Source organism: Oreochromis aureus, linkage group 13 (assembly GCF_013358895.1).
Source record: "Oreochromis aureus strain Israel breed Guangdong linkage group 13, ZZ_aureus, whole genome shotgun sequence".
In the NCBI taxonomy this organism is placed as follows: Eukaryota; Metazoa; Chordata; class Actinopteri; order Cichliformes; family Cichlidae; genus Oreochromis; species Oreochromis aureus.
In genome coordinates, this window is record NC_052954.1 from 30,013,413 (window position 1) to 30,226,725 (window position 213,313).

General features: G+C 38.6%; 10 protein-coding genes and 1 long non-coding RNA gene across 16 annotated transcripts; 4 read left to right on the forward strand and 7 right to left on the reverse strand.

Annotated features, from left to right (window-relative positions):
- Nucleotides 1–13,849: 13,849 nt before the first annotated feature.
- LOC116309931 (dual specificity protein phosphatase 19-like) lies at nt 13,850–36,095 on the reverse strand. Of its 2 annotated transcripts, none has more exons than XM_031726658.2 (5): nt 35,656–36,095; nt 33,633–33,885; nt 25,742–25,788; nt 23,410–23,562; nt 13,850–16,587 (listed from the first exon to the last, which is right to left on the reverse strand). In XM_031726658.2, the coding sequence occupies exons 2-5, from the start codon at nt 33,859–33,861 to the stop codon at nt 16,405–16,407; spliced, it is 612 nt and encodes a 203-aa protein (XP_031582518.1). In that variant the 5' UTR covers nt 33,862–33,885; nt 35,656–36,095; the 3' UTR covers nt 13,850–16,404. The 2 variants fall into 2 exon arrangements, with proteins under 2 accessions (XP_031582518.1, XP_039477935.1); XM_039622001.1 differs by lacking the exon at nt 35,656–36,095 and adding an exon at nt 34,099–34,286.
- Nucleotides 35,073–74,607, forward strand: nckap1 (NCK-associated protein 1). Of its 2 annotated transcripts, none has more exons than XM_031726656.2 (31): nt 35,073–35,411; nt 50,750–50,860; nt 54,349–54,441; nt 54,544–54,600; nt 55,631–55,773; nt 55,888–55,978; nt 56,843–56,980; nt 57,142–57,190; nt 57,308–57,464; nt 57,686–57,742; nt 58,201–58,297; nt 59,753–59,859; nt 59,993–60,125; nt 60,506–60,587; nt 60,701–60,759; nt 60,961–61,106; nt 61,204–61,336; nt 62,263–62,382; nt 63,368–63,507; nt 64,002–64,133; nt 64,577–64,795; nt 65,430–65,560; nt 65,831–65,928; nt 66,362–66,455; nt 66,863–66,945; nt 67,970–68,050; nt 68,140–68,233; nt 68,316–68,432; nt 71,047–71,156; nt 72,095–72,184; nt 72,405–74,607. In XM_031726656.2, exons 1-31 carry the CDS (start codon nt 35,304–35,306, stop codon nt 72,519–72,521), a joined length of 3,387 nt encoding a protein of 1,128 aa, XP_031582516.1. In that variant the 5' UTR covers nt 35,073–35,303; the 3' UTR covers nt 72,522–74,607. The 2 variants fall into 2 exon arrangements, with proteins under 2 accessions (XP_031582516.1, XP_031582517.1); XM_031726657.2 differs by having other exon boundaries at nt 54,355–54,441.
- A 711-nt stretch (nt 74,608–75,318) lies between these two features.
- ppp1r1c (protein phosphatase 1, regulatory (inhibitor) subunit 1C) lies at nt 75,319–92,044 on the reverse strand. Its single transcript, XM_031726652.2, has 5 exons — nt 91,888–92,044; nt 90,203–90,260; nt 86,424–86,461; nt 85,625–85,679; nt 75,319–76,662 (listed from the first exon to the last, which is right to left on the reverse strand). Exons 1-5 carry the CDS (start codon nt 91,966–91,968, stop codon nt 76,604–76,606), a joined length of 291 nt encoding a protein of 96 aa, XP_031582512.1. The 5' UTR covers nt 91,969–92,044; the 3' UTR covers nt 75,319–76,603.
- On the reverse strand, nt 77,449–82,271 carry LOC120443392. The gene is made up of 2 exons (XR_005615409.1): nt 81,741–82,271; nt 77,449–79,700 (listed from the first exon to the last, which is right to left on the reverse strand). It is a non-coding gene; the product is annotated as an uncharacterized LOC120443392 (long non-coding RNA).
- Nucleotides 92,045–95,311: 3,267 nt separating the features above from the next.
- plekha3 (pleckstrin homology domain containing, family A (phosphoinositide binding specific) member 3) lies at nt 95,312–114,391 on the reverse strand. 3 transcript variants are annotated; one of them, XR_005615316.1, is made up of 11 exons: nt 114,013–114,391; nt 111,094–111,210; nt 110,852–111,001; nt 109,647–109,768; nt 109,228–109,332; nt 108,110–108,153; nt 103,256–103,350; nt 102,476–102,884; nt 97,924–98,025; nt 97,161–97,237; nt 95,312–96,149 (listed from the first exon to the last, which is right to left on the reverse strand). XR_005615316.1 is itself a non-coding variant. In XM_031726639.2 (8 exons), the coding sequence occupies exons 1-8, from the start codon at nt 114,050–114,052 to the stop codon at nt 102,775–102,777; spliced, it is 783 nt and encodes a 260-aa protein (XP_031582499.1). In that variant the 5' UTR covers nt 114,053–114,391; the 3' UTR covers nt 101,950–102,774. The 3 variants fall into 3 exon arrangements, 2 of the variants coding, with proteins under 2 accessions (XP_031582519.1, XP_031582499.1); XM_031726639.2 differs by lacking the exons at nt 95,312–96,149; nt 97,161–97,237; nt 97,924–98,025 and having other exon boundaries at nt 101,950–102,884; XM_031726659.2 differs by lacking the exons at nt 102,476–102,884; nt 103,256–103,350; nt 108,110–108,153; ... (3 more) ...; nt 111,094–111,210; nt 114,013–114,391.
- Nucleotides 114,392–114,741: 350 nt separating this feature from the next.
- LOC116309923 (kelch-like protein 10) lies at nt 114,742–116,341 on the forward strand. Its single transcript, XM_039621618.1, has 2 exons — nt 114,742–114,961; nt 115,822–116,341. Exons 1-2 carry the CDS (start codon nt 114,828–114,830, stop codon nt 116,339–116,341), a joined length of 654 nt encoding a protein of 217 aa, XP_039477552.1. The 5' UTR covers nt 114,742–114,827.
- Nucleotides 116,342–121,964: 5,623 nt separating this feature from the next.
- On the reverse strand, nt 121,965–124,500 carry lhb (luteinizing hormone subunit beta). Its single transcript, XM_031726640.2, has 3 exons — nt 124,390–124,500; nt 123,964–124,082; nt 121,965–122,320 (listed from the first exon to the last, which is right to left on the reverse strand). Exons 1-3 carry the CDS (start codon nt 124,472–124,474, stop codon nt 122,087–122,089), a joined length of 438 nt encoding a protein of 145 aa, XP_031582500.1. The 5' UTR covers nt 124,475–124,500; the 3' UTR covers nt 121,965–122,086.
- A 1,911-nt stretch (nt 124,501–126,411) lies between these two features.
- LOC116309928 (cytochrome c oxidase assembly protein COX20, mitochondrial) lies at nt 126,412–128,587 on the forward strand. Its single transcript, XM_031726651.2, has 4 exons — nt 126,412–126,569; nt 127,112–127,226; nt 127,944–128,007; nt 128,149–128,587. The coding sequence occupies exons 1-4, from the start codon at nt 126,537–126,539 to the stop codon at nt 128,291–128,293; spliced, it is 357 nt and encodes a 118-aa protein (XP_031582511.1). The 5' UTR covers nt 126,412–126,536; the 3' UTR covers nt 128,294–128,587.
- Nucleotides 128,588–132,468: 3,881 nt separating this feature from the next.
- si:ch211-132e22.4 lies at nt 132,469–138,038 on the forward strand. Its single transcript, XM_039621381.1, has 3 exons — nt 132,469–132,665; nt 133,206–133,480; nt 136,260–138,038. The coding sequence occupies exons 2-3, from the start codon at nt 133,297–133,299 to the stop codon at nt 136,982–136,984; spliced, it is 909 nt and encodes a 302-aa protein (XP_039477315.1). The 5' UTR covers nt 132,469–132,665; nt 133,206–133,296; the 3' UTR covers nt 136,985–138,038.
- A 137-nt stretch (nt 138,039–138,175) lies between these two features.
- On the reverse strand, nt 138,176–144,181 carry LOC116309933 (solute carrier family 22 member 7-like). The gene is made up of 11 exons (XM_031726660.2): nt 144,075–144,181; nt 143,582–143,985; nt 143,249–143,352; nt 142,875–143,029; nt 142,571–142,739; nt 142,300–142,420; nt 140,976–141,085; nt 140,641–140,855; nt 139,260–139,368; nt 138,859–139,065; nt 138,176–138,525 (listed from the first exon to the last, which is right to left on the reverse strand). The coding sequence occupies exons 2-11, from the start codon at nt 143,966–143,968 to the stop codon at nt 138,450–138,452; spliced, it is 1,653 nt and encodes a 550-aa protein (XP_031582520.1). The 5' UTR covers nt 143,969–143,985; nt 144,075–144,181; the 3' UTR covers nt 138,176–138,449.
- Nucleotides 144,182–160,985: 16,804 nt separating this feature from the next.
- On the reverse strand, nt 160,986–212,825 carry epas1b (endothelial PAS domain protein 1b). 2 transcript variants are annotated; one of them, XM_031726642.2, is made up of 17 exons: nt 212,607–212,825; nt 212,414–212,483; nt 189,600–189,790; nt 184,449–184,603; nt 183,014–183,101; nt 179,004–179,122; nt 178,015–178,217; nt 175,004–175,110; nt 170,214–170,361; nt 169,881–170,086; nt 169,482–169,720; nt 169,022–169,132; nt 167,954–168,486; nt 167,630–167,726; nt 167,327–167,414; nt 167,057–167,233; nt 160,986–166,814 (listed from the first exon to the last, which is right to left on the reverse strand). In XM_031726642.2, exons 2-17 carry the CDS (start codon nt 212,437–212,439, stop codon nt 166,663–166,665), a joined length of 2,640 nt encoding a protein of 879 aa, XP_031582502.1. In that variant the 5' UTR covers nt 212,440–212,483; nt 212,607–212,825; the 3' UTR covers nt 160,986–166,662. The 2 variants fall into 2 exon arrangements, with proteins under 2 accessions (XP_031582502.1, XP_031582501.1); XM_031726641.2 differs by having other exon boundaries at nt 212,414–212,825.
- Between the last annotated feature and the right edge of the window lie 488 nt (nt 212,826–213,313).

Sequence of the window (213,313 nt, forward strand, 5' to 3'; positions counted from 1 at the left end):
TAAAACTTGATAGTAAAACTGAACCATGTAGTGATTTAGTGTCTTTCTTAACATGCATGTCAGAGTAAAATCATCTTCCCCTGGCATTTTTAATCATTATGAAAAAAAAGAAAACCCACACAATTAAGTTCAAGTATAAAGAATCTGTAGATGTCACAGGTGTTGCCATGTTTCTGTTAGAGGCTGGGGTGGATGGCTGGGTTTAGAAAACACAACCAGAACTAATAACTGCTTCACAAATCACAATCTTTCTCTGCAGCCACTAGGAGGACACCTCTAGGAAGCTCTACAGATATGGATTCTTTGATTTGTCACTTTATTTTTGTGTGTGCACACACTTGCTGTTTTTTTTTAAAAAGTTATAGTCGGATCACAGGACCAAGCCCCTGCCTAAACGGAAATAGAGCCACAATTTTAACTTAGGTGGACGAGACATAAAACATAAAACAAGTTTGATTAAAGCTTTTTGACAATGACCCAAAAAAGATTTAAAATGATTCCTTATCCCCAGATTATGTTCCACTATGTTTAAGGAAAGTTGGACACACAGTTTAATTAAGAGTTCAAACATGACTTAACTCTCTACATCATTCAACCAAAGCGCTTGAACAACCACCTTGCTATTTGACATTATGAATACAGTTAGCCAAGAAAATGTACATTTACCAAAGTCTTTTATACAATAATGAGCAGATATATCTTTGGTCCATTTAACAGTATATTTGGTTTATATTTTCCCGGACTTACCGCCATTTTTTGGCCTAAACAGTTAGTTAAATAATTTGTTAAACAGTTATTTCCCATTAATACCAATATTTATAGCAGAAAGCCCAATGTCTGCCAGAGACATTGGTACGTCAGTTAAATCTGATGACATGTAGCAATGCCAAAAGTGAAATAACCGTAAAATCATCAGATAACAAATCATCATGTCAGCTTTGAGGCAGGCAATTTAAGCAACTGCCATTGAGAGTGAAGCATACTGTCACCTGACAGGGGTATATATTAGTTAGCTAACTATGCAGTCAGAGCCTAGAATCTCCGCTATTAACCAGTCAGTTACAAAGAGAGTTGTTTTATATGTGAACTGAAGTGAAGGAGGAGTAAATTTCTAGTAATTCTGAGTCTGTTTTTCATTAGCCAGAATTAGCCTCCTATTAAATATGACAGATGCTGGCTATAGAGCAGTCTTAAATCTAACAGAGTAACATGTGTTATAGCTACTAGCCATAGACTGTATATAAGACACTAGAAGTTCCACCCACAGGCGAAGCATTTTCTGAAAGTTACTCCTCACATCTCTGACATTATCGACTAATAATCGATAAAACATTAATCATTGTTTAGGTTCAGTGAAGCACACAAGATTGTATGGGTTTGTACTGAAGCGGCTCTGCTAAGTTAAGCCCCGAAGGGAAAACCTCATTCAGTCAGTCACCAACAGCATAGCTTGAAGCCATTTCTTTCCTCACACTTTGATTTTGTAGCAGTATTTAAAGTTGTAATACTTCTGTTTATAAGGCTGGCAGTCAGTTTGGTAACATATAAAAGGGTAGTTTAAAATGATCTAAGGTGTCAAAACCCAATCCCACTATGCAGCTGCCAACAGTTTAGTTGGAGATTTGAGTTGGAGGGTTTCTTTGGCTAATGGAGGCTAAGGTAGTCTTATGATGAAGTTTTATTTTTCTTATTATTGTTAGTTAGAGAGACTACAGTAATCTCTGAGACTCTTGCAAAGACCATCGACCATACAGCACTAACATGGTCAGAGTTAGTTACTGAAGACGTGTAGTGAAGCCTTGAGCTGTGCTTTTCACACATCATGAATATGTGGTGTTTCTTACTGTAAAACCAAGGACACTGCATTGGACTTTTATCTTCCTGACTTTAATGAGTTTCATAGTTTACAAAATGAACTCAACATTTTATTGCTACTGTTTACAAACTACTGTTTGAGCCCATACCCAACAGGAAATGGCTTCTTCTGAGGTCATAGAGCAAAGGACTTCCAATCTACCAGTGCTAGTAGATTGTTGGTCATTGCAAATGCAAATGCAAGTATAACACATCCCTACCACAGAGGCTTAACCTTTTAGACCTGGAAACTACATGCATTTTTTTTTTAATTTACAGTCAAAAGCATAGACAAAAAACAGATATAGTTGGTTGCAGCAGTAAGACACAACTTTTCTTTTTGGTAGACATTCTCCATTTTATGATTTTGGTTTTCCATTTTGTGAGTATTTGCTGAGTGTGTGCAGACAAGTCAGCATCTTCCATGCAAACTATGGGTAATGGCAGAAATCTTCTCTAGGAGACTTTTGGTGCTGCACCCTCTTCAAGACTAATTTCAACTAGCAACAGCCAGCAACCTTGAGCAACTACTCCCCCATAGGTTGCTAGGGATCCAATTTTCCCTAGCCCCCAGAGGTTGCCTGGGGTTAGCTGAGCAGTCTCTAGGACTGTGTGATTAATATAAAGCTTGTTGATATGTTGCCATCATGGATGTACTCCATACTGGGGAGAGATTACATTTTCTGATGGTCTTTGATCACATTCTCATTATGTCAGATGTCAAGGGCTTGGACCAGATAAAAGGAATTTAGTTGCTGTACAGCTAATGTAAAATATAAATAGGTGGAACCGAGATTTAAGGTAAGACTTTAAAAAATAAAAAGGACCTGAAACTTTCAGTCAGTTATGTTTTAGAGGCCAATGGAAGATTTTGTGCCTCTTCTTAGTGCCAACAAAAAAAAAGCTGGGCAGACAGGCGAGACAGAGCTGAGTCACACAGTGCCTCACAAAAAATCAAGACAGTAAGAAATAAAGGCATGTAAAACAGTCTCCATATCCCTGAAGTATTTTATTCTCAAGCTGTCCAGATAGCCTGCTGTTTAGCTCAGAAGCTAAAATGGGTCACTGTCTTATTCATAATAAATGATAAAAGTTTTATTTTTCTTATTATTGTTAGTTAGAGAGACTACAGTAATCTCTGATCTACAAGGCCTTTGAGACAGAATTTGTCTGACTTTGTTTATTATTTCCCGGCCCTCCAGTGAATTATTTTTAATCTATATGTAAACTCTGCTTTTTCATTAATTTATGGAAGGAAAAGGGGGGGGGGGGACACTAAGAAACAAATTTCACATAAGAAGTCTAGAGAAGAAAATTGGATCATTAGAATTTTAGGCTGCAAATATTCAGTATATAATACTATAATATCTAGAATAAAGCTCCACATAGTCCTTATTTAATCCCTTTTACCTCTTTCAGTATCAAATAGGCTTCTTTGTCTTATCAATCCTACCTTTAATTCAACATTTCCACTGATACTTTGTTTAGCATTTTTTCATCCGAAAATGTTGGTTCTGAGCCTGTGTTGTTAAACAAAACAATCACTGTATTATATTCCAGCATAACTCGATTAAACTTTCATTTATAGCATCACTGACTGGTCTCAAATTGAAAAGACTTACGCTGAATCTTAATAGAGTGTTTCCAAGCACTGAGGACCTTTATCTATTCCAAATTCCTTACTATTCTCACTTTAAGCTTCCCCCAGGGGGGAAAATTTCATAAAAAGCAATACAGATGAATTATGGATTTGTGCTTTCTATAGAATCAAATAAAACACTTCATGTGCTACTTTAATAAAAATTTATGCTTATTGACTTTTCAAAATTTAGACTTACTGATGAAAAAATAAGCAAAAATAATAAAAATGTTGACAATCATAAACGAAGCAGGCCCCTGAATTTTAACAACGAAAAGGCTATTTGCCTTCTAAAATGATTCATTTGAGTATTTTTCTGGTTTACCACAGTAAGAGTGGTTAGGTTTAAGTTAGGAAAAGGAGGTCAAATGACCTTTTTTATGTTCAAATGATAAAGCTCTCTTGTAGCTGTTGTGATGGCAGCAAAGGAGAAAGTCAAGTGACATTATTATAGAGCTACAAAGTGTGTGTAAAAAGGATCTTAGACTGTAATTCAGAAACATAAAGAGAGCCGGAGATGGTGCTGCCACACACTCTCACTGCCAGTTTGCCCCAGTGGCCACTTGTCCAATCCAAAGCTGTCAAATCTTTCATAAACTGCAGCAGAACACAAGCTCTCTTTATGCAGAGATGCTCTTGTGGTTTGGTTATATTGGATAAACAAAAAGGCCTCAGTTTAGGGCAAAATTTGTCTCTGCTGCAGACTCAAAATATGAAATAAGCTACAGCACAAACTTATGCACAGGTGCACTATGGCTGTGCAGCTTTATTAAAGGGCTGAGGAATAAAAAAAAGTCACCCTCCTAGAGGAATATTGGATTTATACTCTCAGTGCAGTTGAATCTGCTGTCATGAATGAAAAGCTGAGTCAGCTTTAGTTGGTAGAAAATTTACCCTTTTTATATGCTTCTATGTATGTTGTGTGATTGTGAATGTGTATTGCACATTGCAAAGTGGTTATTGGTAATTGTGTCCTGGGAAAATTTGCACCCACAACTATTGTTTCAACGATTCCATTCCATATTGGGAAGTTTCCACCATGCTACCTTTAGTAATATAGTCATACCTACATAGCAAAACCTTTGTAGAAGAACTCTTAGACAGCATCACAGTACTGAGATTACACTTAATAGATCAACAGATATTTTAAGAACTGCTGATCCTGGTGAATTTTCTATTCTTTGACTTAAGTGCAGCTTTTAGTACAGTAGAGCATAACATTTTGATTGAGAGACTGCAGCACCCGGCTGGTATTTCATGGATGACTCCACAGTGGTTAAAATTTGACCAGTCGAAACAGTTTTACTTCCATTGCTGAGTTTTGTCTACTCTGCCCTAAATTATAGAGTCCCTCAGGGTCTATACTGGGACCCGTCCTTTTTTTGTTATAAATGCTACCTCTTGGCCACATTATATAGAGATCCAACACTTCATTCCACTGCTATGCCGATGGCACAGAGCTCTTTCTCCCAGTAAGTCGAAAGTCAGTGATTCGACTAACCTCTCCAACCTTCCCCAACCTCATAGGCTGTCATATTAGATTTTAAGAAAAAGATGAAAGTTTGTTTGAGTACACTCAAACAAAAGAGAAATTCTTATCATTGGTTCAAGTCCTGGAAGCACTAGTCAGTTGTGGAATAACAAGCTTGATATAATCCAGCTCGCAGTGTCTTCTTTTAAATCATTGTTGAAGACTCGTTAATATTGTAAGGCATTTAAAAAGAAAGAAAGAAATGTACTATAGGTTTTATTTTTTTGATTTAATTTAACACTATTTTATTCTTTTGACTTTGAGATTTTTCTGTAAATTTAGGCTATTAATTATTTGAATTTTGTCATTGCACTTGAGTCTTGCATGGCCTTGGCTTGTTGATTTGTAAACTCTTTTACTTTTTCTCCCTAGTTACTTCTTTGTTGGTTATCGATTTTGATACCTGTTATACAAATAAACTATTGTTAATTTTATTATATGTCTGTGAAGGTTCTCAGTCATCCAGGTCACCATAGTCTAAGACGCTTGGAAAGAAAAGTGTCTGGACTTCTTTAAGTTTCTTGAAGACGTTTCACCTCTCGTCCAAGAATCTTAAATTAGTGGCAATTAGTGGAGAGTCCCAGATTTTAAGACCTATGGGAGTGTCCCCAAGAGGGTCATGGACCACCTATTGATCCTCTACCTAATCACATGAGCCAATGTTTGAAATAGGGTGTGGGTCACATCAGCCACAGTTTCGGGTGAGCTCATTGTGAAACCTAGCCGCACCCTATCCTGTGATTTACTGAGGTCAGATGGCCCAGGATGTGAGTGGGCGTTAAGTCTGGGAAGGGATCTCAAAACTGGATTATAGATGGCAGACAGTTGGTGTTGTAAGCCGCCGCCTCTCTTCAAAGATGTTCGTTTACAGTGGACATAGATGGCTTCTTTCACTCCTCTTTCAAACCATCTGTCTTCTCTGTCCAAAATGTGAACACTGGCATCCTCGAAATTGTTAATTGTTAATTATTGTTCATTTTATAATTCGATTTTTTTAGGACCCTACTGACAGGATTTATCATTAGGATGACACTATAAGTAGCCGGATTTAGTGCTCATGACGGTAAAAAAGCAGAGCACATTTTTTGCCCCCAATGATCAGCATCTTGGCTCATTTTTTTCCTCAGGCATTGATGGAGATCAACATACCCATTTCTGCTATATGTCCAGCTTCTAGTGTTCAATTTGAGAGAAGATTACTTCATCTAAATTCAGTAACTACACACACAACCTAATTGAGAAGCATGCACAGCATTGTAGAAACTATGGGCTCTATATAATGATGCAAGTACAATGACATGACAATGTCATTGTAATGTAATGACATCACCCTTCAGGTTTAAGAAAGCATTTTTTAATGGATCGCATATAAAGTGAAAACAGATTTTTTTTTTGTTCTATATTCAACGGTCTGTTTAAACAGGTAACTGGAAAACACCCTTATATTTGAACACTAATTAAAATGAGCTAATGAACATATTGTGGATAATGTGGTACCTGCTACACTAACAAGTGATGGCTCAAGTCTAATTCATGGTCACTGCATTAGATGTATTGCAGGCCAACTCTGAGGTCACCACAGGAGTAGAAGAAAATGAAATAGGAAGCACATAATACTGTATCTTTTATCTCATCTTTTTAAGCTGCATATTATAATCTGCATAATCTGAAAATCTCCTGTACTGATACATACACACTAATACACTTGTGTATTCAATCTGGTTGATGCAGCAGCAGACAGAAGAGTGAGCATAAACTAGATGTAAAAGTCATATGGAAGCTTGTTTCTGCCATTGACAAAAATTTCCTGAAACATTTGCTGATTGTCAGTTAAAAATTTGAACTATTATCTCAAAATCCTGACTTAATAATTCAAAATTTAAAGTTATTTCCTCAATTTCCAATGATTTTTTTTAAAGTTTGAATTACCAAGTGGAAATATTTAGATACCTAGATACCCTAAAATTTTGAATTATAGATGGCAAAACAATGTTGGAAGCAAGCAACTATTAGTTGTCATATTGTAAGCAAATGAGAGCCTCCTAGTCTGTCTCATCTTGTGACACTACTAGTTAACACCCACCACTAGATCCTCCACCCTAAAATGCCTCTTTTTTAAGGGTTAATCCACTTCATTGATTTGCCACTAATGCAATGATCAGAAGGAGTGAACTTTTTTGTGAAAATTAAATGAGTGACCTAATGAGGGAAGATGACTGGAGATATTTTTAGTAACCTTCAGTTGTAGCTGACTTGAAACTACTCGTCTTTTAAGCTCTTGCTGCTTGCTCACAGCATTAGACTGTTTCAGATGTTGAAGGCTGCAAATCAATCAGTGTGTTCCAGTGTTTCCCTCTTTGAAGTTTGCCAAATTAATCTTAAAATCTCCTGACTCAGCTGCATGTTGCTGAACAGTGTACAAAGAACCTTTCTGTCAACTACTACTTTATGTTTCATTTTGAATAAAACATTATTTTTCTATGTAGGTTTTATATTTGCAAAACTTTCCCAGAGCCTGAAAAAGCGGTTTTAAATTTGAAAATGCAATTTCATCACAAAGTAAATTTCAGTTTCTGAGATGGAACATTCTGCACGTGCGCACGATCCAAAGCAAGACTTGTCATTACAGAAGCCATATTTGCCATCTTTTTACTTCACATTTATTATTCTAAGAATTCAATGTTAAATCATACCACACAGTTTTCTCCTTGTCAGTTGCTGCATTAGATTAGAAATTTGTTGTCATGTGTCTTTCTGGAGGGCGTCAAAAACAAGATATTTTGCACTTTCAGAAAATGGTCCAAGAATAAAGTCCAAAAATAGACTCCAAAAAAGAAGATGGAGATTTTTAAGTGTTATAACATAACAAAATGAACAACAATTTACATGTTTAACCAATCCTACATTAGATTATTATAGTGTATTTGAATATGCTTTTAATGCTGTAGATATAGGTATGATCACACACGTATGTTTTCGGCTTAAAAGAGGTGTACGTGTGTGCATATGTGTAAGTGGTAAAATAATCTGCAGCCTGCACCTGCCAAAAAAATAAAAATAAATAAATAAAATAAAAATTGATGTGATGTGCCTCCTGGTGATTGCACATCCCAGCTGGATCTAATTAAGTAAAAGTGCACCTAACGACCTTTGGCAAGTACGCCGACCTGCAGTGCTTCACTGCACATCCTCAGGAAACAAATTTGCAACTTTCTGTTGAAGTGTGCAATTATATACTGTAGATTTATCATGGCAAAATATCACTATAGACAGAAACGTAAATATTACTTTAGTTTTCTAAGTAGAACACAGCCCATGGACAAAAAGCATTCTGAGCCTCTCATCTTAAACTAGTCCTGCATATTGAACTGAAACTCATTGCTGATTTCCCAGTTTATGTCTCTCAGTTATTTTGCATTCAGTAAGAAACAAAACAAATCCTTTGTCTTGTTTTTTATTGAATGACTGAATTACTACGTTTGCACTGGTGTTGGCTCACAGAAGGATTTTCCTCAACAGGAAATTGTCAAGTCCCCCAGAGTCCCTCTCCTGTTTAGTAACCGAATATTGTCGTTGAGCTTTGAGAAAATAAAGTACACAGTAAGCAGCTTATCTGATAAATTTCCTTCTTCTTTGGGTCCCATGATCCATTGCTGAAATAAGCTTAAAATCCTCCCATCGGCTTCACTAGATTAATTTTATACAAATACAAAAATAAAACAGAGTTTTTAACTCCCTGTCCAATTTTCATTGTGGTTTGGGCAATGATTTATCTCGTATATACACATCCTTTTGCTTTTATTTGTATAAATGTGTACATTTATATTTTCCCCTTGCATCACATTATGCTTTTATCTCCTATATATATATGTATATATATATATGTATGTATATATATATATATATATATATATATATACATATGAGGAGATAAAAAGAAAATCATTAAAACATGCACTGTAATAATATTGTGTATTAAATGCATGCCTGGTTTATTTCACAATATATCACTTTTACACCCATAGGAGGAAATAAACACAAATGTAGGGCAATTTATTTTTGCTATGTGCATATTTTGGAGGGAGAGGACCAAAAAAAAAAAAAAAAGGAAAAAAATATTACTTGGTGGAGAACAGTATATGCAATATTTAAAAGTGAATGATTTTAAATTCATATTAGTAATATTTTAGTTGGTGTCCAATGCATTCAGATGAAGAAAAAGTTACATTGAGAACCAATATAAAGTCCAATAAATGTATGAGAGGTGCGCTGGTACATACTGCGAAAGAAATGTCCATCATATTTAAGTAACTTTCCTCACTGTTGACCCATAGACATATTAGACTCTTTCTCAAGTGGAGCTGTTCTACTTTTTCTAAAGTAAAAGTTAATTTTGTAGCTTTTTGCGATGTCACCATTTGCAAAAAGAAGCTAATTTTCCAAAATGCATTTTTGACTGGTGTGCATTATGCAATGATAGCAGAATATGTAATACAGTTTGGCTAGTGCCTATCCCAGTGGCCACGAGGTGCGAACCGGGGTACTTCCTGGACAGATTGTCAATGTGTTGAAGAGCTACCACACAGAGACAGACAACCGTTTACACTTAGAATGACGATCTGGAATCCCAAGTTACACTGTTCTGACTGTATTCCTCTGGTCTGTGGGAATAAGCCGGAGTGCAGACACAGGGAGAACATGCAAACTCACCCAGAAAAGCCCCAGTTATGGTGGTGGATTTAAACCTAAGACTTTATTGCTGTGAGGCAATGGTGCTAACCACTGCAACATCATGCTCCCTTAAATCTAACATATCATGCAGTAATGTATTACTACATTGGACTAATACACCACCTCACTGTGCAGGATTGTTTGTGGGCTTGGGAACAATAAACTTAATAAAAAGAAAAAAGCGTTCAGGTGAGGGGAAGAACTGAGGAGGGTGCAGCATGACCTAGGGTTGAAACTAAGGAAATGCAAGGACCTCCTACAGGAAGGAGCTGAAGGCTGAGCTCAAGCACAACAACATGGAGGATGTGTGCAGTGGAGGAAAATCACTGAGTTTAAGGTGACAGTCTACCAGTAGTCAGCTTAGAGAGAGCAAATGAGCTTAACGGTTTCTTCAGCAGGTTTAGTTCACTTCCTCGGCTGCCTCCTCCACCTCACACCCTGGCCTCCACACATCCACTACCTTCAACACCTTCATCCTTCCATCCTGGTGAGCTCTGTCTATCACATCCTGATCTGTGAGTCACTCTGACAAGCACCTGATTCTGCAGTTACTGGATGAGTGATGTGCAAGAGGAGGCGTACAGAGCACCAGTGGATGATTTTATGGAGTGGTCTGGGAGGCAGAAATCATCTCCTTATGAATGTAATTAAGGCCAGAAAGATGGTGATTGACTTCGGAAGGAAAAAGATGGCTATATGACCCATTAATGTGGCAGAGGAGTACAAGTACTTGGGCATCCACATCAACAACAGGTTGGTGTGGATCAAAGCGAGCTTGCACAGATGGGTCTTAAGCTTTTTGTAAAAGCATCAACAATATCCACAGATCTTAAGTCCATTGAAAGTGAGTTTCATAATGTAGACACAATGTCTCCTACAGTCCTTAGGCTCGATGGAGGTACCACCAACAAGCAGCAGACCAGTAGTTCTGTTAGTGGAAGTAAAAGGTCAATAAAATAGGGAAGGATCTGACTATTAGTAATAAATTTATAGTAATCACCAAACGTTTGACCTGAACTCTGGGGACCCAGAGCAAAGACAAACTGGGTGTCACTTGAGACATTGTAGGATCTTGTGAATAAAAGCATGCACCATCATTTCCATTTCAGGTTGAAACACAGTCTATGTAGGACAGTCAGAGATCCACAGATTATAAAAACAGGATCTAACAAGAATCAACATGTTTATCAAAACTGAATGCCTGATCACATCTAACACCCAGATTCCTGACGGCTGGGAGACTGAAAGAAGTGATAGTTCAAAATTCTCGACCACCATGGGGACAAAATCATCAGGGGAAAAATTAGAACTTCAATGTTTTTTTGTGTAGTTAGTGACAATAATTCACTTCTTTATAACATTAATGCAGTCCTGAAAAACAGATTGGGCTACATTCTGGGGTTTGCATGACATGGAAACAACAGGATATCATCTCTGGTATAAAATTGTCTTTATGGTTGGTCTAGGTGGAAGCAGATATAAACCAAAGAAGATGGGCCCCAGGACAGAACCCTGGGGTACAGCACAGGATAGAATGGGAGTACAGGACACAGACACACAGATCCAATCCAGAGCTTTCGAGGTTAGCATAGAAAAGAAGAAAGGGATTTCCTAAACGATAATAAACACTGCATCTAGTTAAGTGGGTTAAATATTTACATACTGTATATGATTTACATGTGATAAATAAATGCAGATGGCACACTTGCAGCAGAGCTTATATGCATGATTACTTTCTTATAAATAATAAATAGTAATTAGAATTTCCTGCCCTGATTATGGCTTGTTTATGACTGAATTTGTTTTTCGTGGATGCGATGGACGCACATGGAAACTAAAGAGGTAAAAGCAAACCAGGATTCACCATTGTTCACTTTTGCACTTCATCAAATCTAATGAAAGCCTGCAGGCCTGATAACATTGTACTGCTTCGGGGGAAATTATTCCACATCCTGCGTGTAAGCTACCTCTGCCTGGCTGTTAATATTCTCATATTTAGGCCTGCACAGACTGAGATGGTGGTTGGACCCCATGAGACCCCGCAGATGGGACAGCTTGTGCCATACTGTGTGCCGCCACATCCAGACGGTAAAATGTCACAAAAATGTCAGGGGAAACCCAGTTGGCTTCATAGCTGATACTCCTCAGTGATACACCATTGAACAACACCAAAGAAAAGGCCAAACTGCCCTACACTCAAGTACTGTCACAGACTGTATATTGGCACTGTTGCCATTAGTCAGGCATTGGTTCAATATCTTGTTCTCCTGCTTTTCAGCTTAAGATTATAAACAGCAGAATGGTGTATTTATTAGACAGATGTGTGGATTTATTGGGAACAACAAAGCCATAAGAACCAAATATTTAGTTATTAACTGTGACAGGGGCTCGCTCCTTCCAATCAGTCCACGGCTTTAAAAGGGGTGTTAAATAATCTATGACCTTTATAGGACCAGTAGGAATTGCAACCAATTTGGCAGAACTTATCTCCTCCTCCAAGTCTCTGGCGCAGAACCAACCTCGACCCCTCCTCTTCCCCTGAGCGACGGCGGCCTGCAACTGACAAAAACCACAAGCTGTGTTCTCGGAAAGGGGTCAAATAAACTTTCTAATGAGAGCAAAAATCCAATGCAAATGTCTCCTTTGAAGAGGTAATGATGTCAGGATGAAAAATACTGGCAAACCTAGTTGTGTTTTTTATGCTTGCTACACAGAGTTTCTAAAAAGTACTGAATAAGCTAGATCCTAATTACAGCACAAGAAATTATGTATTTTACCTTTTTATCTTATCAAAAAAAAATATTTTCACTATCAAACTCCAGTCAAAATGACAAAGTTTGAAATGGCACTGCTAATAACAACAAACAAAAACTTTCTTCTAATGTTTAATACATATTTTATTGCGTCTTTTTCCCTCCTGCAGATTTTTTGGAGGTCTTCCACCAGCAACCACAATTTATTTTAATTTGTTCCAGCTCTTCCATTTCCTCTGGATCATTGCACTGATAGAAAACACTATGAATCAATAACACAGCCAAAACTCTGATTTTTGTTTGTTTGTTTATTTTGTGCATGCACACACTTTTCTGTTTGCGTATACTAAAATAATACCTATCAGCCTATGATTATCATATAGCATGAATACAGTTGATAGCTAACTGTCACTATGACCAGACTAAACCATAAATCTTAACAAGAGGGAGTTTAAATAAAATAAGTAATTTGTCTTAAGTCGCCTGCTTGTGTTTGTGCCAATCTACCCATCTCCTAATCGCAGGCATGAAAACTAATTTTAAGAGGAAAACCTTCTATATAACCCCGATAAACACTTACATGGCTCATTTCATGCAGAAAAGTTGGAGCACTCGTTGTACATCAGGGACATGAGACTCTGTGAGGCTTTATCCAGTTTTTCATATATATGATTTGTCCCTTTTTTCAAAGCACAAACACAATTTCAGGTCAGTAGAAATTATATTTTGGAAAAGTTTCATTGTAAAGATATTCAGAGACTGTAGTGCTGAGGTGTGCACAGGGAGGAACAGACTTCTGGAAATGCTGACGCAGACACGAAGGTTCACGTCCATATTAGGACTTAACAGTCATTTCATGTCCTTCACTCATCCACTATATCCTGTGAATCTGCAAATAAGCAAGTAATCTCCTGCTTCCTCTGTATACCAGCAAGCCCATGCTCGATTTAGGTAAATAAACGGTGACTTTAATGTGCTGCTAAAATGCTCATCTGCACGTAGACAGTTTCATAACCAAGTTTAAAATTAAAATTTTATGATGATAGAGCGATTACACAACCTATCATTGTTAACATACTGATAGACTGTGTATAAAAGATGGTTATGGTCACATTAGATTACCCATTGGTTATTGTAGTCTAAAAAAGACTTGATGAGCATCTTGATGGTTTGGGAGCAGATTTGTCAGTCACATTGTAAGTATACCCTGGTTTATCCCCCTTTTTGACTGTGTACATTATAAGATATAAAATAAGATTCTAAACACATCACATTAACACCTATATCAATGTTTTATGCACAGTTTATTATTACAATGCATAACAAGTAAAATTATGGCAGTCCAAAAATGAGTTCATTGCTCACTAAAAAACAGAAATGTTGACCTAGTGTTGGTACCAGAGTATGGGAATACCAAACCCATGCAGATGCCAATACTTTTAAATCTATAAAGGCATGTGATGATTTATGAGCTTTAATTTGCTATATCTGTGCACATTTTAATGGTCATTAATCACGGTGATTTTTACTTTTCACAATAACAGGTCAACCTAGCAATACACCTTTCAGTTTTTCTCATATTCTGAAAATGGGTTTTTTGGAGACCTGGAATGTGTCTTTGGGTCACTTTGGGTCTACTTCTGTTTAGGTTATAAATAAAACAGACATCATAATCAACACAACAAGTTTCAGACATTTTTCACAGTGCATGTTTGACCTATATTTTTTAATTTCCCCAAAAATAATGACTTGTACATAATTCGGTGGGCTACATACTGAACGTTGAGGAAAGAAGCAAAGTATCAATCCTATCGCACTTATATTCATGTGATACCAAAACCAGCAATGTTATTGATACGTTCGATATTTGGATCCATCTGCCCACCTCTAACCACCCCTAACTTAATAATAACAATAACTAAAAAGAAGCCTTTAACCCCTCCAGTAGACATTAATCGGTCTGCTGAGGAAATGTTACAGGATCATGAGTCTGCACAAACTCTATTTGGAGCACTTTTGTTTGGAGCTGGTATCTTCTCCCTGTGCTTGTGCGGGTTTTCCCTGTGAGCTCTGAGCTTCACTATGAAAAACATGCTACATTAGGTCCTGTCACTGTGCTCTTGATTAAAACACTGACTTACAGCTGGATTATGTCCTCAGAAACTGTACAATGGCTGCCCACTGCTGCTAATATAATACGGTTAAATGCAGTAAATGAGTTTCCCCGCAGGGATCAACAAATGATACCTTACTCTTACACACCGTGACCTGATGATGCTGCTGAATTAAAAGTTAAGAGAATATAATGGTAACTCTTAACAGTTGTCAACATTTTATGCTAAACCATAAATGCAAACCTCAGTGCAACGCTAGAGGAAAAAGCCAAGCAAGCATTCAGGTAATTAGGATTCCTCCTTTGGGTGCAGTCTCACTCCCATCCATCCAATACCCATTCAGATACTTCATTCTGGACCGCAGCGGTGGACCGAGACATTGAGATTACCACCCTTAGAACTCAATCTACCTCAGTGCTCTGAGCTAATAGTCTAACCTTAAAAATTACTTTTTAAAACTAGAGAAATCTGTGAAATAGTGAAGGAAATAAAGCAGTGATAGGGGCATATTCACTTGCTTTTGTGTTAGTTTGAACTCCCTAACATTGCTGAATAAGTTGTCTTACAAATATTATATTATATTTAAACTACACTGAGGTAATTTCAACACTCTGGACATGAATCTGTAACAATAATCCGTTGTAAACCTTCTCAGCCAGCTGAACAACAAACACACATCTGGCCTGTAGCCTTTATAGCCATTCAAACGGTGAACATTAGGATATAATACCTTTGTGTGCTGTGTGTTTGCAGTGTTAGGAGCTCACCCCAGCGGTATTTGTCGATTAGCATGCGAGCCAACTGGATTCTCCCTCATTATCTAACAAGCTAATTACAAGCTAATTATTTCAGGAGAGCGGGGTTAGCGCATCAACTTTGCAAAGTTGTGAAATTGATAGAGACAACGCTGCAGTGAGGGCAATCATTATAATTGATGGTGTACTTGTTTGTGTAGTTGAGAAAGGTATCAAGTAGTACCTCAGGAAAACCGGTGCGTCTTTAATTAGAAGACAATCTATACTGCAAAGCAAATAGCTGTGTCTAACATTAACAAATCAAATAGTAAGTCAATTTCCCAGTAGAGCTTTAACCATATTTTTTCAACTGTATTACAAAGAGACAATGCCGAAGTTTAAAAATAACACACTTACTAGCACTAGGCATGCAAATGTTTATTACTTATTGGCAGATTCATTTACATAAAAATCAAAACTGCAATGTTTCAAGGGGAGCCGCATGCAAAATCAAATGCACATGTTCTTCCTCTGCCCTGTAGACATATTTGTCTTTTCAGACTGTTTTAGTGTGAGTCAAACAGTTTGGGAGATACTGACTACAGAAATGTCTGCTGTTTCTTGCTATAATGGAATTAAATGGCAGTTGCCATATGGTGTTTTAATGAAGACTTAAAACACTCGGCAGCGATGTCTCTTTCCAGAAATATTGGCCTGGTTACGCAGGCCTTGTCTCTTTATAAAGGAACTATCTTGTTTCTGTTTTCTACATCTGCCAACCTAAACAAGCATGCAGCTAGCTAACACTGCAGCTCAACACAGTAGGACACCCGTCACCCTGTCACAAGCATGAGCGTCATTAGAAGTAGCTGAATACTATCTCCTGGAAAGTGAAATGGTTGGTGAGTGTAATTGAGTAGAAAGAAAATAGTTCCCACATAAAAATGTTTGTGATGTTATCACAGGGCAAAGACTTCCCATTAGTGCTCCAGTTATAATTTTGATTTTGTCACACAGTTTTAAAAGCAAAAAACAGACTTTTAGTCCCTTAGGATTTGTATTTCTGTAACTGCTGATAAAAGCCGGGGTTTGGGCGAATCGATGGCCTCGCCAGCTTAACCTGGCTGTATGCATCATCAAATGAAAGCCCCTCCCTTAGCATCAGATACCCAATCACGATGGAGGAAGAGCGGGACACACCAGCGTTACAGTGGACCAGCAGCACACCGCCCTGTGGAAAGAGAATGTGACTGTAAGACCAAAAACAGACAGTAAACATTAAGAAAAGTCAGGATTTCACATCTCAACTTCAATCACAACCTGTCCTCATGGTAAATTAAAATTCCTAAGAAAATATATAACACTGTAAACATAAAATTGGTTGCAGTTTCTAACAACCATTTAGCCATTTACAAGGTCATTTTGAAGCTTTAAGGCATTTAAAAACCATGAAAACGAGTACACAGTTATTCAAAAAAATTATCTGTTTCTTAGCAAGTCTTAAAAGTAGAAACAACGTCAGGTGCTCGAACTGTGACCGAGCATTTTGAGTTCTTATTCTTCTTAGTTTTATTCTAGTTTAGGTTTCCAGTCTATTCTTGTCTTCTGTGTCAGTATGTCATAGAATAGAATAGAATAGAATAGAATAGAATAGAATAGAATAGAATAGAATAGAATGCCTTTATTGTCACTATACAGTTGTACAATGAGATACAGAGCATCTCCTACTCACTGTAAACATTCTGGGGGAGGGGGGGCGGGGAGAGGGGGTACAGTTCTGCAGCGCTATATACATATGGACAGTATTAACATAGGGAAGAAGATGTATATATATATATAAAATGTACAATTTACAAGCCGTAAGTAATATGTAATAAATAGTGTTATGTATGTACAGTTGAGTTATTGCACATGGAATTGGTATAAATAGTGTTATGTATATACAGTTATTGCACATAGAATTGGTATAAATAGTGGTGGTCCATAGAGGAAGTGGAAAGTGGGGGGCTGTGTTAACGGTGCATGTGTGAGTTCAGGGTGGTTATCGCTTTGGGGAAGAAACTGTTTTTGAGTCTGTGGGTTTTTGTGCTGATGCACCTGTAGCGCTTCCCTGAGGGAAGCAGGCTGAACATGTTGAAGCCAGGGTGGGAGCTGTCCTTGATAATGTTTGCTGCTCTGCTGAGGCAGCGGGAGGAATAAATGTCCATCAGGGAGGGGAGAGGGCAGCCGATGATCTTTTGCGCTGTCTTGACCACACTCTGAAGCCTCACTCTATCTGCCTTGGTGCAGCTGCCGTACCATACCGTGATGCAGTAGGTTAGCAGGCTCTAAATGGACGAGCGGTAGAATGTCAGCAGCAGGTTGGAGTTCAGCTTGTACTTCCTGAGGACTCTCAGGAAGGACTCTCATGTGTTTCTTGTCTGCGTGTTTCATGTTGTCATGCCTGTGTTGTCATACCTAAGTCTCTACATGTTTCCTGTTTTATTTTGAAAGTCTTGTGTTTCTTTGTTCAATGTGTTTAGTTTTACTCTTCCCCTGTGACGTTGTTATGTTAATTTGTGTCAGCTGTTTCCTCATGTGTTTCCACTTCCCCTTAACACCTCCTGTGTGTATTTAGTCTGCGTTTTCATTCAGTGTTTGTCAGGTTGTCTGTGTTTCCTCCCATCACGTCACATCAAGTTCCATGTACTTCATTATTCTGCTCAGGTCGTGTTCTTGTTTTTTTTCTTCCTTATCACAGTTTCTCGCACGTTCCTGGTCAGAATCATGTTCATGTCTATTGTCATAGTTATCATAGTTGAATTATAGTGACCACAGTTTAATTTCCCCAGTTTAGGTTTTACTTTAGTTTTTGCCCCTGTTCGCTTTTTGCTTTATTTTTGTACTCATGTTTAATCAGCCTGAATAAACAGCTCGCCTTTTGTTTGAAACACAGTTCCGTCTCCTTCCGTGTCTGCAATTGGGTCCCACTATTCACTCAAGACACAGTCAGCTCCTGCTGACAGTGACAAACAATCTCATATGAACAACAAGACTTAGTACTTTACACTGTATTCATTTAACAAAAATCTATGCGGATGCCAAAATGCAGGAGTGTGCGAAAAAATAAGACCATCTTTATCACCATTACTTGAAGTCATTGTTTTCTCTAGGACTTTTTGTGGAACAATTTTGGCCCACTGTTCTTTGTCCCGTCACAGCATTTCAATTGGCTTGAGGTGCACACTTTGGTTTTAAGCTTCCCTGGGAATTAAAAGGATGAATAGCAGTCAGTTGCAGGTAATCAGATGCACCTGATAAACTGATGATCAGAAAGTGTGACCACCTCTATAAATGCACGTTTCATCTGCAGCATTGTCGTGTGTGTTAACACGATGCAAAGGAGGACAGACATCGGATGTTGAAGAAGCAACTGTTGCTGCCCATCAATCTGGGAAGGGCTTTAAGGCCATTTCCAAAGTCCATTATTCCACAATGAACAAGATCATTCTTCTGCAAAGGATCTAATTATTTTTTTATTATGTCCTAACATGTAAAACATTAGAAATGAAAGAGGGTGTGCTTTCTTTTTCACATGACCGTATGGCTGAGGTTTCTACTCCCACTTCAGTAAAACAGAAGTAAGTAAAAAGCATTACACTGAAGTATCAGGGTGTCTCTAAGTTCACAAAGATCACTTTGTCTCTAAAGAAGAAATCCGTCTACTAAAAGAGAATTTTAAACACAATTTGAATGGTATAAATAAAACTTAGATTCACATCAGTTTTGCTTAAAGACTTTCATCGGATGATATCTCTTAATATTAGCGCACAAAGTGAGCTTTCTGTGTGGCCACATACCAGTCGTAGGTAAAGGTGAATAAATATGTTTTTATGCTATTTATTAAAGCTTAAAGATAAATTTCACTGTATTTTGTACCTGTTATTTTCTGATTCTTTAATGTTCCTGAAGCAGCATTAGATGGATGATGCAGAGCAAGTTGAGAGAGAGTAAATCTGCGTCTGAGACTGTGTGAGAATGTGTCAAAACTTTGCACTGTGATAAATATTAATGTTGATGTAATTATTTTACTGCCTAAAGTGCCTGGCTGGAAATATTTTTTTAAAAGTCTAGCCACATCTTTAGACAATGCGTGCAGGCCCACGGCTCACTTCTGAAGCTCAGTGTATTGACACTTTTTTGTCTCTTTTATTCACAGCGAAGTCTCCCGTCGCAGAATGAAGTCTCTTTTCAGGCTGAAATTAAGTGGAACTGAACGTGTGAGTGCAGTTTTGATTTTTACTGTCCATCAGTACCCAGGAAGGAGAGGATATTTAAATGATCTTGCTGCAAGTGGCATGCCATCAGAGTGCTTTCTTTTTAAAAAAAAAAAAAATAACAATATCCAGCAGTTCCACTGGGAAAAATACAATTTATTGAAGTGCACACAGAACAATATCTGTATTGTGCTGTATAAGACCCTCTTTTATAAGTTTCCATCTTTCAAAATGGTTGATCTGCCCTTTTATAATATCTGTGCTGGTGTCTTCAGTCAGCATTGTTACATATTAGGTCTTGTTTTCCTTCTTTACAAAAGAAAACTACAGAAAACTTCTGCAGACTGAAAATTGCCTGAGCTACATAATCCATCACAGCAAACACAGAGACTTAATTTGGTTTTGTCAGTGTTTCTTGTTTTGCTGTTATTTCATTGCGCTCCAGTTGAGTGTTTTCATATCAGCGCTCACATCACATTATGTTCTGCTTACGGTCAATCTCCAGACACACACACACACCACACACACACACACACACACACACACACAAGCAGAAAGAGATGCAAGTCTGTGCCAGGAAATAATCCCTTAAAAAGTATTTCATACAACATGTAAAATCACTGAGGAGAAAATTGAGTTAAAGCACAGAAAATTTTACTTTGCAGACTACATTAGATGACCCCAGCATAGGCTTTTAAAAGGTAATCAGGGTTGCTACCTCACCTTTGTGCTGAGTTGCAGATAACTGCCTCCTGTAGATGTGTGTAAATGCATCAGAGTGAGGCAGCAGAATAGCTGTGTGTGCACACTGACATGTTAAATTAGCCAGCAGATATGAAAGAAGGCATTTTCAGGCTGCATGAATCTCCTCAGGGAAGGTAGATGCAGGAGTTTTAAATAGATCAGATTTTCTTTTTTTTATGTTGGTGTTGTTTTTCATTTTCATTTAATCTGGCAAAACCATAAAAGCTGGTGAGTTTGTCTCTGTCCTCTATATGTACCAATCAGCCACAACATTAAAACCACCTGCTTAATACTGTGCATCTTTCCCTCTGCCTACCAAATCAGCTCTGACCTGTCAAGGCATGAACTCCACAGACCTCTGAAGCTGTCAGGCACCAAGACATTAGCATCACATCCTTTAATTCCTCTAGGTTGCAAGGTGGGGTTTGAGACCTGCGAAATAGCGAAGCCAAGTCGACACCATGGGTGTCTTGTCATGTTCCTGAAATCATTTGTAATTTAGGTTTGCAGAATAGTTGCATTATCAAGCTCAGAGAGGCCACAAGAGTCGCAAAAGGCATGTACATAGACACCAGTGTTCAGGCAGGCGGTAATACACACGGACTGATCGTCTACTTGATAATACAGATGCTAAAATAATAAATCTTATTTATTATCTGATCTAATAATAAGAGGAAGCTCGTTCAACAGCGGTGCAACTAAAACAGCAACAATGTGGATCCCCTTCATTTTAAGCTTGGACTGTGGAATCTGTAGCAGCCATTGATTCCCTGATCTGAAGGGTTCGGGCGCAGAAACAGGGGGTTAAGAGTTCTGAGATATTAAGTGGAGCCATACCATGTAGTGGTTTAAAAGCAATCAATAAAATCCTAAATTGGATTCTGTAGGAATGGGAAGCCAGGGTAATTCTGCGAGGACTGGAGTAATGTGTTCGATGGGTTTGTGAAGAGCTTTGCTGCAGTGTTTTGTACCAACTATAGACGACCAACTGCTGCATCATTGACGCACGTGCGTAATGAATTGTGCTATTTTAATGAGCAGGAATTGATTGTGGGTGAGATGTCCTGTAACATGAAATCTAAAGTTTTTGTCCAAATTTTTTAACAGAGCATTTCTAAGCATACTATTTTTTTTTTAATTTTTCTTGGAAAACATCAGTTAGTTTTATTTTCACACAATTACAACAACAAAAATTACCCGGGTGAATATTATTACCCCCCTGATAAACTGACCTTTTTATTGAGCCACAGAACAAACCTCTGCTGTGCAATGATGTGGTTGAACTTTGTAACGCTCAAAGCTTTTAAAATCAAGTTAAAACTTTCATTGTACTCACAGTATAAAAACTTCAGCAAGGGTTTGAGTTGTCACTTGAGAAAGCACCTTGCCAAAAACAAAAGAAATCAGCTTAGACTTGAGAAAAAGAATTATTGATGCTCACAAAGGAGGAGATGGATATACAAAGTTATCACAGCATTTCCAAGTGCCAAGAACAGGAGTGAGAAGTATCATCACGAAATTCAAAGACAGCCACACAGAACAGAACAAGCCTGACAGAGGTAAGAAGCAAAAGATTCCAAAGACTCTGGAATGAAAACTGGTGAAAGATGTGTCTAAAGACCCCAGAACAACTGCCAAGACTAGTGAATGACTTAGGCAAATCAGGGATTGTAGTCACAGAGAAGACAATCACTAGAACCCTTCACAGGAATCGACTGCAAGGCAGCAGACCAACAAAACTCCACTTCTGCACTTCAAGCCAGACTGAAATATGCTAACGATAACCTGGAGAAAGATTATGCTTACTGGAAGCGCGCCCTTTAGTCAGATGAGACAAAACTAGAGCTCTTATGTTTGGAGAAAGAAGGAAGAGGCGTAAGACCCTAGTAACACTATCCCCACAGTGAAATATGGTGGTGGAAGTATTATGCTGTGGGGATGCTTCAGTGCATCTGGAACTGGGAATCTCATCAAGATGGAAGAAAACATAAAGAAAGAAGAATATGTGGAGATTTTGAAAGAAAACTTCAAGCAGTCTGCAGAAAAATTGGGTCTGTTTCATCACCCTTCATCTTCCAAGTTCTTTTTCACAATTTAGGAATAATTTAATCAAAAATCAACATAATCTACCCAAAACATGCACCTGGTGAACTCCAAGGTGAATGCTACTGACCGACCTGCACAATCCTGACTTGTATCCCACTGAAAATAGTTGAGGTAAACTGAAGACCAATGTCCATCAAATCTGAAGAAGCTTGAGATATTGGCAAAAGAAAAATGGGTAGGGAAAGCTCAGATGATGTGCGACACTTGTTGAAGCAAAAAAGGATACACAATTGACTATTAACGTCATCATTAGAAACCATTTCCGTTGGCGATGGACACTAGCAGCATGGGTGGGCACTGTGACCAGTCTGCAGATACACAGGTATCTGTGATCCTGTTGATAATTCACCAGCCCTCCCGCCTTGGACCACTTATGTTAAGTACATGGAATAAAGAATTAAGGGGCAAGGGGAGTAGGGGTAATATTCCCAGAATAACTCAGATTTTAGATCTAGATTAAAGTTTTAAATTCACATGAAAGAAAATGCACATACGTATTGATAAAAAACAACAGCTTTTTAAAGTTTTCTTAAAAGGGATTTTTGATTAGATGTCTGATATAAAGTTTGTGGATAATAAAGGCTGCAGACATTTAAAGTTATTAAAAGCGTGACATTAAATGCATTAATGTCATGCCTTTTAGCCTAACATCAGTCTTTCATGTCTTGCGATTGCATTTTATGCTTCAAAAAGATATTGGAGAAATTTGTGGAGTTCATCTTGCTGAACACAAAGTGTAAGTGTCAAAAAACTTTACATCCCATAGGGCTTATTTCTGTAATAATCATGTTTATGGACAGCTTCAGTTCATTTTATTGGCAGTTGAACCAAAGCAATGCCAGCCTCTGGGTTGGCCTGCAAAGAACATCATCTCTGCAGAACTCTGCCTCTATAACTGCCATCCAGGTAGAGAAGTGGATGACTTTATTGTAATTGTGTGTACGTACCTGTTCCCGAGTCTGATCTATGAAGGAGCTGCACTCCTCGAAATAGGAAGTGATCTCGGTTTCTGGGAGGTCCAGGATCTGAAGCGTCTTATAGACCATCTTATCTGGGAACAGGTTATCGACTCCATATGCAACATTTAGCACATGAGATACCTGACAGAGGGGACATGGGGAAGAGGGAGTGGGTGCAGAGACATGAAACTCCTTGAGCAAATGACCCCTGAGCATTGACTTGCTTTAAAAGCTCTTTTTGCCTTGACAGAAGAGTAAGAGAGATATTCTGTCAGCCATATTGATGACATGACACAAGCTGAATGTGACTGAGAGAGGGCAGAGGCACTGGGAGAAAGAAGGAAAGGGGAGAGAGATGGAGAGGAAAGGGTGAGGGAAGCAAGAGGGAGCGAGTGTAGGCAGGGAAGAAGACAGATGGCTCCAATTCATTTTGCAGTATCTGTCTACTCTCACTTAAATTTAGCTTACCTCAGAGGGCTAAATTCTCTCCTCCGTTACATCTCAGCGTCGCACTAATGTGCTCTGCTTTTAGACTACTTGTATCATCTAACATCCTCTTCCACGTTAAGAGACAAGTTAGGCGTTACACTATATTTTTTATTATTGACAACAAATCCCATTAAAGGCCAAAACCAACAGTGAAATGATCCTTCTTGGAAGTATTGTGTGTGTATCAAAGTCTGATAAATCTCATTCCGGTATGCCACAGAGCTATATTATTGCCTAAAAAGTATTAAAAACATATCAAACACACACAGTGTAGTTTATTTTCTGTCCTGCTGCTACAGTAAATACTTCCACACTTAATATATATAAATCTGTAGCTGTAAATAGTCCCAACAGATGTACTTATTCCTCCTAGTTAAGTAATGTTGGCTAAAAGTGAAAGTGAGCCTCGTTTTAGAGAAATTTTGAGTCTTGCCACACAAGGTAATAAGAAACATAGTAATCAGTGTTAATTCATTGAGTTTTTAAAATATCCCTGTATGTTCCGATTAGATACATAATAATTTTTTCATTATTACAGATATTCCTTGGTGGATAAAAGGCACTTTTGACAAACCACAATTAATGTAGAAGGCTAACTTCTTTCCTGTAGTTGCTGCCTTTATTTCAAAATAAAGGAAATGACATAAGGCACGATGATGATAAATAATATAATTGTGTCTGCATGCTAAATGTCTGGCTTTTGACATCCACATGGGAGTTTTTGTAGATGGAAAAGTGAATAGAAAGGCAAATGCAGTAGAGTTCAAGCAGTAGAAAATGTGCCTGCAATAATCCAGACAACCAGAGAGTTGATCACTATCAAAACCACGACTACAGGAAACCAACTAAGCACCAGGCGTCTACTGGGTGCTGTTTTCTTTGGCTAAACCTGCCTGGAGCAACTAGGCCTTTAAAAACAGATTACATCAAAATATGACATTTTTAGAGTGTGTCTTTAGTTTTATTGATATTTGATCAACCCAGCATCTAGTACAGACATACAAACTATTGGAGGATGGCAACAGTTCGACAAAACACGCTTCTGTCATTTATATACATCAACGTGTGACTTAGGGTTCTAACCGGTTAATGGATGGTTTGTGCCGAGGTTTCCAAAGCTGCCTCCTGACTAAAAGTAGGAATCTGTAGGTTATCTCATGATTGTCCATAGGAGTTCTAAAAATAAGACTACTCTTCACCATTCACTTTTTAACCAAATCTGCTTTCCAGTATACTCTTGCTGGGTTGGGAAATGGACGTTCTACTCTCTGTAACATCATATCTATAATATGTCCGTTTTACATTGAGTAGATCTGACATTCTGCCAGTCTCAATGTGAGATTTACCAACAAAATACTCCACTGCAGTGTTTAAAGGCATTGTTCTACTGGTAAGAGTAGGTTTTTATAAAGTGCCTTTGGGCAGGCTGTCAAATCTCCTGAGTTTAATAGCTATCTAAGAAAACCTGAATTTAGACAGCCAAGGTTTCATCCTAGAAACAGGAAGTGAAGGTATTCGAAATCTCTCCAATTCATCATCCTGAGACTGCACAGGCAGCAATATGCCCATGCCTGGGAGCAGCCACTGCAGAGAAGGACTAGTCACATTTCACTGATGTGTAGGAGCAGCACTGAGACTTACTGTAATCATTTACTCCCTCTACTGTGCTAAACTGTCACTGCATGAGTCATGAAGCTCCTCTGGCTATTCGCTGGCTGCTGCTGACCCACAGGAAAGCTCAGCTACATAGCTGCCTCTAATCTCATGTCACTACACATGCTATCACAACAAAGCAAGGGCATGCCCGCCCTATTGATCCCTCTGTACTGACCTTATATCTCTGCAGGGTGTCAATGTCGTGGGCTGCATCCTGAGAGCCTGAAAAGACAGAAACAACTCGATAAGAAGGCAGACAGATGGGGCATGCATCTGCCTACCAAGTGTGTTTAAATAAAGCTTCTTGTAGCATGATGATAATTCCTCAGCCGTAAAACTGCTTAAACCAATTTAATAATAGACATATTTTCAGCACACCGTGTTTATTTACACCTCTGAGAAGTAAAATGTACCATTTAGTCATATTTCTTTACTGGGATGCTGCTTTTTTGAGTAAAACTTGAATTTTCACAACTAAAACCAATGCCAGACACTGTGACTGAATGACCTAAAGAAGTGACTTTGGGCTGTGGGGAAACATGGCAAGGTATTTTCTGGCATTTAATAGATTACAGATGATCAAACAGACCAGGAAACAGCCACTATCTCATGAAAAGGATACCTTTGACCCTATCGATATGAGGATGTTTTAAAGCGGTGCCAAGTTTTGTAGGGAAAGCAAAAGCTGAAGGATATCAGCAACAATATCACTTCGTAAGAAAACATGCAGACACAAAACCCTTTTTGAACAGCCGCAATACCAAGCGGGGAAGATATCAGTCAGCAAAAACCAAGAGTAAAACGGCTTAAAGCTACAGAAAAAATCTGGGATAGGAATCAGATGATTTGTGTATGTAGTCACACTCGACTAGGCTTAAAAACTGCTGAAATACAGTAGTTATTCAGAGTTATCTGTCACTGCAGAGAAGGAAGTGCATGATTCTTTTTGCGAGAAGAGACATTTTCATGACAACAAACCTTCATCAGCAAAATTTGGAAAGAAATAATGCAGCATAGAGTGTAGGTGGAAAACTGCATTATCATTATCATCATTATTATTATTATTATTCTATACATATACATAAATTAGCAGATATATATTCACTATCATTCTCCCACTCACAAACTCTTTTAATTGTTACTTTATTATAGCTGCTGCTCACTTGTCCCCATCTAAATCACCTTACTGTATCTAAAATAAATGGAACTGATCATGTTCATCAACTGAACACGGAGAGGGACAGAGAACAAGTCAGGGTGCATCATGGGACATTTGAATATTTAGTCAGAAACTGAAAATCGCTCAAGAAATCACTGCGTATATTTAAGCTTATAAGCAGCGCTGTGGAGTCATCTATATGGAGTTACATGCGAAATAACACAATGAGCAAGCCTGATAATTGAAAAGCATTGAAACTCATTTTGCTAATTGGGAAACCAAATATTTAGATACTTTACATAAGTAAATGGAATACTACAAAAGTTTTGGCAATCACATACAATGTATGTACTGTGACTGTTTGCATTACTTTATTTGTATATCATGGTAATGGATTCATGAATGTGTATATTACTTTAATGTTGCAGTAGGAGATGATTTTAATTACTATGTATGTATATTAATTACTGTATATTGCCTGAAACTTTCAACTATAATAACAGAGAATTGTATATCAGCAGATTTATACTTTAAAATTAGCAAAATAGTAATTATTTAAAGCTTGAAAATAATGGTATGAAGAACAAAATACAGTATTTGCATCCAAAAACTGTTAAGTAGAATGACCTGGAAATACAAGTACTGTAAAGTACTTGAGTAAATGTAGTCAGTCTACACGTCACTAGTGGCCCTATCTTTACCAGTGGTGATAGCACATGCATGTATGTGAAATGTGGGCTACTTTGTGTTTGTGGTGGTGTTGCTTCTTTGTTCCTTTGCGTATGCCACAGGAAATACACACATTCGTTTAAAAAATATTTTTGTAGTGCCATTTCTGAGTTTTGTAGATCGTCATGCATACATTTTTTATCATGGTCAGAGGAACTGTAGGAGAAGGGGCAGGTAGGATGTTAGCCCCTTTCACAGAGCTGGAGCCGAGGAAAGGGTAGTGATCAAGGCAGTGGCTTTACCCTTTCCAGTACAAGTCAGTCTTTTAACCAGTGAACATTCCACTGACATATTACATCAAATGCTGTTGGGTTTATGAAAGTCTGCACACAAGCATAAGAAGGATGTGAGAATAACTGAAAGCAAATTACTCCAGGGTGAACTAAGACCAAAGCAAGAAAGAAATCACAGCTAGCTTTCTAAAGCAAACCAAATCAGACAATCAGCATATGAGGGAAGCCTTTATGAGGAACACTTACAAAACCTGCTGAAGTGAAGGCAGTGAAAGAATTCTGTCCCTATTAAACTGGCTCATTCCTCAGGGTCTGGTTTTGAAAGGGAGCAAACCCCCTGGGCCAGCCTCTTCCTACAGAGCTCTGAAGTTGATTCAAAAAAGGACCAAAATCAGAGAGAATAAATTAAAATATCTCCACACAAATGACAGCAAGTGGAAAATATGGTGTTAACCACACAGGGGTGATTTTAATAAAGATAATCTTTAATTAAAAAAAGATATTCTGCCGCCCTTGCCATTCTACAGCCCCAGGCGGTGCCCTGTCCCTGCCTCTCTGCCAGTGGCAGGGACTAACACACTACTTACCCCGACTGATTTATTATCATTACTTGTAGCCGTGATGGAGGTGGTAAGAATGATTACTTTGGCATTTTTTCCACCACCTTCCCACCCCTTCTGATGCAACCCCCTGCTCAGACATTGTGGGACACAAGCAGGTATAGATATAATGATTCAGTCTTGTTTGTCTTGTATTTGTTTTGTGTCTCCTCAATGTCCTTGACCATGCTTATTGTTTTGCAGGCAATAAAGTTAAAAAAAAAAGAAAAAAGCAACAGCACTCCAGTTTCAACTGAGAAAGGAAATCACGCAGGGAGACAGTTAAAATAGAGCAATGATCTCTTTCCATTTGTCAAATAACTCCTCATGAAGACAGCAGTGGAAGTCTTGAGTAGCAGGAGCTGGGTAATTATGTGAGGGAGACATATGGGCAGGAAGCAGAATATGATGGAAGCACTTCCTCCAGACTTTCCAGGGTGGATTCTCAGCTTGCTGTCTTCAAAGTAGCAACATTTGCACTCTTTGCATTAGCCAATCCACTTTTACGTAATGCCAAACTCATGGTGTTGAGATGCACATCTAAAGCCAAAGGACTGAGCATGTGTTTGGAAATAAGCCTGCTCCGGCCCATATGTCTCATCAGTATAGAAGAAGACGATTTACAGTGACACTTCTGTGAAAGGATGCCAGGATTTTTAGAGCACTTTTTAAATAAGAGTCTGACAGGGGACCTTGTTCAGCGAGTATGCTAAAGAAGAGTAGACAGATGTCCATCATATTTTTAGTGGTGTGTGGCAGATGTTATTAGAAAATCAATAGACTCAATGTGCTGGTGTTATTAAAGCAGAGGTAGACATGTTTTTGCTTTAACTTATAATAAATTATTATTATTGCACAGTATAATAGCCAACTGAATATTAATGTGGTCAACAATTAGACTGGCTCTCACCGAGAAGAGGAAAGCACTTTTATTTTCTGTAGTTTTCCCCACGTAGCTGACATGGTGGAAAGTGGAAACAAAGTAACGGTGGATACAATCCGCCAAAAGAAAACAAGCTCTGTTGTTAAAAGGGAAGGGATAAGGTGAAGTGGTAGAATCACAGAAACCAAAAGTAAAATTAAAGTGAGTATCAAATTAATGGAGAGAGCTTCCCAACATGAGAGGGTTCAAAAACAGTGTTTAGTTGTTACTGTTTCTGTTGTAACAATTACTGCACAGGGGATGAAGACACATTAAAGTTAGGCCCCAGTCATATAGCCTTAGAGGCAAGTTGAAAACCACCAGTTGCGAGGTTAAAATGTGTAATGCAGCTGGTTTTTGGCCACCACCGCAAAATCAATCGCTAAAGCCTCATTTATGCAGACCTAGAGAGTTGTCTGTGAACTCAAAGCAACACAACATGCCACTGGCTAAAGAAACTCAAGAACAGATGAGAACCAAAGTGATCTATCAGTCTGGAACGGGTGACAAAGCCATTTCAAGGAGAAAACTGATGGTGAACCTTCCCAGGAGAAGTCGGCCTATGAAGATTACAACAAGAGCGTGCTCACAACTCATCCAGGAGGTCACAAAAGAACGCAGAACTGCAATAAATGAAATCATCATTGACAAAATGTATTTTGTATTTACTCTGGTTATCAGTGTCTAATATTAAAATTTGTTTGATGGCCTGAAACATTCTAGTGTGACAAATATGACAAAAAACAAGGAAGTCAGGAAGGAGAGAAATACTTTCTTTCATCACTGTACATTTCCCCCATAGCAACTGAGGGTGCCAGAGCATCACCAACTGGTCTCCAGGCCTGTGTGACTGAGGTTTTGCCACTTTCATTTTTTAGTTGGCAAACTTTGCCCCAAAACCTTGAAATTAAGTCGATACTTCTATTGATTTTCACTGCATTTCCATTTAGTTATTTTTGTATATCATTATTACACGTTGCTGCTTATCAGTGAAAATTGTATCTGTGTTTTTAATTGGTAAGGGAGAATCCTCCCTTTGAGCGACATGTACCATGAAAAAATACTGAAGATCATCACAATGAATACCCCGCACACACACAGAGAACAACGTCTCTGCTCTTGCCTGCAGATGTTGTTGTAGATGCATTTGAATCAATAATGGGAAAAAAGAGTCAATTTTTATTCTATAAATAATGAGATTTGGTAAAAATGTGTCTTAATCGATTGCTATTTTTTATATTTTTATCTCCATCCTGTCTCTCAAAAGCTAGAAGAGGAGCAATCTTCTTTGCCTCCATGGATCAGATACACTACACACGGTCATTTTTAGGTCTCCAGATAAAGGGAAGGGAATTTCTCCTACAGCATGTGTGTGAGGGATTTTTCCTGAAGACTTTTTTGGGCGTTTCTTTTCAAAAGATGTTTAAGGCCACAGTCGAAGAAAAATAATGTTAGTTTAAGCCAGTGGCTGTAATACTACTACTACTAATTCTACTAATTCTACTACTACTACTAATAAGAATAATAATAATAAATTGCATTTATTGAATTATTTAAAGTAAAATGTTCTGTTTCAAGATTCCAAAGTTGCTCATATGAGATATTTCCTATATGTTTTATTACCCTCAGTCAAACACAAATCAGTTCAACATTGTATTTGCTTGAAAGATCAAAAATATTAAGCACCAGCTAGTTAGCTTAGCATAAAGACTGGAAACAGGGGGATGCGGTTAGCCTTTCTACACGTTAAAAATAGAAGCCCAACAAAGTTTCTACAGCGCTAGAGACATTTGGGTTAAATGAAAAACACCCAAACCTGTAAGTTGGAACGCTTTGAAAGACTTTTAGTAGGTAGTTTATTTTAATTTTAGGATGGAGCCAGGCACACTATTATACTAGGACTCTTCTTTGGCTATAGCTTCATATTAAACGCATCTAAAAGGGGGAACGAATGTCATTTCCATGACTTGACACTTTGCAAGAAATATAAAATCGTAAAATGTTTTTTTTGTTTGCTTTTTTTAACCGATATTGTGGAGATATAGGAGCTGGTTTAAATTGGATGATATTTATGTGTATGTCAAAATATAATAACTGTCACTGGATTGTAGCCAGAGGACAGCAACACATTATAAATATTAGCAATATCACAGCATCAAGCCAAAGACAACTGAGGGAGTCTGCACAAAGCCTTCAGAGAGGAACTTGCCTCCAGCCTGACAGAGCTGTACTGTACTCTATTTACAGAATATACAATGAAAATCTGTCACAAGAGCACTGAAAAAAACAGAGAGGCAGTTACAAAAATATCAGAGAACTATTAACACATGCCCTGTCATCCTGTACAGTGTGATAACAGGTTGATGTGACCACTGAGGTACTTTGGGGAATGAAAACAGGTTTTAGTGTTTGAAGCGCATGGATCACTGTATGGAAGAGAGTCACCTCTGTTGAGCCAGACAGGTGTAATATTTTATTGATCCCTGCTGAGAAATATTCTCGTTGATTGTTTCTCGCAGTGAGGTCAAAGTGCAGCGTTAGTTACAGATGTGAACAGCAACCTCAGAGCAGGGTGGGAATTCAATGTCAAGCTCAAGGACGCTTCAGGATGGATGCATACTGACATGTGGAAAGCTGCATCCTCCAGCTATACGGCCAAATCAACATTTATCTTTGGACAAATTGAAAATAACAACAATGATTTATCCATTATTGGGAATTAATAATGTTAAGTCATTGCCACAGTAACTGGATCTGCACAGAGACATTATAAGAGTCCTGAATTTAAATCTGTGGGAAGGTTCAGCAACAGTAAAGATGGTGGTAGAGGTAAAATGTCCATGTAAAAAAAAGCTTTTTAAAATCTTGTTTTGGGGCAAAATCACCAAAATGTTTGAGCATTTTTCTTAGATTCGACTGATGAAGAAGTTTGATCATACAAACACAAATCAACTTCTTATTTGTGTCCATGTTATACCATTGACTGTATATTGAATCCTGCTATGAAAAGCCTGTGTGCTGTCCAGTTGTATCACTGTGTGAAAAGCATGGGTAATATTCCAGTAAATGTACCATTAGAGAGTAGGTGACATGCATCCTGCATGCTCTGTCCAGGCAGCTTCTCCATGTAAACTACACAAAGAGTACTTCCGGAAGTGCATATGCTTCTGAAGTGGACTACTTTCTCCCGAGTGTTAGATGTGACAAAGGAGAAGTGTGGAAAATATCTGGCGCTTATTGTCCTCAAATTGTTTGTTCATGTGTGAAAACTGAGGGACGCTGCATGCTCGTACAATAACTTGTCAGTTACAACAGAGCCACATGACTCAGAGTTATTCAACCCCGCTGCCCTAAAGAACGCATTAGCAAATCATTCCTACCCTTCTCTGTGAAACTGTGCAATAACTTTTCTTTCTGTGATATGTGAACACGCCTGGCAGGCATAAAGTTCCACACACATATTTCTGTATTATACCATCCTGCAGGTGCTTCTTTGATTTATAGTGTACATATTATTTATTAATGGAATTTGCACTATGCTCTTGTAAAATCCCAATCTTACTTTTGTTTTTTTTACTGTTGTGTGTGTGTGTATATGGGGGGAGAGAGAGAGGGGAAGACATGCGGCAAAGGGCCGCGGGTTGGACTCGAACCCGGGTCATCCGCTCTCAGCCATGCGGCATATGGTCGCCTGCTCATTCCAGAGATCTCAACCGGTGCCCCAGACTAGACTCTTTTAAGACTCAGAAGCCAATAGGTGAATTCGACTGAGAAAACTGAGCAATTATGCTTGACATGATATTGACTTACAAATCACAAGATAGCCAAATACCCTGTTTTATCACTAATTTTACGCTAAACTGGATGACAATTTAGAAAATGACCATCATGCTCTATTAAATGAGTCTTGAACCTAGTGATTGAGACCACAAACCCATCAGGAAAGGGTTTACTGAGCTCACAGAAAAAGTGAGAAGTAGGGCTGTTTTTCCATAGACTTCTAGACAACTTGAATTCTTTTTGCCCCCTGCCAGCCATGAGAACGAATACAGGTTTACAACACTTCTGCAGCTACTTTACTTGTTAGACCCAGATCAATTTCTGTTGAACCATGCATATTCCCAGATTCACTGTTTTCTGTTGAGGGTTACTAAAATAGATTTGCATGCTTTAATATTCAAAATGCAAAACTGCTGACACTCTGTGTAATCAGCAGACAGCGATGAGAGATTTCTGTGTTACGTTTTGTGAAAATATTGGTGCATATCAGGCAATCTATATGCAGATATACGTGTGATAGGCCAATAGGCCAACTGCTAATAATGCCCAACAGATATATCGATCTGGTTCTAGAATAGTGCAATCATGTGGTGGGATTAGCACTGAAAAAAAAGCATTTGTAAGAATGGTGCTACAGCGATTACCCAGCAGGAGGAACGGTCTGACGACACCAACTTGGAGGTCCAGGCTGTTATCTTCTACAAATCCACACCCATTTCCCTCCTCCAGCTCTTCAACCTGCTCCACATCTCCCTCTCCTCCATCACTCCTCCTCTCCAGCAGCTTTTTGCCTGTCACTGTGGTAACACGCGTGCACTGTTTCTTCAGTCGGTCTTTCGCGAAGCCGTGGATCTCCTGAGCCAGTGAATGCATCACAACAAAGTTTACAGGACTCGCCTGAAACATACAAACGTATATTTAGCTGAAGCATTAAGTTTGTAATTGATTTGTTAAGTATTGGTAATGTATAGTTACACAAACTGGGCTAAAAGTGTGTATGCCACAAGAAATGTTAAACTAAAAGGGGGAAGGCACTGATGTCTGTAACAAGTGAAGCTGATGTCTGAATGTAAACACATCACACGTTAGTTTCTCTATTTTTGCACTAACCTAGTTTTAAATGGACTGGATTCAATCAAATTTCCGCAAAAGATTAGACCGCTGCTGCCTTAAAATGGCTTTATGCCATCGCTGCAATAGAATCTCACATTATCACAGCTTTATTTTTTTAATACAAGATAAAAAAAATTTAAAAAACGAAACAATCTGTGAGAAAGGAAAGCTGCGACTGACAGCTGAATCGGAAGCTACGTCACAGTGTGATGCGTTCAAATGCTCAAAATAAAATAGTAAATTTGTTAGATTTTTAAATGCCTGGTTTCACTGTTAGAAAATTATACTTCTACTTAATATTTTTATCCCTGTTTATTGTATTTATTTTGATTTCAAACTATTTTTCATCTTATTAAGTTTTTTGCCCAGTCATATTCTATTTGATTTTATTGAGTCATATACTCTTCTACTTATTTTTTAATAACTGCAAGGGGCAGAGGTAGTGATAGTGAAACCTGCTATGACGTATGATTAGGAGATGATGGCACAAACAAAAAGGACAGGAGGTTGAGCTGGAGGTGGCAGAGTTGAAGATGCTAAGATTTTTATTGGGTGTGACCAGGATGGTCAGGATCTTTTGTTTGTTTGTTTTTTTAAACGAGTACATCTCAGGGACAGCTCAGGTTGAAGGGTTTGGAGACAAAGTTAGAAAGGCAAGGATGAGATGGTTTTGATATGTACAGAGGAGGAGCAGTGGATATAATGGATAAAGGATGTTGAAGATAGAGCTGCCAAACAGGAAGAAAAAAGGAAGAGTCCAGGGAAGGGAACATACAGACGGTTGGTGTGATAGACCCCTATTCTACTTATTTAAACTACTTTGTTATAAGCTGTTAATGTTTAGCTGGTGTACCAAATGAATTTGCCAACTTCTGTTATAAAAAAAAATCTTAGCATCATCTGGAAGTATACACCAAGTGTTTAATATAAAAAATTAACGAGGGTCCGTGAACGCAGCATTAGCCAGCCTCGTTGTGAAAACCAGGACAACTCCTCATCCAGGGAAGGAAAAAAAAGAAAAACAGGCAGGGAGACGGTGGGGTGGAGTACAGGAAGCTGGTAGAACATGGGCGAAATTTAATCTAATAACGACATAAATCACAGTTTCCATTTCTTCCCTATTTTTACCGAACAAAGACTGCGGAGATTTGTGGAATTTTTACTGGATTGCTTTGGCGATTTAGGCGAACAGCGAGGAGAAGATGTCTCGGGGAGTGATCCAGCCCAGCCAGCAGAAACTGGCAGAAAAACTCACCATCCTCAACGACAGAGGCATCGGGATGCTGACCCGTGTTTACAATATCAAAAAGGTTCGCACACACACACGCAAGGCTGTGCCCCCCACTGATCGCATACAAGTCTTTGAACAGATTTTTTTTTTTTTTTTTTTTACGGACATCCCAAATTAACATCAGGGAGATATATGGGATTAGCTAGCACTGATTGCTACTCTCACGGCAAGAGCAGTTAGAAGATTTTTAGGTCTCATTTTAGACATTAGGCATTATTATTATTTTACTAACTGCGTGTTTATGTGCGTCAAACGACACTTACGTTATCCCTTTGGTATCCCTGGAAGGAGGTTGTGGGCACAGCTAGCCACTAGCTGTCGCGTTAGCTTGCGGTAAAGCTGGCCATTGGATTTACGACGTGAACTGATTTCCGGTTAGATTAATGAAAATGGGAGTTGATTGTAATAGGTAGCGCCATGAACAAAAGGAACCAAAACAGCCAAACAAGCCCCTTAAATCCCTGGGCCTGCGTTAGTGGTGGGAGCTAGCTGCCGTCGTTGGCTGCTATAATGGCGGCGGCTGCTAGCTAAGCTAACCACTGCTAATGAAGCTAGGAGTCGGGCGTCGTCTCTCTCCACCAAGAGCCAAAACACGAAGCACTAAAACACCAAACTCCGGCTGCAGGCAGCCTGTTAGTTCACCCCAGTCACTGACATATACACAACCGAACTCGATGCTTTTTTTCCAGACCTAGCTGGCATGTACCTAGTTTAGCTGGGTAAACTAATTGTGGAAAAAAAAAAAAAAAATGAAGCGAAAGTAACGAGTAAAGTCGGTTAATTGGACATTTGTTCGGTTGTTATTTTCAACTGATTATCGAACAAATATTTATGATACAACCAGAATTTAATCTTTTATATATATGCTAGTCATTGATAAACGAATGGTTTCATTTGCACCCTAGCTGTATCCAGCAGGCGTTTTGCTTGACTGCATAAATGCTATGCAGTTTGACATCTGTCCAATAAGCTTTTCATGTGTTAATGTTAATCTTTAAAGGCACTTAATGTAAAATTATGTGCTTAAAAGGAGCTAAAAAATACTAAGTTAAATAAAGCTATCAAGAGATCATTTAGAAACCATCAGCATGACTTCATAGCCAAAACGGCTGTGTGCTGTAATAGAGAGATATCAGCTGAAACTAAGCTAGGCTAGGGTAAAGCCTTACTTTCACATAATACCAGTTTGTACCTGCCATTTATTTAACCAGGCAAGTTATTAAAATTTTTTCTTATTCATCTGGTTAAATGGCAGCCTGGAAAAAGTAAAGCCTCTTGAGGAAATTGGGGTCTGTATAGAGAAATTTCAGGGCTGCATTTTCCTGATCACGTTGAGAAAAGGGCTTTAGCCCTCTCCTGAAAGATAATTTATAAGGAGTTGGGGAAAGAGAAGAGAGTCTGGCTGCGCTTATAAAAATCTCCTTAATAACTTGATGTGGTCTGCTGTGGTGACAGTATAATGCCCCAAAGATGAATTACAAGAACCTTATCTGAGATACTTTGCCCCCCTTTGCTTTTCAGTGTTCAATACGTAGGAATAAATGGCTTATAGAGTGAAATGTAGTGTCTCATTGAGTTGACACTGCTGGAGAGATGACCCAGTGTAACTCCTGCCTTTATTAAAGCTTTCTGAGCCTGAAGTAATATTAATTAAAGTTAAACCTTAAGGTTGAATATGCAGTATTGGACAGAAATGATGCAAAAATGAATTATGCCAACCCTTTAGTTAACTGTAAAGATTTGAACATGCTAAAAATGCATAGAGTTCTTTGAAGCAAGGCAGAAACTTCCTAAGAAGCAGATTTTATCACAACAGCCTGCGTTTCGTAATTTTCCTAGTTGGTATAACACGGCTGATAACATATCAGGAGGTTATGAAATTAAAAGAAAAACCAACTTAATTAATGTTTACCCCATCAGCTTTGTTTCACAATCATAATGATTGATTGCTGGATAGTGCATTGCTATGAATTATGGCATGGTATTATCTCTTTTCCTTTGATACAGGATGCTTTATCCTCTGCTAAAAGGAGGTGACAAGGGCCATGCTGATCTCCTTTCCTTCATATTTAGAGGATCAGAATCTCACCAGCTCTTTTTATGGCTGTCATGCAGGTGCTTCCTGCTCACTTTGTTCAGTTACAAATTAAACTAAGCAAAATTGACCTTTTTTGACCATAGCCTTAAAGTTTCATACCAGAATACACCCAAAAGCATCAAAAACACACCCTACTGGCATGTTATTGCCCCCTTTGTGGTTAAAGTGCCCTAAGGCTATTACAGTTGACTACAAGCACACTTAAAAACCAAGACTAGATCAGAAGTAAAAAAACAAACAAAATGCATTTTAGTTAACTAATATAAAAAAACTAGAAATCATTTTTTGATTGTTTTAAAATTTCCAAGGCAGAAATTATGAGGAGGCTTTAGACTGGGATGTCTGTAGAATTATGAGCCATTAGTGTGCTGATGAATAAACATCAGCACACATAATAATTCAGTAAAATAAAAATAGAGTAAACTAGTAAACTCATGCGGAAGCTAAACTGACGTGGGGGGAAAATAACTTCAGTGCCCACATTGATACTACATCTGCTTCTTATTGCAATAGGCTCAGTTATATAAGACACATTTACTAATGTTAACTGACTCTTGCTCAAGTTTTACACCAATGCTTTGTGTGTGTGGGAGGAAAAAAAGAGTAGTGGGTCTGTTTGTGTGGGATGAGCCTTTGTTGCTTGAGTATTTATGATGAATAGATAATGAGGGAGCGAGTGAAAGAGGTCAGTCATATCTTAGCCAATTTTAACAAGTGAAGAGTAGAGTGTTAAACTGTCTGAAAGCCGATACTGTTTCCCATGTGTAGTTTGGAGGTGTCTTTCGACAGCATTTAATTTTCAAAGCATTATTTTGTTGGTCTGAAGGCACCCTCATTGTGTAAAACACTCAGCTAAAATGCCACTGTAGTAATAACTTGCTGTGAGCATGTCTGTGAAAGTTACAACACAGTATGAGCAGTCAGACACTAAGATTTTGCTGCTGATTACTCTTCTTAATACGCCCTTCCTTTCCTCCCTCCCTTCTTCCTTCCTTCCTTTTTTCTTTCTGTCTGTCCCATCATCTTCATATCTATCTATATTCAAACCTGCCCCACCATAAATCCTCTGAACATATCCTCTCTGACCTGTTCATATGTCATTTTAATGCTTCATTTTACCTTGTAATATTAGAAAACGTCCTAGCATCCAGTATTAGCTGCATCCCAAAGCTAGGAATAAAAGAACTGGAGCAGAAATTTGTACCAAAATCCGGGGGCTCAGTCTTTTGATTTGGTTCTTTAATCTTGCAAACCCTATCAAAGTTTCCTATATTTAATCAGTAGAGACAATTGTGTTTGCTTTGTTGTTTGGTTTCTACCTTTGGGAGATAGTAATTCATCTAAGATCATAGCAATATTCCTATCCATTTTAAGCATATTAACTCATCACACCATCGACTATCTGCAGAAACCCTAAAATCTCTTCCTTAATTAAGCCACCTTAATTAATCTTGGCTGAGCTGGCATTAAAGTTTTTCTTTGCTGTGCTTATCTTTCAGCCAGTGGACCATCTAACATCATATTACTTCTTCAGGGTATCGGTTCGTCTTAACCCCACTCACACTCAGCTAACCCCTCGTGCCCCTCACCCCCAAGCTAGTGTTAAACATATTCAGTCAGTTTCCCACAAATGAATTAAGCTTAGTCCTAAAATAAGAGAATCATTCAGTGAAGCATTGAAAAAACACATTTAGTCCAAGACTACAACTTAATCCATGTCTGAGGAACTTGAGTCAAAGGCCTTTAGTTTATTGTGACTAAAATCAAAACTGGCCAATATGTAAGAACGCAGTTGTGTTGCTGAAATGTATAGAAAAGTCTTTAAATATCTGGAACTTTAACTTTTAGGCTGCTTTTCAGATGTCAGGTTTAAATTCGGGATGCACCAATCTGATATCTGGATCCTGTGCAGTTCTTTGTGCACGGAAGAAGCTAACATCTAAGCGCTTGGACAGGATCGATGCGTTGGCTTCTCTCTCATATTTACTTTTATTCAGGTACTCGTATTTACTTTCCTTTGATTATGTTCTGTCAGAGACATCAGGTAAGCTAGGAGCTAGACGGATGTTGGTTTCACTGTGGGCTGAAATCAGACTAGTACAAACAAATTAAATAGATAATGTTAATGTATTTTTTTTAAATGGTGTTGTATTCATCTTTGACGTGTAGTACAGTAAATTTGTCCTTTGATGTATTTCTCACTTTTTAGTCAAGTTAGAATTAAAGTTGTTTCATCAAACTTTGCTCATAAAATGATGATTCTCAGTCATTTTCTCACAGTGAGACATATTAACTCTGTTATCAGATTGGTACTCTGTATTGGAAAACCTTTAAAGCCAAGGATTCCTCATCATGTTGGAAGTGGAAAAAGATGGATTGGTGCATCCCTAGTTTAAAGTTCCTCAAAGGTCTCCTAAGTTATACCTACACATCTGTGACACCATCACAATTAAACAGAATCTATGAAACGTTACTAATTTGGTGATTCTTGCAGTACTTTTGCTTTCAACTTCAAGTTTCAAGTTTATTCATTTATATAGCACTTTGGTCAACAACTGTTGTTTTTCAAAGTACTGTACAATAACATATTCAAAACAGAAGATATACCAAATTTTGTTGAAATGAAGCAGTTTTTGGGAAGATAATCCAAAATAATTGTTCCTTTCATTTGGGGGCAGATGCATTTCAGGTTCCTGAATCCTATTTTGTTTAAACTAAAATAAATATATATACATACACATTTTTTTTTTAAATTATATACTGGTAAAATATCAAATATTTATAAATTTATTGAAAGTGTTATCACTTTTACCTTCCAGAAACTTAATGCCCCTTCTTCTGTCTTTTACCACCAGCCTTTTTTTCTTCCCCTTAGCTTCAAAACATTTTTTTCGGCATCACACTCTGCATTCTGATCCACAAAATGTGGTTGCTTTCCTTTTGTTGCGGAGAAAATACTGAGAAGTATCGCCTGGCCATTAGCTTACCTATTGTATGGTGGCCCAGAGGAGACATTAACACATTAATGAATAACTGCTGGGGTGAAAATTTGCAGGTTGACATTTATTGAAGGGCACACCTGATTACCAGGGGCATTTTTACTCCTCATTTTTAATTTCAAGCCTACTTTATGAGATGGATAAGGCCCAAGACCTCCATAAATTTTACATGGTTTCAGTGGCATGTTGCCCCAAAGAAAATGCAGTGCAAAGTGAATTTCATCAGAGTGCTGGCAGATTTAATATTTTTTAAATTAATTCTGTTTGATTTGAAGATATAAATTTGGTTAGGGTGAGTTGGCCATTAAGGAAAGAGCCGGCAGTTTTTCAGGTGCTTCTTTTTGCTAACATGTGCTCAATGAGTGAAATTAGCTGTTTGATTTGGATGAAAACCTGCTGACTTTCATCCCTTCATGGTATCACTTTCACATCTGTCACAGCAGACCTCAAATGCCTGGTGTCACTAAAATGTTTCCTGAGGGTTTCTCCCTTTCTTTTATGTAATAGATGCTACTGGAAATAAAATCTGAACTTGTGAAAACAGAGCCCAGTATTAATTTTAAGTTTGCTTATAGGGCCATGGCTTTGTAGCCAAGCTTTGATACATAAAGACAGAAACAAACAAATCATAAATCATTAAAATTAATTGACTGCCTAACTGATCAATTGATTGACACCATGCAGTTGAATATACTTCATGGTGTGTGTAAGGAAAGACTCATAATATATATAGATTTTAAAAAATGCCATATTTGGCAACATATTCATCATGAATAGAATTAAATACTAATAGAGCAGTGTATTTACTCTAAGCTTTAATCATGTGTAAAGACTAATTCCGGGTGGCTTTGTTCTTGTTAACACTAAGAAAACAAACTTGTTTATAAAAGCTTTATTAAAATTGTAATTGAAAAATGACACCTGGGCTCTTAGCATGAGCTTTGTATGGTGGTTGGTAGAGATGCCATAGATTATAGCTGCAGGAAAGCCAATAAAAAGTCAAAGTTAGTGTGTAGCATTAGTTAACATAGTGTATGTATTAAACAAATGACATGTATATAATGTAATGTGTTTAAAAAGTGTTGGAAGAAGGTTTGGAGCTGGTGCTATCATGGAAATATTCACAGAGCATGTACTCAAATTTGGAAACTTTGTACAGAACCAAAGATTGCATATAGGCTAAGATTTCACATCTTAATTTACTGTGCACCAGTATCTTTCAGACAAGGACAAAACAGGCATTACACAGCTTTCCTGGCTCAGATTTGGCCTTTGTGTTGTTATTTTATTTAACAGAATCAATTCCTTTAGCTGTAATTTGTATTATTTAAATGTATTTCATGTGGAAATACTGTAACAGGTAGTTGTGCCTTTAAATGTTAAGTTAGCACATTTGTTGTCACAGATTGCTTGTAAATACTGGTGGAGAGAAAAAAAAAAAAGGATACACTGCATTTAATGTGTATTTGTCAAATCCAGCCCCTGAACTGCTTAGTAGTTGTTGGAACTTGTTTGTTACAACTAACAAATATGTTTTCCTTATATTAATTTATCTAAACCAGTTTGAACAAACTCACAGTTTAAGGTGTTTCAATTTTTTGTAGCTAAAACAACTCCAGAGCCATTGGTGTCCAGAAATAAGTGGATTGTCTCACACGTATCAGAGCACCACGGATGCAGTCAGGAAACACTGTATCGTCAGTTACTAAGCAACAGCCAGAACAGGAATGTGGAGCAACATTATAAAACTGCAAGGCCCAACTTCAACTTCACACTTTTCTCTGCAAGACAAAAAGGCTTTCCATGCTCTTAAAATGGATGTGTTATTTTCAATGTGCTGAAGAGCGTAGGTAGGACTACTACACCTTGTGTTACTTTCAAGACAGCGTGTGTTAAAATAAGTGTTAATGTGATAACATGTTGGCGCGGCATGACTTTTGTGTTTTTATGTGCTGTATTGAAACGAAATGCCAGAAGGGCTATCCTTAACAAACTCTCCAGCACGCAGGAAACACCTCAGCTGTTGTTTTTAAAACGTGTGTGTGTGTGTGTGTGTGTGTGTGTGTGTGTGAGATAGAGAGAGCGTGAGTGAGTGAGTGTATGGACGAGTGATCCAGCAGTTTGCCTGGGTGGGCTCTTTGTTTTGATTTCTTCTCTTCTTCTCTCCGTTCCAATGCTTCCCCCCTCTCCTATGCAGCAAGGACAAGTTTGGAAGGTTTGCAAAATTTATCACCTTCCACTGATGAAACCCCTCCCCTTGTCACCCTTCCTCAGCTCCCTCCTCTCCCTCCTCTCCCCCTGTTCCTCGTTCTCCTCCTGGCTACCTGTACTGATCTGTTAGTCCTCTCCTTTGTGCCTCACTCCTCTTCATGTTTGAATCTGTAGTGCTGAAAGTAAGGCTGGGCTCCATTCCCTGTCAATTTTACCAACCCACAATGTTAATTCATTGTGTTATACATTTGCTTATGATAAAGCATTCAGACATCAACTACATTTTTTTCCCCATAAAAGAAAGCCTTTTTATTTTAGTTCACATAGACAGTCTTTGAAGCAGTCCCCAAACTAGATTTTTGTCGCTGGAAAAGTAGTTAACAGGTGGTTAAATCTTCACCTATGGTGTGTAAAAGTCCAGTATTTATGATAAAATAACAACATAGTCCTGTATTCAATTTTATAATACACACAGCCTTCTTTAAAAAGGCTTAAAAAATATACATTATGATGGGTCATGGATGCCTTTCATATGCAATAATAGTTGTGTATATAACGTGTCAGTAATAGTAGCTATATGTTTTTTTTTTCTGTTTATTAATAGCAACAAATGGAGATTCATCCCAGTAGGTAGGCGTGCCTTCTTCTGTTTATGTGGTATAATTGTAGATGGCAACATCTTGAAAGTACCACCTAAAAACAGATGAAATATACTGTTTAGGACCAAAAAACCCTCTTCTATTATTTTTTTCTTTCTTTCTAACTAAATTACTATTTAAATAAAATAAAATATTATATAAAATAAAAATAAGATACATATAAAAATAAAATTAAAAAAACAATAAAATATAAATATTATTATATTTAAATCTTAAAATGGTAAACAATTAGCTATCGCCATCTTTCACAGTTCATAAAGCTCAGCAGACTGCTTACCAGCAAAAGTGCCCTCTGGAGCCCTGTTTGTGCAGTGCACTTAATACAGCATCGTTATATTAGTTTGATAGAAGGATTCCATGGCAACCACTGGTTGCTAAGGAAAAATTACTCCCCAACCTGTTGGCAATTGGTTGCTCACGGTTGTAAAGATGAAACCATATACGGTGCTGAACTAAAAACATTCACTAACTACTGGTTGAGCGGTAGTGAAAATATGAAAAAGTGCAATACAAACTGGAATGGGGACCATTCACCTTCAAAGTAACAGTTGCTTCTTTTGAAACATTGAAACATGTTGGTTAAAGCAGTTAGACATTTATTTTGAAGGTGAATGTTCTCCAAGTGTTCTCAGACAAGTCTGCATCTTACATGCAACCGCGACAGTCTGCCAGTAACCAGAGCAATCGTAAGGAGGTTTTTTATGCAGCACAATCTTTCACGATTGATTTCACTTCCCAATCAGTCAAGAAATACACCTGATGATTTCCCTAACAACCAGTAGTTGCTGCCGATTTAGTGGCCTTAATTATTTCTGTTAATCTGTGTGATTCTGGGTGAAAGCTTCATAAATGTGGTGATTTTTTTTTCCTCTAATTTATAATTGCATCACCCCAACATAAGCTTTTTTTCAAATTTGGACTAGACATTAATTTTGCATTTTGATAAAGAACAAGTAAAATAATGTTAACAAATGCAGTAGTATTAGAAAAAAAAGATTAACACTCATGCCAGCAGGCAGTAAGCCAGTCATAGCAGATTGGAGTAGTGCTTTAGTGGTTTCATATCACATGAGACCATCCATCCATTCTTTGGGGAACTTTGTTTCTTTTTTTCCCAGCAGTTAATCCCTCCTTACGAAAATGAAGGAGCTCACACTGAGGGCAATGACAGACAAAAATGAAATCATCTCAGGGAGGAGGTAGTTTTCACAGACTCTGAAGGGTCACTCAGTAGGTGCCAAGCAGCGTTCAAATATTGCATCCAGTAATTAGCAACTGTAATTAGTCCTCAGATGTGTGCTTCCTTGGCCCGCTGCTAAGTATCCCAGGGTCCCCTGCCATATGTCAGTCAGTGTGGGGACCCTTTGAGAAGCTCAGCTGTTTAATTGCTGCCCGGAGTGGAGAAACTATGGTGGAGGCGAGACTGAGGTCTGTTCTGGTATCCAGGCAACAGCTCCCTTACTCCTTCCTGACCACTACTGATTGTCAGCTTATTCCCATGCCCTGTCCCTTCATTCACTGCGCCCCTCCTTCCATCCATATCGCCATCAGCCCCCACCCCACCCAAACCCAGCCAACCAGCTTATTGCACTAGCCACCACCAGCACTAACAGACAGTCCCATGCCATATGAATTCTGTCAAATTTTAACTAGTATTCATGTCTTTGTTCTGTGATATTAAGATGTTAGTTATCCAATTATGGTCTGTTCTTCTGAAAATAAAATTGTCAATAATACCCGAAGAGTTATCCTAACTGAACCCAAATCAACACACTGTAATTATGAGACTGTATCTACAAAGAAATCTCTTTAATATACTTTATACAATTTGAAAAATAACTAGAATTGGGGTTTTGCATGTTTTAGCCCATTAATTGCAACTCACTTGACTTGATATTAGTGGCAAACTATCATTCAATTAATAGGAGTTTGTATTAAATGTTTCAATGTGTGTTTCCTCCCTTTTTAGAGCTTTTGAAGGCTTGTAGGAATGGTTTTGTTTTTTTAAATTAATATTCAACTTTAAAGAATCAGTAGAAATGCTATATATAATCACATGTATGAGCTCTGAAGGTGAAAAGTCAAACCAGAAACACATAATTAGATTAAGTAAATTTTTTTATTATGTGTTAGAAACTTAGCAGTACGTTGCTAACAGACTGGCAGAATATCCATATCAGGCAGCATTGGTCCTGTTGATTGATAAAGTGGCATTTAAACATTTTGGGGACTGATGTTTGTCTGTTCTGTCAGATTACTTTTGTGTGCTAAACGTTCAAAAATTGTGACACATAATTCATCTAATAAGTGTTAGACTCAGTTTAAAACTGTTGAAGTTGCTGACTATGTAGAGTTGTTAATGCAATTTACAACTAAAAATGAATTGTCTTATGCTTTGAATTTGGGCTAAAACATGATAAAACACTGCGTTTAGCATATCAATGTGATGTAGTAACTGAACAATGTCTTTTCTGCAGTTCCCCGGTGTGAGTCAGAGGGTAACTACATTACAGTTGGAGACGTAGTGACTAGTCTGTTGTTGGGTGAAGCTAGTGATGTTGTCACCAGAGGAGTGCTGTGTTAGAAAAACCAGGCTTATGCTTTTTGCAGTTGCATGGATTTAACAGTCACATCTTGGTTCCTTGTTCTTAACCTAGTAAAAATTCAGCCTGCCTCTCGCACACTTGAGCAGATTTTCACTTAGCCTTTGAGCATTGTCTGGCTGCTGTCTGACCTGGTGTGAGAGAGGTGGGCATAAGGAAACAAGCTGAGACTCTAGGTCCATTCTGTCATTGATGGGTATTGAAACCTTGTTGGTGTTGTGTGTTTGTGTCCAATCCCTTCATAGTGTCCACATGTGTTATGTGTTTCAGATCCTGCAGTAGTGAGTGCGTTTCAGCTATAGAACTGTAAGAGCTAAGCATGCATAGCAAAACTGGGTTTTGGCTTTGTCTCTAGCAAAATGCATATACTGTAGTTGATTATGCTCACTGGGTAGACTGGATTTTTTTTTTCATGTCATAGTTTTAGGGAATTAAAATTGTATCTGCACCATTCTGCATTCCAAGTTGAATTTTAGCAGATACATAATGGTAGCAGCTGCTTATCACTGTTTCCTCTTTAACCCGGGGTTAAACCAGCCACAAGCTTTGACGTGATTCTGTAGTAGCTGTTGCCATTTTTTAAATTTAAAGCGTGATTAAACTTTAAATCCTAAAAGAGAGGGCACTAATTGCCATTGTTTAAAGGCTTCAGAGTCTTAAGGCCAAACCCATTGTCAGTGATGCGGTATATTACAACACAGCTTTAAATGGAGCTACTGCTCGCTGTCTTGTGGGAGTGTCAACAAAACCTGAATCTCCAGCCTGCATTTCATCATGTTTTGATACTGAGGTTGTCAGTGTGAATTAGCATGTGTTGTTGTGTTGCGGGTTCATTTTGTACTGGCTGATGCTGGAAACCTTTCAGCGCCATGCAAACTGAAATCCAGGTTTTATGCTTGTGTTGCTGTTTGCAGGCCTGATGGGCCACTAGCTGTGATTTGTTCCTGCAGTGTAGAAAACAGTGCATTTATAGTACAGCTAAGTGTTGCAGTTCTCATTATGGTAACTTCATGTTACTTTTTATGGCCTTTGTAAATGTGTACTTCCACTTTCTAAACTTGAACATTAACCACGAGGAAGTGAATCCTCAGAACAAAGGGTCTGACCTCTTCTAGGATTGTTCCTCGGTGTTGGCAGCCAATAAACTTTACACTTTCACTCTGTTTATGGCACATGCATGGACCACATCTTCCTCACCATTTGCTACTACACTACCCATAATGCATGAGAGCTGTTGCTTCCTGCCAGGCAGTCAGGGCAGACAATTCAACACCTGCAGAGTAAAAGATTAGAATATGAATAAGCAGAAATGTGCAGCTTTTCAGGTGCAGTGAATTAATTCTGCTCATGTAGGATAGAAAACACTCAACTGAGAAAAGGCTTTCTCTCTGACCACTTATCTCTCTCTCTCTCTCTCTCTCTCTCTCTCTGTGGCCTACTTTGCCATTTCTCACTTGAAGCCTCCATGTGGCTTTAATTTCTCCCTCCTTCCCATTTTCTACCTATTTTTCTTTCTCTCTCCTGTTTCATTCCCTCTACCTGCTCATTGCTCTTCCCGTCATGTAGTGGTGTTACTAACCACTCAGAGACACAGTTTGACACTGAAACCATTGTTACCTGGGACTCTCAGTGGTTCTCAGCCTCATTTGTGTTGTTGACAACAAAGCTAAACTTTCAGGATTAATTGTTTGTAAACCATCACTAAACAATATTTAACAAAAGTCCTAAAAACTGGTAATTTAACCAAATTGTAATTTCCTAAGGAACCGCCACCGATTGCTTTCGAAAATAGTTAGTCATTTATTAAAATACTGTGGTTTGTCTTGAAGGGGGCTTTAAAGGGCTGTTTAATTCATCAAATATTCATTTCAGTTAAAGTTTTAGAGGGAGTGCAGAATTATTAGGCAAGTTGTATTTTTGAGGAATAATTTTATTATTGAACAACAACCATGTTCTCAATGAACCCAAAAAACTCATTAATATCAAAGCTGAATGTTTTTGGAAGTAGTTTTTAGTTTGTTTTTAGTTTGAGCTATTTTAGGGGATATCTGTGTGTGCAGGTGACTATTACTGTGCATAATTATTAGGCAACTTAACAAAAACAAATATATACCCATTCCAATTATTTATTTTTACCAGTGAAACCAATATAACATCTCCACATTCACAAATATACATTTCTGACATTCAAAACAAAACAAAAACAAATCAGCGACCAATATAGCCACCTTTCTTTGCAAGGACACTCAAAAGCCTGCCATCCATGGATTCTGTCAGTGTTTTGATCTGTTCACCATCAACATTGCGTGCAGCAGCAACCACAGCCTCCCAGACACTGTTCAGAGAGGTGTACTGTTTTCCTCCTTGTAAATCTCACATTTGATGATGGACCACAGGTTCTCAATGAGTTCAGATCAGGTGAACAAGGAGGCCATGTCATTAGTTTTTCTTCTTTTATACCCTTTCTTGCCAGCCACGCTGTGGAGTACTTGGGCGCGTGTGATGGAGCATTGTCCTGCATGAAAATCATGTTTTCTTGAAGGATGCAGACTTCTTCCTGTACCACTGCTTGAAGAAGGTGTCTTCCAGAAACTGGCAGTAGGACTGGGAGTTGAGCTTGACTCCATCCTCAACCCGAAAAGGCCCCACAAGCTCATCTTTGATGATACCAGCCCAAACCAGTACTCCACCTCCACCTTGCTGGCGTCTGAGTCGGACTGGAGCTCTCTGCCCTTTACCAATCCAGCCACGGGCCCATCCATCTGGCCCATCAAGACTCACTCTCATTTCATCAGTCCATAAAACCTTAGAAAAATCAGTCTTGAGATATTTCTTGGCCCAGTCTTGACGTTTCAGCTTGTGTGTCTTGTTCAGTGGTGGTCGTCTTTCAGCCTTTCTTACCTTGGCCATGTCTCTGAGTATTGCACACCTTGTGCTTTTGGGCACTCCAGTGATGTTGCAGCTCTGAAATATGGCCAAACTGGTGGCAAGTGGCATCTTGGCAGCTGCACGCTTGACTTTTCTCAGTTCATGGGCAGTTATTTTGCGCCTTGGTTTTTCCAAACGCTTCTTGCGACCCTGTTGAGTATTTTGAATGAAACGCTTGATTGTTCGATGATCACGCTTCAGAAGCTTTGCAATTTTAAGACTGCTGCATCCCTCTGCAAGATATCTCACTATTTTTGACTTTTCTGAGCCTGTCAAGTCCTTCTTTTGACCCATTTTGCCAAAGAAAAGGAAGTTGCCTAATAATTATGCACACCTGATATAGGGTGTTGATGTCATTAGACCACACCCCTTCTCATTACAGAGATGCACATCACCTAATATGCTTAATTGGTAGTAGGCTTTCGAGCCTATACAGCTTGGAGTAAGACAACATGCATGAAGAGGATGATGTGGACAAAATACTCATTTGCCTAATAATTCTGCACTCCCTGCAGCTTCAAAAACTATTAAAACAAGATAGTCAAAGTAAAATGATTTTTATGCCGCATTCTGTTTTGCATCAATGCTTTTGTTTTGTGTTTCAGCCCACCAAATTTACTTTTGTCACTCCAACAAGCTCAAATTGACTCCCTGCCAGGCATATTTAGTTCAGCTCTTTCCTTCTTATTTATTTTCAGTGGAATTAGAATTAAATTTCAAGGAAGTCTACTTGGAGGAAGTTTATCTATTTACTTAAACGTCTTGAGTAATCGTGTGGAATAATAATAATCTCGTTACTGATCATAATAACACAATAATGCATATTTCAACTGTAACTAACCATGGCATTTATTATTGTAGTTTACCCTTTTAAAAACATTTTTTTTCATGAAAATACATAAATAATTAGTTCATAATGTGTAGAAGTAATCTGTAAGTCAAAATCCCCACTTCATACCTTTCATATGATGTCATAGAATGGACCCTAATTTCTCAGGCAGATGAGTTTCAGTCATAAGTTGTCATATTTAACTCAAGACAGACTTATTTTTCTAGACTTAAGTCTGGTAGTCATTTAGCTATCAGTGAGGAAAAACATGACATGAGGTTCATAAAGCCTGGTGAATTATGCTACCATCACCCTGTCTGCTGAGTTATATGTAATTTCATATGTACTAAAAAAGATATTAAAATATTACCAGTTGGTAAATATTATCAGTTTTAATACCAGAAATAAAATAACCATGAACTAAATTTCAATTAAAATTCTGTCAGTTATTGGTTATATGGTTATTATTCACAAAAAGCAACTGTCTAATCAGTAGAAATGAGCCATTTTAAGTATTTATTCTATTTAAAATCTCTAATCTCTACAGCTCAGCAGCTGAGAACCACTGATCAGTTCAGGCTCTTGCTCAGTTGAACCTGGTTTATCCAAACATGAAAACCGCAGACTTCCAAACTTTGTTCAGCCTGGTGGAAATCTACCCTATTAATCCTTTTTTTGGCATGTGCATCTTAATGGAAAATAAGACTGCACATGCCACTGCATCAAGTTTGTGTGTGTGTTCGTTTTCATGTCTTAAATATGCCTCTGGTTTGGAAACACCACTGAATATATGCAGTGCTGATATTTCATTCACTCAAACGCCTCTTCCGATATCAGTCCTGGGATAAACCAGGTTTCACTATGAGCACTAAATCCAACCCCAGTAAATACAACAAATTTAACATGCCATACTATGAGAAAGTGAGAAAAGGGTAAAAGAGCCAGGTGTTTCAGTAGCAGCACTGTACTTGTCATATTTTTTTTTTTTTTTCCTCTCTCTCCTCACGTCCTCTTCTCTTTTCCTCCACAGGCATGTGGTGATCCCAAGGCTAAGCCCTCCTATCTCGTCGATAAGAACTTGGAGTCTGCGGTTAAATTTATTGTCAGGAAGTTTCCTGCAGTGGAGACGCGGAATAACAATGTGAGTATTCCTATGTATATGTCTGTTATGCAAAGAAAAGTGGAAGGAAGAAATGTCTTTTTAGCAGTATAGATGATTTGATTTGTCTTCGTTACTACACATTTTGAACCTAGGGTGCAGCTTTATTTTTATGCTCTCCATATCTTCTTATTGTTGCATTTGTAATTTGCTAGCTTATTAAAAATAAATAAATAAAAAAGCTCCTGCACTACAAATATAGGGCAGAAATACACCCAAGCACTGTCATTTATTAAAATAGATCTTATTAAATGGCATGCATTACATTGTTTCAGATAATTTGTACAGAATGTACAGAAACAAAATACTCAAGAACCATGACATGTATTTTTGCTGATTTAATTCTATATAATGTTTAGCAAGATATTCACTTGCATTACTAACTTGTTTATATAAACTCTGTCTGGCAATTGCCAAATTATGTTGTTTCTGAATGTGATTTATATGTATATATTTTTTTATTGGACTTGTATATTTGTTTTTTCATTGAGCTTACTTCCCACTCAGGTAGCTACATCACTCTAATTTGGCGCTTCAGTAAATGTTAAGCCCATTTTTAGGTGCCTAGCAGTCAGTGTGGGAGATTCCTGTAAGGTAACAAACCATTGTCCTCCCTGACACCCTGTCTCAGGCAAATTACTCTCCCCATTTATTAATTAAGCCCACATGTACTTTAATCTTGCATTTGATTGCTCAGCTAGCCCCAAAAAACTCCTGGAGTATTGTTGACTGCCCGTGAATCGAGTAGGGTTTCCATCTGGCTGGTTGATCTGGTTGTTTGGTTGGGTTTGTTTCCTTGCTTTTGGAAACTTTGGTCTTTTGTTGAAGATCTGAGGATTTATTTATTTATTTAAGTTTTTCCCTATTAGAGTGTGCCTGATAATTTTACAATATTACAAAATTTTACAAAAGACATCCCCACTTTTCCTCGGGTGGCCCTAATCCTCTTCCATAGTCATGTGACCATGTAATGCAATTTGAGTTGGGTTTAATTCTAAAAAGAAATGGGTCAACATAGCTGAGAAGATGGTTTCCCACAGGTGTAGTTTTGTGAGTGTGCTTGTGTGTGCACATTTTCTTAAAAGACTTAAAAGACTTATTTGGTGACAAAGAAACTGAGAAATATAATCAGCTACTTCACGATTATCACAACTTTCTCCAGAGCATAGAAAAGACTTCCATCATTAGTTCCAGCTCAAACAGCAAGTTCAGTTCGTCAGATGGCGAGACTATATCCTTTCTACAGAGGCAGCCAGGTTAAATTAAAGACTGCCACTATAGCAGCCTAGCCAGGGAATCAAAATAATGAGATGAGTAGGGCAGTGACTAAATTTTCAAAATAAGAGCAAGGGGAATAACTGCTGATTACTGAGGACCTTGTTCTTTCAGACAAGTTAAAAAAAATTAAATAAAAATGAGACAGAATATGCATGAGGATCTGTTAATTTCTAGTGGTGGCTGGAAATAGGCTGGCCAGGTAAAGACTACACTGGTGTGATGGTAGCGTTGGGTATCCAGCATCTCTTACAACTTTGTCAGGTGTGTGTGTGTGTGTGTGTGTGTGTGTGTGTGTGTGTATGCATGTGTGTCAAGTGAACTAAAGTCATTGCTCATCAGATTTTTCTTTTTAGCTTTACTTGTTAGCTTATGGCGTTTGTGTTTATGTCAGAGCACCATTTAGCAAAAAGCTGTTTGTGTGTGTGTGTGTGTGCGTGTGTGTGTTTATACTGTGTGTGTAGCTAACTGCTTTATTCAGTATAACTGTGCTTAAAAATGTGTCTCTTATGTTGTTTTTCTGCTTTGTTTCTGTGTTTGTTTGTGTTCTGCATGCTAAACTTGGCTTAATCCGGACTTGTGCTTTTTGGTAAGTTTTTGTATCTAAGTTTCTGTAACTTTTTGAGTTTAATTTAAGCACTTAAGTTTTGTAATATTATGTATTTTTATTTGTACCTGTGTTTGTTTTTGCGGGGGGTGGGGTGTATTTATTTATTTTGGTTTTGTTTGTTTTGTTTGTTTTTTTTAAAGCTCTTTTGGGGTGTGTTTTGCTTTGCTCAGCTTTCTCTGCCAGCATTTTTATTTTCTCTTCTTCCTCCTCTGAATGACTGCGTGGCTAGTTACCCACCTGGCTAGTTGGTTAGGTTTGCTTGATGACTGATCAGCTGGTGTTTGAATGACTTGCTGACTGCATGCAATAAGGAGTGTCACTCAGCAGATAATCGAAATTGTGCAGGAAAAACTATTTTGTTATTTGTTTTTTTTGGTTTTTTTTAGGAATTAAAAATAAACAGTGATTGTTCCACTTTTAGTTGACTTGAGCCAAATAACAGATGTTTGAACTCCTTGTTGCAGCAGCAGTGTTTCACGCTTCCTACACTTGTCATGTTTTGACCTTTTTCCACCTTTGCCTATTAGGCCAGTTCTGGTTTAGGGTGTGGCTCTGACCTCAGATTGCTCTGGAGCTGGGTTAAATTTACATACAGTATGCTTCAGTCATTTCTAGCATGTTAATACACTGCTTCTCAGGTGCTGAAGTGAGATCCTTCATGTTGATTTTTAGACTTTAAAAGATTGATGCAGCAATCTTTTAAAGGTAAACTGGGATTTGAAAACACTTTGTATCCACAGCTAAAGACTCGTATTGACAAAAACAGGAAGAGTTTTTTTATTTTTTAAGGTGCTGTTGGGTTAATGGTTTCTGCTTTGCTTATATAGGCAGATTTTACTTTGGTGAAACATTTCATTACAGCTTCTGGAAAACCTCCACACGGAAAACGAGTTATTCAAAACTTTATTAACATATAACAAGGTGCAAAAGAAGAAAATTGATAACCAAGTTCTCCTGTATGCAAAGTGTTCCAGAAAATCATTAAATGAAATAAGTTCTTCACCAAAGTAAAATAACTTTCATGTATATACATGGAATATAAAGTAATTTTTTTTAAATCGTCTTAAGAATAGTTTAGCTCCAATAACTGAATTATTTAGCAGCTGTGTGTGGTCTCTGCCGCTTTGCTGTTGATTAAGTTTCAATTAATTAACTTCAAAATGAAGAAACTCAAGACCTGATGATCTCTGCGGATCCCTGAAGGGAAACTTGATAATTACATCTTTTTAGCTGGGTGGGATAGGAATATGCTGATATTTCTCCTCAGAGTTTAAAAAAAAAAAAAATCTAATTGTCAAAGAAACATATTTCCAGAGTTAAATAGAACTTAACCAGAGTTTATTTTTTTATTTAAAAGATGATTTTGATGATTTCATTTAAGAAATGTCCAAAGTCAGTCCCATCTTTTAATCATACCAGCTGTAAAAGAGTAAACAGTCCTGAGTTGCTGTATGAAGTTTCTCTTTGACTACTCTGAAGGGAACACAGTGAAAGCAGTACTTAGTTACTGGAAAACCTAAGTCTCGGGTTCATTCAGCACTTCTAAAATTCACAACTTTGTGTTCTTTGCCATGTGGTTTTATAGCAACAGCTGGCCCAGCTGCAGAAGGAGAAGTCAGAGATTCTGAAGAACCTGGCTCTCTATTATTTTACCTTCGTCGATGTCATGGAATTCAAGGTGGGGAAAAACACACAGTGGCACTCACGTGAAGCACACGAGGACGTGTCTTTTTTACTTTGGTGATTCTAATGAAAACATTTCTCTTCGCTCCATTAATAGGATCATGTGTGTGAGCTGCTGAACACCATTGATGCCTGTCAAGTCTTCTTTGACATTGTAAGCAAATATATTTTTATTTATCTTTTTTAAAGAATGTGTATCACATGTAACAGGACAATGTTTTAACGCTTCAGAAAACATAGAAAGAAGCCTAAAAAAGGAAGAATTACCCACCAGAACCTCCAATGTTCTGTAATGGGTCAAAGACTCCTAGAGACTGAAAACGAGGCCGAAGGAGGAGCAAGAGTCTAGATCCCTACAATAAGCTGTAAAGTTATTGAGGATTTTTTTCCCCCACTGACGACTTCTAGACTTAAGTCCTATCTTTTATTAGAACCATTAAGTGAAATCTTTCTCCTGTGCTTACCTCATCATGTTTCAGAAATGAAGAATCCTAAAGAGATTCTCTCCTCCCCTTTCTTTCCTCTATTGTTTTCATTCTTCCTCATTCCCTGAGCATTCCAGAGCCAAGTATTTATTAATATGTTTTAACTCCAGCAAGGAAGTTATATGGTTGGTTCAGTTTTTCCGTTTGCATGAAAATGTTACCACAGGGTGGGTTTAATCTGGGACAAATCCTGGGAGTTAACCTGCACTGAAGTTTAGGATCTTTGAAAAGGATTCTTTACCTTTGTGAATTAGAGCATAATTGCACATTTTGTGTCATACTTTAAAAGATACGTCAAAGTGATAGAATTTGGAAGATATCATCTTGATGTCCTTGAAAATATTACAGACTAAACTGGATCCAGATCACCTCCGCATGTATAAACTCAATTTATACATACTTGAGCAGGAGTGGGTAATTAAAATTCCCCAGGGCCTGTTGGGGCTGTTGTGGGGGCTACTCCAATAAGCTGAACTCAATTCTGCTTAATGTTAATTTTATCTCTTTAAAAACTTATTGGTGCTGTTCTCCACCACAGTCCCAGTATCTCATATGGCCTCTTGGGAAAATTAATTGCCTACCCCTCCTTTAGAGGAAGTGTTCGGCCTTGATGGAGGTATATAGTCTCTTGTTTCTGTGTAATCACTGCCTTTCTTGTTGTTTGCTTCATGTAATGGCCCACCTGTGTTCCCCCGTCAGACGGTGAATTTTGACCTGACTAAGAACTACCTGGATCTGGTGGTAACATACACTACTCTGATGATAATACTTTCTCGCATAGAGGAGAGGAAAGCCATCATAGGGCTTTACAACTATGCCCACGAGATGACGCATGGAGCCAGGTAACTGAGACAGACATGCAAAAGTTAGATTGATGTGAGAAGTTTGCACACTATTACAGACATCATAGCAGCATAAACTGTTAGTAGAAACACTACTTCTGTGTGTTGCTGCAGTGACCGGGAGTACCCCAGGTTGGGCCAAATGATTGTGGATTATGAGAACCCTTTGAAGAAGATGATGGAGGAGTTTGTTCCACATGGAAAGGTGGGAGAATTGTTTGTGCATTGTGAAATGTAGATTTTTAACATTGTACAAATGCAAGATAGTTGATGCAAAGAGCTTTTGGTCTGCAAGATCTATATTAAAACTTGGAAAAAGGTTTCTGTAAAGGAACCTGTCTATTCTGTTCATCCATGTAGATCACTTGTGTATACATCTGTAGCTGTACTGTATATTAATGTGATGTCAGTACTGATCAAAATAATCACTGGTTTGATTTTCCTTGATCAAAAGCCCTGGTATATGCACCATGATCTACAGTGTTTACAGATACTTCTGCTTATATTGGTTAGTGTTGTTTTTGAATGAGGTTCAGTTGCCATAGCATTTCAGGTGCCTCACTGAGCTTAGTCCATGTGGCATATTGTCCACAAACACACAGACTTCTACTTTTCAAATCATGCATGAATTATGTTTGTGTGGGAAATCTATGTTGTGACTTCCGTCATAACTGGAAACTCTGTTTTTGCCCTACTCTGTAGCATTTTCCGTAACCTGACATGCGCCTCATGTTGGGTCGACACAGCTCGCAGCAGCTCAAATGGTGTAGAGGCTTAACCGGAAACTCTCCCCAACCCTACGCTCAAATGGCATAGGGTTGGGGAGAGTTTCCGGTTATGATAAAAAAAATAGGACATTGATTTCCTGTATAAGTCTAAATCAAGCTTGGTATTTGAAATAAACTTAATTGAAAACAGAGGGTGGTTTAACAACTTTCATGACTTTAACAACACTATAAAGGGTTTGTTTGTTTGGTTTTTGCGTACAGTGGCTCTGAAATTGCTGCTTATTTAGTTTCAAAAGTCAGTTTTATACCGAAAATATTTCATCCTGTCTCTCCTCCTGCAGTCCCTGTCAGATGCGTTGGTCAGCCTTCAGATGGTCTATCCCAGGAGGAATCTGTCAGCTGACCAGTGGAGGAACGCCCAGCTGCTTTCTCTCATCTCTGCTCCCTCCACAATGCTCAATCCTGCTCAGTCTGACACTGTTAGTATCACGATTTACTAGCTTAAAATAATCTGTATGATGATCATTTAAAGTTTCTTAATAATCTATTAACTTGTTCTGTGTAGCCTTTTGATGTCAGAGCTTCTTTGTGCAAAGTGATACTGGAAAAACTGAAATCAACTGTGTGTCTCTGTCTTTAGATGCCCTGTGAATACCTGTCACTGGACACGATGGAAAAGTGGATTGTTTGTAAGTAGTGTAGAAGCAGAGTCGAATCTAGTGCTCTGATCATGTGAATTGGGTGCCAGATGATCAAAATGCTTCTGTCTGCAGTTAGCTCTGTATTTCTCTCCATTCTCTCTGCAGTTGGTTTCATCCTGTGTCATGCGGCGCTGAATAGCGACGCAGCAGCGCTGTCTTTGTGGAAGTTGGCTCTGCAGAGCTCCACCTGTCTCTGTCTGTTCAGGGATGAAGTTTTCCACATCCACAAGGCTGCTGAGGACCTTTTTGTGAACATCAGAGGGTATGAGAATTTGTCTATGTGGACACAGGCAGGCACTCTTTAACTGGTGCACAATCACACAAACTGTGATCATGTCTCCTTTTTTTACTTTGATATGATTGTTGAATATCTTTGTGGTTTGAATTTTTATTGAGGAATTTGAAGATTTGATCGACATTTTCTGTGTCAGTGTTCCCATTTTGCTCTTTTTAAAGCATCCTTTCCTCTTGTGTGTTTTGCAGGTACAACAAACGCATCAATGACATCAGGGAGTGCAAAGAACAGGCCCTGTCTCATGCGTATGTATAACCTTGTTTCATACTCTCTCATACAAACATAAAATACACTCACATTTTATATTTATTTTCCACTGCCCCCATTTTCTATATTATTAATTTATATTCCTGGTCTTTTATTTAAAGATTTTAACTGTCATTTTAGCATTTGCTTCTACCCTCTCTCAGGAAGCTTCACTGTGAAACATCACCCTTTCCTCTGTATCCTTTTTCATTCTTTCCTCCCATTTTATCCTCTATTCGTCGTCTTCCCCCCATGTCTCATCTCTGCTTTTATCCTCATTACTTATTCCGTCTTCCCCTTTCATCTTAATTTTTATTCTTCTGCCATCACTGTCATCTACTTACTTTTTGTCCTCCTGCGGGATTGTCCTAAAAGTGTCAGAATACCATTTAATCACAATGCTTTGTATGTTTTGATGCACTGCTCTGACTTCCTCTGTCTGTCTGGCTGCTTACAGAGGCTCCATGCACAGAGAGAGGCGCAAGTTCCTCAGATCAGCTCTGAAAGAGTTGGCCACTGTTTTAGCTGACCAACCAGGACTGCTTGGTCCAAAGGTAATATAAAAAACCACTGCAAATAACACTCTGTTCAGTTGTAAAATGTCTGTGAAGGTTCTCAGTCATCCAGGTCATCGTAGTCAAAGGAGTTTGCAAAGAAAGTCCAAAGTCCAGACGCTTTTCTTTGCAAACTCCGTTCAGTTGTAAACATAGACTTTCATTCTTTCAGCAGGAGATGACTTAGTTTTTGTTACAAAAACAAGTTGGATTTTATGCAAGTCCAGGGGGAAATATCCTCTAATTAATTTGATCTATGACCTTATCGCTGATGTTTATTGTCTCAATCTCTATTTTTCAAGTTGTGTGGAGTACAGCATGATCTTTATATTGTAAATCATATAACAATATATTATGATCTTTACAATTTTACAATATATTATATATATTATGATCTTTACAGACATGACTGCCTTATAATCAGTCATGTCATGACTGATTATAAGGCAGGACATGATTAAGGCCAGGCCAGCCTTGTGATTTGTGTTGAACTTCAGTTTCACAATCAAATCTGCCCAGTTGCTAGTGAGGCGTCAAAAACACTAAGCTGGTGAACACATTCAGCTCAAAACTTCAAAAAGTGGTCTTTGCAAAACAATGGTTAATTTCACAGTGGCTCACATAACTTAAAAACAACATGTCAAATGAAAGGGGCTGCAACCTGATGAATTATAAAAAGCTGCCTTAAATACTACAGTATCACCTGTTAAGTTGCTTTTTGTTGCTCAGGATGTTTGCTATTGTTTTAATTGACCAAAACTCATTAAATAGACCTAAACTAATTTCTAATTCATTTATTTTAATTAATTAATTTAACCAGATCTTGTGTACAGAGCCTGAGAGGTCACCACAAACCACAGTTACAATAGTGTTAGCTCAGGCAAGCTACAAAAAGCCATCTTCATTCAGCCATTTTAATGTTCTCTACAGAGCAGGTTGGCGTTTACAGAGATTAATGCAATTCTACAAGTTGCTTTGCCCTCATCCTTTCCATGCTCTTAGACTTTAGTGATATAATTTCTGCTGCCATTGATGTTTATAGTTCTGTACAGGGTTGTTGTTGTTGCTTTACCTTTCTTCAGCTTGTCATGTATGTGCGTGGGAGAGCAGACAGATCCCAGAACAGGTCCCACTAAATATAAAACTAACACGGATTGAAATAACCTTTTGTTTTTTCATTATACCTGAAATTCAGACAGGATAAACAGAATAGGTGAAAGAGTGCAACAGATTATATAAAATATGCAGTAAACTACCTCTATAACATGTCTTTTAAATTATTTAATCATTTAGAGTCTTTACCAGCCCAATTCTTCTAGTGGAACTCGATGTAGTATACGGCACCAATAGATGCAAAGGCATTCATAAAGTATCCGATTGTATTCAGAGATTCTGAGAAAGCAGATGCTGCCAGCTTCTCTCTCACCACTTCCCTCCAAATTTCTGGTCTGCTAGGCGCTGTTTGTGTTCATGGCACTGTCATTCGCCCGTGATGAGATCATCTGGCTGCTTCGACACGCAGACAACATCCAGAAGAAAAGCACAGATGATTTCATAGACAAGTAAGCGTGGACAAGTGTGTTTGTGTACACGCGTCATGCCTGTATAAACACACTTGCGTCTTCACACCTGCTTGTTGTGCACTAAGCCACTCGTGTTTCTTTAGTTGCTAATGTGTGTATGTGTGTTTTGCAGACACATAGCTGAGCTGATCTTCTACATGGAGGAGCTCAGAGCTCATGTCAGGAAGTACGGCCCTGTGATGCAGCGATACTATGTCCAGTACCTCTCTGGGTTTGATGCTGTGGTGCTGAATGAACTGGTTCAGGTGGGAACACATATAAAAATACAAACTCCTGAGACTAGGCACTCTCACTGCATTCAGTCACATTTAATCTGATATTGCTTTCCTCCTAAAACATGGTAATATTGAGCTGGTGTCACCATCCAGCATGGATGTGAAACTGCTTGTGTCAGGTGTCAAAATACAGGAGTTACATTTATTGTAAATATTGTAATTGAATTTTTTTTTTTAATTAATATAAAAATATAATATAAAAAAATCAGCATTTCTCTGGTTTCTATGGTTAATCCTTTTCACACTTCTTAATGAACTCTATTTATTTAACATTTTTGTCATACTTAATCTATCTAATCTGAATCTATATAGTCCTGTCTAATCAACCTCCTTTCTGTTTTAATTTAAAGAACCTGTCTGTGTGTCCAGAGGATGAATCTATAATCATGTCTTCATTTGTCAACACCATGACTTCTCTCAGTGTTAAACAGGGTAAGATTTAGCAGGACAAGTCGGTATTTTTGCAGTTGCACTGGCAGTATTGATTGTAGTAGTTATTAATAATTAAAGCTACTAAAATACTGAGTGTGATTTGTGTGTTTCAGTGGAGGATGGAGAAGTGTTTGACTTCAGAGGCATGAGACTGGATTGGTTCAGACTGCAGGTATAAACACAACTTTAGTGCTTAAATTATTTTGAAATAAGTCTCAAGCATAACGTAGTTTCCTTGACTACTGAAACATAATAAAATATTTAATGTAATATTAACGATGCTGTTCAGTAAGTTGGGGTAGTGCAATATGTAACAATAAAGAACTAGGGTTTGTCTTTTATGCCCTGGTTGTACTGTTATTCCTCTCTCTAGGCCTACACAAGTGTCTCTAAAGCCAGTCTCGGTTTAGCCGATCACAAAGAGCTCGGTAAAATGATGAACACCATCATCTTCCACACAAAGATGGTGGACTCTCTGGTGGAGATGCTTGTGGAGACATCAGACCTGTCTATTTTCTGGTGAGACACTCATTTGAAACTCTGATAAGTCCTGTGCATAATTCAGACATGTTTTTAAATATGTATATTTTCCTTTTTTCTGTGTTCTTGTGTGTAGCTTCTACAGCCGTGCATTTGAGAAGATGTTTCAGCAGTGCTTGGAGCTTCCCTCCCAGAGCCGCCACTCAATCTGTTTCCCTCTGCTTTGTACACACTTCATGTCCTGTACACATGAGCTCTGTCCCGAGGAGGTAAATACACACATGCATACAAAAACCCAGTTTGTGTGGTATTCTTTACATAATGGAGCCTGTAGATGGGGAGATGAGGACATTTGAAAATTTCCCAAGCATGGATATCTATGAGTTGAACAAAAGGTACAGAGGAAGGGGGATAGATGGGGAGATGTAATGGAAGGGGGTGGATATAATGAAGGGAAATGCATAGAGAGGTCAGTAAATCCACCTAGACACATTTTCTTCTGTTTAAAAGTAATCTAGGAATAGTTTTCTGTACATCCATTGCTGAACTTCAAATAGGATCTGCTAATGGCCAATTCGGTGTATGTTTGATGGTATCAGTTGGTCAAAATGTCAGTAGCAAATGTAAGTTACAAAAATGTGCCCATTTGGTCAACTTTTAGTGAATTTTCCAAATATGGTGCTGTGGAGTCTTTGACTTCCCAGTTTTAATCCAATTTCACTCTCAGATGATTTAAATGTTTAAAAATTAAAGGGGGAAAAAGGAAAAACATGGAAGAACAAGAAACTTTTCATGTGAAAAAACTCACAGTACAGTACAAGGATGTTCAGCCAGTCGAGTGTGGCTTTAATCAGTGCTGGTTGTAAGTGAAAAGCAAAAATTGACTCATTATAGGCATAAACTGTTACCTGAAGGACACTGTAAGTAAGAAATACACTTGTTATTGGAACCAGCAGACATTTGGGCTTTCCTGTTTTTTTATAGCCATCTAAAATGCATCTAAACAGGCACCCTGCGGTAACTGTTTTGGTCTTTTTGGAACAGATTCTACAAAATTCGATACAATTTTTATCATTGACTGACAGCCGCCTTCCCCTCTGAGCCTGGGCATCAGGCGTGATATGTATGATGATTATGCTGTTTTGATAATGATTTCACTTTGAGTCTTTTTGTCTCTTCCTGCTCTCCTCCTCAGCGTCACCACATAGGGGATCGAAGCCTGTCATTGTGCAACATGTTTTTGGACGAAATGGCCAAACAGGCCAGAAACCTGATCACCGACATCTGCACCGAGCAGTGTACACTCAGTGACCAGGTAGGAACACAAACCCAACAGGGACAGTTTGACATTTGTAGCGTGAATACAAATGCTACAAATTGCTGATCAGACTGACAGTGATACAGGTTAACAACCTGTGTCAGCCAACCCCTCCAACACCCTCCGTTTGAACGCTGGTTAGACTCTGACAGAGTTTATTGAGAATAAAATCAATCCAAAAATAAACTGACCAGTTCATCTGGTTTAATCTATACTTAAACTACTGTCAGGGTTTCCACTAGAAACAAAACGGCAGGGCTATAGTTGTGCAGACTTCCACACAAGAGGAGAAATACATCCGGGAGTTTATTTCCTTCTTCCAGTGTGAAAAAAATACTTTATTTCAAGGTCGAATCAGGCTGTGTAAAATATTTTGCCACATGTAATTGCTACATGTCGATTCAGTTGTAAATAATCCCTTTTTTGGGCATTAAGAAATTAATTGCTGGCTAATAAATGTAGAAACAATAATATGTTGTTGATAATTTTGCTATGATGTAAGTTTGACCCAGTACTGAAATAGATTCTCATATCAACCAACACTTTGACATCAATACCCAGAGCATAAAATGATGTTTTTCCATATAAATATTTAGTCATTTGTTGAAACTTGTTGTTAAAAGCTTCTTTTGTCTTCAACATGAGATGAAATATACCTGATTTATCCCAAAAGTTCAAAAAATCCACAACCTTACTTAAATAAAATACAATAGCTAAAAAAAATGAGATCAAGGCAAAACAAAATAAATCGATAAGTTAAAACGTAATCAATAGAAAAGATTTCAGTTAAATGAGGGGAAAAAAAGGAGCTTAATAAGTAAAATTTTAAATAAATGAAATTGTAAAAATCATAATATAAAACAATAACAATTCTTTAAATAAGTAAAAAGGTCCCATGTAAATCTAAAGAGCACAGTAAAACTAAATGACAGTGGCTTAATAATTGTAGTAAAATGTTGAACTTTTTTTATTTTTACCTTAGCTGCTTCCCAAGCACTGCGCAAAAACCATCAGCCAAGCTGTGAACAAGAAGAGCAAGAAGGCGACGGGGAAGAAAGGCGAGCCGGAGAGGGAGAAACCAGGCGTGGAGAGCATGAGGAAGAACAGACTGCTGGTCACCAAGTTAGTGCAAAAAGAGGGAACGTGAAGATCTGAATATTTGTTTTTCAAGGATCTGCAGAGCCACAGTCTGTCTCTGTCTGTTCTCAGCTTATTCTTTATGCTTCTTTTAAAACTCATTACTGTTGAGTGTGTTTTAATTATAGTGATCTGTAATTGTTTATAGATTAATGAGTATCCATCTTTACTCATGCAGTAAAAATGAAAACAGTAATATTTAGTTGTTTCTTTCTCCAATAAATGGTTGAAATATTAATTTTTAACACATCGAATCTGTTATTGTTTTAAACCCTCCACCGTGTTGTTATCACCATTTCCCAGATGTGCCAGTGCTTTCCAATTAAGTTTTTATATTTTCACCTACATATATATCTATACTGCCTTCATTTTAAGTGTCATAGTTTTGCTCTCCTTTATTGGTATTGTTGCTTGTTTTCTCTGCACAGATCAGGTTTTAATCATATCTGTTGTTTATGTGTCTCCTCCCGCCCCCCTAGTCTGGATAAACTCCACACAGCCTTATCTGAACTCTGCTTCTCCATCAACTACGTCCCCAACCTGATTGTGTGGGAGCACACGTTCACACCGAGGGAGTACCTCACCTCGCACCTGGAGATCCGATTTACCAAGTAAATAAGCACGCACGCATGCTTTCATAGTGAAGGTGTATAATTACAGATAAATTTTGTCCAATTTAGAGTTGCATCTGTCGACCTCGCAGCCCAGCTAATTCTGCTCTTCACCACCTCTGTGTTAATTAAATACTACACATACAGCTTTCAGTGAATAGGAAAAAGTACAAATTACTACCTCATCATGACATGACAGTAATTATTAAGCAGTGCACAGTCCAGAGGTTGTGCTTTAAGCAGTTATTTAAAAGCAGATTAATTGAGCAGTTTAGGTGTAAACAGCTTTGGTGTTTCAGAATGGAAAGTTAAGGGATTGCAGCTTTATGATCGCTAAAATTAAGGTAATTAAAGTAAGTTGTGCAACTTTATGAGGTTTAAAAGTGCTCTTACTAAATTTACTTTAACTTAGGCATGTCTTATTGACCTCTGATCGTGTCCAGGTCCATAGTGGGGATGACCATGTACAACCAGGCTACTCAGGAGATAGCCAAGCCCAGCGAGCTTCTGACGAGTGTCCGAGCATACATGACCGTGCTGCAGTCCATAGAGAACTACGTCACCATCGACATCACACGAGTTTTCAACAACGTCCTCCTGCAGCAGACGCAGCACCTGGACAGCCACGGAGAACCCACCATCACCAGTTTATACACAAACTGGTGTGTTGATTTTTAGCACTTCTGCAATTCTCCAAAAACATTGTTAATAAAATACCAAAAAATGATACAGCAAAGGAAGCAGGAGTGTAATTTGAGGAGGAAACAACAAACAGCGCAAATAACTCACTAGACTTTTCTCAGTAGTTTCAGATGATTGTTTGTTTTGGTTTTTTTAATCAGAGCAATTTCTATTCTCCTCACATCCACCTCCATATCTTTATTCTTGGGCTCTACTACAGTAGCTTTTTTGGGGGCCTTAATTCAGCCTCTCTGTTTACCTTCTGTCTGAAACTAACAGTTTTGAGTGCACCCTGCCTTTAACTCCAACTTTCTTCTGAAAAGTTAGTTTAGTTAGTTTAAAATTTAATTTATTATAAAATTTAGAAAGATGCACTATTTGAATGGAGGACCAAATAAGCACATCCACACCAGTGAGGGGTAAGTCCTGGAACCAAAACAAGCAGAAAACCAAATAAAAAATTTAATGGTTTGCAAACTCAGTGGCTACAGTTTTACTTATTTATTATACCCCATAGACCGTAATGGAGCTCAGATTTTTTTTTTCTTTCTTTTTTTTCTTTTGAGGACTAAGCATGTAACCTATACTGAGACGGCATCCTGTGTGTGTTTGTAGGTACTTGGAAACGTTGCTCCGCCAGGTCAGTAACGGACACATCGCCTACTTCCCCGCCATGAAGGCTTTCGTCAACCTGCCCACTGAGAACGAACTGACTTTCAATGCTGAAGAATACTCTGATATCTCCGGTACAAACACTCAAAAGATTGTTCACTCATACAAACACACTTTGTGCTTGAAAGTGTTAGTAACTTAGTATTTATGACGAAAAAAAATACATCAGCTATAGAAGAGAAACCTTAATGTGGGGTTTTGTGTATTAATATTAACAACAATCTCATTTGCCATACAGAGGAACAAAGTTTAGAGTTTAGCCATCTTGGTTTTTTTTCTGTTCTTCGTCTTTATTTTTCTGCTGAAAGTTTGTTGAAAGTGTTTATTTTTTGCTTTTTCCACAGAGATGCGTTCCCTGTCAGAGCTCTTGGGCCCATACGGTATGAAGTTTCTTAGTGAGAGCCTGATGTGGCACATCTCATCTCAGGTTGCTGAGCTGAAGGTATAAACATGCCCACAATCATAAAGATATACTCACATATTTAATAATAGAAACTGTTATACCAAGTTGTACAGGTGATATTATTAGTGAAAGAGGTTTTTTTTGTTTGTTTGTTTGTTTGTTTGGGGGTTTGTTTGTTTTTTTGTTTTTTTTAATATAACATTCAGAAAACTCATTTCTATATTTTGTAATCTTTTGTGAGAAGTCAGAGCAGTGTGTCTGGCCTTATTGGGGATATCCCTTCTTCTTTACATCAGAGAGCCAAAACTAGGGGAAAAAATGAGCTGATATTGTGTTTAGCGTAGTCTGACGCCTTCGAAGGGCGGTGGTTCCATTCATAACCGGTCTTTTTTTTTTTTTTTTTTTTTTTTTTAAATTTGAACAAAATATTCTTACATATATTTGTGTTTTGTTTATTTGCAATTCTCTGTAGAAACTGGTGGTAGAAAACATGGAGGTGTTGACCCAGATGAGGACGAGCTTTGACAAACCAGACCACATGGCTGCGCTCTTCAAGAAACTCACCTGTAATTACTAACACTAACGATAATACTTGTGCTTACACTTACTTGGCACAGATCTTTGCAGCTACATTTTCATCATGGTGCCAAACAATAAGTGATTATCCAAACACGATGGGAGTACTTATGCCACTTTTGTGTTTGTGATGTTTAGCTGTTTACAATCAGCAGCCTTGGCTTGTTTCATGTCAGTGTCTCAGTGTCAGTCTCTTGTTTGAGATTTGATTACATCTGTATTAAACTTGCCATTGAAAGTGAATGGTTAGAAATGACTTCAAGTTAGTACACTTGAAGTACAAATTGATACACCTCCTTGCGAGTTTATTTTTGTGACTGGTGAACTCCTGAATTAACACTGATCACTATGACAGCTGATGTAATCCACTCACTCACTGTATTTTCTATCTTTGTAGCTGTGGACAGCGTTTTGAAGAGAATGACCATCATTGGGGTCATTTTGTCCTTCCGCTCGCTCGCTCAGGAGGCTCTGAGAGACGTAAGGCACACATAATCATATACCACTTTGGGGTGATAGATACAGGCAACTTGTGTCAATCAAGGTTATTATAATTAACTAAAACTAAAGGAAAAAAAATACAGAAAAAAATAAATTAACTCAAACAATTGTGTGAACTTGAATAGAATAAAATAACAATGTAAAGGAAATAGTTTTACTATTTACGATACTGTGACACACCGTGGGTCAGCTGCTTTTGAAAAATTTGTTTTTATTGTAAAACCTGTACTAATTTTCTGTGAGACATTCAGAGTAATAGCATGCAGTAATAATTAAAAAGACTAAAACGAACGCTGAAACTAGTAAGAACTAAACTGAAATAAGAAAATCCACTCTGGAAACTAACTGAAGCTAAACTTCATTAAAAACAAAAAGTCAAAACTAAAACTAGAAAATACAAAACTATAATAATGTGCATTTCTTTATTCAGCTTTACGTCATATTCATGGCATTAAAATAGAGTCATTTAAAATTGTTTTCATTTAGAAAGGTACAGTAGATGTTGTAGGCATTTTAATATTGAACCTTGTCATCTTTTGTACTGTAAATGGCCAAAATCAGTCTTACTAGACTGTCTCATCGACAGCCACAATAGCTTGCATTATGTCCCTGTCAGTTTAAAGCTGAATTATTATGAATAAATCAAATCAATTTAGGAGTTGGAGTTTGACTCAAAGTTTGTTAAATCTGCTTTCTGGACCAAGTTCCAGAACTGGATTAACAGACCTAAGCCTTCTAAGACTGACATTTAGCTGGTTTCCGGAAATGCCGCCTTATTAAAAGTGAAAGGATAAAAAATATCAGCCAGCACTAAAATCACACATTAAATTAAGACATTCAGTGTAAGTGTTGCGGAACATGTTTCTCTTTTATTGGCCCTTGCTCATTCAGTCTGAGATTTCCTGATAGTGGCTGCTGAAAAGCAAACTTATAAATATTTTAGAGTATTTCCTCTTCCATCTTTCTCCGTCTTAGTGGTCTGTGTCGGTTTTGCTTTTTCCAGGTTTTGTCCTGTCACATTCCTTTCCTGGTCAGCTCAGTGGAGGATTTCAAGGACCACATTCCCCGAGAGACGGACATGAAGGTAAAACACACTGACGGGCTCATCGAGGTAGATAAGCTTCCGGATGTCCCGCTCTTTGTGTTCATGGTGGATGTTTTGTCTGTTTCCAGGTGGCCATGAACGTTTACGAGCTGTCCTCAGCAGCAGGTTTACCCTGTGAGATCGACCCAGCTCTGGTGGTGGCTCTGTCCTCTCAAAAGAGCGGTGAGTCGCAAACACGGTCACACAAACACGATCCAGGAGCCACGCAATTCATCTGTATGACCATCACGATGTTTGTCTGCAGAGAACATCAGCCCAGAGGAGGAGTATAAGATCGCCTGTCTGCTGATGGTCTTTGTGGCTGTTTCTTTGCCAACACTCGCCAGCAACGTGATGTCACAGTACAGCCCAGCCATAGAAGGTAGGACGCCATCCTTTTTTCTTTTTTTTGGTAGATTTGTTAAGAAGATCTTATTAAAGTGACTCTCACACAGATTTTATGTTTGCAGCATGAAGTGCAATAAAGAGAAGACACAAAACTTCAAACACTCAAAGTGGCGGTTCATCCTAAAATCAAATTTCTATATTTTTCCTGTGGCCTGCAGTGCTGTGTCTCCATCTAGACTGTTTTGCTGTGAGTCACCCAGCTCTGTAGATATTATTAGCAGAGATGTCTGCTTTCTCTTGATTCAAATAGAAAGAAACGCTTCTCACATTTTGGTATTTAAGGTGCCAAAAAGTACATTTGGAAAAACTCAGCATTAATGTCTCTTTCCACAAATTTTGACCCAGTTACTCTGAAAAAACACACCCACCTTGCAGCGAGCATTTTCATGCAGGGACTACTTTCTGTCTAGCAAACTATATCTGCCAGTCGTATCTGTGTGCAGAAAGAAGTCTATCGTGACAAGAGGCGTGCGCCAGTGACAGCGAGACAGGATGTAAAATTAATGGCATCCCCCCCCTCAAGCTGAGCGGTAATGATAGCTCGCTGCTTGCTTCATTTATATGGAGGATGTAGACAGTGGAAAGAAACGTGTAAAAGGCTGGTGAGGTATTGTTTACATTTTTTTTTCCTTTATATTTAGTATTTTATTCTATTCTTTACAGTTGTGTACAGTATTCTTATTTCTATTCTATTCTTATTGTATTCTAATTTTGCTATATAACTTTTGCACTGTCCACTTCCTGCTGTGACAAAACAAATTTCCCACGTGTGGGACTAATAAAGGTTATCTTATCTTATTTTTTTTTCTTGTTGTCGTTTGAGAACCACAAAGGAAGTGCCATCTAGTAGACTGATTTTTAAAAAACCACTACAGGCCAGAGGTGAAGAGGAAAGTGCAAGCAGGGTGGAGTGGGTACAGGCAAGTTTCAGGAGTGATTTATGACAGAAGGAGAGCAGCAAGAGTGAAAAGGAAGGTTTACCAGGTTTTACTGAGACCTGTTATGATGTATGGTTTTGAGACAGTGGTGCTGACAGAAAGACAGGAGGCAGGGCTGGAGGTGGCGGCCTCTCTCAAGATGCTCAGATTAGTTTGGTTGAGAGTGGCCAGAATGGACATGACTAGAAATGAGTGTATCGGAGAGACGGCACAGGTGGAGCTGTTTGAAGACAAAGTTAGAGAGGTAGGATGAGATGGTTTGGATAGTGGAGTTGAATTTGGAGCTGCCAGACAGGACGAGAAGAGGAAGACCGCTGAGAAGATTCATGTATGTAGTGAAGGAGGATATGCAGAGGGTTTCAGTTTTTCCAGTATCTCCACATTTCTAATGCTGAACACTCTGTTTTCTTTTATTAGGATATATCAAGGATTAAATGCTTAGTTGAATGTGTTTACACCAACAGAAAGAGGACTTTCACTGGTTCGGCCCACTTAAGATCAGAGTGGGGCATTTGTGGTCCACGATGTAAAATTAGTTTGACATCCCCGCTTTAAGTTTCTTGGTTTGTTTAACCCACATTAAAAATCTCTGTCATGTTCACTTTTGCTGTTAGTTTAACAAGCAGTAGTTACCTTCTGGAAATTAAAGATGTCATACATGCATTCTGCTGCACTCCAGGTGTGTTCTTTAAAAAAGTGTTTGATTAATGACTTGACTTTGGTTTGGAGCTGGCTGAGACTCTATGGGAGGAAAAATTCTGGAGCAATTGTTGTGACTCAAATCATTACGAAACAGAAATGATAATACATGATGCACTTAAATATATTTGTGATACAAATGGTCTCCTCTCCATCATTTTGCCCTCCATTTCTAGCTCTAATATTCATTAATAAAGGGGATAATAAGCCCGTCTTGTGACTCACTGCTGGGAAAAAAAAAATCACACTTTGTAGGAAACAAAATTTACCGCAAGACTGTTTCTGCATGCAAATGACGTCGACCTTGTGCCCCAAGATTGATTCATGTGTGTTCATTAGAGCCATATTATCTCTTCATTATGTGTACTTTTTAAATAATTAATCCGTTTTAAATGTCTGTTTAGCCCATGTGACCTGTGTTTGTTTTTATCTATTTGCCTGAAAGATTTATTCACTTATACAGACTTGATATTTAGATCCACAGAGGGGCATCGCTGCAGATACATGAGGCCTTTTGATGAGGTATCGAAGAGAGTCATCACTCAAGGTCACAAATTATCAAGACAGTGCCACTTAACAACCTTGAAATGAAAGGCGCCATTGTTAATAAGGGACATTTGAAAAGGATAATGAGTTGTAATGGGCTCCACCATTGTTAGTATGCAGACTGTGTCCCGACGAGTGATTGGTTTTGCCGGGAGCACGTCTTAAGACGTCGCACCGGTGCAGCGACGCTAACCGTTCTCCAACCTTACGATTACACGCGCGTTTTATATTCATGTACTTGTCATCCATGTCACATGCAATACAGAAATGAAGCCCAGGATTGACAGATCCATGTTTTATAAGCCTGAAATTTCCTCTGCTGTGAAAGTCACATGTGAGAAATTAAACCAGAGTCGATAATCTCTCATTCTTCAGCTAACCGTGTGTGTTTGCTGCCTCCTACAGGCCACTGTAACAACATCCACTGCCTGGCCAAAGCAATCAACCAGATCGCTGCTGCTCTCTTCACCATCCACAAGGGAAGCATAGAGGACCGCCTCAAAGAGTTCCTGGCTGTAAGACACTGCATTTTTGTTACTCTTAGAGAACTTTATAATTTATATATATACATACATACATACATACATACATACATACATACATACATACATACATACATTAGAACTGGGGTTAGTTTTTCTAGTTTAGCGCTGCGCTGTGATGGCAGCTCTGCAGGGCATCATGTCTGAATCCTGATGTAGAAGATACGCAGAATAACTAGATTCATTTAAACTTCTAGGGGGATATAAAATCTCTTATCATAATGTCAACATCAAACACACAAGGTAACAAATTAAAGGAAAAATCTACAACTGGGGTATCAGGTGACTATTATATGGCTTGGAGCCGTTATTCGGGTCCCCTTTCGAAGTTATCCTGATCAGCTCTGTCCTTTGATGAAACCTTTTTATGCTAAAGGGAATGGTCTCTTTGAGGATGACAGTGTCCCAAACCTTGGGTCATGGACTCACTGAATGGTTTGATGTGTATGAAAATTGTGTGATGTAAGCAATGACCTTCATAGTCTTTAGACCTGAGTCCAGCTGAACATCTATGTAAGCTTTTTGGTTGTCACCCTCATCAAAATACCAAGTATCTTTCAGACAAATGAGTTTCATCCCTCGAGTTACAGCAACTTACAGAATCAATTTCAAGGACAACTGAGGGCTTATGGAAGGAAACTGCTGTCCCTAGAAGACTTTGTATTGTCGCTCATTATTACCACCAGTCTGTGTTGTAAGAAGTACAGAGTAGACAAGCAGTCATGAAGTGCTTAGATGTCTTTGAAGCTCCAGTAATTATGCAGTTAAGTCAGATTTTCTTTATTAAATTTGGAAATGGTGTCTAATTTCCCAATTTTTGTCAAGAAATTCTAAAGTTGAATTAAAACTGTTGCAAAATCAAAACCAAAGCTTGACTTGAGAGACTCATTCTGTAACATGCTTCTGTGTAGCTGGCCTCATCCAGCCTGCTGAAGATCGGTCAGGAAACGGACAAGATGACGACGCGTAACAGAGAATCTGTCTACCTGCTGCTGGACATGGTAAGAAAACTTCACGTACAGGAGACTTTATCTGTCGAGACTTGTTCCTCTTTTAAAAGTAAAACATCCTAAAAATCAACTATCAAAGCTATATCAGAATGTTAAAAAAATGGATTCAAGTTGAAGTGCATAACTATTTTTAAAATTAAGGTATACTTCTGAGTATTACTGTATATTTCCAAAAGTCTAAGAGTTGTTCTGCATTTCTTCTCTGCCTCAGATTGTGCAGGAGTCTCCCTTCCTTACCATGGACCTGCTGGAGTCCTGTTTCCCTTACGTCCTGTTGCGAAACGCCTACCACGCCGTCTACAAACAGAGCATCAGCGCTAATGCATAGACACACACACAGACACTAACCACACAGCAAAGGGATACCTTATAGTCTGCTATTGAATGGGGGTACAGACAAAACAAATACACACTACCAGAGTACACTAAATCCAAACTAAACACACTAATCTTTGCCTACAAAGCCTCAGCGTGTTCGGACAAAAAAAGCAACACTGTCGACATTTAACACTAAACGCGTAGCATTTAAAACAAATCCACTCAAAATATAAGAAGAGCATATGAAACAAAAGTGCTCAAATTAACAAGAGGAGGGAAAAACACAACATATGAACAGAAACTCACGAGCTGGATGAAGTTGGGGGATCAGTGTCTTTAATTTAATTGTACCGTTTCCATGATGTTGCCAGGGACCACGACCATAGCAACACAAAAAATACATAATGTTTGGTTGGTATAAAAGAACAAAAGTATAAATATATAGTATATATATATAGTTGACACTAAAATATTTTTTCTCCTTTGTTTTTATTTTGTTTTTTGTTTTGTTTTTATTTTTCAATGAAAGTTTTGAGAACTTTAGTGGCCAGCTGATAACTACTATGTGGTGATGGATTTTTGGATGCTTACTTTGAGAATGCAAATGATTCTGATGTTTTTGTGGGGTTTATTATTATTCTTATTATAATATTTCTTTTATGGATGCAGGGTGAGGATTCCTGTGTTGATACTGAAAGACATGTTGCTCGTTAATCTGAGTTTACACACGCGTACAGATACACAATCCCGAGCAGATCTACGGTTCCAAACACTAATCTTCGACCATTTCCTAGCAAACAAACACACACGCACACATTCAGACGGACACACACTTGTATAACATGGTGATGTTTTTTTTTCTTTTTTTTCTAGCTAGTCGTAACATGAACATTTTGTGGGTAAAGATATAATATCTGTATTCTACTTTGATGTGAAGCTGTCTGTTTTTAATGTTTATGTTTTGTTATTTTTATGACGACGACAATGACGATTTGCCAAATGTGTTGACACTAAAAAAAAGAAAAAGAAAAGTGTGTATCAGGGCTTGGAAAGATTGGAGTGTTGAGAAGTGGTGAGAAATGCCATTTTGGGCGCTTTGGGTGGTTGATGCCAGCTCTGTGGCAGCTCTGTTAATCTCTTATAGTGGGAACAAGCAAAAGAAAACACTTGCAAGTATTCCCCTCAGCTCCCCTGACTGACGCTGCAGTAGGTGCTACATGTTGTCTGCGGTGGAGTAAAACTACAAAATAACCCCTAATCAGAACGAGTCCACTCGTGACTCCTGGAAAAGAGCTTCGTTGTTCTTTTGAAGCCCTACTGAAGCAGCTGGGGGAAGCACGCCTTACTCAAAGGCACCTTAGCAACAGCTGATGATAGCTGACCATCTATACTCCAGGTTATATAAATGTTTAACTTTAATATTAAGGTCATTTTAACCACTTAACACTAATGAAAAAACATAAGTTGAACTGGAGCTGCAATAAGAATTAAAAAAAAATAAATTATTATTCATCCTCAGTGCCACTTTCACTGGATTTGTAAATTCTGGTGGAAGGGGCATCCACCAATGACCTTTACATATTTGCGATGGTTGTGTGGGACCTTATAGGACAGATGGACAACTTTTACAAAGTGCAGTCTGATTTTTATTTTCTTCCTCAATCAGAGCACAGCAGGGGCTACGTAATGAGACACAAACCTTACTCTCCTTAAGTTAGCCCTTTGCTGGTGTAATACTAACCCCAGGGCTCTGTCTGAACGTTCATTCTGCATACTGCTCATGACTTTTAACCACTGCTGGATTTAAATCTGCAAGTGGCTGCAAAGTGAAGTCATATTTACAGAATGTAGCAGGAACACAGAAAAAAATGTTCAAAAAGGTGTTTCTTCTGTGGCGAGTCAGTAGTTTGCATTATGAGCTTGTAAGGACAGATCCATGGACACATTCTGCCATTTGATGTGGAATGGTTGCTGTTTTACTTTCTAACTTCTTTTGTTTTCTTCTCTTTTGTTTTTTTGTGTTTCTGATTCCAACTTGTAACTTAAAATGACATGAATAAAATAAACTTTAGGGCTGTGTCAGACCTGAACTCTGAGCGTGTGCCACTACCTGCGATGAATGAGGTAAAAACCGGTAAGTATGAACACACAAGTAAGGGTAATTCCCAATCAGGTGACAAGTTAGACTTTAAACAGCAGGTAACCAATCTACTCAGGACTCGAGTAGTAAACAACTGTTCAAAAAAATCAATAAGATGTTGCTTTTTGGATAAAAGCCAGTTGCCCTTTAGACAGTTGGTCATGACATTACTTCATGACATCATCTATTACTAGAACACTTTCTTTTAACTACTGGAGTGTGCATATATGAATATTTACAGTTACGGCTGCTCATTTTATTCATGTATAAAAGATTATTTCCCTTAAATAGAACTATTGGTGTAATGCAGACCAATACCTCCGAGCCATTTCATTATTATTATTTTTTTTTAAGTGTCATTTTTATACAAATGTATTCAAGATTTTATGGCGTTCTGCTACTGCCAACTACTTTGGTAGCCTTGCTGTGTCATAGAAAAGCCACCAGGAGGCATCCCATTAAAGTTTTGTAAGATGAAGACAAACAGTAAATGCAGTAAATTCCTGGTGACTGAGGGTGTAGCATATATGTTGTCAAATTTGACAAGTTATTGCAGTTATTTATAAGTGCCGGTGATGCAGATTATGTACGCAGAATAATAACATGGTAATAAAAAATATGACTCCTCTTCAAAGTAATCCATCATAATAATAAATGGTACATTCAGTAATTCTGCATCAAATCCAGTTTATTTGAAGAAAAACAAAAGTAGATGTAGACAAATGTATCATGATGCAGAATTGCAGCAAATTAAAATGGCAGTTTCCAGTGCTTGGATGCAGATTTTTGAAACCATTCAGTGAGTAAAATGATGAAAAGCTATAATAAGTTGACATTTCTAATGTCAGCAACAAACTGCTAGAATTAAATCTCAAGAACACCTTTAAAATTAAATGCAACACAACAGAACTTTTACATGGCGTGTATTTTAATAAGACACAAAAAGAAAGGGGAGGGACAATGACCTCTGCACCTGAGTGTAGCCAGTAATATTTTCTAATATTTGTGCTTTTCCAGTTAGATGACAAAATGTTTGAAGAATGTCTTATAAACCTTTAGGGTCAACCCGACAATCAATGCAACCTTCGATCAAAATACTGCAATAACTATTGCAGTAACTGTGTTTAATATATGCTTTTCCAACAACCTGCAATCTCACGGTGGACATTTCAAAACTTCTGGTGGGAAACGTATACAAATTAAAATTAATACATGTATAAATACATATTTGAAAATCCTCCTAATCATGTAGAAGTGAAGTTGGATGATAACAATTTTGCTATATTTTCATTTATTCTATATTTTTGTGTTTAAATTCTAGGAAAGAAATTTGCCAACTATGTATTAGATCCCATGTTAGATCTAATTGGCTATGCAATGTAGCTAATGTAATCTAGGTACAATTAAATGTACCTAGATTTATTTCCTCCTTGATATTTAAAAACTTTAAAATGATATAAAATGTATAAACAAACAATTGTATGAACAATTTTCCTTCATATATTAAGACCAGCTTGAGATGATAATGTTTAGTTTCCGACCAGAAGCGTTTAAAAGTAATCTGAGACAGTTTAAAGTTATTTTTTTTTAATCAATTCTGTTTAAGGAAAAAACATATTTCTGTCCTTATTTATAAACTAAATCTGAGCTCGTGTTAATTCTCATGTACTTGGGTGTTAGTTGTGGTCAGGTGACTGTCAGCTGGGCTGTTCCCCGTTTATTTAAAGTGAAGGAGGAGATGCTTGTTGAACACGCTTCTTTACCTACTGTGATTAAAACCTTAACTGATCTTTCTATAACCTGCACACAGGTCAGCTTTCCCAACAAGCCTGGACATGCACAGTAGGTGCTTGACTTGGATGGAGATGGATGTTTGAATCCGTCTTGGGGTTTGTCCAGAATATCCACAATAAATTTGGCCGCCTGTTCAGTGCTGAGGTTTCTCTGCTGGACTAGTCGTCCTGAGCGCTGCCTTCCTCCTCTTCCTCTGGTACAGAGCTTTCCAGCTTACCTGCACAGACACACGCGACAAATGTACCAAAGTCTGCTGAGTGAATTTAAGTTTCTACTGTATTTGAATGATTCTCATACACCCTGAAGGTGTATGCATTTAATTACCTATACAATGAAAAGAAACCATTACATGATCATAATTAGGTCATATAATTAACTTGAGTGTAGCACTTCAGTCTTTGTAAAAGCTTTCTCTAGAAGCTTTATATAATTAATACTTAACAATATTAACATTATAAAGCGGATGTCTTTGGCTTCTGACTACTGAAATACATTCATGTTCAGCAGCACAAATGTAGAGATACAGAAACATCATATTTAATGTCTTAGTGGATCAAAAAAGCAAGGGTGTCCAAGTATTTACTGATATTTACTTGTATTTTCTGTTTAAACTATTTTTTTCATGCCTGTTATGCAGTTATTCCTGAGCCCTGTAAGCTCCCACCCGACCCCTCCATGAGCTGCATGAGTACAAGAGTTTAGGAGGTTTGATGGGCAATATCCAACTTTTAGTTTTCTAGCAGTTCAAAGTCATTAAAGGAGAACACTGTACCACACTGGAAAATGAGAGGTAAACATCCAAACATAACTACAGCCTTAACGTATCAGACGGTAAATGCAGCAAGAACTTTTAGTGTTGTTTGGGGTTGTTTGTTTTTTTCCCCCTATAAGGATAATTCTGTTTGACGTGTCCTCATACGTGTAGCTTCCTTACAGTCTTTCCTCATTTGTTGCATAATGAACAGTGTCAGCATCATCAAGAAACTGAAATCAGAGTAAGAGCTCAGTCAGACTTTTATGTTTATTTCTTAGCATTTTTACTCTTCTCTCATTTTAAAATATTTTTTCTCAAATCAATAGAATAATAACATATCAAGTGTTATCAAGGCAGTGGTTTAAATGACACTGAGCCAGCTGTAAGGTCACATCTCTGACATCAGCACAACTTTTATTTTGAACTGTAAATCAACCAAGATAAACTTTGAGAAAAGTTGGTCAGCTGATGGTTAGTTGAAATGTTTGCCCAGAACAGGAAGAGACCTCTGGCAGAATCAGGAGGGGCAGCTGTCAGCTGCGACTGGAGGGTGAGGAGACAGAGCGGAAAAGAGAAGCATAGAGAGATGACGAAACCCAAACTACAGGTGAGAACAGGAAAGATAATGACACTGCAATTATGGCTTATAATGAAACACCCTGCTGTCAAGGCAGAATCTGAAATAGTTATTTGTGTCATGCACATAACATGAATTGTCAGCACAAGTTTGTAGATAATGTGTTGGGTTTCAGTAGTAATCAGAAACATCTGTGACACGTACTTTTTCTGCAACAGTAACCAAGAAACCGGGTTTTGAAAACATGACAGACACTGTGGTCAGTGCCTCCAAAAAAATCAATACATTTAAAAAAAAAAAAAAAAAAAAAGTCTTACAATGATACAAAAATCTGTATGTAAACTCCTCCTACATGATCTGGCACACAGGTACATCGTCCACCCCATATGATGACATCATCATGCTTCCCAAAATTACACATTTGTAGCTCGTGCTCCTATAACACCTTGTAAAAGCATATTATGATTTTAATTGCATGACTGTAACATGCACTTTATATCAACAAGCCTTTTATATGCACAATATGTAATGACGTTAACTATTTGACTACTTCACAAACAGCCTAGCAACCACCTAACGATGGACTGTTTATTAATAACACAAATGAAGTGTGAAACTCTAAGATGTGTGTGCCTCACATTAGGGCTGCTTTTGTGAGTGGTGAAGTGATTTGTTCCACCATCAACCTCTTAGGAATTCTTAGATTTTTAAAAGTGGAAAATATGAATTTTGCCATTATGTCCATGAATCAGAAGTGCAAGGAAAGAGTTAACCTGGTGAGATCACAGTAACTGGTGAAGACCTTCAAGTTTTTCTCCTAAGTCTCATTAACTGGAGGACAAAAAATAAAAATAATGAACACACAAAAGTATTTGGTAGCGCTTGCTACCATACAGTTATCATAGTCCTCCTTAGTATTCCCATTTATAAATACAGATTTGTTTATCCATCTGTTACTGTTACACCGTGTAAAGGCATCACTGCTAGTAATAACCATAGTCATAATGATATACCTGTTTTTATAATACCTTATAATTCTTAATAGTGTGACATTATTATAAGGTGCTAAATATTTACATAAAAAGTCTTTTTTTTTTCCATCCATGAGTCAAAATTTCAGGTTTTCTGGAAAACCTGGAAACTCAATTTTTCAGTTTTAAGCTGCCTAACCTGAACTTTTGCCACTTTTGACAGGATGTAGTTTTAAGCAGGATTCAAAGATACACCAGATAACAATGCATTTAACCACCTATGATAGTAAAGCCACTTCCTCTCACAGTGCATCCTGTCTGTGGATTTAAAAACACCAGGACTCATGCTGCATAAACCAAGCACTCCTTTACAACTCCACATGTAAATGCAGTGATGTGCAGATGCTGATCTCCAGATAGTCACGTCGCTGCGGATATAAATGCTTTAATCTCTTAATGGTTGTCTCAGTCTGCTCTGCTCTATCCCATGTGGCACATTTAAAGGAGGAATAAGACATCAGACATTTTGTTTTTTGTTTTTTTGTTGGGGAAGGATAAAAATGTGCTGTTGCTTAAAACCACACTCAACCCCAAATGCAAAAATGTTTCACCCTAAACGTATGTTTGAAAACAGTCTTGAGAAAGTAGGACAAAGACGTGCTTGAATATAATCTTTATTTTTACAGCCAAAGTTTTTAAAGTTGGTACATCCAGCTAAAATCTTTTATGTGCTTTGTGTGTGCGCATGAAAGCGCGTGAGAGCTGCTACCAAATCAAATCATACTGCATATAGGTGTAGCATAAGAGTGAAGCAGAGTGTTAATAGGATGTGATGAACACCAGTGAGAAAGATGAGGGGGAAAGTTGGTTACTGAGAGACGAGGAGATGAAAGGCGGCTATCGGGAGACAGAGTCCGGACTGGACACTTCCTTTTTGTGGTCACATGACAAATCTGAGAAACAGGAAGAGAAGAGGAAGGATGGAAGAAGGCAGAAAAGTGGAATATCATGCAAACCCACAAGAAGATAAGAGAGGGAGACACAGGAGTTGTGCTGTTAGTAGTCTCTTCTCAACAAATTTCAAATCACAGACTGTTAGAATGGAAATGTGAGCATACAGTGAAGGTTAGAGTATGTGCATCAGTGATTATTTTAGAGAAATAGCAGGTTTTGGACACTCAGGATTCGAGTAAAAGCAGCAGCAGTTTACAATCACAGTTCTTCCTTTTTAATAGACTAAGCTAAGAAAAATATCTGGCTCTTTAGCTGCTAGATGTTCAGCTTTCCTCACCTGCTCGTATCTGACTTTCTGTTTGCTGTGCGTTGCTGGGAGGTGGTTTTATCAGGACTAGGCTGCGGTGGCTGATAAGAGCAGGCAGCTGAGAGACTAGAGCTTAATTTATAGTACTGCATTGAATCTTTGCTGTAGTGATCGATGTCGTTTGAATTTATACACTGGTGTGTCTGCATAACTCTGCTGTCAGAAGTAAAACTCCGCTAATAAATCCTGAACAACAGTTACTTTCATGGATATACAGGAAGGAGAGAAGACTTAAAGCTGAGTGCAAACACACTGTCACAACTTTGAAATGTTTTTGCACTGGCAAAATGCGAGCTCGTTTATTATTATAATGAGCAAACTCGATGCAACTACATCCCATTACAGTTTGTTTCATGGAAATATTGTCCTTGGGCTAATCAGTAAACTGTTTGCACTGCATCTATGCACTCATTATCATCTGCTTATCCAAGGTTCGGTTTCAGTGTACTTTAGTGCACAGTACTGTAAATGTCTTTCTCCAACACTTTCATATTCCTCATAGTGGATCCTGTGGCATTCCTGGGACAGGTAATCTCTCCAGCTATACCTGAGTCTTCTCTCATCTGTGTGTGACCTGAAAACCTCCAAGGCAGGAGGCGCCAGTCTTATTAAAAAAAGGCACTTCAACAGTCTGCTTTCAGCATGAATCCCCCCCTTTTCTAACTATGCTGTCTATGGCCCCTGGAGGATCTCCTGAGGATAATGGGTCATCCTTGCTCAGAAGATAATAACCCCCTTCAGCCTGACCTTGGAGGGGAGCTTGCTCACAAGTGTCTGGCCAGGCCTGAATGCATGGGTCCTGATTTAGAAAGGAAAATAACATGGATCTGCTGGCCTGTGGGCCCATACCTATTATTATATTCAATGCAGTACTATAAATGACACTGATATAGTTTCTGTGTATGCAAGCATAGCTAGATCTGCACGGGTTCAAGTGACACAACTTTCTTCATCAGATCCATGGACTCAAAGGACCAGCAGGGCTGTACATTGGTCCTACACACAACTTTGCAGACCTTCGTCTACATACTATAGCGCTGTACTGTCACTGGTGTTGGCCAAACGTTTGTGCTGTTTAATATGCCTACACCTGAAGGTACAAAAGTCATAACAAACAACTACTTTGTAGTGAAGTGAGTGTTAAAAACAGAGGAAACTGTTCAGGTTAGCAATTTAAATCGCATCATCACTGATGGGCTATTTAATGTTAGGTCTTTTAGAGGACTGCACAAGCATGACTGCACTGGCTGTATACCCATAGTCCAAAAGGTAATGCCATGTGTGAATGCAAATATAATTTTGTTTCTTGTTATTTTTGTAAACATGAGCTGGCACTTTAGCTGCAGTACTTGCATGCAACTTAATCTGGCTTTTGCTGCTGGTAACTTCATAATATTATAATTTAGTCTTGAAATGAACATTTTATATGTATGTGTGTGTAAGGCCAACGGTTTACTCCAAAAAGTCAGATTATGGCATGAGAACGGTGTTTTGGGTTTCGATTTTACTATGCCAACATTTCGTTGGCATGGAAGCCATTGAACCAGCTGACCTTGAAGGTCAAAGTAGGTCATTATTGTGTTACAACTAGACAAAAGTGATTGGTTTGGGGTTTTTTGGAGTACACTGCTGACCAGTTGGTGTTATGTATGTCCAGCTAAAAATATTTTACCCCCTGAACTGTTGCTCTCTGCCACTCCTCTCTCCTGATTGGCTAACAGCAGACTCGCCTCATTCCCATTGGCTTCCTCTGGCCCATTGTGATTACCCCACATTGCAGCGGTAACATAGAGCTCTGCTGTGACTGGGCTGAGCTCGCTGTCTGTCTCACAGAGCCCTGCCCCCAGAAGGTGTTGCTCCACCCCCAGCTGAAGCTCTGAGGAGAGAAGAGCACCTCTAGTGGAGATACACTTCAACTACAAGCACTTCAATTTAGCGCAGCAACGGCTCAAGATAACAAAAGTAAAAAGGAATTTGTAGAATGAAAATGAAAGGGACCAAATTAGAAGACCAAAAAGTTAAACTGAAGGAGAGCAAAACAGATTGGGCTTCTAGTAACATCAGAGTTAAACCAGGGGAATATTTATCACTTGTAGAAGAAGTCTGTGAAGGTTCTCAGTCATCCAGGTCAATGTAGTCTAAGGAGCTTGGACAGAAAAGCGTCTGGACCTTTATAGGTTTCTTGAAGATGTTTAACCTCTCATCCGAGAAGCTTCTTTAGTTCTAAGAGCAACTGGTGGAGAGTCATCTGCATCTAAAGGACAAAGGTCACTCTTTCGAGGATGTTCACATTTTGGACAGAGAAGAGAGATGGTTTGAAAGAGGAGTGAAAGAAGCCATCTCTGTCCACTGTGAGTGACCATCTTTGAACAGAGGCCGTGGCTTACGACACCAACTGTCTGCCATCTATAATCCAGTTTTGAGATCCCTTCCCAGATGCCTTAACGCCCACTCACATCCTGGGCCTTTTGACCTCAGGAAATCACATGATAGGGTGGGGCTAGGTTTCACAGTGGGTTCATCCGAAACCTTGGCTGATTGTGACCCACACCCATTTTCACACCTCTGCTCGTGTGATTAGGTAGAGGATCAATAGGGGGTCCATGACCCTCCTGGGAACACTCGAATAGGGCTTAAAATCTGGGACTCTCCACCAATTGCTCTTAGATTTGAAGAAGCTTCTCGGATGAGAGGTGAAATGTCTTCAAGAAACCTAAAAAATCCATACGCTTTTTCTTTCCAAGCTCCTTAAACTATCACTTGTAGATTTTTAGCAGTTGCTGATTTACTGTAAAAGTTTAAACTCTTATGGAAGAACTTTTGTATTTTTTAAGTTTTTCAAAAATAATACTGAATCACACACAGGTCAAGGTTAATATAGTTAGAACTAAACTTAAAAACTGTATTAATAATAATAATAATAATAATAATAATAATAATAATAATAATAATGATAATCATGATGAACCCAGAGAAAGTGAAAACTAAAACTATAATGTGTATTTAAAAAATGATTTAAAAAAATTGTTTATTGTTTGAATTAAGTTAATTAAGTTTGTTTTGTCAACAGTGTGTGCCTGATGAGGCTTTAATGAAATATTTAAAAAAAGTAAGACAGTGAGAGAAAACATGTCAAACACTGCGCTGGGAAAGTAGATTTATAAATAAAAGTTTTTTTCTTATCCAACAAAATGTAAATGCTTGCTATGGGTTTAGTGCATTGGCAGTTACTCAAGAGACTATTAGCCACACACACACACACACACACACACACACTCTCTCTCTTTCACTCAGTCTCACACACACACACACACACACACACTCAGCTGGGATCAATAAAAGAAAAGCTTTTACAGTCTCCACTTCCCGGAATCAAGTCAGTGCTGCACTCTCTGCACAGACTTATATGTGCTGTGTTCTTTTCTTTTCCTCTTTATAATTTCCCCCTTAAAACACACACCTTTTTCTGCATACTCCTAAAGCAGAGTTGTCCGTGCTCCCCGGATATAAAAAATCACCAGTGTGTTTTTTTTCCTCGTTTTTCTTTGTCAGCCTCTCCTGATCTGCAGCAGTTGCATCACTTACTCTGATTCCTGCTTTCCATGTAGAATCTCTATAATAGTTTCATCAATTATTCAGCTCCAGTGAAGATAACAAAATGACAAAAACTGCTACAGGAAAGTCGTGCAGTGATAAAAGACATCAAACAGGTGCTTTTTGCATTGTTTTGCTGGCGACAGCTGAGACGCTGCCTGAGTTGACAAATGAATCTGTTCAAACAATTAAGTCCCTGCAAATCTGTGCTTCTGATCAAAGCATCCATCAGACCATTATTCACAGCCGATTATGAAGCGGCAGGAATGAATGGGCACCTCACCATCTGAGGCCATGCTTCTCAGTTGGAAAAGGGAGGAATGGGACAAGTTGCTGCCCTAAGTAGACGAGTTTAGGTCGTATCTCTGAGTCCTGTTCATGAGTGAGGAGAGAGCAGAGTGAGAAATTGATGGAGGGATTATTATTAGGCCTAGAGTACAGCATTTCTATGAACTATATTTGAGAGATAGATATAGTTACTGAAAAAGTCACTTGGATGAGTGACGAAACGTTTCTCCCACAGAAAACACTACGTCCAGATGAACAGAATCAACTTTTGGAGATATATTTGAGATAAGTGGTTATTAATCCATCCATACTTTAAAGAGGACCTCTTCTGCTCAGTTCCAGCTCCATAATTCTGTAATCTTGGACTCTAGAATTACATGATTAACAGTTCAGAATCATTTTTATTGATGTTATGCTGGGACCCTATCTTCATCTTCTTCTGTCTGAACCAGGTTGTTTTGGCTTTCTTTGCTTTTAAACCCACCCTTCCTCTAGATTTTGTCATTGGCTTCTCCTCATAAGTAGAAGTTTGAACACCCAGAGCTGTCTCCATCTTCCTGGGACATGTGCTCTCATCCCGAACCAAGACTAGAAAAAGCCGTCTGAAAATGAGCCCTCAGGGGATTCTTCTTTTTTTTTTAAAAAACTGCCTGATTCCCTTTAGTATAAACACCCACCACTGTGGCAGGAGATATATATATATATATATATATATGAGAGGAAATAGAGGAAAAAAGACAAGCCATTAGAAGTAACCCTGACTATCTTCTCTCTGTCACGCTGCCAGCTGGAAATCAGATCACAGGCTGGGAAAAACAGGGCCAGAGGCTAAAGAACAAACAAGGCCAAAACTCAGACTAAAGAAAGGAAATCTTAAGAACAACAAATATGTGAAGCAAAACAAACAGAGCTTCCATCCTAAAGGCAGAACATACAGATAGCGCGAAACTTAAGAGAGGAGGGAAGAGACTGGTGTGTACACAGCTGCAAGCAATGACATTGCAGCCATTAGAGGATATCATATCGAAATTTTGTAGAAAATCAAATCAATAGACTGAACGAAAAGACATGCATAAGGACAAGTTTGTAGCTCTTATTCTGACTATAAATCATGTGTTAGTTATTGAATATTGCCAGTTGGATAACATGTTCTAACAACATGCTGATTGTCGGCTCAGTCTTGCTCAAATCAGACTGATTTTGATGATGCCAAAGAGATACAATCGAGAGTCTGTTGCTAATTATCCAGAACTTTAAGCTCTTCTGAGTCAAAGATGTGTAATTGATTTATAAAAAACATCAACAGTAGATGCTTTTATTTCTGTTTCTGTGCCTTTTCATAGACTACAAACACAAATGCTGTTGCACCTCATTAACCATGTAGAATTTTTACTTTTCTATTAGTAATGCTACATTTTTTTCATTATTGTTTTAATGCACATTCTGGTGTCTTTGTTGTTTCTGGTGCATCTCGTTGGTGTTTTAATTATAGGAAAAATGAGGCTTTTAAAACAATAGATAGCACTGGGGCTTGTGATGCACCACATAAATCCTCATAATCCTCTCCTCAAGGGAAAATTGAGCTTTTATGCCTTTAATAGACATTATACACATTTTGTTTGTTTGTTTGTTGTAATTAAATGGAGATGGGGCTGAAACCAGCTGTGTATTTACCTTTCATGGAGGGTGGGGCATAGGTGCTCTGCTTCCTCTGAGAGGACTCTGAAGCCTGCAGAGCAAAAGAAAATAAAATCATCGTTGTGACAAAAGTTTAAAGCTCCAGAAAATTCTCCTCTAACGGTCAAATGACCGAGTGGAGTCCAACCATATCTATTTATCTGCTGTCGTGCATCTTTAATCATAAAAATTCCAATATTTTTTTACAGTAATTGGTGAATTCTCACTGATGAGATATGTGGAAATATGGACTTTGATTATATTGTTAGTTTTCATTCAATAATCAATACATTATTTTTTGCAGTGAACCATGGCTAATAGTCAAATGGTTTGAAACATGAATATGTTTTTAAAAGGATGAAAAAAACACCTTGACTATAATCACTTCATTGTAATGGGTTGCCTCCAGTTCATCTATACTATGATGTTTAAGTGATAGTTCGAAACAGTAATACAAAATCAAAATTAGATTTTTTCTAGATTTATTAAAGATTGTCTAATTTTTATAGTTAGTATTTTTAAATTCCTTTTTTCATAAAATGACTGAAAACCTTAAAGATTTTTGCATTTCTGTCATAGATGAGACTGATTACAGTCATGTGAAAAAGAAATGTAACTTGCAGTAATCATTTTTTGTAGTACTTTATCAGTCATTAACATTGTGAAGGTCTTTTTTTTTTTTTTAATTTTGCTTATACAGAGAAGATTATTATTAATTTCATCTGACGAATGTTTACCTGTTGCTGACTTTCTCTTTTCCCTGTATCTGTGTGCATTTACAACCATCTATACAAACCTGTGAGTCTCCACTGGCATTGTGCTGATCTCCAACATCTGCAGGAGAGATAAAACAGCAGCAAGTGAGCGCGTTTATCCTTAAATCCATTTGCCATAACCTCACCTCTTTCTTTTGATTCTTTGTTTTCTTATTAACAGGTTTCCAGCTCAGGTAGTGTGAATGCTGGCATTAACAGTTCTCATGGGGGGCGGAGTCTGCCAGCTAGTTCACACCACATAGGTAATGGGTAGCGGGTTTTAGTAATTTGGCTTCCTCTGTGGCCTGAAGCCATGCTGTGATCCACTTCAAAAACAGCACAGCTGCAGTTTGTACGCTTCCCAGTGCAACATGTACTAGAGCTGGTTGTGTTAATCAGTATTGATCGCCCTTACAGGCATGGAGGGAATATGAGAGAATGGGCCCCTGGTCACGTAAAAGGCCCCTCACCCAGTATGCATGCAGTTACAATACACCCACATGGGAGGAGGTGCAAAGGTGCAAAACAATTCAGTTTTGAGTCTCTGTGGTTGTTTCTTCACCATCTGCTCGGATCTTTTTCTATTATTTTTGCACCTACTTTTGGCTGTCAGATTTTTACTGCATCATTACTGTGGTCAAAACTTGTCATTGCTATCTATAGAAAATTTAATCTGTAGAGAAAATAATTAGTTATTTTATTTAATTATTTATTTTTGGCAAACACATAAAACTTTAATCACAAATTAACAGAAAGAACAGTTACTGTTATGATATTATTGATGAGTTGAAATATCAATATGGTATAAATAACACATTTTTAAGTATCATTTTTATTTGTCAATAATGGCATCTGTATTTTGTTTTATTGCTTTATCTCTGTTTCTGTTGTGCATCTTGTTTTGGTTGATTTGCATCTCTTGGCAGTTTTTCATGTTATTCTTCTAAAGTTTCAGCTTTTGTATTTCTGTGTCTGCTTTGATTCAACAGCCACATTCCCACTGAAAGCACCAAAAGCTTTTGGTGCCAGGAACCTGTTACAAGAAGCTAAAAGGTTCCTATTCTGCTTGTGTTTCCACTGCACTCGTAAAGCCTGAAAAGGTTTGTGCAAATGATGCTGCTAAAATAGTAATGACTGTTTCTACACGTGGGTTACATCTCAGCTGTCTCCATCTCTGTCTTCAGTCTGTGTCAGGGCTACAGGTCTGTGTGCAATTTAGAAAATAATATTTTATTTCTCCGGGTGGCCACCACTGCTGACTCATCCTCATGCTCACTGAAACCACAGACTGTATACAAAAGATGGATGTAGCATCCAGATCTGAAATTTAAGGCGTGTGTGTTACGATGGCCACTGTGACAGATTTGGTATAAACACAGAAAGTACAAAAGTAGCTTCTGGATCGCAGCGCTTTTAACCTGCATTCCTACTAATGACCAGTAGGGGGCGATTTCTTTGTTTGCAAAAACAAGACTGGTTGTATAAAAGTCTGTAAGAAAACACAGTAGTGCTGCAATCGCCACTCCTAAAGATCCTAAATTTTTATAAAATATTAGTGACTCTTCTGCAACTTGTGGGTTAAATAATTCTTCCAGAATTCATTTTGACTCCGGTCCCTGTGTCGGAAATGCCCTGACTCTTCCCAGGTTCCTGAAAAGAGGCTCATTTCTGCCCATCTCGTGTTTTCTTCTTCTATGGTCTGTTTAGAATCTCATTCTAGTCATTTCCCCCTTTTTGACGTTTGCTTCTGTCTCATTTTGTAGTCCTTTGCAGTCTTTTGGCTTTGTAGCATTTTTTTAATCACTTGGTTTACTCACTAACAACTGTTAAAGAAACGTAACAGAGATTTCTGGCACAACTTCACCTACTTTCATGGTGCACAGAGAAGAACATGCATCTAAAAAACTTCAGTAAGTTCACTCCAGTAACACTTGCAGAATAAAGAACAGTTTTATTGTTTGACCAGTGCATCACGGCTTGTAACCTGACCTCGATATGTTGCAGGAGTTGTAACAAGCACTGATTCTCAGATTCTCTGGAACGGGGACTCCTCAGGGCCCTGCGCCCATGTTTCACCTGCAGGTGATTATCTTATCTTAAACAAAGGAACAAGTGTCTCACCAGCTGCTTGACAAATGTCATCAGCTAAGAGATGAATATCTACACCAAAACGTCTCTGCTTCTTTAGGTTGGAACTTTTATCATTAAAAAATAAAGCATGTTATTAGCCAGGGATGTTTTTAATCTTTAGATTAATACACATTTAGAAAGTTGGTGAGATTAAGTCAGCATGAACTACAATTTGCTGTGGAACTGATAACCTGAGACCTATTACAGATATTGGACTCATTAACGTCTGTTGTTGGTTGTTGTGTTTTGGCAGCTGCTGACAATAAGAAGAAATTACAAACATACAAAATTAATACACCCAAAATAGATTGTGAGATTCAAAAACCTGAGCTCAGTGTGAATGTTTCAGATGACATCCTACTATACTTGTGGGGACCAACAGTCACCTATGGGGACAAAATGCCTGTCCTTACGAGTTTGAAGGCATTTTTGAGGCTCAAAATGTGGTTTTAGTGTCAGGGTTACAATTAGGTAATGGTTACGCATTCATTTTTGATGGTTAGGGTTAGGGTAAGCAGCTAGGGAAAGCATTATGTCAAAAAGATGTATGTAACAGGGCAAATTCACCCATTCACACACACATTCATACAAGCACAGAAGTGTTTTCTATCTAACATTCACACTCTGAACGCATCAGGAGTAACTCAGGGTTTGCATGCCAAAATGTTGCGTAAGAACACTTTGGCATGCAAACTGCAGCCACAGTAATGTTTTGGGGGTTTTTTGTAACTTAATGTGAAAAATATCTGTCATCATTTCAAAGAGTAGAAAAATATTGAAACTAATTAGCAAATTTAGAACATTAGGTCTGCAGTTCCTGTCCCGGTGACCTTATTTGAAAGCATGTGGTTGCCTCTTGCTTTCACAGCTGCCAGCTGCTTCTCCTCCTACAGACCATCAGGTGTACTGACTGAAAATTAGGAAGAACTACAAATTTAAAGTGGTTTTAGGTCATAATTGGTTAATGAAAATGGCGAGATTAAAAAGAATATTCATGATAATACCACAGATCATAAAACATTTAGAATTATGTGCAGACTCTCTCGAGACTCTCACTGTTGTGTTTTGAGTGTCATTTGCAAGAAAAAGAGGAAGGAGTGAAAAATAACCAAGGTTTAAAAATGAAAACAGCCCTTTCTTTAACTAAGATTTGAAAATCATGAGGTTTAGATTCTTTTTGTGCATAGCATAGCCAATCATGCACAGCAAAATCGAAATATTCTGTGAATTGATTTGTGGCTGCCCTCTCCTGAGAATATTTCTTTCTGTGTGTTGAAGATACTGAAGTTGTTTCTGTCTGTCTCGCTCTCTGGCTTTTTTGTTTCCTTTTAAGCAACATTTTTGGGATTTCTCTTTCTTTAGAAATGGGCAAAATGGCATCTTAAAACCACATCGGGCGCCTGCAGAGCTCAGTGCAGTTGTAATGGGACCAGCCTCACAGAGCTGAGCTCACAGAATGGAATCAGCCTGATTATTCAATCAGTCGGTTCCCGTGTAGAGGGATTTATAACAGCTTAGAGCACAAACACACACTCTGTAGGCATCCATCAGCCCGCTCTAAACGCTCAGATCACTTACCAAAAGTAATCTAATAAAGGTTCCATTACAGCTGCTGCTTTTCAGCAGCCCGTCTCCCACTCTACCTCTCACTCTGAGCCCCTTTCTCATTTCCTCTTTCCCTCTGTCTCACCTGTGCCAGGTTGTCTGTAGATCTGCAGAGTGGCAGGAGTTGGTCTTCTGCGGCGGATCTGAGGTAAACACACACACACATTTTCATCATTAACCCGTGAAATCATTCGTTGGCTTTGGGAACACCAACTTCAGCCCATTGTCCAAATAATTCTTTATTAAAAATACCAGCTGGAACAAACTGTCCTGACTATCGGAGTGTAAAGAAACACAACGTTGTGCATCTGTGTAAACGTAATAGTGTACTCTTATTAGCAGGGTGAGGTTTATGGGTTTATGATCCCCAGTGCATATTAAAAATACAGTTTGCTACTTAAACTTTTAATACTTGATTCAAGGTTTAAAAGCACAACTTTCCCACAAACCACGCTGTGATAAAGAACAAGAAAAACTCAGAAACTAACAACTGCTTCTCTTAATATTTATTTTTCTACCTCATTCTTTGGAAGGGTGTAATATTGAGGACATTTCAAATCCAAATTTCTAATTTTTAAATGCAACTTGTAGTCTATATTCCCAAAGATTTAATGTGCAGACACTTTGGCAACAATCCCTAACCCTTGCAGTGCATGTTTTCTGGATTTTCCTGGCTCAGAACCAGCCTGTGGGTGTACAACTGCACAGTGAAGTAAACACTATACAGTAAGGGCATTCAGTCTGTAATCTTATATGACTAAAAAGATCACTTGACCCTTACTGGAAGGTGGCTTTTCAGGAAAAAAAAAAAAAAAAGAATAATGCTGTTAGGTAGTAGTAAAAAATGCACACTGTCGTTCATTGTTCATTTGACAGGGAGAGGTTGGTGCGATGGTATCTCCTAAAACCATCTGTGAAATTTATCTGTGATTTGTGGGAATGCTGACACTTTCTGAGGCAGTCACTCCCCCAACATTAGACGCAGGGGGGCCCTAATCAGTCACTGTTCATCACCAACTTCCTCAAACAGTCCATAAAGATGTCAGGAAAAAGCAAAGAGCAGCAACTCCCTGATATATGACGGTTAAGCTTGTTTGTAAAAGCAGCTTATGCTTCTTCCTCTTAGAGCCACTCAGGATCAGCTAAAGAAAAACTGTGCCTCTGCCAGGCTTTTCCACGTTTATTGAGGAAACGGTCAGTTAGTAAGAAGTATCCCATTTTACCATGAATGCCTTTGAACCAGAGTAACCCAGAAGGAAAGGTGAGCAAGATTTCTTGGGATTTCCGTCATCAGCTACTTGTAAAACAAACAAGGAAAAGCATTTCTGATTCCTGGAAGAGATGGGAGTAAATACACTATGTAAAAGTGTATGGAAGCTACAGTAAATAAGTCATGAGTGTCTCTTTTCACTGTTAAATTATTTAAATGGTATTTCAGTGTGTATTTTTGTCTGTAATTCTTCATATCATTTATTCAAAGTCACATAAATCTCCTGCACTTAAACGCCTCACCAACAGATGTGAAAACAAACCGTTTGCAAAGCACTTAAAAGTGTCACATGCACTGCAGCTCAAACACGGCGTACCCATTAAATACACATGCTGTCAGCCAGATACACAAATGGCCGTTTTCATAATGCCGACTTGCGCACATGCTCTGCACCCACACACCGAAAATTCCCGATAACACACACAGGACATAAAAGCCCCATTCAGCTCTCACATGCATGAGCCAAACTCTTTGGCCCACACATGCTCGGATACACTCACATGTTCGGCGGCCTGAGGGTCAAGCTGTCCCTGCAGCGGAGGCACAGCGAACTGGATCTTCTTTGGACTGCTGGGCTCCATTATTACTGACTGAGAGATAGAAAGAAAGACAGAGAGAGAGAGAGTAGATGTGTGTGTGTGTGTGTGTGTGTGTGTGTGTGTGTCAAGGAGGGAGGGAATAGAGAGGGAGTGTGGGAGTGGTCTCCTCTTGGCCGATGTGGTCCATTATCACTAATTGACAGATGTGAAGCGCTAGAGAGAAAATGAGGGGGGAGAGCAGCCAAGTCAGTGCAGTGTTTTCCGAAACAACATCTGATATTTACTGAAATAGTAAATTTACTCAATTATTTCCAATCTCGTGATATTATTCTGTTCATAGAGTGCAGATGTGCCCGGCCTGATCTCACATGTTCACTTGAGCTGCTTCAATTTACAGCTTTCACTTCACCACTAGCAGCCACATTTAGCCCCAGATCAATGCTATTTGAGGTCTGTTACGCTTGGAAGTTATAAGAGTATGGCATTGATTTTATGATGGAAAAAGACCATGTGACGAAAGATGGCAACAACAGTCCTCCATTGTAACTTTTTCTCAATTTAGCAACATGAGTAGGAATCTGCAGCCATGCTCCGCTTAGGCACGGTGGAGGCAAATACTAGCACTGAGGTTTTGCAGGTATATCTATCATGGCCATCTTTTTAGTTCAGAATGCTTGTATACAGACAGATGACCACTTAAAGGAAAAGCCTGAAACCCTTGACCCCTGCAGGCCGGCTATCTGGTGAATCTGTTATGCTACATTTGGTTTGGGTGCTCTAGAGTGAAGATTTGCTGCAAATCGATACAAAGCTGCTCTGAGGGATCACATTTATTCCATAATGAAATATTTTTGCCTGATGGGAGTCGTCTCTTCCTGGATGACATCCATGGGAAACGAGGATGAGGATGAAAATGGTGTGAATCATCTGCCATGACCTTCACAATCACCAGATCTCAGCCCAGCAGAACACCCGTGGGAGATTTTGGACCATTTTTTTTTTTTTTAAAACCACCACCATCACCGAAACACAAAACGACGAGTTGTGCTGTATGCCTCCGCAGAATTGATGCCAAGCTGCGCTGGTGGTATATGGTTGAAAAACACATAAAGCTGCTACAATAATTATTCAGTTTATTTTTTTCACGTCTGCATCTTTTCATTTAGAAACCGAGAAAAGAAAATCTTAATGCGATGCTAACGTTTTGCTGCATACAGAGTTTTGCCACCAATGAAAGATTTCATTAGTTTGTCATTTTAAATGGTGAAATATGAGAGGAAAATGCATGAGTTTAAATGATACATTTAATGTGGGGTGAAGTTATACTACTGGTGTTTGATTACAGAAGCATGTATAAAATAATTTTGTATATGTACTGAGGGAAGTTCAGAGTAAAAAAAGGAAGAACGGGGATGAAGAAAAGTCATCATCCTCTTTGGCTCTCTGCAGATCTGCATCATTTACATGTTCTACCCCCAACTCAGAAAAAACGCCATCCTTTGCCATCAATGACATCAGCGCATGTTTGCGCGTGTGCTGGCAGCCATAGTGGAAACAGTGTGTCCCAGTGGAGACATCTGGAAACTTGGTGGCTACTGTAGGTGGAACAAACCACACACGCATCATACAAAGAGCCTCTTGTTAGTTTTTTCATGCACTTGGAAACCGTCCATTGCTGTTCTGTGAAGGTGAGACAGAAAAGACTGTTGTGTTATCTGCAGCTGACAAGCACCTGCATTTTACCCTCGTAATAGTCGAGTTCCTCTGTGCAGGGGATGACGCGAGATCATGGGTAACATGTTCTCCAAGATTTGCTGTGAGTACTTGAGAGCATAATGGAATACATTAAGGCAAAAGGAAAGAAATGAGAACATCTGACAGATTGCTAAGAGCCGATCTTATCTTGGTCTTTTTAGCCATTTAAGCAATGCAGTATCCATCAGTCAACCTGTTTTGGTCCAAAGTAAAAAAAAAAAAAAAAAAAAAAAAAAAACTTTACATGATAATATCCACTGTAAAAAAACAAACAAACAAATAAATATTCAAGATAGATGTAGAATAAAATAATCAAATATGCTAAAAGCTCTCTGTCTCACTCTCACCCACAAAACACCATACATGTTACAAAACCTTTGATAACCACACCAACCCAAATAATGTATTTATATTTATATATATATATATATAGAGAGAGAGAGATAGCTAGATATACTATAGAGTAGTGGTAGGACTACATACCTTTAGAGCCAGACTCGCAAGTTCGAGTCCCAGTATATCCAGTAAGGGACAGAAACAAGGCATTGGTAGGCAAGAGATGAAAATAGAGTGCTCTATATGGGATGAGGGACATATGTTGTCTATAGGCACGACAAAAACAACTGTTAGCTTCATTAGTGTTCCAACAGTCTTCTGACATTTGTAAGAAGGGACTACTCTCACGACTGGACAAGGTACAACACACGTCCTGGGAGCCAGGACGACAGGTTGGGGGGGGGGAGATATCATCACCCCCACCTGAGATTGTTATGAGATGTTATTTATCAAGACTGCTACTAGATATAGGCTACTATATATAGATACATCCAACATAAAAATCAGAACAAAGGATAAAACTGATGCCGATGAAAGAAATGTTGTAAGAACGTGTTGTGGTTTATGTAGAAACTTTAGACCAGAAGGCGACACAGTGAGAAAATATCACTGGAGCCAGGAATATCATTAATGCTCAATGTGTCGATATCTTTAATAAAAATCTATACAGCATTCCAGGAGATGACACAAATTCTTCAGGGGTTGCTTCAGAGCAAGTCCAGCATTAAAATCTTTCAGATACAGAGGCACTCGCTTTGGTGAAATCTTGTGAATCCAGCTGAAAGTAGCAGAATTCTTCATGCAGGTCATCAGAATTCAGATTTACAGCTTCATCACAAACACTTTCATCTCAAGACAACAATCTGTTACGAGCTGGTACTTTCTGAACCCTGGTGTTTGAAAAGGCCTCCCACCTACAACTGATAAAAAGTAACTCCTTTTTTACATTGCACAGGACCCTGTTGAGCAACCTTCCCTGAGATGTGAACTTCAGGACAGAAACAAAGAAATACTGTTTCATCGCCCTTTTGACTGATACTTTACTCAAGGACACAGACTTCCCAAAATGACATTTAACTAAACCTGTAATATAAAAAAAAATACAAATGTGATGATTGAACAGTCCTTATGTGTCTCTTGTTTATAAGCACCTCCTACTAGATGAGCTTTCCACGCAGCATTCAAACAAAACTGTCCTTTACCATTGCCTGCATGTGACATGCAGGGGAGGTCCACTCTCCCAGACAGGATTGTTGCATTATTGTTTACAATGACAAAACATTAATTCAATGCCTTATATTCACATTTCTTTATTGGGTTTTTCACATGCTTAAGGGCTATATACAACACTGCAGGGCACTTTATTATCAGGGCAGCTGTGTACTGCTGTAATGACTCCAGTGTGTGTGAGGAAAGTACATACAGTAATAGCACCGGCATGGTTGTGCAGTAAGTGTTTGCAGCTGTGTGTAGGATACAGGTGCATATATCATAGGAACTGTGTACAGAGGTGGAGGTATATATTGACCCTGAGGTTTGAGAGGAGGAATATAGTCAGGCTGAAGATGTGGTGGCTGCCGCTGCCATGGAAATGGTACAGAGGGAGGGCCTATTACTGTTCCTCCTCTTCTTAAGGTTCCCCTTCTCTCTGGTCGGCGGATGGTGTAGGTGGTGTCATTCTTGTGTTTTTGGAGTAGCACCTGGAGGTGAAGGGTGGAGGTGACTTGACGAGGGCGGGGCAGGAGATTGAGAGGAGTGAGGTGAGGAGTTTTGAAGGCGGGCAAAGAATAAGACTTGATTAGCTGAGGTCTTTTGAGCATCTCCTTTATCTTTTCCTTATCCTCTGGAGTCTCGGATGTCTCCGCTTGCCTGTCAACATCCTGCCCTCCAGAATCAGGCTCAGCAGTGTCTTCACATACAGGCCTCACTGGTGTCTCTTCTACGATGTTCCCAGTAAAGCAGCTGCTGCTGGAACTGGACTCTGCTTCTGAGTCGGAGTTAACCTCTGATCCAAAGTCTTCATCAGATGAGCTGGACTCACTCTTGCCCCCCCACCGAGACCTGAAGTGTGCCTTGTGGTTGTAGCAGTCAGGGCAGCGAGATAAACTCTGGAGTTCTGGGCTCAATTTGGACTAGAATCAGCAGGAGATAAGGACATGCATGCAGGTCAGGCTCAGAGAGTCACAAAATCCCCCTACAGCACTGAAACAATGCTGGCAATTCCCCAGATTTACACAAATATTGTAGAAAAGAAAAAACATTTAACCCATAAACCTGGACTTATAGCCTCAGTATTAGCATTTTGGCTGCTGCCATGTTTGTTAGGATTCAGAAGTGACCAGATTTTGACCAGCTGGAAACATCCAGGAGTTAAAAATGAAGCCGAATTTGGCACTAAAAGTGAGTCAGTTCCAACAGATATTAAAAGGCCCACCTTTTCTGGATTGATAAACATTGATAAAGTCTGCTTACCTGTATTACTGAACTTGAGCTCTTATGCATTTGTGGCATTCATGGATTAAATTATTTGACAGATAATATGCCTTGTAAGAGCATGGAAAAGTCACTGATGAAATGAGCTTAGGCTTCATAGATACAGATGCAAAAATCAGATGGAAAATTCCTATTATGGTTAAGCCCCACCCCTTCATTTTCTGACCTGTTGTTTACAGGAGCAGCCAATCAGAGGACACTGACTTAAGGGAAAGTTACCAGAAATCTAGACAGTAATACTGACGGTTTCAGACAAAGAGTGAACTGAGTAAAGTAACTAAAGTAAAGTAAAATTTTATTTATATAACACCTTTCAAGATAAAAATCACAAAATGCTTCACAGAAGCAGAAACGAACATACAACCTCAAACAAACAAAATCAACCAAAAGCAAGTTTGAATAGATAAGTTTTTAACTGCTTTTTAAAAGAAATGACTGAGTCTACAGATCTCAAACTCAAAGGAAGCGAGCTCCAGAGTCTGGGAGCCACTGATACAAACGCTCTGTCAGGGCTGCACCAAGCCTTTGTCTGACAGATGCAGAATATTTTGAGCTGTGAGTCACACAAACTCTACTCGGATACAATCTAAGAATTTAAAAACCAACAGATCTCTTTCAAGGGGCAATTTTTCATATCATTTAAATAATACCTTTGATTGTTTTTGACGATGTGCTTGATGGTCCTCAGTGTTTTGCTCAGAATCTGAGTGACGTCCTCCAGACTCGTCTAGAAATCAGATGAAGAAAACGTGAAGGAAATAAGGTGCACAACTACACGCATAACAAAAAAGAAAGACAGGTGGTTATTTGGGTGTGGGGGAGGGGGTTTGACAGTTTTTTTTGTTTTTTTTTTATAAAACTACAGTTTGTTGATTCATGTAGAATTCTAGATTCTACATGAATCTACAAACTCATCACCACCTGTGGGCTCTCATTACACATTTACTGAAAACACCCCTCTTCCTTTAACACACTAGGAAGAAGTAGAACGGTTACATTTTCTTATCCTGTCAATAAAAATTACTACCAACCCATTAATAATAATAATGATGATGATGATCCCTATTAAAAATCTGAACCCAGCTGGAAAGCAAACCAGAGAAATTACACTTATTTACTTGTGTTTGAGCAAAATGTTACAAATCACATTTACTTGACTGAATCTGGGTTTAAGTACTTTAAGATTAACCCGAATTCACATTCGCTATATGAGGACAAGTTCATTTTGGTACAAAATGAACAAAATATCTCCTCACTCACTTTTCAGCAGTACAGACTGAGCAGATTAATTGGTGAGAAAAACAGTCCTAGCCATTTTCAGATGTTAACCCTGCTTAATGTGTGGCATAGTAAAGTTTGTACTTGCTACTTGTTAAGATTACAAGCAATTCATTTATCACAAAGTACACTCACCCATGCTTCCCCGTTCTCTCCCTCAGGTCCGGGATACTTCTGCTTCACACACCTGCGTGTGTTTGTGCAAATGAGCGTCAGGTGAGTGCGTCTTGATATATGCTGTTTGAGGAAGAGACACACTGAGCTCATCGCTGTCAGAAAATAAATAAAATAAAGAGCCGACTTCCAACCACAGATCGACACACATGTATATGCACGCACACACGCCTTCTGTAAACACACAACAGGATCATCGTCCAGGCCCCTCCACAACCTCCCACCAGCTGAATAAACACAAAGCTCCTATTAAAAGTCTTAAACTGCAGTTGATTTATGGGCAGGTAGTATATGCGTGTGTGTTAAAGGTCTATTTAAACCCTTAAATATGAAAGGAAAAAAAAACACCTTCAGTTTCAAACATTTCTTTATTCAGACAATGAAAATCTGATCTGATACAACCACTTACGTCACTCTGCAGAGACAGTTAAGGCATGAAAATCTCTGCTGGTTTAGCCACAACAAACAGAAAATAATCCGCAAGAAGAAGAAAAAAAGAGATTTGGGAATAAATCAGGAGTGTAATATTTAAGCTTCTCTCTCTCACACATCAGAGCTGCTTGTTGACTGAAGTGTTCAAGGACAGAACATTTATTTATTTTATTTTGGGGTTTTTTTTTTTTTGGGGGTGACTTTCTTCCAAAGAATCCTGCACACATGAATCTACAGCCAGGAGATAATTAGGTTGCTTAGCATGGAAATGTGGAACGGGTGGCTTACACGTAACACAGTCAGCCTCCCCGTACCTTCAAAGATGACTCATTAAGATACCGGCGAGATCTTAATATCTGGTTGCAAAACAACAGCAAGAAAAGCATCTTTATATTTGTTTTAAAATTCATATATCTAAAGTTTGTAATATTCCTCCTTCATAGCTAAGAAACTATATTCTGATTAGTTCTCTCCCCTGCATTCATCAGCTCATTGTTTATGCATGGTCTACGGCTTCTCTAGGCTCAGGGGCATGGATGCTCAGACCTCCTGTTCTTAAAGAAATTCCTAAACCAGCTGAGAGACACAATCTCTCCTGAGTGTGCTGGATCTGCCCCTGGAAGTCCGAACTACCTTGGCTGGCTCTTTCAATTCAGAGAAGCAGTGTCAACTGTATTCTGACGGTCACTAACAACTAAAGCTCACGACCAAAGGTGAAGGTAAATCTAGAATTTTTTTTTTTTTTTTTTTTTTTTTAAATTCACTGTATTAATAAGGATCCTGAAAGTGATTTGATTACAAAAAATCCAGTTTTTGATCAATTTAATCTATTATCTGTGTTTTTGGACAGGAAAATGGATCATATATGGGGCCCAAATATGTCCCGAACCAGCCGGTGGACCACGTCAGTAGTAGGAGAAACAAAAGCTCATTAAGTGGTGTCGTTGTGCTATCCAGTCTGAAAATTTGGCAAAATGTAGACTTTATTTTATATGGCCCCACGTAACGATTAAATACAGATCTACCAGTTTTCTGCAGATGAGAGTAACATCACAGGTCAGTAACAGGACATGAAGCTAACATCCAAAGTTTAAACTGTGTGCAGCTCTGATTATACACAGGAAATGCACCTCTGGGTGTTCATCACAGAGAATGAACAGACAATAATACACAGAAGAAAAGTTTCAAGGAAGTTTTCATATATTTAAGGCTGCAGCTTTCAAAGTTACACAGCCATCACTGTTTCCAACACGCAGTACCATTGTCACTATAATCCACTTATTTAGTTCTCAAATATTTTTTAAAAAAAGACTCTGGAGTGCAAAAATCACCACATCAAAGAAAAATGCATGTTAAGGGAAAGTACTGTAAAGTTACCAGTAAAACTGTCTGTTTCAAAACACCCACAGAATTCACAAAGCTCAGAATACAACAGACATGGTCCATCTAAATTCCACTGGCACGAGTGACGTTAAGGTAAACAAAACGTACTACGGCATCAAATGTTTGGGGGTTTTTCAGTTCAGTATTCTGCCCGGAAAGTTGGTGAGCATCACTATGTTTACTTTGTTTTCACATGACTACTTTTTCTGTGTGTTTGAAAAACAACACAAGCGTGGCGTGGCGTGGCGTGGCACGACACGCGCAGACTTCAAAGGTGATGTGTGAAGATTTGGGCCAGCCTTCCTCGTCTCTCACACAGCAAACACAATTCTAAATGTCTTCCTCCACTCAATGTGTCACTTTGACCTTTAGAGTCTGAGCTGCAGAAAATTATATATCTTTTGTTTTGTTACATTTTTCTGGTGGTGAACACTGTTTATCCTGCCTTGGATACGTTCTGCAGGCAGTTTTTCAAATGGCAAAAACACTTTTTTTTCCTCCTTGCAGCTCCTCAGAAAGAAATTTACAAAGACAGCAATTTGCAAACAATACATCATCACCTGACATGTTAAGCTTTACATATTTTTAGGTTTGATAAAGTTTTGGGAATCAACATGTGAAAATCAAAAACCGTAAACGTTTGATTACCAGTGTGGCTGCAGTTTCTAGATGACTCCTGCTACGTCTCCTTGCAGTCGCTCCTCTGCGACACCGCTTGATCGCCTCTCGTGTGTCTGAACAGTTATACTTCTCACTGATTTTATACTTTCAGGAAGTGAACGCAGTCATAGGGAGGCAAATCCGGTTAGTGAGACAGGTGGTGAGCGAAGCCTTAATGTCTGTGGCCGAAAATCCCCACAGTTCAGATTGTTGCGTTTGAATGTTCTTCCTCAGACACCTCAGGATGTTACAGCAGAACTCTGTATCCACAGCCTTGTGCTGGGGAACGAATCCATGATGCACAACAAGATAAATGTTGAAAAAAATGCAGAGCATTCTTCTAAGTTTCCTCAATCTGATGTGCTGCCTCTGGACTTGGAAACTTTGGACTTTGACTACAAACTGCTTGGTCATAGCTAAAGATTCAGCTCTCATCACCAACGATGATCATGCACGAAATCTGGATCAGTTTAAAGTAAAAGTTGATGTTGTTCTTTGCACAAATTTGAGGTCCATGGTGAAGTCGCACAGTGAAAGTGGCCAGAACGGAGGAAAGAAAAAGACATGCTAAAAATTACCTTAAAGAGGAGATCAGATCACAGTAAGGTTCAGATAAGGTTTTTGATTTTTACCCTTCAGTTTCCAGAACCTTCTGGAGTTTTCTGTGAAGCTGAAGATGACAAAAACAAAAGAGAAACGATGTTGCCGGTGTTGGAAACGTAGGACTGTAAAACAGAGTATAAGCCAGTTTATACACAACACTTTGGTTCTCTCATTTGAAATGGCTGGATAACAAGTGTGACTGATTGGGATGTGGCATCTGTGGTGACTCTCATTCACAAAAGGCAAAGTTTTTATCCGCCACCATTTGGTGGTTTTGAAGAGAATTTTGATGAACAAGTGATGAATGTGACCGAGAAACAGAGGACAAATAACTGAAAAGTTGTAAGTCTACGAGTGCAAATGATGATTCTCCTTTCTGACTTTAGTATATTACAAAATGACCTTCACGGCTTCACAAAGACTATACAGCACAAAGAGTCGCCCTCTGCTGGCAATCGAAAGGAATGCAGCTTGAAGGCACTTCCGCCTCCATTAAATCCCAAAACTGAATCCATCTTCTAAAACATCTCCTAATCTGACACAGTGACCATCATAACACACAGAAATATCATATGATCTGAGCTAGCATTAATGCTTCAGTCATGTCAGTGACAGATTGCTAAAAAGCTCAGTTTTCATATTCACCCTAAAATGAGTGGTGTCAGGGTCACATCTTCAAGGAAATAATTAAGAAATTCGGAGATTTGCTCACATTCCCAGCTAGATTGTCTGCAATTTAGTATTTCTGTTCACTTGTCTTAGGAGTTCAGGTGAAACTCTGCTCAAAACGAGGACAAGCTGCAAAGAGCGTAACACGGTCCAGGCTGAACATGACTGCCTGGAAAAAGGTGGCAGCTTTAATGCGGGTGATTATGTTTTGGCAAACATCTGAAGACACAAGCAGACTCGTTAAAGCATGGACGGAGAGCGATGGAGAACTTTTTTTTTTTTTTCTTTTTTGCCTTTGCTTTCGGCAATGAGCTCAGCTGGAGGCCTGGAGGAAGAACACAGAAGACAGGAGGAAAGAAATAATTTGGGGCTCTTTAGGAAAAGCCAGAAAAATAGATGCTTTTGCGTCACAGTTGCTGGGTTTCAGCATCCTGTCTAAGTGCCACTGAACAAAACTTTTGGCTCTGCGATCAGTTTTTGGATACACAAACAAACCTCAGAACACAACAAACTTTCAGTACATTCTGGTTAAAGCAGCCCTGGCATCTAATTGTTCCAGAAACCAGGAATTCAAAGTTCATCGTGTCCACACTGCGTCACGGAGCTGCGTGATACAATCATCTGGTTCCAGCTGAGGAAATTCGCTGGTTCGACTGGGGATACTTAATTTTCCTTGAATCCAGGATGTGGACTTCAAGTACAACTACATGACTACAAAAGTATCCATGGTTAAATCTGAAAGGTTAACAGTGTGGAGTCCTCTCACCTCATCAGGTTAAAGCTTCATATAATTCATACTCTCGATGTCTTGAACTTCAGCTTGGGACTGAACTGCTGTCAGTCTAGTGTATACTGTGCAACTGAAAGACTTCAAGAAATGAACGCTAACGACTCCAAAGTGCTTGTGTTTGGCAATTAGCTGAGAAAAAGCTCGTGAAGGACGTTCCTACAGCGAAAATGTTCATCCTTGGTGTAATGGTGTCAGTATCTCAGCAAATAATGATCTGGTGGCGTTTGTGACATCTTCCAGAGTTTCTCAGGGTTTGGATGGGCATCTTGGGGTCTTCAGATGGAAAGGTCAGTGTCTGTGTCAGTGGGCGTGGTCTTTGGGCTCACGCTGCCTGCCCTCTCCTCGGGAATGGAGGACGAGTCACCGTTGAGAGTGGGCAGCAAACCTGGAAAACAAAACAAAAATATTAACAGGTGGCTCAATTTCATTCAGGATTCTCAAAGTCGAGTTACACTGCGGAAAGTGCAGAAAGCTACAAAGAACGTAATCAAACCACTCAGTGAAACAGCCTTTGGTAAACTCAACCAAGGGTCACACAGACTTTAACTCTCAATACTGAATACAAAACATGTTTTCAGCTCCTACTGTAAGAGTGGTAAGAATTCATATTGAATGTAACTATACCTGCTTATACTAATTATCTTATATAATATCACTTAAAAACTTAATATGTTTAAGTCTCTCTCTCTACTATTTTCTCTTTATTTAGTTCTGTTGTGTCACTTATGCAGACTATAAAAAGATGTTATGTCTTACGTTCAGTATCGTAAACAGAGCTGTCAGAGTTTGTACGGTTTCTCCGCTGAGCTGACCTCTGACCTCCACTCACGTACTCCTTCAGTACACCTGACCTGAGGAGGAGGAATAAAAAAGATTGAGAGAAACTGAAAACTTTCTCACCTCAGTGAGAGTTATTTAACAAGTGTGTCTTACAGCTGTAACTTAATGGGGAGGTTTTGTGAACAGTAAAACCCCCAAAAAATAAAAAAATCATCCACAAATATTCGCCCCTATTAGTCAGAAGGAGAACTAAACTACCAAGAAGTAAAAGGAAGAGAGGTTTGGACATCTCTCCTCAGACTGCTGCCCACAGGACCCTGACCCAGATAAGCAGCAGAAAATGCCCTCAAATAACAACAACGGAGAATCTCAGCTGATAGGATTTAGCAACACAGCGTCAAGCAAATTCTTCTCCAAACTTGAAATATTTTCAAATATTGTGTGTTTGTCTGACTACCCTGTCTGACTTCCGGATACTGTGGTCCCCGCCAACCTTGACACAAACATGGTTCAGGCGGTTAGCCGCCGCATACAGCATTTGCCTCAGTATTGTTTAATTTCAATCATGGCATCTAGTGTCTGCTTTATTTCCAAATCTAAGAAATGGAAATTTATACAAAATCTTCTCTTTTTTCCAAATCATTATATGTTTTGAAATTATTGAGCTACAGTGCTGATGCAGCACAGCCTGTCACACATCTGCACTGCAGTCAAATGAGCCTTTGTGTGGCAAATGTTTATGTCTACATTGGAAATAAGGCAGACACTAGGTGCCATGGCAATTAGAATTGTGGAAAGGCAGCTTATTAGGTGCTTTTCCATAATACTAAGACTGCCTTATTTCAACAATTACCAATCACATTTGATATAACAAGCAAAAGTGACATCAGACTGGACAGTCCTGTCCAGTTAGAGATCAAACTGCAATCAGAATCGTGCTAAATTATATAAATAAACATTTATAATGCTAAAGAAGTCCTGAACATGTGAGAAGAAATCATACATATTTATACGAAGCTTCCAACTGTTTCCAGCTTAATTATGAGTTGTTGAAACAATAACAAAATCTGTAAAAAATAAATGAACTGTCTAGACTGTCAACTGCTCCTTTACAGAAAGCAAGTTTAATAAACTTTGAGTTAGTTATCAGCTGATCAGAGATAGTTCATTTGTTATTAGTTATTATTGTTGTTTTTCCTTCTTCTTCTTCTTATTATTAATAAATATTATCATTACTACATTCAGGGTTTGTTGAAGAAAAGCAGCCAGTGAGTGAGTTAGGTGACCTGGGATTTACGCAGTCCAACTACAACAGAAAACCCAGAGTTGCCTCCAGTTTTCCATTAAACCTGCTTCTGGAGCAAAGCCCCGCTTCCATCTGAGACGATGCAGGAGCGTTTGCTCATCACGCAATCAGACTCCAAAACACAAGAACATAAACAAGTTGTCGTTACTCATTAAATAAATGCAATATATAATCTTCATAATACTGTACAATTTCCACTCAAACCACCGGGCTGCTTCATAGCCACTCACCGTTGTAAACATTATTACTGCACTCATATTAATCTGTCAGTCTTGTGACTCGGCACTATCACACTGGACTTTACACGTTGTGCTGTAAATATTTAGTTTCATCCTGATGTCTCATGTGTTCATTCGCACATCAAACCTCACAGAAAACTTTTTTTTTCACAATCATGAGTTTAAATGTTATCACTTGCTTTGCTTTTTGTCCTCTTTACAGAGAATGACATCCTCTGAAAGTTAAATGAACAAAAATGAAAGGACCTTTAAATCCTCACAGTCATTTTCATTCAGCAGATTTGAGATACAGAAAACCTAAAGAACTAGTTTCTGAGAAACTGGTGAAGAGCCATTAAATTTGATTTGTAAAGGTCAACAACAACAAAAATTAAAATATTCACTGTTTATTTTTTGCATGGTGTGTGAACAGCTTAGCCAAAAAAATCCAACACATACTGTAAGTACAGAAGGAGTAGAAACAGTAACAACTGTTACAAACGTCTGTCATAAAGCAGAGTGGCGTATGAACACTTAACCTTGAAGTAACCAAGTGAGGTATTACAACTTTTCACAGGTGTGACAGGGGTAATGGGTAGTTAGGTGGGTCATTTATATATTGTTTTAACACTGAGGACACATTTTTGGTGTAATTTTCCATGTGTAAAGTGATGTTTCGCATTGAAGTGGCGCTCACGAGAATAGAGTAGCAGACACTTGAGACCCAAACTCATGAGGAAAACAGCTAAACTGACATTTTGTGAGGTTGACACTTTTATGCCCAAAACATATTACTGATAAAGAATAACTGAAAACATTAGAAAGTTTAGAATATTCTCATGGGAAAAGTAAATAGTATAGGCATCATTAACACACATAAAGCTGTAAGGGAAAAGTAAAAAAGTTTCCTGTACAAAATCTAATGGAGTCATAAATGAACCCACTCAGTCATTTCAGTGGCTAAAATAGCATAGTCGCTTGAGGGGCTAACAGATTTTACTTGCTTTAATAATACCTGCTGTCTATGCTAGCCATTAATGTCAGCAGATTTTAAATCACTAAAGTGAACAAATGAAGTTGAGTCCGATAAATATCCTAACATCTATTTCATTCTTATGTGACAGTTTCAGGATGAATCTTCCATACTGACCCTCTGGGGATGCAGCAGTCATCAGCAATTGAAAAAGAACTTAATTTATAATTTTAACATCTCCCAGTAACAGATGTATGTAACACCATAACTTTAAAAAGTGTCCTGCCATGCATCTCAGACTGTCCAACCACTGGAATGAGACATTAATTTTTACTGAATCCATCAAGAAAACATGATATTTAAAAAAATAAAATAAATGGCAATCATGCAACACACAAAACAAGTCACTTTGTTGAATGAGATCTCAGGTAGATGGTGACTCTGCTCTCAGAAGGTGAAGTGTGTCAAAGCACTGCACACGGACAATAAAATGCCAGTATGTGACAATAATAATCAGTGTGTGATGTCTCCACCCTCCAGTACACTGTGAGCTCTCTTCAGTACGTACCTGCTGTGGTAAAGTCTACACTGAGTTGTGCCAGTTCAGACTGACATATTTAAAATACTACATTTCTGCCTCCTGGAGGCCAAAATCAGCATTCCAGCAAACTGGATTTTTTTCCCTTTCTAATTTGGAGAACAGATCAATGAGGGTCAGATTGAAAGCGCAATATTTTTAAAAAGGAATTAAACATCTGTCTATGTAATATGACTTTAATAAGTAATATTAAATCCTAATGCAATAGCAATCTCTGGTGTTATATTTTATTTCATCAAGTTCCTTTCTGTAATATCTGAACAATATTGTTTTGTAGGATTTTGTAGGATTGCCAGTTTGCAAAAAACAATGTTTTATCAGACTTTATATGTTGTTTTGTTTCCATTTATTTTCCTCATAGTTTCAGAAAAACTGGCATACCACTTGTTTGCGAGCCAAGAAGTTGATGTGCTTTATCATTTTGCTTTGTTAAAAAATTATATTACTATTCTAGTCGAATTGGGACTGTACAGTTAAGTACCAGGTGACAGCAAGTCAATAGGGTGTTACCTGTCAATGGCCAGCAGCAGTCTGTATTCAGTCTGAACAGTGCTGTAAAGTGATACAGATCACTTTATGCCTGTTATTGGATGGTAAATACTGTTTAATGTTTAACTTTTAAGTGACAGCACAAAGATTGAGGGAGGGAGAGAAAGGAGAGAGTGGAAGAAGAGAGTAAAAGGTGTCGTGGACATGTAGTCAAAGTCAACAAAAAATATGAAGCCAGTGTGGCTTGCTATGCCCACATTCACTGATAATGATTTCACATAACTAGCAGTGTGTTATACTGAAATCAAATATGGATCCCCAACCTGCTCTTAGAATAACAAAAGATTTGATTGTTATGTTATTTTCTACTTGGATACCATGTATTTGTGTATGAATAGCAACGCACAGAAGGAGAATGGAGAGAGAGAGAGAGAGGATAGAGAGATTGTACAGGAGCAGGAAGAACCAGGTAAGCAAATTGGTAGATAGTGAAGTTAGGTGGGGACACAATTACTTTGCCACTATAAATCTATTCTCCATTCTTGGAATTGGGGTACATGATGCTCTGTGCTGAGTCTGCCCAATAAAGGGAGGGTTTGTACGAATTCAAAAACTTTCATGTAAAAGTCTGCTTCCTGTCCAGGGTGATTTTTCACTGTCTGTATTGAATAATCTTACTTTAATTAGTAACACTGAAACAATGTTGTGCATGTTTGTATCTACTTTATTGTTCTTTAACTTCCTTCTGAAAATTCTAGTTTGAAAATTCTGATTGAGTCTTTGCCTTGGACTAAAGGGTCCACCCTAAAACCAGTTTATTATATTTAAATCTGTGAATATGCATTCTGAATTATTCTTAAGACACTAATGTAGGTCATCCAACTAATTGAGAATTGATTTTAAAGGCAAGTTGTAACACAATGCTGTAACTGCAGTTACAGCATTGTGGCTCAGCTTCCAATCATAATGGAGGCTGACAATCATAATGTCATGCATACAACATTATGATTGGAGGCTGAGCCTGCATAAAAGTATGAACCTAGAATCACCCCTGGTGCATTCCAGGTTTTTTTTTCTTCTTTTCATGTAAAGATCTTTGAGCAACATGTTTGTAATAAATATGCTTTATAAACAAACTTGAGTATAGTCTACAAGAAACTTTAAATGTGACTTTGAATTAATTTAAGTCACCTCTTTTTTGTTACAACTTTAAGTTCATGATGGTTTGTGTACGTGTTTCACTCACCTGTCAAAGCTGTATGTTCCAGGGTGACTGATTGACCGCTTCATCTGTACAGAAAGAGAGACATTCGCTCATTTAGATTTTTTTTTAAGTTCAATTAAAACCTGATAACAATTTCAAGACCTTCACTTTTGTTTTTGTTCTAAATATCTCTGATCTCTCAGCTGTAAAATGAGAAAGCATTTAGACTTTAAGCCACTTTGCTAACTTTTTATTTCCATCTGGCACGTCTAAATAAAGAGCTGCCTCTTGAGCGTTATTGGAATTATTCTGTTGCAGATTAAGATTTTTTTTTATTAGTATTATTATTCATGCCTGTAGGTATTGGTATTACAACGCTCAAAGTACAGTGAAAAGAAGAACACAAAATAAGTAAAAGGAAATGAAAAGTCCCTGAGACTGAAAATGAAAATTGACTGAACAGTTTGATGATTTTTGTGCATTGTGTGAGGGTAACCTGAGTGACTGGTGCACCTTTCAAAATACAAAACAGAGTTATCACATTATAAAAAAAAAAGAATCGGTCTGCTTATAAATTAAACAAGTAAAAGATCAAAGTAACATTTTTATTGAATTCTATTCGAATTCTTTCTTACTGTAAAAATATAGTAAACTAATCAGTGAAGAAAACATTTTGCTCGAGGTCAAGTGTTTTCTTGACCTCTCCTGTCACATCTGCTTCAATGTTTTACCCTGAGTGAGTACAAAATAAAAATCTACAATAAAACAATTATGCCACACTGTTATTTGCCAAGTCTACAACTACAAAATATTTCTATATAATTACAGAATGGCCTAATCACCCTGGTTTTGTGCACCAGAGCACTCTGTACTGTTGAACATCACGGGCACATTGTGAAACTCGAACAAGCCGTAGGAATATAAATGAAAAAAATCGGTCGTGTCAACAAAGATACAAAATTTTATTTTATTTTACTGAGCATCTTTCTTCTGGAATATTATTACTCATGTTGTATTAAACATCTTTTATCTACTTTGTCTACTGTAACAGAATAATTAAACAACTTTTAGCTAAAGAAAATAGATATTATTGACCTTTTTTTTTTATTACTCTAAACCTAAATTACAGGTTTTTGATTAGCTAGAGAAGGTGAAATTACCCTTTCAGGAGGTCGGAGGTCAGGAGTCAAACTGTGGTTGGCCAGGGTCATACACTCCTCCAGAGTCCTGATGAAAGTGGCACATGTGGCACTGAGCAGCGACGCCTGAAGACACACAGACGAATAACCAATCATCTTTTTTCTACTCGCATACCTTCAAGCTTCAAACTGAGAAATAGTTTTTATCTAATTTTAGATGTAATCTTTCTGCCTGACAGGTCTTTTGTGTGTACTAAGGGTTCCTTTTTTTTCAAATGGTAAAATGCCTCCTTTTTAAATAATTTATTTCTGATATTCACAATAAAGCAGAATAATATCATTTAGGTACTGAATAAAGAAAAAAAAACTCTTATAATTTGAGTCTTACTTTGAAAAATTGTAAAGATAAGTTTGAGGTAAAAAGAACCCCCGTTTCTTACTTCAGAAGTCGGCGTGGTCTCTGAGTCAGCGCTGTACTGTGATTGGATAGTTTGGACCTGCTGGACGAGGAGGTCACAGTACAGGCGGAGTTCAGACATTTTTGTCTTCAGACAGTCTGGACCTGACAGACACAAATGTTGGGTTCAGTAAACTCTATCCACACTCTGTAATGCATATCATATGTTGATGCAACTGTCCTTCACTTTTCCACCTCATACTTTGATCCTGACTGAGTAAAATAGCAAAGCATTTTGTATAAAGTTAAAGGTCTTTAAAAGTTTGCAAAAACAATACAATTTGTTCTGTTTGTTTTGGGAATGTTGATTAAACAGTTATGAAAGGCTGGAGTTTTTATTATGTCTATATCACATTTTTATTGCCTAATTGTAAAAGCCACTGCTACTGCTACCAGTAGCAGTTTCCAAAGAGATCAAATTAATATTGAGCACAACTAAATTTAACTCATTGGTGCAGCCCTTCACAACAAAACCAGTTTCTTGGGAAAAATAATTGCCCACCCTGGTTTAAGGCAACATCAGACAAGACAATACACACAATACAAAACTTACTAATCTAGTTTGTAAGATAAAAAAATGACACCAGGACCAAGTAATATAAAAACAATCTCATTAGGATGCTGCATACTGCTGTCATCTGCAGTTGCTGTTTCTCCTTTTTCTAAACCTCCTCATTAACCAAACAAGTCATATACAGAGCTGCCAAGAGATAGCAGAAGTGAAATATTTAATCAAGCTGATTATAAAGTGCTGTTACTGTAAGTGTAACAAAAAGTGTAATAAAACTCCCACTTTATATATTGTCTCTCTGACCAAACACAATGACCGAGCGCGAGAGATAAGCCAAAGAATTACTGTCGTCTGAGTCTTTCAATCGCGTCGGCTCACCTGACCTCAGCTTGCAGTTTTTGTAAACACACAGATAAAAACTGCTGGTGTAGCAGCTGTTAAATATCTCTGAACTGCTAACCATTTCCTGTTAAGTTTCTCTATGCCACATCAGCTGTCCTGCGGCTGACGTGTGGTGAAGTACGCACAGAATAACAGTGAACTAGCAGACTGGGCTGCTTGTTCTTTTACTTTGTAATTCATTCTAAATTGTTGCTTACTGAAATGGTTTCCAGTTTTTGTTAGGTAATTTCCCACGGATCAATCCTGAGAAAAAAGAGCAGACATAGCAGACTTACCTTTGTGTTTGTTACTGTCCAGTGTCCCAGCTTTGGATGACCCCAAAGCCACAAGCCACCTCTGCCTCTCTGCAGCATTCACAGCTCGTACGTAGAAATGCTGTTCGCCGGGGATTATCAACTCTAGACGGGTCGTATCTGTTGGATGAACTGGGACATAAAATATGAGGACGTTAGTGTGATAGATATGTTTGCTTTTGTGGCACCATGAGAGTGAATGGGCGAGATATAGGGGAGCTAACCTTTAATGTCACATACAGACATCTTGATGGATCCTTTGCTTCCTTTGCCAACATCGTCCTCGCTGTCATAATAAGAGATCACTCCGTTCTCTAAGACAAACCAGCGAGGCTGCCATCCTGATGATAAAAAAAACTTACATGTTTAATACAAAAAAAATTAATACAAAACAACACTGACTTTATAATTCCATGAATTTTTAGGTTTTATATATTCTCAAAATTGCACCCCAATTTTGTTTATTTTAAAATGATATTTAGTTTCAATATAACAGTTTAACATTTGTTTTTAAAAAATGTTTTTAATTAAAAAACATGATGTAGCAAAAAAGTTGGTTATACAACAAAAACATGCAAAACAAAAAAAACCTAAACAAATTTTTTTTGAAAAGATTCTGGCACTAGATTGTGACACGGAGTAAAATGAATTTGGTTGCAGTTTTAAACAGGTAAAATGTGTCTTTCACCACCTGGAAATTACATGTAGAGCCTGGATAGTCAGAATTTTCAAGGCCAATATTGATATGTGGTGATCTAAAAATCTGCTATATATGCTGATATTTTTTTCCCCTTTTTAGACATTTGCCCTCTAGTGGGCAAACTATGCACCATCATCATCAATATTTCTCCCATCACTTCCTTACTTTTTAAACTTTCATTTCTTGACTGTTATCAGTGCTGATACGGATATAATGGCCAATAATTATCTGTTGTAAACATGGCGTTATGATGGCTCAAAAATTTAAAAAAGAACATAAAAAGACTGACCTTGATATTTGCATCTGCTATCAGCCATATTCTTATTTTAAACATTGTAATTTTGTAAGTGGTACATCCCTATTTGTTATTGCCCAGCAGGTTATTTTTTTTAATTTGACTGATCGACAACATGAGAAGATAGTGATCAACCTCATGAAAGCCACTTTCTGAATTTTCCAACTCTGCAAGAATAAACTCTATCTTATTGCCTTAACCCCATTGTTTAACATCCACAGATATTCAGTTTATCATTAAATATGACAAAGACATGGGCCCATACTTAGAGGTTGAATCAATGCATTTTGAAGCCAAAAATCTTGACCATTTCCTGCTTCGAGTGTCTGAACTCTAACTCTGACTATAACAGTTTTTGGCAAGGGATCATATAATGAAGTGAAAAGGGAAATTTAAGTGTCTTTAGAAATGTCCCTTCAGAGGAGATTGTTCTGATGACATTCAGTTTCCAGCTGAAAAAAGCAGATGACAGTGGGAGTGTTTGAGGTCACAAGCAGTGTATAGTTTGTCCTCCGCCACTATTATTAATAGACATGTTATGCTGGCATCATTAAGGTCAAACACCACTTCAGGTCCTGTTACCATGCAGCTGGTTTACATCAGAAGATACGTCCCTCAGTGGTTGTGTGTGGCTGTCAGTTCTCCTCTGAGCAACATTTAAGTTAATGCTATAAATACATTCACTCAAGTCCTGTATTTCAGTAGCTTATTTGCTACTTTAAACTCTGCTCTATTACATTTTAGAGTTTACAGTGATAAACATTTACTACATTTACAGTTCTTTTGCTCTAAACTGGGAGCTCCATATCTGACATTCTTGGTCTGATATATCCACAAATATTCCTTCTTAGGTTTAGACACACAAATGTATTTAATTTTCTTTACTCTGTGAAGACCCACTCCACCCCACCTTCTTTTCAGTCTATGTTTGTGTTTATTTTCATTCAGCAACACTGGCAACATCTGGGCTTTCTGTGCAAGTCCTCTACTAAAGCCCTTAGAGCTTAGTTGATGTGTAGTTCTCTTCCCTGAGAAACCTCCTTTGGATTTTGGTTTCTTGCACTAAACAAGATTCCATACACAATCTCTTTAGTCATCCATTCACTTGCACCACTGCCCATAACAGCTATACACAGCAATTAGCTTACCTACTTTGTCATTTGATTTGACATATATAATGCTTTTTATTGGAATTTGTATACATCTACCTTTCTGTCAAGCCAGCACAGCCCAGTTTGTGCAACCATGACAATAGGGAAAACTACTGGCTCCAGCAAATATCTAATCTACCAAAGCTGGGTTTCATATAATCTAACTGGAGGCCTTTGGATCTGAGGAAGGCTGAGATTCCTTAAAAGAACGTTGGTGCACTACAAAGAACTAAATGCACTTTCCAAGAACAAGGTGAATAATTTTAAGACAGCAGCATTCACCAAAATGACCTTGTTTTCTTTGATTTGCAAACACAAACACACACACACACACACACACACACACACACACACCACAACTACCACTATCACCAACAACAACTTTAGTTAAATAAAGATATTCAAAACACACTTGTAATTTGTGTGATGTGGATATTGTAAATTGCTGAATTATTGTGACTTTTGCCAGTAAACCTGGCATGCAGTGGAGATTGAATAACTCTGCTTCTAACTGTCTTTGAAGATCATAACAAACTGACTTTTAAATTCTTCAATGCTTTAATTTAATTAAGCGCTAAAGACCCATGAGTAGGTAAAACGGTGAACATAATAAATGCTAAAACTTAGAAAAATGTATTTACTGTTTCTCCACGTCTAATTACTTGGAATACTTTGATAGCTCAGCATTAACAATCTAGTGATGTCTTACATTTCACCATGTCGAAATGGTATTTCCTGACTTTTAATGCTTTAACTAAGTTTTTGCAGCAGTACCTTGGTATTGGCATGACGCTTATTAGCAACACAATTCTGACTAATCCAACATTACATTAATTTACAACCAAAAACAGCAGCCGCACAGTAACATGTACATTTTTAATTTAATATTAGCTTGTTAGCTAACCTGCTAATTTAGAAGCTTGTAACATATGTAAAATTGTCTGACATTATTCAATACTAACACGGCTAGTTCAAATCAGTTTATAGAAAGACTCACCTGTCATGTAGTTCGTCCATTTGTAAAGTATCCCCTCCATGTCTTCGCTTCACATCGGCTAAAGTCGCTAGCCTTTTCCGTAGCCAGGCTAGCTGCAGCCGAACACTAGCTATATGTAGCTAACGGTCGCAGTAACCCTTGGTTTTCTGTGTAGCGCCGCTGGTTGTGTAAAACATGAGTGAAGTGTTTGTGGTTTGTGACAGCTGAATGACAGCGTCAGCAGGTAAAAATAAAGCTGAGGTGTTGATTTGTTCTGAGCTGCTCGGAAACTCGACGGCTAACTTCTGGCCACTCAGCTGATGGAGAAAAATGTCAACAAACCACCAGCTTCTCTACGGAGTCCCGGAGCAGCCATTCCACATGAACGCAAAAATACGGAAAGGAATTTGCCTTGAATTTACGCAAATATATATTCAATTTTATGGTCGTTTCAGTTCAAATATATAATTTTTTCTTCTACATTTATTTAATATCTGTTTTTGTCGCTGATATTTTTATGAATATTTTATTTGGCAAAATATACTTATGTACGTTCCTTAATTAAAAATACAAGGTTTGCAAAAATTGAATTTGCTGAGGTAGAAATTGTGATTTTGTAATACAATTTGGTTTATTTGTAATCACTTGCCCGATTAATAAACAGAAGAACGGAATGAAGCACCATGATTTTCAAATATAAACAGACTAGTGACGCTTTTCAGGCAGCATAAGTTAAGGTAATCAGTAATTTAGACAAAGTGTAGGCAGATTTCTAAAGGAAAACACTAAACAGGAGATTTTTGAGAAGTTTAAACCTCTTGAGTATCATCTGAATAATGAACAGCACTTGTAGTACTGTCTTTAGTGAGCTTTTTCTGGAGGGACAGTTGTGTGACTCTGTGATCCGAGCTGGAGATGTTGAGTTTAAAATTCACAGGATCATCCTCTGCAACTGCAGCGCATACTTCAGGTGAGCAGGCCTGTGTTGTTTGGCTGTGGTTTGTTTCTGCATTTATCCTACTTCAAAAGTTTCATGTAACACAGTGCAGCAGGTATTGGGAGCTCAATGTTAACCTATACTTTTTGATCACTATAAATGTTCTGGAGCAATTTTTAGGGGTAAAAAAAAAAACAATCCTGTATTTTTATTTAGTTATTTATTTTGGGGGGTTTGTTGGGATACATATATAGTACATGTTTGTGTTTGACTCCACAATGAGCCTTTAAGATCTGGTTTGAAAGATAACAGACGCTATAAACTGGCTTTCTCATTCTATGTCATCAGCACCACAGCAGCAGCAGCAGTTCTAATAAAGTTGTGCACAAACTGGCCTGCACCAAAAGTAATGGGACCACATCAGTGGTGATATTAGCTGTTCCTTCACCAGTTTAGCTGAAATTGTATGTCTAAACTGGCAGGTAATCGATTTAGGGCCAGACTGAGAGGTGGCCAATGATATGCCATTCCTCTTGCAGTGGGACATGTCCGCTCTTTCCTATTCTGTCTAGTCAGTAAATTTGATAATGTAAAATTCAGTTATTATATTTGCAGCTATTTAATGCCTGCTGTCCCCTGTTACTGGAATATTTGCTATAATGCCTAGACAACTCTATATCTTTCTGTCTGTCTTAACATAGCAGCAATGCTGAAAGTTTTTCTGCACATGCCTGAATAGACACCTTAAATAGGAGATTGCCCATTTGAAATCAAGTCATTTTAGATTTTTTAATTTCATAACTCTTGATCACAGCTTGCTCAAGTAAGCATGCAGCTGCAAAATTTTACAAATGCTATTTAACCACAAGTGCATGACATCAGGTACTTTTCAGTTTCATGACAGAGAGACAATGTGAAAATGCTGACCTGAATCTGTACAAACCACTACCATCAAACCAGGTCTACAACTTCCCCACTGTGTCCCCAAAAGCAATGAGCCTCATTTTGGAATATGCCTATACCCAATCTGTTGTGGTGACAGAGGACAATGTACTGGAGCTGTTGGTGGAAGCAGACCACTTCATCGTCACTGGTGTCATTCAAGCCTGCTGCAACTTCCTGGAGAGGAAGCTTTGTTTCAATAACTGCATCAGTATCTGCAACCTAGCAGACTTACACAACTGTCCTGACCTCAGGGGAAAGGCCTATCTCTACATCCTCCATCACTTTGAAGAGGTTGCAGCACTCTCCTTGGAGTTCCTGCAGCTCTCTGTGCAGCAACTATCAGATCTTATCGAGAAGGATGAGCTCAATGTGAAGCAGGAGAGCACTGTGTTTGAGGCCATCCTCAGATGGATCAACTATTCCCCTGTGGAACGTAGGTGTGACATGCCTGCACTGCTCAGTAGGTAACTGAAAGTAGGATATCAATTTAATTGCTGCTCTAAGTTCATTTATTTTGTTTATTACTCAGTGAGGGGCTGTTGAATGAATGGTACAGTTTGAAAGTATAGAAAGTAACTTCCACTGTAGCAATTTTAATTAGGAATAAAAAATAAAACATAAGTTTGATGCCTGATGCAAAAAAAAGAAGTTTGATTGTACAGAGGTTTATGGGAAAATTGCCATATTTCATAACCTTATTCTATAGGTAAAGGTCATTCGCATACATAATATTCTAATCAGTTGTGTCCCCCATGAAGCCCCATCCATACTTACCTTTCGTGCTGATAACTCAAACTTAAGGCTTTGTAATAGAGTTAATCAAGGAGAATCATTCTTCTTCCTGTTAATCCCATTGGGGGGGAAAGTGTTTGGTATTCACTTGTGAGTGTGCATCAGAAGGTGCTCATCATTTCGTCCTTAATAAATTGTAAAATAATTATTTACACTTGCTTCCAGATAAAACTGGCCATTGTTTTGTAGTTTTAGAAATGCATTATTGATAATGTGTCTGAACTGCACTTTAGCTTTTCTGACAGAAAAGTTGACTTTGCCCATAGTGTTCTGCCAGAACTTCCTGACTGGTCCTTAGGAATTTACAACAGGACACAGCCTCTTTGTGGGACCTGTTTCTACAGCAGGAGGTTACTCAGATCATGGCATTGACACTTGACTGTGGCATCACTGGTTGTTTGGAAGTAATGCCATGACCTGCCATTGCTGTTTGGCAGGTGATGCTGTGGCTGTTTAGAGGTAATGTTAGGGTCTTTGAGGGCAATGCCACAGCTGATTGGAGGTGATGCCAGGAGCTACCATAGCTATCTGAGTGATTCCATTACTTTTTGAGTAGAGGTGTAGTGCTATGCTAAAAAAATTGCGGATGCATGACCAAATGCACATGCTCAATTGAGTTCTGGCTGAGTTCTTGACTCCTTAAGGCAATCTAAATTAGCAGTCAACTATACTGCTTCCTATTTCAACACTGAAAATCATGCATTTGTTCTTTTAATATAATTGAGACCATGTATCATATTCTTGATAATATTAGAACCGCAACTTCACTAACTTCACTAATGGGTGGTGGCATGGTGGCTATATCCAACTCTTATATACAGTGGCTTGCAAAAGTATTCGGCCCCCTTGAACTTTTCCACATTTTGTCACATTACAGCCACAAACATGAATCAATGTTATTGGAATTCCACGTGAAAGACCAATACAAAGTGGTGTACACGTGAGAAGTGGAACGAAAATCATACATGATTCCAAACATTTTTTACAAATAAATAACTGAAAAGTGGGGTGTGCGTAAAATTATTCAGCCCCCCGAGTCAATACTTTGTAGAACCACCTTTTGCTGCAGTTACAGCTGCCAGTCTTTTAGGGTATGTCTCTACCAGCTTTGCACATCTAGAGACTCAAATCCTTGCCCATTCTTCTTTGCAAAACAGCTCCAGCTCAGTCAGATTAGATGGACAGCGTTTGTGAACAGCAGTTTTCAGATCTTGCCACAGATTCTCGATTGGATTTAGATCTGGACTTTGACTGGGCCATTCTAACACATGGATATGTTTTGTTTTAAACCATTCCATTGTTGCCCTGGCTTTATGTTTAGGGTCGTTGTCCTGCTGGAAGGTGAACCTCCGCCCCAGTCTCAAGTCTTTTGCAGACTCCAAGAGGTTTTCTTCCAAGATTGCGCTGTATTTGGCTCCATCCATCTTCCCACCAACTCTGACCAGCTTCCCTGTCCCTGCTGAAGAGAAGCACCTGCAGAGCATGATGCTGCCACCACCATATTTGACAGTGGAGATGGTGTGTTCAGGGTGATGTGCAGTGTCAGTTTTCCGCCACACATAGCATTTTGCATTTTGGCCAGAAAGTTCCATTTTGGTCTCATCTGACCAGAGCACCTTCTTCCACATGTTTGCTGTGTCCCCCACATGGCTTGTGGCAAACTGCAAACGGGACTTCTTATGGTTTTCTGTTAACAATGGCTTTCTTCTTGCCACTCTTCCATAAAGGCCAACTTTGTGCAGTGCACGACTAATAGTTGTCCTATGGACAGATTCCCCCACACTGTAAAATCTAATTAGTTCCCAGAACTCAAAAAAATTATGGAAACTCGTTGCCTCAAAAAAATTGAGTAAAGCTTAGCTAAAAATGACTAAGTTAGGACAACTTGTTTATTATGAGTACTCTGTACAAGCTCATTTTTTCCCAGAACTCAAAAAAATTGGATCAAGTTTTCTTAAGATGACCAAGTTAGGGCAACTTACTCATTTTGAGTACACTGTACAGCCTTGTTAGTTCCCAGAACTCAAAAAAATTATGGAAACTCGTTGCCTCAAAAAAACTAAGTAAAGCTTACTTAAGATGACTGTTAGGACAACTTATACATTGCAAGTCTGCAGTATTAAGAATAACTTGATATTTCTGACTGTACAATACTGATTGTTTACCTACTGACAAACATGTTAAGTTCAACTGAATGAAAAAACAATTTGTGGTAACCTGAATATGATTAAAAATAATTAACAACAATTTTTGTAATGATGTTAAAATGAACCCAACTTTTATTTTCAAACACAACAAAGTATAACAGCCAACATACTGGACACTGTTCTGCTGAACAACAAACAATTATATTGCCATCACTGTTATAATCTTACAATGAAACAAAGTCTCAGATGTAATTATTCTGAAAATAAGTTTAGGTCTACCACAAGTTTGTTTTGTACTTACATTACTTATATAATCAAAATAAAATATTTATTGTTCTGTCACAAGTGCAGTCTCTAATTTAAACACATTTGTTTTTCATTCCAACACAGGAGCTGGAATGTTGTATTATTTTAAGGATGCTTGTTTCCAGTCCAGGCATCACTGCCTGAATGACTATCATGGATCGAGGTGATCCAAATGTAGGTGCAGAAGAAAGTCTTTAACTTCCCTTAAGTACACTGGCAGTGGATGTGGGTTGGAGATGTAATGAGCTTGAACCTGCAGGCGACCATCTTCACTGACCACACCATCTGTGACGGAGGACTCATCTCTCCTGGTGTCCTGCAAGCAAACAATCATATTTTTTGGAACATGAACTTAATTGCTTTCTTAAAACATTTTTTTCTGCATTTGGTATAAAACAGACTCCAATTTAGACGATCTCAGGCTCCCTCCCCACCGGAGAGGTGACATTCAATGTCCCAAATTGTCAGTCTGGATAGCCCTGACCACCACCCAACACACAATAATGTCATGAAAGCATCATTTTAAAAAAGGGCTATGCAAACATGGCCAATAACTTTCACTCTAATGATGTGCAAAATGATTTTGGGCACAAAACAGATTTTGCTGTTAGAAACTTGCAGACTTCACTATATACAGTGTAGACCCTCTAAACTAAGTTTGGGGGATGTGATCTTTCAAGAAATGCAGACCAAACTGTTGTTGTTTGTTTACTTACACAGCATGTCTTGTAGAATTAACTGTGGTCACCAGCAACAGCATAGTGCAGTCATATCTCAAGTCTAATAACAGAAGACAGAAAAAGATCAGTAAAGAAACAACTTCCCCAAACCAAAGCACAAATAAAACAACAAGTAAAACAGGCTGATCTAAAGTATGATTAAAGTTCAGCCTGATTAATATAAATGTCACTGACAGTTGCTAATATATTGGAAAACCAAAATACTTACTGATGTCTTTCTGTCCAACAACAGGAGTGCTGGTCCCGAGCCTCAAAGACAGTAAGAAGCAAGCAGAGGAGAAAAAACAGAACATTTTTCAGAAACTGATTTGATCCTTAATGGCTGTGCAATCATTGTAACATAGAGTTTGCTTATGTTGTTAAATAAAGGCTAGATTTGACATTAATAGATGCCACAGATGTTCTAAAGCTGCCACAAAGCATGAAAAAAAATAGACGTCTCCGAAAACGTCGGAGCATTTTTGCAAATATGTGATGTCTTAATAAATCGAGCAGATACTTGAACTTTACACAGCTACATTCTCGCCTGAAAATATCTTAAAAGTTTATTTTGTGACCCAGAAAAAGTAATAAGTTTTTCAGCGGCGCCCTCCGCCATTGCCGCTCTTACAAGTACACAGGCTCCGACAACCGTGGCCGACAAATGCGATCCTCCTTTTCCCCAGACTACCCTTTCTGGGTCACAAAATAACCTTTTAAGATATTTTCAGGCGACAATGTAGCTGTGTAATGCTCAAATATCTACTTAATTTATCAAAATATCACATATTTGCAAAAGTGCTTCCACGTTTACCTGAGATAAATGCTTGTAATAAAACTAGAAGTTTAACAACATATTGTAGCTTTGGTACTTAAAGCAACATTTAAGTATATTTTTATATTAACTTTAAAACCTACAAAAAAGTGTTTGTTAATTCTTTTTTCTTATTATTGCTTCTGTTCTTTAACACTACTCACCTTTTTTCCATGACATGGTCATAGGCTGTTTATAAAACATGGACATAGTCAGTGTGATGTTGCCCACTGGTTTGTGAAATCCCATTTCTGAAACCTCAAAATGAGCATTTTGACCTTGACCAATTCATCTTTGATGATCTTTACCAGCAGATAGAGGACAAAGAACTAAGTTAAAAAGACTCTGGGGTTTCAGTTGAAAGTACATTCACCTCTGACTTAATTAATGTTGCTGAACAGAGTTATCTGGATAAATTTAAGTAATGTTACCCCAATTTGCACAGTCCCCTAACTAAAGTGCTTCTCCAAAGTAAAACCTCACATCTGTATTGGATCTGACTAACCATTCGTTATCAGACCTATAGAAAAGCTTTAGTATGGACCTAAGAGAGCACAGCCTTATCCTTACTGCCACAGTAAGGACAAGGCTGGGATGGGCATTATAACGTCTCTTGGTGAGTCATCTGAGCCACTTCTATTCACTGTAATCACAAAACAACCCGCAGGAAGAAAAATACACGTTGAACATTTGTGTCAAGTTGATACCCTTATCTTCAGAAATGAAAATGTGATTACTCAAAGCAATATAAGCAGGCAACGGAGCTCTTACAGGCAAAGACCATACGAGTAGATGTACATGGTGCACCATCCATCCACTTAATCATCCATCCATTAAGAACACCAAATCCTGATTAATTGACACAGACAAACCTTTTGGAATAGACTTCTAGATCCTGTGTTTAAATGTGTACATCATATCATTTACTGTGAGCCAGCTCAAATGTCTTCAGTGTAGTTTTCTCGCCTACTTTAATGTCCAATTAAAGTAGATGAAATCCAATTAGAGTCACAAATTAGAGTTACAAAGGCTGACTGTAATCGGATCCACAGTTTATGAAATGAATGCATCATGTCACATCAGTAAGACTTGAAACTAGCAAATGAGGACATAAATTCTTCATAAACTGTTGAATTAGGTCATATATCACTTTGCAGAAAGAACTTTTTTCCATCTAAATTTTACACAGATGTCCTTTTGAATCTCTGCTGGCCTTAAGATATAATGAAAGTTAAAGTTACTCCAGCTGTGGCGTCAATTTTAAGACACTGCAATCACCTTTTATCTTTTTTAAAGACACTGTTTGAGAGAAATATTCATCATGTGTTTATTTCGATTGCAGAAACATATATTTTTTTTATTACTGGTTGATTCTAAACAACAGGGCAGCTTCCATATACTCTGTATAATGTATTTAAATGTGATTGAGCTTCTTTTAGTAGTAGAAAGGGATGTCATTCATGCAGAAGTCCGGTTGCATGCTCTCAAAGGTGCAGTCAGATGTGTCCATGGCACAGCGACCGCAGTGGCAACTCAAAGCCACGGGGTAGGTGACGATCGGGTCTACACCAGGTGGGCAGTCGGGAAGCTCAAATGTTTTATAGTACAGGTCCCGGTATGTGCACACATGCTGGTACACATTGCTGAATGGTATCTTGATGACAGGGTCCTAAAGGGAGGGGAAATGAAAACAGCATCCTTACAAAAATGTTGTTATAACACTACAGAAGCAACTGTTTTTAAACAAGAAATTCACCTAAAATTTTAAATTAAGTTTCAAAGTCCTGGTTTTAGGCATAAATTCTTACTGTTAAACTACATCACAGTGAGGGAAAGTTAATGTTTTCAATGAATCATGTGCCAACACAGTGCAGAGGAGCTACCTAGACGCTACTCCCACAGAGGTTGATTATCTTGTTAATAGTGTTACATCTTCAGGGCGTTCAAGTGATGTGGTTTTATTGTATTAATTTTTTTATGCATCACTCTGCTTTTAATCATTATTTTATTATTAATCTTTGGCTCTTTTCCACAGTGTGTCTTTTTTCCTGTCTTCCTCCCCTCAACCCAAACCAGTCACAGCAGATGGCTGTCCCTCCCTGAGCCTTGAACTGCTGGAGTTTTATTCCTGTTAAAAGGGAGTTCTTCCTCCCCACTGTCACTAAGTGCTTGCTCTAAGGGGGGTCATCTGATAGGGGGAATTTTGTCTGTATTATTATTGGGTTTTTGCCTTACAATATAAAGCACTTTGGGGTGACTGTTGTTGTGATTTGGTGCTATATGAATAAAATAAAATTGAAATTTAATTTATTCCTTTACTTTTGCCAAGAAACCAGAAAGCTTTTAGTACCTGTGACACAGATACAGGTGAAATACACTGAATTTCTTTCCAGTTTAATCGCTTACATCTTTCTAATAAAGTACTGGAGTCACAAGACAAATATACTAAACACACAGCTTGACTTTACTGTAAACAGCAGCTGGCAGCATGTTTGTGACTTTATGAGTACTTAAACTAAACCTTCCTGTTTTCACCACAATAAAATCCACAGACACATCAAATGAAATTGAAAATAGCTTGAAGCGGCAGCTAACATATTCTTAATAGCACGTCTTTTTAAACCACAGATTATGCAGTTATACAGGTATTAGTTTTTGCTGACTGATAAGCTTTAGAGGCACCATGACTGACTGACTTGCTTAGAATATTTTCCCAATTTGTATACGCATGAAGTGGAAGTTTTGCATAATGTGCATCAGTGCATAAAATGTGGACTGTAACACCAGTCAGTATAGGTGGTGTCTATAACCAGCAGCTGAAAATGTAGAAAAAAAGAAAAGAGTCTGATATTAATATGTGGTAACACTTTATAACACAACCTGCGAGTAAGGTGCAAGTACCCTGTGCTTACATGCATCTTGCGGGCAACAAGTCAGGTTTTTGCAAGAAACAATGAAACGAGTACATTGTAAGTACCCTGTACTTTCTGGGGCGCGGGTCATGTTATGGAGTGACTAAGGTGCAAGTACCCTACACTTGCAATTTGCAGGCAAGTGCAGGATACTTACAATGTACTTGTTTCTTGCAAAAACCTGACTTGTTGACCTCAAAATGTGTGTAAGTACAGAGCACTTGCGCCTTATTTGCAGGTCGGGTTATAAAGTGTTACCACATATGTTTTCGTAAAGAATCAAATAAGCTCTGATTGTATTATTTTTGGTTTTCGGGCCTCCAAATGATTTGTTTTTATCTCCTGATTTTTGCAGCTTTTAACTTTTTTTTCTCTCCTTTACACTCATGAACCACATTACCTTGGTGATGCAGTGTCCACTGCAGATGGTTGTCTCTACTGGGTGACAGCTGGGACAGCCCTCTTTCTCCAGAGACACTGTCTGGTTGATGAGCTGACAGGGCGGCAGCTGGAAGGCCGCTGGAGGTGGAATAAGTTTTTATTTGGTTCCAAAAATAAAAGTCTCAACCTTGTTAGAGATTTTGGTATTTGTGATGTTTGTGGTAATACAGGACAACACAACTGGAACACAACCATTAATTCTATATTTTGTTTGTTTGTTTTCTATTATTATAAATTTTCTTTATAAAAGCCTTGCACACATATAAATATATATTATTAGCATCTTTAATATAAGAATGACAGAATCCTCAGCCTTTTTCACAATATTTCCAATAACATCTTAGATCAATATAAGCTTCCTACAATAATCATACTATTCTCTTACCTGCAGGAGATAAGATGAAAGTTGAAGCTCCAACAAACAAACTCAACATCAGAGCAAGGAGCATTCTGCTAATCTGTGCCATCATTCTGTAGGCGGCAAGTTGGATTAGTTAGTCACTCAGTTAGTTAGTTATTCCTTAAGACTTTTCAGCTAGCAAGCATAATGATGGGGGGCATTGTACCAAATTTTTTTGACTGTATTGGGTGTAATTCTATTTTCAGTGAGAAAATTAAAAGGTTTTGTCCTCTTATTGTGTTCATTTTTCAGATTAAATAAAGAATAAGCCTTTATAGGGTGTTACACCACTATCCCTGGTGAAAATCTGTGTCACTAGCATATCTATACATAAGTAAAACATAAAATATATGCACATAAATCATTAATAACTCATCTAATATCTATTAATTAGGTCAGCATATACTGCAAAAATACCAGCTTTTCTATTAACGATATTTCTTGAGCTCCATACTTATAATACTGGAGCTGGAATACAGAATAAAGTTTTAAAGTTAATAATATAGATATGTAAATATCTATATAGCCCTCCACACTTAAACAAGATTCATATAAATCATCTGTCTGCTAGTAAGAGCAGCATGTCTTACCTCTCCGGTGGCTGCAGGCAGTGTCTGGAGGTAAGCTGTCCAGCTTTATAAAGGACACAGGAGTCAAGTATCTAGTACCAAACAAGCTCGGATAGGATATCAGTGTTAATCCCAACTACCTGTTTTTATTAGAAGGATAAAACATTTAAACTTTTCTTTACCCACAAGCTGGCAGAAGTATATTTTTAAGAGGAAAAAAGTATTTTTAAAACCTTATGTGTCACAGAAGCACCAAAAATTTAACTGGTTTTCACCCAATTCTAAACATGCAGTCTTCCCTTTAACCATTAAAAATAAAAGCTGGTTCAGAGAATGCTTAAAAATCTGTTCAAATAACTTTTATAATATATTTGACACAAACTTTAAACAATGCTTTACACTATTCATTAGTATGCATCTCTTCTTTCTAGTCATTCTCCCTGTTATAGGTACAGTGCTCAAGTCTTTAATCTTCCTCTTTCATTTTTTTTATATTCAATCAGACCCCTAAAGTGATGTAATGATAGAAAAAATAATTACCACCAAAACAGGATGACTGCTAATCTGTTGTGGATGTAGTGAAATAACCTTGTTTTTAAATGGAGGATCACTGTGACATGCAGGCTTCCTGTTTGATGTTGTTTATTGGAAACGTTTACCGTGTCACATAATTCCCGTCAGGATTAATGTTTGTGATAGGTTAGGATGACACAGCAGTGTGACTTCAGTTTCCTTTTCATTTAACTAATTAACCATTTATTTCCTGTATCCATTTTCTATAACACATAAAACAACGCAGCACAGTCTGTATCTAGAACATACTGTCTTCAACCAGTTTACTGGAGTTTTTTTTTCTTTTCTTAAAGCAACTAGGCACATCTACAAGGTGAAAAGTGATTGCTAATGTTTCTGTCCTTTATTTATTTGGTTTTGTAGGTCTTATATTTTTGCTTATGTTGGCAAATAGCCTGTAGCAAACAGGATAGTTTTGTTTATTTGTTTGTTTTTTGTTTTTGACTGTCTTACTACTGCAATCATTTTTGACAGTCAGTTTTATATATCTTTCATTTATCAGGGAAAAAATTCTCTTTGATATTAAAAATTTGTTTTTTAAGTAACAAAGAGGGCAACAGAAATTGTAAAAAAAAAATTAAAATAAAATAAATAACATCACAGTTCTATAAGCATATTTTAAGTGACCATAAAGACCTGGGTTGATTATAATGTAGGCACAATAATGAAGAGTCATAAAGATACTTGCTAAACATGTCATTACTTACTTTTTATATCTAACCCCTTTATAAATCTTGATCACTACGATCTATTTACTAAACGAAGTAGCGATATTAGATGTGAAAAACACAGAAAAACAGGAAATCACTTTTTTTTGCAGACGCCGGAACCACACATCTTCAGTACGTTCGAGTCGGCGACTCATAGGGAACGGACCATTCGACAGGTACGACGCATGCGTACAGAGGCAATGTTGTTACGAAAGTGATTATATGTTTTTAACATAAATTGAACTTGCACGTTGAAGAAGGACACACATACGGCGGCTATATGGCAGGAGAAGATGGGGAGACTCAGACCAAGGTGAGAACTTGAAGGAACTCGATGGAATCGCGGCGGAAAAGCCTTGATGTTTGCAGAAGGTCAACATCAGGCGACAGATTCAGCTTATTTCATTTGAACTGTAGGAGAAAATTATGAAATTATAAGTTAAAAACGAGCTCAATTCGAGTAATGACAACATTCCGAACGTTTAAATTAAGCAACCAGTTATAGAGGACAGCTGAATGACACATAACCTTCATGAGACAAGATGCTTAAACGTTAACTTTAAGTAGCAGACATGAAACCAGCATCCCTGTTAGTGAGGCAACGATTTTCTTAAACAGTATGGCAATCCGAAAACTTCGGCTTACCGATTATTGACCCCATTATTCAAGCTTTCTGTAAAACACTTGTCTGAGTTCACGACAACACATTTAAATTAAACAACGGACTGTGAGTGGTTACTGGAAAGCATTAACGTGTAGTAAACTGTAAATATATTCTTTTTGGTTTGCAGCACAAATAGCATCACTGCATTTCTGTCCAGTGTGGGGAAAATGTCTTTACTGTCTGTTCTTCAGGGTCTGAGGCTGCTGGGGATCCTGGATGTCCAGAACACTCCTTGTGCCAGAGAGGCCATCCTGCATGGAGCCGGAGGCTCAGTAGCTGCTGGGCTGCTTTATTTTCTGGCTACCAGTGAGTCTCGAGTCTGAGATGTCTCTGAATTTACTGCTTGATTTCTTTTATTACTGTCACTCAACTGTTAAAGTACAGCTACTTTTGGATGCTCCCTTGCCACAATGGGTCACCACAGCAGGTAGCAATAAACTGTAGACTGTAGTCAACAGGATTTATAAAGGGGATATGCATAAAATAAAGAAAGGATGTGTTTTGGAGTTATTTTTATGATGGTGCATTATTGTATCTATATTATAATCAATACAGTCCTTTAAAAAAAAAGATTTTTGATAACAATGTGACTTTCGCTGGATAAAAACAGGAAATCTAATAGTCACTTTGCAAAACCTGATTGCAGCTTCTACCTTGTGAGAGGGATTCTGTTTGTGACTCAAAATGACTTTATTTGTTTCACGAGTAATCTATTTGGCAAACATTTCACAGATTATAGGCCAACAAGTCACTTACAACAGTTTAAATACAGGCAATCACTTTTTGACACAACATGGAATACCCTTCCTGATGCAGCATCAGAGGGGATGTGTGTCTCGGTTGGAATGTGAAGTAATTTACTATAATTTTCTTGTACAGTTCATCATGCAAAGCCAAAACCTCTTGATGTATCCAAACCTTAGTATACATTTTATCATAGGCCATTTAAACAGAAATACAAGCAAACAGAAGTTTTTCCAGTTGTTCTTATATTTATCTGACATGTTTTCTTGTTTTCCTCAGGTCGGGTGAAGAGGTCTTTTGACGTGGGATTTGCGGGTTTTATGGTCACCACACTCGGGTCCTGGTACGTCTTAAGAACAGTTTTTCTTGCCTTTCACATTTTACTCAGAATAAACATTTCTGTTTTTGGCTCTTTCCCCCCTGTCTAGCTTGTTTACTACTCTGTTTTGTAATCGGAATGCTCGTGTTTCTTCCCACTGTCAAGGTTTTATTGCAGGATGAACAACGCTAAGCTCCGTGTGCAGCAGAGGCTGATACAGGAAGGCATCAAAAACAAGGTCGCCTATGAAGGAACCGTTATGGACCCCACAAAAAAAGGCAAAGCAGAAGCACCTTCAGGCCCCTCGTGACCTCTAGCTCTTTTCCCCTCGGAGGACAAAAGAGAATGCAGCTAGGGTAAACGGACTGAACTGAGTGTCTCTGAACAGATGGACAACATTATTAGAAACATTTTATGGATGTTTTTCTGTGTTGGAGTGTTAAGCAGCTCTTTCTCTGTTATTGAAATTCTTTCATAATCTGGAAGCACCAAAGCAAGACTGTTAGTTTCATGTTCCAGTCCCCAACATGATGATTTTGACTCATTTTCACTGTATCCTAATGCTAAACTAATAAAAGAAGTACTGATTTTGTTTGTTTTAAAATGATGATCAGGTAATATTCCTCATATTCTTTAAGTTATTAATGGGTTTTTCTACACATCAGCCTCTACATAATGTAAAATGAAAACTGCTAGTGTGAATCTGAACTATTGTTTTAACTTATTAAAGCAACAGAATCAAAAGGTGTATCACAAATGAATGAAAATAAGGATGTACTGAAGTCTTTTCAGTGGTGTTTGTCTGGATGTGCTGAATACTTGAAGGTTTGTCCCACAGAGTGCAGAGCAGCAGGATTTGTGACTCAGTCTTTAAATTCACTGTAACCCTGAAGGTTTGATGATTTAATATGTAACAGTTACACGCTTTCAAAATTAAACAATTAAAATTAAAAACCAAAACAAGGGCCTCATAGAGAAATTGTAATTGATGTTTTTGTTATTATAAACTTTTCTGTGATTCAACTATTAATAAAATTACTGTGAGCCTTAAATTTAGGTTTAGCTTAAATTTTGAGTCTGTTACCAGGGCAACAGTCTCTGTGATCCTAGCTTACTGGCAGGTTTTCTTTAATAAACTGAACTTCTCTCTGACTCCGCCAGCTGCAACTGAACCAGCTGACCGAGGCTGTTTTTCATTTCTTCGATCACAAAGTTGCCATTTCGATATTAATTTGTTACTTTTGTTTGTTTAGATTTTTCAGCTCAGAATAAAATCTAAAGACTACATCTATATACCTCTGACTGTGTTGATAGTTAGGCAGCTGTCAGATTGTCAGCCTCTTACTGTAGTGATTACGTATGTATGAAATTTCGAACATATACAATTTATAAATCTACGATCTCAAGTTAAAGCTGATTTCAACTCAAGAATCACATGGAAAATTTGTGTGGCCACTACCAGCTCCACCACCATCATCAAGTTTGCTGACGACACCGTCGTGGTGGGCCTTATCTCTGACAACAACGAGACGGCCTACTTGAAGGAGGTTAGGAATCTGGAGACCTGGTGCCAGAGGAACAACCTCCTTCTAAACGTCAGTAAAACAAAGGAGTTGATAGTGGACTTCAGTACTAAGCAGGAGAGGAACTACCAGACCCCCGTCATCAACGAGTGCCCAGTGGAGAGAGTGGACAGCTTCAAATACCTCGGAGTTCACATCACGCAGGACCTGTCATGGTCCTGTCACATCAACACCGTAGTGAAAAAGGCCCGACAGTGTCTCTACCACCTCAGACGCTTGAGAGACTTCCAACTGCCCTCCAAGGTGCTCAGGAACTTTTACTCGTGCACCATAGAGAGCATCCTGACGGGAAACATCTTAACCTGGTTCGGGAACAGCACCATGCAGGACAGACGAGCTCTACAGAGGGTTGTGCGATCAGCTGAGCGCACCATCCACTCCGAGCTCCCTGACCTGCACTCAATCTACAGCAGGCGGTGCTGGACCAAGGCCAGGAAGATCGTGAAGGACCTCAGCCATCCCAACAACGGACTGTTCTCTCTGTTGAGGTCAGGAAAGCGATTCCGCTCCCTGAAGACCAACACAGAGAGATTGAGGAGGAGCTTCTTCCCGCAGGCGATACGGTCTCTCAATCACACCACCACATAGAACGGACCCACATATATGGTTCTTACACACACACTGGACAGTCTGGACTTTGTTTACACTTAATCACTTTAAGCATATTTGCACTGCACAAGACACCTACAATGTGGTTTGCACAACACTGGACATTATATTTCTTCATTTCCATTTAATACTTGTAAAATGCTGCTGTTATTGTATATATATTTATATTTCTTCATACATTCTTATATATTTCTATACTGTGTATTGTGTATTTTGCTGTACAGTTATCTTATTTTAAACTTTAATTCATATATATTTTATCTTATTCTTTCCCAGTTAAATTTACCCTTCATTCTAATTTGTGTTGTACAGTTATTTTATTTTCAACAAATTCATATATATATTTTATTTTATTCCTTCCTAGTTAAACTTACCCCTTTTAATTTTCATATTTATTTCCTATCTTATTCATAGCCTTTTCTTTTTTTTCTTTACGTCACGAGCAGTTGTGTAAGCATTTCACTGCATATCGTACTGTGTATGACTGTGCATGTGACAAATAAAATTTGAATTTGAATTTGAATTTGAATTTGGTTGACTCCTGCTTTATTTATAGAGGAACATTAAGTGCAGATAAATGCTGACTGAGTGGAGAATGCTGATTACGATTACTCATTTTCCCTTGTGTATTATTTATTTCTATAGAGCTCATGGTCCACACTCAAACACATTTATTTGCCCTTTACAGCTGAATTAAAACGGAGGTTCTGCAAACTGATCAGTTTTTCTACGTGTTCAAATGGTTTCATATTCTTGGCACAATGTTGTAAAATGTTGGCTAGCAAGTATCTGTCTATCCTTCCTGTTTGTAGTACTGCAGGCCATCGTATGTCCATTCTAATATCAAAACAGCCTCTTTAAAAATATTCAGTATGTTTTACTACATACATTACACTATTTCAAATGCTTTTGGTGTCAGAAAATGTTAGTATGCCCTCCTGTATGAAGTCAGCTTGCTTTTTTGTCTTCACTGAGTTCCTGGTACCAGCTACAGGACATGCAACAGGAGTGTAAAAGTAGTTTTATATCTCATCTGCCTTAAAAAGCAAAAAACTGGAAAAACCCAAAGTATGTGAGAAATCTAAAACATTGTGCAGAAGAAGATATGCAAGGCTACATCAAACAGATTAAGAAGGGAATCATTGTTCAGTCCAGGTTCCTGTTCAGCTCCTGTATATTTTACTCTGATGCACAATGTACAAAGAATTTCTGCTCACATTCTTCATTTACAGTTTTTCTCCTGGATAGTCACATAAAGTAAAAACCTTTATCAGGTTGTGTAGCTAATACTAAACTAATGAACATGACATTCCATTTATTATTATTTAGCGCATGTGAAAAGTTTTGTTTTGGGTTTTCTATCAGATCAGTTTTAGAAAGAGGAAAATCATTATTTCCCACTTTAGCAGGTTAATAATTTGTTCTATCTGATCACTTTTGACCAGATTATAGCCCTGAGCTTTAGAACGTGAAAAGAAAAAGACAAAAACAACAACAACAAAAAGAACATTTAGAAAAACAAAGCAGAAAATATGGCAGCATTTCAAACAAACAAAAAAAAAACAACTACCATTTTAGGAATGACAGTATTTTTTTTTTTTTTTAAATCTGAATAATTTGAGTTTTTTGCTTGTTTTTGTTGCGTTTCCTGTTTTTTGTTTTTCTGTTGGTCGGTTTTGCCCCTGAGAGTCATATATTTGATATAAAAACAAACAGCTCTTTAAGGCAAATAATCCTCCTGTTCTCAGAAAAATTATGGTTCTTAAATGGTTCTTCAGATGTCTTCATGGTTCTTTAAAGAACCATCATACGTCAAAGAAGGTTTTAAACCCATTTTTACAAAGGTTCTTTGAAAAACCATTAAAGGTGCCCCAAAGAACCATTTCTTGATGGTTCTTTGGGGCACCTTTAGAGGTTCTTCAATGAGCCACTGAAAGAAATGGTTCTTCAGAGAACCATTGTTTGAAAGGTTCTTTGTAGCACCAAAAAAGGTCCTTCTATAGCATCAGTCTAAAGAACCACTTTTGGTTCCAGTTGGCACCTTTATTTTTCTGAGCGTGGGTAAAAATAAAATCTAGGCTCCTCCCTTTAGAAATAAAAATAAGGGCAGTTAACTTTAGTGTGACACAAACATACAGAAATAAAGTTTACATAAAGGCTGTTAAATTATACTGATATCAGTTTTTAATGCAAATCTTCTCATCCTGCTGTGTCACAGACACGAACACCAACAGAGGAGACTGAGCACATCCACGCCTCATTCAAAGCAGCTTTCTGAGCTCTGTTGAGATAATGGGGCTCAGCACAGCAGCAATAAACAGCTTTGTAAAAGTTCCATGACACGTAGATTCACAAGAAGACACATGGTGTCTGACATTTTAAGATGGAACTGAGATATTTGAAGAGTTTTTGAATTTAATCTGGAAAAAAGGCTGGGATCACACCTGAAGTGGTTTTGACGCATGGAAGTAAACACAACATACACCACAGGTAGGACATGAAGAAAGTTATTAAAAATGATAAAAATACAGTCTGTCCTTTCTCTGAATTCTGCATTGCAATGGACGTTTTTATTTAAGGAATGCACCATTTAGTTCCATTATAGACCTCAAAAACTGGGTAACTCTCACTCAGACGTTCTGGATGGACAAGCAGCACTGCAGGGAAGCAGAAAATTATGTAAATGTGGGGATGAATTGTCTCTTAAACGATCTCTAAACTTAACTCCCTTCTCTGCTGCTGTCATGTTGGTATGTTCCGTCAGTTTGATGACAAATATATATTTATTTAGACAAAAACTAACCATGTTAACAAAAAACATTTTTTTTCTTAAAAGGAAACGTGCTTATATTGAAATACAGTATTAAATTAAATGGGAGCTCAGTGCTTAGTTTAGACAGAATGGTGGATAGCTAAGCACTGTTATTTGTCTATATTGAGGTTTGTGTTTAAGGTCTCACATGTACACATTTGATGTGTTTATTTGGCACATTAAAAATGATTTTGTCCTTGTGTTTTTGCATACTGCAGTAGGTGGTCACTACAGCCTGCTGCCTTCACAGCATCACCTCTTTGATCATCTAAACAGCTGAACACATAAAGAGCTGCTGTGCAGCCTCTTATGGCTGACAACAACACGGTGACAATAGCTGGCCCTGACCTCCTCAGTGTCACTACTAGTGCCACTGGGAACAACACCACACCTGCCAATGTCCATTTAGCCAAAGTGATGAATTGGCTGACCTTCAGCCTTGGGCTGCCCGCCATTGGACTCGCTCTTTACATCCTCAAGAATCTCTCCAAAGGTTTGTCTTCTCTGTGTTTAAATATGTCTTGTGATTAGAGTAGAGCATTTCAGAGCTAAGGATGCAGAGGTCTGAGTTAGACATTTTGGTTAAAGCTGAGACAAAGTTGGCACTTTGGCAGTGTGTGCAGCACAGGATATGCTTTTTATTTTATTTCATTCTTGGGATTTTATCACTGTGCATCATTTTAACCTCCACTTCTAACTACTTGTCACCACTGAACACTTTTTCAAGTGTGGCTAAAGGGAACCATAGAAAACAGCCCCCTGAATCTAACATGAATTGTCTTTGATTACTTTTACCTCAAAAACTGGGCAGATAACAGCTTCTGGGCATCTCCTGAGCATCCTGCTGGACACTAGGAGTCTGTAAAGACTTCATGTCTTGCTTCCAGCAGTTGTAAATTTACACACAAGGTAACAGCTAATGTAGACAATACAAAATTTGTTTCTTCACCCTAAATATATAGCCACTATTATAAATCTACTGAGCTACTAGACAGGAAAACCAAAGACAGTGGAGATGATTGTGCCATATCATCAAAGAGGGATAAGGAGGTTGAAAACAGTGACATTTGTCTACAGGAATGCAGCGTATGCTCCCGATAGGCTGATATCACAGCTCATGTGATGACAGTAGCAGAATACACTGATCTAAATGGGACTGCTTACTGATGGCACCGAAAAGGTGCTAGACCTGAAATAAAATTCAGCACAGACACATGGAGATAAACTCTGGGTCTCTGGCATCATAACAGCCTGGCTGATAACCTTCTGGAATACTTCTTGTACCAGAGACCTTCAAACTGTTGGGTGTAGAACACATGCCTCAGAGAATGTAAAAGGAAATGAGAAGAAAAGCAAAAAGTCACTGAACCACAGCAAAGGAATCGTAGGCACAGACAAGTAGTGGCTCTTAACACATTTTAAACAAATAGCCCTAATTACTGGTGACTGTGGTCTAGTCCAGCGGTCCCCAACCCCCGGGCCTCGGACCGGTACCGGTCTGTGAGTCGTTTGGTACCGGGCCGCGAGAGTTGAGGCTCAGGTGTGAAATGTATGGTTTTCATGGTTTTTATCAGTTTTCAGCGTTATTTTGTTATCTTTTTATCGTTAACTCGGTTTTCCTGGGTCTTTTCACGTGTGTTATGAATAAATCTTCTTTTTTTCGGTACCGGTACTAGTTTTATTTTGTTGTATTTATCCGCGACACCTTAAAGGCCGGTCCGTGAAAATATTGTCGGGCATAAACCGGTCCGTGAGGCAAAAAAGTCTCCACATTCAGTGGAGAAGGGGTGATTAAACGCTGCCTCCTAAAAGTAGCCATCTCTGCAGAAAACAAGAGACTTTCAGACAGGTTGTTAAAGCACAAATACAATGAATGTGATATTTTGCACTGTGGCACACATTTAGAGAGGAAGCGTTAAACCTTGTTTAAGCCTGCTGATGGCTAACTGTTATCAGATGTCCACAGGCAAAGTTTTGTTTAAGCTACTCAGCCTGTGCATCTGTTTCAAACAACCATTTTTTTCCCATTGGGATGAATTTGATAACCTATTTGACGATCATCTGATATTACTCAGAAATCTATGCTTTTAACAGCAAACATCAATCTTCTTTTCCCTTCATTCCCCAATGACCTTGGCCACGTCTCATAAATAATCTGCAGCTATACAGTATAAAACGAGAAAGTATTGTGAACTCTTTCAAACAAAAATATCCACCGCCATAAACTCAAACAGAGATAGTGTGCTCAGACACTTCAACTGAAATTATGCAATAGCATGACAACAAGGTCATATCTGGAAGGACGTAAAGCCAGTCAAACGCCCCAAGATCTCAGCAGTCCAGTGAAGATGGAGACTAAACAGATTTCACTGTAACACAAGTGATGTCATTTTCCCCTTGGTGGCAAGAGTTTCTGGAATGGAGGGCGATGTTGAGGCACCGAAACTGGGAGAGACACACTAACATCCCAGCAGCTCAATTTATTTGGCTCTGTCTAGCCTTTCCTACCCACTCGGGTTTAGCATGCTGTTTTTCTAGGAAGTTGAATAAGGACAAAAACTGGAAGTACACTATGTACTAGAAAGACTTAAAAAGACCCCTCACTGGAGGGGAATCTGTAGGTAATACCTGTTGTTAGAACCAAACATGGTGAAGCAGTTTTATGCTGCTTAGTGCCGGAATTTTGTACCCAAGCATTGCTGCAAAACTATGTCCATCCTTGCATGGAAACAGTATTCCCCGATGGCTGTGGCCTCTTTCAGTTGGATAACGTGTCCCGTCACAAAGCAAAAATGGTTCTGGAATGGTTTGAGGTGTTGACTTAGCCTCCAAATTTCCCAGATCCCAATCCAATTGAGTATCTGTGGGATGTGCTGGACAAACAAAAGCCCCATCTCGCAAGTTAAGGAATCTGTTGCTAATGTCTTGGTTCCAGATACCACAGCACACCTTCAGGTGTCTAGTTGAGACCATGCCTCAACAGGTCAAGGCTATTTTAGCAGCAAAAGGGGGACCAACACAATATTAGACAGGTGGCCATAATGTCATGCCTGGTAAATGTATAATTGTTAAGCCAACTGCTAGTGATCAGGGACTTCTACGCTTCTGAACAAATATCTTCAGCACTTCTGTTGTATCAGCAAATAATGGATAAGCACCTGTTTCTAACAACATGTCATCATCATGATAGGTTTTAGTATTACCTGAGTACGAGTGAAGTATTTAAGATCAATAGTTCAGCAATTAATTTAAATTCTGTGTTTATTTTCCAGGTGAGAATAAAGTTCCCATGCACGTCATCTTCCTCCTGGTTTCTGACATCATCAGTTTCCTCGGACGTCCTAATGTGAGTCAGAAAGTGGACAGTGGGTCCACGTTCTCCGCCAATCCCACCGACTTCATCTTTTATTTTGGTGTCGTCTCCAACATCACCCTCATGCTGTTCATAGCTCAGGAGCGCCATCTCCAGGTGGCCTACCCACAGTGCCTTGCCTGCTGCACCAGTATCAGGAGGCATCCCGTAGTGGCCTTGGTGGCATGGGCTGCCCCATTCGCCATCCTGGCTCTCGCTGTGCTACAGTACAACCTCTGGTTCGCTGTGGCTCTCCTTGCTCCTTTCCCCTTTCTCCTCTTCTTTGCTGTGGACTCATGGAGGGCTTTGATCTGCTCCAGATCTAATCCTTCATCACCAGAGAGGAGAAGGACAGTGGTGGGTATCGGTGCAATCTGGGCCAACTACACTGTCCTCTATGTCCCTTTCATCCTCAACCTCCTTCTAGAAGCTCTGTCCTTGACAGAGGTGGTGAGCTATCTGGGGCTAGTGTCTCACCTGCTGCTCTACCTCAGCCCTCTGGTGGACCCTTTCATCTATATATTCATGAATAAGGGTCCCAAAGAGGTGCTGCAGGCACTGCCCTGCTGCCAAAGGCGTAGTCAGAAAGAAAACATGACACCCACAGTGAACACTGTGTCTGAGACAGTAGAAACGAGACTTTGAAGAGGAAGTACAGTTTGTATAAAAGTAAACCAAAGAAAGGAACACATTCACAAATCTGGCGTGGGACAGTTCATAAGTCTGTCAGATTTATGAAAAAGATTTTTAGTCTGAGGCATTTTACACAGGAATGATTCTGTTACTCTAAACTTGTAAAACTATAAACTACTGTAAACACATAAGACTGCAGTTATGTGCAGGCAAAGAGAAGAGAAATCTGATAGCAATTAGCTTTGGCAAGACCACACAAGTAGTGTCAATGAAAAGTGTCAGGTTGAATATAATTGGATGTTACAGGTCAGCTGGTAGCAAGGTGGTTGATGAGATGGCAAACAGAATGAGAGGCTTTATTCCAACACTAAAATACTGGATATGGAGAAATCTGGCTCTCAAATCCTTCCTCAGCCATACGAGCACATGTGCTTCATATGCACAATCAAAATAAGGGTCACTGGATTAACCATTGTCCACTTTAACTGCAAAGCTACCAACACGGTCTACTCATCTATTTCAGCTTATTATCATAACGTCTCTCTCTATGTCTGAAATGCTTTGTATTTGTTTGTATTAACACTTATTTTCTTTCATTGTCAATTTCTTTTTAGAATCTCTTTTTCACAAGTTAACGTTCCTTTTTAGGAATATTTACAGTTGCAGGAAATTGTTACCAGTACTGGAAAACCAGCTTTTCTTGCAGGAATGTGCACACACACACCTGCATCTAAAGGGCAGCCTAAAAAGCGAGCTGATGGCTGTTCCCTTCAGGATCTCGCTGGATCCATTTATTTTTGCTGTGTTCTCATATTTTAGTTAATGCAAAGCTCGGTATTGCTGGATAGTTGTAAAAAGTACAAGTAGAAATGTAATGACTTGTAAGAACATACCTGTCTGTGTTTACACTGAGCAGTAAGGTCACTTTTGGTCACCTAACAGCTTGTTCTAAGATTAGAACTGCCTCACATACATGAAAAAATAACATGGTGAAGCTCTCCCATACATCTTGCATATGTTTCTTTTATTAAAAATTTAAAAAAAAAAACTGTAAAAATGTAAATTCCTGCTGATTTGTACAGTTTTTAAGATCTCACAATACTTCTTGCTTCATGTACTTTATTAAACCTATGAATTTTGTTGTACTTAGATTTTAATGCAGTTACACATCTACATTTTTCTCTTTTTCCTTTTTTCATTTTGCTTTTCTTTTTTTTCCAATTGTGTAAATATCAGGTGGGGAACTGTCTTGGTATTAAAACAAAGGTCTACATATAAAGTCTAATACAGTAGATAAAACTACTCAAAACATCTTAGTGTGATTTTGTTTTGCAAAGCAACAAAAAATGCATCATCTTTAGATCAAATAAAATTGTAACTGAACATTGGTCAGCGCAGTTTTTTAATGTTATAAAAAATGACATTTATTCTTTCTTTTTTTTTACATTTTTGGTCAAAATCTCTTTTGATTTTGAAGTCATTCTTCGTTAACCCCTGATTGTGACTTAATTTCTAGGAAAATAGGCGAGGATTCTTTGGAGACATCTTTCTTTCTGAAATTAAAAAGAATGAAAAAAATAAATAAATACAGACCAACATAATATTTAAATCTATGTTCAAAAATACGTTCAATAAAAAATCAGTAGCTCAACAAAAGGCAGAAGTTAAATTTCCATTCTTTTAAAAATCACACAGCTTGTATTTTAAATAAATATAAATATATACATATATATATATGTGTGTATATATGTATATATGTATATTTGTGTATATATATATAGGAAATGTCTTTGTTAAGATTTACCAGTGGAAAAACTAGGTGATTAAAATTAATTTTACACATTTAATGTATTAATTTAATATATGTATTGTATTATGTCACCAACCTTGGATTTTCTATGTCATCAATTGTCTCAGGCAGCTTCACATTCAGTGTTTCTGGAAGGAGCAGAGCCACAAGGCCAGAAATAATGGCTAAAGAGCAGAGGATGATCTGAGGAAGAAGAGTCCACACATCCTCCAGCAGCAGGATGAGTGGAGCAATTGATACTCCCAGACGACTCATGAAACTAGTGTAGCCCAAACCATTCTGCCTGATAAGACAGAAAATAAGTCAGAGGAAGTGAAACCTCTGTAACCCTGCTGAAGGCAGGCAAGTTTATAGACCTTAGGTGATCTTTACTCAAACAATAATTAACATCCAATGCTGGAATAATGCACAATAATCCCATGAAAATAAAAAATAACTGGCATGGGTCAAGGGATTGGAAGTAAGTGAATCACTGACCTGATCACGGTAGGGTAAAGCTCAGCGGTGTAGAGGAAGATGGTTGTAAATGAAGCTTCTGAAAGGCCTTTTCCAAGTGTGGCAACAATGGCACGCACATGCCACAAACCTAAAAAAAAAGAAAGGAAAAAGATAATAATAATAAAAATGATTTACATTTAGTTACTGTGAAACAAAAGGGAAAGCTGATTAACCTAACAGCCTGACCACTGCAGTATTAGCTGCAGTATTTATTTTACAGCAGTGGTCTGGTAATCTAAGGATATAACATCTGTAAATAACAGTGGAGAATGGCTTTAAAGTCTTAACAAAAAAGTGCCCTAAAAACCTCTTTCTAATGGCAAGCAGAGGGCTACTCCCATGGTTGTGAAAAAGAAGTCAAGTAGTGATTTCTTCTATTAAATATGTATTTAATTTGCTGGTAAGTTATTACTTGACTAAAAACTTAAGTGATGACTTAACAGTCTCAGTCACAAAAATCTTAAAAAAAAAGTCTAATTTACAGTAAAAAAGATAGTAATACTTCAGGTAATGGCTACATTGTGATTGACAGGTACCATTAAATACAATTTGGATGCCAAAACTAGCATACACATTAATATCGTAGTAAATTAACAATGTATGTTGGGAAAAAAAAAAACAGGCTAGCAGAACCTAGCAAGCTTGGTTAGTTGGGTCCTATATGTGTGGAGTTTACATGTTCTCCCTCCTGCTGTTAGGATTCTCTCTGTGCACTCAGGGGAAATCCCAGAGCTTAAAGACAAGCATTTCAGATCAATTAGTGACTCTAAATTGGCCATAGATGTGAGTGTAAGTCAAAGGTTATCATTCTTTGTGTGTTAGCCCTGCGATAGACTGGTGACCTGTCCAAGGGCTACCCCGCTTCTCCCAAATATGACAACAGGGATACGCTCCAGCCCTGCGATGACCCTAAACTGGATGTGTTTTCAAAAAACAGAACGGATGCCTGGCTGGATGGACAAATAGATGGATGTATATCTTCACAAAATGCCAACAGCCAAAATTCCCAGCTCAAGCCTTCAAATCAGTAATCCACAAACGACTGGCTGTAAAAACTGCATACACAAGAAAATCTGCATTCTTCCTCTTCCTGTAAAAGAGAGCACATTAAAATCTCACGGTATGATTTTATTGTGCTCTCTTTTACAGTGACCTTGTTTGGGTGAATGAATACACCTGAACTGAGAAGTTATTGGTTTCACAAAGATACCTCTGCTAATAAAATGTGATGGAATTCTTTTAACTACACAAAAAAATGAGTGCACTTTAGTTTTCACAGTATTACAAATAAACAAACCAGCCTGCAGTCTGTGTGGTTACATAACTTCTGGAAAACAGGTAACAAAAAGCTCTCAGTGACCTTTGGGAATAAAGATGTTTATCCCGATGCAGATCCCTGTCAGTAGCAACGTGCCTGATTGGCATTTCCTTCGTCCAATGATGTTGAGAAAACAATAAATAGTGAGCTTGGCAGGAACTTCGATGGCTCCATAGATAAAGTGTGTGAGGTACATATTCACACCAAACCCAGTGATGTTCAAGCTGATTCCATAGTATGTTGAGGCGACTCCATACCTGCAGAATATAAAAAAGTATTTTTATAAAACCTACAGTATTCAAAATTCAAATATTGATAAGAGATTTCTGATGATTTCTGATTTCTGTTGTTGGTATTGTCTTCATGCTGATACACACCACACAATTCCAAGTAAAAAAGTTAACCATCTCATTCTCGGTGTTTTGACTAGGTGGAAGTACGTATAGTTTTTGGCCTGGTTTTCCTCAACTTCTATGTTGGAAAGAGTCTGTAGAAAAACATAGAAATAATAAGCAGTTAACCATGGATATTAACCATGGATACTGATTTCTGATTTGATTTTCTAATTTTTTATTGTTTCTTTTATTGTTGTTATTTTAATATGTTGGTTTGAAACAGGTCTCTCTTGTAAATGAGACACTGAGTCTCAAAAGGACCACCTGTATAAATAAAGGTTAAATAAATAAAAATCCAGCAGTAAAAAACTTAACTGCTAGGTAAAGTGTTTTGTCCTTCAGAATGCTGAAGCAAGAAGGTGATGAAACGAGAGGAATGACTGCAGTTTTAAGCGGTCTGTCAAGAAAAGTTATTTCAAGAACTCTGGAGAGTTTCACAAAGAGTGGGCTAAGTGGTCACTGTATCAAGAGCCACAATCCACAGCCATCTTCAAGGAAGGAGCTTTTGACTATTGCATCCATAACATCAAACCACTCGTGAGCCAGAGACAGTCAGAAGCAGCTTACCTAGACTAAGGAGAAAAAGAATTGAATTGTTGCTCATTGATACAAAGTCCATTGGACATCAAAGTTCAAGAGTATAGAGGAAGAGTGCACAGAATCTAAAGTGTGTGACGTCCAGTGTGAAGTTTTTGCTGTCTGTGATGATTTGGGGTGCCATACCATCTACCAAGAGATTTCAGAGATTTCTTTAGTCTGCTCACAAGCTTTATAGAGATCCTGAATCTCTTTTCCAGTAGGACCTGGCACCTTCTCACAGTGCTAAAAATTGTTAATATTTTGCTTGATTAACCCATGCAACTCATCTGACTTGACCACCGACCTGAATCTTTGTTGTATTTTCAAGAGAAAACACACAGAGAAAGCAGCCATGACTTCAATAATACCTCTGCGGTGCAACATGCTGATCAGTTCCATGCCATAACTCATGGATGCAGTAGTTTGCTAAGGTGGGAAGGAGTACAAATACTTTGTTATGTACTTATGTAGATTTTTCAGGTATCTGTACTTTCCTTGAGTAGTTTTTTTCTGACAAGTTTTTACTTTTACTCCCTACATTTTTAAACAAATATCTGTACTTTCGACTCATTTTCTTACATTTTCAAAATGGGCTTGTTAGTTTTGGTTTGATGTATTTGAGGGAAGTTATTATTTCACATCACTGGGGGCCCTCACAGACACTTCATACACTGCAAAAGAACAAGACAGGTTACACCCGTTACTTGTAAACGAAGCCCAGCCTTACCTCTAGTTTTTCTCTGGAAAGTTTTTGTCTTCTGTTGATGTTTGCACATTTGTCGAGATAAAACTGGGCCCTTTCCACCTTACCATTTGCTAAAAGCCATCGAGCAGATTCAGGAATCCACCTACAATTATAATCATACAAAATAATCAACTATTAATTACAACAATTATAAGTCAGATGTGGGAAATACACTTCCAAAAAATGTCATGAATTAATGTTGTAATGAATGAAAAACATCTGTTTTGTTCCCCTGCTGTTGTACTTCACTTACCACCAGGTTAGAACTGCGAATCCTAACGGGGCTGTAACTGTCATGGTCAACGTCCGCCAGTCAGTGAGAAGAAAGGCAATCCCAGCCAGCAGCATGTAACCTACAGACCAGGCCAGGCTGCCAATCACCCCAATAGTTGACCTGTGACTTATGTCAGCCCACTCAATGGCTGAAAGGTATGAAAAGTACCAAAATTAATGATTATTAATTTGTTATTTATTATGAATATTAAACCTACAACAACTGATTTTAGGGGCACGAGATGTGATGTATCAACATTTTTGAAGGCAAAAAAGTCATTTACTGAGAACTATTGAGATGATGCTGATTCCAGTCAGTGAAAATCCAGTGAAAAACCTCAGCACTGCAAACGGTATGTAGGAGTTTGCAAACGTGCTGGAGAAGCCGAACACGATCGACAAAATGTAAGAGACCAGAAGCATGGTTTTTCTCCCATACCTGGAAACAGCACAGGAAGTACATTTTTCCATAACAACCTACAAAGGCCTCAAAGGGATTTCACTTGTCAAATGTAAAAGTACAGTCATGTTTTTTAAGGGTGGTTTTGACCAAAGAATTATCACAACTATTATTCCTTGTACACGACAGATGAACGATGGAAAAACAAATGCATCTCCATTAAAATCAGTAAAAAGTGAACTGCTAGAATTTCCTTACTTATCACAGAAGAATCCAAAAGCTAGGGCCCCGACCATAACTCCAACGAAGAATATTGTGTTTGTGGTTTTTGTCAGGCTCTTTTTATCACAGACAAGGTTCCACTGGAAAAGAAACCCACAGAGAAAAGCATCATTTAATTTGATACCAGTTTCTTCTATTCAGACCAATGTAAGGGTCAAAATTTTTTAAAATAAACTTAGAATTTCATCACAGTCAATTTATGATTGCAGCATAACCCAATGTGCATGTTTGGGGTTTTTGTTTTTTACAATATTAGTTGTTAGTTGTTGTCTGTACTGTAAATTGCAGTACACACTATTTTTACTGTACCTCTGTGGCCAGCGTGGAAATGAAGGTGGAATTGTCATAAACCCATCCACTCTGACACCAAACTGTGGGCAGGTCAGTGCGGCTGGAGCTGTTGGATAAAAGCTGAAACTGAGGCTCTGCGAACATCTCACAGGATTTCGGCTCCCCATCTTCTCGTACAGGAAGGCTGACAGTCAGTTTCTGCTCCTGAGTTAAATTTCTGAAGAGTTCTTCTGAAGACTTCTCCAGCGTGCTAATGTCACAGTGGTGAGGGGGCACAGCAGCAATGAAGTTATTTAGCAAGAAGTGACAGGGGAGAACCATCCGCGAGGTGCACAGCAGGATGAGGATGGCGATTTGGAAACGCCCAAACCCATCAATTTCCTCCAGGATGGTCTCAAACTTCATCCTCACTCTGCTTATGACTTCAAAAGTAACAGGTGTAGATTTAGTTGAAAATGTCAGAAGGTTAAGGATGTGAACATGTATCAATACAAAGACTGAGATTACTCACCTGCATAAAAAGCTGCATAGGGTGCATGCACTCGAGCTGCAATGTCCTCTTCTGAGTTCTCTGCCCCCTTATATGACAGGGTTGGATTTAAGCTCTTCAGAAATTTGTCTGCCAAACTGACCTGATCATTAACTTCAGGATGACTTTTGGACATTGTAACATTGCAAAATATATCAAAGTCCAAGTTGATACTCCAAGTTACACATTGGAGAAGTTAGTACAAATGTCAAATGCCCCTTAACCCTCCTGCTACATGAATGTAAGGACAATAAAATGTAAATAATGCAAACCGCAAAACCGAGCAAACAAATGATCTCCATAAAAGCTCGTGACATTTCCCTTCATAAAAATCAGTAAGCGAAAGTGACTCTGGGAAAGGGCAAAATGTTCTTAATCTGATCTCAGTGTCTCGGGGTCTCTGTGTGGGGACCTTCTACAAAGTTCACAGTTCAATAAAATGCAGATTTTAAGGCAAATACCTCAGACAAGCCAGGCTGGTTAGTAACCCATCCACTGATAACCCTCAGCCACATTTTAACTTACACGTGTTAGTCCTTCTTCCAGGAACAATTGAGCTTCAGACACACTCCACTCTGCATAAGTTTAGGACAGAAATGATGTGACATAATGCTGTAATGCTCAAGGGTCACTAGTTAGCAAATATGACAATTAAAATAACTGACTGGATAGCACTTCTAAGATATTAATTCTCTCACAGTTTACACCTGTGTACATTATCAAGTTGAGCTTTAGTCATGAACTGTTTTACTTCTCATCTGTTTCTGATGTTTTGATGTTTCACCTTTCTTCATTGTGTAACAGTCTAATAACAATGTAAAAATCAGAAACAGATACATCTACAAAAGAGTTAAGAAACACTACTTTAATTCACACAGATAAACTAAAAAAACATACTAAATGTAGTTAGAGCCCAGTTTGCCTTGCCAGGTTACGATGTGCCTAGGCAGGAAGCTGTGACATCGAAACAGATCAGTTTAATCAATTACACAGAACAGTACAACATGTAAATATGTTTGTTTTGCTTGGCTACATGTGTGTCAGTGGATGTCTCAACCAACCAAGCTTATTTAATTATTTAAGACTGCAGACCAACAATAGAGGAACTGCAAATGTTACAACCAATTCCACTGAAGAAACATCTGCACACTGCACAAAAATTACTTTTCAGGTTTACAATTTCCTGCTACTTGGAAAATTAAAGAGTAGAAGCCAAAAGGTCGAATATCATGCAATTTGAAATTTGAATTTGAAAATTGCATTTCATGCTGGATACTATTACAGTTCATATAATCCCTACTGAATCAAATTTAAATTAATATTTTAGAAAGAGGGGGCATCTGAAAATTAGCACCTACTTCAGAGTTTGAACCATTTTGAAAATAGTCAGAGGTTAAAATGTTATTTTAGTTGAGTTATTTCTGGTTTTAGTAAACAACTTTTGATCAAAGAACTGAACCTCTTTTTGCAGCATTTTTGTGTGTTTTTTCCCAGCTACATGTAAAAGTTACCAGTGCCATGCTATCATGCTGCTTTTGTGTTTTTTGTTTGGGAGTTGACCTACGCAAATATGCATGATGATTAAACACTGTAATTTGGAAGCTCAAATTTGCATCAGCAAGAGATTTCCTCATGTTCAAAACATTCTCCTCATCGAAATCATATCACAAACATCTGTGATGATTTCAAGCAATCTGGTGGGATAACATTTGGCTATGATCACTTGCAAACCTGTAAAAATCATTCTAAATTTGGGAATAAACATGTCTTCGAGCACAAGATTGTGTCTGCGTTTTTATGGGGCAAAAAAGTCCATCAGAGGCACAGTTTTTAATTGGAGGAAGACACATGTTCTTAATATTGGGATATAAATAAATACACTGTAGATATTTTCCACATCAAGTAGTAAAACATGAAAAAAGGGAAGAGCACATAATTTTCTTTTGAATAACTTTTTGCAAGAAGAATTTAAACCATTAACTTAGATTATTTAACTTACATGCAAAAGTCTTGAGCCACTTTCTTTTTGCTTCCAAGGAGCCAGAGTTTCTTGTATGTTTTTAAAGTGTTCTTGAGAAATAGTTCTTCAAACTTTCTGAAGGTTTTTTGTTTGCTTATCAGTTAAGCCACTTACCATTGAACTATCAATCCATTAAGCATAAAAAGGCACCTAAACTCAACAGACAAACCAGTGTTGTGAAGTAGAGCAGAGCACATAAAGACTTATGCCTGTTTTTCTTCAACAAAACATATAAAAGTGACCATAGTGGCTTTTTTCATAAGAAGTTTTAAAACTGGTAAATTTGAATTGGAAATGACATCAGTGGACAACACCAGAGTGAGGGACTGTTTAGTTTCGAAGCTCTTCCATCCATTTTCACTTCATAGCAGTGAAGTAAAACCTGGACGGACTGCATCCAGAGAAGAGCATTCCAGGGTGATGACCCGCAGTTGCACATATAAGTAAAACAGAAGCATCCTACATGATTTACATTTGAGTAATCAATTGCTGTTTGTCTTTTTCTTTAGCCTTTTCATACTAGAAGAAAATCCCACATTTCTTCTGATTTCCAGGGTTCTTATATTCCTGCTCTACAAAAAGAGAAAAATGCTACTAAAGCAAAAAGAAAAAAAAATGGGATAAGCAAAACACATCCAAATTAGAAATGTAGTTCATTTTAGAAGGTTAAAAATGTTTAATTTTGTTTTTATTTTTTCAGACCAGCAATAGATGATTGTATTAGAATACTTCAAGGTATATAAATGTATAAATTAAAACTGATAATCTATGACCCTAACCCAACATTTAGCTAAATTTACGATCTGTATTTAATGACTGAGCAAGTGTTTTAGTCATCTGAAATTGATTGAAGTCATGCTCAAGTACAATGGGTTTTCATTACGGCAGTGACCATATTTGGACTCTAGGTGGTGGTGTAGCCTCTTCTTATAAAGATAAATTAAGCTCAGCAAGCTACAGCAGGTGAAATGACAGGATTTACACACTGAATAAGTAATAAGCTAGAGTTTGTCTTCCGTATTTAACATTATTTTCTCATAATGGCAGAGTGTCTAGTGCACTTGTTATATTTCAACACAGTTAAACAGTAGTATGACTACACATTAAGAACAACTGGAGAAGTTGTAAAAATGTTAAGGTACAGGACATAAAAAGGATAAAAATGGATACAAGTCCTTATGGACTTTGATTGTTTGTGGTTCACCATTTTGTTAATCAAGCATTAAACAGTATAAACCAGCAGCCCACACTAAAAGCAATGAACGTGACTGATACACAGCAGTAAGACTTGTAAGAAAGCAAAGAGTTTATACAATACTATATAAAAGTCCTCAAGCAAACCTTTTTAAAAGGGAAACATTAACAGAGTTAAAGGGTTGGCACAAATATCACGTGCAAAAAAGTCAACAGCTCATTCTGGACAGTGGGTGACGGATTGACCTTGAATATATAGTAACTGTACCCGCACAAAACTGGAAAAATAAGCTCCTTAAAAACTTTTATTATCTTACATCCTTTCTGTGTATAAACGACTGTAGATTAAATGCATCTATACTCAAACTGGAGAGATCTGTCCCATGGTTTCCATTTAACAGGTAAACCTTGTTATCATTGCATTTCACTTCAACCCATTTCAAAGGATGAATTAGAGTGGAAACTGTGAGCCGGGCTCGTCTAACATCACTTCTGGAAGAATGGTCAAAAATTCCCATAAACACACACTTAAACCCTGTGGAAAGCCTTCCCAGAAGAGCTGAGTGTCAAGAAAATGAAGAAAGGAAAATATTTACATTTCATTTTAACATCTTTCTCTCGTTCTAAAATGCAGAAAATTTAAAAAAAACCCAAGAAAAAGTAGGTCCATTTATTTATATATTTATAATAAGATGTTTCCTAGTTAAGAGACTACCTACACTTAAACACGCTGTTTTGAATAATCATACATGTTCATTTATTTTAAAGAACATGAAGATTTGTGTCAACACAGAGAGGAAAGCTTTATGAATGTAAATATACAGAGAAGTGCTTTCTAAATTACAATCTTTTATTTTTTCCATAAAGTTCGATGTTGAGTACACATGCAGACAAATGCACACATGAAAAGCATCTGAGCAGTCAAAGAGAGAAGCATTCTCATGAGAAAGCTGATGTTTACCCTGCGGAAGCTATACAGTCTGCACTGTCTGTGGCTTTCACTTAAACACACACACTGACGGATGAAACGTCTCCCCGGCCATATGTCTGTGTGCTTCCCCTACGCACAGGAAGTGCCCTCGAGGGCGCCGAGAGGTTAATGAAGCCACACTAACACAAGGTCAGAAAATGTAGCACATTGTAACTCTTTTTTTTTTGAATAACAAAATAACTGGAATGCGCTTATAACTTTAATTTCTGAATTTAAAGATGAATAAGTAATAATAGTATTGAATTAACTAAAACTCAGCATTTAAATTGTGACAATTTACTTAGAAGACAGAGCTTTGTATTGAGCGCCTCTTTGGGCCATCGAAACCACAAAACCACAACTTTGCTATTCTGGTTTACTCTGTCTGCTGAGACAGTGCCATTTTTGGCCAAAGGCATTTATTTTCATTGCTCAAGCTTGGCGACATACAGCAGACAGATGTGGTTGTGTAGTAATTGGTGCACATAATAAAGTACTTAGTAGTTAAAGAGCAAGATATTTCTATACGGAACAAGTAGATACCGTCTGCCACAATAGGCAGCTTTATTTATACAGCACCGCTCTTCAACAAGTTAGTTCAAAGGTCTTTACAAACACAGGGGTGACAAAAAAAGCCAGAAACAATATTAAGTGCCTTAGCATGGTGTTGGGTCACCTCATTGTACCAGAACAGATTCAGTGCACCCTAGCAGGTGTCTGAATCAGCTGGACAGATGAACATCAGTATTGTAAAAGGTTTACAGTGGAGGTGGAGTGCTTTCTCTAACAAGTCACTCCAAAATGTCACATTATTGTTGAATTTGGGTGAGATCGTGTAACTGTAAATATAATATTCACACCATTTTTTAAACCATTCAATTCCTCCCATGGGGGTTAAAAAAGTATCATAAAGTAAAGGTTATCACTCATAACAACTTTGGAATTATTTGCAAAGGATCCATTATTTTTCCTCATACTTGTTTTTGTTTGCCACCTGTCTGTAGGTGGAGCAGCAACCGCTAGTGCTGAAAAACTGAAACTCTAATATAAAAGTACTTTTTAATGTTGACACTAATCCATTAGTTTTTTTTTTTTATAGTGGAGCTATTCTGCTCATTCTCAGCTTCATATTTTAATTCTTGGAATCCACTACAGTTGATTTGAATCCTTAGCCATGATGAAGTCGTTCAGCTCATTTTGCATGAAATAAGCCATTTTTGCCGCCCTCGCTTTAAATCAACTTTCTTCTGATTGGTTGGCCCTTGCAAATGGAAGGTATGAAGAGCATGTAGGCAGGGTTTTCTGCCAGAGCTGTGTCTGGTGAAAGTGAGGCTGATCTGGACAGCACGCCACCCGTGGGCCTGGCAGGTTCCCCGCGCACCCTGACTTCTGACCCCGGCTGGGTAGGTCTCACCCGCATGTTGTCCACCACCCCAGACCGAGGCTTTTGCTGGGCACTAGCTGCTCCCTCCCACGGAGTGTGTACAGGTGCAGAGGGAGGCTGTGCATTGGCTGCCCTCACCCTAGGAAACCGGCACAGGTGCCAGAATAGACCAGACCTCAGCCACTCCCACGCATTTGGGAGACACTGATGGTGGTGGCCGCGGTGGTGGCCAGGACCTGATCTGAGCTGACAGATCCTCAATCACCTGCATCTGGCGCTCGGTCTGCTTCTGCAGCTCCTCCTGGTGAGGGCGTGCCACCGCTGCCTGTTCCTTCCGCATGGCCACTAGCTCGGCCAACATTTCAGCCAATCATGGGTTTTGGCACCACTGTAATAAAACACCTGTAGATAACCAAATACAGAAAATTCCTTCACATTTATACAGTACATTGTACTGTATTTTTAAGGAATGTTTTTACAGTGAAGGTTGAAATTGTTTTACATCTGGATGAAAATATGGCTGACTTAAGTGTGGTTCTAAAATGAAAGAAACAAGAGCATAAGGTAAATTTGAGTATTTTAGATAAACAGAAAATGAATTATATATTATAAAGCAATAAAGAGGATTGAAAAACAACAACAATGAAAAGATAAGGGAAGAGTAAAAAACACCATTTCGGTCAGGATAAAGTTTGGTGATATATTTTAATGATCCAAGTCTGCTTGATTGCAACAGATTTCTAGAACAGAATAAAAGGCTGAATCTTACTGTACCCTTGTATCATCTGTTGTTAGACTGCAGCACAGTGTAAAACTTTGGTTACACTCCTGCAAATAAATTACTTCACAGTCTCATTTTATGGTAATTCCTCTGTAAAATCACAACTCTATTGTTTCCTACTTCTGAGGTACTTGTATAAGTAAGAAACAGAAGAAAAACATTTTCTTTTGTTTCTCACCAATTATTTCTTTATTTACAGTCCGTGAAGGATGTGTTATTAATGTAGTGCTTTTTATGTTTATTAATAGTGAATAACCACTGACCGCTTTGCCACCCTGTCCCATCAAAAGGCTTATTTTTGTCGCCTTTCCTGATCAGGGAAACTGGGCTCTGATGGGGTCAAACAGTAGAATGATTAAATAATCATTGCGTAAGCTCTTTGTCTTTGTGCTTCCCAGATCAGAACAGTTCCTGAAAACAAAATTCTAGACTGGAAACGGTTTGATTTGGCCAAGCATTGTATGAATGCTGAGTGACTGTATTCCCACAGAAAACAAAGGATGAACTCAGACATAGGACAATCAGATTGTCAGTACTTATGTGATGTCAGATAGCCATTGTCTTACTGTGTCACAGTAAAAAATAGCTGGGTTCCAGAGTAGCAGACATTGCTGATTATTCCTAATGAATTCATTTTTTTGAATAGACATTTCCCCGAATGGGAAGGAGGGAGAGATAATGAAATTACACAGAAAGCTGAGACTTCTCACTTATTCAACAAATATCTGCTGTTAGTCAGTTTTACTGTTTTTACTTACCATCAAGGCAAAACGTTTTGGCAATGGCACAAATTTTGTGTTTCATTTTGCTGCTTCATTTTTTATTTGGTTTATTTTTGTTGATGACATTCACACAATGCTATCATCACAGGCTAAACACAGAAATGTCACCAGAATCGCTAAGAGGTCAAATTTCGCTGGCTGACTGGTCAGGTCTTACCCCCAGGTGTGTGTGGCTGTACTGAGCAGGGATTTTTTTGCTGGAAATGGATTTGGGGTAAAATAAAAGTTTATTGGATATTTATATGGTCAGAAGTCAGAAACGGTTAAATAAATAAAAATTTTCAGACATAGTTTTGAGAGAGATAATGAAGTTAAGATAAACACTGGATTCTTTGGAAAGTATTCGATTGTGTTGATGCTTGGCTGTTTTTGTGTCCAGCCAAGATTTTCAGTCTCATCTTTGGTCAGCTCAGATTTTCCTGTACTGTGTCTCAACTATTGTCTAGAATTGTAGCATGGTTAAAATCAGTGCTTATAATGATGATTCTCATATATGCACTTTTCCAGTAACACTGTTCCGAGTCCCAACATTGTTCCTTATATTTCTATCCCAAAGAGAGGTGCTGATAGCAGCAAAAACTAGCACTGACCTGGCACCAAAACTGTCTGTGCCAAAGTCAAAGGACTAATGGACATCATTTAATATAGGAGGGGCTTGCACAAGATAAGTGACCTATTATCAGCATTTGCCCTCTACATTTTCTACCTGCTATGACTTTCTTCCCACAGAAATTACCTCAGTGTATGCTAGAAAAGCAATGTAAAGTTCGGCCTGCTGAAAGGTTGGCTGTTTGTGATACCCTGAGGGAAAATTCCAGTCAAGCAGAATGTAAATCAGACACCAAGCCCCTGTTAAAGGGACTAAGTATGTTTTAAGTACATTTTGTCTTCTTTAATTTTTACTTGGGATTTAGCAGAAAGCAGTTAGGAAGTACTGTCCAAGCATTGATGGTCCAAAGCACACACGCTCCTCCGGGGAGCCTATGTGTCCTCAGCAGAATTTATTCTCGCCATTATATTTACACCAGAGCAATCTCTGCTGTAGAGATAGCAGAGATGCTTAAACTATAATTTCAGTATCTGTGAAAGGAATATATAGTGAGAAAATTAATTCTAACCGCTGTTAGGATCCAGTAACTTGGGTGTCAAAACAAGATCTAAGTTATACCACGACTGTCTTTCCGTCTTCTCTCGTGTTATAATCTAAAAGTGCTCACTGATTTTAACATGGGAAAGTGCCTGTTTGTTTACAGCGTGATTTGAGCTATACTGGGGGGGGTCAGTCCCAGTTGAAGCAACGCAGTGTCTTGGGACTGAATCGGAAAAAAACAAACTGTTCCTGGATCAGCTTGTTGGAAAACAAGCTGAATCCCCACTGCATTGGGCTAATATAAGAGTCGACAGAGAAAGGTTTTGACAGAAAAAAATGACTGAGTCAGGTCACACCTTTACAAAAGTTTCCTCTTTTTATCAGCTGGTCTGTTGACGATTCTTATCAGTAAAATGACATGTGTTTGTGAGGATAATATGAAGCTTTGAGAAGCTATAAATTGCTGAAAGAGGAATCTTCACCATGAAGATTATTTTATATCAATTATATCATTATTGCTACTGTGTGAGCATGCACACCAAGAATGCAGTGCTCCACTTGACAGTCCCAATTTAGTTGAAGTAAAAATTAATCAACACATTAAGCTCAATTCTTTGTTTAGGTAAAAAGAAAAAAGACCTACTAGCGCTGCTAAAAATACATATTTTTAAAGTTGTAAAACATTCAGTAAAACGTGAGAGATTCAGCCTTTTTCTTTTACTTTTTCTGGATGTTCAAAACAAATTTCAAACCAGTCCATGGCAAAAAAAGATCAAATTTAAATCCCTGTGTAATTAACTAATGCATATTTGGAGTTCAGCTTTAGGCTTTTGCAAGGTGTAAGGTTTTAAAACGATTTTTCCCCCAAGAAAATGTATTGTATAAAATGCAAGGTTTTGGTGAGTTGGCATTTATTGACCCCAAGTTTGTTACCTTGCACCGAAAAACAGGAGAATTTTAGTGATTGATGCTTGAATTAATGCTCGTTTCACTTGAGTTGATGAACAGCCATGCCCAGACAATGAAAGTAGCACTCTCCTGGCTTCCAGCAAACCTGACAGGTGATGATTCACCTCTTCAGATAACACCTTTCCACAACCCCAGAGTCAAGTGGGTTGGTGTTATTCATTTCCCATGGTGATCCAGCCAGTTCACTGCCAGAAAAGCATGGCATGCAGCTTTAACTGAAGCTATTTTTGATGCATGCAGTAAAAGCCACAGCCCTTCAAGGCATGGTGGCATAGATAAAGGGACTTGTTGACTGTGTTGAAAATGTGGTTTGCCAGAACAAGCACTGTAGTGCCTGCCATTTGTGCTTCTTCACCTGTCTCTCATCGGCTGCTCACTTGTTTCTGCTTGTGTTACTATTCCAGACACTTTTTAATATAGATTTGCAGACCCATCTCAATTATACACCCATTACATCATGCTAATGTGGTAAGAAATATGCTGTTTGGTCTTCAAACTAAAAGCCTCATCCTGGTTTGATAATCTAAGTTGTTATTGTCAAGCAGCATTACATTTTTTGTTTTTCTCACCAGTATGACTAAGAGTGATTAATAAATCACTCTAAAGCTGAAAGAATAAACTGATACCATAGATATGAAAGTAAACTCCACAGACCAGTGGCAGACTGCCATCTGGATCACTGGGTCTGGCAGCCTGAGGATCATATTAACCTGTCGTTAACATTAAACTTGTCCAACTTGTCCAAAAAAAGCAAGAATGAGATAACAAACTTCTCAGAATCTATGAGTCAAGCACCACTCTCTTTTAGTTTGGCACATGAAATGGGCAAAGTGAGAGATGCACAAAGTCGCAACCTTTGCAAAAATACTTTACCTGATTTACATTGTTTGAGCCTAAATTTATATTAAGTGTGTTTGTGTGTGCATGTGTGATTTAACTTTGCTTACCTGCTGAATATAGATATTCAATTTACCTTTGTAGCCTCTGAATGGAATGATCCTTTTCAAAAAGTGCTGAAAGACACCACAAAAACTCTTATTGTAGAGAAAGTCTGACAAGCTTTTACTTTTTTTAAATATTATATCACTACATTGACAAGAGGAGTTGCCCTCAGCTGGCCAGTGGGCCAATGCACTTTTGGGCCAATGGGTCAACTGGCCCTACAAGCACTGACAGCAGCTCATTCATTCATTTTCATTACTGACACTGTATTTACCCAATCAAATCTCTTAACGCAAACACCCGACCCCTACCTTCGTTGTGTAGAACAGCGTTTATTGTGAAAGAAGTGGTGAAAAGGTGAAATTGAAAAGATAAGACAGAAAAAGAAACTAAAAATAAATGCAGCAGAATGTGTCAAGTTAACTGATATGTTAGCTGTTGGGGCAATTGTTGCTAGCACCAGCAGTGGAGAAGTGCAGGAGAAGGGCCACGACCACAACCCTAAAGACGAAGAGATGGAGTAGGGTGGAATTTATGTGGTAAGTGAATGGAATGACTGCTTTGACCTTGAGCCACTTCTAAAGTGTAGTTTTTAATAGTCACATGCTGCAGTGCAGTGCAACTAAGAACTAACCCAACAACAGCTGCACCAGCCTGACTAAACTTTGACTAGACTTTGATTAACTTTTTTCTTTTTTTTAAGCCAGCCTCAGCTGGTCATTACAGGAATTGCTGTTTCTTGGCACTTCCTTCTACTCATTTTTTAATCCACAGGTTTGGCCAGTTTTAAGAACATCATGATTGATAATTAGCCTGATATTTCTTATATAAGTAATTACATAAATTCTGTAAATTGACACACAGATTTCACAGGCAACTGTCGAATAATTTAAAACACACGACAACAAAACAATTCCAAAATGTTAGGCACTAGTAGATGAATGCTACTGAGTATGGAAGTGTATATAATTCGGAAAAGATTTGGTGCCATATTAAATGTTCTGCAGAAAGCACTGGATAAAGACTTGCTTTGGAAACCTGAAATGAGAGGAAGCTGGTTGGTCTGCGTCGCCGGTTCCGCCCATTTTTACCTCCACCGTGTTTTCCTGGCTCCCTACCTGAAGGAAACAAAACACTCTGAATCAGCATGGAACAAAGGGATGCAAGATGTGTGTGTTGTTTACCTGCAGTCCTCTCTGAATGGCCCATGCATGCATTTGTATGGCCAAAAAGTTTGGGTTCCTGTCTTGATGCAAAGGAAGGAAGAGGTACAAAACATTAAAAGTTGAATGCATTTTGGCTGATAAGCCATCAGGATGTGCTGGCATAACACTTTACAAGAGCCTCTGCCGTCAGCTCCCATTGCTTTAATGACTGGGAAAAATTCTGTCATCATTTGTTTGAATTATGGGAAAACACTGAGCTAAATAAATGCAACAGGAATTCTCCAAAGACTTTTGTTTGGTAATGGTTGTTTAAGTATATAATCTGCTTGTGAATCAGATTATCCTATAGAGTTCATGGAAAAGATGGACATAGCTAGCAGGTTTGAAAAGAGAGGCCAACATGGAAATTTCCCCAAATCTGCAAAGTCAGTGAGAAAAGGATCTCACTTCTTAATCACTTGCCCAATGAGGTGTTGTCTCAGTTATTTGCACTGTCAGATTATGTCTGGTTTTTGAAGCCTTAGAGGGTACAGCAGAAACATTCAGTCAATGCTCAAAAGACTCACATCACCACAAGTGTGACATGTGAATTATACATCTGCGTCAGATCTACGCCATAACAAGAACCCCATTTTAACCCTACACCACAACCTTCTACATAACCTTATGTGCACCTCCCAAGAAATGTAACTACATGGTTGACACATAGCACAATGACTTGAATGGTGCGGAATATATGCATTCATAGCTGCTATAGTCAGCTGCTGTGTAGGTGTAGCGCTTGGAGGAAGCTGAATACATGGTGGTGTTTGTCTCATCCTACCTGAAAATCTTCCATTACTTGTGGGTTTGTGGTTTAGTTTATCCTCAGCGTTGTGACCTGAACATGGCAGAACCACTCTCACCTGGGAAGCAAAAATGTGGGGAGACAATAAGTCTATAATTGCCTTTCTGTGCCCGTTTTGGTCTGTTTGTGTGGATCTCTCAGTATTTCCCAGTCAAATAGAGGATATGCGTCACAATGCAACATAAAAACACAGAAACAAAAGCACAACAACAAAGGTAAAGCTTTGAAAAAGGCTTTCCATGCAACAGGAAAGTAGATCAGACTGTCATCAAAAGGTTTTTAATAGCATGTGGAACATTAATGGTTGAAAGTATGCCCATCTTGAGTTTGCATTTAAAATCAGATGGAACAATGCCAAATATATTAAAATGATAAAGTACAATTCATCACAGTTCATTTGTAAAACTGTACAGACAGATAGAAAACAATAGAAACAAAAAACACCAACTGTCTTAATGAAACTGGGCCACCACATTCTCCCACAACAGGCAGACTGGTGTTCTGGTGATGGTGATGTTCACTTTGTTTCTGTTTTGATAATTGTGGTGATGGTAGACAGCATGGTCAGTCTTCTACATTTATGCTGATGTTAATACCTGAGAAGGTTTAAAACTCTGCAGAGTTACTGATTTTGGTGACTTTTACTTACTACGCTTGTTCACACTCAGGGACCTCACTTTGTAACTTCGGTCTGTCACTTTATGCCTGAGATTGCTAAATGCTTCCACCTTGCAATGTAAGCCCCAAATCTCCTATTGGTGAGTTTCAATCTGGTGATTGTCAAGATCACAGCATATACTTCAACAATCCATACATTTTCTGATGTTTATCTGGGTGTGGGTCGCAGGGCAACACTTTAAACAGCCACGTACTCCGGCTATTCTGGTGAGATGCTGAGGCGTTCCCAAGCAATCTGAGAGATAATCTGTCCAGCACGTCCTGGGTCTACCCTGAGGCGTACTTTCAGTTGAACATACCTAAGACACCCTTACCTAGGAAGCGCCTGGGAAACACCCTTGGCATCCCAGTCAGATACCTAAATCACCTCAACAGCCCCTCCCAAATGACCAAATTCCTTGTCCTATGTTTAAGGGAGAAATGCGGTGAGGAAAAGGATTAATATCCCTTTTATAACAATACCATTCATTGGCCATGCAAGTAAAGTTTCTGCAACTGCACAAAGAAAGCTGCCAGGTGCTTCTAGTGTAGGGTTAGACTTAATTTTTCACCTGGTGTATGTTGCCTCAGGTTGGCCAAAAGTTGGAGTTAAGTAAGAGTTAAGACGACTTCGTCTCAAACAGAACACTTAAAAAAAAAAAAAAACTTTTATGCAAATATTAGTATTATGTAATTATTGATTTCAAAGTGTGTGTGTGTGTGTGTGTGTGTGTGTGTGTGTGTGTGTGTGTGTGTGTGTGTGTGTGTGTGTTGGGGGGGGGGGGGATTTAACAGGAACAGCAGTCTTGTTATTTATTTATTTTAAATAACTGTTAATAGTCAGAAGATTGATAATTTTCATGAGGTAGTCACATGGAAAACAGTCTGCAAATATTAAGATCGAGTAGAAACATTCCCTTTTAAGAAAACCTCAACTATCACAACAGAACGCTGAACTCCAAACTTTAACATTAGACTAAACCTGAATCCCCAAAACAAATTAAAACCCATAGATTTAACTTGTAACATTTCTCCTTTGAGCCCGTGCTCACAAAGATGGCACTGCAAGAGTGCACACAGAGCGAGGAAGAGGGCGGGACCAGCAACACAGAACACGCTGTTACAGAATGTTCTTCAATTAAAATGTTTGAAACTGCTAAATGGTCTTGAACTGAGCACTCGATTGGCTCTAGACCAACTCAAACACGAGAATACACACACGAGCTCGCGCACAAAGTTGCTTGTGCAAACTCAAATCATCTGGTAAACACTCCCGCCTGTCACAGTAACATTTTAACAAGGATGAGTACACTACATGATAAAAGTACACCAGCTTTTGAAAAATGTGACACAGCTGGCTGTCAACCAGACGTGGAATGTAAGCAACTTTATTTAATGTGGTGGGTATTTACAATGTAGTTTTAATGTGCAAAACACACCATTATTTATAGTTTTGGAGATTTACTTGTTTTTAGATGAAGTGAACATTAATCTCACGTTATAATCCTTTAAATATGCCAGGTTTAAGCAACACAAGCAATGTAACTTGATGTTGAAGTTCAGCAAAGCTGTACCACATGTACCTCTGTGACATGTAATATTTTGGAACCTTTAAATACATTTAAGATGGGTTTCACTAGCTGGGACCACATCCTCATTTTAGGTTTGACAGCATTTCTAGTGGACAATGGCAGATGGCTTGAGCATGAATTGAGGCCGTGGTTTGGGGAAGGCCTCAGAGGGGACTGGCAGCGACTCCTGGGCTGGGCAGATCCCCATGTACTAATGAGAAGTGAATATATTGAAAAAGTGAGGTAGGGTGGGGCATGAAAATGAGAACAGCTTGTTGTGCCAAGGAGGGGGGCATATATAGACAGTTCTCTGTCTACAGGAAAAAGCCCAGAAGCTTCCACGCCATTTGCCTGAACTGTCCTTATGATACAGTTAAATAGCATATGATTTTTGTTTGTTTTAGTTCTGATTTCTATTACTTTTCAATCGTTATGACAGTCAAAAGGAATATCCTTCAAAAAAATAATTCAGACGTATAACTATGTGTTATCTTCAGTTATCTGACTTGACACCGCAGGTTAGCCCACAGCAGCAGTGCTCCAAGCTTCAGACTCAGACATTATGAACCAAACCAGCGTAAGGGAGTCTTTTAACAGTCATTAGCAGGATGTGGTTAAGGGATAAGGGTAGGGGATATTGTCATGTCTATTTTTGCTGGAGTCATGGTGGTTTGGATGTTTTGTAAAAACCCATATGTGATAGATATCTAGACTATAAATCAAAAATAATTACATCGAAAAGGTAGTTTTATCTAAAAAGATTTTTAACTGGGGGGAGAAAAAAAATCACATTTTTATCATGTACTTCAACAAAAACAAAAAAGATGATTCAGTTGTTGAAGAATGTCAAAGTTATCTATATCGCACGTACTAGGTTTCGGCTTCTGTTGACTATTTATTTTCACTTTTTTAGGTACACCTCTTCAACTGCAAATATCTAATCAGCCTTTGGCATTTGGGCAAAAAGAGCTCCTGAAATTCAAACCGAGCATCAGAATGGGGAAGAGGCGTGATTTAAGTGATTCTGAATGGGGCATGGTTGTAGGTGCCAGACAGAACAGCCTGAGAGTTTCAGAAAATGTGATTTTCCTGCACAACCACCTTTAATGTTTACAGAGATCAGTCTGAAAAAGAGAAAATATCCGGTGAGCAGCAGTTCTGTGGGTGAAAATATGTTGTTGATGTCAGAAGAGAATGGCCAGATTGCTATAAGCAGATAGTAAGGCAGCAGTAACAAAAATACCACCTGTTGCTACCAGGATGTGTAGAAAAGAATCCCTGAATGCCCAATAGCAGACACATGGCAGCAGCAGATTATCATACTGGTGCAGCTGATCACAGGAAACAGACTGAATATCAAATGTGGACCACAGACGACTGGGCAATCACTGTCTGGTTTCATGAGTTTCAATTTCTCCTACAAAATTTGGATGATCAGAATATTTCAAAAATATGAAAGCATGAATCCATCCTGCATTATGTGAACAGTTCAGCCTGGTTGTGGTGTTGTAGTGTGGTGGAGGATATGTTCTTGACACACTTTGGGCAACAGCCTGAGTATTGTTGCTAACCATATCCCTTTTTGGCTACAGTGTACCCACCTTCAGCAGGATAACACCCCATGTCAAAGTTCAGATCATCTCAATCTGGTTTCTTGATCATAACAGTGAGCTCACTGTACTTCGTGTCTATGGTGACCACATTTCAATCCTATTCAGAACCTTTGGTCTTCAGGTGACTGTTGCAGTGAGGTGCTGTATAAATAAAACTGGACATGCATCATGACTGCAGCCCACAAATCAGCAACTGTGTGATGCCACGTCGAAATGGCAAAATCGGAGGAATGTTTCCATCATCGTGTTGAATCTATGCCAAAAAATAAATAAATAAGCAAAACCTTGCAGCATGGTGTACCTAACAAAGTGGCTGTCTTTCTGCTAGTTACATACAATGCTTGTATGCAACTACCAGAATGGCTAACTCCCAGGTAATATTCAAAGCATGGCTTTCTTTAGAGAAGTTATCATTTAAGGTATTTTTGTAACATCAAAGCTGCAAGTGTATATATTTTATTAGAAATATGTTCATTATTATTACAGCAGATTATATCAGTAAGGAAGCTGAAAAAATATTGATTGATAATTTATGGTAAAGAGGTGGGATTAAATCAGTGTGCACTTCTTCCCACCCCTTTTCCATATGTAACTGACTCAGAACATGTGAAGCGATATTTAAATTTATTTTTGTTTTATTTTGTGAGCATTTTTTTCTTTTCTTTGCTAAATGAACTTCTGTGTATCGTTTACATGATCAAAATAAATTGAACACAAACACAAACAAACATCATGGAAATTCTTTGGATTTTGAGTGAGAGAAAAAAAATCCATATATATTATTTATATATATATATATATATATATATATATATATATATATATATATATATATATATATATATATATATATATATATATATATATATATATATATATATATTTAAAAAGCCATACACACATATAGTTGATGAATGAGGGTAAGATCAGTATGCTTTAATAAGATATCAGTGCAGAAACAGAAACTTCTTATTGGGTTACGTTCCCCATACTGTAATAATAACAATAATATTCATAATAATAATATTCATAATAATAATAATAATAATATAATCAATATAGATTTTAAGCATATTTTTAAAAAAATCAAAATGGCATTGTATGACATTGACAAAACAGAATACAAGTAGCTTAACATGGATCCCATAAGGAAAAACAAAAACCCTGTTACACAAGACAAAGATAAAATGCTGATATCTTTTTAAAGAGGAAGCGCGATGAGTGAGTGGATTAACTCCTGAATGATTTGTCACTTTACCCTTCAAGCAGCACAGTATGTTGCGCACTGGTGATAAGCTTCCTAGAGTTAAAACACAAAGCTAAAGCCCCGACGATTTTTTTGGGTTAGCGTCACTAGCACTCGTGTCTCTTCGACATTTCTTCAGGAAAGGGTGTTTTTTGTTTTTTGCTTTTTTCCCCCCCCCTTTAATTTCTGACTTGGCAACATACCTTAGTTGTTGTTTTCTTTCAACACTGGACATACATTTCACCTATTTAGCATTCAACAAGTTTCACGGTAGCCGCTGAATGCTAACAACATAGTCACTTTTACATTTTCTGGCCAAAGCTAGTGGAGTTTTTTTTTTTCCTTCTTCTTTTTAAATCAACTTCCATGTAGCCAACTTTTTCCACATGCATTACCGCAGATTCTTTCTTATCTGATGAGGTCATTTAAACTCATCTGAGGTGCTGTTCTTTGTCACTGTGCATATTTCCTCACACTAAATACATCTTTGGTTTGTAAAATTTCACTTACCACTGGGATTCTTTACTAGTTTTATATTGCACATAAAATTTCCAATAAAAAAAATGATAACATGCTTCAAACATGCTGTAAGGTGCTTTTCTTGAAACCAATGTTTCTATCATTTTATATATTTCAAATACTGTACATAATCCTGCAAACATTATTAGCATTCTATTGAAGCCTCTTTTTACTCTAAATATGAAAAACCTCCAATTTAATCGAGGGTATAAATGGCCTCTTGTTTGGGGTTGAAAAGAAACATTTTGGTAAAGTGAAAGGAGTGAAGAGGAGAGGAGAAACAAGGAAGTGATTTATCAAATGGACAAGTGGAGAAATATGGCGCAGGTAGGCAGGCTGAGCAGAAAGTCTGCCATTTCATTTGTCCTTCAACTGAACATCACTTCTTTACATCTCCTCTTATTTGGGATTGTTGCAAATTTTGATCAAGTTTTGGTTGCAATTTTACTGTTAAAACTCTTCCTCCTGACAGATTTGGCCTAATTATATACGTATACTAGAGGAAATTTAGAGGTAGTTAATTTAGAAGTAAGTAATTGCACATTTTCTTTCTGTAATTACCTACTGCATTTTTTATATGAATTGTTATCAGGACTGTCCCCTTCCTCTGTTTTGGCACAGTTTCAACATAATCTTTTGATATTTCACAAAATTATGCTTGTAACAGACACCTTTAGCACCACTGAGTGCCAGAAAACCCTTATAGGCACATGAGTGCCGACTGAAGCAGCATGTTGAGACACTATATATTAAAATATAAGAGCTTAACATTACAAGTCAAATCTTTTTTCCCCACCCAACTAATTCTAAAAACCCACAAGCAGCCTTATTAGCAAACAGGTCATCTGATAAGCCTCACACAAAGCTTAATTTGTTATCAAAATGTAGGGTTGGTTCTACTGGGATTCTACTCAAATCCAAGAGGCTGGCTCATCACTGCTGATCTATTAGGATCAAAATAGATCTCAAAAGTTCTATTTAGATTTGGGTATATTTAAGGAACAAGTGAAAGAAAGCTACGAAGGCGCAATTCACTGGAAAATCTGAGGAATTATCATCAAAATCATTCCAACTGAATGTTTTCCCAAATATTGTAAAACACATGACAAATTTGTATTGAATAATAATCCATTTTTCTTAAAAAAAAAAAAAAAGAAGACGACTTTTTTGGCGTTTTATTTTTAGATCGATATCTTCTACTACTACTAGAAAATATCGCAATTTCATTTCCAAATTTAGATTTATGCAGCAAACAGGAGAAAATAATTTACCTTTAACTTAAGATGCAATGTCAAGTTAAGATTGCATTTGATAATAATCCTCCTCAGACCTACAGTATGCCATCTACAGATCTAAAGGAACAAACTGTGCACTTGAAGGGTGACCTCGGTATGTTGAGACAACCATAAAGTCATAAGGCACATCATAATGATTAAAATGAACTTGAAAGAAAAGTTTAGCACATCAGGCAGAGAACATCAAAATACAGTGTTAGTGGATCCAAGAGATGTAATAAAAGTTCTACAAATGACACAATGATACAAGGTCTATGAAGCACCTTTTGCTTTTATATATGCAACTGGAAAACTATGTGATTAACAATGTGGCAACTTCACCTTCCTTACAATATTCAAAATGCTACATATCTGAAAAGTGAAACTTAGAAAACTGATATTTACCTCTTTTTTTGTTGTTTTTTTTAAAATCCGATTTTTTTCTTGTTATTTTTAAAGCAAGAACAACAACTGTACTGGCCAGCCAACAGATTCAATGGATATTTTAGGATAGAATAAAAAAAAAAAAAAAATGCCACCACAACACAGAAACAGCACAAGGAGAAACAGCACTGTGAGGGACTGGCTCTAACTGCATCTATGGGGGGGTAAGGTAAGGACAAAGTACCAGGACACAAACACGAAAAACACCATCTTCAACATTAGTTCTGTTTTAAATACATAACATATGTGTACAAAGCTCAAAGTGGTCACCACACAGAGACAATTACCTCAAAAATATAGACTGAGCTTAAGAAAATACTTTGAGAGGAAAGAACAGAAAAACTGTATTTCACTGAAGACATACTGACAATGTTTGGATGAAAAATTAGTTTCAAAATCTGCTCTTATGGCAGGTAATAATCAAAGCTTCAAAGCTTTCTGTAACTGGCAGCCACTCGGTTTGTGAGTAAAGAGAAACTGGCCTTGTCCTAATCTTTAAGAAAATTATATAAACTCCACTTTCAAGTCATGTCACAGGCTGCTGTACTGCATTGAAACCATGGCTGCTGCTATGTACATATGCATTGTCTGAATGAGTCAGTGATCATGCCAACGCTGCTGACTTTACCCTGTCTGGTATGTGCAGTGGTGTGCGCAGGAAGTCGGGGCGGGGGACGACATCCAATCATGATCTTTTGCCCTAATAAAACACCAAGGGTCAACAGAGGTTACTAGAGCCGCTTAAGCTAAGCGCTATTTCGGCTCTACTGGGCCCCCCAAAAACACCCCTCAACTGCCCGTCTAGACAGCTCAAGTTGCCACCTGATCAGCTAAAGTGCCCTTTTGATCCCTCCCACGGCACTTGTGATTAGCCCAAGTGCCCCCTGTGTTGGGCTCAAATGCCCTCCAGTTGGCTTAAAAGAGCATACCAGTGACAAATCTCACATACTTTACAGCCTAACCATTCTCTAAGCATTCTGCAAACCACATTTCTTTTTTAAGCCATGCTTCCTACAATGATCGTACAGCTTGTCCGCTAACAATTTTGTTGTGTACTGTACATAGTTCAAACTAATAACTGTCTTAAACTAAATGTAAAACCGTCCCACGACAGGATTCAGCAAATCATGCAAACTTTTTCTTAAAGCTTCCCGAAGTACAGGTGCAGGACAATAACGAAACCAAGAAACCCCCACCACACATAAGTGTCCCCTTTTTCAAACAGTCCCCGGTCCCCTAAGAGTCTGTGCACACCACTGGTCTGGTCTTTATGGTTTCCTGTATTGCATACAATGTGTGTTAGCTAATAACATATAATCATATGAACTCTTACAGTGTGTGCATGTCACATTCCTTTGTGCAGGCTATTGATTATGTACATAAAGTCTAGCTTTGTTACTGACAATCTAAGCTTTAGCTCAATGAAATAATTGCACAATAAGAAAATAACCCTGTATCCACACAAGCTACTTACCTGACTGAGAGACACTAAAGTGAGGAAAGCGTGTTTAGACAGATTTAAGACGAAGATCTTAAATCTTAAAAGTTCAGATTACATATATTGCAATATATTTATAACAGTGTCAGAGAGAGAGTGAGAGACAGAGAAAATAAGAGAAGTAAGAACTAAAGAAGAAAAAAAAAAGGCACTGTTAATGTGGTGAAGTGTCCTGTCAGTTTAGACTGAATAAACTGGGGGAATTTCATAAAAGCTTCAATATCTCAATTCAGGAAAAGAAGAAAAGACTAGTTACAATAATGATATGTCATTTGAAACTGAAACATACCGATCTAATGCTACCATTTTATGTACTAAAGCAGCAGAGGATGCTACAGTGATTTATGGGATGGATTCAGACAAAACGAGGCAGGCTGATGAATGTGAATATGTGGAAAAAGGCTTGAGCAAGGCTGGGTATCACTTTTACTGCTTCCGATTCTGCTCATCAGTTCTGGTTCTGGTCTTTGCCTTCCAACTAAAGCAATCTTTAATTCTTTAAAGATTAAAATAATACTTAAATTGGAGTATATTTTAAGTCTTGGGCATAGAGGAAAAAAAACATGAAATTAATATCGATTACCGCACAGTTACAACATTACATCTGGCCACACTGTAAAGTACTCCAGTGCAGCATATTGCACCACTATGATTAAAAAGAAATCATCTTTGGGTGTCCATAAAGAGGATACAATAGTGTAAAGGATTCTTAAGAAATCTTTAAAATGGCTACAATTCACCACAGTTCATGATACCCAACTCTTGCTTGAAGCTTCAACTGAGCCGTGTCTACAAGTTGCTGGTAAAACATGCAAATGTGAAAGAAGACAGTGTCTCTGTTCATGTGTAGGTAGTATAATATCATCTCTTCTGAGCCAAATGCTTTAGCTAGAAGAGTAGTAGGGCTGGGATCTAAGCTGCATAGAGTCCATATCAGGGCGTAGGTCAGAGACCCACTGCTCACAGATTCCTGCTTTGCTAAACCTAAGCAGGAATCGGCTGGTAGTCAGGGTGGTGTGGCTGTAGATGTTTGAGCAGAGCTGGCCTTTGAGGCAGGTTTTCGTTCCACACCACTAACACCCCCTTTTACACCAAAGACCCGAGTTCAGGATGTGTTATCAAACATAGCATTGCCACCCTGTTGGAGGCATCTACACCAAACCCGGTGACATCCCAGTGTCAAGACTCTTAAATAATTAATGTGATGGTGTGACCTTTGTCATGTATTAAATGTCCAGCATTGACCTTTTTTTGACCAGTGACCGTTTGTTATACATGCGGGTCATTTGATGTTTGGCTCAATGGTGGTCAACCTGCATCTGATATGAGTAAAGAGCTTGGCAGGGAAAGGGGTGCATGTGGCTTGACCCTGATAACTCAGCTTGGTCTACACAGAGAACTTAAAAAGGGATGGGGAAAAGAGTGTGGGGCTAAATAAGGCAGGATGTGGCCATTAATACCATTCTCTATAGTTAGCTGAGCTTTAGGGCTCATAGAAGGCCTAGAGGTACAAAGGTAAAGAAAGGCTTAAGTCTCGTGCTGCAGGTGGAGGCTCAGGGCAGGGAGTAAGTCCAGGTTTATGTCGGTGTTTGAATCTGGGGCTCTAGGTGGCCTGGTCCAGGGCTCTCAGCAGGTCACAGCCCTGGAGGAGGTGCAGGTTGCCCTGCAGCGGGACATTGACCTCGCAGTCATAGCGGGTCAACTCCGGCAGAAAGGAGGGCTCAAATGAAGGCCCCAGCAAACGACTGGCTATGCCTAGAAAATGACAGAAATAAAGAAAATCCCTGTGTGTCAGTGATTTACTTGTTGAATTAGAGACCACTTGACACGAGTAGATTTAGTCAGAGCAAGATGGTAATGGCTCAGTCATATATGTTTAATATATTCTCCAATGTAAAAGTACTTTAAATTAAATAGAAGACTAAATGAGTGCTTTAGCTGTCCACACAGTGATATTAGTTGACTAAAATCTGTAAATGTTAGGAATTTCAGCTCACCCTCAGACTTGTTAGAAGGCAGCATGTTATACTCTCTGTAGTCACAGCTCTTTTGGGGAAAGCCTTTTTCATTTCCACCACTTATCCCATTTCCTGCGTAGAGTGACTTCCTGTGTTGTTGCAGCGAGTTGAGACATGGAGCCATGTTCCCTGGCATCATTCTCGCCATCTCCGACTCTGAAAGAAGAGAGCGAGAGGTTAAAAAGGTACAGCTGATGTGTGGAAGAGATAATAAAACATGGTTTCCATCCATTTACTGCATAAGCATACCTGCCAGTGATCCTGCACAGAGGGAACGATCCATGCAACTGTCACTCCTTATCTTCTTCCATATGAACTCTGGCGGCTTGCTTTCACCCTGAAACAGTCATACTCAACTGATTAGCAGTTTGTGCATGTAGATTTTTTTTTTTTTAGGCAAACTATCAAACTCAAGAATTTAAACCATGGTTTGAAAACTAACATGCAATCTTGCGTGGAACACTAATGCCTCAAAATAATGCTTCATGTTGAACTGAATACTTTAAGTTGCAGTGGAACTTTCGCTGTACGATAGGAATCGGAGGAACTCACCACAGCCATCTGGCTGAAGGAGCGCTTCATACTGTTGGCCATGGCCACTCTGGCTGGACTCATGTCTCTGTAAGCTTGTACAAAGTTGTCGATGGACCTGCATACACAAAGTGGATAAAAAAAATATATTAATTAATAATAAATCATTGCAGCGTTAATAAAAAGAATTTGGGAGTCAACACCCTTTTTTATTTAAATCTATCATTTAAATCGTGTTGTTAAGGTTTTTATTCCTTATTCCTTTTAGTCCTATATTTTCACAGTTATACGCATCAAGTTAAATTTTCCTTGAGCACTAAAATAAGAGACTCATAGTTAAGTCACCTCTGTTTCTGCATGCCATGTGGCATGTTCTGCTTGCAGGATGGCCGCTCTTCCAACATCGTGTCCATCAGACAGGCCTTGGTGGGCCGTGGTTGTTGTTGGTAAGTCAACAGTGGGTCTGGCGGCCACTGCAGATTCTGAGTGCCACCCATGGAGGACAGCGGGGTGCTGGCCTGGGCCCGGTATGGGGGATTGTGCAGATGCCCCATCATGTATGACCTTCCATGGGGATCTGCATTCCCCTGGCTGGAGACTCTCTTTTCCCCTCCAGCCCAGGATGAAGATGCTGCACGCTGGTAGTGGCCTGGGGATTGGGAGGAGGTGGACAGGGGCTGGAAGAGGCTGGCCACATTGTTGAAACTCTGCTGAGTGGTCTGGTTAGTTTGGGGCAGGCTGGTGTTGCTCCCCATGGATCCTGCTGGGGCTGCCTCCAGGGGCTCTGACTCTGGGACGATGGGATTGAGCTGGAAGTCCTCTCCATCCATAGGGATATAAGGAGCCAGAGTCTCCAAGTCCAAATCACTCAAGTCCCTCTGGATAGCAGAAATAATTTTTGTTTTGTTTTTTAATACAAATATTTAAGAAAAGAGATGCTTTTAAGCATTTTGGGAAAAATATAAATTATTGCTTTAGACATTTGAGTGTCTGTGGCTGAGATAATGCTGCAGTGTTCTAAAAACTGCCACTCAGTTTAGACTAACAGGATTACGATGATTACATTAGGAACTCAATAATAAAAACATCATTGTGAGCACTAGTATTTTATCAGCATCCACTCAAATATGTAAAACAACTGATTTATAGTTTTGTTTAATCTAGTACTCATTAAGTTGAAGAAATACTAACATAAAAGGGAAAATGTCCTAAATGTTTTTCTCACAGATTTATAAGCTAAAGGTCAAAGACACTATAGCAGTAAATTAAAAAGCTCATGATGGAGAATACACATGTTGAGCTGGTTAATTCAGGTTTTTTTGTTTCTTTGTCTGATTTAACATAAAATTCACAAACTCTATACAACTTTGGTGTGTCTGTCTCTCACTCACACATACGCACACACGCACACACCTCGGTGTTTGCAGAACTGCTTCCCTCTGTGTCCAGAGCAAACAGCTTCTCTGTGAGCTCCACCCTCAGGTCACTCTCCACTGAGCTGTAGTAATCGTCTGGGCTGCTGGGCTGCAGAGGTGAAGGACAGAAGGAAGGATGAACAAAAGGAAGAAATTAGATTGGAATGAGAGAAGTGGAGAGAAAGAAAATGATAAGCACAGACAAAAAGGACTAATACATAAGAGAAACAAGAGAGATGAGTTTTGACAAAGGCACTATTCACTGCTAAGAGCCTATTCCATCCAAATAACCACCCCCGTTATTCTCACACACTCTGCCCAGTTTTAGTGACCTCACCGCACACTGAAAGAATAAACCATGGAACAAGTGTAACCAACCAGTCACTCGCTCACTAACTAATTACTCTTTTCAATTTCACAAACTGGCTCTCAGTCGTGCCCTGTCTCGCTGTCCTCACCGTGGAGCAGCTGCTGAGGCTCGGAGTGGCGCTGCCCGGTGGAGGATTCTGCTGCACAGTGAACGCACCACCGGCCATTTTACCCACGTCCCCTGGAGCTGGAGTTGGGGTTTGGCCAGAGGCATTGGAGGCAGACTTGTGGCTCTCACTGGTCCAGGACGGTGGTCCCAGAGGGGCCATGGCTGAAGCAGACACCTGGGAGTATGCTGGCTGCTGGGGCTCTTCAAACTGAACACGACCTGCGAAAAAGAATCACAAATTTGAGCCAATTTTTAAAAAAAGACAAAAGGAAACTGTATTAAAAAGTTGTTTCTGCTATATCATTTTTGCCAAAGTAAGGTGTAAGAATACTGTGACCATAACAGACGCAGTAGGAAGGTTACAGAAGTAAATACTGACTGAAGTCGAGGGAAATGATCGTGTCTCCAGGTGTTGGAGCAAGCTGAGCGAGATCTTCCGGCTCCTCTTTGAATTTAGTGAAGAGGGCATCTCCAGGCTCTCCGCTCATGCCCACTCCAGGACTGAAGAAGCTGCTCATGTGTCGTGGCTTGAACAGGGACTCCGTCTGCTCCAGGGACAAAATCATCGACTTCTCCTCGATGTCACTACAGATTGGAGAAAACACAGCAAATTTGAACTTTGAGATATAGAAATCAGAATATTTTATGATTAAATCCAGGCAAAGATGGCATTTAATTTAGGGTAACTTGGATTAAAAATGAAGACTCTTACCTGAGGACATAGTTGATGCACACGATGCACTGCGGCTGAGAGTTGCGGCTGTTATAAATGACAGTTCCCTGGGTTTCTACCCAGACGTAACCCCCGTTCTTAGCCAGCATACGATACTGACCGCTGACTGCCTGACCCTTGGTACACACTGCATAAGGAAGAGAAGAAGAAGAAAAAAAAAGAAGCTATGAATAACATTTGCGTTATCGCTTGCAAGTTTAAAGCGAGTTTAAAACAAATTTTTCCTGAAACTGTGAGCATACTTCCTTTATTCTTCAAAAGTGGCAACCGATTTGACTCGAAAGTGAATGACACTGAAACAATAATGTCAGGATCTGGAACATTACTTGTCTTTAGTTTCAAAAGTCTCCATCTTTTATTGGTCAGGGTTTTCCTCAGTCATTTCTCCATGTTCACCTTTTGTTGTCATTTTTATTAGTCTTTACATAACGATTTAAAATGCCATGAGATGACTGTTGACTGGCACTAAATAAAACTGAGCTGAATTTGATTTCATCTAATGTCCTCGAGTGCACAGGACTGCTTTAAACAGGGCTATTGTAATCAGTGTTTTTCTTTATTACTCAGAAATTACTCACTGAGAGTAGTTGTTGAGTTTTTGTTGTTCATGCGTAAAATTGTGACGCATTCACGTTGTTGTATAACCCAGTGAGTAATCTTCTGATGAGGAAACAAAACCAAAGAGAAAATAAACTGACGGTTCTTTTCAGTCTGCCGATGTCACCGACAGACTGTTTAATCTTCTATGTTGCAACTTTCCAATCAAAGGTCACATCAGTAGTAAAGTTGATCTCTAACGAGAAGTTCATAAACCTCAGGCTGGTCAAATTAGAAGACGGTGTAAACCTTCAGTACTACTTATTAAAAGATTTACGTGAGTTTAAATATTGGAGCCTGCATGTATAATTTTGACCATGTGTGTATTAGAGGAAATCCAAATAAAGTCAAACTGGTGCACTCAATTTTTGCTTTTTAAGGTTATTAAAAGATCTATTCTAGGAAAAGAAAAGACCAAAGAAAGTATTAAATTCATGCCCATTTTGAGTGCATGTAAACTCTTGACCACAACTGTATGTGGTGGATTTTTATATTTTGTTTTTATTTAGGTGTTTAAAGTCCAGATTGGTTAATTATTTGTTAAATATTTGCATAATCCTTTAGAAATCAAGCAAATATTTGTAAGCGGGACAAGGCGGGATGTTTGACTTTTCTCGAGAAGGAAATGTTCTGGCTACAGTCCAAAGTTCAGCACTGGCGTGGGAAAGGAGTAGGAATGGTCACAAAGCGTACATAAGGCCAGTGACTCCCTGCATATATGTGTGTGTGTGTGTGTGTGTGTGTGTGTGTGTGTGTGTGTGTGTGTGTGTGTGTGTGTGTGTGTGTGTGTGTGTGTGTGCGTGTGTGTGTGTGCGCGCGCAAGTAAGAGTGTTGAGAAAGCTTGGAGGGGACAACACTGCATGTAGCAGAGAGCACTGTTAGCATGTGCTGATCGACAGGCTGGTCACGTTGGCCGTGAGAGCGGCTCGTCTGTGTTTGTGAGACGGTCGGATGGATAGAGAGTCCTTTATCTTGGCAAATGTCAGACAGCTAAGGGCTGCGGATGCAGATGACTTAAGATCAGTGGAAAGAGAACATGGCTAAAAGAAAAAAATCCACATGCAGCACACAAAACAGAAATCTGAGGACTACAATCCTCTTTCATGTCACTTTTTTGGTTTTTGTTGATATGCAAAATTAAAGTGCACCGACACCAAAAGAACATGTCTAAAAGGACAACTTTGGAACTGCAAAACTTAAAGAAACAACTGCGCATCAAACAAACCCAATATGTGCTGAAATATTTCTGTTTCTGAGCCAACCTTTCAAAGTAATTCTTTGATTAAAAAAAGTCATAATAATTTGACTTTTGTGAATGTGAGTTACTTTTAGGGATGGGTATCGTTTAGGTTTTATCCGATACCGGTGCCAAACCGGTACTTTTGAAACGGTGCCGGTGCTTAAACGGTGCTCAAACCGGTGCTTAAAGAATGGAGAACACAAAATTGGTCCAAAAACCTCTCATGTTCAGCTTTTTTTTGTAAAAAGATAACAATGTTAGCCTTTTCTGCAGCTATTGGGCATATATGGCATCACTCTTGGCTGGAAGCAGTGCTTAAACAATGGAAAAAACACAAACTTTGTCCAAAAACCTCTCATGTTTAACTGTTTTCCACTTTTTCTTTGGGCTACCTTTTTGGCCAGGGTGAAGGGAGTATCTGCCATCAAACAAGAAGACAGCCGCATGTAACTACGACGGTGTTTGCTAGTTCACCTTACATGCATTAATGTAATAATGTGGTTAGCCTACTCAACGTTAATTACACACGAACAACATGAAGCTACTCACGCAGAGGAGAACGGCTGCTGCTGCCATCATCATCCTCATCATTTCTGCTACGCTGACAGGGCTAGGGGCCAGGACTCTCTATTGGGGGGATGTTGCTAACTCCGGGTCCGATAACAGGCACCACACCCGCAGTAGATGTGCAAGCTATCAAACACGGCTTATTTCTCGGCTTTAAAAAAACCGCTATGCGTCGCCAGGTGTTTCATCAGATTTGAGGTGTTACCTCCTTTGCACAGTATCACAATATCAGCTTAAAGCACTTGTTGCAGGCTGCTGAGTTTGCATCTTTTGCTGTGAAGTACAGCCAGACTTTTGATCGCTTCGCCTTGGGCATTTTTAATCTGTAGCTCTGCTCTAAAAGAACGTACGTACCTGGCCCCGCCTACTATCCTCGGAAACGTAAAATGATTGGCTAGAATTGGCTCAGGGGAAAAAAAAGCACCGAAATAAAGCACCGAAATGTGCGCTGCTTTTCGGTCTGGTTACTACCGTTTATGTCAGCACCGGTGCCATCATGGCACCGGACACCGGTACCCATCCCTAGTTACTTTGGTTTATTATTTAAAAAGAAGGCACTTATTACCCCAGATGCTTTTAGATATCATTGCTTTTATCCATCCAGACTGTTTCAGTGTGAACTACCATTTTTGGAAATATTGTCGTCTCTTAAATACTAAAATATGACGGTCATATTTTAGATTTCTTATGGTAATCAAAGTACCAAAAATTGCATTTAAAATTGCTCAAAATAAATGAATCAATCTGTCTTTAATTGTTTTGTAAGCAGTTTCCCACAGAAACTATTTTCGTTCAGTTAAACTACACCCATCAACTGCATGATTGTGGAGAAAGACCCAACTGTGCATTAATGTCATCCGGTCTCTATTGAGCAGTAACGTTAGCTAGCTGCATGTTTTATCTGACTGGTAAACTGAGAAAATTGTTCTTACGTAAAACCACAATTTTTCTTTATGTTTTTGGACTAATTGGGTGTGGAAAACGTGACTGTTGGTTTATTTTTTTCAATTAGAGTATTTAGGCAATTCATGGCAGAACAGGGAGAGTGCTTTTAGTTTAATGAAACAGGCAGCAAAGACTTATACAGCTCTGAAACACATCATAGCAATCTAGATAGAAACACGGCACTACAGGGGAAAAAGTACTTGGGTTGTGCTGCTTCTTTAAGTTTCTGCTTGACGTCTTTTTAAATGATGAAAGCTTTGGATGAAAATATTATTTTCTGTGAAAAGTAAAATATCAAATTAGGTACAGTTTTGTGTCTTGATGCATGCTCAATCATCCAAGTAAGGAAAGTTGGTTATGGTCATCTGGATGTAGCAAATCAACTTTTTGGAAAGTACAGTTTTTCGTTTCAAAGAAAATATCAAGATTAGTGTTGGCCCAGATATGCCAGGAGGAGGAAAAAAAAAAAAAAAAAAAAAAAAAAAAGCATAATCCTCTTTGTAACAAGGGCATTTTTTGCTGTGTACACACAGACACATACACAGCCATTATGTTGCAGGGGTGGTTTTAAGGAACTAAATTACCACTTTCCCTCGTGCACTGTCAAAGCCTCTAATGATACAGTACTGTCAGTGAAGAGAATAGCCATGACACTTCAGAGCCTTGTCCGCATGCACAGACACAAGCGTGCATGCGCACACACACATACATTGTTATTAGATTGTAATAGAGGCCACCTGGTCCCCTGTCCACTGTGTTTGTGGCACCAGATGTGCAAACCTCATCAGGCCATCAGTGGATGCACTTAATTTAATAACAGACATCTTAATACCATGCTGCTGCTCTTTACATACACACAAACATACACACAGACATCCACATATGTCTAAACAAGGATAAATGTATTTGTCTACCTAAAACATAAATAAATAAAAGAAAAGAAAAAGAAAATTTAATGAAACAAAAATGTCTGACAAGAAAAGCCCCTGATATCTTCACTCAATAAACTTTAGGCTGTGTTACTAGCTGACTGCAAGCTTGAAGCGTTTAGCTGATCTGGCTAGTGATTATGCAGGTTTTTACATCCTGATCACTAAAATTAGAGTTCATTTAGGGAATCCTTCAAAGTAAGTGCCTCAAATGTGCCATTTCAAGATGGCTGCCAATACTAACAAGCATGCAGAAAGGCTCTGATTTAAGCTCTTATTGTTTAAGAGCTGCTCCATATTTCATCAGGTTTTTGAACCAATCATCGCTTACTGCTACTAGCAAAATCTGAGGATACGCAGGCCCAGATCTTAGCTAAAGGAAAACTACACATGCAGATTGTGTTCATAGCTGAATGAGTGTCGCTTGTTTTGCTTCATATTTGATGTTTGAGGCGTTCAAAGTCTTTTTTAAGGTCCGAGCGTGTACTTACAGTTTTGATGACTCTTGGTGACACTGTCCGAGTCCAAGGCGTGGTAGAAGTCATAGATGGAACGACCCAGCAGATCCTCGGGAGTGTAACCCATCAACTCTGTTACCCTGTAACACAGACACAGACATACACATCTAATAAGACACGGGATTTTACTTATTATTTGAACTTTTCTCACATGTACGACTCAAAAGACAAATCCTGCACTCCATCCTGAACTTCAAAAGACATCATGTACCATTTGGAAATCCAACTGAGAGGTGGATAGTTTTCCAAAAATAAGAATTGCTCGTTCTGTCTCCAACCTCCCGGTGCTTCTGGGAACAGCTAATCTCTCGTCTCTCATCACAAGTTCACGTTGTTAATCAGGATTTTGCTGCTGGCTTTCAATAACCACGTTTATAAAACTCCCTTTTATTTCTCTCCAACTCTTTCGCCAGTAAGTAGAGGTTTTGAGAATAAATAACAGGATTACTGTAATCTGATTACAGGTGCACTAATTTAAATGAAGTTTTTGAGTGTTGAAAATAATTACATACTTAGCTTCAGGCTGTGTTGACAGCAAATACACTTATTTATATATGTTATTAACTTTAGTTCAATTTTGACTTCACTGAGAAGCCAACAATTAGGCCAAGGGTCAAAAGCAGAGCCTCTTCCAAACAAACTGTGCTGTGAGAACATGATCCAAACGTACAACAGGAAATGGGCCCCTGAAAACAAGGTTTTATCAGGATAAGGAGACCGGGGAGGGTAAACTGGGACCAAGAATGAAGATAAGTTGTACTTAACCCAAATTAAAGTGCTAGGAATGTGATTTTATTTAACTCCAACTGCCACCAAAATGTTTCACTCTGGCACGAGGATAGACCCCATCATCTTGGATAAGCAAGCTGCTGACTGAGTGGATGTGACTCAGAGTTTAGGGATAGGATACACCGCAGCATAAAAAAAGTTTTAAATTTCCAATAGGTATAAATGTACGCTTTCACTCCGTTTTATCCTATTTGTACCTCTGATCATCATACTCAACAATTTTTGATGTCAAATCAGTTAAAATACAGTTTTCATCATCTATATTGCCTTTGGATAGCTTTGGAGATGTGAAGCCAAAGTTTCATTGAGATGAACAGTCTGCGGATGATGATGAAGATGCGGTGGATTTATTGTGTGAAGGACAGAGTGAGAGGTCTGGTGATGCAGACCCTCAGATTGCGTAACGCTGACAGATGCAGTGGGGAAAGGGAGGGAAGGGAGGAAAGGGAGGGGATGAATGTCTGGAGGGAAGAGGAGTACATAGGCACAATGGTTAAAAAAAAAAAAAAAAAAAAAAGAGAGAGAGACACATGAAAAAAAAGAAAAAAGAAAAAATGCATTAAGGCCAGAGAGGAGAGTCAGAGTGCGGAAAGAGACGAAACAAAAGCATTAATAAAACATGGTCACAACTAAAATAGCGTCAAATTATAATAATGGTGAATACGATGGTGATTGCTTTCTTTTCTTTCCTTCCATTCATTTCCTCCATGTTAAGTAAATACAAGCGTTTCATTGTTATTTCTATGTTATTTTGCATCATGGTGTACTTTAGATATAAAAGTAACAAATGACAGTAAGACCAAAGCAGAAGAGCACATTACCCTGCGGGCGTCGTCTGCATACGAATGATTTTATACAAATGTTTGAGTTAAAACTCTAAAATTAATTAACACAGGAATCAACGGTACACAAATTGTATCTAACTGGGTGTATTATTTGGGTCAATGTCCCTGTATTACTGCTAAATCTACAACATGCACTGTAATAAGTAATGATTACTTGCATGACATTTCTGAGTGACACTTAAAAGTAACATAGTACACACAGAAGTGTTGTCCAAGTCTAAATTATCCAAGTTGTATAACTTTAGAAATTCCCTTTGTGTCCTTTTGTGTTTGTATTCCTTATACTGTAGAATTGAGAATATAGCCAATAGCCATACTTCATTTATAAAGCTTGTATTTAATCATAAAATGGACTTTCTTACGGTACTTAGTAAATTATAAAGAATCAACAGGGATATTGAGGGGAGGAAATGATTGTTCTTCTTAGGTCAAGCAGAGTTTAAGCAAACTAGAAGGTTAAACTTCTGATTGTTACCCCTCTTGAAGAACTAATTATTCCTAAGTGATAAGTCTCTGTTCTTGTCCTCTCTCTCTCCTCCTTTGTTTCCTCCATCTCTCACACTGCCAGGCATGAGCTGAAGAAACTTTCTGTCCCTCCTCTAATGAGTGTAAGTCTCTGCTGAGCCAGGAGGGTCGACCCACCTACAATAAACTCATTTGCGTAATTGGAGAGAAGATTTAGGCGGCTATTAAATTGCACTAAGAAGGGTGAAAAAGAAAATGGGCTCTTGTTTGTAGTGTGGTCACGCACAGACCTGTGCATGCAATACACAAAAGGAGCATTTCTCTTGCATGAGAAGCTTGATAAGATTACAGATTTGCGTGCATGCGATTGTGTAACACCAATCTGAAAATGCGTTGTGTTCCCTTCTCGTGCCAGTGGGAAAGAAATATCTGGGTGCAAACTATGCAGTTCTTTGGGTTTAAGATAGCTGCTTTTCATGCTGACGCAGAAGTGACGAGTGATAACTGACATGATGTCAGATGTCATTTTGTTTGGCAGCTTTAAAAATGTTTCAGCTTTCAGGCTTTTTCACGCTCTAATCCACGGTCATTAACATTTGGCACGCTCTGACAACGTCATGACAGCGCCTTATTAATTTATGTTTCATCACCAACTTCTATTTTCTTACCTGCTAAGTGAACACACTGCAATCGCTCAAGTCTTCTGTGTTTGTGTGTGTGAGAGACTTTATGGGTTATGTTTTAATTGGCAGCAGTCCACAATGTGAATCTGCTGCTCTACTGAACTCTGCTGAGGTTCAAACCAAATATAGGTGCATAATACATGCTTTGGTGAATATATTTTTATCATTTAATAAGAAATCTAAAAAATATGTTTCAGCCTACCTCTCGTCACAGTAGGTGAATTTCATGTCCATGCTGTGTCTGCTCAGGAAGGTCTTGCTGTCCAGCGGCGTGTCGATGTTGGACGGGTGTGGAATCGGTTCGCACATCAGGACAGCGCATGTGAGCGGAGGCTCTTTGAAGCCGCACAGCACTCGTGGAGGGCAGCTGTTGTACATCCTCAGTTGTCCAGTGCAGTGGAGCACCTGAGGAAGAGCAGCAGAAGTGCAGATGAAGTTTACACAGTGTCACAGTTACCCCTGTGGTGAATAACATGCAGCCATAGCGCGATTATTACAGTTTTCCCTATCTTGAGTGTTCATTATTTACCATGACGAAAACACCTATTGTAGTGGTGTCTTTTTTGGCAGACATTTTCCCCCCACATTAGTTGATATTAATGGCCAGGGCTGCGATAGTTACTCAAAAAACTGTAAAGTACTACACATTACTTCTTACCTTTGAAAATAATGCTTTGCATTACTGCTATACAACCCAGAGAAAGCATTTCTCTACACTATTTGTTACACTACTTTTGTGTTGCTGCACAAGATTGCTTGTGGAATTGTTTTTTAAGGATATAACATTAAACTTTTAATATGGGCTGCTTGACTTCTACCAGCATCATGAATTGCTCTAAAACAGGAGTGAGGGAACTCCAGGCCTCAAGGGCCGGTGTCCTGCAGGTTTTAGATCTCACCCTGGGTCAACACACCTGTATCAAATGATTAGTTCATTACCAGGCCTCTGGAGAACTTTAAGACATTTTGAGGAGGTAATTTAGCCATTTAAATCAGCTGTGTTGGATCAAGGACACATCTAAAACCCGCAGGACACCCCAGCCCTTGAGGCCTGGAGTTCCCCCACCCCTGTTCTAAAATCTAAACCTACCTGTATCCAATATCTGGCTAAATCTATTCACAATGTAATAATCTCATTTTGTGTATGCAGTTGCTGCAGATGTGATGCTTTGTAGATATAGCAGCTTTTACCTTCCAGCTGGCTGACTTGAGGTTGACGGTGCGTCCTCTGTTGGTCACCGTGCATTTCATCCTCATGAAGAAATCTCTCTCTGTGCTCAGCTCTTTGCCTTTTTTACCGAAGCCACTTCCTGGAAGACAAAAAAGTGTGTCAGAAGTCATCATCTGAATCATCATACAATAATACAATGTCACCGAGCAGGGGCAAACATAAATGAGCATTTAAATGATTCAGATCCTGCTCTTGTGAACAGCTTTTTAGCTTTTTGCACAGTATATAAAATTCCCTTGACATTAAAGCATAGTAATATATGGATCCTATAAGTATGAGGAGATTTAAAACAAAGTTCAGTGTCTTTTTTTTTTGCAATATAATAAACTGGAAGTTCACTTCCTTTATCTCCCTTCCAGCTTAGTCACATAGGACTTGGAAAGTAGGCCAAGCTGTTACATCACAAGGTCAGAGTTCAGCCCCGGAGCTGCAGCCACAGAGCAAAGAGAAGTGTGTCTTTTGTCAAACTCCACTCTTAAAAGTGTGTCTTTATCTCCATATGGTTACACTTGAGCAAAACAAACACCACATAAATGTTTCCCCGCGACACTTACAAGCACGTTCATGTTCAGATGTGAATGAGTGTGGAGTGAATGTGCGTTAAATAGAAAGGGTCTATAAATCAGAAGGTATTGTTCTGCTTGTGTGCTTTGTGGTCACTGCTGATAAGAGTTATCAACCACAGCACAGCGAGTGTGACCCTGTGTGTGTGCAGGAGAGAGAGAAGGAGTAGAAAGTAGATTCACAGACAGAAAACATGTAGTATGGGTGTACTTCTGGCTCTGCTTTGCACTGCATGTGTAACATACTAAGGTCACTATCTCTACCCCATAATGCCTTGTGCCTCTCTCAGCGCCTTTTCTCGTCTGCTCTTCCTCACGGTAGCAGCTCTTATCGGCTTTCCTTCGCCTTTGCACATGCACTTTACAACTCCTCTACTTTATCTGTCTATAGGTTGCTCTCTGTATGACCTTTGAACTTTTGTTCTCATGTTGTTTTTTTCCCTTGTGAACCCATCAGATATAGAATATTAATAACCACACTCTGTTCATGTTTTGAATTGTTTTGCATAGATCATTTCTGTCCCACCAGTAAAAGCAGGAGAGTTGAATGGCTCTGAAACAGTAAGAGCTGCAAGGCTGTACAAAGCATGTGGAAGATGTCAGGCGTTACACAGATTTACTACTTCAGAAGAATGATTTTTCATCCTCAAGTAAACTCAGAGGATATAGATGTCTGAGGGTCCATTAAATACTTTGGTCAACTCCTAGATAAGACAGCTGCTGACAACAAGCTGACAGTACTGTGGAATATCATCGTCCTGTAGGATTGTGCATGGTTTTTTACAAGCCCCTGAACTTTCCTCTAGCACCAAAGCCAGCCAAACACTTCTAACTAATCTACATTGGCCTCAGCATTGAGCCACTGGTACATGAAGTGAAGAACCTGTCGAGGTTATATTAGACCTAAGCTAAAGTGTACATGTCTGCAAGTATGCACGGTGTGTTTAAGTCAGTGTTGACATCACCCACACTACACTACAACACACCAACCACGCTTGAATCTTCCATATGCATAAGTATCTGCAAAGGCATATCAGTAACTATGCATTCAGTTTTCGGAAGTTCAAAAGTTTTTAGGAAGAAAATGGACAGGGCAGGGATTTTAACAACTTTTACGACAACCAAACATCTCCAAAAAAAAAGAAAAGAAAAAAAAAAGACAAATGGCAGCTCTTGGCTAGATATGTTGTAGTCTAACCAAGGACAAGCAGTGAACAGTGATGCAAATGGGGCATATAGAAGAGCTAATACAGAAACAAACTGCAGAAACCCTTAATGCTAGTTTAAATAAAAAGGTGGCAGAATGCTGTAATGGGTTCCTGGAAAAATAAATAAAAAGGTGGAAAGCGAGCATCAAAACTGAACCACAAACCAAAGGAGGGCTCTTCTGATAAATTATATATATATATTTTCACATAAACAACCCAATCTGGGGGAAACAAGGCAGAGGGATGCATTATAGGAAGAAGACAAGCTAGCAACGGTAATGTGATACCCGCCATCGTGATCTGCTGGGATGTAAATTTTGACACATCCTTTTCATGACAGTGCGAACTCCTGAATAATCATTTAAGTTAATTTAAATTCCTCAGACCCTAAAAAGTGAGCATTTATCTGATGGAATTAGCCACAGACATCAAATCGAGTCAACGCCTGGACCAGTGAGACGTGTTTGGGCAGCACAAGGGATTTTGTTAATTATATGGCTGAACTGTGTATGCGGGGATAAAGGGCATAAAAAAATAAATTAAAAAAAAAAAAATCACACTATTAAGAAGAAGAAAACATGCTTATTATGACTTAATGTCATTACAAAAAAAAAAAGTCAAAGTTAACACAGTCATTGTATCCCTCGGCCCACATGACAGGAGTTGGAAAGTAAGCCAAGCTGTTACATCACAAATGAGAGTTCAGCCTTGGAGCGATGCCTCAGAGCCAAGAAATTAAGTGTCTCTTGTGTCAAACTCCAAACTCACAAGTCTTTATCTCCGTATAGCTAAGGTTGAGCAAAACAAACACCAGACGAACGTCTCTTCAGGCCAAAAACAACTGCGAACGTTAATATGTGAATGACTTTGAGTGAAAGTTTGTTAAATAGAAACAGGTCTATAAAATATAAAGTATTGTTCTACTTGCAAGTTTTGCGGTCAGTGCTGATAAGTGTTATCAACACTCTGTGTTCTTATATTCTATATATACACATGCAGCGGAAAAAGAGTTGGAATTCTCAAAAAAAAAAAAAAAAAAAAAAAAAAAAAATCACATAATACTGCCTCAGAGTTTGTTTGCGTTAACATCAGCTGATGATATTTTATTTCACTGGAGTCACGCTGCGGATACGTAACACCAGTGTGACTCCACACACTGAAGTCACACTGGTGTTACTTGTCCACAGAAATGTCCAGAAAGCAGCAAACTAACATAATATTGGTTTATTGTACGGTCTTTTATAATTGATGTGACTGTTGTTGCGATTTGGCACTACATTAAAAAAAATGATTTGAAATCAGAAACAACTAGAACTAAAATACAAACTCTAACATGATTGGGGGAAGTTTACTTAGATTAAGCCTCCAGTTATCCGGCATGGCTTCAAAGTTACATAATCTCAAAATGCTGTAAAAGTGGACCTGATGAACCACTGCCACGATTTCAAATAATGAGGTCAGAGTATGTACAGGCAATTAATATGAGGCACACTCTCAGGTTTAGATAATACCCGGTTTAACACAGTTTCTTTTGCTCTTGTTACTGTATGATGTCATTGTGAGTAGATTTCCCAATATGGTCATGAAAGCGGCCTCAATAGGCAGGGTGACCATAAATGAGGAGGAGATGATTTCAGACAGAATGAACTGAAGGGCGAACTGTTCCTTTACTAACAATATGAAGTTGGTAATGAGTATTACAGGTGACCTTTAAATGTTTCCAGTCTGAATCAAAGCTTAGGAATCCTGTCTTCTGGGCTCGAAGACTTAACTATTTGTATTGTGAGCACATCTTTTAAATATAATTTTTTTATTATTATTTTTTTAATTTGCGTGGTATTAATGCTCTCCAGTGATTGGCTTAATTTGTTTTCTGTTACATAGGTCTTTCTATGATCTCCTCATGGTGACATGGGTGGGACAAAACATCAACTTTGTACACAGGATATCCTATTATCTAATGGGCAGCTTAGCTTGTGAATTGCTGAGCAAATTTATTCTTTTATTGAGTAGATAAGACTCCACAGACATTCCTCTACTTTATTTCAGGGGGTATTTTTTGATAAGGAGGAGAATGAAAAGATCACTTGTCATGTCAGAATGACTGCATATTTTTTTTAATCAGTAAACCATAATCAGGTGTATGTAACGGCTGTCATACGTGGATAGAGGATAATGCGTATGAGATTGTGTACTAACCAGTCGTCTTCAGACTGAGGTTTTCTCTGATCTCATCATGGTCACATGGGTGAGTGAAGTCAAAGATGCTGTGACCAGTAAGCTCCACCTGAAAAACAAAAAGCAAACAAATAAATAAAAATCCTGAAATAAGGAACGTTAAATAAAGACATACAATTGCCTTTCTGTTACGGTTTTCTCTACATTTTACAGTAGTTGTCCCATCAGTTAGACATGCTGCATATTTCTTTTTCTGGCACCAGCACCAGCAGTTTGCTTGGGATAAATAGATGAAGAGGGGGTAGTGAGCGTGAGTAATGGCGGCCGCCAGGAATGAACAAATGCACAAAAGTGTGTCACCTCCAGAAACACAGAATGCTTCAACACTAAACAAACAAAACTAAAGTTAAGCAGCTTGTGATTGTAATCCTCTGATAACCAGTCAAGCTGCACTTTCTATGCAGTTTATATTTGCCCCATATAATATGAAATATGTGATGAGCACACTGACAGAATTTAATTTGGACATCAAAGACAAGTGTCCAACCAAAAGTGAAACGTGTTCTCCTTCTGTTCCACAGCAATGGTGTAAGGGGTGAAGAAAGACCACAAAGTTTTTGGACAAATCTTCTACCACAAATGATACATTCTTTCAGGAACATCGAGTTCAAGCAAATGGGTCAGAAGGACAGCCTGAAATCAGAAAGCTGAGGGCAGCGCAGGGTCACAAAGCAGAGGTTTTGTTTCATCATTTACAGTAAACTTCTCCTTTATGATTTGCTGCTAAAGTTGGTGTCAGAGAGGGTGGGGAAAGAAAATGCACAATGTGTTTATAGTTGAACCTCACCGTCTTGACTGAACACACACACTGCATGAGAAGCATTTCACACAAACACACCCCACTCTCTCTCTCTTGGCTACCCGTTAACATCCACATACCATAATAGACCCATTTCTGTAATATACTTACACATCTCTATTATTGCTAATTTATATTGTAATATATCTATATCACGACTAAAGCACTTTCTGGATGGATGCAAACTGCATTTCGTTGCCCTGTACCTGTGACATGTGCAATGACAATAAAGTTGTATTCTATTCTATTCTATCCACATCTGCGTCCTGTCTGACTGGGTTAATGTCTTCCTTCCAATCTTCTTGAGAAGTTAAAGAAAATTTAAAAAAATCTATCCACATGTCACGTGCAAAGATGTTAGGCGTTGGTGATGTTTATGACCACTCAAAGCACTTTAAACTACAAGCCAAATTCAACTGTATTTATATGGCACTTTATTCTGTGTCTGTGGACACCCCCCGCCCCCCACAAAAACAAAAAAAGCATCAACTATGACTGCGTGGAAATAAACAGGAACTGATCACATTTAGAAGCCGATGTGACGCTGAAGTGTCTGCACATGTCTGTTTATTTTAGTGTTCTTTAATGGCTGTGTACCTGCGTGAGTCCCATGAATTTGTTGATGTTCTCGGACAGGAAGATCATGTCACCATCTGATGTTACCACAGTGATGAAGCCCTCCAGAGACTTCAGGTACAGGCTGTCCATCTGTCCATTGTCCTCGCCGTCGCTGCTGCTGTTGCTGCTGCAGCCTGGAGGGAGAGACAGCAAATAGGAGACGCTCACAAATTGTTTCTCTCATTCAGTGCTGATTATAAATGGATATCATTGTAAATCTGTGTGTGTTTGTGTGCACGCATCAGGCTTGTTTTCCCTCTTGAAGCTTTGGCTCGGGGACAAAACAAACCACTGTAGCTTCTTCCTGCGTCTCCGGCCACCCCTGATCCTCGACCCTGACAAACTGCAGGCAAACTGCTCAAGCGCACCGCTTTTAGGACATAACTTGCAATTATGCTCAAATATACTCAGCGCAGTATCCAAACATTTACACACAGTAACTCCAGTCTGTCCACAGTGTCTTGTTTCAGCTAATTGATAGAAAAAAAACACCTCTAGCCTCGAGCTGGCCCCAACTCAAGAGGCAGGGCGTATGTGTTTGCAGACGCTGGCTTCACGCTGAACAAAGCCCAGTAGTTGATGGGGGTGGAGGGTGGGAAGCTTGCAATTCCTCCAGTGTGTTTCCCTGAGATAAGAGAGAGCAACTCTCAAGGCTCCCAGCGAGGCCTGGGGCTTGAGTTTGGAGCTGGGCCCAGATAGCATTAGCCCCTGGGGGACCTGGAGCTTTCACAAGGGCCCCAGGGAGCTGGGGAGACTCTCAAGGCTCTGTCCAAAGACCAGCGCCACCTTTGGCCTAAATACTAAGCTGTGATTACCAGTCATTTGGACTGAGTTGCACTTTTCTTCTCTGTGCTGTTCTTTGGTTGCGTAACTGCCCTCGTTTCAGAATAATGGGGAGCAGAACAGAGCGTTTGATAGGGACAGCTGCTGCTAAGATAATCATTTCCCCTCTATTTTCTGACATTTGTCCGGTCATACTGGACAGAATGAAGGGACAGAGCAGTGAGGCAAAATGAGTTTCTCACAGTATGAACTCAGAACATTATGTGACTGTCATAGTGGGAATTCTTTTTCCACCATTTTCCTGTTCATCACATTTGTAAAGACGGAATATCTGGTGTATGCTTTCACATGCCAAACAAAAAAGTCAGAATTTAGGGTGTGCTACACCTTAGGACGCCACAAAAGAAAACCTTGACAATGTCACCTACCCGATGTGGGCTTCAGGGACTGAGGCTCAAATGAGCATCTATTTTTTTGGTTAGGATTTGATTTTAAAACGAGGACAAGAAAACATGAAACTGAACAAAAACAATATTTTCTTTCTTTCTTGTTGATAGAGCCTAAACTGTCAGAATAGAACCAAGAATAGAAAAAAAAAAGAAGATCCATATGCACATCTCCAGTTGGAGAGTTGTGTGTCATTTATGCGCATGTTACTAAAGCAGTAACTTAACATAAAAAAAAACTCTACTGAAAACATCTGTTACAATAGTTGTTTGGAAATTTCTATACTTTTTCCCTTTTTTTTGGTCAATCTACTTTTTATTCTACTCCTTATCCAGTCGCTGGGGTTGCTGGAATGCTGGAGCATATCCTGGTTGTCATGAAAGAGACGACGGGATACACCCTCGACACATCGCAACGCTAACCATGAGAAACATTCAACCACTCATGCCCACATTCACACCCAACGGCAATCACCCATTAACAACAGGCAGGGCTCCGCTGGATAGTGGGTTCAAACTTTTAATACTTTTTTTTTTTTCTTTTTGACTGACGATTTAAGACAATCCCAGTCTTGGTCAGGGGATCAGGTGGTTAGAGCCAGTCTTGTGTCACTAAGACCCTGAACTGATGCTGTGCTCATAATTTTAGTTTTAAAACAATAAAATAGGCTATAAACACTTAACACACTTAAGTATCTCAAGTATATTTATTTTGATTTCCATTAACTTTTCTAGTCTCTGAGGGAGCCGCATTCTCAAAATATGTTATAAAAGCATGTATAAAAAAATATATATAAAAGTAGTTGCTTAAAATCTGGGAAAATATTTATTAAAGCATGAGGAGCAGGAGGAGTAAAATGAAGAGACGTGATCAGGATTTCAGCATGTTCTATCATATATTACAGCTGTACGTGGTGCAAATATGTGTTTATTTTGAATTATTTATCTTAAGTTATATGCTAAGAAAACGTTAAGCATACTAAAGATACTTTTTTAAAAACATAAATTATTAATATATTATGAACTCAATTGAGGGAACTTGCAATTTGCCAGATAACAAATGGCGTACAGATGGAAACGAAATATTTGGCCATCTGATCAAAGGGCAGTAAATCAGTATATTTCCCAAAATGTAGGACTCTACTTCAAACACAGCTGGGACCACTGCAATTAGGAACGCATATGTTTCACAGTATTTTGATCCAAGTTAAGTCAAAGTCAAGACAAAAATACAGCTGAATCCTTTGAGTACCTTCTAATCAGTACATCAAAGTTCATCAGGTCCCAACTGAGCGTAAGTTACATAAGGGAGGTGTTCCCTACAGCAGCTTGTATATGTGCTCTTGGGTGCATATACAGTATGTTTGTGTGTTTGTGAGCGTGCATTCCAGCATGTTTGGCGCCAAGGCAGTCGGCTGTTATGGCTAGCAGGGGTAATGCCAGCACCAGCCGAACGATGGGCAGAGCTCTTCGTTTCCTCCGCAATCTCTCCTTCCATCATGGAGCAATCAGACCGGCCTGATAATACTGTATCTGCAGCTGCATCTCACGGATCTCCTTGTGCTCTCCTCCCCTCTCACCCGCTGCTTTCCTACCCTCATTACCTTTACAGCTCCTCCCCGTGCACGCCTCCTCCTCCTCCTCCTCTCGTTCACACTTGTTAACCTCTCTTTCCCCTCATCTCCCTTTACATACATCTCATACATACTCCCCCCACCACCACCTCAAGTTCCACCCCTCTTCCAACACCCCCTTAACACTTCTTTATCTATGCGAGCACGTCTGACAACCGCTACTGGAATTTCAGGAAATGTTAATTACCCTAAATTGGTTGTGTCACCCAAATTACTTTTGAACCCTGCTTTTGAGTGCTTTGAGAAAGTTTCAGTAGCTACCATTGTGTTTGGATGGAGGCAGATGTTTTACAGGTGGATATCTCAAAATCTTGGAATTTGAAACTGAAACCATTTGCATTTTTATCTCTTTTTGTGGTTAACCAACCTTTTAACCTCGGGCAAAACGCACGACGAATGTGCTGCTGGATTGCTTTTTTTTTTTTTTCCTATCTTTGTAAAACACCCTGATTAATTGTTCTTTTTTTAGTGGAAACTCAGCCCATATTCTACATCTTTATCAAGCATAGATTTAATTTGTGTAATTTGTGCGCTTTAAAATCCTTAAAACTACTTGAACTGCTAAATGAATAAAGAAACGACACATTAATGTACAGATTAATGACCGTCTACAAAGAAGAAATGGGAAGTAGTGATCATTGTTATTTAAGGAAGCACTGGTTGAATACATGGCTATTTCCTCTGCGAACAATGAAAGTAGTCAATTATAAATAAAGAGCAATAAATAGACAAATCAAAAGTTACATAAGAATAGACTAATGGCAGTGTAAAGATTTACAGATAAGTTTAAGCTAAGGCATTAATCACAGTGCTTTCCTGTGTTTTATTACAATGGTGTCGTAGAGCTGACAGCTTTTATTAATTGCTATAAAAATGGTTCTAAAAGAAATTATAAATCAGGTCAGCTCACAAAGTGTGAATGATAGGAATTATTTAAATTACATGCCAACATTTTTTTTCTCCTCCATGTGTTATAATGATACAGTCAATAAAACAAAAAACAAAAACTAAGACAGTAATTTAAATCAGCAACAACCTGAATATTGCTCATCTGTGCACAAACAGCTTTGACTTTAAAGATATCATGGGGAAGTTTACCAGCATACAGGTGTCAAAGGTTAAAAGCTCACTTTACTACCTCCTCCCCTGTGTGAACTCAAGTTTTCTAGCTCTATTAAGGAAAAATAAACATTTTTTTTAACAAGCTGCAGTGCTGACAATTGACATTGGTTGTTAAATTTGGTGATTCTCTGATCTCACTTCGAGACACGGACGCAGTGGAGGAATTCTAGAACAATAGGTCTGATTCTTTGTCAAGCTTCCTCAGCTTCTAATTTTAACTAAGACGAGAGGAAGGAGGAGAAGTGCAAAGAAAGACGCCAGCAAATACTTTCCTGCTTTACTGGACAACTCGACATAGCAACAGACACACACACACACACACACACACACACACACACACACACACACACACACACACACACACACACACACACACACACACACACACACACACACACACACACACACACACACACACACACACACACACACACACAAATCTGTGATAACACGTCAAAGAAGCTGCTGGAGGGAGGCGGTCTGCCGTTTGCATTTTTTCCCCTTTGTTTAACGAATTAACATTCACTGCACGGAAGCTTGCACCGATTTGCATTTAGAGGTGTGTGACAAATTAAAGGAAAAAATACATATGGTCTTGGTAAAGAGCTGATGTGCTGTAAGAACATCTTCAGAGCACCTTGGTATTGACACACTAAGAACTCTACTGACGGGATGGCCAATTCTCCCAAGTTCATTCGGTTCTCCTAGAGGTAGTGAGTCCTGTCTGGAGGACCAAAATCGTACATATTTGACAGCAAAGACCAACCACAGCATTGGTGGCAACAAAAGTTGCCTCAAGGTGCTTTATATTGTAAGGTAGACCCTACAATAATACATACAGAGAAAATTCCAACAGTCACATGACCCCCAATGAGCAAGCACTTTGGCGATAGTGGGAAGGAAAAACTCCCTTTTAACAGGAAGAAACCTCCAGCAGAACCAGGTTCAGGGAGGGGCGGAGCCATCTGCTTTGACCGATTGGGGTGAGAGGAGGAAGACAGGATAAAAGACATGCTACAGACATGCATATGACTATGTTCATAACTGAACCCAAGACAGGAGTTTCTATTTCCCCCTTTAATTTGTCACCCATTTGCATATTTGTGTGCGTCTGTGTGTATCTGCCTGTGGTGTAGTGTTCGTACTTATGGCGAGCAGCTTGCGTGTACGGAGGAAGCTGATAGCGAGCCTCATGATGGATGCCTTGTCCAGGTGAGCGCTGACGCTGTGGGGTAAAGGCAGCTGGTGGGCCAGCTCGTAGAACACCTCCGTCTCTTTGCTGCGCCTGCAGCGCGCTGCATCGCGAGACTTCTCCTTACGTCTCTCTGAGCTGCTCCTGCGCCACAAAACACAGACGGGCAAATGGTCATTTAAACATGAACAATGACACATAATCATACGGTTACTCTGGAAGTCAGTTTGCTTAATGACACAGTCGGTCTTCGTTAATAATTATATTTCAGGTTCTTCTGTATCGTTCAGCAGTTAATCTTCCATGAATGCACTCACTGTCTGGGGTCTTTAAAATTTCCTACTTGACCTTGCTGCCGGCACACCACAGTATAAAGAAACCAATCTCATAAATCCCCATGTGATTCGACAAGCACCAAATGTGCCCGTTTCAAAGGGGTTCGCTCACAAGTTCGAATACAATGCATCATTCAGTATAAATACAAAGAAGTGGTTGGTTTATAAAGCTTTTCTGCAGCCCTGAGGTACAATAATTGCTCTTTTTTTTCCCCCCTGAAAAATGAGGACTTACATATTTCCACATCAGAAACAAATTGGGCCATGTGGAGATATCAGCAATATCAGAAATTCACATCAATGATACAACAAAAAGAGCTGTAGAAATGTTATTGTGCTGCCTTTGTTTTTGCAACCCAGTACACATGAATTCACTTTTTTGATAAAGTTACGCAAACATATTCAGTATTCAAAAATGGCACCAATTTTTGTTAAATCTTATGCTGTTGCAAACCTATTAAGCAGTTTTTAAATCAGGCTCGGTTGGCAATTCCACACATGTAGCTTTTATGTCCTAAATAATGTATTCATTTAGAGAGCGGCTATAAGATAACGACCCAGGCACCAAGACTTGCTTCTTAAAGGACTACGATTGAACCTGAATTTCACTTTGTGTGAGCTTGACATCAGTTATTGACCGTCATACACAGAAACAAACACCTCAGCAGCTCCTGCTTTTGGTATCGCTTCAAAGCCTATCAGTGTCTGTCAGTACAGAAGGGGACATCCCTGTTTGAGATAAAGCAGAAAGCCAGTTCAGTTCAGCAGTGGGCAGTCCGGCTGGTTTAAGTTGCAGAAACGGTTTCCGTGTAATGGAAAGAAATAACTTGTATAACGAGTAAAGACACTGCAAGGCAGAACTACAGAAGGAACACGAAAAAGATGTATTTAGAGATAAGAAAACAATAACTTATGACGCGACACCATTTCCTTCACTTCCTGCATGAAGAGATCAGTCACCAGGCCATTAACGCAAACACTGTATATCTATGACAAACACACATATGTACTCGCTGAAACAGCACACTTCAAAACTCATCACAACACAATCCCTAATCTTTTTACTTGTGTTGTAATTAAAATGAAAACTTAGCATTCAATCCATTTTCTGAAATTAAAAGATCATTTTATGAGAAAAAAGTGAAATGTGAAAAAAATGCATTAAACTTGTTATAAAAGATGTTCATCCTGGCTTCTGATTTGAATACTCACTAAAATTCAGTCCCTAACCAACTAAAGACTGGCTTTTCTCAACTTTTTGCACTTGATGTTAAAAGAACAATTATAATATCTTAAAAATAACCATCCCACTGGTAACTCATTCACCTCCTGTGTCCACTTTCATGCATATTTTTGTTCAACTTTCTCATTCGTATTTAGATTTAGTGAAACCTATTGAGCAAAATTCAATTTGAACTTTGCCAACAGGAGGATGATGCAGCATGTTTGGAGTCTGTGTTCCATGCGAGGGAAATGGGTTTTAATAGATGTAAATTGGTCTTTAAAAATAACATTTAAATTGGCAACCTGCTTAAAGACGTGTAGGCAGGTGATTATTTTAATTTCCTCTGGTTAATGCATTTGTTGTTTGAGGGAGAGAGCTTTTGCTCACAGCACCAAGGTTCCAAGAGAAAAGCATTTACTTCAACAATCAAATTGCAATCTGAAAATCTTTTCATGGCGGTCAAACTATAGCAAAAATGCTGCCAACAAAGCCTACACAAGAGCGGGCCAAATTATGTCAGCAAGCAGAACTCGGGGTAATTTTCCATGGATATGGTTTCTTTTTTTGGCTCCGGGCTCTGAAAAAGAAATGCATCAGATTTGGACGTGAAAGCTCAAATAGACAAACAGTCCTAGCTTAATCGCTGATCCAAGAGAGCAGCACAACAATCCATATTAGGACATCACACGTGGAGTTTGGCTTTATCTGGGCTCCCTCGTATGCTCAAATTCAACTCTTAGTCACTGTATACCGTCTGCACAACGTGTGACTGGTAAGGTTGCGCAACAGCGTTCAGATTTATATGAAAAAGCTGCAAAGCAACAGCAGCAGGAGAAGAAACTGATAGAAGAATGCTGCTGGATGGAATAATAAAACCGTGGTAACATCATAATACCAGACTCATCATGCACCATTTAAATCCACTGAATCACCTCTGCAGAAATACCTGGACAGGAACAGCATGATTATGCAACAGGTGTCACTATAAATAGGACCGTGACCAATATGGATACACAGCAGAATACAGCATAGTTCTGGGGGGTTTTTGCAGTTACTGCAGTTTCTCACTCAACCACCTGAGGATGACTCCAAAAGAGACAATTGCCATAGACTTTCATATTATTTAGAGTCTGTTACAAAAATCAGTTTTCATCTGTATAGCAGTTTACTCCCTTTAGAATTACTTAATAGAAGACTTTTTTTGTTTTTCTAATTTATTCGTTAAAATTTTTTTAAGGCTTATACTCTCTTTTGCTTGTTTATTGTAGTTTATTGTAGAAATACCCATCTATAAAGTCTTGGCTCCAGTTCTGGTGGTGTAGTACTTTATTTGGGCATTAAAAAGCAGGTATCTGCAACTTAAGTTCATAAAAGTGTATTAGCTTGGCTTTGGGATATCAATTCTCAGGTAAAACAGCTTTTAATTCGTTTTTTTTAAGTAACAAAATTTACTTTAAAATTTCTTAAGTAACAAGACAAACATTTTTAAAATCTCCATCCTAAAAATGCAGAAAAAAAAAAGCTAACTAAAATAAAAGTTCCAATACAATTAAGTGGGACCTTTCTCATACAGATTTAAATTGAGCATTTTGTTCTTTAACAAGAGCCAAAAACAGGTTAAATTTAAAAAACAAAACAACAAAAAAAAACACAAAAAAAAAAGTGCTGTGAACAAAGAGCTTTTTTACCCTCAGATCTGTGAGCAGGCTCTACGGAAAAGATAACTTTACAAACCACAACAGACGAGGTGAAGCTCCGCTGAACTTCACATGCCCCCTTGTCAGTGGTGACGTGGTTTATCAGACTTGATCACATCTGTGGCAGAACTGCAACATGCAGGGCCAGAAAAAAAATGTAACAGTGCAGAAGAAACAAATATTTTGGCACCAAGGTTAAAAGGTAAAGAAGCCAGACGCCTTCACACCGTATAAGATCTCTTCTGAAGCTGAGACTTAAAACCCACTGAGATAAGAGAATAAAGTGCCAAATTAAACACCTGATGAAATACTGAACCAAGTGAGATGACTAAAGAAGTGTTTTGTTGCTAAGGTCGAACAGCAGAAAACGTCATGGGAAACTGGAGAAAGACCTTCCTGCATGCCCATATAGAAAGTGTACATTGAACCATTCAACCGTTGTGCATACCGATGCTTTACACAACACAGCAGCTAAATGCCAGGACAAATGGCAGTCGTGGACGTGTTTACATTATTTCATACAGCGGCAAGTACATATAGGAGGACATTTTATCACCACTTGGATCAGATTTACAGTCTCGGTGAAGGAACTCTGATGGGGGTGGGATCACTGCTGTTTTAGGACATTGTAGGGCTTTTAAAAGTGTTTTTACTGACTCTCATAGATTTCAATATATTACTGGTTTCCAATATTCAGCTTACACTTTATTTAAGATACTTTAGATGACTCTTGGTGAAAAACACTTGCTACCTTTGCATGTGTATTGAGTGGTTTTCACATTTCCATGAGCCCTGGCTCGATGACACATATCCCTTTGCCTCAGGAAGGGCATCCAGGGTAAAAAATTATTTAAAAAACAAAACAATCTGCCAAATCAAACATGTGGAGTTCACCCTCATGACCCTTTGTGATTAAGTGTACTGCCAAAACTGGCTTCTGTTGTGCTGCAATGAAGGGATACTTCAGAAAAACTAAGTTATGATAATACTCAACAGGTGCTGAATGTGTCCATGACCTTCCCACTGGAGACTACAAGACATAAATGCTTATGCATTAACAAAAGGTCACTATGATGTATATTTATCAATTTATGTAAATAAATGTTTTGAAAATATATATCCAAAATCAAAGTAGAAATAAAAAGGGTAAATTGGCTTTTTATTTTCTATTATCAGAATTATTTTGTCACAACATTGTTTCTATGGAGAGCAAAAACTGCCAAAAGTAAATAATCATAGATTATTTTATTTTTTGTAATTTAACTAAAACAAATTCTAGAAAGTTTATAACATAAATTTATAGTATTTCTGATTTAATTTGCACTTCTGTTAAATGGCCATAATGTTAATTCCTTATATCTGCTTATGCTCCAGAGACAAAACCCCTCCTTTTAACAGACCACAAGATTATTTTTTTATTTTTTTATTTTTTTAAACAAAAACAGGACTAAATCATCTCTTTTACCTAAACACAAAGCAAGAGCGTTTTCAGTGGTTCGCATTTCAAAATTAAACTTTTCCCTCCAGCCAAAATCTGGAGTCCACAAAACGCACAAACTAGAAAATCCAACATGCAAACATGCATTAAGGACAAGATAGCATACAATTAACAGGAAAGGCAGAGCACAGAAGCACCATTATCTTATCTCATCGAGTGTATGTCCCATCAGTGCGTCTCCCTGCTCGTCTCTCTGAGGTTTAAACTCATTAACCCCGACTGTCAGTCACCCAAAGTCTCATTACTGATGAGCCAGCAGACAGCAGACTGCTTCCACTCAATCAAGCCAACTGAAAGAGCTAACTTCAACTAGCTCCTTGATGTGTGAATGTGTGTGTTCTTTTGTCTTTGTCTTTGTGTCTTTGTGTGTGTGTGTGTGTGTGTGTGTGTGTGTGTGTGTGTGTGTGTGTGTGTGTGTGGTGTGCCACTCTTTGATTGTCCAGGGCCATTGTTGCTGAAGATCCCAGCAGACTGTTTCAGTACAGAAAACAATGGGAGTCACAGCGCTTCACCAAGGCATTGCAGCCTTCTGATGTACTCACTGACCCCTCGCTCATATTCACAAACGTGCACGCACACACGCACCCACCTGTGCGTGCATGTGCATACCAGAGGTTAAAGGTCAGGCGCATCTACTCAAGTAAAACTTTAAAACATTTCCAGTATTTTTCTTCTTCCTACCTTCTCTTTCCTTCATTCCTCAAATCGTTCCCACAACGATTTACTGCAAAAAATGTGTTCACTTTGACCTGCAGTAAAAGATGAATCTGGTATGACAGATTTATTTCAACTTGTGCTTAAATGATTCAAATCAAACAAAACCAATGCTGGTAATCACGTAATGCCGTTTTTTAAAGCATTTAATACAAGGGGTACTCCCAAAGTGCTCTTTCTGACACAAGCAAAGATAAAACCCTACACACCCAAAAAAAGCAGTAGGAGATATGTGGCGTGGCTGATATTGCAGTCACACATCCTCAAACTAGAAGAAAAGGGTCTTGTCGGATACCTCATATTCAATTATTTTCCACTTATGTTTATTATATATGTATATGTTTTGTTTTGGGTTTTTTTTACCTTCCTTTATGTCATTGTTTGAATACATTTAGGCAGTAAAACTACATGACTAAGTTTGCAATCATGGCTCGGGTTAAAGCACAATGCATTTATGACAGTATTGACACAAATGCATCACATCCATTTCAGACCATAAAGCACTCCTACTGAACTATATAAATGCTTACAAAGTGCTTTACAATGTGACGTCTGTGAGTCCTGAGCGAATTGTTGTTCCAGTAGTGAAAATACATCAAGTGGAGCGTCTCGTCTTAAGAGAGAGGGCCATATTGGACAATTTGCCAACCAAATTTACTCAATACTATCTCAAGTTCTTGTGTGAAATTGCCTCACTTTGAGACAGGAAGTTTCCTCTTCTGAAGCCTGATTTCTGGACATTGAAAGTGACTGCTCAAATTTGAAGTGGCTTAGATACTGACCCAGATTGGTAAATGGAGGTAAATGAGGTCTTTCCTGTTTGCTCCATCTCTTTTTAGGGTTAACCCCAGCTCTTAGACTTTGCACCTTACTCATGCAGGACTCCAGATCTGATACATTTATTTAAAAAGAAAGTCTTCGACCTACAGTACCTGCTCAGACTTGCCTTTGCATTGCTGCAGTTTGTATGTTTTGTCTTGTTTTGATACAGTTTGAGATGCTGCATTAAAAAAAAAAAAAGGAAAAAAGGTAGTTGGTAGTTGCTGCTCGATACAGACGCATATTTGAGAAGACATAACAGTCTGGCAGCAGAGGGTACCGAGTTCATGCAATCAAGCCATGTGGAAAATTCTGTAGGATCAGCCAGTCGCTGCCCTCCTCAGACTCTCAGCTCATCCCAAAAAGTTAGATCAAACATCATGAAAAACACTTAAAAGGCTACTAAAGGACAGATTAATATTTTATACCGTTTGTGCCATCCTCTCAGCTCCTACTGGCAGGGCCTCATCTTTTAACCTTGGGCTATGCACACTAAAGCAAACAAGCCAGAGGTTAAACATACCACAAACCAACACACCACAAGTTTCTGCCACTTCAGAATGACACACTAAACTCACAACCACAATATATAGGCACACATACATGTACAGCAAGGTGACCTCCAGCAAGCTGACAGTAATAACCCGTCAGTGCTACAGTCATAAATACTATTTTGAAAGCTAAAACACACCTAACAGAAAAACCCGAAACAGCACACTCACTAACCTCAGGCCAAAACATGAATCAAGCCCTGGAAAGTCGAAGCTTCTGAAATGAAAACATCCCACAAGTTTCAGCTCCGACTTCTATTCTTGCCAGAAAATGATGTAAAACGCGGAGATAACATTCTTTGTTCTGCTCCGATTCATTGGCACATCTAAAAGCTGCTTTTAAAAAGGCCTATGAGAGTTGCAACCTAAGCTGAGGGGGGGAGATGCGGGTCACCAGCTATTTTAATCATCAAGCACTCACGCAAACGTGGTTTGAGTAGCTCCAAAAGGATTTCTGTTTGCGTTGCGTTTGTGATGGAACAGATGATTTGGTTTCGTCTGTATCTGCTCTCTAAGAGGGCGATGTGGTGTGGGATCTGGGTATTAAAACAAGTAGAAAACACATATCTGGAATTCTGAAACCTCTGCGAGAGAAGTGAGATTGTCACTCTAAACCACAGCCAGTCACATGCTCAGGTACACGCAAAAGGCCTCTCACATACACAAACACGAGAGGCAGAGAGCGAGAGAGTGACTCACACTGAATGTAGAGCCCTGAGTGTGACAATACTAATTGTGGTTGAAAGGCTGAAGATGGAAATAGTACTTTAGCAGCAGATACCACTCAGAGATACTCAGTCCATGGAAAAGCCAACCTTTATACCACGGTATTTTCATACCTGCAAGGCCATCAACTTTCCTTTGTTTGCTTGCAGTAGTTGTGACTTAACTGGAAGTTGTGGTCAAGTCGTCGCCACTGAAGCAGACGTCATTTTATGCAACTCGGCAGCCTCTCACACTCACCAGTACTCTGTGTTGTGTTCAGATGCAACACTTGCTTGGAAGCTTTTGGCGCCAATTACCTTTGTCACATGGTTTTGTCATTCCGAAAACCAGTTGAGCCAATTCTTTTAAATCTGTCTCAGCATATTTTCTGTTTCACTCACATTGCAAAATAATGATGTCAAACTCACAGCAGGGGAGCGTTTGCACATGCAGGCCGTTTATCCTACTCTGTTTGCACATTGTTCATACACAGATAAGAAAGCAGCTTCTTAAATTTACCCTCCTCCCCTCGACACACAAAACAGCAGAAAAGGAGTAAATAGGGGAATCAATAGACGAATTGGCCTATAAGCACAATTGGTAATGGTATCAATGATATCAATAAATCAGAGACTATTTTTCAAGATTAAATGGCGCCGGCTTCTTCAGCTTCAAATACAACACTTCTATATTCTCTAGGTAATCTGAATTTTTTTAGAATATAATTATCAGACGAACTAATACCTAAATTATTGGTTAGCTGCAACCTTGTGCTTAAAATACTATCTAGGACTGTGGTGTGACTAGTCATTCAGTCATTGTTTCTGGTCAGTGGGATGTGAGGACAGAATAGCTTGTGCGGCAACTACTTTTTAAAATTTATCATACGTACTCTACTTTTATTTTTCTGTTTTCTCAGCGCTTCTTAAAAAGTTTCAGAACCTCAAATTGCATTTTCCTCCTTCCATATATCAGCAAGAAGTCATTACTTTAACTGACAGCAGCGTAACACTAATCAAAACAGTGGTAAAGTGGAGGAAATAAAATTAATCACAGTGAAATAGAATAGTAGAATACAAATCATGTCTATTTTGATTGAATTAACTTGTGTATTTTTAAAATGACTTTTAATGGTTTTTAAAATGAAAAAAAACATCATCTATAAATCATTTGGCACTGGCAGTAATTTGTCATCTAACAGATCCACACTTGCTTGCAATAAAGACAGTTTTATTGAATAGACTTCAAATGACCAAATTTGCTGTAACTCGTGTTTATAACTTTCACTTGGCTCTCAAATCGTTTTACAAGCATCACTCAGAATTATGAGCTCACCCGACAGGCAGCTTCGGATTCGAACAATGCAGCAGAGCCAGATGTTTTTCAACCTGAAGCGTTGCTACTTGGAAAGCAAACCTGAAATCTGAATGTGGTACAACAGCTCCACACCCTCGTTCCTCATTCATTTTTTTTTCGTCCCCCTTACCCGCAAGCTTTTTTCAATCACTTTTGGTACTCTCGCTGCGATTAACTTGCCATTGGACGCCTGCAGCCTGGAGCGTGAGGAGGAACATGTGCACGCACACTCACATGTTGCCCAGTCGCGAGATTATTTTCAGGCCTAATCTGAACAAAAACAAACAAAAACAAAGAGGGCAGAGCTGCTGCTGCTGCTGCTGCTGCTGCTCTCAGACATATTGTGTCTGTTCCCCTCTCTGCTGGCAGTAATGAGGCCGTTAATACAGTTTTCCCCTGCAGCCCTCTCTGTCTGCACAGCACAAAGCTTCATCTGTTCAGATCTGCATTCAAACATGAGCAGATAGAGAGTGTGGTGTTCAGGGTGATCCTACACTGCATCATATCTCATGCACCAATGTATGAAAATTAATCTTATGTAGATTCATGTACAGGTATAAGCGTAAGAATTACACACACACACACACACACACACACACACACACACACACACTGCAAGTGAAATTAAGCTTTAAAGAAGTCCTCCTTTTTTAATTTAAAAAAAAAAAAATAAGGCAAATCTTCCATTTAAGCATGGAAAACTTTCATCTAGTTACACATTTATTTCTTTATTTTTGCTTACACAGAACATCAATGCCCATTCTTTGGACATAATGTAATGGTGTGTTATTACAACAAGGCCGAGGTTTCCATCACTTAAAAGATGCAAACAGATACAGCTGGAGTTAAACGCATCAACAGCAGGCGAAAAGAATTCCACAAAAGCCTTTAAGCTGAGTAAGCCGAGTTTAAAAGACACGAGCTCATTGCAAGTTTATGATTCATGACTTATGTAAAGACACAACAAAAAAGAAAAAAGAAAAATTGTCTTCACCTGGCTGTTCGGGGCAGAAATGTGGGTTACATGAGTAACCTGTTTGGTCTGGAAACATGAGTGTCGTTCACTTGTTTTCTGATCTAATATTTCTGAAGTGTAGACTGGAATTCTGTTTAATCTTGACTTTGCCCTAAATAGCTAAAGTCACTGCCACAGTAATTAAAGAGGCTTTAATATGTTCATGTACATAAACAGAGGTATACAGTGTCATACAAACACTCTGCAGTCATATTGGTACCATTTAACCTCCCAAATCATTACTTAAAGTGAAATATACTGAAATATATAGAAATATAAATATATTCCTGGTGTCTGGGAGATGTGTCTTTCTGTTGACAACAGAAACTACAACATGCAGGTGCTGAAAGAGACACTAATCTATGAGTTTGTTATTCAAGTTCTGGATTGAATCTCCAGGTTGTTCAACAAGCATCCGCATAAACACATGAACACATGGAGACAAATGCCCAGAAAACAGGTCCCGACTCCTGCTGTGATTGTTGTGATAACAAGCCAAAAGGTGCTTATAGGAAACAGATCCTGTAACCAGAGCAGGTGTCAGGCTGTGTTAGTGTGTGTGTGTGCGCATGTGAGTGTGCTTCATGGACCATTTGCTCTTTTGCCCAGTAACTAAAAATGTTCTAATCAGTTTGTTGTCATTTCCATCACTCTCGCCGAGTACAGATCGACAGATTTCGTTGACTCTGAGGCTTGAACTTTTGTACCATTCCTTCACCTCTTCTTTAAAGATCAGTACAGCTGTATGAAGATCGCTATCAATTCCGCTCAAACTAGATGAAGTGTGAACTAGATGAAGTCTTGTTGTGCGCAGCTTTGCTGAAAAGTACGCTGTTTACATGTCTGTCTTTGGTCTGAATTAAAAAAAATATATATATATTGTTCTGATTTTAAAATTAAATTGAATTTTCATTATTTAACGATGTGTAATTAATCTTTATTTAAACAACAAAAATATATTATGTTGATCAATCAGAAGAGAGAGACTAATGGATTTAAAAGTGACCAAGTATTTTTTTTAGTGTGTTACTAAAACTATAACTGATGAAGTAGTCTTTGGAGAAATGTTACAAAATTATTATCATTATCATCATCATTATCATTATTATCATTATCATTATTATTATTATATTTCTTAGTCATTTATTTCCCCGGGCAAAAGGGAGTCTCACACAGGCATACTGGCACTTTTATTTATTTTTTTAAGTGTACTTTCAAGAATGTTGAAGTGCTCCTTTAGTTTTAATCACAATCCTGCTTGCATATTTTTAGATTATATTTATGGAAAACATGCTGCTTTCCACTATAAAGGTGGTCTAGATTCAGAAAAGGCCTGCCCACACCCATAATACACACACAAACAACTAAGCAGACACACACACACACACACACCTTTCCTTGCTTACAGTGGGTCTTCCTGTAGTTGTGGCGCCTCGCCGAACAAACACAGAGCAACAATACAGTACTGGCTAATCTGTGATCCTAAGGAACATCAAGTTCTGGAAACACAGCCAAACGCCTGCGCGCACACGCACACGCACACACAGACACACGGGTGAACAAACAGCTATCCCAGACATGGGCCCCGACTTCGCCTCAATCAGGGGAAGAACGATGCAGGAGATTGCTGATGATTCTGATAGTCCATGAAAGAGAGCAACACACACACACACACACACACACACACACACACACACACACACACACACACACACACACACACACACACACACTCTGGCACAAACAAACCCGCCCACAGCACGCTGATGGTTGGGATAGACTGGCTGATTGAAAGAGGCACAGAGGGGATGGAGAAAGGGAAAAGGAGAAAGAGAGGGAGGCCACAGGTGGTGCGAAGGAGGTCAGCTGACCAGACTAGAAACCCTGCTGAGAATACCAAATGAGCTGAATGGCACAAATCTAAACATTCAGCTCGAGAAACCAAACTAAAAGTAAAAGTACGAAGATTTACATGGTGAGTTCAGGCACCTTACAAAATCATTTATTTCAGGTCATCAGAGAAAGTTGAAAAAAAGTTTGAAAATTTTAAAATTAATGGGTTATTTTGTTGCCATCTTTTTTTATTGTCATTGTTACTGTATCCAGATTCTCCAAGACCTAATTTATGTTTTAATTCGTGTTCTATATAATCACAATAACTATGTTAACAATGTCATTTTACACAGTGAATTGTACTATTTTACAGTAAGAAACTGCTGTTGTACATGAGAGTAAGTGCTCTGTTAAATTACAATAAAGTACAGGAAACGGTTATTATATAAATACACCTACAGTGTTTGTTTCTTACTATAGAATCAGTACGGTGGAGTAAGGTATGCATGCTTTGTAATATGATGCTGCTCGCTGTTTGGTTGTGACTGTACTGACGTTTTGCTGTTATTAAAAATAAAAATAAAAAATCTGTCGGGGGGGGAAGCACCCTTAGTCATGATGAACAAAGTCTTTCCCCAGGTGATCTGAATTATTGGCCGCTGATGAGATATCAGCCGACCTGAAGTGATTAACTACTACAGGAGTCTTGTTCATGGCTCCATAGAACCAACACATTTACAACAACAGCAATCAATAACTTAAACACTTAAATCAGTAGAGCACTAAAAAGTTTGGTATGCGATCTATTTTCTTATTATAACTGCAGATGAAAAGGGATGAGCTGACAGCTGACTAAATTAATCTGGTGGGGCAGCTACAGATGGCACCTGAGAGAAGCTTTAGTGGGTAAATCTGTAGTATTTGTGGTTTAAGGGTCTCACATGGAAAAACTGAAGAAAATCCAGTTCCTAGCAATGTTAACACTGTTTGATTACTCAAAGTTTCTGAAGCAAGATAAAGAGATATGATTAAAAAGAGAACGTAAGGAGAAAACAGACTGTCTTTACTTTGCATGTTTTTAAACGCAAACAGAATGAACAGAGGAATGACTACTACAGGATTACAGGGACAGGATTACAGGAGGAATGTAAGTGTGGTTTTCACTTTATTATTGCTTTCACTGAAGTTTCTGACATAGTTGTAAAGTCAAGTCAAGTTTACTTGACTTCAAAAGCTGTGAAACTCATTTTGGGGCTTTTTTTTTTTTTTAAGTGTTTGCAAAATGTTTTTCTGGCAGAAAAAAATGCACCAGGTGAAGGTCAACACCAAGCCCTGATTTACTGTTCCGTCCTGGTTATCGGCTCTTGACCTCTGGTCCCATTTTCCAAATTCACCTTGAACAGTAAAAGTGCAGAGAGAGCTGAAAAAGCTTTTAACACACAGGAGGGGGAAACAAAAAAAGGAAACAGTAATCTTCAACACAAAAACTTTTCAAATGAGTAAAAGTGAAAAAATGACAACTGTTGTTCTGGTGAGATACACCAGTTTCCCTGAATTTTTTTTTTTTTTATTAAAAACAGCATAAACTCCACTGTGAATTTAAAAAATGTATATAATCTTACAGAGCACTGCAAAGTGACTTTTGCTAAAGTGCATTGTATTCCACTAGACTAAGAGGACAGTGTCTGGACTTCAGACTTTTGTGAATGGGCTCTAAAGCTCCAGAACAGTGAAGCATGAGGGAGCATGTGGAGGCTTTTTCTGTGTTTGCTTTTAATGAGTGCATGAGGTGTGATCAAAAAATCCCCATAAAAAGAAATAGTCTAATCGGATTTATATTAGGCTGATCTCCCTATGAGGCCATCTCTTTGTGCACATACGTTCTGTTCTGACATGCAAATCTGCACAATGGATGTTGGTGGTCACTGAAGACCATTTTTCCACTGCATCTGCTCACATACAACGATACACCAAATCTAAGGTAGTTTGTGCTGACTATTCTCTCTTAGACACCTGTGGACATGACAGTAGAACTCTATATTGATGTCCTGATCCTGGAAGATGATTGGTGCATAAACTGGTTAATGTGGAAATGTGGGATAAGAGTCTTAACTGGAGATATAGCTCTCATCAGCACTGATGACCCCCCAACATGAAACTCAGGTCACTTTACAGAGGGTGAGGTTTCCTTTAAGAGCAAGTGTGAGGTGAAATTGTAGATGCATATGTACAAGTCTTCAACATGAACACTTGAATAAATGTAAATGCATAAATGTTATGCAGCAGCACTGTGTTTAAGGAGCATGCATCCATTCGTTATGCAGTGTGGTTAAAATGACTCTTTTGTTAAAGTTAAGGGAACTTTATCATTGGTTACAATAACAGAAACAAGGCTGCGGATATGGAATGGTTACAGTCAAGCAGATGTTTCAGTGTGAAATAGAACAACAGCGGTCACCCCTTTTAAAAATTCCCTGTTTTGCTGACATATCCTTCCACCCTGACCTCTCACTACATGGACTTTTACTTGTGTTTTTTGTGGGAAATACAAATATGTTTACAATATAACTCCACAGGGCATCTTTAAAGTTAAGGAAAATGTGGCTGCAGTTATTTACGATGAGTTTCAGAAATTTGTAATAAAAGCAAAATCCCTTCTGCAAACAACTTTCTATGTCCAGCTTCAGACTTCGAAGAGCAAACATTTCACAGTCACTCTTGAGATGAAACAGGGGAAGTCTACAGGGAGATGGAGCTCAGCCAGGTGACATACAGTGGATCGTGGATCCCAGCCAATTTGGTAGCAGAGGAAAAGGAAGAAGGGGAGCTGGTGGACGGGAAAAAGGAAATGGCAAGGAGACACAGTTCTGAAAAAGAGGAGAATGTGGAGAAGCAGGAGAGGCAAAGAACAAAAGTGTGGGGGGGAGGCTGTGGCAACAACAACAAAGTGAGCGGGGTAAACAGCGCTGTCGGGAGTCCAGAATAAATGTGAGACAATGTGATATGAGTGAAAAGCAAAAAAGAAAGAGGTTAAAGACAGGAGGAGGTAGCGTAGGCGGGTGAGAATGAATGAGATAAAAATAACAATGGAAAGATGTAGAGAGGTTTCCCAGACCGACTCCTCGCCTCCCCTGCTGTTTCCCCCTCACTGCGCAAGGGTCTGATGGCCAAATGGGACGCTGGACTGTACGTACGGCTGACCAGGGCCCTCAGCAGTCAGCAGGGTCTCAGGTTTACCCATTTGTTTATTGCACACACTCACTTTTGAGCTCTTCTTGCCATTGAAAACAAAAACCTTCTTTCTTTATTTAATGCTTGATATTTACAGCTTATTGATGCACTCACTCACAGACTGCATCTCTAGCTGAAGAAACGTCCAGTTTAATTACAGAAAGAAGTGCAATCTTTAGTGCTCTTTAATTTGTTTAAACACTCCGAGTGTTTGTGAAAAATTCCCCAACACTAAAAATCTGCAGATGAAGTTGATCGTTTTATGTCTAATCATGGTTGATGAGTTTTCTCATTTAACTGCTGGTTATGAGAGCCAAAAACAACAACCGTTCCAACGATCTGAGTACTTATAAAGAAAACAACTCTAATTTTTAATCATTTAAAAAATAAAAACAACCAGTTCCCTTTTACCAAGCCTGTGCCATGCTGATCGTTCCAAGTTTTTTAAAAGCTGTCCAGTGAATTCACAGCAGGCGAGTGCTCATCATTGTCCTCCTTTACTCAGGCAGCTCCCTCAGCTAAACCAAACCAGCGCGCTTCCAGTAGTGAGAACACGTCTGACACAAACCATCCCCTGCGGCGTGATACATGTGAGAAAGAAAAACCTTCAGATAATTCTGAACTGATTCTCCCAGCATTTTCCGTGGGTCATGTGTAAAAACAGCTTGTGTCAATAAGATCATGTTCAGTAAAAAGCAACAAAGTAAAACAAGCATTCAGCTCACAGGCATTCCCACTCAATTCACAGCACTGTATAGAAAAAATGAAATAAATTCACACCCGTTGCTGCAAAGTAACTGACATGGACTTTTATTAACTTTTAAATTCTGTGTCCTTCCTGCTCTGTAAGTGCTCTCAGCGCTGATGTGTTAAATAGCTGTTGGCCAGCCGCCTCTTTCTCAATCTACACATGCCTCTAAAGCCTCAGGTCCACTGCTGTTCATAAGCAGCAGCAGCAGCAGGAGAAGCAGCGGGCTCGCTTAAAACCGTTCACCCAGAAAGAATCACTCACGAGTCACACAGCTGGCAAATGTAGCGTAGCTGTGTCTGTATCACTTTGCTACTTAATAACCCCAAGCCTCTCTCTCTCCCCACTCAATCTTTCACTCGCTCTACCTCGCTTTAGTCTCTCTTTTTGTTTGGGCTCTATTGTTTCAGTCCTCATCTTCCTCTCAAATTGTTTACCCCGAGTAAAACACTGAATAAGAGCTTGACAAACACAAACAGTGGACACATTCCTAACCACAGAGACTCAAAAACTGACAAACAGACTGAAGTGTCTTCTAATGTTGCTGCTGGTACAAAGCTTTTGTTTGTTTATTCAGATTTTAACTGAAAATAACTCACAATGGCAGAGCCGGCGAGCTCCTTGTAGTGTGCTGTAGTAGCACCCCCCCCTTCTTAAGGGAAGCAATAAATTCTGCCCATACTTGATACTGAAGACAAAGTTCAGATGAGGTCTGGGAATCATTGCGAGTTGTTAAGAGGCGCTTCTTGTAAGTCATCAAACCAAAAGTGTAACATTAGTATTATTTAAGGTCAAGTTTCCAGCTTTGTCACACTCTGGGAAAACTATTTTGGGAAATCCCAACACAACTTAAAAAGAACCAAACAAAAATAACAAAAAACAAAACTGATTAACTGTTCAGCAACTGTTAGTAATCTTTTATGCAACACGTACTTGTTCGGCCTCACATTTTGGTTGCGTTGCTCATAACGCACATCCAAGGTGTCAGCTGGGCAAAAGAAAAGTCGACAGCCTCTGGAGCTGGAAATAAAGGCGAAAACTGCAGTTTGTCTAGTTGCCACTTGAGGCCCTTAAAACTTGTGCTGAAACAATAAATCCAGATGTCTTCATAAATTTTGCATTTACATGAGTTCCAAACTTTTTCTTAGGAAAAGTAAAGCTTTCCTTCTTTAGCCTGAGCGGTAAGGAAGATAGATTTTAGACATATTGTTCCCAATATGAAATATTTTAAAGAACTGTGAGGATCGAGATCCCGAGTCTCAAACCTCACTAAAGCACTCTACTTGAGTTAATGTACTTAATCACTACCCATCTCTGAATACAACAAACAAGCTCCAATTTCAAGCATTTGGGCTTCACCCTCTCTCCTTGCTCTCCTCTGTCTTGCAGTGGGCAGGTTGCGTGCCTTCTGTAAGTGGCGTGATGTTTGGGTAGTGTCGGGAGGCCGGGTTTGCCCGAGGTTAGCACACAAAAGAGGCATGAAGGCTCCGTGCCAACCAAGCCCTCGGCCCACTGTGGAGCGCTGCGAGGATGGGAGGCACTGAGTTGACGGGCTTCTGTAATCTGACGCAACGCCACAGCTGCTCCTTCTGCACTTTACTCATTGGTCTTTAAATGCCTCATTGATTTACGCTCATCTATATCACCTTTGCATCCACTTGATTATCTCACTGTCTTGTTTAACAAGTTTCTGTCCTCCCTTTTGTGTGCTCTCTGTCTTGTCTTTGGCAACTTGTTCACCTCCCTCACCCTCCCCTCCCCTCCCCTCTCCTTCCCGTGGGTGAGCATAAGAAAGCAAGACACAAAGATGTAACAACAGCAAGAATATGTTGCCAAACTGGTGCGTTTAGGAGATAATTAAAAACACAAATCAGGCTTTTAAACTAGTCGCTCCACAGCAACAACACCACTCAGGATAAGGCTCAATATGACCAATATGATGGAAATTCTTGTGAGCAGTTCAAACTAAAAGCACTGCAGCGCTGACAGGTCAAACAAGCTGCCAGAATTATTCAGCAAGCATTAACACTGCCTAATGTCAGATCACCAAGGTAGAGTCCAGCCCACTGCATCAAAACTGCATTTTACACTTTTCATTATATATTATTCTAAGAATCAAGTTGCAGGTTATACTTGGAGCAAATCATAAAACTGTTGCTTGTTAATTTCGTCCAAACCAGAAGTTTTACAGCCTCCTGACAGGAAAAAACAAACACGACCTGTGGCCGCTGTGACGACCTGCGTCTTTGATTTACGATAAGTTGTTTAAATTACTCTTGTTTTTACAAAGTCATTTCAGCCGGCTCATATATTTTATAAATGGATGGTTCATTAAATGTCAATGTTTTCCATATGTACCTCTTAAGACAAACAGGGAAAAATTGGAGGCATTTTTTTTTTAAAGTTATTACAGTTCAACTGGTCTGAGGTTTAAACTGGGCTACTTGCGGTCCATAAAATAAAGTGATTTTAGCTCAGCATATATTCCCACAAAAAGAAAAACTTTTCAGACATTTTCCCTTTGAGTCTTTGGAGTGAGTGAAAGGTTACAGTTACACTGCTTAGTATGTACCATCTGTAAAACAGTCATTAAGAGAAACTAAACTCAAAGTCATTAAATGTCTTAAATTCATTCAGCTATTTTTTGGTGTGGAGATCAGAAAAAACAAACAAACAACAGCTCTCATATAAACACTTCAAAGACATGATAAAAATTGGTTCTTGTTAAGATGACTTAACATGCACATGACTACTAGTTGTTTTTTCTCCTAGAATTAAAACCAAATCATCTCCTCAATAAATGCAAAAGTTTTATACCTCGAAACTGCTATGAGAAGGTATAGCCTCTTTTTGCAGTTCTTAATATATATTTTTTTAACATCCACAATTTAAATAGGCCAATTTTGTTATTGCCAGAATATACAGCTACGCCCCAACCAATTATGATAACGGTAAAATGTCCTCCAAAGAGACAGAAAATACACCCGAATGGCCCAATCTCTCAGCAGTCATGTAATGTATATCTGCCTGGCAGCTGCCCTGGACTCTGACCTTTGAGCATTGTTTCCAATGGGATCACATGCTGAAAGAAGCGAGAGGAGTTCCTCACAAGCCCACAGCTTATTTCTGGTATCAGTAGACCAACATGTTAAAAAAAAAAAAAAAAAAAAAAAAAAAGGGAAAAAAAGAAGCTATTCAATGTATTCAGTAGCGTGACAAACGCTGCTGGTGTATTACGGAGTCAGGTTGTGGTAACGGCTTTCTGAAGTTGTTACAGACCAAAGTAAACAAACAAGTGTACACTATGTCAACCACTGTTATACATAACAAGGAAAAATACTAGTAAAATAGCACTACTTGTGAATCCAGTTGAGCAATGTAAACACTCGGGTCTAAGAAATGAATAAAAGAAAGCTACAAAGCATTACAGTGATGATTCTTTGGCTTGAATGATGGAGAAAAAATTGAAAGTTATTGCAGATTATAGTAGTCACTCTAACATAACAGGAAAATTTCATGATGGGAACGTGACACAGATGTAAGAATATAACAGATCAGGTGACTTGGACTTATACCATTGTAATAATCATCATCTTAACTCAACAAGTAACAAAATCCAAATTATTGTCGCAACAAAATTATGTTCATATTATTTATAACACAAAATATACGATATATTTCAAAAATAAGAGCTTTCCTTTCCCACTGATCTATGGCTGACACCCTTGCAGTCATTGTTATTTTGGGAATTTCAGCTTGCCTGGAGGACATTTTGGGGTTTTGGGAGCACTGCTGGCTGCTTATACAAACTCAGGAAGTGTTTCTTTGCTCCAAATCAGAAAAGGTGTGGTAACTCTACCAGCAACTAATATCATCAAAACTCAGAAAAGATTGCAGTGACAGTTCAAATCAGCATTGACTCAGTGGATGACAAGACACAAAGCTGGCCTTAAGCACACAGACTTTATCAGACGTTTTCCACCCAGTTCAAGATTCTTGTAACATGTTCGGGCTCTTCTTTTCAGGCTCTTGTGAAAAGGTACTGCTGAGAGGCTATCCTGAATTTATTTGTGCCTTTAGTTTGAACTTTTTTTTTTTTCCTTTCTTATGAACCGATTTATCCGATTACGTTTTTTCTGTTTTTCTAAGAATTTGTGCGACTGCTTTAACTTGCCGAAACTTGTAATGGTAATGTAGAAAAACCTAAAAAGTACCCCGTTTCCTCCCATTTTGCTTTACTGCATTCTCAGTTTTGCTTCAAGGGGAATGCATTTTCTCTCTGACAAAACATCTTCCAAACAAAAAAAAAAAAAAAAAAAAAAAAAAAAAAAAAAGGCAAAGCCCGCATAAGGTGGAAGCTTGATCCAAAAGACCCAAGATAGTACATGCAGGAGACAAGAGGGTTCAACTACAGTGTGAAATCACTACTTTTTCCCCTCATCAAGTCTTGTACTATTTGTTGGCTTATACATTTTTTTTTTTTTATTTTCAGTTAATGATGAAGTCCCAACCCATCAAATATTTGAATATTTGCCTTTAAAGTTCCAACTGCAGAAATGTAAATGATTAGTCAGTTATTAAAAAACACTTATTATTATTTTCCCCATTTGCAGACTATATCTGACAGTTTGTTCATTTTCCTTCTTCCATGAACATGTTGGGCTTGTTCATGGAAGAAAAAAGACATACACACCAACTTATAAAGAAAAATCAGTGGCTCAGTGATGAAAATCTTCTAAAATCTTTTTGTGTATCAGGATACAGAAAATATGTGCCTGCTGGACAAGAAGTCAGTTCATCACATCCACATGAGTATTATTAATAAAACCAGTGAGAGACACCGCATCTCAAATAAACACTGGCAGCTGTCATGAATCAAAACTTATCAAACCAATTATGACTTCCAGGCAGCAGCAGTGACAACATACTACTGTGTGACACAAAGACAAACACACACATACACAGAGCACACCAGCGAGAGGACAAACACCAGTGAACTCTCACACACTTACACACACACACACACGCTTTTCATGTGCAGCCTGACAGAGACACACTTGCAGAGATCCCTTTCCCTAAAATGGCCGATAGGTCTTCAGTGGGAGCACCGAGGCGTTGACCAGTCAGAGGAAATGCCCCTATACTCATCTCACTTTCCATCTCCCCAAGTCATTTTCTCCCTCTTTCTCTGAATGTTTTCACCCCTGGCACAGTTATCCTGCCTTAGTCCCCTGCTTTGTTCACCTTTAGGCTTGATCTGACAGACAAGAGTCAGAGAAAAGAGTCAGAGGTGCACTGGACATACAAGCAGGTGTCAAGCAAAAACAGCTGCACTGGTTGAAATCAGTTTTCTTCTCCAGGTAGTGTGAAAGATTAATTTGCAGAAAATCTCTGGGAATCTCTTAATTAAATGTTAAGTTGAGCATCATTTCACGCTCTCACCAGGAATCAAGCAGGAAACCTAATTTAGAATTTCCCACAGGTAAGATGTTAAAGCTAAACGGGCTGTTGTGACCACACAAACCGAGACAGGCTGAGACCAGTAAAGCATTATTACACAAGATTAAGCCTGAGGCTTCATGGCTACCGATGAACAATTAACAACCAGAAAAAAAAAGGAATAAAGCCAGGGAAACTGAAGAAACCTGAAATAATACAATACATAATTAGTTGTAGAGCCAAATTATAAACAACTTCACTGTAGAAAACATGCAGTATCCAGGCCTTGGTCAGATCAGTGCTGGGATACACTGACCTAGATGAAACATGCATAATTACCTCCTGTTTGACAAACTGGTTACAGGACAAGATTATCTGCTGTGTCTGTGACTAAGTTAAGAAAAAAAAAGATGTTACAGCTCTACAAATGCTGCCAATCATGCCGCCAAATATCAGCAACAGTTTTTGAGATTTTGGCTAAACATCAGGTGGTTAGAGTACTTTCCTGTGCAGGAAAGCACTCTCACAGCAAGGTACCGCAATATATCTGCAGGTCTAGAACTTTCCTGATCAGGCAGTCTGATATCTGCTGTAATGACTGATTATCCTTTACTGATGCCCGACTTCTGTTAAAAGGAGGTTAAAGGTTAAGAGCTTGGATTCTCTCTAGAAAGTGCGGCCTTACTCAAAAAAGAAAAAAAAATGCGTGGTGTCTTTTTTTCCCCTCTTGTTACTACTTGTTCAAAACTCCATGTAGATCTTGTTAATATTTATACATTTATAATGACATGTACTCTTCTATAGTAAGCTGCTACTTTGCATGCAAGTTGAGCCTTTTCTCTGTCTGCTCTGCATCCTGTGTGCAGGATCAAAGTGTTTTATGTGGGTTTAATTATGCAAGAAAAATGAAATTTCATATGAAGAAAAGAACTTCCATTTAAAAAGATCACAAGTGTTGTGCATTTCAACAGCGAGCCCCTATAGAGGTATTTACACACACATAATTTTTTAAAAGTTAATGATTTGTTTACAGGACCACTTAATGTGGAAATTAGTCAGCAGTGTGGTTTAACCTTAGAATGAGCGAGAAGCAGATCAGAAATGGCATTAAATTTCAAATTTGAATATATTTAGAAAGTATTTTAAAGTCCTTTAAAGTTCATTCGGGGTTTTAAAATATGCACAATTCAATGTGAATGCGGCTCCTCGCAGTGAAACCCAAATCAAGTGTGGTTAAAGCCATTAACAATCGGCAGCTCAGTTCCAAAACAAAAGCTCAGTTCAGTTACAGGCTAAACCGGCCACTTACCTTCCAGCCCCGGTGCATCAGAATTAATGCAATGCTAAGATTAAAGCTGTGTGAAACCACCGCCTGTCGCTGCCTTCCAAACAAGCACAGAGCGCAAAGCTAGGCCAAGTCACATGCAGCACTGCAGCAACAGGTCCCTCTCTGTGCCACAGCAGCCAAATGTCAGGCAATTTCTGCACTAAATAAACAGTCTATGTTATTAAAGCCGCGAATTAATAAAGTCACATCCAAGCGGAAGGCAATTAAAACCGCAGAGAGGCTGAAGGAGAGGAGTGAATCCAGTATCTCTTACCTCTTTTTCTCCTTATCGGCTGTCATATTTTCGCAATGCTGTTTCCACGACAGTCTTGAGTAAAGTCCAACTTTAGAGTAAAAAAAAAAAAAAAAAAATTATATTAAAAAAAATAGGGAGACGAGAAAAAAGCAGGTTTAAGACCGAAGTGCGCAGGTCACAAGGAGCCCGCTGACAGATGAAGTCATTAAACCTGTGAAGCGTTCAGTTAGTCCAGGCTGGCGGTGATTGAGCTGGGGGATTGGGGCCGTACAGTCTCAGAACACTGCCGAGGATTGTACAACCTCTCACCCGCTGAGAAAAGACTCCACACAGGCTGAACGCTGAGCTGCTGCTGACAGAAGCCGCCCGCAGGTCCGCTTGTCAAAACTTTTCTTCGCTTGCTGATATGCAAACTCCCAGAGCTGCTCTGCCTCTGACCTGAGGCTCAGCTGAAGCTCAGTCCCGAACAGCTGATTGGCTGGAAACGCCACCGGGAGACCACCCCGCCCCTTTATTCAGCCCCGCCCCTCTCACTGTGGCCGCTGAACTCCTTACCGCTGATCTTATTCCTACAGGTGAGGACGTTATAAAGCTCCAGTGCAGACAATCTGTAGATAAAGTCGCTTTTTGGCCTAAAAACTAGCCTACAGTAACCAGACTAGAAGTATAATGTAGTCACCTCTCACTTTAATGTAAGCTTATGAAGCTTTACATGAAACCATGATTACAACTGTTCTGAGAATTTATCTTTATATCATAAACACACAGGATCAGATTGTCTCAAAAGTGAGTTTTAACTCTTTAAAAGTGTATCCTAGTTCTGTTTCTTTAAAGGCACAGTTTAACTACTTGTGTGACCTTTCTAGGCGAAGCTGAACTTTTACTGGAGGAAATGCTATGTCAACTTAGACTAAGAAG

Excerpts from the sequence above, each read along its gene's own strand:
- LOC116309931 (XM_031726658.2), bottom strand. The coding sequence starts at position 33,861 with ATGCATTCACTGGCTCAGGAGATCCACGGCTTCGCGAAAGACCGACTG. Across the intron at positions 25,789-33,632 it reads CAGACCGTTCCTCCTGCTGG|GCTCTCAGGATGCAGCCCAC; the intron begins GTAATCGCTGTA and ends CTGTCTTTTCAG. Across the intron at positions 23,563-25,741 it reads ACACCCTGCAGAGATATAAG|GTATCTCATGTGCTAAATGT; the intron begins GTCAGTACAGAG and ends CCCCTCTGTCAG.
- nckap1 (XM_031726656.2), top strand. The coding sequence starts at position 35,304 with ATGTCTCGGGGAGTGATCCAGCCCAGCCAGCAGAAACTGGCAGAAAAA. Across the intron at positions 55,774-55,887 it reads GAGATGACGCATGGAGCCAG|TGACCGGGAGTACCCCAGGT; the intron begins GTAACTGAGACA and ends GTGTTGCTGCAG. Across the intron at positions 64,134-64,576 it reads CTGGAGATCCGATTTACCAA|GTCCATAGTGGGGATGACCA; the intron begins GTAAATAAGCAC and ends GATCGTGTCCAG.
- ppp1r1c (XM_031726652.2), bottom strand. The coding sequence starts at position 91,968 with ATGGAGCCCAGCAGTCCAAAGAAGATCCAGTTCGCTGTGCCTCCGCTG. Across the intron at positions 86,462-90,202 it reads CTACAGACAACCTGGCACAG|ATGTTGGAGATCAGCACAAT; the intron begins GTGAGACAGAGG and ends TCTCTCCTGCAG. Across the intron at positions 76,663-85,624 it reads TGCCCCACCCTCCATGAAAG|GTAAGCTGGAAAGCTCTGTA; the intron begins GTAAATACACAG and ends GTGTCTGTGCAG.
- plekha3 (XM_031726659.2), bottom strand. Across the intron at positions 96,150-97,160 it reads ATCGTCAAAAACAATCAAAG|TCCAAATTGAGCCCAGAACT; the intron begins GTATTATTTAAA and ends TGCTGATTCTAG.
- LOC116309923 (XM_039621618.1), top strand. The coding sequence starts at position 114,828 with ATGAACAGCACTTGTAGTACTGTCTTTAGTGAGCTTTTTCTGGAGGGA. Across the intron at positions 114,962-115,821 it reads AACTGCAGCGCATACTTCAG|TTTCATGACAGAGAGACAAT; the intron begins GTGAGCAGGCCT and ends GGTACTTTTCAG.
- lhb (XM_031726640.2), bottom strand. The coding sequence starts at position 124,474 with ATGATGGCACAGATTAGCAGAATGCTCCTTGCTCTGATGTTGAGTTTG. Across the intron at positions 124,083-124,389 it reads TTTCATCTTATCTCCTGCAG|CGGCCTTCCAGCTGCCGCCC; the intron begins GTAAGAGAATAG and ends TTCCACCTCCAG. Across the intron at positions 122,321-123,963 it reads GTGGACACTGCATCACCAAG|GACCCTGTCATCAAGATACC; the intron begins GTAATGTGGTTC and ends CCCTCCCTTTAG.
- LOC116309928 (XM_031726651.2), top strand. The coding sequence starts at position 126,537 with ATGGCAGGAGAAGATGGGGAGACTCAGACCAAG. Across the intron at positions 126,570-127,111 it reads ATGGGGAGACTCAGACCAAG|GGTCTGAGGCTGCTGGGGAT; the intron begins GTGAGAACTTGA and ends TCTGTTCTTCAG. Across the intron at positions 127,227-127,943 it reads GCTTTATTTTCTGGCTACCA|GTCGGGTGAAGAGGTCTTTT; the intron begins GTGAGTCTCGAG and ends TGTTTTCCTCAG.
- si:ch211-132e22.4 (XM_039621381.1), top strand. The coding sequence starts at position 133,297 with ATGGCTGACAACAACACGGTGACAATAGCTGGCCCTGACCTCCTCAGT. Across the intron at positions 133,481-136,259 it reads CCTCAAGAATCTCTCCAAAG|GTGAGAATAAAGTTCCCATG; the intron begins GTTTGTCTTCTC and ends TTTATTTTCCAG.
- LOC116309933 (XM_031726660.2), bottom strand. The coding sequence starts at position 143,968 with ATGAAGTTTGAGACCATCCTGGAGGAAATTGATGGGTTTGGGCGTTTC. Across the intron at positions 139,369-140,640 it reads AAACATCTTTATTCCCAAAG|GTTTGTGGCATGTGCGTGCC; the intron begins GTCACTGAGAGC and ends CTTTTTTTTTAG. Across the intron at positions 139,066-139,259 it reads CTTTACCCTACCGTGATCAG|GCAGAATGGTTTGGGCTACA; the intron begins GTCAGTGATTCA and ends CTGTCTTATCAG.
- epas1b (XM_031726642.2), bottom strand. The coding sequence starts at position 212,439 with ATGACAGCCGATAAGGAGAAAAAGAG. Across the intron at positions 175,111-178,014 it reads TTCACCTACTGTGACGAGAG|GGTAACAGAGTTGATGGGTT; the intron begins GTAGGCTGAAAC and ends TCTGTGTTACAG. Across the intron at positions 169,721-169,880 it reads GATCATTTCCCTCGACTTCA|GTCGTGTTCAGTTTGAAGAG; the intron begins GTCAGTATTTAC and ends TCTTTTTCGCAG.